The sequence below is a fragment of the Meriones unguiculatus genome, chromosome 21, assembly GCF_030254825.1.
Source record: "Meriones unguiculatus strain TT.TT164.6M chromosome 21, Bangor_MerUng_6.1, whole genome shotgun sequence".
Lineage (NCBI taxonomy): Eukaryota > Metazoa > Chordata > Mammalia > Rodentia > Muridae > Meriones > Meriones unguiculatus.
This window is the reverse complement of record NC_083368.1, coordinates 56,537,303-56,757,543: the sequence shown is the minus strand read 5'-3', so window position 1 is coordinate 56,757,543 and position 220,241 is coordinate 56,537,303. Positions and strand designations below refer to the sequence as shown.

At 47.3% G+C, this 220,241-nt stretch overlaps 7 protein-coding genes, 2 long non-coding RNA genes and 1 other non-coding gene across 35 annotated transcripts; 2 read left to right on the top strand and 8 right to left on the bottom strand.

The window, feature by feature from the left end:
* Positions 1–4,342: 4,342 nt before the first annotated feature.
* Ccdc136 (coiled-coil domain containing 136) lies at positions 4,343–36,758 on the bottom strand. 18 transcript variants are annotated; one of them, XM_060373909.1, is made up of 19 exons: positions 35,590–36,164; positions 34,802–34,909; positions 32,401–32,643; positions 32,243–32,317; positions 26,110–26,430; positions 21,958–22,069; positions 20,955–21,123; positions 19,621–19,761; positions 19,156–19,314; positions 18,532–18,702; positions 17,997–18,173; positions 15,991–16,185; positions 15,321–15,545; positions 13,460–13,969; positions 12,940–13,161; positions 11,742–12,023; positions 10,877–11,161; positions 9,160–9,265; positions 4,343–4,674 (listed from the first exon to the last, which is right to left on the bottom strand). In XM_060373909.1, exons 1-18 carry the CDS (start codon positions 35,645–35,647, stop codon positions 9,164–9,166), a joined length of 3,555 nt encoding a protein of 1,184 aa, XP_060229892.1. In that variant the 5' UTR covers positions 35,648–36,164; the 3' UTR covers positions 4,343–4,674; positions 9,160–9,163. The 18 variants fall into 18 exon arrangements, with proteins under 18 accessions (XP_060229892.1, XP_060229893.1, XP_021517559.1 ...); XM_060373910.1 differs by lacking the exons at positions 9,160–9,265; positions 35,590–36,164 and adding an exon at positions 36,624–36,758; XM_021661884.2 differs by lacking the exon at positions 9,160–9,265 and having other exon boundaries at positions 35,590–36,163.
* LOC132649705 (uncharacterized) lies at positions 35,022–46,356 on the top strand. Of its 2 annotated transcripts, XR_009588200.1 has the most exons (3): positions 35,022–35,159; positions 39,858–45,116; positions 45,682–46,356. It is a non-coding gene; the product is annotated as an uncharacterized LOC132649705 (long non-coding RNA). The 2 variants fall into 2 exon arrangements; XR_009588199.1 differs by lacking the exon at positions 35,022–35,159 and having other exon boundaries at positions 36,779–45,116.
* Trnap-agg (transfer RNA proline (anticodon AGG)) lies at positions 43,385–43,456 on the bottom strand. The gene has a single exon. It is a non-coding gene; the product is annotated as a tRNA-Pro (tRNA).
* Positions 46,357–49,079: 2,723 nt separating the features above from the next.
* Opn1sw (opsin 1, short wave sensitive) lies at positions 49,080–52,067 on the top strand. Its single transcript, XM_021661871.2, has 5 exons — positions 49,080–49,471; positions 49,653–49,821; positions 50,049–50,214; positions 50,668–50,907; positions 51,449–52,067. Exons 1-5 carry the CDS (start codon positions 49,126–49,128, stop codon positions 51,566–51,568), a joined length of 1,041 nt encoding a protein of 346 aa, XP_021517546.1. The 5' UTR covers positions 49,080–49,125; the 3' UTR covers positions 51,569–52,067.
* Positions 52,068–52,674: 607 nt separating this feature from the next.
* On the bottom strand, positions 52,675–77,953 carry Calu (calumenin). Of its 2 annotated transcripts, none has more exons than XM_021661878.2 (7): positions 77,821–77,953; positions 71,505–71,731; positions 66,038–66,231; positions 61,686–61,852; positions 60,773–60,833; positions 55,283–55,482; positions 52,675–54,885 (listed from the first exon to the last, which is right to left on the bottom strand). In XM_021661878.2, the coding sequence occupies exons 2-7, from the start codon at positions 71,723–71,725 to the stop codon at positions 54,781–54,783; spliced, it is 948 nt and encodes a 315-aa protein (XP_021517553.1). In that variant the 5' UTR covers positions 71,726–71,731; positions 77,821–77,953; the 3' UTR covers positions 52,675–54,780. The 2 variants fall into 2 exon arrangements, with proteins under 2 accessions (XP_021517553.1, XP_021517551.1); XM_021661876.2 differs by lacking the exon at positions 66,038–66,231 and adding an exon at positions 65,773–65,966.
* Positions 77,954–80,860: 2,907 nt separating this feature from the next.
* Positions 80,861–110,409, bottom strand: Garin1b (golgi associated RAB2 interactor 1B). Of its 4 annotated transcripts, none has more exons than XM_060373845.1 (11): positions 107,863–110,409; positions 106,682–107,075; positions 104,930–105,114; positions 99,819–100,071; positions 97,251–97,372; positions 93,719–93,762; positions 90,363–90,529; positions 89,965–90,041; positions 88,163–88,934; positions 83,293–83,378; positions 80,861–81,901 (listed from the first exon to the last, which is right to left on the bottom strand). In XM_060373845.1, the coding sequence occupies exons 2-8, from the start codon at positions 106,928–106,930 to the stop codon at positions 89,970–89,972; spliced, it is 1,092 nt and encodes a 363-aa protein (XP_060229828.1). In that variant the 5' UTR covers positions 106,931–107,075; positions 107,863–110,409; the 3' UTR covers positions 80,861–81,901; positions 83,293–83,378; positions 88,163–88,934; positions 89,965–89,969. The 4 variants fall into 4 exon arrangements, with proteins under 4 accessions (XP_060229828.1, XP_060229829.1, XP_060229827.1 ...); XM_060373846.1 differs by lacking the exon at positions 83,293–83,378 and having other exon boundaries at positions 80,862–81,901; positions 107,863–107,959; positions 108,826–110,409; XM_060373844.1 differs by lacking the exon at positions 83,293–83,378 and having other exon boundaries at positions 80,862–81,901.
* A 66-nt stretch (positions 110,410–110,475) lies between these two features.
* Positions 110,476–135,099, bottom strand: Garin1a (golgi associated RAB2 interactor 1A). The gene is made up of 7 exons (XM_021661886.2): positions 134,947–135,099; positions 131,768–131,949; positions 129,087–129,336; positions 127,692–127,810; positions 125,429–125,613; positions 123,921–124,030; positions 110,476–112,173 (listed from the first exon to the last, which is right to left on the bottom strand). The coding sequence occupies exons 1-5, from the start codon at positions 135,097–135,099 to the stop codon at positions 125,430–125,432; spliced, it is 888 nt and encodes a 295-aa protein (XP_021517561.1). The 3' UTR covers positions 110,476–112,173; positions 123,921–124,030; position 125,429.
* A 7,181-nt stretch (positions 135,100–142,280) lies between these two features.
* Positions 142,281–144,611, bottom strand: Hilpda (hypoxia inducible lipid droplet associated). Of its 3 annotated transcripts, XR_009588184.1 has the most exons (3): positions 144,478–144,611; positions 142,700–143,087; positions 142,281–142,612 (listed from the first exon to the last, which is right to left on the bottom strand). XR_009588184.1 is itself a non-coding variant. In XM_021661874.2 (2 exons), the coding sequence occupies exon 2, from the start codon at positions 143,047–143,049 to the stop codon at positions 142,855–142,857; it is 195 nt and encodes a 64-aa protein (XP_021517549.1). In that variant the 5' UTR covers positions 143,050–143,087; positions 144,478–144,611; the 3' UTR covers positions 142,281–142,854. The 3 variants fall into 3 exon arrangements, 2 of the variants coding, with proteins under 2 accessions (XP_021517549.1, XP_021517550.1); XM_021661874.2 differs by having other exon boundaries at positions 142,281–143,087; XM_021661875.2 differs by lacking the exon at positions 144,478–144,611 and adding an exon at positions 144,133–144,464 and having other exon boundaries at positions 142,281–143,087.
* Positions 144,612–163,221: 18,610 nt separating this feature from the next.
* LOC132649733 (basic salivary proline-rich protein 3-like) lies at positions 163,222–168,347 on the bottom strand. The gene is made up of 3 exons (XM_060373967.1): positions 167,681–168,347; positions 165,586–166,764; positions 163,222–164,599 (listed from the first exon to the last, which is right to left on the bottom strand). The coding sequence occupies exons 2-3, from the start codon at positions 165,722–165,724 to the stop codon at positions 163,851–163,853; spliced, it is 888 nt and encodes a 295-aa protein (XP_060229950.1). The 5' UTR covers positions 165,725–166,764; positions 167,681–168,347; the 3' UTR covers positions 163,222–163,850.
* A 165-nt stretch (positions 168,348–168,512) lies between these two features.
* LOC132649728 (uncharacterized) lies at positions 168,513–208,796 on the bottom strand. Of its 2 annotated transcripts, none has more exons than XR_009588232.1 (3): positions 208,552–208,796; positions 205,319–205,479; positions 168,513–168,747 (listed from the first exon to the last, which is right to left on the bottom strand). It is a non-coding gene; the product is annotated as an uncharacterized LOC132649728 (long non-coding RNA). The 2 variants fall into 2 exon arrangements; XR_009588231.1 differs by lacking the exon at positions 168,513–168,747 and adding an exon at positions 190,258–190,621.
* Positions 208,797–220,241: the final 11,445 nt, after the last annotated feature.

Genomic DNA, 220,241 nt, shown 5'->3' with positions numbered 1-220,241 from the left:
GTGTGCGCGTGCACTCGAAAACCTGACAGCCAACCTGAGTAGGCTTTGCAGTGTTGTCTTTGTTGAAGAAACCAAAATGTAGATCTGAAAAAGAACAGACCAGTCTCTGAGCTACTGGAGAGGGGGAGGGGAGGCCCGGTAGAGTGGCGGGATCCGCAGCCAGGCCAGGGACTCTGGGGTGGGAATGTGCAGAGGGAAGCTTGCTCGGGGAGAGAGACCTCCCAGGGACAGCTTCCCTTACAGTCTCTTCAACTCATGACCTCACTCTGGGAGATCAGTGTGCAGGCCCCACAGGAGGGAGGGAACGGTCAGCAGAGCAGGGCACGGAGTGCCAATAAATGGTTCCCGTCACCCTCCTCCCCAGAAACCTGAGCCTGTTGCTCTCCAGGATAAATCGGGGCCTGACTCAGGCCCCAGCAGCCTGCCACAGTCTGCCTCCCCGGGCGCAGGCTGGTGACTCAGCCCTCAATATAGCCCATGAGTGCAGGCCCGAGCCTCAGCCATGCGGCAGAACACACCGTGCGCAATGCTGTCCCAGGGCCTGCCAGGAGGCCCCCACCCCGACAGGAGGAGTATGTTCCTCCCTCCAGCCAGGCAGAGGTCCCGAGAGGGGCTTTACAGGTGCTTTCATCAGCTGAGGAAGCTTGAGAAGCGTTGGCCGGGGCCACGGGCTGTTTATAGCCCCCTGACTCTCTGTTGACCTATCTCAGGAGACCAAGTTGCCTGTCTTGCCTCTCCCTTGGGCCTGCCTATAAGCCACCATCAGCAGCCATTTAGGACTGCAGCTGAACGGACCGTGGTTGAATTGTTTTGGTTTTGGAAGCAGGGACATTCCAACAGTCACCTGTGTTCTGGGACCCCAGAGCAGGGGTTCTAACTGGCAGCAGAGTGTGGCCTGCTCCCAGTGTCAGGCAGGGTGGCAGAGGGGAGATAGGTGCTGAGTCCCAGTCTCTCCACTTCTAGCTCCGTAAACTTCAGTAGGTTACACAACTCTTTTGAGCCTCTCTTTTCTCATCTGTAAAATGGAGTCAATAGCATCCTGAAAGAATGTGAAATACGAGAAGCAAAGCAAAACAAAGATGATCACTAGCATGGTACCTGGCAGGTCTCATCTGCTGCTAAGACAACACATTCCTTCTGGGGAGCAGAGCCCTTCCTCACAGCCGAGCGCCCACAGTCCAGGTCTCCTCGCTGTTCCATCACCTCTTCCTTCCATCCTATTACTTAACCTGCCCAAACCAACAGCATTGCACTCTTTAAAAGACATCTATGTCCCCAGCAGCAGCTGGGCCTTGGCAGGAGCTGCAAGGCTACTCTGCATGGGTGCTGCAGGGGAGCCCAGCCTGCAGGGCAGAGGGTGGACAGCAAGCAGCCATGCAGAGGACAGGGTTTCCACTCCACCTGTACCCAGATGGGTGCCTGCCTGCCGGACTGTGGTTTTAAAGACACACTCCTCTAGACTTAGAAAGTCAGTGCTTCTCTCTTTTTAAGCTAAGTCCATGAATGTTTCACACCTAACAAAAAGAGACCTGTTTCGTGTGCTCTGGGACACAGGGTCAACAAGGCCCCAAAGTACAAGCCCAAACCAAATGAAGAAAGTGTTTTGTTTTGAATCTCTGTGTGTGTGTGTGTGTGTGCACGCGCGCTCGCGCGCACTGAAGTGGCTGAAGAGGCCAGAAGGAGTAGTTGGACCTCCTGGAGCTGGAGTTACAGGCAGCTGTGAGTGCCAGGAACTAAACTCGGGTCCTCTGAAGGAGCAAGAAGCACTCTTAACTGCTGAGCCGTCTCTAGGGCAAGGTTCCATGTTGGAGGTCAGTTTAATGCTAAATACACCATCCTTGTTTGTGCCTAAAACATTCTACCTGATTGGTTCAGTAAAGGCCTACACCTGGGCAGGGCAGAATGGGGTAGGCGTGGCTAAGGCTCCCCGGCTTTCAAGGACTGAATCACTGGCAGACAGATGGGAGAGAGGAAGGAGGATGCCACCGAGAGTTAGCGTGGAGAAAAAAACCACAGGGACTGGAGAAAGGACTCCAATAATGGCACGGAAAGGCCCAGATAAAGAATATAAGCCTGGGCTGGAGAGGTGGCTCAGAGCTTAAGAGCACTGGCTGCTCCTCCAAAGGTTCTGAGTTTAATTCCCAGCAACCACGTGGTGGCTCACAACCGTCTATAGTGAGATCTGGTGCCCCCTTCTGGTGTGCAGGTGTACATGCAGACAGAAGATTGTGTACATAATAAATAAATCTTTAAAAATACATATATAAGCAAGTACCATGGGCTTATGGATGAAAGGTAGTCCAGTTGGGGGGGGGATTAAGGTGGGGGGGAGGGATTAAGGCGGATGGCATTGGATGGGGGCTGGGAGATGGATAGCGAGGATATTGGGACAGTGTAGGTGAAATATCTGCCCCGCCCAAGGTAAATAAGGCAATGATAAATCCAACAGGTGTCTGTGTCTTGTTATTTGTGACAGCGGGTTAGATAATCTTAGGGCTAATAACAAACGTTAATATAGCTCTACGGCCATTTAAATCACAGTTCTACACTGAGGAGCGGGCCAGGCGCCCTAAAGGGAACAACTGTTTGTGGGAAAGGCAGGACGCATTCTGCCATTATTCCTGCTTCTGGTCAGGTCTCCTGAGTGGGTGGACCGGCTTCAGAACCTGCCTCTTCGAGTTCCAAATGGTATCGGCCCTCCACGCCGCCTGAGCAGCCATCTGCTGCTGCTGTAGGGTATGTACCCACAGAGTGAAGCCAAGCTGCAGAGAGGAGGAGTGGAGCTTCCGAGAGGACCCCAGCCAAGCTGCCTGGAAGAGGCTTGGAGCAACCCCTAGAAAGGACACTCTCCACCCTGTGGGGCGGCCTGCAGCTGCGCAGTGCTCTGGGTCCCCAGCTTAGCGAGCCGTCACCGTGCTGGTGGGCTTTGGTGATCAGCAGCTGTCTTTTCTGCTCCTGTAAGGGCCCCATTAAACTCGCTGGAGTATGTGCTAGGTCTCCTGAGGGGTCCACACCCGACCTGTGTGGTGAGTTCATGTGTGTTGCGTCTCCCCAGGAAGTTGGTCAAACAGCAGAGGCAGAGGAGAGAGACTCTCAAGGTTGGAAGGGCCATTTTGTAAACAAGGACTTAAGGGAACAGTTGGGGGTCTTGCATGCGAAAGATAATCTTGAGAACCAACCATAAAGGTCGCCCCGGAGGGGTGAAAGGAAAGGAAGCTGCATGAATTATCCTCCCACCTCCTTTAGGACACGCTTACTCTTCTATCCAACATTAGGTCCAGGAGGATGACCTTAGAAGACTGCATCACGCTGGCCTATCTGCTTTTGGTTCGCTCGTTTCAGCCCATGAGACGCTCTGAGATACAGGCTGATGGAGGAAGGGGAACTAAGCTCCCCACATCCTCACAGATCCGGTACGGCACTCCTGTCAGGGCTCCAGCTTTTTGAAGGACTCAATGTGCGTCAGGTGAGCGAAGGAACACACACCACGGTGCACACGTGGAGGTGAGAGGGATCCGTTCATTCCACTGTGGCTTCAGAGAACTGGCCTCAGCTCATCAGGCTGGCTCCGTATCCCAGTTAGCGCCACTGTCACCTTGACAGCCTAAAGCCATCCGCGCCAGGATTTCCCCAGGTTCCAGGGGGCCTCTGACCATGTCTGTGAGGTATCGTCTTGACCGCTGATTGATGTGAGAGGGCCCAGGCCACTCTGGTGGCACCATGCCTGGAAAGTTGGGTCTGGCTGCATAAGAAAGCTAGTTGAGTGAGTCAGGGAAGCCAGTCAGCAACCATGGGTTCTGATTTTCCCTCGTGCCCTGTCTCCCTGCGATTGTGACCTGAAGTGCCAAGTGCCCTCTTCCTCCTCCATCCTAGGGTGGAATCCACTTTGCTCGTTACAGTTTCCCCTTGGTTCTCCCATCTTCCATGAATAACCATCTCATGAGATTCTCTTCTGTCCAGGCATCAAGTGTCTTGTTGCCAGGTTCCTGACTGATTAAAATGTCTCCAAACATGAATCTCGAGTTGAAAGGCCAAGCCATGAAGGTCCCCCTGCAGATCTTCTCAGGGCACAGAAACAAGGAGGTCTCTTGTTTGCCCACTGCCACCTGCCCCATGCAGGTGGCCGTTCAGGCCACTTCTCTATGTTCCTAAGAGGTCCTCGAGAAAGGGTAAGTAGGCACAGCCCAGGCTCTGTGGCTCAGCTGGCAGCAGAGGGAGCCAGCCTTGTCTCCGAAGGATCAGAGAGGAGACAGACCTCAGTGGGCTGCTTGGTTGAAGGGGAGCTGCTCTGTCGAGCGAGCGCTACATGGAACGTTTATCAAAGACAAAGCCACACAACACCTCACGTAATTAGGCTGACATTTAATTACAAGGAACCCAGGTTCTTACACAAGGCAGGAGGTTGAGAGCCAGCAACTCCCATAAGCCTTGCCAGTCTGAGTGGCTGAGGCAAAGGAGAAGGGGACACATGGGCGGGGTGGGGACTCTGGCACAGTGTGTTCTGCCCACAGGTGAGGGTGGTAGCCTCCGGGGACCTGCCCTCTGGGCTGGCCCATGTCTGCCTTCACTTCATGTCATGTATTCTGTCTCCTGTGGTCGCATGTTGGGTAACACATACAGCGCCACTGCTGCAATAGCCAAGAATACCATAGGCTTCCACATCCCAAACATGTTCTGTAGGGACCAAAGAAAAACAGTGAGTTCCCGCCTTCTGAACCCTTCCTCATGCCAGAAACCACCTGCCTGCTGGAGGGCCTGCCGCAGGGACATTGCTATGACTTAGCCTCCCTCACCTCCTGGGTAATCATGGAGACTGCCTGCTCTTTTTCATTTTGGCACCACTAGGTTTGTGGCAGGATGCTGTCTGTATCACTTGGGCTATTCCTCAATCTGTACTTGATCTGTCCCCATGGGATGAGGACACTGGTGTTCCTGGATGTCCAGGCCAGGCTTCAGAGCCTCTCCGTGTAGGTGTGTGAGAAGAGGTGGGGTAATCTGGGCCTTTGGAGAAGGCACACACCTCTTTATGGAGAGTGAGAGCTCAGTTAAGATGGAGAGGGCAAGGTGCACGAGAGGAAGTGGCCAGCATGCACTGGAGGATGAACTAAGTAGGATGCTCACTGGTCGCCAGAGACTGTGTGTCAGAGGGTGTTATGTCAAAGAAACTCGGGGAACCTGCTGCTGCTCCTGAGAGCCGGTGGCAAGAGCTGACAAACATGCTCCTCTCCCCGCTGACCTCCCTCGGCCTCTAAACACTGTGACTGCTGGTGAGCCCTCTGACCGAGGCTCAGCTAACGACACCCTAAGAAAACATGCAGGAAACACCAAGACTTGGATACAAAAATAAGAGAAATAGTTCATGGTTTTACTACTCTTTTTACTGTATTGCTTGAAGTATAGAATTAGAATTTTTGAATCATAAGTTATGGCATAAGAGGAAAGAAAGATGGCTTGAGGAAAAAAATGGAGCCCATTAAAGCTTAATGGGAGGGAGGTCAGCGGGGAGAGGAGCATGTTTGTCAGCTCTTGCCACCGGCTCTCAGGAGCAGCAGCAGGTTCCCCGAGTTTTTTTGACATAACACCCTCTGACACACAGTCTCTGGCGACCAGTGAGCATCCTACTTAGTTCATATATTTGCTTAGAAAGTAACTGATTTAAAAGAAAAAAATTAAGCTAATCACAAGGAGCAAAGATAACCCCCCAATTTTATAGGAATAGTTGCTAAGAACAGAATAGGTAAAATTAAAAATTAATGTTAGACGTGGATCTACAGAATAATCCCCAACAGAAACTCAGGAGAGAACCAGGAGGACATGCAGATGCTGCTGCCTGGCCCACATGTCAGGCCCTCGCAAGACAATCCAGAGAATATTTACTCTAGCTGTGGTAGCACATATGTGATCCCAGCACTTAGCTCTATGGCCAGTGTGAAGCCAGTATGGGCTACCAGAGAGCCTACCCCTGTCCTCTCCCCAAAGCCCCCCAGATGCCAGCTCCAGCGGAGGGGAACTAGCAATGCTGATGGATTCTGGGAGAGGGGAGCCGCTACTGTTGCTGCTGGAGATAAAGCCACTGGGAAAGGCTCCACGTGCGGCTGTGCGCACCCACACTGCGCTGAGTTATTCAGGTCCCAAAGAGCCTCTGGGGCCCCGGGAGGTCGAAGGTGTCCAGACGTGTCAGCCAGTAGACTAAGGGAGTCATGGGTGGGCTTGGGCAAAGTCTGTCCAGACTGCCTTCAAGTTCCTGCAGACAACAGCTAGAGAGAAGTGCAGGAATTGGTGTCTTCTGTCGTGTGACATTTAAGTAGCCAAACTGCTGAACAAGGAGAACCCGGAAGACAAGCCCCCGGAGGCCACTCCTTCCTTGCAATCTGGCTCAACAGAAGGGTGAGGTGGCCTTATCACCCCTGACAATGGGAATGAAACTAGCAGGAGAAAAGAATATTGTGGTGCTGGGTGGCACGCCTGCAATCCCAGCACTCGGGAGGCAGAGGCAGGCCGATCTCTGTGAGTTTGAGGCCAGCCTGGTCTACAAAGAGTGTCCTGGACAGCCAAGGCTACACAGAGAAACCCTGTCTCAAAAAACAAACAAACAAAAAAGAGGAATATTGTGAAAACACAGGGTCAAGATAAACGATCAAACAAACAAAACCCCACAAAAATGCATAGGCTACAACAGTGAACTACAGTTAATTAGAGAAGAACGGACTTTGAACTCTATTCTGTGTGTTAGCACAGAATAGGGAAAGGATGCTTACTGTGCACAGTATACAAGAATTTTAGAAACAAGACATGAATAAATAAATGTTACTAGTTACCAAGAGAGCTACTGAGGTTGGTGGTCCCACAAGCAGAACAAAGTAACAGTCTAACCTACTGTATGGTATCTCCCCAGTTACCTGGGGCCAACCGAGGAAGGGGCTAAGAATGAGAAGAGGCAGTAAATAATGGCTGGGGAGAGAGTCCAGTGGGAGAACACTTGCCTGGCTAGCAGGTGGGAAGCCCTGGACTTGACTGCCGGAACCCCCGACACTCAGTGTTGTGACACATACATACGGTCCCAGTGACCCAGAGCTGGCAGCAGGAGGACCAGGAGTTTAAGGCCTCCTCCCCACAGCACTAGAGTTAAGTGTGGGCTACAGGCAGGGACACAGGGGACATGGTTTTACTTTCTCTCTGAGACAGGAGTCAGCCCAGGCTGGTGCTACCGTCCCATCGCCCTGCTGCCCTGACTGAAGGGACACATTACAGGCATATGTCATCCAGCTCTGCCCACGGTTGACAGTTTTTCACGTGTAAATGGCACATTAGCGCTTCCTCAGAGGACTGCTGCAGGGACTAAATTTGTCCATACATGTAGTGTGACTAGAGACGCACCTGGCGCACAGCCCACGCTATTTAAGAGTGAGTGTGTGTGTGTGTGTGTGTGTGTGTGTGTTTGTTTAGTACTCACATGGCTTTTAGAAATCAATCTATTTTTTAACTTTTTAAGATTTTACTGTACCCTTGTTTCTTTACAGGAGGGGGCTGTGCATGTAGAGGTCAGAGGACTTGTAGAAACAGGCTCTCCGTGTCTACCACGTGGGTGCAGGGAACAAACTGGATCAAGCACTCTTGCTGACAGGCTGCCTGGTGCTAACCTCTGTTAACTCGCCTGACCTCACCAAACACTGTGAGAAAGGCGGGCCGCAGTCACGCAGTCACGCTCTGTTCACCCTCGAAGGCGCTGAGGTCAAAACCACACGTTTTGTTCCCTGGGACAAAGCTAACAGGAAGAGATAAACTCTGGCAAGCTCTTATCACCTGTCAGTGCCTCGAGATCCGGGCAGGGTGCAGGGGACAGAAGGTCCCAAGAGAGCCCTGAACCACATCCCTGCATCTCACGGCACGGCAGAGCCTGGCAAAGGCTGTGGCTGCCTCCCTGTGTCATCCCACAGGGACTCAAGCAACTTCTGGAAGCTCAGGTAGATGCAGGCACAAGGAGAGGCCCCATCATGAAAGGAGCTAAAGACTGTCAGGGAAGTAATGGAAAGGCCCAGAAGAAAGAAAAGCTGAAGGTTGCGAGAAGATTAGAGAGAAAGAGGAAGCTGGGAGGAGGCAGGGTGCTCAGCAGCTAGAGTCCCTTGCTGCTAAGCTGGGTGACCTGAGTTCTATCCCTGGGAAAGACAAGGCGGAAGGAAAGAAGACAACAAAACAGAAAGCAGACTCCCGAGAGTTGTCCTCTCACCTTCATACACCAGCTCCCCAAGTAAATGCAAGATTAAAAAAAAAAAAAGGAAATGGCGAGCAGAGCCAACAACAAAAGGTATACTCTGAAATGTGAATTCAGCCACTAAACCTCACTGAAAGAGCAAGGAAGAGGGAGGGCAGAGAGGGTCTGCGGAGGAAATCAAGACAGAAGAACTTACAAGGCTTCCGGAGGCAGGAGGCGCCTCAGGTTCCTACCTTAGACCATCAGACAGCTTCATCCTGAAGCAGCAATTCTGTCAACAGACCGGATTACATGAACTAGGCCAACGGAGAAGGGCCCAGAACACATCACTCGACTCCCTGCGAACATTTGCGTCTCTAACGTTTGGGAATGTTTCATCACCGTGGCATCCTCTCCAGAAGCCTGGCTGGAGAAGCCAATTACAATGGAATCTGGTCCCCAAGGAGCAAACACAACTGTACATGACTCCCTGGGATTTTGTTGCCATTTGCCTGGTAACCAGAAGTTCCAAACTTCTGAGAACTGTTAAGGTGAGCACACACAGTACCGCAGGGATTCAGTTCTGCCTCCATCGAGGTGGAAGAAAAATTTAGGGAGCCCTCAACCAAACGCTCCTGAGAATGATAAGGGTCACAGCTCTTTGGACCTCTCCTCTCACCCTTGCACACACAGTAATTCCTTCTGGGCTGGAACACGGCAAAAGCTTGGCTCTGGGGTGACGCACAGACCAGGCTCAGGTCTGCCTTGCAGGCAAACGTCAGCTCAGCACACAGAGCTGGGCAGCTTGGTCAGCAGCAACAAAGACGTGCTTACCCAAGTTACCCGGCCAATAACAGAAACGCAAGCTCCCTAAGCACTCCTACTGCCCGTTCCCTGTACACCTCACTCAGACCTGAGTCTCTGACGGAGAAGCAAGGAGCCGAGGGAGGAGAGGGCGGGGCCAGTACCTGGTTAGGACGAAGTCTCGGCCCACCAGCACCACAGCAGAGCTGATATGACCACCAGGCCTACAAGAGGCAAGGAGAATATGGGGGGGTCGGGGGCAGGGGATGGCTGCACATGTCAAATGAGAAGCACAGGAGACCGGGAGACGCGTGGTTGGATGAAGACACACACAATCCAACAGATAATGAGGGTGAGAAAACAAAGGGAAGAGAGAAAAGAATCAAAGTTAAAACAACGCAGGCCGGAGCAGAAGCATCTCTTCTCTGCACCAGAGCCTTGAGAAGCCAGGAGTCCTCATGGGGCCTGCAAAGTCACAAAACTGAGTTAGGCAGCAGATAGGTCAAGTTAGGTATGCAGACCGGCTCTCTCTAGTCGCGTACAGCTCGTGTCCTGCCAAGCACAATGGCCCGCACCCGGACCCTCGAGTCAGACACCCTGGAGCAGGGAAGCTTCGGGAGTCCACGCGGGCTTCCCGGCGGCACTGAGCGGATGCTTCCCTGGACCGCTCCGGGAAGAGCCAGAGCTCAGCCAGGCCGCCTACCAGCCTCACTCCTACCAGGGTGAGTGCTGTGCGGGGCTCCAGTTCCCGTGGTCCCCTAGGAATCTGACACTCTGTGAGGCAAAACCGCTATAGTAAGCTAACAATGGAGAAGGTTAGTTCTTTGGCTACAACAACTTACAGAGAAAAACTGAATTTGTGTGCAGTAACACAATGTTGGAACAGTTGAGCTGTTTCAAGATTGAAGACCCACTGAGGCAAAGGGCACCCACATGTGTGGATGGCTGCGAAAGTCAAGCTTAGATTTAGAACAGTGGCCTCTGAAGGCACTATGAGCTGAGCCAGCATGACAGAATGAACCCAAAAGAAACAGTGGCCCGGGAAAGGGCTGTGGTCCCTCCTGTTGACACCCCAAGCAACAATCTTCCACCTCATCTTTACCAGGGAAGTGTACATGGGACCGAGAACCACAGTGCAGACTAGCTGCTGGAAAACTCCCGACATCGATAAAGTGAGTGGGATCAGCCACCGCATGATACTCTTTTCTGTACTGTCAACTGGGGACTCAGAGCAGCAATCAGCTGATACACACTAATGGAAATGCATCAATCAGTTGCCAAAAGATGAAAACACTTCTGGACGCAGCTAGCGTACCCGTCGTCCGCACACACCCTCAATCTCTCTGAGACCCAGGAACTACGGGCCAGAGCAGCAACTGCTGGTGGCAGACTGGCCAGTGTCCCTGCACCTTTGAACGTCACCCCTGTTCACTCCCACATCCGTGAGATGCAAAACAAGCCCGCAGCACTAACAGGAAGGGTCACCTCTCGCAGGCTATCATGGGAAAACAAGATGAAGTGACTTGCTGAGGCTGGCAGGCATGCACTGAGTAAGGGCTGATACCTTCAAAGTCCTTTGTGTCGGGGGAAGGATGAGGGACCACTGCTAATACGGGGAGGTGCCTACGTGCTGAGTGTAAGAAGACATATGACCTCCACCTTGGTTCTGAGAAAAGACAGTATGATGGCTCCATAGCAACTGGTCCAAGACTGACATTTTCCTCAGCAAGACTGCCCTCCCTAGCCCTTCCCCCTCCCCATGCCCACCAGACACTCACTGGCCTCTACTCTTGTAGAAGCGCACCTTGTAGGGCCACTCCTGAACAGGGCGCCCTAGCCCCAGGCGTCTTCCCACTTGATCCAGCCTTTGGCTGTGGTTACCTTTTTGCTCTCAGAAAGCGTTAGGGGGTTACTTTCCTCGGCAGTCTCATCTTCACATTCTTCCTTAGCCTCTGCTTCTTTGTACTCTTCATAGCCTCCCTCCTCAGCGTCTGGTGACTTAGTCTCTTTCCTAGAACATGCTGCCTCAGCAGCTAGTTTGTTCGATTCTTCCTTGGCTTGTTTCTCTTTTTCTTTCTTTTCTGCCTCTTCCATCTCTTTCTCCTTTTTCTCTAGCTGATCTAACTCCCTCTGGCTGGCCTTGTAGTACAGCATCACCTCCAGGCTCTGTGGGGCAGGGCAGGGCAGGGCAGGGCTGCTGTCACCTCAGGGCAGGGCTGTGCTGCCACCAGAGAGCTTGCACTGCCCAGCAGTCCACTGAAGAACTGTATTCTGAAACTACAAGCTACGCTTTCATGTGGAGGGCAGTCACATTTAGTTTGCTGAGCCAACACTTGACCATTAGGCCATTTCAGCAGACAACCATAAGTCAAGATTCTTGGGCTCTGCTCCACTGTCGCTTCCTACCTTCCCAGTAAGTCCTGCCATGGCCAACCCTCTGGAATAAATTCCTTTCTGTCCATCTAGTTGGTCTTTCTCTTGATCATGTAACCCAGAAACAAGAGGAGTCCTAGAGATGGGCATAGGCTAGTGAAAGGAATTGTCCACACCCCCTTCCCCCGTGACAGTTTGGACACCCAGGAAAGTGTCCAAACTCTTAGAAAGACAGAACTCATGGAGACATTAACGATACCAAAAGCAAACTTCCTCAGAGTACCTTACTGGTGGGACTTGCTGGTGAGAGCGGCATTTCCTCCCAGGGCCTCCTCACCCACCTGCCTCTCTGGCTACTAAGGCCACAGCTCACCTTCTCATTCTCAAAGCTGCTTTCCGAACTCTCTGAGCACGCCTTGTTGGCCTTCTTAGTGTTAGCTCCATTGGCATTCTTGTTCATGTTCTTATTGCCATTCTTGCCCCTGACTTCCGCGCTAAGGGAAGGCCTGTGTTCTCTGAGCTGGCGGAGCTCTTCCTGGCAGCACTGCAGCTGGCCCTCCAGCTGCTCCTGCACGGCCAGAAGCCGCCCCTGCTCGTCCATGCTAGCCTGGTACTGCAGCTGCAGCTCGCGCAGCTTCGTCTGCAGCTCTTTGATCTGTTGGCGGTGGACTCTGGTCACCCAAGGCGGTCCCCCCAGCCCGGGCCCTGCTGAAGTCGCTGCCTCCCCAATCTCCCCACTAGAGCTCACGAGGAAGCGGACTATAAGAAGTTCAAGCAGGCAGTGAAGCCCAACTGGTTCTCAGATAGCTTTCCCCTAAGTCAAGCAATCTGAAGATCTGCATCTAGCATGATAAAAAATTAACATTAAATCAATAAACATTATTATTTTGGTTTTGATCATGACCTGTGTGGGGGCAACTACAAAACTGCCAGCACTCTGAACCTCAGGCATTGGTTAGCATCCAGCTCTCTTTCGAGGGACTCTGACTTCACCCGGTCCATTTCCCTGACACCTAGGGAACGGCTGCTTATGCCTGGCAGTAGACGGGCACCGAGTTAGATCCCTGGCCCTAATCTCAGGGTGTCTTCCTGGGCTGATGGCAGCACATGCTCTGCTCAGTGGGTCCTAACCATCAGGCCATGCGGCCATCACTCCCTGGGTCTGTCCCATCTCTCCAGGCACAGAGGCAGTGACTCTCCATGGCAGGGAACCATGACTGCTCAGAGCCCTGTCCTCTAAGTGCATATAATCTAGCTGGGGGAGGAATAAAAAAACAATGCTCTCAAAATAATGAAAAAATATTGGCAAGTTAAAAAACAAACAAACAAACAAAATAACCCAGAACCATTCAAGTGCCCATGGGGCACAGAGTAGAAGAGGAAAAAGCAGCAGCAGAGGGGAGAAAGTAATGCCGAGAATGTAGACTGGGTGGCCAGGTCACAGCGCAATGAACACTGGAGCGGCCTTCACCTGAGCAATGTCTGCCAGGTGCAGCGGACTGCCTGGCCTCCCGGGTTCCCTGCTCCCCACTCCCTGCCTCAGTCCCTAACTCCGCCCTGGCTGCAGTTACCTCACACTTGTCGCTCTGGGGGGCCATAGGCTTCCCCAGGCTCTCCATGCACTCTCTTAGCTCCTTCTCACAGCACTCCAGCTCGCACTTCAGCTCTCTCTGCTTGGCCAGCAGCTTGTTCATCCGCTCCTGCAGGTGGCCGTGCTCCTCCTGGCTCACCTGGTACAGGGCCTTCACTGCCTGCAACTTGGTCAGCACCTTGGCCACTGTCTCCTCAAAGCGCTGCAGAGAGTTGGGGGAGCAATGACGGAACTCCCAGAAACCCGTGATGGCCATCCTACCTACCCTGAGCTGGGCCCTTTCCTGGAACTGCCTAGGGAGGCCGTGCTTCTTCCCAGAAAGAACAGCCTGACTGTTGAGAGTCCTGAGCCGCCTCTGTCAGGAGGGCGGGGAGGCAGGGGGGTCTTCCGGCCAGCTTTGACCCCACCCCTGTCTCCTAGTATGCCCTTCCCCTGGCGATGCTTCTCTCAGAGACAGCAGCCCATCCTCCCTGTCTGGCCAATCGTCTGGCAATGGTTACCTCCAAGTCTTGAGGCTCGGCTGGCTCCTCGTCAGCATTGCTGCTGACGTAACTCTTGTGGAGGGTTTCAGAACTGGCCGCACTGCCGTAGCTCGTCTTATAGGCAACACTCGTGTTGCTGGACCGGTAGCTCTGCTGATAGGGCTCGTTAAAAGTGCTGTTGCTCTCGTAGCTCCTGAGGAAGACTTCGTCGCTGGCCCGGGAGCTTACGTAACTCCTCTCGTAGCCTCCACTGTTGTCCTCCAGGGTGCTGTCATAGCTCCTGTTGAAGCTCTCGCTGCTCTGGGCCGTGCTGCCCGAGTTCTTCCTGTACGCCTCGAGACTCATTTTTATGGTGGGGGACTGAGCTTGGAGCAGCTGTATCTCCTCCATGCAGAGCTGCAGCTCAGCCTGCAGCCTCTTCCGCTCCTCCAGGAGCCGCCCGTGCTCCCGCTGCAGTAGCTCCTGCTGCCTCTGACTGGTGTCATAGAGCATCTGCAGAGCCTGCAGCTGGTCCATGAGCACCTTGAACTAGGGGGGAGGCGGGGGAGCAGGAGACATCACCGTTACTCTGAGACACTCCGGTCCTTTCAGCTGCCCCTCCCCCAGGGCAGACGAGCGTGCTCACCTGAGAGAAACGTGCACACACCTGAATCTCACAAGGCCCGTGTCTCTGGTTTAACCCACAGTGACGCCTACATCAGCTTTCTGCTCCTTTGGAAAAATGTCCCCGGAGCAGATACTGGGTGGTTTGGGGGTTTCTGCTTCTGCTGGTTGCTGTACCCTGGCGGAGCTTCCTCCTCGAAGCGGCGGAGGTGGGTCTGAAGACACCCTGGCTCCCTACCACGCACACTCACTAACCGGATCTTTAGGTTCATCCTCTCCCCCACCCCTCACGGTCAAGCCAGCCCAGCTGCTAACACGTGATGTGAAGTCTTGCCTTGGAAGATGCAGCAGGCTTTGAATCAAGGTCCCTGTGCCTTCTGCCTGACTCTGTATCTGGCCTTGAGGTGCGTTTTCCATACCTCAAAACAGTGTATGCCTGGTTTCGCAGTCTCTATGTTAACCAGGTTTCAGCCTGGAGATCTGACATCCCTGGATTGACCAGGAAGTCCAACAGCTTAGATTCCTGCTATTTCCTTATTCTCCTAGTTCATGGTAATCCTGGTAGTCCCAGCCTGAACTAGGATGGTCTATATGCTCTTGCTGACACTGGGGCCTTGGGTCTAACTTATTCTCCAGCTCTGAACAGAGTTGTATAGAAATTTCTGCCTATCTTACTTCATGGGCATGAGCGCATGGCAGTGCTGGCGAATCCAGAATTTTCTACTCGGTCTTTGTGACCTGGCTCTGACAGCACCACCAAGGTTCAATAAAATAGTGTGGTCAGGACCACAAACCTGTCTGCTGCAGCTGCTTTCCTCGGAGATGACTGGGGCCAGATTTGTTCATGGGGACTCAAAAGGTTATAAACTCTGAAAAGGGAGAAATAAACTTTCCAGCTCATACAGAAAAAGATGATGCACTCAGGGCCAGTCCAAAGGAATCAAACACTGGATTAACCACATGCCTGGAGAATGCCATGTTGACAGGACAGGACAGAGTCCCGAGGTCAGACAGACTTCTGGGTCACCTGCACTGTGTCAGCTCTTACAACTCAACCATTCTGTAATTCCAAACAGCACGCTGAAGCGTGGGCCTCTCTGAGGTCCTCGGGGCTCCCTGGGGCCCATGGGGGACCCCGATTAGTGCAGGGCAGGGCTTCAGCCTCTCCTCCTGCTTCCTATCTCACAGGCCTTCCTCACTCTCTCTCACAGACCCCCATTCCCGGTCACACAGCTGGATTCATGAGAACCACACCCCTTCCTTCTGCTGCGGTTACCTTAGACTCACAGCCAGAGGACTTAGGCCCTTTGGCATCATGAGGCTTTGCCAGCACTTCCTGGAAATTGTTCTCTTTGAAACCTCGGAGTTCTCTGTGCGCCTCTAACTGCTCCTTTAGCATGCTCTCCTGGTTCTGTATCAGCTTCCTCTGTTCTTCCTGCATGCTTTGGTAGAGCAGCTGCATTTCACAAAGGTCTTGCAACTTTGAGAGCAGCTCCTGACTCTGAGTAGGGCAGAGGAAGCAAAGTGCCGATTACTAGGAAAACGCCCCTCCTGTGCCCCAGGGGTCCGGCTCTTTCTTGCTTCACAGCCCTTCTGGGAAAGGGGCTCCTTCTATGGAGCTTTGCTAACTAAATGAAAGAGATTCTTATGTATGGATGTATTTTACAGTTCACAAAGTGATCTCAGGTGCCCTTCCTCCAGATGGTCCAAACATTTAAATATGTAACGTTGCACAGATTTCAGAATATAGTGTATTTTAAGGTTTAAAGCCCTCATGAAGAAAAAACCCAAATCAGCTCTGTGGGGAAAAGAGAGAAAGGAAGAGGTGGCTGGCCAAGAAGGGAAAATGCTCACTTCCTCCCTTTTACTTTCCCCATGGGCAGCTGTACCCGGAAGCTTGTCAGAGCAGCTAGCCCTGACCAATGGCCTCGCCCTGGATAAAGTACCTTCTGCAGGAGGCCACACTTGGGCTGCGGGAACGTGAGCCTGTGCAGCTCTTCCTGCAGCTGGCTCTGCTCCTCCTGCAGCCTCCTCTGGTCTTCCAGGAGCTCACACTGCTCCATCTGCAAGTGCCCCATCTCCTGCTGGCTGGCTTTGAACTTGTCCTGCAACTCTGTCAGCCTGGACAGCAGAGCATCACACTGTGGGGGAGGGTGTGGGCACGGTTATTGTGGAGGGCGTGTTCCGGGGCCTCCCGTGTCTTAGCAGGGTCTTTGGCTTCCCTGTTCAGTCGGCCTGACCTCCACGCTAAGGGGTGACCCCGTCGGCACTCTTGAGCAGTCTGTTGTGAACTCTCAATGCCCATGTTCTAAGTCTCATGTGCCAGTCCCCTCAGAAGGTGGTCTGGGAACCCATGATCTCTCTGCCCTTCCCTGCGGACAGCATCTCCACCTTTGCGGACAGCATCTCCATCTCCCCGCACTGCAGGGAGCTCCAGATCAAGCCGCTCTGTCAACTGTTTTAACTGTCAATTGTTTTAGGCTTAATTTTTTATCCCCACTCATACTGGAGGCTGAACCTCGGACCTAATGAATCCTAGGCCAGTGCTCTATCACTAGTCTTTGTTCTTTAATGATTTAAAAAAAATTGTTTTTTGTAATTTTACATGCTTTGGCATTTTGCCTGCGTATATGTCTGTGCGAGGGTGTCAGATCCACTGGAACTGGAGTTACAGACAGTTGTGAGCTGCCATGTGGGTGCTGGGAATTGAACCCAGGTCCCCTGGAAGAGAAGCCAAGTGCTCTTAACCACTGAGCCATCTCTCCAGCCCTACATTCCTAGTCTTAATAATACTGTGAAACCTTTAGAAAAATCTGAGTTACTGCTGAACTTAGATTAAAACTATATTATCCTATGACTCTCAAAACCAGGTCTTTAAAACCATGGAAGATTTCAAAGGCTTTTCCAGCACCGTGCCCTTCACTTCTCACAAGCTTTCCCACTGAAAGAGGTACTGAGCGAATCGAGGGTCCAGTGCGTCTCTCTACTGAGTGCCGAAAGCAGGCAAAGGGCAAGCCCTGGGCGCACCACAGCAACTGGACTGTGACCTCCCCAATCCTCCCAGGCATGAGCCTGACCCTAGGACACAGTCTGCTGTTGGGAGAGGCAGGAGCCAGAGCGGCCCAGGTGCATGGGGACCAGCCTCACCATCTCCAGGACTCTTCCACCTTTTCTCCCAGGGGCCACGCCCTTCCAGTTCCTATCAGGAATCGGGAGCTGACAGCGCTCAGCAAGGTGCCTGACAATGGCTGCCTGACATTTCACACATCACAGATGAAGTAATTAAACCCACAGTTATCGCTGCCACCATTTATTTGTTTTTTAAAAGTGAGACAAAAATATCGTTCTGTACCAAGCCCAGTATGGCGGTACATGGCTGTCACCTGAGCAATAGCAGTGGAAGCAGGAGGTCGTCCCAGGTTCAGGGGTAACCTAGGCCACACAATGGGCTGTCTCGGCGCCTCTCTCCACAGCCTCCCCCCACATTTGTTTAGTTTGAAGAAAGTAAAATTCAAGACTTGAGAATCTACTCCAAGTCTGACTACATCACAAAGGAACACTGGTTCTTCGAATACTCAATCCGTGCTCTGGGTGCAGACCCCACCCTAAGGAGCTCACTTGCAACCTGCTTCCGAAATCTGGCCCATTCTTTTCACATTAGTTGGGCACAGAGGGGCCTATGTGTGTGCTCCTCCCTGCAAATGACGAGACATCAGCACAGTTACAATCCAGGGTGGAAATGCGTGTATGCATGGGTCACGTGGAAAATGGGTGCTCTGACCCATTGAGAGCTACGGCTCTTACTCAGGTCAGGTTCAAGATCAAGTGTTTTAAGGACACTGGGCATGGTCTGCCTGCCTTCTGCCGTCTGTCGGGTGACCTCCTCCCTTGCCTGTGTGCGCCCTCTGTCCCCAGCTGGCACAGCAGCACTTAGCACTCTGCATTCAAGTACCTTGCTTCCCTCGTCTTCACAGGAGGACTGGCTGCACTTGAGGTCGCTCAGCTCCTGCTGGCAGAGCAGCAGGTCCTGCTCCAGCTGGTCATACATGTGCTTCTGCCGCTCCAGCTCCTCCTTGCTGCACTGATACAGCCCCTTCATCTCCTGGAGCTGGGCGTGCATCCCTGTGTTCTGTAGGGAGGCGGGGCCGTCATCCCACGTACCCCTCCTATGCCTACTGCCTCGCTCTGCACCTGTCTGCCCTGAGCTTCCCAACCCTGACTCCGTCCCAGCCAGGGAGAACTAGACAGGCTTGACACCCTGTGTCACGCTGTGAGACTTCCTCACGAAGGAAGGAGGCTACAGGACTCCTTTCTGCAGACCGACTTCCAGTTTAAAACGAGAGGAAGTGTGGAGACCTCGGAAACAGCAGCCTACACTGCTGGGTCCACCTCAGCACTTCCTGACCAGCTCCTGCCAGCCCCATGCTGAGCTCACCCTCATGAAGGCCCTGCCCGGCTGCTGGCCCCTGGCCTGGCCCTCCTTGTACCTTCTCGTTTTTCTCTCGCAAGCAGTCCACCATGCCTCGGAGGTGCTGCAGCTCTGACTCATGGCAGCGGAGCTTGTCCTGCAGGTGATGCTGCGCCTCCAGCAGCTTCTCCTTCTCACAAATGCTGCTCTGGTGTTGGGCCTGCAGCTTCTGGAGCCGGCACATTAACTCCTGCATGCAGGAGGCTCTGGGTAGTGGCGCTGGGTTTCGGGACCTCGCTCTCCTCCTGACTCAGCCACTGCCACCTGGGAATCTCCCTCCTCCTCTCGCCTGCCAGTCGCCCTCCCACCTATGCAGTACTTGAGAGCCAGCTTCCCACTGGCGTGTGTTTATAAGCACAGGTAAGCCAGGCTATGTAGCTGGCACTGGCCTTGAACCCCTGATTCTCCCTTCTTGGTTCTGTCATTACAGATATGTTCCACCACACTAGGCTTAAAAAAAAAAAAAATCTCCTTTTTGTTTTGCTCCAGTGGTAGGGTTAAACCTAGGAGCCCACGGGCCACAGAGGAGTCAGTCTACCAAAAGCCGCCTCCCGGCTCTGGAGCTACTGCTATTTACATTGCCCCAAACCTCAGCCTGCTGCTCTTGGCCCCTTCGTGGCCCCTTCGCCTTTGGCGCTGTTACCTTCTCGCTCTGGCTTTCTACGGCGCAGGCTCTGGCGACTTTGAGCTGCCGGAGCTCATTCTGAAGCTGCAGCTGCACCTTCAGAAGCTCACAGTGTTCGTCCTGGCTAGCATCATACTTTTGCTGCAGGGCACAGAGCCTGCTCTTCAGCTCCTCGTTCTGCGGTGGGGAGGCAGGTAGAGCGGTTACTCTCTGGCAGCAGCATGCCCTGTCCAGGCCTCTGGGACACTTTCTGGTACAGAGACCTTGAGAGGAAGCTGTCTGGATCTACGGCTGGATTTCTTCCACGATGAAGACAATAGCGACACCTTTCTACGTGCTACGTGGCAGCTATAAGCAGGGGCTTGGGTGCCGCAGTTGGGTTCCGGTCACAGGACAGGCGTCAGTGGAGGCCGGCCTCACTCCTGACACAGCCTTCCCAGAGGCGGGGACTCTGGGCCTGAGGCCCTTCCCTAGCAGGCTTACCTGGGCTACGCTGTGGGAGGTCTGGCAGCGAAGCACCTCGTTCTGGGCACACTTGAGCTCCCGCTGCAGCCGCTTGTGCTCCTCCTCGCTGACCCGGCGGTGGTGCTGCAGCTCCTCCAGCTCAGAGCACAGGCTTTTACACTGTGGGAAACAGAAGGGGCTGACTTCTGCTCCACGACACACACACACTAGGAGCAGGGAAATATGGCACTCCTTCACTAGATAGGGTCAGGTCTCACCTAACAACACAGACTCGCGCCCAGAAACTTGTCGCTCAGCTGCTGAATCACTGTGTGACCACTACAGAGTATACTTACACAAATTTACTTCAGTGTGCCATGTGTGTTTGTGAGTATGCTGCATTGCCCCTATGGTGCTAACATACACCCTGAGAATGAACCAAGCATGAAAGAAAATTATGCTATTAATAGAGATGATAAATATGAGGTATTTGAAGATGCTGTCACCATAATATGGCATTCTGGTTGGTTTTTTTTTTTTTTTTTTTGAGACAGGGTCTATCTGTGTAGCCTTAGCTGTCCTGGACTCGCTTTGTAGATCAGGCTGGACTCGAGCTCACAGAGATCTGCCTGCCTCTGCCTCCCGAGTGCTGGGTTAACAGCTACGTGCCAACCGAACCTGGCATCCCGTTTTTGTTTGTTTGTTTTATTTTGTTTCTAAAGATTTATTGATTTATACAGTATTCTGCCTGCATGGACACTTGCAGGCCAGAAGAGGGCACCAGATCTCACTATAGATGGCTGTGAGCCACCATGTGGGTGCTGGGAACTGAACTCAGGACCTCTGGAAGAGCAGGCAGTGCTCTTAACCTCTGAGCCGTCTCTCCAGCCCGTGCATCCTGCTTTATAATGCACTTTTTTTTTTGCTTTTGTTTTTATGGAGAAATAGTTCTTAAATAACAATAAAAGTACAGTGCAGTAGAAACACAAAATCTTAGCAGCCACTTTTCCCCAACTCGTTATGCTATATAGCTATAGGCGTTACACCTTCGCACAGCTGGCAGCGTCTCACTCGGAAGGCTTCTTTGCACGAGTCCCACCACACACATTCAGTGACATGCCGCTCCACAACACCAGCAGGGTCAGGACTTTTCAGCCTCCATACAACTGCGTGGGGCCACTGCCAAACAGCGGGCCTTTTTTTTTTTATGGAAACGCTATCACATGCTACATATCTAGCAGTCAGGGAAGACCTCAGGACAGCAGACCCTGCCACAGTGCACGGCTCCTTTGCTTGCCGCGTCCCTCCTCCAGGCCAGGAGGGCGCGAATGACATGGTGGCAGAAGCCTGCCCCTCCAGCCTCTGTGGCCTACCTTGTTCTGCATGTCCTGCATCTGTTCCTCAGCCCCCAGCAGTTGCTGGCGCAAAAGCTGCATGTGAGGGTCAGGCTCTGGGAAATCCAGTTCTGACGTCTGCGACTCTGCCGACACCACATTCCTCAGAATCTGGGATTCCAACCATCGCTCTGTTGCTCTCCGTGTCCTGTAAGCCAGAGCCCAGGCTACATTGGGGGCAGCTCTGCCCAGTGCTTCCAGGCTAGACCAAAGCCCCTAGAGAGCCTCTGCTGTGCGTCGCCTCTCAGACAGCGCGTCAGACAAGCACACAAACCTCACTGCGGGCATTCTAGCTTTGGGACATCTGAGGATGACTGACCTAGCTGGTTTCAAGGCTGGTTCAGGTGTCAAGACACCTCCAACCTGGTGTCTATGCCAACGGTTCTCAGCCTGCAGGTCACGACCCCTTTGGGGGTCACATTTCAGAGAGCCTGCAATATCATGCATTTACATACGGTTCACAACAGTAGCAGAACCGCGGTTGCGAGGCAGCAATGAAATCATCTTATGGTGGAGTTACCCCACTGTGAGGAATTGTGCTAATGGGCCGCAGCGTAGGGAGGTTGAGAACCACTGCCCTCTGCCAGCAGACTGAATCCAGGTGGGCTAGAGTTCTCACTGGTCCAATATAAAGCCGAGCTGGGGGCTGGAGAGATGGCTCAGTGGGTAAGAGCACTGTCTGCCCTTCCAGAGGTCCTGAGTTCAATTCCCAGCACCCACACGGTGACCACCTACAATATGATCTGATGCCTGCTTCTGGAATGCCGGTGTGCATGCAGATTCAGCAGCCTCATACGTAAAAATAAAGAAATAAATAATATACTTTTAAAAAGCGAGCTAGCTGGACTCCAAGAACGGAGGAGAACTGCACTGTAGAGCTCACGTAGCTGGCTGACACTGCTTGCTGGCGTTCTGCGCCTGCTCCCGGGAGGGCCGCACACCCCGGCGTGCCTCTGCCTCTGGAAGGGCTCTGCACGGTTACCTGTCGCTCTCCAGCTCGGCGAGCTGCCCTGTGAGGCTGCTGTTACTCTCCTGCAAGGCCTGGTACTCCTCATTCAGGAAGTGGTAGCGCTCCCGAAGCTGCTGCAGCTCTTCTGCAGGAGGAAGCAGAAGAGAGGAGAGCGGTGAGCGTGTCCTCAGTGGACGGAACCAGGCCGCCTCGGCTGGTCTGGGACTGTAAACTTCACATCTTCCTGCTCCCACCTCCTGAGTGCTGGGATTACAGGTCTGAGCCACCAAGCCTGTCTTTTTATGTGGTACTGGGGATCAGACAGAGCTTCATGCCACTAGCAAGCACTCTCCCCACTGAGGCAGGGCCGTATCTTCCACGACGCCTTCAGTACAAAACCCTGCGCGATGTGACCGGCTGCCCCTGCCCAGACCTGCCTTTCAGAGAAAACCTGCTCACACATTCTGAGTTTCCTTTACTTCCTTCATCTTCACGCTGAAGACAATGTCCTGGACACACAGAAATAGTCTTTGTGAGGTTTTTGTTTGTTTTGGTGGGAAGTAATGGTGCTTAAGATAAAATCTAGGGCCTCTCTATGCCTGCCAGCTAGCACACGACCAGGAAATCACTCATTTCCCCTCATCTGCTGAAAGAGAAGGCTATCCCAACCTAAAATCGTCTTCTCCTCAAGCATTAGATCAGAGAAGAGGTCTGGCTGAAATTCCCCAGTTGTTAAAAATACCCAAGTTTTACCTCTTTATGAATAAGAACCAGCAGGGCTGGAGAGATGGTCCAGCTTTTAGGGGAGTTGCTCTCACACCCTCGGGGCTGGCTCATGCCCGCGGCATCAAGGCCAGCTCCACTGTGCTGCCTAGGTGAGGTGCTGGGCGAGCTCTCCCAGGTGCTCTCCCAGGGAAGGGGCAGGCGGGGCTAGCTCTCCCACTCCCATGCCCTCAGAGCTAGCTCTCCTGACTGGCACAGGTAGTGAGGGGGAGAGAGGGGAGCCCCACACGCACATCCATGCCACCTCACAGCAGAAAAGTGGTGGGGACAGTTCTCCCGTGCTCTCGTCCTCAGGGCTGGCTCAACCCCCTCAACCAGGGCCAGCCCTGTGCTGCCCAGGGGAGGTGTGGGGCCCTGTGGGAGAGCGGGCCCTGCCCCTCACAGGCTGCAGCACTTGGCAGCGTGGGCCCCACGTCTTGACTGGGCAGCACAGTGGAGCTGGCTCTGGAGGCACGGGTCCAGGTGGGTCGGCCCAGGGCATATGCGAGCTGGAGAGCTGGCCCCGCCTCCTGCTGACGGCCGCATTGGGTAGCCTGGCCAGAGCAGTGCTGGAGAGCTTGCCCTGGTGGTGTGGAGAAGGGACAGCTGGCGGGCTGAGCAGCTCTGCTACCACCCAGGCCCAGATCCAGGGCTCTGAATTGGCCCACCCTAAAACGTATATCATATGAAAACAGTTGGGACATGTCCTAGTGTCCCAGCTGTAGGATCTCCATGACACAGAGCAACAACAGGATAACTGGGAGGAGTCCCGGTGCGGATCCAACATTGGTGTCACAAAAGCCACAGATCTTGACCCAGACCAATGACTCACTGCAATGAGCATCTGCAATTGAAGACGTGTGGACAGAGGGGTGCTCTGTGGGCCACTCTGTGACACACTCCAGCTTCCACAGTGAGATATTTTCTTGCTTTGTAGTTGGTGGGTCATGTGCTTTTTTTTTTTTTTTTTTTTAAAGATTTTATTTATTTTACATCTGAGTATTCTAGCTACATGGGCCCCTGCAGGCCAGAACAGGACATCAGTTCCCACTGTAGATGGTTGTGAGACACCATGTGGTTGCTGGGAATTGAACTCAGGACCTCTGGAGGAGCAGACAGTGCTCTTATCCACTGAGCCATCTCTCCAGCCCCCGGGTCATGTGCTTTTAATTTTGGGAAGGAGGGTGCAAAGGCAGTGGATATGAGGGGATGGGAATGAGTGGGACTGGGGTGCATGACGGGAAACTTGCAAAGAATCAATAGAAAGGTTTCCAGCGCCCACAACTCTGGCTCGGAAGCACCTGTAACTGTAGCTTTAGAGGATCCAGGGCCCTTTTCTAGACTCAGCAGTTACCCAAACATGTGGCAGACACAGACACAGACACATGCGCCTATAAATAAAAGCAAATAAATATTAAAAAAAAATAATGATATCCTGGGGCTGGGAAGATTGCTGCGCGGGTCAAGTGCTTGCCTGTGTAGACATGAGGACCTAAGTTCAGATTCCCAGGAGCTCCATAAGAAGTCAGAGACTGCGGCTTGGACCTACAGCCCCAGCTCTGAGGCGGAGAGCAGAGGATCGCGGGGCTCCCGAGTGAGCCAGAGTAACAAGGCGGGAAGCTTCGGGTTCAAATGACAGAGCCTGTCCCAAACAGGTAAGACAGGCGCTGACAGAGGTGGACAGCACGGCACCCAGGCTGCCTCTGTGTACACACAGACCAGCACTACCGGCACTGACACGGAAGATACCCTAGCTGGCCTCAGGAGAAGACATGCTACTTGCCAGAAGAGTCCACGTCCCTGAACATCACTAACGTAACGGTCTTAACATGGGTCCAGGCACCGTGGCACATGTACATCTGCGCATGTGGGAGGCAGAAGCAGACAGACCTCTGTGAGTGTAAGGCCAGCCTGGTCTACAGAACAGACTCTAGAACAGCCAGGGCTACGCAGAGACTTGTCTCAGGTAATTAAATAGCTAAATTTTAAAAAGACGTTCTGATACTACTGAAGATTACCAAAGGAAGGAAGGAAACCTTTAATGAGAACTAACTGTCCACGAAGCATTGGACTTGATGGTCTTGACCTTCGCTGAATCCTTGAAATAGCCCTGCATAAGATTGCCTGCTTAAATAAACCTCTAATTTATTTTAGAATAGTTTTAGATTAACTTACAAAACAAAAAAGAATCTTTTATTTATAAGCCAGTACAACATTCCCTGGGGGAATTCTCGCCCAGGGTCGTCAGCTGTGAAGCGTCTTATGCGACCATCACCTCCTTGTCATGACCAGCAACGACACATTACAATTAACTCCATGTAATAGCCAGGTTTCTCTGTTTCTCTCAGGCCCCTCTTCTGTTCCAGTGCCCCACCCTGCTGTAAGGCTGTATTAGCCAAGTGGGTTCCACGTTCCAGATATAGAAATGAGGCTTGGAGGGACTGGAGAGATAGTTCAGCAGCTAAGAGCACTGGCTGCTCTTCCAGAGGTCCTGAGTTCAATTCCCAGCACCCACATGGTGGCTCCCAACCTTCTGTACTGGGATCTGATGCCCTCTTCGGGTGTGTAGGTGTACATGCAGATAGAGTACTCATATATATGTAAAATAAATATTTTTTGGGAGTTAGATTATAACTTGACTAAGACAGGCCTGCTACCCCAGCGAGCCTCAGGTTGGGTCTACTCTAGCTGTGCCATTTCCCCTGGCCACCCTGCCGCCTGAGCACCGCTAGTCCACAAGCACTTCTGAAGAGCATAATGCAGCTGGGAAAACTTGCAGTTCTTTGATTTCCTTGTTGACTGTCTCCGCTTGACCTGGACAAATATAGGGGCCTCCATTGTACCCAGATCATAAATCCAGGCTAGAATAAAAGGCAAGCCCTCTGATGTCACGAATCCTAGCAACTAGCTGGGAGACGGTCCGAACACAGGGCTGGGAGCTTTTGAGTACCACGTGCATTACCAGAAATAACCTCTCTTCCTCGCCAGCTGTCCTGTGCTCTCATTTGTCCCCTCCCAAAGTTCCTACTCTGGGGAGGGCTAAATGTACCCAAGAATTGGCATTCTGGGTCTAAGCAGGTTCAGGCAAATAGCCCTGATGCCACAGGAGCAGGAAGGGTTTCCGAAGGTGGCAGGTCCTTCTGTGTCCACCCCAGACCTGGACAGTCTCCTCCAGAGGACCTTCCCATCGTCAAATCAACAAGTACCCAACAGCTCTCTGTTAAGAATCTCCAGGAAGCACCTTCCCGGTTCCAGCGCCGTGGACTGGTTATGTAACAGCTGAGTTTTTCTCTCAGTCTGGAAGCAAGCCCGAGGGTTTTCTCCTAGAGGTTTCTAACGCATGATCTGCACTGCTCTTCCACCCCTTCCTCTCTGTGGCGTCCTCTCCTTCGCTGACCCTGTGAAGACCCGAGGATCACATACCTTGTATCCCAGAGAAGTCCGAAACGCTCAATTCAGACGGCTCAGAAGTCTTCAGTTCCATTTCCGCCCGGAGCGAGGCGATTTCCAGTTCGTAATCCCCCCGGATGCGCTCCATGTCGTCCAGCTCATTCTGCAGGCGGCACAGGTCTTCCTGCAGGGACGCCACATCGCTCTCGTGCTCCGTGGCGGAGTCGGCCGCCGCCTGCCGCAGGCTCTGGATCTCCGCCTGGGCCAGGTGCAGCTCCTGCTCTATCTCCTTCAGCTCAGTTTCCTTCTCGCGCTCCAGCAGGGAGATCTCCTCCCGCAGATGTTGCAGCTCGCCTGTAAACCAAAGCCTGGCGGTCAGGGAGACGGGTGGGAGACCCGGGCCGCGACCCCGGCACATTCTAGAAGCGGAGCGTTCAACAGAGACTCACTACCGGAGAAGGTGGGCGTCCTACCGCACAGAACCAAAGGACGCCTGACTCGGAAACAGAGTAACTCTTCGGAGGAAAATGTGGTAGAAAGGCAGACTTTGAGGCCTCACACTTCACTAGCATGTGGGCTAGTGTGAAAAAAAAAAAAGTATGAAATGCTATGAAAACAAGCACAGTGACATATGCATGGAAATGCTATAAGGAGACCTATTTGTATGTGTATATATGTATGCATGCATTAAAAGTGCTAAAGAATCACTCGACAGTTTAAAACCAAACCCAACCCACTAGGCCCGGCAACTCACACCTGTCGTTCCAGACTTGAGAGCTGGAAACAGGAAGGTCAGGAATTCAAGGTCATTCTCAGCTGTGTTGTGGATCTGTGTCTAGCCTGAGCTAGATAGTCTATCTCAACAAAACAACACAAAATACCTACCTAATAGGTAGTATGTTAGCTACCTGTCATGTTTTTGTTATCTACGTATTATTTTTTTTTTCCACAGCTAAAAACATTGCAGAGGGTTTTCACTTATCTGTCCTGGGAGCTTAGGAAATACAGGGCCTCAGCGGTCCCCCTTACCCCAAATTCCCCATAAGCACAGGCTGCAAGACAGCACTTGTAAGTCAAGGTCAAATTTAAAAAGAAGTCTATCATAAGAAAATAAAACATGGAAAACCTACATGGTGACTGATAACTTTAACTGTCTGAATCAAAGGGCCTTAGCACAAGCCAATTGTTAGTTAGACCTCCAAAAACATTATGTCCACATAAACATTTTTACTAACGGGAAAGATATGAAAGTGTTTCCATAATGCATTATCTAGAAAGAAAAACAAGTCAGTTACTATACAACATAAACATTGAAAGATACAGCAGAAAGGTCTAAAAAGACCAATGCCCAAAGCCATAAAGAGCAGCTGCCTCAAGGCTGGGGAAAGCGCTTGCCGTGTAAGCATAAGGGCCAGACTTCTGATCCCCAGCACCCAGAGAAAAACCCACACACGGGCTGGAGAGGTGGCTCAGCCGTTAGGGGCACTGACTGCTTTTCCAGAGGTCCAGAGTTCGATTCCCAGCACCCACAGAGCGGCTAACAACCTTCTATAATGCTGGTGCCCTCTTCTGGCGTGCAAGTGTATGTGCAGACACACCCACACACATAGACAGACAGATGCAGGCACCAGGCGCGGTGGCGCGCGCCTGTGATCCCAGCCCTCGGGAGGCTGAGGCAGGTGGATCACTGTGCGTTTGAGGCCAGCCTGGTCTACAGAGTGAGTCCAGGATGGTCAAGGCTACACAGAGAAACCCTGTCCTAACCTCCCCACCTTAAAAAACAAAAACAAAACCTAGACATGGTGGTGTCAGTCAGTAACCCCAGCCCTTGGGACTGCGGAGTGGGGGTAGGAGGCATACACAGATCAGCTTGCCAGTTTAGCTGTATCAGCGAGATCTTGGTTCAGTGAGACCGAACCAAAAACAAGGGGAAGAATGACTAAGACACTTGACCTTGACCCCTCCCTCCCGTCTGCACACTCACATTCACAGAAATGTGAATTTACACATTCACAGAAAATACATTAAAAAAAAAAAAACAGCAATTGCCTCAGAGCAGTGGGACAACCTGTGACGGGCATTTTAACCTCATAGCTGCATTGCTCCGTTTCCACAATTTCTACGTTTTGCATGTGGATCACGCATAGATTTTAATTATCAAAGCAAATGTGTCACAACTCTGTGGAGTATCTGAGGTTTTGTTGTTTTTAAGACAGGGAGGGGTCTCATTCTGCGGCACAGGCTGGTCTCAAACTCACTCGGTGTCAGCCTCCCAAAGGACGGGATTATCTCCTGGAGTCACCACATCCAGTTTTGCGTCTCAGATTTCTGGATGCAGATACCCACTTGGAAAGGGTGAAAACCACTCAAAAGCGGACAGTTAAAGGCACTCCAGTGAGAACTCAGAAGCAGGACTAAGGGATTAAAGGAACTGGACTTCACGAGGTATGGGGCCCTGACGCCCTCTCCTCGGCTCTTTCTACCAAACATCCACATTTCCCCTTTTCCTAGCCTCTCCCCCACCTCCTCCAAATTCAAGGGCGCAGTTGTGCATGACTGTAGTAGCAGCCCTCTAGAGCCTGGGAGTTTGAGACCGGCCTGTGTCAAACTGTACGGGGAGGGGGAACGCAGAGAGAAAGGAAGGACCCATTCGGATTGGTGGCAGATACCAATGGTAAGTGGACAGGGCACCTCAGGAAGCGTCCGGCACTGCACTGTATCTCTAGGCGCGGCTTCCCGTTTCAAAGGACGGAAGCAAAACCAGCACGTCGCCCGATTTCAGAAACTTCATGGCCAAGAGAAGGAGACCGTCTACGCCACCCCACAACGCGAATACACTCCACAGTATGAGAGGCCGGCTGAGCGCTAGACTAGCTCAGTCCAGCTGGAGGGAGGCATGGGGGGGGGTGTCAACTGGTCACTGTGACGAGGCGGAGGCCCGGGGGCCTGGGCGGCGCGCATCCTCAAACCTCACTCGGGAGCTGCTGGGGCCCAGGCCCACCCTGGCACTGGATGGGGCGGCCCGGGCAGGGGTTGGAAAGGCAGGGAGGGACCAGGTTCCAAAGAGCTGGCGCCGGTTGGGGCCCCCGGGGTCCTCGGGGGCCCCCGGGGGCGGCGGAGGGCTCGGGAGCCGGCCGGCGGGGCGCAGAAGGCAGCCCCCACTTACTGGTTATGGCCTGCATCTCGGCGGCCCCCCACCAAGCAGTCTCCCAGGGGGGCCTCCCGCCTCCGGGCCGGTGCCGCCCCGGGGGGCCTGTCGCGGCCGGAACCGCCTCTGAACACCAGGTACCTCTGAGGCCGCGAGCGCCCCCGCTTGGCGGAAACGGGCAACGCGCGTGCGCACGGACAGGTCTCGCTCTGCTCCCCCCGGAGGCGGGGCCCGCAGCCCCTCACCCCGGGACCACAGAAAGGCAGCCGCGGCTCTGCTCTCCTGGTCTTCCAGGTTTTCAGCCTTCTCCGCACTGGGAGGCTCAACTGGACCTTTCCTTCACCGTACAAACAAGATCAAGGGGTTCTTACAAACCTTCTCCCTTGACCTCACTTCGCCTTCCCTTACTTCTCTTTATGAACATCACCGTGATCTGTCCTCAGTTCTCCACCCGACCTCCTGTTCTCTCTCCAATCCCAATCCAGTCTGCCATGTCTCCCGGTTCTCCATCTTGCCAACTCCTGCCGCCACCCCTCTTGCCTTGAAGCCTTTTTCGCTCTTGGCTTTCAGGACAGAATGAAGTTAGGTGTTCCTCCTATAGCATCTCTTTTCCCAGTCCTCCTACTATCTTGGGCCTCTGGTTAGGTCAGCGTCTCTGTGGACCCTTTCTCTCCCCTCTGTTATCTCTTGTTGTGACTGAATGTCCACACCCCACAGCCTATAATACTGTCTGCAGGCTATTAATTACCGAATCTCACTTCCAGGCCTTGTTTCTGCCCCAGTTCCGGATTCATACATCCAAATGCCTCCTTCACATACTCACTTGGACATCAAACTCATCCAGCAAAAAAACTTAAATGGCTTCCCTAGTCCCCCAAGCAAATTTCTTGCCAAGCTTTCCATGCTAATTGGATATCAGTATTTACCCAGTTTCTCCCGGCAAGGCCGTGAAGGCTCCACCTTCAAAATACGTTCTGAACCATCTCCATTTCTACTGCCCTAGTTAAAGAAAACAATCAGGCACGGTGGCAAAGGCCTGTAATCCCAGCACTCAGGAGGCAGAGGCAGGCAGATCTCTGAGTTCGAGGCCACCCTAGTCTACAAAGTAAGTCCAGGACAGCCAAGGCTACACAGGGAAACCCTGTGTTGAAAAACCAAAAGGGGGAAAAAAAAAAAGAAAGAAAAAGAAATCAGTTAAACGGACCACTAGCATGCTTCACCCCCTCCTCCTGGAATCTAAAGCACTCTTTTGAAAATGTCAAACAAAAGTTTAGGGATTTTGCTCCATGGGAAGAATTTAACAAAAACCTTGGATTCAAGCCCCATGACAAAGCAAAGGCAAAGCTAAGCTAAAAATATAAAACATATCAGTCCCCCCCAGCCTTGGAAAACACCTCTTACAGAGGCCACTTCACTTACAATGAAAACTAGCTCAGTCAGCTGACCTAAAAGGCCTGCTGTAGCCAGACCTTGGCCTTCTTGGAACCTTCTCTTTCCTTCACATGAACTTCAGAATGACCCTGGCTGTGCCCCCAACACAACAGTTGCTGCTCCTTCTGCTCTCAGATCCATGGCTGGATCTTTCCCATGACTCAAGCCAAGCACCATCTTCTTGAGGGCTTTCCCTACCTAAGACCTACTTTATTCCTGTCCACATATCACATGTTTATACTGAGTTCATGCATGTATTGCCTGTTTTGCCACATGAACTTAGATTGTTTATGCTTTCCTTTAGGATTTATTTATTTCTCTTCCTTTTTCTTTTTGTTTTGTTGTTTTGAAGACAGGGTTTCTCTGTGTAGCCTTGGCTGTCCTGGACTCACTTTGTAGACCAGGCTGGCCTCAAACTCTTAGAGATCTTCTTGCCTCTGCCTCCTGAGGGCTAGGATTACAGTTGTGTGCCTCCCTGCCTGGCTTTGGAGGGTCCCATGAAGCTCAGATAGCCTTGAACTCATCTTGTAGTCAAGGTTGGCATCAAAATCCTGATTTTCCTGCCTTTACTTCCCACATACTGAGATTACAAATGAGCCTGTACCACCCCGCCCGGCTTCGGAACAGACTCTTCAGGGATTCGGTCAGCTGGGTTCTTTGTTGGTCCTTTAAATATAAAGGTTCTCAACAAAGAGTGGACAGACAAATGAGTTAGCCCTGTTTTACAGACAAGAAGCTGAGACTCTGAGTAAGATTCTCTTAGATTCTCTGTCTAAGACAAGAAAATCTGTACATGGTAAAGCTAAACCCAGAAGTTTAGATGATGTGAAACCAACCCCCCCCCCCAAGCCCTCCCTGTGCTAGGTGTCTCTGCCATTTTTCTTCTCTCTGCCACCTTCCCTGCTTCTCCCTTTGCTTACATCTTATACTCTGCTCTTCTGCTCCTCCTCTTACATATTCGCTTGTTCTCTCCAGGAAGGCTTCCAGACGTTTTTTCCCCTCCATTTATGCTGTTCATTTGGCTTGATCTCAGCTCTCCCCACAGAGGCCCTGCTGTTTTCTGGGGCAGATCCTCCAGGCCTTCCGGAAGCCCTCAGAAGCGTCGGAAGCTCCCTCTTTATTTGGTATGAGTGCAATGGAATGTGGGACGCCTGCCTCACCGCCTGGCCTCGGGGGCCATGGACTCGGGTTCTCATGTTGCCTTCAAAGACACCCGGCATGTCCTCCAGTCCTGCCCCTAACCGTTGGAGGGACCAGAAAGAGAAACACAGCCTGGAACTCGGCCTTGATCACAGCCCTGGCCCTGGGCAGAGAACAAAGCAAACAGGGATGCATGCGGGGTGAAGGAGGAGGCCAGGAAGAGAAAAGGGAAAGAAGGAACCCCAGCAAGAAGATGAAAGATAGGAAGGCAGGAGACAGGAGGTCAGGCTCACCATGGAGAAATGTTAAGACAGGAAATTAAGGGAAGAAGAGAACAATGGGCAAGGAGAAAGGAGTGAGAAAAGACTAGAGAGGAGAGAGGTGACTGAGTTAGGCTTGTTTGAGCGGGGTGGCCACTGCCCCTCTGTCTAGACCCGAGGGCTGTACCTTGGAGCTGCTGAATCTGCTTGGTGAACACTTCGGCCTGCTGGGCGCTGGCCAGACGTTCATCCTCCAGGAGCCCTGCAGTGAGAGAGACACCCGCTTTGGAAACAGGGAGCCGCAGAGCCTCGGGGCAGGCACCCTGCCCCATCCCAGGTGCTCACCTTGAAGCTCCAGGGAGTCGTCTGCGTGCTGCCCAGCAAGCTCCCGGGTCTCTTCCAGCTCCGCCACCAGCTGCAGCACCTGAGCCCTCAGCTCCTCCAGCTCTGTCTCTGTGAGGCTCAGGCCCCGGTGCTTGCCCACAGACAGGGAGCCCAAACTGACTCCTTTCTCTACTTGATCTTCTTCGACCTCTTCCTCTTCCTCCTCCTCTTCCTCCTCATACAGAGCTGGAAGTAACACCTCCCCTAGGAGAGACAGCGCCCATTCCCATCAGCAGTCCTTCTGCATTTAGCACCCCAGGCCTGGATAGTAGTGCCATCTGGTGTCCCCTGGGGCACCCCAGCAGGACCTAACTCATGGGGAGGCTCCGGTGGGTCAGGTCTGGAAGCACCCTCTGACACTTCCAAGAATATTAACATCTATTGCCTTTACAGCAGCCTTTACAGCTACAAGAGGCTTGCACGACCACACCTGGCACTTCTAGTCTGATGGCTGGGGACAAGGAGTCAAGAAAGGGTCCAGACATTCAGACACCAGCTGAGTGTTTAGGCCAAATGAGGCAACACTGGGACCAAAAACAAAGAAACAAAAGAAACATCCAGGTTGCTTGCAAGATACTAGCCTTTTAATAATAATAAACACCGGCTTGGTCTGTAGCTGGAGAAGGAAATCATTAAAAGAAAATGACTTGGAGTTGTTTACTGGATAAATTGGGGGTCTTTTCAAATGTATGTTACCAAATACCTTTCTGGAATTTGAATTTTCACCTCTCATTTCCCTGTTGGGTGCCATGAGGCCCAACTTTTTCCTGCTGACTCGAGTTGGTTTTTGGGGTCAGTCTGTGGCTGAACTCATGTATAAAAGAAAGTCGACCATCTTAATAAAGTCTTTAAATTTACTTATTAAATGCACATGTGTTTTCTCCGTATGTGTGTCTGTCCACCACGTGTGCACAGTGCCCTTGGAGGTCAGAAGAGGGTATTCGATCCCCTGGAACTGGAGTTCCAGGCAGTTGTGAGCTGCCCTGTGGGTGCTGGGAACCAAACACGGGGCAACTGCTAAGCCACTCTCCAGTCCTGTTAACACATCTGCAGACTCAATCGGTCTGGTCCTCATTTTCGGGTTGGTGAGCACTCCTCCTTTTACTGCAGTGCAGTTCCTGAAAATAGCAAAATCTGGTCTTGGTAGAGATTGCTGGTCTTCCCTTTTCTAACCCCCAGCAGCACACGCTCAGCTGAGACCCCTATGTCATCCAGTCCCGGGGGGGAGGGCTGTGCTGAGCCTCAGGGGGGCCTGGGGACGATGAGGAACTCCCACAGTGTGTCGGCACCACCGGGTGTGGTGTTGGGAAACGGGCTTCACCTAGCTCCTAAGCCTCTCACTAAAGCCGCGAGGCTCTATTAGAGCTGACAGTGGTGGCACAAGGAAGACAGTTCCATGCCCACGTCCTGGTCCTGGCTTTTTTCTTTAAGTTAGTTTATTTGTTTATTTATTATTTATTACAATTTATTCACTTCCTATCCCAGCTGTAGCCCCCCTCCTCTCAGTCCCGCCCCCTCCCTCTTCTCCCCCTAGGTCCCTCCTCTAGCCCACTGAAAAGGGAGGTCTTCCTCCCCTTCTATCTGACCCCAGCCTATCCATCAGGGTTAGCATCATCTTCCTCTGTGGCCTGGTAAGGCTGTGCCTCCCAGGGAGAGTTACATCTGACAGAGGGCTAATATCCAGAATATATAAAGAAGTCAAGAAGTTAAACACCAAAAAAAAAAAAAAAAAAAAGAAGTTAAACACCAACAAACCAAGTAATCCAATTAAAAAATGGGGTACAGAGCTAAACAGAGAATTCTCAACGGAGGAATATCGAATGGCAGAGAAACACTCAACTTCCTTAGTCATCTGGGAAACGCAAATCAAACGACCCTGAGATTCCACCTCACACCCATCAGAATGGCTAAGATCAAAAACTCAAGGGATGACACATGCTGGAGAGGTTGTGGAGAAAAGGGAACCTTCCTCCGTCGCTGGTGGGGATGTAACCTTGTACAACCGCTTTGGAAATCAGTGCCCTGGCTTTTAGAGTGAGAGACAGCTTGGGATCTGGGTCAGCAGGCAGTGAGCACAAGCCCCCTGCCGAAAGGCTGCTTCCAGGCTCTGCTCAGCAGGACCTCTTTCTGTCTGGCAGCTCCCCCAGGACAGCTGGTTAGCTGGGTGATTGGAGCCCCAAAGGGTCGTGTCTGAACTTCCATCAGTGCCTGAGCCCCGGGGAGGCTTGGAGCTCAGCCACCAGGGAGGAGGGGCCTGAGAAGTGAGAGAAGGGCCAGGGTGGCTCAGAGCTCTGGGGTCAGAGACTGGAGGAGGAAGGGAGTTAGGGAGCAAGGTGATGGAAAGCCTTTGCAGAAAACTCACCCTCCATAGCTTGCATCCCGCGGCGTTCCAGGGACGCCCAGCGTTGGCCTTTCTTCCTCTCACAACCCTCAGACGCCTCACAGGAGCCTACAGTGGTTACTGTGGGTCCTGTGAGCAGGAGAAAGAAGACTCTGAAGGAGTCCGGAGAGCCTGGGGCTGAGGGGATGGAGAGGGACGTGCGCTCTTGCAGGGGGGCCGGGGGACTGATAGCCCCACCGGAGGAGCCTGACTCACTCTGCCCGGCTCTGACTCGACTCCTTCCGCTACCTCTCAGGCTCCGCCTATGGAGAGGACCCCAGCCCGGCGCTGCCCCACCTCGGCACCCCTGTTCCCCTCTCGCGCCCAGACAGAGAGGAGGGTGAGTGTTTAGCCTGGGGCACAAGAAGAGGGGTAGGATGGGAGCGAGCAGAGAAGGGTCTGGGAGGATGCGATGGAGCGAGGCAGGAGAAGGGAGGGGCGGCCGGACTAGGAGGGACGGGCTCCATCCCAGACCGGTCCTCTCTCTCGCCCCTCTCCTCCGCCCCCAGACCTCGCCTCGCCCACCCGCGCCCCGTGGCCAAGAGCTTTTGCGAACTGGAAGGGTGCAGGCTCTCGAGCCTCCCCCTTCCCCCTCGCGAGCTGGAAGCGCTGTGGGGCCGGAGAGACCAGGTTGGGAGCGCTTGGGGAGTGACCGCCAGGGAGGGGACGGAAGATGGAGAGCAGCGGTGGAGGCCGGGGTGGAGGGGGCCCCGAGGGTCCGCAGGAGGGACTGGCGCGGGAGAAGGAGCGAGGGGAGAGGCGGCTCTGACCTGGGCCGGGGCAGCTCCAGCCCGCGGCTCCCGCGCCGGCCCCGCCGCCTGCCTCCATGGCCGCCGCCGCCGCCGCCGCCCGAGCAGAAGCCGCAGCCGCGGGGCCGGGGACCCGGAGCCCGGTGCGCAGGGAGGGGGAGGCGGGCCGAGGGGGCGGGGCCTCCACCTGACGCCGGAGCCTGCCCGGAAACCCTCCCGCCCCCGCTCCGGCCCGGGTGGGGACCCGCGGAGGAGGCCACCCCTGCCCCCGGCTCGCCCGGCTGCAAGCCCCACCCGGGGTCAGTCGCGCGTGGGGACCTCTGTGCGCTGGGTTTCAGGGCCTGGTCCTGCGCGGTGGCTGAGGCCGAGGAAACCGGAATGAGTGTTTCCTGCAGATGCGCAGCCACGCGCGGCGCACCGCCTTGGTCTCCCACGCAGGGCCAGCGTCCCCATCCCCTCAGCTGACCGAGCCCGTCCCCTCCTCGTGGCCCCGCGCGCCCCAGGGCCACTGCAGGGCTGGCAGGTGGGGAAGTTGAGATGTGCCTACTGCAAGGACGAACAGCTCTGCTTTTCCCGATTTCCCACTGAGCCGGAGCCAAGGGTCCACCCAGGCTGTCCTGACCTCTCCTGCGTCCTTTGAGCCCCTCCCCCCGTGACCTGCAGTGTGGGCACCACGGACGTTCCCCCTATCGGAAGGAGATGTGGGAAACCACGGGGTTTATTTCACCTATTTATTCAAGGGATGATCTTGAGGCAGATGTGACATTTCATCAGGTCTCCGTTAGGCCAGAAGTGGACACACAGGAACCGGCTCCCGCGTCATAACTGTGGGCAGATGTCCACGCTTGGGACGCACAGCAGTCGTTCTCTGGTGTTCTCACGCCTGAGGCCTGGGCCTGGATGGCCCTGTTCAACCCCCTAGGCGGCCAAGTCTCAAACTCCCCCCAGGAACGAAGCACTTTTTGCTTGCTCATTCTCCCCTTCTCAGTAACTTCAGTCCCTCAGCCCCGGTGAGAGCCACTCCCCACACACCCCTTCCCTTCTGTATTAGATACCTCTGCTGAGCTCTTCGGACTCTCTGGAGAGCATCGGAGTACTTCCTGCTAAGGTTGGGGAGAATCCTACTCATCTTTGTAACTTCTGCTTCCGACAGAGTACCTGACCCATGGAATGAGCGAGGGAACATCAATTTTCCAACTGCACTAGTCATGCCCTCGTCATTTATCACGGATTTTAAACTCCTGCGCTTAAAGTCACGTTCCCTATTAACAATAATGTCCACCAGGCAGTAGTGGCCTGTGCCTTTAATCCCAGCACCTGGGAGGCAGAGGCAGGCGGATCTCTGTGAGTTCCAGGCCAGCCTGGTCTACAGAGTGAGTTCCAGGACAGCCAGGGCTACACAGAGAAACCCTGTCTTGAAAAACAAAAAGTCCAAAAGTCAGTAGTTAGTGCCATCTCCTCGCCCCCCAGCTGGTGATTGTTGGGATGAAGGAAGATCAATTCACCTTCTCCCCAGAGGATACGCTCCCACGCTGGAGGCCACACAGGAGAGCTGCTGGGCAAGCCTGTTGTGGGGACCCAGACTTGGGCAGCAAGGTGACAGTGGTAGAGATGGTGGGGGAGCTAAAGGAGAGTAACCCTAGAGACTCAGCAGCTCCGCCCTGCGCATTTCCTTCTTGTTCTGTCTCTCCCCACGGGCAGACTAGCCCTGGGTAAACGGAAAGAGAGAAGTGGTCAGTGTGACATCCTTCAGAGAGCCCGGGTCTCGTCTCGAGCCTTAGGACTGATCTCTTCCTGGTTCCATCGCTCACTGTTGATCTGGGGGAACACCCTATTCAGATCAGTATGGTGGGGGTGGGGGTTAGATGAAGGTGAAGCCACAGAAGGAGCTTAGCAGGTATGAGGAGGGGGTCAGGGGTCTGTCTCTGAAAGGCCAGGCCGGCTGTGCCAGCCCGGTGATCAGCTTAAAATGATGATCCGGATTCACCCTCATAATCCCAGGGTTTAGGACTCAGCCTCACCCCCAATCCCATCCCAGGAGATCATCCCTTCTGAGGGCTGATGCAGCCATTTATCCCCCTCATTTTTAAGTGCTCAGAGTAACCATCAAAGCATTTTAAAAATGAGTGTTTGCTACATGCAGAGAGTGAAGCCCAAAGACTAATGCATCCCAGGCTTTTCGTACCTTTTCATTGTCCTTGTGGTACAGGGGATTGAACTGAGGGCCTCGTGCATGGTAGGCAAGCGCTCTGCCACCTAGCTACATCCCTAGCCATCTTTAAATTTTATTTTGAAACAAATTAGGTATATACTATTTATATGTAAAATATTTCAATACAAAATATTATGTTATATATTTTTGGTTTTTTGAGACAGGGTTTCTCTGTGTAGCCTTGGCTGCCCTGGACTCTCTTTGTAGACCAGGCTGGCCTTGAACTCACAGAGATCCGCCTCATAGAGATCCGCCTGCCTCTGCCTCCCCAAGTGCTGGGATTATAGGCGTGTGCCACCACACCTGGCTCAAATTTTATATTTTTTATTAATTCTTTGAGAATTTCATACAAGGCATGTTGAGTCTTTTCACCTTTGCCAACTCTCCCATATCCACCCTCTACACCCTCTCCTGGCTAAGCACGACCCCCAGCTTTGAGTTGTCTTCCTGTATTTCTTTTATTTTTCAGTTGAGGCCAGTTTGTACTGTGCTTCTGCCCTGGGGAGCAGCGTCTGCCCTGTAGGGTGGCCCGCCGACCAGGGGGTATGATCACTCCGGAAAACAGCAGAAATTTTTAAATTGACTTATTTGATTGTGTGTGGGCATTTTTGCCTGAATTCGTGTCTGTGCACCACATGTGTGGAGTGGCCACTGAGGCTGGAAGAGGGCATTGGACCCCTGGAAGGAGAGTTGCAGATGGTGGTGAGCTGCCCTGTGGGTTCTGAGTTTGAATCCAGGTCCTCTGGAGAGCACACACTCCCTCCCTCTTGTACAATGCACGTGGCCACCCAGTTCCTTCACCTTGGACACACACACACCCTCCTCACACACTGCACCTCACGACCGTGGGCCTCAGCCAGGCTGCACGCACACCGCCACTCTTTGAACAATGCTTTAAGTTTCTTCACCTCTAACAACTGTCAGGTTGTTTATTCAAATGTATTCCCAAAGGGACTGCAGAGCTGCCTCAGCTGTTAAAGGCCAGGCTTATGATAGTAAGAGTTTTTAAAAAAGACAAGTATATTCCCAACACATCTGAGTAGAAAAAAGAGAAAGGCGGATCCAACCTGAAATGGTTTGGGGGTGTGTGCCACACTCAGGTAAAACTGTATCCTTGAGTAAACTTTTTACAGAGAATCCCTTATTTGTTAGCTTATGTATAACTGATTAAAATCAAGTGAATTATGGGAAGGGGTATGTGAAAAATAATAATGTGACCCAATCTGTTAATCAAAACAGAGAGCTGCTCTTAATTGTGCACTTCAGTGACCAAAGTCCTTCCTTGAACCCCATAAGAGGAAGCCTCAAGTCATAATTGGGGCCTTGGACAGTTTCTCCCTCCTGTGGACCACTGATCCCTTTTGGTGTTTTTCTTTCTGCTCTATACCGTTGGCTTTGCTTTTGGATAACGTTCCCTTGCTACTTTGCAAATCTGTGCCAGCCCTTATTTGAATTAGGAGCCTGGAACCTGGAAAAACCCAACCCTGACCACCAGGAACAATCCCATGGTTTGAAGCCTGTACTCTCTATGTACATATTCACAAAAGTATGTGATTTTTACGAAATTATTCATTATGTATACAGTGTCCTGCTTGCACACCAGAAGAGGGCACCAGATCTCATTTAGATGGTTGTGAGCCACCATGTGGTTGCTGGGAATTGAACTCAGGACCTCTGGAAGATCAAGCAGTGCTCTTAACCTCTGAGCCATCTCTCCAGCCCAAAATTATGTAATGTTAATGTGTGTGCTTTAGACATCTGTCTAAATAACGTTCCTTATCCCCCTTTGTGTGCAAGCCTTAAAGTTTTAGGTATCCATGGTTTTACATAGCTCTGTTTTCCTCTAGTGGGCATCTGGGCTGCTTGCGGTTTTCTGTAATAAAGTAAAAGCTGCAACTGGCCATTCTATAAATGCCTTCTTGGCATGCATGTGGCTGGGTCCCAAGAGCAGATAACTAGAAGGGAATTTCTGGGTCATGAAATAGGTGCCTCTAGATTTTACTAATTGTTGCCAAAATGCTTTGTGCCAATTGAAATGCCATTCTTTTGGGATTTATTTACCTTCTTTATTTCCCAGCCACCACTGATATGGACGCTGCTCCTGCTGGTCTCCTCGGACACCCTTCTTCAGCTCTCTTCTCCCCTGCCCCCTTTCTTGAGACAGGGTCTCACTGTGTAGCTCTGCGCCTGTGCAGCTCATTGGCTGGCCCAGAGCCTGCTGTGCAGACCAAGCTGGCCTCAAATTTACCAAGATCTGTCTGCCGCTGCCTCCCACGTGCCGGGATTAGAGAATGGGCCGCCACGCCCAGCCGTTTTTTTGTGATCTTCGAGTCTTCAGTCAGCACGCTTTTCTAGCAAACAGAAGTGGCCAGACCGTGCCAGCGCTTTCCAGTCTCCACATTTCAACATGGCATTTCGGCTTCACGTTGTTTCTAACACACACATTCATGTCACCATCATCATCTCATGTCGTCACCATCATCTCGTGTAGTCACCATCACGTGTAGTCACCATCACGTGTAGTCACCATCATCATCTCTTGTCGTCACCATCACGTGTAGTCACCATCATCATCTCTTGTCGTCACCATCAGCACGGTTCAGCGTTTTGTTTTGTTATCTTTGAGATGGGTCTTATGTGTCTCAGAATGGACCGGAGCCCTAAGAATGACCTTGAACGTCTCCATCTCCACGTGCTGGGGTTACAGGTGTGTGCCGCTACCCTTCCTTTATGGGAACAGAACCCGGACTTCCTGCAACTAGGTCCGTAATCTTTTTCCTCTCTGTCTCTACCAACTGAACTACATTGCCAGAGCTGACCAACGTACTTATAAATGTCTCTGTTCACTATTTCTGCTGGCATTACACTCTTTCCTTTTTATGAAATATATCTATCTGCAGCATGTCAGTGAAAGTCGTCGGTTGGTGACTATTCTTGGTCTTTCTTGAAATGCTGTATTTTATTTTCTACTCCTTAAGTGGACATGAGGTGGAGTCTTGGGTTTCATTGCTGTGGAGAGACGCCAGGACTGAGGCAGCCCGTCTAAGGCTAACATTTACTTGGGGCTGGCTTACAGTTCAGAGGTTTAGTCCATGGTCGTCACGGCGGGAGCATGGCAGCACACAGGCCGGCCTGGTGCTGGAGCAGGAGCTGAGAGTTCTGGATCAGCAAGCGCAGGAAGCCAGGAAGAGGCTCTCCTTCCACACTGGGCGGAGCGTGAGCAGGGAGACCTCCAAGCCCACCCCGCCAGCGACACCCTTCCTGTAACAAGGCCACACCCACTCCAGCTAGGCCACACCTCCTAAGAGTGGGCATAAATTTTTTCTTGGACTTTTTGTTTCGCTGTTTGTTTAGTTTTGAAACAAAGTCTCCCTTTGTAGGTCACACTGTCCCGGGGCGGGCTCTGTAGTCCAGGCTGGCCCTAAACTCTGGGGCTGGCTCTGCGGGTGGAGTACACTGAGCTGAGCTCTGCCTTTGGAGCGCCCCCACCCGCGTCCACTTAAAAAGCCAGGCATGGCAGCCTGCAGCCCTAACTCCAGCCCTGGGAGACGGGGACAGCAGAACCCCGGGTGCTACCCCGCCAGTCCAGCCAAAACTGCAAGCTCCGGGCTCAGTGAAAGATACTGAGCGTTGAGGAAAACACCTGACAAACACCACCTCCTTTACACACACACCGCCTCCTTTACACACACACCGCGACCTACCGCTGGAACAACCAGGTGCTTTCCCTTCTGGCTGGCTTTAAGATCCTTCTTTCAGAGCTGGAGAAATGCTCAGAGGTTAAGAGGACCTGAGTTCAGTTCCCAGCACAACACGGTGGATTCCAACCATCTATAGTGGGATCTCAAAGCAGGCAGAACACTGTCTACATAGTAAATAAATCTGAAAAAAAGAAGAAATAAGGTCTTTCTTTCTCTTCGTTTCTATAGTTTTACCACCCAAGTGAGTTCAGAATTTTTCAACCTGAGGACTTACCTTTGAGTCTGAAAAATTCTCAGGATCATTTTTTTTTTTTTAAATATTACATTTCTCTTACCTCTTACTTGCTCAACCATTTAGCAGGTCTCATTCTCCCTTAAGTCTTCTTCATTTATTTGTATTTATTATTATCATTTATGCAGTGTTCTGCCTGCATGAGCAGGCCAGAAGAGGACACCAGCTCTCACTATAGATGGTTGGGAGCCACCGTGTGGTTGCTGGGAGTTGAACTCAGGGCCTTTGGAAGCGCAGCCAGTGCTCTTAACCTCTGAGCCGTCTCTCCAGTCCCATCCCTTGAGTTTTTTAACTATCCTTTCATGTTTCCTACTTTACTTTCTTGTTTCTTTTTAACTATCCTTTCATGTTTCCTACTTTACTTTACTTTACTTGCTCACATTTCTGAATGATTTTTATTAACTCTATCTTCCAGTTCACAAATTCTCTCTAACCTGTTTGGCGCATTGTTCCATGCCCCCACCCCATTTTTTGACAGGCCTGAAGCGCCTCCTGTAGCTGCTGTGACCTTGAATGTCCCTTGTTTCCACTTCCTGATGCTGAGATTACAGACGTGCGCCCTCCGTGGCTCTACGTGTGCCAGGCAAGCACTCTAACTGAGCTTCAGTCCTGGCCCTCTTTCAGACGGGTAGAGGGACACACACAGAGGGTGAGGGTACTCTGCCTGGGCGGTCCCCAGTAAGCAGGCGGCGCACAGAGGTTACGGCGAAGGACGGGCTGCAGGTGCTGCGAGGTATTGGGTTGTCTGACAGCTTTTCTGTTATTTCTAATTTATTACTTGACATTTCTCTACACGTATCCAATATGTCTGGATCATATACTCCCCCACACATCCCCACAACATGCCCCCGCCTTCGTGTCTTTTACATTTTTTTATACCTCACCGTGTTGAATTAGTGTTGCCGGTGTATGCTCAGGTGTGAGCCTGCACTGGCAAATGGGCAGCCCACCAGGGGCTCCCAGCCAGACTCCCCTTCCCCAGGAGCCAGCCGCTCCTCAGCTAGGTGTGGGGCCGGGCGAGCAACCACCCAAACGCCTGTGTCAGTGCCTGGGGTAGTCCAGTCTGTAGGGAAAGAGGCAGCTGGCTGCATCCTAGCGTGACCAGTGTGTTCTGTACTTGTTTAGAAAAAGTAGGAGAGACTGGGAAATCCTACACAAATCACCGTATTTTGTTGACTTCTTCAGTAGGTTTCTCTCTACTCTTCACCCTCTCCATCCTCCTCTCTTTTTCCCTCTTTTATTTCTCTTTCTTTCTTTTTAGTGAAATCCACCCCCCCACACACACACCCTGGTTTACTGACACATTGCTATAGGATCTTTCTTGCTTCTGTGTAGTTAGGTGGCATTTGTAGGAATTTCAAGATTTAGGAACCAGGTTCTCATGTTGTTCTTTTGAGAGGTTCCAGCACCAGCAGGCTTCCCTCATCCACCCTGAAGGACGCCCAGAGACCACACCTGTCCAGCTGAACCATGCAGAAACAACAGGATATACAGAGTAAGGTATATGTAGGCTGAGAGACAGCTGGCCATCAGATCCTTTACCCAGACCTCTGGCAAGAACAGAAAGTGTATGTGGCAGCTAGCCAAGGGGAAAACAGAAAAGGACAAATAGGGCTCGTCCGGGATTTGAACCCGGGACCTCTCGCACCCTAAGCGAGAATCATACCCCTAGACCAACGAGCCACTGGTAGTTTCCCCTGGCCAGATGTGTCCTGCCTACCACATTATTAGCTGCAGTTGTGGTTCCTAGGAACCGCTTTTCTGCTGTTCCTCTCAGGCTGGCTCCCGGCCCAGGCAGGCAGCTCTCCAGCAGGCCTGGTTCCTGGGCTCTCTCCTGCCCTCCTCAGCCACTAGGCCACTCCTCCACACAGGGCTTCAATCCGAGGCTCCAGAGGCTGATGCCAGCATGGACTACACAGCAAGGTTCAGGCCACGTGGGCCTACACAGTGAGACCCTGTCTCAGGGAGAAGAGGAGGAGGAAATAGTTAATAAATACTAGAATACAAGAGCCAACTCTGAGTGACTATAACCCTAAGACGTAGAATCAGGTTATCCCAAATATTTTCCAGAGTGGTGACAGTTTCACGGTTATAGAATAAGAGTGCCATAATCAGAGTCCTTTTCAAGGCTGGACTGTCAGGTAGGGGGTCAGAACAAGCAGGGATCTCTGCTGTGGTTCCAGCTGCTGTATGACAACATTCTTAGTTTCTGGATGGGGGGGCTGGTGGTCAGCTAATACACCCCAAAATGTTCCTCGGGAGAGCCACAAAGACACCAGGTCCCACACAGAGGTGAGCAACAAATGGCTATTCCTGTGGACGGAGACAGCCCAAGATGGCTTCGCTCCAGATCTGCAGCACTTCACAATGACTAAATTCTTAGTCCAGTGCTCTCCCAGCTGAGCTGCTGTGGCATGCCGTTAGGGAGTTCTGTGCGGCTGACCAGACGCAGAACCTTTCACATAGGCGTAGGGTGTTTCTGGGAACACTGACGTGAAGACAGCCCATAGCGGTCTTTACAGATGGGCCCGAGGGTGGTGTGGACGGCCCGACAGGTGGGAAGGACCCCCGAAGAGTGTGAGGGGTGAGGTCGTGGCTCAGATGGCCAGGTAGGTAAGAGACTCAGTGGTGTCAGCCGGGCCTACACACCCAGCACACATGGAACCCTTGCTTGCCCCTGGCAGGGGCTTCTTCGAGCAGGGGAGTGCATGGGAGCAGGGACCTGCTTTACTGGTCCTTGAAACTACTCCCATGCCTCATGGCACCAATGGCTCTTGGCAGATCTGTATGCCTGGTAAGGACGGCTGAATTCTCACGCAATTGTGCCTGTAGTGGCCACACAGCAGAGGCCCATGGGGGAATGAATGAATGTCTCCGGCCTCTGCACACCCAAAAGAGATGACAAGGAAACAGGTTCGGGGGAGTCCTGAGAAGAACCCCAGCCTGTGAAGAACCAGTACGGGCCTCCCCTCCGGGATCTGACTAGCCAGCGCCCCTTTGCTCCGGGCCTGTAAGGTCTTATTGCCACTCAGGAGCATCCGTGCCATGCAGGTGGCGCTGCCGATTAGTCATGGCCGGGGGAAGGGCTCATCTGTCCTCAAACTAGAGAGGCTTTTCCTGTAGTTTCCAACCGCCTTCCGTGGCCTCGGCGCAGGTTTGCTAGACTGTGCTCCCTGCTGGGTGGGTCAGGGGCGGCCGTGCTCCTGTGCTTTGCGGTGAGAGAGGGCTCCGAACTGGGGGCAGGCTTGCTCTTCTCCGCGTGGCCTCTCTGGAGCACCGTTCTGGACACCGAATGCAGTCGGTCTCACCGCTGAGGTTTCGGCAGTCACCAGCAGCCTTCCAGGTTTTCCGACGCTTCCTGCAGGCTGGAGGGCGGGGGTGGGGGTGGGGGAGAGGAAGGTGTGGGGGAAGAAGGGAAGGAGTGGGAAGGGTGGGAGGTGGGGGTGGAGGATGGAGGACTGGGGTGGGGGGGGGTGGAGGATGGAGGACTGGGGTGGGGGGGTGGAGGATGGAGGGCGGGGATGGGGTGTGAGGGATGGAGGGGGGATGGGGTGTGGGGGATGGAGGGCGGGGATGGGGTGTGAGGGATGGAGCGGGGGAGAGGATGATGGGCGGGGGGTGGGGAGATGGGGTGTGGGGGATAGAGGGTGGGTATGGGGGATGGTGGGCGGGGGTGGGGAGATGGGGTGTGGGGGATGGAGGGCGGGGATGGGGGATGGGGTGTGAGGAATGGAGGGTGGGTATGGGGGATGGTGGGCGGGGGTGGGGAGATGGAGTGTGGGGGATGGTGAGCGGGGATGGGCGCAGGGGTGTGGCGGGGAGGATGGGGAGAGAGGGGGGACAGGCAGAGGGGCGCGGGAGCTCGGAGGTTGAGGGTAGAGACCCGTCAACGCCTGCCTTCGTTTTAGCGCCAGGATAAGCCGGCTACGACCTCAAGCCACGCTGTAGGATTCCAGGCCCATCGCTGTTCACGCGTTCCTACGCTAAAGAAGCCACAGCCAGAACTTTCTCGAGCCTCGTGGGTTTCCGGAGTTCCGCCTCACCGGGGCCTCTGGCTTCTGCGCTGAGTCCTCGGTGTGACAGAGATGCAGTTGTGTCTGCCGTTGAGGACTGTTTATCGGGTCCTGCCGGCGTCCTGGCTGTGAAGGCCCCAGAGAGGCTCTCTTCTCCGTCACAACCCCGAGAATGGTGGTTTCGCCCCGCTTTACCCTGCGCACTTGGCTGTGTAAATGAGCAGCTTCTAGGCCCCTGGACAGCGAGTTCACGGGGTGATGGGATTGCGCTGTCAGACTCTTTAACTCCTGGTTTTCTTTTGTCCCTGCTTTTGATTCATGGCTTCTTGCCGGTGCCCCACATTCCTCCAAGTCTCCTGCAATCTATTTCGGAGCAAGAGTCTGTGAACCGGGGCTGGAGACATGTCTCAGAGGTTAAGAGCACTGGCTGCTCTTCCAGAGGTCCCGAGTTCAATTCCCAGCAACCCATGGTGCTCATAACCATCTATAGTGAGATCTGGTGCCCTGTTATCGGGTACAGGCAGAATGCTGTATACATAATAAATTAATAAAAAAATCTTTTAAGAAATAGTCTTTGGGCCCTTAATGAGAAAAGAAGAAAAATCCCGAAATGGTTAAGAAAACATCCCCCTTTCCTGGGATGCAGAACATTTAGGATGTACACCTAAATCAGTTGTTAGCAAGTAGAGGGGAGGAGGTTCTATTTTTTTTAGGAAAGATGAGTCCCATGGAGGTCAGAGAAACTGAGAAAGCTTGGAGGGTCAGGGAAAGCATATAACAAGTACAAATGAAGGCAGCTTTTAAGGCAGGAAGCAGGGATTCAGCAGTTAAGAGCTTGCTGCTCTGGTAGTGGCTCAGAGTTCCATTCCTAGCACCCACTCCAGGTGGCTCACAACCAGCTCTCTGCGGCTCCATCTGCAGGGGGTCTGACGTACTCCTCCAGCCTCTGCTGGCGCCCAAATGCACATGTGCGCACTAATCTTTAAAGAAAGGAAAAGCATCCCCAAGAATGAGGGTGGGCTGGTGAGCCAAGGAAGAAGCCAAAGGCCAGGGCCTCCAATTCTACCACGGTCTTCCTCCTTTGTCTCAGGTCTTTTCCTCAGACTCTGTCCCCTATTGCATGGCCTCAGGGTCTCCGGAGGCGTCTCTGCCTGATGACAGTGAGAATGTGTGGTTTGCTGATACTCTTTTGGCTGAAGTCTCATTGGGTCATCTGTCCTAACTGGGTCTGGGTTCCTCCCAATTTGGGTCCGTTCTCTCCTCCCAACCCCTCTGACGTCGAACTGTCTGAGCAGGTATCTGGATATCAGAGAGGCCAAGGAGGTGCCTGCTATTGGCCTTGCTTTAGGAGTAAGAAGCCTAGGTGTCTTGAATCCATGACAGAGCCACGTACAGCCACTGAGACTGACTTGCAGAATGCTGGTTGAGTTGTGACATGCCGTGTGGGCTTTGGCTCTGTCCTCAGGCCCTGCCAAGTGGTTTCTGGACCCTCAGGTGGATCTTTCTAGTAATCTCTGTGGGATCCCTCCTGTGCATGAGCATCTGTGAGGGGTATCTGTGTGTGGGAATGTCAGTCTTCCCGGGTATCTGTGTGTGGGAATGTCAGTCTTCCCAAAATGGCTGGCTAGTCTCCCTCCATTGCTTTTGACTTAGGATTGCTACAAATATCCTGGTCAGGCTAGGTTATGGCTTTGTGTTTTGTTTTTTTTTTTAATGATTTGTTTATTTTTATTTTATGTGTTTTGCCCAAATGTGTGTCTGTGTGAGAGTGCCAGGTCCCCTGGAACAGGAGTTAAATACAGTTGTGAGCTGTCATGTGGGTGCTGGGAATTGAACCAGGGTCCTCTGGAAGAGCAAACAGTGCTCTACACTACTGAGCCATCTCTCCAGCCCCTGGGTTTTGTCTTTCGTTTAAAGAGTTGTTTTGACTGTATTTTTGTTATTTTAATTATGTTTCTGGCTGTGTGTGTTCTCCGGCTAAGGCTGAGAGCAGCACCAGTCTGCGCATGTAAATACCTAAAAGGCAGTCTGACAACATTTGGTGCATTCAGTGAAACGACGCAGTTTTGGCTAGAGCCCATGGCCTCCCATGGTTTTTAGAAAGCAATCTTGTAAACAGACGCTCAGTGCCACACCGGGTGAATTCCCTCCCATGGACCCGCCGTGCCGGGTGAATTCCCTCCCATGGACCGGGCCTTAAATCTGAGGGAGAAGTGCCTGGTTACTCCTGTAACCCTTGTGCCATTACTGTGCTGGTGGGCACATCCAGCACCTGGGTATTACAGCTTCTAGGCTTCACTGCTGGATAAAATTGACTCCCCACCCCTCCCCCTGCCAGAGCCTGTACAGCACCTGCTGGCACTATAAAAGCTAGCCTGCAGAGACGTTTTCAGGGAGGCCTCAGCTCCATTTCTCTTACGACACAAGCGTTCAGCAATAGTGTCTTCCATCTAGTCACGGCGGCAACAGAGAGCAATGGCGGCAGCTTCCATTATTTCAGGGACCCCGGGGCCTCCCTGGCCAGTGACTCGTATGAAGGTAACTCATATAATCATATAGTTCATTTAATAATCATACAGTCTGGTGGCAGAATCGTTCACTGTGCAGAATGTCTGTGTTCAAACTCCCTCTAAAAAGTCCTATTTTTAAGTTTAAAAAAAAATACATATGTGAGTGTTTTGTATGTACGGGCACTGTGTGCTTGCCCTGTGCCTGCGGGAGCCAGAAAAGATCTCCTTGGAACTGGAGTTCGTCAGTTGTAAGCCACCATGTGGGTGCTGGGAACCAAACCTGGGTCCCGTCAGAGCAGCCAGAGCTTGCTGAGGGAAGCATGTCTAAGCTTCTGCCTTAGAGCCTTACCGTCTGCCATCCCTCTGTTTTCTGTGAGGCTGGGTGAGGCCGGCAGGAAACTGACTCTTGGGGTCCATTACCTAACGGTGAACTATTTATTCAGAACAGTTTTTCTCTTCTGTTCTGGTAGATAAGAAGTCTAACCAAGAAGCAGCTTCAGGGAGCCTGAAGCTGAAGGAGGAGGTGCGGAAGGTATGGCAGCATCTCCAACAAATATAGGTCAGGCTCGCCCAGGCCACAGGAAGCATGCTGACCCCACAGCATGCAGCCATGCTCCCCAGGTTTCTGACCCCAATCTCTTACCCTCAGAAGAACGCCATCAGCTTTGGGATTACGGAAGGTTTAGGTGGCCTGAGAAATCTCTAATCCTGACTTTGTCCTTGGGCGGCTTAGGATCATGCAGAGTCCTAACCTGTTCTTTAAAGAAGGGCGCTGTGGGAGGAGCGACAGGAGAAGAACCTGTGAGAGGGACAGGGAGGGCATCCCAAGATGTCAGGAGAGGACGACTTTTACCTGTTCCAGAACATCTCCTCGGTGGGGCCCTGGGACGGACCTCAGTACCACATTGCTCCTGCCTGGGCCTTCCACCTCCAGGCAGCCTTCATGGGCCTAGTCTTCTTCGTGGGGACCCCGCTCAACGCCATAGTGCTGGTGGCCACGCTGCGTTACAAAAAGCTGCGGCAGCCCCTCAACTACATCCTGGTCAATATCTCCCTCGGGGGCTTCCTCTTCTGCACCTTCTCCGTCTTCACCGTCTTCATCGCCAGTTGTCACGGGTACTTCCTCTTTGGCCGCCATGTTTGTGCTGTGGAGGCCTTCTTGGGCTCCGTGGCAGGTACTGCAGGCGACCGGGGCTAGGGAGAGGGCCCTTGATGACGCTGAGTGGTTTGACCAAAATGGGATGTGTGAGCACCAAGCTCCACGGCAGCTCTCCGGACTTGCTCGGTTCTGTCCGTGTTGTGCCGCAAGCCGGGGGAGGCTGTCTACCCTGTGTGTCCTTCTCACGTTTGCCACAGGTCTAGTGACAGGATGGTCGCTGGCTTTCTTGGCTTTTGAGCGCTACATCGTCATCTGTAAGCCCTTCGGCAACATCCGATTCAACTCCCAGCACGCATTGATAGTCGTCCTAATGACTTGGATCATTGGTATCGGGGTGTCCATCCCACCCTTCTTTGGCTGGAGCAGGTGAGCGTGGGTGACGGTCTGGAGTGGGGAGAGATTGGGCGTGACCTTGTCCTCGGACCTGAGCTGGAGTGAGGAAAAGGCACCGGAGCCGGCAATGTTTACCTGCAGTTGGAATGTCTGCCGTCTCTCTCGGCATTCTCCTAACGGGGGAAGCTCCTCCAGGAACCCCAGCCCCCACTCTGCTAGCGCTCAGCGAGAACCCAGACTGAGCCCGTGGGCCTTTCCAGGTTCATCCCTGAGGGCCTGCAGTGCTCCTGCGGCCCGGACTGGTACACTGTGGGGACCAAGTACCGAAGCGAGTACTACACCTGGTTCCTCTTCCTCTTCTGCTTCATCGTACCCCTCTCTCTCATCTGCTTCTCCTACTTGCAGCTGCTGAGGACCCTCAGAGCTGTGAGTAGCTTCTGACAGGGTCAGGTAGGAGTAAGCGAGGAGGCTCCGGGGGATGGGGTGTGTCCACTCTAGGATATCTATGGTCAAATCAGCATATCAGGAGATAGGAGCGAGAGAGGGGAAGGGGCGCATGAAACAGAATGAAACACTGTGCGGTTACAACTCAGAGGTGGGGCACAGGGGTGAAGGGCTGGGCCATTCCCAGCACAAGAGGCCGTGGGGGAAGGAGTGAAAAGGCCAGGAGAGAAGCAAAGCTCAAGGACTGGGCCATTCCCAGCATAAGAGGCCGTGGGGGAAGGAGTGAAAAGGCCAGGAGAGAAGCAAAGCTCAAGGACTGGGCCATTCCCAGGAGAGAAGCAAAGCTCAGGCAGCAGAGCCAGCGAGTCTCCCAGAGGGTCCAGGCTCTGTCAGCCGAGGCCAGGAGAGGAACCTCATCCTCGTGCTCAACTCCAGGTGGCGGCTCAGCAGCAAGAGTCAGCTTCCACCCAGAAGGCTGAGCGGGAGGTCAGCCGCATGGTGGTGGTGATGGTGGGGTCCTTCTGTCTGTGCTATGTGCCCTACGCCGCCCTGGCCATGTACATGGTCAACAACCGGAACCACGGGCTGGACTTGCGGCTCGTCACCATCCCTGCCTTCTTCTCCAAGAGTTCGTGTGTCTACAATCCCATCATCTACTGCTTCATGAATAAGCAGGTAAAGCTGTCTACATTCCCACGAGGTCCGAGACTATTAGACCCTGGCTCTTCCTCTGCTGGCGACGTCTAACTCAGAACCCTGGTCTCCACACAGGGCTTCTAGAAGAGGCAAACCACAGAAACAGCCAAGCACGCCAGGCTGCTCTTAGTGGGCACACGAGGGGAGAGTGCAGCTCCTAGAGCACTAGAACAGGGAGGCCAGAGCTCCATTGTTCCAAGGCGGGCTGGAATGGGGACTGGGGACTGAACACGGGCCCTTCACAGGCCAGGCAGACTCTGTCACAGACTCTATACACCCCTACCCTTAGGTTCTGTCTTGCTGGAAAGCAGTAACATCAACATGAACTAAAGCCAGAAGACTTTTCTTTTTTTTTTTTTAAAGGAGGGTTAAACTATGTAGCCCTAGGTATCCTGAAACACTTACAGAAACTAGGCTGGCCTTGAACTGCTGGAGTTAAAAGGTGTACAGCACTATTCTTAATGCAAGGTGGGGTGTAAGGGGTTTCCAGAGTAAGGATGACACCAACTCTTCCTTCCAGTTCCGGGCTTGCATTCTGGAGATGGTGTGCAGGAAGCCCATGACAGATGACGCAGACACGGCTGGCTCCCAGAGAACCGAAGTTTCCGCCGTCTCTACTAGCAGAGTTGGCCCGCACTAAGGACCCTCAATCAGCCTCTTGCCAGCAAACAGAACTGCAGGTTTAAATTTCCGCATTCTCCAATAAGATCCTAACCACTAACAATGCAGGGAAGATGGGAAGGGGACCGATGGAATTCTGGGGCGTCGTAAGTTTCATCTTCCTGTCAGCAAGGCCACAAAGGCCATTTCAACAGTCCCAGCTTCTCCTAGGTGGCACCTTCTCCCCGGGAGGGCTGAAAGAGAAGGCTGTTTTCTCAGAACGTGAGCGACACTTTCCTGTCCTTTTTTCTTCCCTCGCTGGGGAGCCAAGATGACAGACCCTGTGTCAGAATATGGCTGACATGGGCAGTGGGAGGAAAGGGCACCAAATAGCCACAGTGAACTCCAACAAGTCTCTCAGTTGCTGCAGCCCCAGCTCCCTCAACCAGCAAGCACCATTCCGGGTGTTCTCCCCTCCGCCTGGCTGAACGGATGTATCCATTTAAAGCTATGCACTGATTAAAGTTAGCAGTTTAATCCCCGATGTCCTCAAAATGGATTTGCATGTTTCAGTACCATTTATAAATCAAACCCAAGTGGGAAAAACATAATTATTCCACTCTCCCTACACCTGCTGCTCCTGGGAAATGAGCAGAGCGCCTTTGGAATGAAAACTAAGATACATGTGTGTTCAGTTATAGCCGAGAAAGGCTGGGTCAGTATCAGGCACTGGAAAGCAGGCAAGTCGTAGCTGCGAGAAGAAACCAGAAACCTCAGGAGCAGAAAAGGACTGAGCGCGAGGAAGAAGGCAATGCTTCCTCTCAGGCTGGGAGACATGGTAGGCCTGCAAAAAACCCTTTTCTGCGACATTGTACAACACAGAGTTCTAAGCTACAATCCCATTCCTTCCTTCCTTTGTGGTTTCTAATGATTTATTTTTACTTCATGTGCACTGGTGTTCTGCCTGTATGCGTTTTTGTGAGGGTGTCAGAAATTGACCCCAGGTCTTCTGGAAGAGCAGTGCTCTTAACTGCTGAGCCATCTCTCCAGCCCCTTCTTGGTTTCTTGAGACAGGGTCTAACTACATAGCCTTGGCTGGCAGTGAACACAATCATATTTCTAAGAGAATCAACACACACACACCTCTGATGAATGTAAACAGTTTTATTCAGAAACAGATAGGTACCTGTTTGCATTACAGAATATGAAACTTGGTTTACACTCTATAAAAAAAGAACCAATACTCAAATTCAAGAGAGCTTAACATTCACAGAGCATACCCTATGGACGTGCAGCCATTGCTCACTGCCTCAGACTTGATTTAAACCAGAAACCCAAACCCCAACACTGTGTGGGGCTCGCGGAGATGAGAGCACACTTCGTGCCGCTGAGCGCCCTGTCCGGAATACGCCATCCTAGCACGCTCGGCCTGGGCTTGAGTCTGTGACTTTCTGCCAGTGCAGGCTCTGTGCACCTGACGAGCTGGCTGGAGGGCCTCTTGCCACACAGGGTGTGGTGCGGCCGTCCTCAGCCAGGGCTGGTGGCAGTAACACCTCTGGTCTCCTTAGCAACAGAGTGGAGGCTCTGGAAGGCAGAGGATGGTCACTACTCCGTCACTGCGGTTAAAACGGCTCTTTACCACACCAAGCTGCCCACCCAGCGGGACTGTGGAAGACCAGAGGGTAGGTCCAGGTTCAGATGTGACCATCAGCCAGCACCGCCTGAATGTAGTATTCAGAGATATAGGAAATAATACAGATTATACAGACATATATTTATCTTAGTAACCTGAGGGTTAAAGACTTGGAGTACAATAATTCTTAGGAGGCCCATCAGCAAGAGTCTAAAATGTGGGTAAATGGAGCTAGCAACATTTTTTTTTTTTAAATAAGGATGGCAACCTGATGACCCATGACCCTCCTACCCACCTTTTTATGTCAGAGAGAAAAGGGGATAGATGATAAAATGGGTTAAAGACAGGAAGGGTGAGCAGTGGTCCTCAAACCAAAGCGCCCCTCTGTAGGTCCTTCTGTCCTTGAGTCACAGCTCAAGCAGAGGCCTGGTGGAGAGTGGTCTGCATTCTGAGGTATGAGGATCCCTGGTCAATCAGCAGCAAGGAGGCTTTTAGAAACCAGCCCACAGGGTAAGAACACTGCAACCAAGCCTGTAACTAACACTGCGATGTATCTGCTGTCCACCAGAGAAAAGGAAGGGAGGGATCCCCCTGGATCAGGGTAAATGCTTCCATGTGAGGTGCCCAAATCATTGACCTTATGGTTTCATAATCGAATTTCCATTCAACGGTCAATTTTCCTGTTCAAGGCACTTTCAATGGCATGACTGGAAAAAGAGTCAATTTTAACAGCAGTAAAAACCAAGATTAATTCTTCGGAAGGCGTGGCGGGACTACAGTGACTTCGAAAGGCGCACAATAGGAGTAAAATGCATGTCCTGCACAGTTTTTTCCTTTCGTTTCCCAGCTGTTTCTAGATGGAAAAGCTCTGCGAAGAGCTGGAAATAGCCCTCAGAAGAGATCACACACGCATCTTGATTGACTTTAACACAGTGGCCCTAATTCTCCCACCGCAGCTGTGCTTGACAGAATTAGCAAACAGCCAGTCCTAAAGGGGGAAGGATGAAGTCAGGTTGCGTCAAGCCTCGTTACAGCACAGGGTCCACCCTTTGCCCGGGTGATGGCAGGCTCGGGGGCTGGGCCTGTGGCAACCGAACAGCTGCGTGTGAACCGAGACTTCCATCAGATCAGAAAAAGCATCATCTCTAAACATAAGTCATGGAGCTCATGATTTTCCTTTCTTTCCTCTTCTGAACATTTCTTATTGATCTCAGGCTTTTAAAAAATTAGTTAAGTGAGAATTATAAAAAAATATGTGGTAAGGGGTTGAGAAAGAGTAAAGGCTAATGTCTGCCTACAGGCGTGGGCGGAGGAGCTTCATCCTTCATTTACACTCCCAACTAGAGAACAATATAAAAATAAACACACCAGGTTATGCACTAGACAAAGTGTAACCTACACACACAGGTGTCCTACTCAGGTGTTCTTTAGATGCACGGGTCCCTCCGGTCCTCAGAGGGGACAGGAATGGGGACGGGATGATTTTCATTATCTCAATATGCCTTTTCACGTCTTAAAAAAGTTTGTAATAACAGTCTCAGTAGCGCAAACAATTTCATGTGAACCAGAGCTGTAAAAATAAATTATTTGGAAGAAACGGAGGCTCCTCTGTCTGCAGCTCAGAACTCATCGTGCCGTACTAAGGCCTCCCCGAAATCTGTGGCCTGGCTGCCCACAAACAAATCATACTTGTCGACAATCTCCTCCTTGGTGAGCTTGCCATCCTGGAAACAGAGCGGACAACAGTGACATACCTCCTTGCCATTCCAAATTCAAAAAGACTGCCCTAAACTAGCAACATCTTGAGACTGTCGTTAGTAACTAGCGGTTCCAGTTCCCTCCACACGTGAACACATCATCCACTGTCCCTCCTTCATACACACGCGCACACACTGGCATCTGTTCTCAGCAGTCAAGTCACTAGTGAGTAGGACTATAGTTTGGTGGTAAGGTGCTTGCCTAGCATCGAGGTCCTGGGTTTGAGCCCTGCACTAGGAAAGCTGGACAGAAAGGCTGTTCAAGGCTAGTGTGGGCTACAGGAGATTCTATTTCAAAGGAGAGTCAGAAGTCCCTAGAAAGACTCTGGGCATCGCCAGACTGCTCGAGCCTGGAGTGACGTACCTTGTTCTGGTCTGACTCATAGACCAGATGCCTGGCTTCTGCCTCTGCATGGTCATAGTCGGAAGGGAGGATCCAGTCCTTGGTCTCCTCCTTGTCCATCTTCCCATCGCGGTTCTTATCTCGAAACTCAACAAACTGCTCTCGCTCTGTCTTCACCCACTCTGGCTCATCAGCATTTCCATCATGGCTGTACATGTCACCTGTGTGCAGACGTATGACAACAGAAGAATCAGCCTGTTCCCACGGCTGCCTCGGCTGGCCTGCCTTGGCCCTTCTTGGCAGCCAGCAGCAGCCACACAGCTCTTAGGCTGGAGAGACATTAGGAAGCACGGTGTTTGTCTTGTGGATTAACTGCTGATCTTTCAACAACTGCATTTCCAGCTGCTGACTGAGCAGCAGGAAAGTGAAGAGTTTGTGTCTTTTCAAGCAAAAATAAGGAGGTGAAGGGGAAATGGGTGCTGCATGTATATTAAGCTCAGCACGTGGGAAGGCTGAGGTGGGAGTTCAAGGCTACCTTGGGCTACATGAGAACTTGTCTCAAAATAAAATATAAACAAGCTAATACCAACTGAGACCCCCTTGCTTACTGCACTGCATTTCACCCCAAGTGTTAATTATACTGGACCACCGTTTAAGGAGGTAAAGTTCTAAATTCTCAAGGAAACTTCCTGGCTAGCTAACACCTACATAAGTGCACTGTGCCAGTGGTCCTCGGTCACAACAAGCAAAGATGGGCACACTCAAGAGTACACTGAGAAAGGACAGTCACGAAAGAATCAAATTCCCAATTCTTAACTCCACATTTATATTTTTAAAAACTTAACTGTCTAAGAATGTGGCATGGCTCCTAAGGCCTCTGCCCAGCGTCCCCCTTTCCTCTTTCCTCACCTGTAATGAAATGTAATCAAGTGTACGAAGCTCTAGAGATGAGTTACAAACATTGGTGTTGGTCTTGAGAAAGCAGATGGCCAGGAAGTGGTAATAAATGCTTTCACATGGCAAGAGGTTTCTAATTTTTTATGTGTAAAAAAACAAAAACAACAAAAAAAACCCCACCAAAACCAAGACTTGGAATTTTAGCCATGAGATCATTAAAAACAATTCTGATGATGAATCATACCACAAATTTTGGCATGTAACTAAAAAGCTGGGAGAACAAAGCAGCACGGCTGTCACAAAGGCTTCAGTACTTTCTCTTCTTAAAAAAAAAAAAAGATTCTATTTGAAATTGTGTGTGTGTGTGTGTGTGTGTGTGAGAGAGAGAGAGAGAGAGAGAGAGAATGTATAGCTTACAGACTTCAGTATCCAGTTCTCTGGAGCTAAGTGGTGAGCTGTCCTAAGTGGGTTCTGGGAACCAAATTTGGGTCCTCTGCAAGAGCAGCTTTAACCACTGAGCCATCTACTCAGGGTAGTGACATACAACTGTCATTTACAAATAGAAAGATACTTGAAAAAATTTAAATTTGTTTTACATGAAAGTAACACGCATACAGTAGGTGCCATTTTGTTCCTGGTTTTGAGACAGGGTCTTAAACTAAAGGCCTCAAACTAAAGTTTCCTGCTTCAGTCTTCCAGGGCTGTGACCACCTGTCCAGTTATTCAGCTCTGTCTTTATATTTTGAGAGCAATTTCATCTGTGAGACACTTAAGACTAAGTTTTACTCTGGAAAACAAGCCTTCTGATATTTCAATCTAAACACATAATACACTTGAAAGTAATTATGTCAAGATAATTAAAACATTCAAGATAAAATGAATAAAGGAAAAACACAAGTTTGCAAAAAGTAAAAACAGATAAAATCCAAATAGTAGAGAGTGGCTTGTGTTTCTATTCAAGACAACACTGTTTCCTGTCCATTTTGTGACTGGCAAACGGGATGAACACCCCACAAAGTTAAACACCTGTGATCAAGGAGCGGCCACACTGTTTCCTGTCCATTTTGTGACTGGCAAACGGGATGAACACCCCACAAAGTTAAACACCTGTGATCAAGGAGCGGTCATACTGTTTCCTGTCCATTTTGTGACTGGCAAACGGGATGAACACCCCACAAAGTTAAACAACTGTGATCAAGGAGCGGTCACACTGTTTCCTGTCCATTTTGTGGCTGGTAAATGGGATGAACACCCCACAAAGTTAAACAACTGTGATCAAGGAGCGGTCACACTGCCAACCAATACTGCATTTAAGACATTATAGAGGGTTGGGCACAGCTGAGTGGCAGAGCCTGCCTACTATGCCAAAGCCCTGATTTCACCTTCAGCACCAGCACACTCAAACAAAAATAAATGTTTCCAGTTTAATAAAGGAAAAATGTGTAGTTTACATTTTGCCTCTATGTATACATACACAACTGAAATCACTGTTTTCCCTTTAACAGCTAATGAATGCAGAAATAACAATGAGCTGGATGTGGTGCCCACATCCTCCGTCCCAGCACTCAGGAGGCAGAGGGAAAAAGCCACTGACATTTACTGAATGTTCACTGTATTCTGGACATCAAGACCAGCATCCTATTTCCCACTGTTGTTTTCATTATGAAACCTTTCAAATATACACAAAAGCCGAATCACTCAGCTATCATCAAACTCAACAGCTGCCAGTTTTTGCCACATATGTTCATTTAGGACACAACCCACCCAGGGATTATTTTAGGGTTAATGCTAGGTCCCACCTACCTCTACTTCCTTTTGAATTTAGCTCTAAAAATGGAAGTTTTTTGTTTTGGTTGAGACAGGGCTTCTCTGTGTAGCCCTGGCTGTTCTGGAACTCACACTGTAGAGTAGGATGGCCTCAAATTCAGAGATCCTCCTGACCCTGTCTCCTAAGTGCTGGGATTAAAGGTGTGTGCCACCACTGCCCGGCAAAGGGCATTTTCTTACATAAGCATGATGCCATTACCAGTTTATAAACTCAGTCCTGTCACCATCCAATATCTATTCCAAGTTTAAACTTTTGAATTACTTTTTAAGAGCGGATGCATTTGAACCTCACCAAGTTCCCTGCCTCAGCCTCCTAAGTACTGGATAACAGGCAGGGGCCACCACACCCAGTTTATAATGTTAGGATGCCTCATCGTATCAGAGGACAACTTTGGAGCACACCTACAATCCTAGTACTCTGAAGGCAGAGCCAGGAGAATCAGTGTGAGGCCTTGATGCACAGCAAGGCCCTGTTTCCAAGAACAAAAACAGAAGCTAAACTATACCATATAAGCAGAGTTTAAAGATATATGAGTAAAAGATGAGGAAAGTATTTTACTTTATTTAAAAAGTATTCAATCCACCAGTAAGACTAAGGAATTAAGTTTTTGGTTCAGACTATCTTTAAAAAGCTTAGAAGTATAAATACATCATGCAGATTCTTAAGGAAGTGCTGACAGACAGAAAGAAAAAATGATTAGGATCTGGGCCAGATCAGACAGGGAGTAAGGGTTGGATAGAAGCTCCCTCACCTTTCTTTAGGGCTTTCCTAGCCAGCAGAAACTGGTACATGCCTACAAACTGGACGCTACTGTTGGAGACAGAATCTGAGGTCCATCAACCCCAGCACTCCAGCTGCAAAAGCCTGCACTAGTTACTGACTTGCAAAAGAAAATGACACAAGCTCTCTTGCTTTGCAGCTTCAAAATGGGTTTCCTCTGCTCCTGGATCTGCAGGACACAGGAGACCTCCGTCTCCTTATCTGGCCTCAGTGCTTGCAAGTGATGTTACTTAATGGAAGAAGCCTCAATTTCTCTGCTTCAGAAGTCTTTTAAATGGGGAATTCAGTTTTTACTGTAGTAACAAAAGGCCAAAACCAAGAATACTTAAAATTTAAATGTAGAAAACCTGGCAAACGTCAATTTGTATCAAGAAAACAAGACACCGTCATGATGAAACTCAACCATTTCACAAAAAAACTGTGACTGTTCATCCTTTCTGTAGCAGCGGTGATAAACGAATATCCAAGTGAAGGAGCAACATGGCCAGCTCAGCTTAGTGACAGCAACAGGCCTGAAGACGCCCCTTCAGGTGGAATGCTTTAATACCCGAGGTGATAACCAGAGACTGAAAAACAAAACAGAAGCCCACTAGAGAAGACACTACGAGCAAGTACAAACGTAGGGGACAACAGAACCGAGAAACCAGCCAGGCCAGGTGGCACACCCCTGTGATCCCAGCACTTAGGCAGGCGGATCTCTGAGTTCAAGGTCAGCCTTGAAAGTGAGTGCAGGACAGGCGAGGCTACACAGAGAGGGAAACAAACAAACAAGCCCTGTCTCGGAAAACCAACCCAACCCCCCCCCCCCCCCCAAAAAAAAATAAGAATGAGAACCCAGAAATAAATCTATGTATCTATGGCCACAAGATTTTCAATAAAGAAAGAATAACGTCTTCAAGAAATGGTTCTTGGAAATCTGGATATCCCTCTATATAAGACTGACAAAATCAAACCTAAACACAAAATTCTAACTGTAGGATCAGGAGAGACCTGTACAGGCAAGGATGCCTTGTCTAAGACTCCAAAACACAGACACCACATGAAGTCATGCACAACAAGGCTTCTGCACAGCAAGGCAAGAGACAACTCTGCAGAGAGGGAGAAAATAGCCACAAACTATTCATTTGAAAAGGTATTATTAGTAACAGGAACAGATACAGAACAACTGAAATGGTTACAAACTCAAGGCGGTAAGACCCTGTTCTCAATATAACAAAAGATGTGTAATGTGTATTAGGAAAAAAAATAAGTATGTTTCAAAACAGAATGCCATTTGTAACAGACATCGGTTAATTATAAAGCAATTAGCAAAATTATTCTCAGGATGATAAAAACAAGTCACAGAGGAGCAGGGAGCAGATGTGCTTAGGATACAGCATTACATACATACAAACTTCAAATAAAAACTCTTTCCAATCCTCTCAAGTTTCATTTGTAGCATCCCTCCTGCTCCCCCAGAGACAACTAAAAGTGAAAGTGGCCAAAATAAACTCCCTAACTGAAATGGGAGCCTTCGAGGGAGCTGAGACAGAAAACGTGTGCAGCACGGGCAGGCCACTGCTGCCTGGCCACCCATGCCCTGGTCCTTCCTGCTCCACGTACTCCAGACTTGGCCAAGGCCTCCTCTTTTTGTTTTTACAGCTTCCTGCCTAGTGCTGACATCCCAGGACCGCATTACCACGCCTGGCTTTTCCGTCAGTTTTTTTTTTGATATGCTTTCTTTTTTATGTGTGCATGCATGCATGTGTGTCTTTGTGAAGGTCTGTGCATGCATGAGTGCAGGTAGCTACGGAGGGCAAACGAGGGCATCAGGTTCTCTGGAGTGAGAGTTGTGGGCAGTTTTGAGACATAACCCAGTGTGGGTGCCAGAAACCAAACTGAGGTCCCTGCAGCTCAGGTTCCACTAGTCGTCCCGTCACTCTGGCTTAACAGCGTATTGAGAGTTAACCCGTGAGGTAAACTGTTTCTAGGCATGATTACAAGGACACTGCAAACAGGAGTCTTACCAATATATTCTTCTAGATCAATGAAGCCATCACCATTCTTGTCTATATCCTCCATTGTTTCCTGAGTAGGAGAGAGTAGAAGGAGTGTTAGTTTCTAACTGAACTGTCTAGAAGACAGTATATGTGTATGGAAGACAGCACACAGCTGTAATCGCAGATGCCTGGGAGGCCAGACAGGAGGATCAGAGGAGCCATGCTCATTCCCAAGTAGAAGGTCACGCCAGCCCACACTGCAAATCCAGGCCAGAGACATGGAGGGATAGCCCATCTCCAAGCCAGCCAGCCAGCCAGCCACAAAGGCACACAAAACAAAAGCAAGCCAGGTGCAGCGGGCACACCTGGAATCCCAGCACTCGGGGAGCCAGGCGGAGCTATGTTGAGTTCGAGGCCAGCCTTTTCTACAATGCGAGTCTAGGACAGCCAAGGCTACACAGAGAAACCCTGTCTCGAAAAACAAAACCAAACTAAAAACCCCAAACCCAAACAAAACAAAGGAAGAAAGAAAGAAAAGGAAACTCATATTCTTCTACTTAGAAAACTGTTAAACCTTAGCAATTTTCCTGCTTCTGTCTATCCTAACTATGAGTCCTTTGGTTAATTAGGGAGAGGCCTCTACTGTCAGTAAACTGCCTTCTGTGAGAACTTCCGAGGATCACGTCATTACTTGACTTCTGAACACCAATCATAGGATACTTGACAGAAAATGATCTTTGATTCTTAACTTCATGAAGCCCCAATGAAATGGAAAAGTACATTATCTGACGGACAGTGCTATGATAAGCGTAAAGCACTCAGCCATGATGCTGCTTAGCGTCTGCATCCAGGCGAGGGCACAGCAGGCCACCGACCAACACAGAGCAGAGTAAGCAGCAGGAGAGGCTGGCTGCTGTGGGGACGCCTCTGCCTTGCCCACCTGCACAACTATGTCTTTCATGTAGTCATACTCCTCCGGGTGCAGGAAGGCTGTAAACTCCTCCTTTGTGGCAATGAGGTCTCCATCCTGATCTGCCATCTTAAACCTCCGCTCATCTCTAACCATCATCTGTTTGTAATTAAATCCGTCATCAGGGTCAGGATCATCTAGAAAAACACAAATGTAAGGAAAGTCTTAAAAGGCTTTCAGAAAATACAAATGGATAAAGCAAACAATGAACACCCAGGCAACATTAAGCCAAGCACAAGGGAATGACTTTGGCTTTGGAAGCAGCGGTAGAAAGGCGCTTGGTTTAGGATTAAAGCTGCAGTGACCACACCTCATCAGGTGCAGGCTGGCGGTAGCGGCTGCCAGTCGGCTTGGACCAACCTGACTGCGGGCCGTTTAATCACTACTGGTGCTGTTAAGGCTAATAGAGGCTTGACTTTCCTAGTTCTATCTGGGGGGCAGTGGAGGCCTACATACTGTCTAGGTGCGAAGTTATCACCTCTAGCTACGCGGCCTTGGGCAAGCAACATTTTTCTTTTATTGTCTTATGTGCAGGGAGTGTTTTTCCTGCACTTGTATGTGTGCCTGGTTTTTGCAGAAGTCCGAAGAGCAGAGCAGATGTCTCGGGACTGGAGGTATAGATGGCCGTGAGGCACCATGTGGGTGCTGGGAATCAAACCCAGGTGCTCTTCAAGAACAAAGGCTCTTCAGTGCAGAGCCAACTCTCCAGGTCTTGGGCAAGAAACTTAACTGTACCTCAGTTTCCTCATGTGTAACATAAGATTGTGCCTGCCTTATAGGTGGTTATAAAAACTTTAAACAAGAAGCACACATACACACAGCTACTGGTGGTGGCGGCACAGGCCTTTAATCCCAGCACCTGGGAGGCAGAGACAGGCAGATCTCTGAGTTAGAGGCCAGCCTGGTCTACAGACCAAGTTCCAGAGTTACACAGAGAAGGAACTGAACCAAACTAAGGGCTTCAAGAGTATCTGGCATTAAATGACTAGACTTCCGGAAAGACTCCAGATATCAAAGGTCTTTTCTCCTATCTCATTTTGAGGACATTAACTCAAACCACAGGACCATCACCATTCTGCATGGTGGCACTAACCCACCGTCACCAAGACCTACTGAAGTTATAAGTAAAACAATGAAGAGTGACCTGGAGTCACAGAAGGTAGGTCAACAATTTATTAGGGACAGAGGCAGAGGGGAAGTTAAAACACAAGGAACTTCTAGAAAGCGATAGATACATTCTAGATGTCAATTATACTTTGATTAGGCTTTTATCAGAAAATAATAAACATTAAGATATGGAACTGGAGATGGCTCAGTGGTTAGAGCACTGGCTGCTCTCACAGAGGACCTGGTTCAGTTCCCAGCACCCACACAGCAGCTCTTAACTATCTGTTACTCCAGTGGCAGGGGATCTGACACCCTCTTCTGCCTCCCCACACCCCCCGGCATATACCCACACACAGAAACATAAATACATACTTAAAACACGCTAAATAGAAAGGCACGGTACCACTTCTCTAAAAACTCAACGGTCCCTTTTAACAATAATTCCGTATTATTGACTATTAGATGCCAATACTGCTTTCTACATTTTAAACACATTTAAACAAACAAACAAGCAGGAGAGGTGGCTCAGAGGTTAAGAGCACTGCTTGCTCTTTCAGAGGTCCTGGGTTCAATTCCCAGCAACCACATGGTGGCTCACAACCATCTGTAGAGAGATCTGGTGCCCTCTGCTGGCGTTCAGGTGTACATGCAGACACTGTATACATAATAAAATAAATAAATCTTAAACACACACACACACACACGGAATATGATTCATGCCTTTCTACCCAGAACTTTAGAGGCTAAGGGGAAAGGGCAGGCAAATCCCTCTGGGTTCAAGGCTAGTCTGGTCTATATAGCAATCTCCAGGCCACCCAAGGCTACATAGTGAGACCCTGTCTCAAAAACCCAAAATCAAAGAAACAACCCCCTCCCCAAACAAACAAAAACTGAAGCAACTGGACAAACCACAATAAAACCCAAATTAAAAAACAAAAACAAAACAAAACAAAACAAAAAAAAACCACTGCCCTATCCTGAAAACTAAGTATCTTGAAGTTTCTTTGTTGATTTGTCAAAAATTGAGTAAGCAGCATTAATATTCAATCCCATATGGCTGTGTGGCTCTGCACAGGTAAACTCAAAACTCTAAGAGGTTAGAGATGAAGAACGGAGGGAAATAACATCTTTCTTAAATACTAAGATGGAGTTTTAAACAAATAGCAAGTTTTGGTAAAATTATGCAACAGAAGTCAACTTCTGTGTTGAGACCACATTCCCACGAGCCCTTTCTGTCCTGTCTTTGCAGTGAACATGGCAGCCAGCATCAGGTGTCCTGACAGCAGCACACGCCTATGAAGAACAGACAGAGGGAGGCAGACTGCGTAAGCCCCAGTTTGCAGTCCTTGGTGGCCTTGCTCGCAGCCTCTGGTTCTGCTCTAAGCAGGGCCAGTCTTGGTAGCTCTTTACTTGTGAGAGAGGCCGTGCATACAGTACAATGTTCCTTTTGTGGAAAGTGGGATCGCTGAACAGCCTTTGAAAGCTGAGATGAGTCACACAAACTCACACTGAATCAAGAACACATTCCCACAAAAACCCTCAGCCCTTGTCTAAAGCCAACCTGTTGGCCCTGAGGGCTGGTCACCCACAGCCCTTCTGGGAAAGAAGCCTTATAAAGACATCCCTGAGCCAGCCAGGCTTTGCTGTGGGCTTGGTCTCAGGCAGGACAAATACCCACTCCATTGGATCATCAGCCCAGGGAGGCAAGAGCTCTCCACAGACTCTTATGCACAGAAATGTACATGGCTGAATCAGAATTCTGGACAGCAAGGGCGTTCCAAGCCCAAGCTGAGATTTATTAGCACACCATTTTGCTGAGATCACCGAGAGCCTAGTCAATCCTTTGCTTCATATTTAGAACTAATTCTGATTAAGTCAGAAGGGTGTTGGGTCTCAGCCAGAGAGCAAAGGACATGGAATGCTTCTCCATCTGCGCTGGGCTCTTAATACACATGTTCTTAATTGGGTGATATGTTTGGTTCTTGGCTAAATGTCAAGCCCTGAGAGACTGCCACTTCAGTCGTAGGAATGAGAACAGAAATAAGAAATACAGAAATGTCTCTTCACCAGAAACGCAGGCGGTCCTGTAATTAACATGGACAGCTGGCTATCTGGCGAGGAAACAGACCTTTACACACACCTTGTTGGTCAGTGGTGGGAAATGTTTCCTGTAACTCTAATTTGCCTAATTCCAGAATTAAAGGACAAGAAGTACCATTTATATATGTGTCTCAAGCTGGAAGGACACACAGGCAGGGCTCTCTACTATAAAAGCACCCCACTCATCTGCTCAGTAACACTGCCACCTGGAGCCCAGCAGCAGGCAGAAGCATCAGTCGAAGAAAACTATTAACCAGTTGCCCCAACAAAGAGGCTGCCAAGTCAGTACCAATGCAACCAAAGCAACACTTGTCTTGAAGCACATGCAAAGCAGTGTCATGCAAACTCATATGCCAGAGGAAACAAATGGGAGATTTCCATTCTATGTCAGTAAGATGACATAGCGAGAGCGTTCCTGTTGGAATTTGTTTCATTCATTCCCAAGTTTCCTCTTATTCTCACCAGTTACGAAAGAATCTAATTTGATTTGAATCTAATCTAATTTGAATTTCAGGCCCAAAATTTGAATAGGACCATGGTAAGAGACACCTCAAGGCAAGGCCTCTCCCTCTGCCCTGCTGAAACAACAGTCTCATCCATAAAATCTACTCTAAACACCATCATCTTTATATGAGAGACACAAAGAAAAAATGGCAAAATACATTTGCAGTGCTCAAGACAGATGTCAGACTTCAGAGGACCAAAGTTAAAATTTAAAATATAATGCATAAATTTTAAATTAATGAAACCAAGGGGAGCCGAGTCAATTAAACTACTGAATTCCAGCACGGTATTCCCCCTTTCCTGTCTGACCCACTTGTCTCGGCCAGCCTGACCCCTCGCCCCTTACCCAGGTAAGAGCCATAAGTCACGTTTCTGTACTCCTCCCAGGAGATTAGGCCGTCTTGATTCATATCAAACTCCTGCCATTGGTTTTCAACATTGTCATATATGTATTTCTTCTGGGCGTGCTTAATCCAGGATTTCAGCTCCCCCTCCGTCACAAACCCATCTTTATCCGCGTCTATTTTATCTACAATCATTCTACAAGACAAAACAGTTGTGTTTCAAGGGCCAGGTCCACAAGGCGTTTCCCCCAGAGAGCAGGGACCTACCTAAAACGTAGCCGTAGGTGGCATTTTTATACTCCTCCCAGGAAACGAGGCCATCCTCATTGAGGTCGTGCCCCTTCCACTGCCGCTCTACATCCTCGTGAATCCAGCGCTTTTGTGCAAACTTAATCCAGCCTTTGAGCTCATCCACAGTGACAAACCCATCCTTGTCGCCATCTATTTTACTTACAATCTTTCTGTGGGAAATGCAGAGAAATCCAGCAAGAGGTTAAAAAACCAAAGTCTCTGGACGTAGCCAGGAGTGTGCTGTGAACGGAGGTGTTGCCCAGGTGTTTTTTTTTAATACACGATTTAAAAAAAAAAAAAAAAAAAGTTTCCAGAACAGACAAGGGAACACTTTTCTCTTTGTTGGCCTGTTCCCGGCTTATAACAAGCCACCTGGAAAAGGTGAACTGCTCCGTAGCCAGGGCACGGGTCCCAAGGTCAACCCAGCCAATCTCTAGTTCTGAGCGTCTAATCTGAACGCTTAGTCCACCCGGGCTCGCTCTCGCTCTCTCTCTCTCTATCAAACGATGCAAAGCTTTATAGTTTCTGTTGCTTACACCTGTTGGTGAGTAACCACAAGCATTAACAATGATTTCCTTAGAATTCAAGGTATCGGGGCTGGAGAGATGGCTCAGGGGTTAAGAGCACTGGCTGCTTTTCCAGAGGTCCTGAGTTCAGTTCCCAGCACCCACATGGTGGCTCACAACCATTTGTAATGAGATCTGGTGCCCTCTTCTGGCGTGCGGGTGTACATGCAAACAGACCATTGCATACAAAATAAATAAATAAATCTTAAAAAAAAAAAAAAAGAATTCAAGATATCTAAATCAGACTTTAAAAAATTAGTTGCTTTTAGAAAAAGGCTATCCTTTTGTTAAAACATATAAACATTTTTTTTTTTAAAAAAGCTAAGCTCTCAGTAGGACTTGTCTCAAAAAACAAACCTCAGATTACATATATTTTATGACAAGGTGACCTTAGAAAAACAAATAGGTATCAGAGGTGCTGATCTTAAACGCCAGCAGCATATACGTGTTACATCCACTTGAACTTCTGTCTATTGCAGAAAACTCTGAAATGATAGAGGAGTGTGTAGTCCTGGTTAGAGATGTTAATAAGCTGAGGTTATTAGCCAGCAGACTATGAAGCAGAACAACAGAGCTAAATGAGGAACCCTGCCGTTATAAGCGCCTTTCTCCCAGCTACGCCCACTTTAACTAAGGACTTAACACTCAGTCGATGGCTGTGTGTGCCGGTCAGGGGTGGAGTGCGTACGAGGCGGCTGTGAGGACCTGGCTCTCTTCTCTGGCAGTACTAAATAAGTGCGCAGAAGATACAGACCCAAAGCACGCAGCTTCCTACTTAGAGAGGGCGCAGAGCTGTCACACAACAAGCAGCCCAGGTGAACGTGCGAACTCTGAAGGCAAACGCTAGCAGAAGTGAACATCAGCACACCAGGCTCCACGAAGAAACTATACGGGGTGGCCACAGATGCCCCTTCAGCGCTTCTCTCATGATGAGTGCATGAGAAGCGACTGGAAATCAGTTCTTTCCAGCAAGACTATAAACACGCTCATATCGATACGGCGTTAGCTCTAACTATCTCCTAGTTCTGGACACCAGCAAGCGCTTTCCCTCAGAGAGCGTATGGCCTTCTAACCTCAGCTCTACAGCACTGACAGAAAAGGGAACATACCAAGATGGCATTTCCTAAACAGTCCCTCTGCCTGCATGGACACAGGGTAAATTTTTTGTTTATTTGGTTTGTTGAGACAGGGTTTCTCTGTGTAGTCTTGGCTCTTCTGGAACTTACTCTGTAGACCAAGCTGGCCTCGAACTCAGAGATCTGCCTGCCTCTGCCTCCTGAGTGCTGAGACTAAAGGCATGTGAAACCACTGTCTGGCAGACACAGGGTTACCCTAAAAAAAACTATTGCGTTATCTCCACGGTACTTGCTACCAATAGTGCCACTACTAAGAAAAAAACGGGTGAAATACCAGAACCCCTCCTAAGCCCAGAAGGTATTTCTAAGCTATTCTAAATACCCTGAAGGCCTGCCCAGACAGCACAGCCGTAAGAGTGTTGAAGATGGCTTAACAAAGGTGGCTGGCTGAGCAGCGCTCTATCCATATAACAACCCAAACGGCTTAGCCAGGGGTCGGCAAACCCTTTCTGAAAAGGGTCAGGAAATACTTTTACTCCCTGAGTCACATGCAGCCCGTTTACGTGTACACGCAAACAACCTTCTGAAAGAAAATAAAGGCTGGAGAGGTGGCTCAGTGGTTAAGAACACTTTTTCTTACAGAGGAGCCAGGTTCAGTTCCCAAAACCCACATCACAGCTCACAGCTCCACAACCCCAGTTCCAGGATCTGATGCTTTCTTCCGACCTGTGCTGACACCAGGCACACCTGTGGTGCACAGACATAAATGCAGGTACAACACTCCTATACAGAAGCAGATCTAGAAACTTATAGGCGATGTAGCTCAATTGGTCCAGTGCTCACCTAGCAGGCATGGCGCTCCTGAGTCAGTCTCCAGCACCCTATAACCAATGCAGTAGACACAGCTGTGCTCCCAGCACTGAGGAGGTCGGGCAGGTGCATCAGAGGTTCAAGTAATCCTCACTACATAGTATGTCCAGGGCCAGCCTGAGATAGCCAAAACCCTGTCATATAACCCTCCCCCTTCAATAAAACAAAGCGGAGAAGAGCTGGGCCTGAAAATCCCAGCGCTGAGCTAAGCCTGATGGAACACGCCTTTAAACTTGGAGGCAGAGACAGGTGACTCTGTGAGTTCCAGACCAGGCAGGGCAATACAATGCAACCCTGTCTCAAAACACAAAACAAAAGGAATTCCAGTGCCGGGGATGTTCCTGCAGTCTCAGTACTAGGAGGCAAAAGTGGACAAATAACCCAAGTTGGAGCCAGCTGGTCCGTAAGTGAGATCCTCTTTCAAAAGGTCCAAGAGCTCAAGCCAAACCAACACAAAAAAGTTCGACTTGTCAACATTCTTTCCCCGCCCCCCCTCCCCCGAGTGAGTTTCTCTGTGTAGCCTTGGCTGTCCCCTGGTCTCACTTTGTAGACCAGGCTGGCCTCAAAGAGATCTGCCTGCCTCTGCCTCCCCGAGTGCTGGATTATGGGTCCGGCTTATCAACATTCTCAAGAGAAAAAAAAAGACACTAAAAATTAAGTACTAAGCTTGTCCTGAAAATGCTTATTAAAGATTTAAAAAATATGTTAATTTTGTAGCTATACCTATAAACAATGATTTTCTCCTTAGAAACTACTCTCTTCTAGAGTGACAGGGGAAAAAGGGTGACTCTGATTTGTAAATTTTGATGAACAGTTAGCTACCAAATCACTGCTGGAACTGCCATCACGCAAGTGTGTCTGGGAGGACTCCTGCCTGGCCTCCCCTAAGATTCTTGCCTCAGAGGTGGGCAGCGCAGAAAAAAGCATGTCTGCTGCATGTCCAACCTGGGGAACGCAAACTATTAGTTCGTTTATATTGTGTAAAAGACACGGCTCCACCAGGTCTTCCTAATAATATACAGCTTCCTCAATGCGCTCAACTCTTGATATTTACTGATGATAAAATTGAACACTTTTCTCTACTAAAAACTGCTAGCAAAGCTACTCCACCACCTGCAAAACCAGAGGAGGCTCACTAAAGTCCAAGCTACCTAAGTGACCCCAAGCCTAAATGTCGTCCATTATTGAAGAGTAATTCCGCAGAGACTTGTTCAGACCAGAATGGAGGCTGTATATACACAGTACTGATGCATGTAACCTAAAGGACAGAAAGCGCCCTCGTCTACTGCTTTTTAGCTAAAATGTTAGCACAGTTATAAGGTTAACACTGAAAGCAAGCATGGTTTCTTAAAGACGGAGAAGCAACCTAACAGAAACGGCTTCCTAATGTGTGTTTCTGAATCTATCTTCAAATGCTGAGGCGTAGTTCATTCTACATAGCAAAATCTTTTTATCATTCCTACCAGTGCTAAAAATAGAACAGTGTGCGCACTTCAGTTAGCAGCTAACACAAAGAGTAAACTGGTACTCAGGTTTCCATCAAAGTGAGCTCTGGAATAGCGTCCACAATCACAGCACAGCACATGATGGCAAAATGGTGCAGTGTGGTACAACTCGCTACACAAATCTCTTGAAAACAGTCTACGAAGATGCACCAGCGGTGCTCATCCTGGAGAACTGACCTGCATTTTCTGAAAGTGAGTGTTTTGGAAGAGCAAAAAAACCAAACCAAAACAAAACAAACAAAAAAAAGGGACAGAAACAGTCAGCTAGGATTCTACCAAGGGTAGATTTAAAAAAAATAGGAAAAAAAAAATTATGTGTTTCTCCTACCAGGTGTGATATGTGCACCACGTGTGTGCACAGGTGTAGGTCTGCACGTGCGCAGCCCCACGGGGGCCTGAGAGGCACAGAACCCTCGGGACCTCGAGTTACAGATGGCTGTGAGCTGCAATAGAAGCGCTGGGAGCCGCGCCCGGGTCCTCTGGAAGAGTAGTCCGTGCTCTTCCGCACTGAACCGCCTCTGCAGCCCCACTGGTGGAGTCCTCAAGTAGGAAGCTGCTTGGGGCCACAACACCCGACAAGAACAGCGTTGATGAAGCCAGGCCTATTCCGAAAATAGGCAGCATTTGGTACAGCAATCTCTGTCTTTACCTGGGGCCCAGGGTGAACTCTGAATGCACGGGAAAGAGCTCTCCTGTCAGCCTCCGGTCCTAGTTTTGCTGTAGATGACGTTACACCACAACATCAAAAGGTTGGACGCCCTAGTCAATAATGTGGTTGGTTTGGCTTTTATTAAGGGACATCCGGGAATAGTAAACTTTACAGAAACAGGTAATCCAGTTTCTAGTTTATTGGGTAAACGTTACTTAGCGTGGGCTTCACTGAATAAATTACAGAAAGTTTCTCAAAAAAAAGTAGAACTAAGAACTCCCATGTAATGTTCTGGAGTCAAGATGGTAAGGTGAAGCTAGATCTAGACCTTAGGAAAAGCACTTAATGATTTTAAAATCCTGTGCACACGAGTGTGTGTGTTGCCACGTGCACGTGAGTGCAGGCATCCTTGGAGGCCAGAAGGCACCAGCTTCCCTGGAGCTGGAGTTGCCGGTGGGTAACTCTTGACCTGAGTGCGAGGTGCTGAGTCTGGGCCCTCTGCAGAGCAGCATGTGCCTTTAACCGCGAGCCCTCTCTCCAGCCTTACTGCATACTTTTATGAAGATGCTTTTGCTCTGTAGAAGAGTGAGGTGCATATAGTTATTTAGTGGAGCAGTGTAGGAAAGCAGTGATTTCATTAGAGTTCAGTGGCAGCAATTCTGTTGTTAGTACTCAGAGGACAGAGCTCAGCGCAGGCTTATTAGTGACTCAACCAGGAAAGGAAAAGCAATAAGCTGACTTATAAGGGACCCTGACCCGGCCAAGAATGGCACATACCCGAGCCTCTCCTTGCTCTCTTCCGGGGTCAGCTGATCAAAAGTCTTTGCCTCTTCCGCACCCAAGAAGGCATCATGGTCATAGTCAAAATTTTGAGCATCATCATGGACTTTGTCGCTGAGCTGAGGCTCGTGGCGAACTCGGTCCTTCTTTTCTGTAGGCTTGCTCAGAGCAAAGGCTGTGCACAGGGACAGGCACATAAGAAACTGCCGCAGGTCCATGATAACCTAAAGGAACAGAAAGATTGTTACCAAAGAAAGCAGTATTGCTTGACAGCAAGACATCAAAACATGCCTCAATTACATCGTCATTTTGATATGTACATAAATCTAAGTATTTTATATTACCCAAGTATTACTTCTTAACTCATAAAATAAGTACAGCATGCTACCAGACCTCCAGTTACCATGGTGGGACATTTTCACCAGTTTCCTTTATGCTGGCTAATTAGGAATTTATAGTTCAAACAACTACTTTGTAAAGAGCTTCTCTTTAAAGAACACAAGAAAAGCTCAATCTTTTTGTCCAAGAAGTTAAAAAAAAAAAAAAAGGAAAAAAAAAGACTTAAATATTTTGCTTTTTGCACTTTTGTCAATGATCAGGTTTTCAAACATGCCTGAATATTAGCATTACCTAGAAGAGTTGGGTGCCCTCATTTAGAGTCTGAGTTGCACCAGGCATTTGTTACTTTCAAGGCTTCTCTGCTGACTGCACTGAGCACATACTCAGTGGCTTCCTTGCTCCATATCACCAGGCCTCATCCAATCACCAACCCATGTGGACGTCCGTTCACATACAGTCATCCAGCTGCACGGTTGTGTTTCCCGGACTTACTCGGGCACAAAGGCCAGCAAGTACAGATTCCTGAGTTTTGTGTAACCTGTGTGTGTGTTGCCACGTGCACAGACTCCCTCCCGACTCTCAGACCATGGTCACAGGTGAATCTAATGAGCACAAGGCTAGAACACTACTGAAAAATGTCACAAAACATTCCAGAGACACCATCAGCTCAAAATCTGTTTTATATGGGGTGTGGAGGCTCAAGCTTTCAGCTTAGCACTTGGAAGGCAGGTGGATCTCTGTGAGTTAAGGACAGCCTGGTCTACAAGGTGAGTCCAGGACAGCCAGGGCTGTTACACCAAGGAACCCTGTCTTGAAAACAAAACAAGACAGGCGTGGTGGCACACACCTGTGATCCCAGCACTCAGGGAGGCAGAGACAGGCGGATCTCTGTGAGTTCGAGGCCAGCCTGGTCTACAAAGCAAGTCCAGGACAGCCAAGGCTATGAGAAACCCTGTCTCGAAAAAAACCAAGAAACAAACAAAACTAAAAATACAAAAAACGTATACTGTTACTAGAGGCGAGGCTCTCAAGGAACAACACCGTGAAAACAATCAAAGGGACTAGTTTCCCTGGGCTCTCATATTTAATTACTCTTTCATTTTAGAGCATGAATGCTGAATGTCTAGGCCCTGAAACAACAGTGTTAAGTTTTTTAGCAATTTCACAATACTTTTTATCCCCCCATTATGCCTGATCCCTGGACCTCTGAACGTGCCTTTATTTGGAAATACAGTCCCTGCAGATATAATCAAGTAAAAATGAACTCATACTCCTTCAGTGCAGTTCCAAAAATGGGTGTCCTTATAAAATGAAGGAAATCTGGACATAGAGTTAGGACGTTGTACTGTGACAGGCAGAGACTGGAGTGATACACAGGTGAGCCGGGAACTGCCAAAGACTGCTGAGAGCTCCCAGGAGTGCGGAGAGAAAGGGAAGATGGCCGGACTAGCACCAGGCATGAGCGGTTAGGCTTCTCTGCAGCTAGAAGATGTAAATTTCAGTTTAAAACACCAGTCAGGAGCAGATGAGATGGCTCAGGGGTAAAGCGTGTACAGCTCAAGGCCTGATGGCTAGAATCTGATCCCAGAACCCACAAAGAGGCAGAGAAAGACCTGACCCCACACAAAGCTGCCCGGTAACCCCGGGCACCCACACCACACATATAAGCAGTCATTAGAACCAAACCAACCAGCACTTGGTTTGTTACAAAGTGTTACTACATCCACTAGAAATGAACACAAGGTTACAGCAGTCAGGGACGCTCACCTTCGAAAGCTAACCCATCTCCCAGCCCTAATCTGAAGATTAAACCCCAGCCAGGCATGATTTTCCTTTTCTGGAGTCGTCACTAGCGAAGCCAACCAGTCTAAGCACTCACATTTATATATAAACACTTGTCTAATCAGAAAATTCAGCAAAGCCTCTAACTTAGCAGCTGTTAATCCAACTGCACCCCAAAACTTCTATCTGGCTCTGCTTCAAAGCTTTGGGCTGTAGAACAAAGGAAGAAAGTTGGGGAGTAAGGAAAATATTCCAGTATGTTATACATGGCCCATGGATCCATTTCTCTCTAACCCTCAAATAGTGGCTTAATGGATTTAGACTATTACTTTGGATTTATAGAGCCCCCAGGATTACAAAAACTAAGAAAATGCTTAGCCAATGGTAAGTGCTGCTATTTTATAGAAATGCTTAATTCTGAGGGGTTCCAAATTGTTCTGGTTGACCAAAGACCAACTGCTGAATGCTAGCAAGGGGAAGAAACAGGTGTGGTGGTAAAATTCCAGTTCTCTTGCGTTTGGATACTCAGCAGAAAAGGCACTCCTCCACCATGAAGCAGAGGACTCAGTGCTTAATTGCCTATTAATAGCTTGATAGCATGATACATAACTGTATTAATTGGGTTGTGAAATCTAGAAATAAAAATGACCTTATCACAGAGGTAGGCAGATCTCGGAGTTCGAGGCCAGCCTGGTCTGCAAAGGGAATACAAAACAGACAAGGCTACACAGAGAAACCCTGTCTTGAAAACCAAAAAAAGACCTATCTACTTGGCATTCTGCACTTGCAGACTTCGGTACCAGATTCACTGACACTGTCACCAAAGTCAATTACCCTCGCCCTCTGGAAAGACCATGATAAATCACTTTGCAGTTGTCAGGTGCTAGTCAATTGACACCAGTTTGCCAGTACATTCTACGAGTGGGAGAAAGACAAGAGGCTGAGTCCATGAAGGGGAACATTTGGCTGCAGAGCTCTGACAACAACTGAAACCAAGCAGGTTTCGTCAGCGCTAAAGTCATCAGGCTCAAACTAAAATCTGGCCACACAATCAGCTTACCTGTGGGCCTGGAGAGCCGGTTCAGTGTTTTACGTGCACTGGCCGCTCCTCCAGGGCTCTGGGTTCAAGTCTCAGTACCCAATGGCAGCTAACAACTGTGTGTTAACATCAGTTCCAGGCACTCCCATGCCCTCCTCTGGCCTCTTTAGGAACTGCACACATAGTGTACTGACATATGCAGGCCAAATACCCATAAACATAAAAACCAATCTTAAACAACAAAAACTCCAACAAAACAAACAAACAAACGCCTTACCTGTCAGAAAAAGGTTCTAGAAATTCTGGGGGAAAAGGGTTCTTTGTGATAAAATTTTAATATATAACTCACTGTCCAACTTATTCTAGCAAAATATACAGAAAAAAAAAAAGCTTTGGTGTCTAGTACTGAATTCTGCTGTACATTTATGTTTAACATGCTTAAGAGAATGTGTAGTTATTTTAGCCCAATAACCTTCAGCGTCAGAAGCATAAATAATTTTAAGATCTTAGATGAGGGGGTTGGAGAGATGGCTCAGAGGTTAAGAGCACTGGCTGCTCTTCCAGAGGTCCTGAGTTCAATTCCCAGCACCCACATGGTGGCTCCCAACCATCTATAGTGAGATCTGCTGCCCTCTGCTGGTGCGCAGGTGAACATGCAGATAAAGCACCCCTACACATGAAAATAAATAAAAAGCAATCAAACAAGATCTTCAAGACCTGGCTCCTAGGGCTGATGATTGCGGTTGGAAGAACTGTTCCGAGTATCCTGAGTCACTTGTATTACTTCACTCATATCATTCCTCAAGAATGACCACAAGAGCTATGCCATCCTTCTTTGGTTTCCTCACCACATTTGTGTGGTGTGTGTGTGTGTGTGTGTGTGTGTGTGCATGTGCAGTCGCCTGGGCACACGAAGTTGGGGTCAGAGAACAACTCTGGAATTTGGTTCTCACCTTGCACCAGCTGTGTCACTCAGGCTGTGAAGCCTGGCAGCAAACGCCCTTGGAGGCTGAACCACCTCAACCCCACCCTTCTTCATGAGGGTAGGGTGCCATGGAGGGGAGGCTCTCACTGTGTCTCACACTGGCCCACAACTGCCCATGTTGCCCAAAGTGGCCTCTAGCTTGAGGCAGCCTTCCCACTGGGCTTTCCAAATGCTGAGCCACCACACCCACCAGATTCTGCAATTTTGAACCTACCTCTCTATAGCTCCTAATGTAAAGTTTTGTACTCTTTAGGAACGGATACATTTTACTGGCTGGAGTGGTATTTGGGGGCAATGTGGTTTTGCTGTGCTTTCCAACTCCCAATTTCCATTACTGGATCTGGCTAAATGCCAGGGTACAGGCAAATACCTGATTTCAGGGGCTGGCAAGACGGTTCAGCCAATAAAGGCACCTGACATCAAACCCAACAACTTAAAAGAGTTAGAGCCCAGATCCTACATGGTGGCAGGGGAGAACGGACTCTCAGAAGTCATCCTGACCTCTGCAAGCATGCTATGGCATGCACATGCTTGAATCCATAAATAAATGCAATTAAGAAAACTCAGCGTTAGTTCATCTGCTTGCCTCTAATATGTTACAGTATAACAGCATTTGTATTTAGGAGTTTATAGAAAAGTTGTATATGGGGTGCACTCCTTTAATCTCTCAGCATTTGGGAGCTAGGGATGGGCTGATCTCTGTGAGTTTGAGCCCAGCCTAGTCTATACAATGCGTTCCAGGTCAGCCAGGGCTACGTGGTGAGACCATCTCTCTCACACGCAAAACAACAACAACAAAAAAAACCCCACAAACAAACAAAGAAAGCTAACATAGAGAGAACCCAGATCTTAAAGCATTTCCCACGATTATTCCCGGCTATCCCCGAAACATCCCTGGCACGTCTATGTTAGAAAAAATTTGAGCTAATACTAACGTGTTAGTCTCCTGAAGCATCATCTGACGTACACCTAACACAGCACCGGATGGATGGCAGCAAACAGGCCTGGAATGACTACCACCCACTCATACTTACCATTTTCTGTGAGCTCATGACTCCTACTTTTGATTCCATAAAATATCCTGCTGGAGACCCCTCAAACACTGTCAAACTCACCTTAGGACCAAACAGACTCCCCTTTTACACAAGTAGTTAGAGGTTACCTCTGGTCCCTCATTTGGACTTCTAAGTGAAGTTCTTTAACGTTGACTATCGAATGAGGTCAAATACACATTTGTCCTAGGTCAGCTTTCAGGGATAGCAAAGAATAATTTATCAGCCATTCCAAGTTTCTCTACCTTCAAGCTCAATTAAATAAAACTTGAGCGTCATTATCCCAATTCATTAATGCTGACTTGATGGTTCACGACAGGAAGTGAATGCGATTCTCAAGAAATCCTGTTCCAGGGCTTTGTACACTTAGGAATTTGGATCAAAGAACCAAAAGTTTTAGCAGAAACTCACCGGATTTTCCCACTCAAGCAAAAGAAACTTCACAAAACGCAAACCGCTCTTAGTTACAGCTACAATAAGACATGAAAATTAAATTCACTTCTGAATACAGCATGTCAGAAATCAGAACTAGCGCTTGGGAATGACCAGGGGGGAAAAAGCGATTATTTAAAGATAATTAACTCCCTAATTAACACGTGAAAACTATTTTCCGTTAATGACAATATTCAGCCGAACAGAAAACGGCGGCGTTCCTTTCTAATGAACAGTAAGTTTTTGTAAAAAACGACACCGTGTTATCATGCGTTTTGCTCCCCACGCTTCTACACACCGCACCACAGCGAACACTCCCTGGCGCTCGCAACCCGCTCTCGGGATGTGGCCGTGGGGCGGGGAGGCAGCTCCCAGCAGGCTGCTGAGAGGGGCAGGGAGCGGGGACCCAGTTCTCTCCGACCCTCAGGAAACACACAGGAGGGACCCTCCAGTGCCAGGGACCCTGCGAGTGGCCGGTGCCGGGGAGGGCGCGGGGCCCGGAGCTAGTGTCTGCCGGGCCACAGCCCTTTCCGCGGGGCTGCGGGTCGGGGAGCTGCACGCCGGGGCGCGGGGACGCGCCTCGGGCCCCCGGGGCCGGGGCGAGGAAGACCCGCTACCCACGGGGAACGCGCCGACGGACGGGACGAGGGCGAGCGAGGACCCGCCGAGCGGCCCGGAGCTTACCTTCCCACGGGAGCTCCACGCCGCGAGACGCCGAGGCCGGGCTCACCCAGGGGCTCAGCTCGCGCTCGAAGCTCCGCCCCACCGGAAGTGGCTCCTCGCCCCGCCTCCGCCCCACCTCGTCACGGCCTTCACACCAATCACCGGCAAGACCGCGGCCGACGCGTTGCTTCCGCGGGCGGCCATTGGTCCCCGGGGCGCGCGGCCGGGATTGGCTGGAAAGCGCCACGTCCCCGGAGCGCGCCGAGCTGCGTGGCCCGGCTCCCGCCCAGCTCGGCGCGCCCAGCCCGTGCGGACGCCGAGCCCTGGTGCTTAGCTCTGGGGCGTGTGGGCGCGGCCCGCTGACCGTGGCCCACTGGCCGCCACGTCCGCGTTCGGGGCGCGCGACCTCCCCGGCTTCCGAGTGTCGTCCCGTTAGCCTTCTTCCTGCCCTCGAGCCCCGGGCCCGGAATAAGCCCGAGCAGGGTCGCCACCGCGGCCTCTGCCTCTCGAGGGTCCCGGCGTGGTTCCGTAGACCTCCGCCCTGCCAGCGTGTGCCTTTCAGCTTCCTTTCCCATCACCACGCGCGTTCGCACCCTGCCCAAGCCGGCAGGGTCCCGGCCCGTCCTGACCGCCCTACGGCTCACGTCCATGTGGTCTTTTGTTCGCCTCTGTCTGAAAGACGTGTGCTTTCTCCGTTTCCCAGCTCCCGAAAGCCATCGCCACCCTGGAGTGCCTTGATGCACGCGGTAGTCGTGAAGCTGCCGGTGCTCTAGGAGTCTTTCCTCGTCCCAGGGAGCAGATTTTACATATTTGCTTTCCCAGCATTTTCAGTACACAGCCGAGTAACGCCGCTCATCAAGTGCCAGAACGGGATCCGCCCGACTTAATGCTTCAGGAGCTCCTAGCTTACAGCCCCGGTCCGAGCAAATGCTCAGGACTACCAAGTGAACTGAAGAGAAGAAATCCATTGCATTGCGGGGCCCTGATTTAAAAGAAACATAGGAAATTAGCAATCTATTTTGGCGGGGACAGGGAGAGTTTGAGCCTAGACTTTGCGTAGGACGCTAGGTAGTCAAACTCTGCCAGAGATCCAACCTCAGCCCCATCACCTACTCCCAGGGCTACCAAAATTTCAGCGTGTGTGGGATTAAGAGCACACAAAGTTTAAGTCCAGCCGAAACAAAATTTAAGATCATTAAAGACTTAATAAAGCAAATTGGCTTACCTTAAGATGAGAAAAGGCTGGCAACCACTGTTTGGGACGTTCAAACTATAAACACAAAACACAACTGTCACCTCAGAGTTTATTCTGGAGCCCAATGTGAGTGGCCATGAGCCACTAGGAGCCTAGAATCTGGGACAGGAGCCTAGATTCCTTGTACCAATGTAGTAAGTTTGATGAAGATTTTTATAGTAACAGAACAATGAAAATTACTTTTCATTGGTGGAAATACCAGAGAATGGGTTACCACAAAGAGGGGAGACCTTTGATACAACCCTCAGATAACTATCTGATGACACACTTGGTTCTTGAGCTGTGAAAACTAGTGGTCTGCTAAGTCATACACTTCAAAGGAAATTAGTACTCTCTCCACAGTCCACATACCTTGCCTAATGGTCATGAAGCTATTAGGTCAGTTACAGAGGAGAAGGAAAAGGCTTTTAAGAAAATAGGTATTAACAAGGCTAAATATGGCCCAAAGTAATTTGGTTCTGGACTTTGCAACATTCTGAGTTCACATCACTGCAGGCCTGGTTGGTTAACAAGCCTTGAGGAAGGTTCAGTTTGAAAGTGCAGCTGCTTTCTGGGAGCTCTTGTCTACTGTTTCCCCCCGTTGGCCAAGTACCATATTTTGTGCATGGGGAGGGGACACAGTACTTACTATCATTAATGTTCCATGTTGCTAGGAAATGCTTCCCAGCATCTGATGTGGATCAGGCTGAGTAGTAGGCGGGAGAGCAATCTTCAGCAGAGGGGAACAGATGACTAGAGGCATTTAAAAAGCAACTTCTGGATCACATCATTACTGGCCATTAAGTTCCAGGTCTATTTTTTAAGTCCTCTATATTTGGCATAACTTGATGTTGTGGATATAAATATGTTTTTGTTTTAATCTCAGGTGTGGGATGTGGGACTGATTCAGGGGGTCCACAGCAGCAGACTATTTGCCTCATGTGGGCTCTGAAAGGAGCCCTTTGCCTGAGAGAATAAATGTCAGAGCCCAGAGAGTGTGGAGAGAAGAGAAAGAACAAGGCTGCTCCTGCTTCCCCCTTGCTGCTCCTGGTTGCTGTTGTGAGACAAGATGATGGAGATCTCCTGAAAGAAGGGTTGGACTGGCTCTAAAGAGCCCAATGACCCTGACCAGCAGGAAGCAGCTAAGAGAACTTGGCCCCCCTCTCCCACTAACCCTTTCTCTCTCCTACCTGGTGCTGGGGTGTTGGAGTGAAGTAGGGAGAAAAAGAAACGTAAATAAAAGTTTTTAAAAGTACACCTAAAATGTGACAGATATCAAGAGTATTACGAAAATTAATAATCAAGAACGTTGTCTGGCCCAGTAGCATAAAGGTCACAGGTAAAGGAAATAGGCATTTAAACAACTAGAAATTAAAAAATCCTAGATCGACTATATATTTACTCCTGTGTTCACAGTTATACCCTGTGAACTATCCTATCTATAATTGGACTTTTAAAACAAATCATTATTTTTTTAATTCTAGTGAGGTTTTTGTTTGTTTGGGTCTAGCCAGCTTGAGTCATCGCTATAACCTCAGGGGGAGTGGCTAACTCTAATTCTAGGAAAGACTGATCTTCAATAGTCAAGCTATCATAGCTCTTATCTGCTGACTCCCAGCCAGATCTGTTTTATTATATTGGTAGTAACTCCGATTTAGTTTGGGAAAGTAAATAGGAAGCCACATTGTAAAAGAAGTTACATAACAATATACTAGTCCTATAAAATTTCTTTTAATAAGATTGTGTTTCATGTACCAAATATTAATAACAGCGACAGAAGGAATTATATTTGTTAGAAATCATAATTTTAATTGGAGGATGTAACAATAATAAAATGCTTGCCTAGCATGTGTGAGGTCCCTTAGTTCAATCTTAAGCCCTAACTCCATTCCCCCCCCCCAAAAAAAAAAAGTCAGGATGTTAAAGTCCTTGTAGCCATAGCTAAATTTTTTACTTTTATGACAGAATGGAAATGAGACTCTGTAAGAAGTTACTGCAGTTTTGTCTATTTTATTAGCAAATATATTGCCATTATAAAAACCCAGCTTACTGGACGGTAGAATACCTTACTCATTTAATGAAGAAACCTCAGCACTTAAGGTATAAAACATCATGGATGTCGTATTAGAGGTTGACGTCTTTTGTATCAATGAATGGAGAGTTAACTAAGTCTCTGAGCATGTCTAGCTGGAGTAAACAGAGGCAAAGTTACTTTGGCCAGCATCCGAGCATATTATAGGGCCTTCTACAATGTTTAATTGATTGGACCAGTTAATTTTTTTAATCAAAAAGTTTATCTCTTCTGGCTTTAATAAGTCCTGTGCAAAGACAAGTGCCCTTATCCATGGAGCCAGCTCTCCAGCCACACACTTGAATCTTTTAAACATGAAAACTAGATCTGAGTAAGGTGGTGGTTCCAGGTAAACAATCATCACCAAAACCAAATAATCGAAAAAGACGAATGACTGTGGATTCACTAAAACCAAGATCAACACTACTTTATTACTTAGTTATATGCCAAGTGAAATACTCAATATCATAATTTCTGAAAATACCTAATTATAAAAGGATTTAAGAAACAAAGAGAGCAATGTTGCTTGAGATACAGGGCTGTCGGTGGACTTGATCATGAGTATTACCCAGCGTTTCTGAAGCCCACACAGATGTACTTTAGATGAAGTACATATGTTTCATCTGAGAAATGTGAACCAAAAATTCATTGTGTCTAGTCTTGTCGAGGTTAGAGGTGCCTGGATACATTTTCTCTCCTCCCTTCAGAATGAAGTCTTTGGCGGATGTCCTCTTTTCCTTCCAGTTGATGAATCATCTGGTGACTCATTTCCTTCTTCCCCGAGGAAGGCTCTGTAACTAATTTTGGAGTTTTGGTTATGATAGTCAAAGGTTCTGCATAGTAGTATATGCTTTTCTCTCATAGAGATGCTTCATTTACTTTTTACTTATTTTTTTTTATAGGATGTCAAGTACCTTAAACACTTTTCGTTAGTTCCTTGAGAGTTTTGTACCTACTTTGATAATGTTCAATCTTCACCCCAACTCTTCCCCAGCCCCTCCTTCCCTATCCAACATTTTCAGATCCCCTGCAAGACCAGTTTGTACTGCCTAAATTTCTTGGATATATGGCCTACTCTCCAGGGGTACACTATTAGAGAACACTGTCTCTTTCTCTCCCGGTAGCTAACAATTGCCAATAGGTTCACGGCTGGAGGCAGTTTGTATGTCCAAATCCCCTCTCCACGGTGGGATTTGGCCTGGATCGGGTCTTCACACCTTGTGTGGCTGTTATCGCCACCTCTCTGAGCTCATACGCAGCTGCCCTCGTGTGTCCAGAAGACACCGTTTGCCTTGAGTCCTCCCCCACCTGTGGCTTTTATTCTTCCCACCTTATCTTCTGAAATGTTTCCTAAGCTGTGGGAATGGGGGTGGTATACATGTGCTCTTTAGAGCGGAGGATTCTTTGGTCTTTTTCTCAGAGCCCTGGCCAGATGCGGGTCTCCTTCGTCAGCGTGTAAACAGAAGCTTTTCACTGAGCAGTGTGGGCCTTCCAAACCAAATACACACTTCTGCAAATCCAACGCTAACACCACAAGCCAGAAAAATACTTGAGACACTGTCTTGATCTTTAAGAGACTTCTGGCATAAATCATAAAATGTAAAGCCACGTGTATTTCTTAAGAACTCTACTAAGGCTGTTTAATGCTGCTGGTGTGTATATTTTTAAGGGATTACCACTTAGCACTTGATAATCGTTTTGGTTGCTAATCCCTGGGGAAGACTAATTCTACCTCTCTCAGCAATTGTTAATTGTTCTTCGTCTAGGCTAGGGCCCCAGGAGATTTCCCAAATTCATGTTTGTATGTCAACTGGTGTCACTGTTTAGGTCTTGTCTAGACAGCCGTTTGTTGAGACCAAATGCTTGTTTTATAGGAGAGATGATGTTTTCCAAAATGGGTAAATCTTAGGAGAAACTCAAAACCTTAGTTAATTTTTAACAATTTATTGGTGCTATTTTTTAATCTACTAGGCCAAATTTCATGAATTTAAATACTTGTCTGTTAATGACTCCCATGATCACTATGTAGTTCAGTAGGAATGCCCCAAGTTACTGTCTAGGCAGTGAGTTGGAGTAACTTCAAAAATGGTTGTTGGGCTTAAATGTTTATTATTAGCCCTAAGGTGGGGTATTGTGCAACCCCACCTGGTTCAGGAAGAGGAAGGAGGACGACACTATGATGGGTTACCTGGTGCAGACATGGGCCTGAAGGAAGGACTCCACTAATGGCATAGAAAGGCCCAGGCGAAGAGTACAAGCAAGGGCCCTGGGATTCTGTATGGAAGGTAGAACAGAGGAGGAGGATTAAGGTGGGTGGCATTGGATGGGGGCTGGGAGATGGATGGCGAGGATATTGGGACAGTGTAGGTGGAATATCTGCTCCACCCAAGGTAAATAAGGCAATTATAAATCTAACAGGTGTCTGTCTTATGATTTGTGATAGTGGGTTAGATAATAGCACTGTGATAATCTTAGGGCTGATAATAAACATTATAAAAAGCACAACAGCCATTTTTTTAAATTACTACAACAGCAGTGGCTATCTAACAAGCAAAGAGGCTTTGTCCAGTCGAAAAATAAAAAACATAAAAAGAAAATCACAGGTTTTGAATGTCTCATTTAGTAAAAGGATTAAACACAGTCCTTGATTTTCTTTTTCATTTTCTATGCAGCATTCTGCCTGCATGTGTGCCTGCACACCAGAACAGCACAGCAGATCTCTCTGTAGATGGTTGTGAGCCACCATGTGGTTGCTGGGAATTGAACTCACAATCTCTGGAAGAGCAAATAGTGCTCTTAACTACTGAGCCATACCTCCAGACCATCAGTCCTTGATTTTCAAAGCCATTTTTGGTAAATATTAGTATCAGTAGATCCATACTTAAGAAACCTTATCATTGCAAACAGAATCAAGCATTAGTTTATCTCAGGTCATTGAATTTTGACCTTAAAATTTTAATAAACTTTATGTTATACTTAATTTAGTTATAGTCATATTCACTTTAAGTTTTATTTTTCACAGTCTTTCTACAATATAATTCAGTCTTCTGAAATTACTCTCTCATTCATTTTCATTGTGGAGCAATCTTTGTCTTACCATAAAGTCCTTTCTAAACCAAAGCATTTTTCAACCTTTTGATCAAAAACATCTTACCTATAACCATTATATCTCCTTTTCTAATGTAATAGCTTTGTACTTATCCCATCTTATTGTTTAAAATAAAGTTTAGAGAACAATTTTGAATCCAATCATTTTCAATAAAAACCCAGGACTCCATCTAAAACATACGTGGTCTCTTAGCTAGCTTCAGCTATCAACTTGACACAGCCAGAGTCACTTAGGAACTCAGTTATTGCCTCCATCAGACTGGCCTTTGGAAGTGTCTGGAGGTTTTTTCAAATTGGCAGTATGATGCAGGAGGGCCCAGACTAGTGTGGGGAGTGCCACCAGGGGGCTGGGGGGCCTGAGCTGCTTAAGAAACAGCTGAGCAAGCTAGCGAGCCACTATCCCCCATAGTTTCTGCTTCAGTTCCTGCCTTGAGTTGCTGCCTTGGCTTCACTCAATGATAGACCCTAACCGATAGCCAAAGAAATGTGTTCTTCCTTAGGTGTTTATCATAATCAGCAGAGAATCTAGGATAGAAACTGGCCCAATTAAAGCAGGCTGCTCATTTATCTCAAAGCCTAGAACTTTGGTTTTGCATGCAAAAATACTAATCTTGGGTTATTAACTGTTTCTCACTGAGAGAACTATAAAACCAAGTTATTGTTGGTTAGTGATCCCCATTTCCCCTAACACTGGGGAGTTGAAAGTTTGTAACTATCACACAGAAAGCTGAAAGCTGCTGCAGGTTGCGTGGTACTTGATCTTCCCATGCGTCCTCCTTTCTAGAAACATCGTTTCTCCTGAACAATCCCAAGCCTCCATGTGTGCTATCGTGGGGATATGTGTTTTGGACGAGAGTTAATGCTCTGCCTTGGGAATTAAGATGCTCAGATTTTACCCTGAGACTATTTTTTTTTCTGTGTGTCTCAATTACAGATGGGGGTGTGCTCAAGACACGTGGTGCTCAAACCCTTACATGCGTCTTTCTGGACATGCCAGTTCCTTCCGATTCAGCAACAGGGGGTGCTAGCTGAACAAAGGGGGAAACCTCTGTCGGAGGTCTCAGGCGTCATCTGACAGTGCTCTCGGCTTCTGTGTTGTGAAAGCTGGGGTCTGCTAAATTAATATATTCCAAAGGAAACTAGTGCTGTTTCTACAGCCCACATTTTTTACCTCATGGTCACAAAGCAGCTAGGTCATGTACAGAGACCAACAGCAAACTACCACTAAATGAATGGCTTTTTCTTATTTGGTTTTTTTGAGACAGGGTTTTTCTGAGTATCCTTGGCTGTTCTGGACTCACTTTGTAGACCAGGCTGGCCTCAAACTCACAGTGATCTACCTGCTTCTGCCTCCTTGAGTGCTGGGATTAAATGTGTGCTAAAAATGGCCCCAAATAATTACTCTCTGAACTTGAAATTATGCTTGAAGTTCTAATGAGTTAATCCGTAGAAGGTTCAGTATCAAGGGGCAGCTTCCTTCTGGGAAGTCTGGGTGACAAAAGGGTATTGGCCATCACTGACAGAGCGTGTCACGGGGTGAGACTCGGGCTGCACCAAGGAAGTCTTAAACAATAGAAAGGAGTCGGGTGTGGGCAGAGCAGAAGGTAAATGTTGAGGCAAAGTTGTTCAAGAGTGGCAGACACTCAGGGAAAGCATGGCTGACAGGTTTGAGTGGGGGATGGAAAGCCTTGACCTGAGGGGTCTGACTGGCTGTGGGAGGCTGTCCAGGTGAAGGGCAGAATGGAATCTGAAGAGGTTCTCTCAGGCACACACGTTTTTCGCTTAAAGGCTGTCTACAAGCAGGCTACCTCAGGTAGTAGTTCAGAAGCTTAAAAACGCTGTCCTAAGGTGAGGCACGGTGTGAGGCTCTGGTGTACCCGTAGCTTGCAGGACACCAGCCCACCATCAGGAACTTCCTAGTGTTCCGATGATGATGTGCTCTTCTGGACATGATGCCAGAACCCGGAGCAGCTGTCACTCCTGAAAGACCCTCATGTTGGGCTCATGTTCCCCCGAGGCCCAGGTATAAAGTTAAAGTTGCTGGGTGGGGCTCCTCCATGGTTGTGGCCTATGCTGTTGGAACCCATCAAATAACTCAGGGTTCATCAAGGTGAACTTGAGTGGACCCAGTTTTTTGGTGTGCTGTTGCCCTATCTGAGGTGAATGGATCGACTTCAGGGAAAAAGTCATAAAACAGGTTAGCGCCCTGGCAGTATGTCAGTGAAAGCTGGACAGACATTGCTAGACTCCCTAGGAAGGAAAAGGAAATGGAACCCTTGTGTGTGAGAGCTCTTAAAAGTGTGAACAGGACTGAAGATACAGCTTAGACATCAGAACACATGTCCAGCATACACAGAACTCTGGGTTCAAGCCCTAGTACTACAAAAATCAGGTGTGATGGCACACACCTGTGTGTAGAGGCAGGAGGACGGGAAATTGAGGTCATTCTATGCTGTATATGCAATTTCATATATATAATTTACAAAAATATGGAGTGCTGGCAAGATGGTTCAGTGAGTAGAGATATTTGCTGCCAAGCCTGATGACCAGGGTTCAATCCCTGGGATTCCATACAGTGGAAGAAGAAAAACATGGTCTGCAAGTTGTCTTCTGTCCTCTACTTATGTTTTATGATATGTGCACACACGCACAACACACACACACACACACACACACACACAGCGGGGGTTGGGGGAGAACATTAAAATTTGAAATAGTCAAGTATAGCTGCACACACCTGTAATCCCAGCACTCAGGAGGCAGAGGCAGGTGGATCTCTGTGAGTTCAAGGCCAGCCTGGTCTACAAAGTGAGTCCAGGACAGCCAGGGCTACACAGAGAAACCCTGTCTTGAAAAACAAAGAAAAAAAATGTAAGCAAGTTTTAGAGTCAGTGATGAAAAAACTGAAGGTGGTACTCAGAAATTAAATGTTGGGCTGTGGCTGTGTTAGCTCAGTGGTAGAGCGCTTGCCTAGCACACACAGGCCCCAAGTTCACTATTCAGTAGAGCAAAATAAAATCTTCAGAGAATTATTCTGATGCATAAAGATGGGGGAAATGAGTGTGATGAGGTGAGTAAATGGATGGAGAGAATTCATAGGCTTAGGCTGTAGGACAGGCGTAGGAGTCCCTGCCCAGGAGGTGGCTGACGGAGCCGTAAGAGCAGAGCGCATTCTAAGAGAAGCAGATGAGAGTCAATGAAAGCTCCAGAATCAAAGCAGCCAGGAGAGGGAAAGGACTTTGCAACGACACACGTAAGACAGGGCACCGCCAGGGCTAGACAGATGGCTCCGAGGTTAAGAGCACTGGCTGCTCTTCCAGAGGTCCTGAGTTCAATTCCCAGCACCCACATGGTGGCTCACAGCCATCTGTAATGAGATCTGGTGCCCTCTTCTGGCGTGAAGGACACTGTATACATACTAAACAAATAAATCTTAAAAAAAAAAGAAAAAAAGAAATGACACCACCAACTATGCCCAAGGCCTACCAGGCCATTCTGTCTGAAAGCAGTGCTTAGGTTTTGCGTGTGCGTGTGGGCAGGTGATCCGAACTCTGGACGCTCCTGTCTGGGCGCCCTTACTCTGTGGATTGCCTGAACACTCCACAAATGAATCAAGTGTCTCCCGTGTGCCAGGCACTGCTCCGGCCACAGTGAACGCAGCAGTAAGCAAAAGGGTTAAACTCTGTCTCGGTGCTTCCATTCCAGTCTGCAGGAGCAGGTGAGACAGACAAAAGCAAAAAGGAGAAGAGAACGACAGGGCAGGCAGCGAGGAACGACGGTCTTGCGTTTGATACAGAATGGCTGGTTTAATGCGCACACACAAGGTATGTCAACCAGGTGTGTCCACACCTCAGGAGCTGTCAACCCAAAGGGATGTGTGCCCGTGTTCAGGAGACTGAGACAGTAACACGACTAGTAAGTTTGAGCAACAACAGGAAGAGTCAGCCTACCTGAACAGTCTTCCGGTCTCCTGAGAATTGTTCCTAAGAGGGGCTGCTGACATCACCCAGTTGGTGGAGTGCTTGCCCAGCGTGCGTGAGGCCCTGCGTTTGGTCCCCAGTTCCTCTGTCATCCCAGCATCCATGTGCTGGGATATGAGAGACCCTATCTCAAAACCCAAACAGAGGCGTGTTCCTCAGCTTCCAGCCCAGGGTGAGGCTGAGCAAGCCTGAGCTGGGCAGGAGGCAGAGGAAGGAGGAAGAGGCTGCCCCAGGACAGTCTGAGCAGAGAGGAAACCACATGCTCTCCTTGGCTTACGGCTTTACTGTTTAAATCGGATAAATAGACGCTCGGTGGGGTATCTCAGAGACCTGCTTCTCCTCTCACTCTCTTCAGCTTCTCTCCCAGGTCGCTCCTGTTTCCTTGTGATACTTTTCTTTCTGCCTCTTTCTCTGACTCCCTCCCACCAGCCTGTGCCCCTCCGGTTTGCTTTGCTTGTGTCACTGCTCATCTGGGCTTGCTTCTCTGAGTCGCTCTTCTCCAGGACCCAGGCTTTCGGAGAGCGCATCCCAGTCAGGCTGCTGTTCCGCAGGCGCAGGTGGAGAGAGAGGCAGACGGGTGAGGAGGCTCCAGTCAGTGCTGTGTTAACTCTGGCTTGCTCCTTGTGGCAGCTTCCTCCTCCCCTCTGTCCAGATAGAGCCCCCCGAAACTGACTGCTGAAGAGAAGTGCTGGTGCAGCTGCATAAACTATCCCCAACAGGAAAGGAGGCATCATATATTTCCCTGTGAGTGCCGGAGAAAAAAGCTGTCAGTGTCACATTGGTTAGCTGAGAAACTCTTCCGAGAATGCATAAGGACAGTAACGGCCCTTTTCTGTGGCGCTCTGTCTCCCCACCAGGGGCTTTTAGAAACTGCAGACAACTCGAAACCACATAGATGTCATTTCATGCACACACACACACACACACACACATACACACACACACAAAAGTTTAATTCCTAGGCACTGTATATTATCCACATGCTTAATAAATAAACCAAGCAATTTTGTTCTACCAAAAGTTACGTGACTGCGGCTTCTCTCTCAAATATTGACTCTCCACTTCACTTTTGGACTGTATTCGGTTGAGGCCAACTGAAACATTAGGAAGTGAAGCTGCAGAGGGGGCACTTGTTCTTATTTACATTCTAATTTTAATGTATTTATTGGGGGGGCTCTGTGCATGAGTGCCAGTGTCTGTGGAGGCCAGAGGTGTCAGATCTGGAGCTGGAGTTGGAGTTATGGGTAGCTGCGAAGCTCCTCCAGTGAGTGCTAAGAACCAAATTCAGGCCTCTGCAAGAGCACTATGCATTCCTATCTGCAGAACACTTACATTTAACGCTTTTCAGTTATTTATAAATGGTCTCCTGGAAGAGTTAGTATTCCACTGATAATACCTACCTTTTCTAATACGTGTATTTGTTGTGTGTTTGTGTGCTGTATGTAGATCATGAAAGTAGAAAAGAGATCACGGGACAGCAAGAGGACATCCTGAGGAGAGGAAACACAGGGCAATGGAAAGCAGGCGACAGGACAGGAGGACGGAAGACAGTTTGGAAAGAGAAGAGGGGCAGTGGGCTATAATGACATCTGCTTATGGAACACTGCAGGGCCTGGCTGCGAAGTGGCCGGGTCACAGTCATGAAGCTGTGTGTGAGGAGTGAGTATTGCTAACTGGAAACAAGGAAAATGCCAGAGTGAAACCATAGCTCTGTATGTTCACACTTCAAGTCTACCTTAACAGCGTTTCCGAGTTAGGAAACAGGGACTCACCTTCTTTAGGACTCTATGAGACAGTGCTTGGAAGGTGCTCCGCAGTGCTTGGTGAACGAGCTACCATAGATGGGAACCTTGGAGAATGGCAAGAGAAAGGCTGGCACCCCTCACCCTGCAGTCTGGGGCCTTCTCCCCTGGGTGCCCCTCCACCATCAGGGAGGAAGACACCCAAGAGCTCCAGGGAAGGAGAAGGGAGGGAAGATTCTACCCCTACGCCTCCCCACAGAGCAGGAAGGAAAGGCTCTAGTTCCGAGACCAGCAGCTTGACACTGTCCTTTGGGGCCCCTGCCTGTAGGCCTTTGGAATCCCCAGAGGACTCTAGGGCTGGTCCTGATTCAGAGCTCGAACTTGCCTGCCCCATGGAGGCCACCAGAAGGACCCCGTCAAAACCATACCTCCAGATAGGGACAGTGTGGCCTGCTGCAGGCAGCCAGGGTGCCGAGGAGCGAGAGTGGCTGCGGCCCAGAGGGGTTCTCTCTCTCCCACTCTCCGCTGGTCAGCGTGTGCCTCCAGCTGAGATCTCGGGTGCAGGGGACGCTGCTCTCACAGGGAGTCGCTCTCCCTAGTTAAGAAAAGGAATGTGTTCGCACTCTGGCTCACAGAACGCTCTGGAAGCTATCAGCCAATACTCGTCGGGAGAGAAAGCATTAGACTCCAGGCATGTCACTTACACACACTCTTGTTCCTTTTATCATTGGTGGCAAGTCTGTAAGGCAACTCTCCCACAATCCCCGTTTTACAGGTAAGGACTCTGAGGCCCACGGAGGCTGACTGACTCACGAATGGCCACATTACAGCCAGGCAGAGTCAATATGCAAAGCCGACCAGCCTGGCTCCAGAGCCCACGTTCTTAAGTACTACATCATGTTGAGCAAAACAGCCTCAGCGAACGGAGAGAAACATGGCAGTCGGCCAGGTTAACTGAGTGAGTCTCCCCACGGACACTCAGTCAACTAACCTGACAAAGGCCTTGAAGGCAGAGGAGCGAAGCCAGAGCCTATTCTAGACCCTTTGCCCCTGGCTCTCCGAAATGTAACCAAAACCTTGGAGTCAGTTTTGGGGTATTAGAGATGCCTGGTTTCCTAAGCCCAAGTGTAAGGGACATTTTGACAAAACCAAGGGTCAGCTTGTGTACCTGCGAATGGGGGCACACAGGTGTGGTCTTTGGGCCTCTGGCTGTCTAGACTGAGTCTCTACCCCTGTCGCTCTCCTCCCTGCCCCGTCCCCTCCACAGCATGGTGCTGAGCTCTTGTGCAGCCAAGGCTGACCTCGAGTGCCTCCCAGGGGCTAGGATTGCAGGCATGCCCCCCAGTGTCTCCTGAGTGCCCGAGTTCCTGTGTGTCCATCTGTTCCTGTGTGGCGTAGCGACAGGGACCGGAGGCATCTGATCTCCCCTGGTTCCCCTGGAGTTGGTAGCCGTGAGCTACCCAAAGTGGCTACTAGGAACCAAACAGATGCTGGGGAATATGCAGTCTTAAACACTGGCGATCTCTTCAGCCCCATGGGCTCTGGAGCTCAAACTCAGTTCCTCATTCTTGCAAGGCAAAGACTTTACTCCCCAGCTGTACCCTCCCCTCTTTTCTATCCTGAAGTTCCAATCGAGGGCTGATGGTGTGGTTCAATAGGCGAGAGAAAGAAAACGGGGTCCAGAGAGCATCCCAATGTGGCTCATTAAAATCAGCCTAAGAATGTCCCAATGTCAGATGTCCTGAAATGCTTTTTGGTGTAAAGGATCTTACTATGTAGCCCAGGTTATCCTGTAACTTGCTATATAGACCAAGCTGGTCTCAAACTTGAGGTGTTTCTCCCAACTCAGCTTTCCAAGTACTGCACCACCACACCTGGATGGATACCCTAAAATTTAAATCTTTTCTCTCCAGTCCCAGCAGTCATTAGAAACATTCTGGAATGTTCTGTTTTCCTTATCCCTAACCCCAAGAAATATTTTGAAGTGTGTGCATTTGTGAATGTGCTTGAATGTTACATAAACAGCAAAATTAGTTGTCATGTGAGAAGGCGGTCATAGATCTGGGGGAAGCGAGTTCTGCTCACCTGACAGGACTCATGGGCTGGCAGCGCTGAGCACAGCCTTCGCTCTGGCACATCCTTCCTGCCCACTAAATGTTAGTGTATCCTGCACTTCCATTTTTACAGAGTATATTAAAACATTCAGATTTAGGGCGTCTCTTGAAAAAAAAGAAACAATCAAGACTTTCTGACCATGCTATGCTATGTGCTAGCGTGACAGCAATGACCTGACAATGCTATGCTATGTGCTAGCGTGACAGCAATGACCTGACAATGCTATGCTATGTGCTAACATGACAGCTCTGACCTGACAGTGCTAGCCCATGCGCTGGCATGGCAGCATTTAATTAAAGCTGTCACTGAAACAGCTGTTGTGCCCCCGTCTGCTCCACTCCCTGTTGTCTTCTTAGTGTTGAACACAGGGGTTCGGTCGCCAGCATTGCTGCTTTTTAGGTTTCCTGATGTTCCACGGGCATGACTATTTTGCCTGCATGTATGACTGCACCACAAGCCTGCCTGGTGTGCATGGAGGCAGAAGAGGGTGTCGGATTCCCCAGACCTGGAGTTACATTTATTTGTAAGCTGCCTGGGAGCTGGGAATTGAACCTGGGTCCTCAGCAAGAGCATCTCTCCACCATCCAACAGTTGTTTTAACTACCATGGGTCAGCCACTCCTTTTGCCCATGTACCCTCAGACCTTTATCCATTTATCCCTCCTATGGACTTAGGCATTTGTAAAAAGCTCTGATTTGGATCCTGGATCCTAGATCCTAGTATCAAACAACTCCATCTACATTTCTAAATCCATCATAATGCAGCCGTCTCTCCTGAGCCAGTATGGAGAATTCATTTGTCAATGGTCTTAGGTCCAGATAGTTACTGAATTCCCATGGTGTACCCAGGGCTGTGCTTGCTGCTTTAGATGACTTAGAGTCATGGATGCAATTTAACATTCATTAAGAAATAAGCTTTAATCCTGTGAGAGAACCAGAGGCTGCATGAGAGGGAGGAAAGCGGAGTCCTGGGGGGAGTGTGTGGTACAAGGTTAGGACAGGCGGGTCTAGAGCTCCTCAGGGAAGGAAGTGGGTGGTGGGCGACTAACCAATGAGGAGGCACAGCTGAAATTTGGCTCCACATCTGTCGCTCTGAGGCAGCAAGCGTGTGAGCAGGTGAGACAGGAAAGATGGGGAAGCTGACAAAGGACTCACAGTTTTCCACAGGGCCTCGTCTGCTCTGTCTCTCCTGACCCTAGCATCTACGCCTTAGACACTAACCTCCTTGGACCAACAACCTAAAAAGCATATACCTCTGGCCCCCCAGCGTGAACTTTGAATGCTGTCTAGAAAGGAGTTTCTGTAAGTTATAATCAGGGGACTCTACCCGCCTTGAGAGAAGGCAGTGTACAAAGAGAGCCTCCAGTGAATGCTTTCGAAGAAGTCAGTGAGTCAGCAAACGGCTACTGCAGATATCAGGGCAAAAGGACTGGCTAGGGTCATTCTGTGGAACTGGAAAGGACTATAGAAACACCTCAAAGAAATGGATGGTTGGGCTTAGTGACAAATGGTTTTTGGTGGTCAAAACGCCTGGAGAGATGACGGCTACGCATGGAGATGCTATGGTACTCCTTAATGGTATCCAGAAGGTCGGAGGGGTGCCATGGGGAGCTGAGTGCCCACCCTCACAGCTGTTCCTGCCCGGCATGTGAGCCTCCACCCTTCCTTACCTGAGGTCTTCTTCTTGATCTTCACCATTTCGAAACTCCTGGAACTCCAGGCATTTCAGGGTCAAGGAAACAAAGATCAAAAGTTAAGGGAGAAGAACACTGAGCTCATTTTTTTGTTGTTTTTGCTGTTTGTGTTTGGAGACAAGGTCTCACATATCTGAGGCTGGCCTCAAGCTCGCTGTGTAGCCAGTGATCTGATCTCCTGACCCTCCTGTGTCTCCCCAAGCGCTGGAATCACAAGGCATGCTCCACCACCTTTCGGGGTTTGTGCCGTGCTGGAGCCCAACCCCAGTCTTTGTGGATGCTAGGGCAAGCATCCTACTAGCTCCTCTACATGCTCAGCCCTGAAGTCACAGCTTATCCCTAGCTAGACTTCTCCTGAGGCAGAAGATTTCCAGGCTGACATAGATCTGAAAACCACCAGCTGGTGGGTGAGGCACGTGATGCTTCCAGGAGAGAAAAAGGGAAGAGGAGTTGGGATGGAAGGAGGTAGGGAACAGAGAGCCCTTGGCACTGATTTGTCTGAGGAGGGGAGGTGTGACCCTATCTGGGATCTTGCCTCTCAGCAATGTTTGCTACTTCCTGTTCAGTTGCTACTAATGAGCAAACACTGCAACCAACTCGGAAAGTGCCTAAATGGAAAACATTATCACACGGGGCTTCCTTCTGGGAAACTGAGGAAGCTACGGGTCTATACAAAGCAGCTACTTCGATAACAGAAGTAATGACTTCCACTTTTTTCCTGAACCTCCCTGACCCATTTTGCACACTTCAGACCAGTTCAGCTGCTTGTCTGGTCTCTCTGAGTCTCTTTCTCCTACCCTTCCAATTAACTGTCGTGGCAATAGCCGGAGTGACCTTTTTCTGATGTAAATTGGATCACAGCATCCTCACGTAAAATGCACATAAGGCTCCCCCTCCCCTGCAATTCTAAAATCCTCACAAGGCTCCTCAGGCCCTTCCTGAGGAGTGGCTGGGCCTCTGCCAGCTTCTTACCCAGTGGCCTTCTTGATCCTTCCCTAAACCTACTAAAGCTCCTTCCTCTTCAACCTGCCTGACTCTCAGTACCCTCTTTTTGGCTAGTACCTATTTCTCTACTGGAGCTTCACTCCCTCTAACCTGGTAGGGTTAACTAGGTCCCCAGTAACCCTGTTCCCCTTTTTCCTTTGGGGATAGAGCACCTAATTCTGTGGGGTATTATTGTTTTGGGACAGGTTAGCCTAGGTTGGTTTCAAACTCAAAGGAATCCTCCTGCCCCAGCCTCCTGAGTGCTGGAGTTGGAGGCATGGACTATCATTTCTGACAGAGAACACTTAATTTTGTCTGGGCGTGTGTGTAAAGGAGAAGATGCTTCTTAGCCACCTTTGAAGCTGGGTTGGGCCATGGGACCAGGTTGCAGCCAGTAATTTAGCATGAGATCTATGCAAAAAGGTCTGTTTTGCAAACACACACACACACACACACACACACACACACACACACACACACGAGGCTTGAGTATCTGGAGAGGTTTAGGTGCTGTTGGATCCTCTCCAAGGTTTAGATCCTTGCAGGAGGAAGTATGTCACAAAGGACAGACTTTGAGATTAAAAGTTGTACGCGGCTAGACCTCTTTGTATTTGCATTTGAAAATGTGAGCTCTAAGCTCCTGCTCCTGCTGCCCTGCCTCCCACTGCTATCTATAGCTGCTATCTACATCTCCTAGCCATGATGGCCTCTTATGGTTCTGCAGCTCTAAGTCCAGATAAACCTCAGGTTGTCTTGGCCGTGGCGTTTTATCACAATAGAAAGGTAGTTAGCACAGTGTCCTTTAGTTAGTAAGTTAGCTGCAGACTGCGGTTATGCCTGTACTCTCAGGCAGGAAGATCCTCAATTCTGAGCCAGCCTTGCCAACATAGTGAGACCCTGTTTCGAAAACAGAACAATTCAAAGAAGCCAGGGCCTGTGGCTCATGCCCCATTCCAGCACACAGAGCTATCTCTCAGTCACTTAAGACTGCCGCACCACAAAACCAGTGTTTTCATAATTTAAAACAGTGAAAAACTGTTTCAGTGCTCTATCAGAATTGAGCGCTGGTTCAGAATGTGGCATTGTATGTAAACATTTAACTACAGTTTTCTGTATGCTATAAAGTGACCATCTTTGGTACAAACTGGTAAACCTTTCCCAAGACAATTAGTAACGCACGCTAATTGAGATCACGCTCATGTCTGCTCTTCAGTCTGACAGAAAGGATGTTGAATGATGCTTAGGAGTTCATTTAATCCCACAGCATCAGGTGAGGCTGAGGCTGGTGCTGTCCTTTAGGCTCTCCAGAACTGAAAGCGGGGGGGGGGGGGGGGCTGGTTTGTGAGGCTTCAAGCACTCTGGAGCCGCTCTGAGCACCCTTGGTTTTCAGCTTGCCATCCTCACTATTGCCTCTGCGATGCTCTGGCTGCTTCCTGTTAGGATGCACCCTGGTCCTCTTGGGTTAGATAAAGCTGAGTGGCAGAGCCCGTGCCTAGGAGGCTTGAGGCTCTCCATTCAATCCCTGGTAAGCTAGTGTGTGTGTGTGTGTGGGGGGTGTGTGTGTAGGGGGAGTGTCTTCTTATAGCCCAGAATGGTGGCACAGGTTTTCTCATAACTCCAGCACTTGGGAGGTGGAGGCAGGAGATCAGGAATTCAAGATCATTCTTGGTTACATATGGAGTCTGAAGCTAGCCTGGCTGCATGAGATCCCATCTTAAAACAAAGTCTCCTTTTTCTGACGCTTCATTTTTCTCTCCTGGTGATGTTTAATAATTAGATTTGTTTTTCTTTCTCTGTTTGTAGCTTAAGCTAGTCTGGAACTCATTCTGTAGTCTGGGCTAGCCTCAACTTTGAAACAATCTGCTTACCTCACACTCTCTGTCTCTTTCTCATTTTTGTTTGTTTTCAAGACAAGGTTTCTCTGTATAGCCTTGTCTATCCTGGACTCTCTTTCTAGGCCAGGCTAGCCTCAAACTCACAGAGCCCCGCCTTCCTCTGCCTCCCTGAGCTCTGGGACTGCTGATCTGCACTGCCACATGCAGCCTTGGACCCCTGCCCAGGGCATGACAGGTGAGTCACCACACCTGGCTTCCTGTACTCTTACCACCACGCATCAGTGCTACGGCAGGGGCTTCTTCAGGTGCGGGGAAGACAGGACTCAACCCTGGAGCACCCCGGAGACTATAGGAACAAGTGCAGGCACTCTATGACGCCCAGACAGAGGCCCAGTCAAAGGGAGATGACACTGCACCGCAGGCAGAGCAAGGTTATGTGGCTGCGCCTCTCTAGGACCAGCACGCAGCTTTCATCCTCCAGTGCCTGTTACTCGTTCTCATTGCTGAAGAAGTGTTTCCATTCCTCCCCAACCCTGCTTGCTGTGTTTGGGACTAAGGCAGTGGGCCCGGGCATGTGTGACTGGGTAGCACATCCCTAGCTGTGCAGCTCCTTTTCCAAGGGTCTCCGCGCGGCACCTTCTGGGCTGCACAGAAGGATGGCGTGGGCCAGCCTGCTTTAAATCATGTACCTGTACTGTCTCTGCTGATGCAAGTCGGCAAAGATCTGCGACAGGGCCTCACTCTCCCCCTGGGCCATCAGCTGCATCAGGCTCTCACTGGGCTGGGCGTCTTGGAGCTTCTGCTGCGATGACTGTACGGAGGAAGAGCAAACAGACAGAACAGGAGGCTATGCCTCGGGCTCTCCATCTTCCTAATACCAAGACTCTGAAGCTCTCCCGTCAGGCGGCTGTGCCAGCCTGGGGGGGGAGCACTTCTCTTTGTTGGAATTTGATAAAATGCCCCTCGGTACCATAGAGGTAAGACCCTCGTTGTATTCTTGCCAAGACAGACTTAGTATCATTAACTTGTCAATACGAATTTCAACAGCTGGTGCTACCTGTTTTTATACTTAAATGTACATGTTCAGAGAAGTTAATGTTTAAAAAGACTCCCCTAAGAAAAGTGCTGTATGCAGTTGCTTTGTGGATGTTAGTGCATTTGTGCACCTGTTTATGTGTGTGTGTGTATGTACATTCAGGCGCACACACAAGAACACGGACAGAGGTTACAGGTTAACAGTGTTTCCCCTATCATTTACCATTTGCGTGTGTATGTATGGATTTATGTATGTTGGTTTTTCGAGACAGGGTTTCTCTGTGTAGCCCTGGCTGTCCTGGCACTCTATCTGTAGACCAGGCTGGCCTTGATCTTACAGAGATCCTCCTGCCTCTGCCTCTTGGAGTTCTGGGATAACAGGCATGTGCCACCGCACCCAGCTTCTGCTTTTTATTTTAAGACAGGCCTTCTGCTGAATCTGGCTCTCACAGCCTCTGTAGAGCGGGCTGGTCAGAGAGCTCCAGGGGTCCTCCCCAAGATGGCCTGAGTCACCTGACCAGACCACCTGTCAGGAAATCTGATGCCCCTAAGGACACACTAAGGACGGGAGGGGGTAATTACCCCATTAATAGAACAGTATACTTGTTCTTCCTAGACACAGTTGTGCACAGGGCTTCACCGCTGAGCCACTCATGGCTCTGTATCCCACCTCAGAAAGCACACACCAAAAGCCTAGGCACAAGGCCCAACACTCTGAGCCTTCTCACGGCTTCACTGGAGACTCTATCCCCCAACCCTTTCTTAAGCTGTTTGCCAACATCCCCTAATTCCTTGGACCACAACTCAAAAGGCATGAATGAATGAGATCCTGTCTAGAACAAACAAAACACCCCTGTAGTTTCAAAGCCAGGTACTATAGTGCCTGTAGCCTAAGCACTCGGAGGCTAACAAAGCAGGGCCTGGAACTAGTGGCCAGCCTGGGCTCTACAGCGAGATCCTGCTTCACAACACAACTCTCACAATTGTGTTCACAAGAGCACCGCCGCTAACCAGTTTAACAAAAGGATGTCAATGAACACAGAGCTGGACGCCCCAGGACCCATGTCAAATCAGAGGCAGCTCACGTGTGAAATCCCAGAACTCCGTGGTGACATAGAAACCAGAGACGGGAGAATCCCCACAAAGTCAAGGGCCAGTTAGCTTGGGGTACACAGAGGACACAAGGGACACTGTCCCAAATGAGGCAGAGGATGAGGATCAACTGTCCTCTGACCTCTGCATGTGTGCCATGGCTCGCCACACACACACACACACACACACACACACACACACACACACACACGGGGTGGGGTCCCATGATCCCAGCACTAAGACCACCTGGGGCAGTTTTGCCTACAGGAGACCCCGTCTCACAACAACAAACAACAAATGAAACATCTAAGGTGACTTTATAGAGGTCAGTGGGGCGAGAATAGAGAATGAAAAAACCAAAACAACTCCCTCACGGGCTAGAAAGACAGCTCGGTGGGGAAAGGTGCTTATGAAAGAATCAGGACCCGAGTTCAGATCCCTAGCATCCATGTAAAGAGCCCTGCACAGCCATGCCCACCTCCAGCCCTAGCACTGGGGCGGGGGTGGGATGCAGAGGCAGGAGGATCGCTGGGCCTGGCTGGCCACCAGCCTAGCAAAAATTCCCCCAGCTCCACGTTCATTGAAATGCTCTGTCTCAGAGGAATAAGGCTAAGAGCAATAAATATGTGTGGCGTCTTCCTCCATCCTCTACAGGCCCCTCAGTGCATATGTCCACCTGATACACACACACCCCACACACATGCATGCACCCCAGGAAAATCTCTTGTGGCCTGGCATGATAGAACATGCCAGTTATCTTAGTACCTGGGAACTACAGGAAGGAGGTCCAGAATTTCAAGGCCAGCTTAGGCTACATATTGAGTTTGAGGCCAGCTTGGACTACATGAGACCTATCTCCAAACACCAAACAAACAAAAAGGTAGCAAGATAGAAAACCCTTCTGTCTTGTTCACGGTCACTGAATTGTGGTCATAGCTGATGATTGAGCAACTATGAACATTTACTGAAGCATTCACACTTAGAAAGGCATGTCCTGTGCTTCTGAGTGCTAGCATGTCTGGAATAGAGTGAAAGCTGAGGAAAGCTTCTGGGTGCTCAGCAGCAGCTGCTCAAGGTCAGCCATCTCCAGCTCTGGTCTTGGCTGAAGGCTGGCCGTGGGAATTCCTTACCTCAGACTTTCCGCATGAGCTGCAAAGGCTCTTGGGTACCAGGCAGTGAGTGACAAGGATGCTAGGGTCCTTGGTGGTGATGGACAGACCCTTCTGCAGAATCTGAACCAGGCGGATCCAGAAGTGGAAGACAGTCTCGGGATGGTCGGGGTGGAGCTTGAGGTGGTAGATTTTCTCGGTGACCGTCCTCAGCCGCAGGATGCGTTCGTGGTGGTCACAGATCTGGAGTTCCACAAACTTCAAAGGGAGAATGCTGAAGGCACAGAAAATGATGCCTGGACCACCCCATCACTTTTGATGTGGCTTCTCACAGGTGAGGGCTTTTAGGGGTAGGAAGGAGAGTTCTTGGCCAGCGGTGCTCAGACACTGGGGAAGGCAGATTTCCCTGGGGCATTTAATCAAGATTCAGACTCTCTTGAAGACAACCCCTAAGACCCTGATTGTATAGGTCTGGGCTTTCGACCTGCCTCTCTCACTTGGCCGTGATTCTCAGGCTGGGGGGGGGGGGGGCAGAGGGATGGTGGATCCCTGTGCCACAGATGTAGCTCAAGAGTAAGGTGGCCAGGGACACGCGCTTTGCCATGTCTCTTTGGGAAACACGAAGGGGCAGCCCACCTGCATAGCTCGCTCACTAACCTGGCTTAGACCTAAGGTGAGTCACCTGCGGTGGGCCGTGCTTGCTACAGGTGTAAAGAGCATCATCATGGCGAGCCCTGGCTCAGGTGGCTGGAGGGATGACATGGTTTCCTGGACCTCGGGTACCATCTAGAGACGCTTGAGATGGCCAGACTGTGTAAGGAGGCCTTTGGTGGCTTGAACATCAAATGTCCCCAGAGGATTATTTGTTTGATCACATGGTCCTCGGCTGATGCTGTCTGGGAAGGCTACAGAACCTTTAGAAGGGGGAGCTTTGCTAGAGGGAGCGCATTATTGGGGGAGTACAGCCAGAGCTCACCACTGGCTGTTTCCTGTCTGGTACAAAGCGAGCTGCCAGCTCCCTGCTCTTGCTACCCAGTCAGTCTCCCTTACCTGCAGGATGGACTCTGTGCCCCAGAACTGTAAGCCAGTATAAACCCTTTCTCCCCAAAGCTGTTTTTTTTTTTTTTTCTTTTTTGGCTGGGGCATTTTATCACAGCAACAGAAAGGAAACTGAAACAAGGCCCAGGAATCAAGAAGGGCATCAAGCTACTCTATGCTACAGCCCTAAGCACGACTCGGTGCACTTGCTTTATAGAGCCAGTGACTTGCGATACAAAAATGGAGTCTAGCTAATTGCACACTTCCCAGGACTGAGGAGAACACACCTCTCCTGAGCAGCTCTCCATCTACCAGGTCTCACAGCCTCATTACGCCTCAGCCCAAGGCTCAGAGGTTTCCTGCTCAATCGGCAGAGTGAGGCAAGGAGGCAGGTGTGTTTGGACACAGGCCCCTGGTCCTGCCCACAGAAAGCCTCCCTTCGCACCAGATAGCCTGTCCTTCCAGTGAAAGGCCTGTCTGGCCTCGCCTGGCCTGTGCCTGTTCTATGCACATGTCCTTGTCCGGTGTGTGCTGTGTGTGTGTGTCTTGCCTCACCTAACCTGTGTGTGTTCTATGCATGCGTACTTGTCCGATGTGTGCTTGTCTGTGTGTGTTTGTGTGTGGAAGCCGGGGGCCAATGACACTTTCTTCCTCTATTGCTGTTTTTGCTTTTGTTTTTGAGACAGGGTCTCACTATGTACCCCTGGCTGTCCTGGAACTCACTTTGTAGACCAAGCTGGCCTCAAACACAGAGACCCGCCTGCCTCTGCCTCCTGAGTGCTGGATTTAAAGGCGTATGCCAGCGCGTTTGAAATTTTATTTTAATTTAATATTTGCTGTTATGTGCATGGGGATTCTGTGTGTGTGTGTGTGTGTGTGTGTGTGTGTGTGTATGTATATATGTGTACTCAGTGCCCACAAACCCAGGAAAGAGCATGTGGAGGTGCAGACAGTTGCTAACTGCACCAAGAGGAGCCTGGGATTTTTAACCACTGAACCATCCCTCCAACCCCTGCCATAGTTTTTAAAGGGATGGTGTCCTAAGAAAGAAGGAAAACTTGTGCTTGCAGAGGATCTGGCAATTCATAGCCACATGTAACTCCAGTTCCAGGGATCTGACACCCTCTTCTGACCTACCGAGGCACCGGGCACACACATGATGCACAGATGTACATGTAGGCAAAACATTCACATGCATTAAAAAAAAAAAAAACATTAAAAAGAAAAGAGAATTTTTGACAAAGAGGCCAAAATCATTCAATGGAAAAAAGACAAATGGTGCTGGACCAACTGGATGTCTACATGCAGAGAAAAGCAAATAGATCCATATTTATCACCCTGCACAAAACTAAAGTCCAAGTGGATCAAAGACCTCAACATAAAACCAGATACACTAAACCTGTTAGAAGAAGTGGAGAAGAGCCTAGAACTCATTGGCACAGGAAGCAACTTCCTGAACAGAACACCAAAAACATAGGCTCTAAGAGCAACAATTAATAAATGGGACCTCATGAAACTGAAAGACTTCTATAAAGCAAAAGACACTGTCATCAGAACAAAATGACAGCCTACACACTGGGAAAGGATCTTCACCAACCCTCTATCTGACAGAGGGCTGATATCCAGCATATATAAAGAACTAAAGAAGTTAAAAAGCAATAAATCAAGTAATCCAATTAAAACATGGATTACAGAGCTAAACAGAGAATTCTCTGTAGAGGAATATAGAATGGCAGAGAAACACTTAACAAAATGCTCAATGTCCTTAGTCATCAGGGAGATGCAAATCAAAATGACCCTGAGATTTCACCTTACACCCATCAGAATGGCTAAGATAAAAAACTCAAGTGTCAATACATGTTGGAGAGGCTGAGGAGAAAGGGGAACCCTCCTCCACTGCTGGTGGGAATTGTACCAGTTGTAAACTTGTACACTATTTTGGAAATCAATCTGGCGCTTCCTCAATATCCAGCTATACCACTCCTAGGCACATATCCAAAAGACGCTCAAGTACACAACAAGGACATTTGCTCAACCATGTTTGTAGCAGCATTATTCGTAAGAGCCAGAACCTGGAAACAACCCAGATGTCCCTCAATGGAGGAATGTATATAGAAATTGTGGTACTTTTACACAGTGGAATACTACTCAGCAATCAAAAAGGAGGAAATCATGAAATTTGCAGGCAAATGGTGGGATCTAGAAAAGATCATCCTGAGTGAGGTATCCCAGAAGCAGAAAGACACACACAGTATATACTCACTTATAAGTGGATACTAGACCTATAAGATAGATAAACATACTAAAATCTGTACACCTAAAGAAGCTAAACAAGGAGGAGGATCCTGGGTAAGACGAACAATCTTCACTTAGAAAGACAAATGGGATAGAAGTAGGAGAAAACAGGAAACAGGTCAGGAGCCTACCACAGAGGGCCTCTGAAAGACTACCTAGCAGTGTATCAAAGCAGATGCTGAGACTCATAACCAAACCTTTGACAGAGTGCAGGGAATCATATGAAAGAAGAGGGAGTTAGTAAGACCTGGAGAGGACGGGAGCTCCACAAGGACCAAATATATCTGGGCACAGGGGTCTTTTATGAGACTGTTTCTCCAACCAAGAACCATGCATGGATATAACCTAGAACCCCTGTACAGATGTATCCCATGGCAGCTCAGTATCCAAGTGGGTACCCTAGTAAGGGGAACAAGGACTGTCTCTGACATGAACTCAGTGGCTGGCTCTTTGACCTCCCCCCACCCCATACACACCCTGAGGTAGGAGCAGCCTTACCAGGCCACAGAGGAGGACACTGCAGCCAGTCCTGATGAGACCTGATAAACCAGGATCAGATGGAAGGGGAGGAGGACCTCCTGTATTAGTGGACTTAGAGAGGGGCAGGGAAGAGATGAGGGAGGGAAGGTGGGATTGGGAGGGAGCGAGGGAGGGGGCTACAGCTGGGATACAAATAAACTGTAATTAATATAAAAAGTAAAAATTTATTAAAAAAATAAAAGAGAGAGCTCCCGAGGAAGGAAGTGGGCTAGCAAGTCAGGCAGACAATCACTTAAAATCTCCACCACAGTTTTTTGAGACATTTGTCACTGGATCTGGTTTTCTTCTCTCTGGACTGTCTGGGAAGTGGGTCCCTAGGACCCACCTCTTCCTCCTCTCCTGCCCTAACGCTGGGGTTACGGCAGGCAGCGGACTCTGCCTTCTGCGTGGATGCTGAGGCTCCAAGCTCAGAAGCTCACCAACATCATGCTGCTTCCCACTGAAACGTCTCCCTACCTGTCCGTGCATGGATGTGTTTGGAGAGATATGTGTGAACATGGACGCACCAGTGTGTGGAGGTCAGAGGTTAACCACCCCAAGTGTGCTTTCTTAAGTGTTCTCCACTTGGCTTGTCAGTCACTAAACCAGAGCTCATTATATTGGTCAGGCTAGGCTGAGCCGCCGCAGCCCCACGGGTCCACCATCCTTCTCCCAGTGCTCGCTTACACGTGTGACTATACCGTTCTCTTTTCTTTTTTTTTTTAAACATGGAATAAAGCTCGTGTTTGCATAGCAGGCATGTTGCTGACTGAGCTATCTCCAGTCCCCCACCTGTCCTAGGTTCCTGCAATCCACGGCAGTTAGGAGCTGGGCACAGAGTTTGAATTACATGCTAGTGTAATTACACACAACTAGTGCCCGTGTGTAATTCAAACACTCGGGAGGAAGAGCATGTGGGCCAAGGGCCCAAGGCCACACCTGACTGCACTGTGGTTTCATGGCTACCAGGAGCCATAAGAGAGTTTTTGTTTTAAAACAAAATAAGTCAGAGGTGAGTGGTTCACACCTTTAATTCCGAGTTCAAGCCCAGCCTGGTCTTCAGAGTGAGTTCCTGGACAGCCAACTATGCCTCAAAAAACCAAAAACCAACCAACCAACCAACCAAACAACCAAACAAACAAACAAACAAAACCAACCCTAACAAAACAAAAATCCCCGTTAATGTCACTGCCCCGACTCCTCAGTTTCTCCCCATCTTAAGCTCAGTCCCAGCCGCTCTCCCCTTGCTCTGCCCTTTACTCCTCCCCCGCACTGCTTACCTCTTCAGGATGATACTCGGGGCCGTGGGTGGTTTGTTCCACGTCTGGCTCTGCCCCTTATGCCATTTGACTCTGGCCATAAGGAGGATGTTCGGAAGGGGAAGGCAAGGTACGGAGGAGGTCACCCCAAGGGCCATTGTGTTGGAGGCCTTGTAGATTTCTTTCCAGTTTCTACTCCTTCTGACCTGCAAGGCAGCCCCCAGGCCCAGCCTGAGCATTTGGCTAAAGCAGCAAGAAGTGTTAGCCCAGCCTCTTCCCTCTGCACTGAGTTTCGGTTGTGCTCTGGCTGGCCTGGAGCTCACTGTGTACACCAGGACTAGAGAGCCGCCTGCCTCTGCCTCCCGGGTGCTGGGACTACAGGTGAGCGCCATCATTCGGTGATAGCTGCGTAACTTCTTAGTAGGAGGACGCTACGCTGTGTCGTGGGATGGTCAGCAGTGTCCACAGCAAATTCCCACCCAGAGTCTGACAACTGAAAATGTTTTTAGACATTGCCAAATGTCTCTTGGAAACGAGGGCTTCCCCAGTGCTTTTTGACAAGTGTTTTTTGTTTTGTTTGTTTGGGTGGTTGGTTGGTTGGTTTGGTTTGGTTTGGTTTTCCGAGACATGGTTTCTCTGCGTCCTGCACTCACTCTGGGGACCAGGCTGGCCTGGAACTCACAGAGATCTGCCTGCCTCTGCCTCCCGAGTGCTGGGATTACAGCGCATACCACCACGCCTGGCTTTTTTGACAAGTGTTTTAACCTGTATTGGTTTAAAAGCTCTCGCAGGATTTATGGTTTTTTGTTCTGTGTTTGGGTTTTTTTGTTTTGTTTTGTTTTAATGTTATTTAAGCAAAACAAAACAGTGTCTTACTCTATAGCCCAGCCCTATAGTCTCATTCTCAAGGATATCCTCCTGTCTCAGCCTCCTGGGTGGTGGCATTCCAGGCTCAAGCCACCAATGTGTGTTTCTCTAACAGGACTTAGAGGACCAACTATTAACACAGGAGCAAGAACGAGAAGCCAGGATTCCCTTTGCATCTACTCTGTGTCTATGGAGCCTCCCTTCACAACTTCCTGGCTTTGCTTTAAAAACATCCATCCTGGATGAGCGTACGCCTTTAGTCCCAGCACTCAGGGAGGCAGAGACAGGTGGATTCCAGGCCAGTCTGGTGTACAGAGAAAGTCCGGGAACATCCTAGGCCACACAGAGGAAACCCTGGCTCAAAAAACCAAAACTTACAAACAAAAAAGCACTCATCCTCATGGCCCTTCCATTTATTCTAGGCTCTGTCCGGCCCACAGGGAGCCCAGGAAGGTAAAAGTCGATAAATACACCAGTGCCCACTAGACCCTGCAGTTTGCTTGCTACGTTTAAGTAGATCTGCACAGGTTCCCTGCACAATGGCACCTCCCCACTGTGCAGAGACTGGCCTCTAAGCCCAGGTTCTCTGGTCCCTACGTCCTGTTCTCTGCCCAGCAATACATCTGCTCCTAGTCATCAAAGGCCATCTCCTCTCAGGTGACAGGCCCGACTGGAAATGACATGAACTGGAGAGTCCAATGCCCCACTCAGCAAAGAATGCCTGACCTCTCTCAACAGGCCTGCCTACGCTTACGGGAGAAACGCTAGTCAGCCTCATGTCTCAGGCCCCCTAGCTTTCCTGCCTCAGTTTACCTCCACTGCAGTTCTAGGGGCAACTCTTCAGCCACATCTTGGGAACAGGTTTAGAAGAACCCGGGGGTGCTGTTATGGGCCACCCAAGAGTACCTGGATAAAGTTGCTTTCAAACACCACGGAGTTAGGAAACAGGTTGAACTCTGGAGAATGAACCATCTGGCAGAGCAGTCCTTCTTCCACGCCCAGGCCCACTCCAGGGTTCGGCTCCCCATCCACAGGCAAGAGGCCCCTGAATTTTTCCCAGGCGATCAAGGAAGGGAAGGTTGGATAAGATCTTTTAACTTTTACTGTCTTCTTCGATTTCCTCCAAGACTTTCTAGGTGGATCTGATGTCATCATGTCTGCGCATGCTCAGGGGCCCTCCGCACAGTTGTCCTGGGATCTGTCTCTTCCCTTCTGGTCATGGGCAGCTGGCCAAGGCCTGGGGGGCAGCCAGTCAGCTCACAATGATGAATGGATGACATCATGAAAAACCATAGCAGGCCTGCAGGAAAGGGAAGTGAGGAGGGCCTCCCATTTCCTCCCGAGCCAATGCTGCCCATCCCAAGGCCTTCCGGAACAGTCACAGAGCTTGCAGGGAAGGCCTAGCATGGGCTGTTAGGAAGCCCCGTTACTGCCCGGAAGAAAAGCCCTTTGTGTCTGTCAATCCTCTCTATCTTGTCTGTCTCTCTCTCACATGCGTATGTGTGTGTGTGTGTGTGTGTGTGTGTGTGTTTTACTGGAGATTGAACCCAGGGCCCCACACACGCTGTTTTGTGTACCCCAGTCTACACAGCGCTTGAACTTACTGCCTCAGCCTCCTAAATTCCTGAGATCACAGGCCTGTACATGTGGTTCGAGCTCCCCTTTTTACGATTGACTGACTGATGATTGACTGATTGACTGGTGTTGGGGGGCAAGAGTGCCACAGCACATGTGAAAATCAGAGGACAGGCTATGGGATCAAGGCTCTCCTTCCGCCACACAGGCTCTGCGCCTCACGCTCAGGTCCTCAGGCTTGTGGTAGGCACATGGCTTTATCTGCTGAGACAGCTCACGGCCGGGCCATCTTTCGGGCCTCCCCACTTACTCTCTTAGTGCTAACAAGCAGCTCGAGGGGCTGCTGTCTCCTCAAAACTAATTTCCAGAACCGCACATGCTATGATCTCGCCCTGCCCCCAGGCCCTGGTTTAGCATGACATCAGCCTCTCGCACTCCGGCTGAACATGACACAAACCTCCCACACCCTGGCTTAGCATGATGTGAGCCCCCACCCCTGAGCCCTGGCTTACGTGCAAGAACCATTTCTGCTTCTAGGTGAGCCGCTGGCGCCTGTGCTCTGCCTGGCCGGTCGCGGCTGCAGGAGTTTTCTCCCTTAGGAGGTTAAAACTGAAGGAGCAGGAGAAGGAATTAGTTTCCTACCACAAGGCCAGCTGTGGGAGGGCACCAGCTGGGAGGGACAGCGCCTCATCTCAGTGATTCTGTATTTCCCCGAGAGACAGAGGAAGAAAAAAAAAATCAAAAATTTGGGCGCGGTGCGGGTCAAAGGACTAAGGAGGCTGAGCACCGTTCATAGTCAGCTTAAGGAGACAGAGCAGTCTAACTTGGACAGCGTTCTAGGATTTGACCATTGAGGTCAAATGCAGTAATTTTAGAAAAATGGTTTAGCAGCCAGAGCAACAAAGGACGGGCTGGATATTCCTGTGTCACCACAGAGGCAGAGGCTGGGCGCTGTGGAGTTCCCAGTCTGGTTCCCTCTCCCATGGCCACAAGGCTACACCTGCCCAACCACCGGTTACAACTCCCAGGGTAGCAGCGGAAAGCACAACTCCCATCAGGTAGGATTCTCTAAGGATGGCGTGACAGCCCACCCCTGTGGCCTGCGCGCCCCTGGAAACTGAAAGCGTGGTTCAAGGCTGTCTCGTCTTCCCAGGAAGCACTTAGCCACCCATAGCTGGCAGGTTTAGATAAGGGCCGGGCAGAGTTAACCACCGAGACGTCCCGAATCAACTGGAAAGTTGACTTCGCTCTTTTCCATCTCGTCCACCTGCATGGTGCTCCTCAGCCTTCAGTGCAAGGAGGCCTTAACTCCTGGTCTAGAAAGCTAATTGTGACCACGCTTTTGGCTCTAAACAAGATGCTGAACAATTGTATAAATGGTGTTTCGAGGTGTCCATCTTTTCCTCCTCTGTACCCACTAGCCTTCCAACTCTGGTGCTCTGAGTCATTTTAATAACTATGTAATAGATACTTACATAGCCCAATATTTCTCCACTTCTTTCTGTTCCTCACAATTTGTGAAAAGGAAGAAAAGAGAGACCAAAGAAATAACCTCGATATTAAAAAACAAAAAACTTTTCTTGCAGAAGTTGAGATGACCAAGCGGTGACGGGCCCAGCTTGAGAGGTGTGCCATGAGAGAGCCCCCCCCCCCCCGACACTGTTAACAGCATTCTGCTGTTCGCCCAGACAGGAGCCTGGCATAGCTGTAGCTGAGAGGTTTCACTCACCAGCTGATGGAAACTGATGCAGACATTAGGCGGAGCTCGGGGAAGATGGAGGAGGGGGCTGGAGAGGTCAAGGACAGCACAAGAAAACCTACAGCATCAACTTACCAGGCCCACAGGGGCCACAGAGACTGAACACCCTAACAGAGAGCCCGCTTGGGACAGACCTGGGCCTCGGCACGTATGTAACAATGGTGCAGCTTTGTGTCATGTGGGCCTAACAGTGTCTGTTACTCTCTCTGACTCTGTGGGGCTCCTTTCCCATAATGGGCTGCTTCGTCTGGCCACAGTGGGAGAAGATGCACCTAGTCATACTACAACGTGACCTCCCAAGGTGGGTTGATACCCGTGAGAGTCCTCCCTTTTCCTGAGCCTTTTCTGAGGAGAAAGGGAGGACAGAGGATGGTGGGGAGGGGAGGGAAGAGGGAAGGACTGGGAGGAGGGGAGGGAGGGGAAACTTTGGTCTGGTGTAAAATAAATAAATTAAAAAATTCTTTGCTGGGCAATGGTAGCACACGCCTTTAATCTTAACACTTGGGAGGCAGAGGCAGGTGGATCAGTGTGAGTCTGAAGCCAGCCTGGTCTACAGAGTGAGTTCCGGGAGAGCCAGGAGTACATAGAGAAACCTGTCTTGAAAAATAAAACAACAAAATTTCTTCTAGACATGTTAGTAGACTCCTCTGATGTCCATTTTTGTAGTTTGACATTATCTTGAGCATAGGCCATCTGGAATGAAGAGTACGTTTACTGGCTTCCCTTGCAGCTAGGTAAGGCCATGTGACTCGTCTAGGGAAAGACATAGTGTGAGACCCCCAATTAAAATTGAAGTCCCATTTGAGACCCCACTACAGCCTGACACAGGGTCTGGGCTTATGACAAGACAAGCATCAGTTTTTTGTTAGAAAAAAAAAAAAAAGGAGCAGGCCTATGTTCCCATTTCTCAGACTAGATCAGCATTTACTGGAAAGACCACAGAAAATGGGCAGCCAATCAGAGGCCACCTGACCCCCTGCTGGACCCTCTGCTGGACCCTCTGCTGGGCTGTCTGGCAGGAAAAATAAGGTTGCTTAACTGTCAGGTTAGAAACTAATGATTGCTGACGGGCTCAAAAGTTGACCGCATTTTAAATGCTCCAATCCTACCAAAGATGACCTAACCCACCCTGAAATCCCCCGAGTACCTAGAAAAGACACTGTGAACTCAGTTCAGGCTTCTTTGTGAGTGGACTCCAGTGCACACTCCTTGCTGTCTGCATTCTTTGGGGTGCTTTACCGAGCTCCGGACCCTAACAATAGCTCAAGTGAGATTCCTGAGAGGAGTCATTGCAGGGACATCCTCGTCTCCGGCCCCCCCTCTCCCTACCACTCCCCCCCACACTGGAATAAAACTTCCGTTCTAATACTGAGCTGTGGGTTTCTTTTTATGAGAAAAAATAAGCTAGGAATTTTTTTACATGTGCTTTTATTTTGTGTAAGTGGAGTGATGCTGGAGGCTGGAGGGAGCCTGCTCTCTCTCTCGCCGCCTGCTCTGTTTCGGCACCTATGGTTGAGGCTGCAGCAAGTACCTTTACCTGCTAAACCATCTCCACAGCCCAAACTGGATTTTTTAAAAATTAGATGGAGCCAAACCTAGATCTGGCCGATGCTAGTGATAAAAAATTCCTGTTCATTCTTCTGGAATAATTTTACAGCAAAGGAAAGCGCTAGTTACCAATCATTCTAGGTGATAAGGAAGATAAAGTTAAATTACAGGATATCTGAACTTAGCCTGACAGATGTGTGACTCCTGGGCAATGCAAGTGTTTGCTCTAACACTAGAAGATGCTGCACTGGGGTTTTGTTTTGGTTTGAAGTCAGGTCTCGGGGATCCAGACTGCTTGAACTTGCTGCATAGTTGAGGATGACCTTGAACTTCTGATTCTCTGGCCTTCAGCTCCTGTGTATTGGGATGAATAAGAGCATCCGAGGTAACTGGCCTCACGCTCTGTTGTTTCAGAAACCTTTCCAATCATGTGTTTGTGTCGTCAGCTCTATGTTTGTGACTGTGTATCTCCGTCTCATCTCACCTCAGGCTACATCACAATTTCCCCAAACAACCAAAAAACTATTATTTCACCTGGTTTATGGGAGCCAGCGCCCTGCCCGGGAGCTCACCTTCCCTTTTCTTTATCCAGTAGAGCCTCTTCCTTAGGGCGTGACTAGTGAAAGCCTGGGAGAGAAGTCCTGCAGGGCACCCCACTTTCTGGCTTTACCCGTTGCTTCCTCGTGGTGATATTTAGGTTAGTTCTCCAGCCACAAACTTGTTATTAAACAGAAATTATAGCCAAAGAGTTTTAAAACTCAAGACAGATATTTCTTTTAAAATTAAAACAGTCACAATTTCTTAGTAAAGACCTGCCTTCTCCCCTCAACTAATGCCAAGGAAAACACCCAAGTGACTGTAAATCAGTACAGAAATTATTTCAGAAAACAGGAGAAAATATTTGACAAGAACCTTTGGTACTTTGGTAGAAATTAAATATAATATGAACAAAGAAGAATGGAACCAGAATAAGACGGGAAGAGAAAAGGAAGAAAACATGAAAGAAAAACTTTAAATTCTTGATGTCACACAGGAGCTACATCTCACGTAATAGAAGAGTGAGTCAGTGATAAGGATGACAAACTTGGGAACACCCCACAGAGGCCATGAGGAGCTGAGGGGACACAGGGAGCAGAGCGACATCAGCCAGTATGACAGACCTGAGAACACCCCACAGAGGCCACACAGGGAGCGAGGGACAGCCAGTGTGACAGCTACGGACCTGCATGGCGGAAAACACTTTCTGAAACAAAACAAAAACCCACTTGATATGGAGACACCAGCACTTACCATATTCCCAGGAGACCAGATAAAACTAGAGAGGCAAGAAACACCTAAATTACTGGACTAGAAAGAGAAGCATCCTACGAAAATATCAGAGGGACGAGGCGGGCGGGGCTGCACTGAGCGTGGAGACAGGAGGGCCTCGGACTTCACAGGCTTTAGATGTCACAGTGGAACAGAGGAGAGAAGAATGCGGCTCCAGAATTCTCTAGCCAGCCTGAGGTTCATTCAACTGTAACCGTAGCGAAAAAAAACAAATCTTAGAACATTCAACACATTCAAGCAAACGAACAAATGAGATAATTGAATTAACCATCTTCTTAACAGTGTAGTTTTAAAATGTGGATACGAGCCAGGCAGTGGTACACACGCCTTTGATCCCAGCACTCAGCAGGCAGAGGCAGGCCTCTCTCTCTCTCAAAGTTCAAGGCCAGCCTGACTACAGTAAAACCCTGTCTTGAAAAAAACAAAATATAACAAAGAAACAAAATGTGGACATAAAAGATAAAATTAGAAATAAAGAGATAAATAGTTACCAAAGAGGAATAGAATATTATTTTGGAGATAGCCAAAGCAGCCCCTGTATCTAGTGAGTAAACAAACCACAATTTTAAATTTTCTCTTACAAAGGTAGGTAGCTCAAAGCTGGTACATTGTCTATGTCATGTGGCTTTCACCTCTCTGCCCCAGAGTGGCTGCACTGGCTCCTATTATCTCACCAGTCAGAATGCAAGCGAGAAGAGGGAAAGAAAAGGAAGCACACACATTCCTTTTACGGGGATGACCTAGAAATGGCATAATCACTTTTGTCACATTCTATTGGCCAGAATTCAGACACATGGCCATACCCACCTACAGGGAAGGTTGGGAATGGAGCTAGGAGCCCACCAAGGACTGGGGATGTGATTATCTAAGGATGAAGGACAGTTTCGAGCAATTAGCCCCTGTGAAGAAAGCGCGTCACAGAATGACACCTGACACACACACTAAGAGCATAACAGTGTTTACTTTTGTTTACTTGTCACAGGGTCTCATTATGTAGCCCAGGCTGGCCTTGAACCTGAGATCTGCTTGCCACAACCTCACCAATGTTAGGGTTATAGGTGCACAACAATTTATTTATGTGTATGTGTGTGCCTGTGTGAACTGGAGTAAATTTATGTACGCAGATGCCCAGGAAGGCCAGAGAGCAGCGGACCCCCTGGAGCTCGAGGTACAGGCAGTTTCGAGCTGCCTGACTGACATGGGTGCTGTCATCTGCAACAGCTCCTAACCTTTGAGACATCTCCTCAGCCCCTGCTTTATTTGATTTAGTGTTTGCTTTTTTGGCTTTGTTTTCTCCATTTGGTTTCAAAAGTACACAAGGCCCCAAAACTCGGAGCAAGTTTTTGTTTTTAAACAAAATTTGTTCTTACAAAGTTTAAGATCGGCAGCATTGGATATGAAAATTTTAGATACAGAATATGAAGCTGAAACTATGGATACTCTACAACTGTGAGGTGTCAAGATGTTTTTTTGTTTTGTTTTTTAGCACAACTGTACCACTAAAACCCACAATTAGGGACAATAATACATCAACCAGTGAATTGGGGTTTCCTTTTTTTAAATTTTTTTTTTTATGTGCATTGGTGTTTTGCCTGCATATATGTCTCTGCAGGGTGTCAGGTCCCCTGGAACTGGAGTTACAGACTGTTGTGAGCTGCCATGTGGGTGCTGGGAATTGAACCCTGGTCCTCATGGCTTGCTTAGCCTGTTTTGTTCTAGAATCCAGGACCATCAGCCCAGGGACAGCACCACCCACAATGGGCTGCGCCCTCCCTCATCAATCACTGATTTGATGCCCTACAGGCTCAGCTAGAGCCCAATCCTACGGAAGCATTTTCTCAGCTGAGCCTCCCCCTTCCCTGAAGACTCTGGCTTGTGTTGAGCTACCATGAAACTAGCCAGCACAGTCACTATTGTTAAATTAATAAGATGTTTGGGCCTGGCAGGAGCCACTGAGGGACCTACATGCCACGATGTTGTGAAATGTGTGGGAGGAGTTTGCAGTTTATAGGACGAGTTAGCGATTCCATAGTCTCCTCTTACTGGGTTCCTATTTCCTGGGCCTTCTCTGGGAAGACGAGCAGAGAGAGGGGCCGTAAAGAGGCCAGGCTTCTTCTGCCTTTCTCCCTGGTAAGGGCAACAGCAGGGCTGCATGTGCTAGAGCCAGGGGCTGGCTCAGACACTGGCAGAAACCGAGTCGCAGGCGTGAAGGGTGGAGGCGATCAGGACCCCCGCCCCACCAGCCGTGACTCAGCCTGTGCCGCTGGAGACTGATCCCCACGGCCCACCTTTCTCTCGGCTGCTTAGCCCAGCAGTGGCCACTGTCCCTGCTGTCTGCTGGGCTTGGAGAATCACCAGTGCCCAGGGCTCAGTCCTCACTGGGATCTGTGCTCACCCGACTTACTAACCTTGTCATTTGTGGCATATATATATATATATATATATATGTATATATACATATACATAGATATATGCGTATGTACATTTGCGTAATAGTGGAAGCATCTTGCCATTTGGGACTCTTGACGGTAGATGTGGACACACTGAAAAATGCCAAGTCCAGGGCTGGTGAAATGACTCAGCAGGTAAAGGCATTTGCCACGCAAGCTTGACAACCTGCGTTTGATCTCCCCAACTCACAAAGTGGGAGGAGACAGCTGGTTCCCGCAAGTCGTCCTGCTGCATTATCATGCGCTCACTCACACACACACACACACACACACACACACACACACACACGCCTAGAATGATGGTGCACACCTTGATCCCAGAGCTTGGGAGGCAGAAGGGGGAGGCAGAGGCAGGCAGATCTCTGAGTTCAATGCTAGCCTAGTCTACATAGCAAGTTCCAGGTCACCCAGAGCGACATAGTAAGACCCTGTCACAAAGCAGAGAACAACGAAAACCAAACGTACACAATGAATATGTGTTTTCAAAGAACGACAAGCACCTGCAGCTACACTGTCCACGCGTGGGTGTGTAGGAATCCCATGACGCCACCCACTACTCCCGTATTGCCCGCGTCCTTGATTGGCAGCCAGGGGAGGGACGGAAATTCCTTTTATTCTTTGTCAGGGCAATGTGCTTGAAGACTTTAAGGAGCAAGAAAACTGTGACACAAACCACCTGTCGCCCTGTATCTCAGCAGAAGACGGGGTGCCGTCAGCTCTTCTGGCGATTGTTAGCACCCCAGCGCTGTGTTTTGAGTGTAGTTCAAAATTTAATTTTAGTGACATTTAATAAAAACCAGTATCTGTGTCTGCAGCAAGACAAAGAAGTAGATTTATTTATTCTAAGTTAGGTGAGACTCACAGACGGCGTGTGCTTGTTTCCGTTCAAGCCATCACCCCCATAAGTTGGTGGTCTTAGTCTTAATAATCCTGAATGCTCATTTTGTTTATATTTTACTACGAGTGTGTGTGTGTGTGTGTGTGCACGCGCACACACGTGCGCGAGGGTCAGAGCACAGCTGTCAGTTCTGCACTCTCCAGCCACCATGTGAGTCTCAGGGATTAATTAGGCTCACGCTGTCAGGTAAGTAGCTTTACCCACTGAGCCCTCTCAGCCTTTAAACACTCCCGTTAAATGATGAGGCCTTACCACTCAATGTGCCGTTTCTGTCTTTGTAGCCCCGGGCTTTGAATTTCCCAGCCTGGCCCCTGTGGTCTGTTTCTGCAAGTCAGTGGCCTAAGGGTCTCCTGCGAACCTTGGGTGGTGGAGCCTGGCTCAGAACAGCCCCTCAGCCTGCACTAGGCCTGACCTGCCGCCCACAACCCTCTCTACTGCTTCCTCACCACCAGGGGAGTCTTTACAATCCTCTGCTTTTTCCCTACAGATGTCCAAAAGCAACTGTGAAACTTTAATTTCTGTGGCCAAGTTAAAGGGGGTTTATCTTGATGTTATTCCTTGAGGGCATTTGCTCTTCTCTGGATTCTACCTCAGAACCCAGCGAGGCACCCTTACTTTGCTCTGGAAACTGTTTCTGCCAATGCCCTGTCCTGGAGGCTATTGACTCTAGATGACGATGTTTTGTTACTTCTCTTTTTCACCTGCCATGTTTATTGGCCTTTAAATGCTTTACTCATCTCTCCTGTGGTGTTATTTTCATTCAAGGAATAGATACTAGAAAATCATTTTCCAGGAGAAGCCAGGACTGAAGCCTTCCCTGTCTTTGGGAAGACAGCGTTTAAAACGGCCAGAACTGGTGACAGCAGAAATGCATTTGCCTGACCTCCTGCAGCTGGGTTTCTGGTGGGAACCAGGCACCAGGGGACAGACAAGTGAGTAAGTCACAGATGGCCGGCGAACGGCCATCTGCTGCACAGCCTCCCTTGCCTGGGAATGGAATGGCTTCTGGGCTGTAGGCACGGGAAGGAACAGGCCAACCCAAGCCAGGGGAGAGAGAGGGGTCACTGACCCAGGGGGCTGGAGCAGTCAAAACCTCCTAGAGCAGGAGGAAAGGACAACTCCTTTCCATTCCCCTGGGGCTCTCCTTCCTGGCCTGACTGTCCGGCAAACTACATGGAAACTCACAGATCTGCCAGGAGACAGGAAGGTCCATCCATCCAGGGGAGACAGTTTTAATCCTCACCTTCCTTCCCTTCCCCACATGCTTGCCACTCACCTGCAGATGCTGGTGCCTTGGTTTAAATGTTTATTTGTTGTTCGCAGTATTTTACAAATAGTTGCAAATTTGGCACACTCATGAATTATGGTTCACTTCTCTACATCTTTTTCGCCTTAGAGTCTCTCGTTTGCTTGTTCTTAATCCTGATTTTTGACATGCCTGTAGGTTCAAAGCACCTCGCAAGCACGCAGCCCATCAGTGAAGAACCATCTGCAGAGGTCTGAGCTACCTACTCCCGCCCCAGCATCCTGCATGTTCCTTCACTCAGTCCCAGCACAGTCACGGCGCTGCCATTTTGGAAAGCTCTTCCATTATGGTTGAACAGTGCCGAGTATCAAAATTACAGTCACTTGGTTTTTAGAACCAAAGTAACTTGTTTTTTTTCTGGATTCTTGCTCTCCTCACCCAGCACGACCGCCCCAGAGACAGCCGGACTGAAGGCACATGGGCTCCCCATCGGTCACGTGACACAGAGTCTGCATTCTGCCCCTGAACCTTATAGGAAAGGACTTCCGCGCTGTGCCTCACGGGCCGGAACTCTTCCTCAGACCCCCACGCTGGCTGGCTGTGTATGTGTCAACACCTCTCCTAAGACACCTTACTCAGTGTCCTGGACTCCAAACCTGAAACCTTTCGGAGCCCAGCCCTCTGCTCAGTCTGTTTCTCCCCCTCCTCCACCACTTCCTCCCAGACCCCTCCTTCCTTCTCTGTGACCCTTGGGGAAGGGGTATCACGCCAGTGCACACGCTTAGATAAGCTCTCTGCCACTGCGCTAGCTCAGTCCTCCTCCACCTACTCTTCCTGCTCTTTTAAAATTTACCGGTGGATTGCCTGTGTGGTGCTTGCTCTTGAACACAGGACCTCGTGCATGACAGACAAGTGCTTTGCCATTGAGCTACCGCTCTAGGCCGTTTTCTTCAGTTTTAGTTGATTATCTCAAATCTGTTGTCACAACAACAGAAAGCAAATAGCACAGGTTATAGGAAATTTTTCCATTCCTTGCACATGTGGAGTTGAGAAGCAAGGGCGGCAATGATGGCCCCGAGGGGGGAAATCGCCCTGGAAAGCAAAGCTGGCTGTGATGGTGCACATCTGTACCAGCGAGCTGCGTCTGGGAGGCTGAAGCAGGAAGGTCGTTAGGGACACTGTTTCAAAACAACAAAAGTCAGAGGCTGGAGGCAGATGTCGCTAGTTTGGGCGCCGCTTGCCCTGAGCAGTGGTTCTCAGCCTGAGGGTGGAGAGGGTCACCGAAGACCCTCAGTAGACACAGACATTCATACTAGCAAGGAAAATAACTGTACGGTGGGTGTCATCAGAGCAGGAGGGACCGTATAAGCGGAGGCGGCCTTAGGAAGGCTGGGAAGCGCCAGCTGAGAGGAATGTCATACTTCGGCTGAATGAGGCGGAGACCTCAGCCAACGGAAGGGGACACACAAGCAAAAACATCCGGGATTTGAGGCTGAAAGGCCTCCCTGCTAGAAAACTCTAATAAGGAACTGGTCTCCTGGCAACATTTGTAGAGATCCATTTGCTGTGTTTTATGGGTGTGAATGTTTTACCTGCATGTATGCATGTGCGCCGCATACAAGTCGGATCCCCAAGAAGGTCGGAGCCCCTGGAACTGGGTTAGACATGGTTGTTGGCCACTGTGTGGATGCTGAACCCTGATTCTTGACCAGAAGCCTGGGCCATCTCTCCAGGCCCCCTTACAGCTTTTAAATTACGCCCATAGAAACAAACACAGGCTGAATATTATCTGAAATTGGTGAGAACAAAGTCTTACATGTTTGGGAACATTCTGGGCTGGGGTTACAGCGCAGTCAGTCGAGTACTTCCTTGGTGTGCTCGGAGCCCTGGTTCTCATCTCTAGCCCAGCACAATGTGCTGGCTCATGCCTGTAACCCCAACACTTGGAAGGCTGAGGCAGGAGGATTGCTGTGAATTCAAGGCTGCATAGTGAGTTCCAGGCCAGCCTGGTTTACGGAGAGAGCCTATCTAAAAACAACAACAGTGCATTGTTTTAAAATACAGGTGTTACGTAAGAGAGTGTTTCACTACTATAAATGGCAAATAATGTGTCTCCGGCTTCGGACGTTGTAGACAGGATTCCAAGGGTGCCAAAGAGTAACAAGGCATGAATGACGGCTTCATGGAGACATCCCACAATCCCTTGGTTCCTCTGACGGTTAACTTTCATGGCAAAACACCCAGCAGAAACAGTTGGTGAGAAGGAAGAATTATTTGGGCTGTTCTAGAATCTAATTCCGCCACGGGGAAGGGAGTTCGGGGAGGCAGGAAGGCAGGGAGGCAAGGTGTGAACCGGGGGCCTGGAATAATCTTCAAAGACCTGTCCTTTATAGCTGACTATGCCAACGAGGCCCCACATCCAGAAGTTTCCCTGTCCTCAGCAGCCCCTCCAGGCTGAGGATATGGTTGGGTCAGCAAGTTGTTCTGTCCCTGAAATCTCAGGGCTTCGGAGGCAGAGGCAGGAGGAGCATGCCTGACACTCACCCACCTGTCGGTCTAGTTAACTGGTCAGCCCCAAATGTAGTGGCGAGACCTTGTCTCAAAATAAACAAAAACAAACAAAAAAATAAGATGGAGCGCAGGCAAGACGGATCAGACGGTAAAGGCTGCTGTTGCAGAAGCTTGAGGACCCGGGTTCAAGCCCTGGCTATCAGGAGGGAAGGAGAGAACTGACTCTTGAAAGGTGTCCTCATTCTTGCACAGAATAACACTAAATAAACCTTAAACACAGAGCGGGAAAGCTACAGAAGAGGACACTGGATCAGAACTCTGGCCTTCACACAGATGCTTGCACCCTTCATGCATGAGATGGTTCAGAATTAGACAAGGGGGTAGAATGGGTCAAAGACAGTTTAGTCCATCAGCTCAGCAAATCGAGAGTACCAGCCTCCAGCTATCCATTGTCCTGCCCCAGGCTACAAAAAGGGTGAAACAAGGGCCATACCTCACAGGCTGCACGCTGACTGAAAGCCCAGGGTTAAGGACTTGACGTTTGCTTGCTGCTTGCTTGTTTGTTTTACCCCAAACAGTAACCAAACTTGTTCCCTTCCGGGAAGAGAAGAAAACCATAAGATAATTATCCTAGAGCACTGACTTCCTTAATTTTCTATCTGATTAGCCGCTAGAACAGTTATGGTTGGAGACCTTGAAATCTGGCCTACTTAGCAAAGCCTAGGAAAGTCTCAAAGCCCATGGTGGTGGATCTTGTTACAGTCCAGAACTTAGGAGGCTTAGGAGTGCGTTTCATTAGCTCCTGTTTAAAACCAACCCAGGCTCCGGGGTGAGACCTTGCCTCAAAAATAGGGGTGTGGTGTGATGGGGCTGGCAAAGGCGGTGGCACACACCTTTAATCCCAGCACTTGGGAGACACAGGCAGGTAGATCTCTATTGACAGAGCCTGAAGTCAGCCTGGTCTACTCAGGGTGTTCTAGGCCAAACAGAGTTACCTAAAGAGACTGACTAAAAAATAATAATAATAATAATAAATACAATAAATAATATAAACATAAAATAAAATAATTTACAGAAGTATACATTAAGTAAATAAAAATCCCACTTGTTTTCCACCAGAGAACAGAGTCAAACTACATCAGAATTCCATTCCTCTATTTGTTCCTTTGCAACAACTTCAGTTTCCCTTGGGAAAACCATTCAGCCTACTGCAGCATTTGACCAGATGGCCAAACAGCTACCTTTCCCTGACTCCCCAGTGGTGCCTTGGTGTCACATTCTGACTCCCTGGGCCCCCAGTGTTGCCCTGGTGTCACACTGTGAAAGACCCTTTGATTGTCCCTTTGGTTTTGTGATGGCTAAAGAAACTCCATTTTATGCTGGGCATCCTAGCACAGCCATATCTAAGAGGAACAGCAAAAGTCAAGAAGCCAGCACAGCTGCTTGACAAAGATCCAGCCAAGCTGAGCCTAGTGACACAAATGCTATGGCTCAGTCTCCCACTTTTTGACCTTGATCTCCATATGTCCCATGCTTGGGAGGCTTTTATTATTTGTACAACTTAGGACTGTTGGACTGATGGAATTACTTACGAATCATTTATGCCTTCTTCCATGAGTTCTACTTCTAAGCTTCCCCAGGAAAGCCCTGAGCACACTACCCCTCCTCGTTTTAGGGAGATATTCTTATCTAGCCCTGCTTGAAGGTCTTCCTTATGCCCTGGAGGTTGTGATTCAAATAAAGATGCCAGAGACCTCTTTGCGAGGCTCCGGCTTCAGGATAGGCTCGGAACATCTGCCCCTGCCCTTACTCAGGAACAAGATAACCAGAACAAAGTAAAACAAAAAGGTAAACAATATTGGGAGTGCTGGAGAGGTTGGCAGAAGAGCAAATTAAAAGCCTCTTCCTTCTACAGAGAATGGTGTGCATAAATGATAAAAGAATGAAGAAGTGAGACCTTCCATTCCTAGAAAAGTCAGCCCATACAGGTCTCTGCCACCCAGGAGCAAAAGACTACCAGGGTCAGACACATGCATTTTACAAATTTATAAAATATAAACATTGCATTATGCCAAAAACTGAATAACTGCAGCACCTTAGGCTGAATATTTTTCCTGACCTTATGACAATTAGTACTCTGACTATTAAAAGTTATTAATGGGACATAACAATCTTCCCAGGCTGGCTTGGAGCTGTCTGTCTAGTGCCCCTGAAACCCCAAGAACTACCAGCTGAAAACAGGCTGCCATCCTTTGGCAAAATATGCCTTTGAAGCTACAAGATGGTTGAAAGTTGGGTTGCGGGGTTGATGAGGGAAAACGATTGTAAAAGTTAATTCTGTTCTGTCATGGTTTATCAATGATGACTAAACTTACGACCAAGAGGAAGTTGAAACGTGTCCAGGGTCAAAAATGATATGATCTGTGTATTGGAACAACATGCATCTGTCCCTGCCTGCTGAGTTCTGTATAAATAAAAAAGCACTCTGACTGCCGTCAGTCAGGCTGTAAAAGTCCTTTCTCTCACTGTGCCCGACTCCTTATCTCCTCTCCTGGACGCCCAGGCTGGGCCTGCCAGCAGCGTCCATCTTTGTACCCACTGGCCATTTATATCACACTCCAGTCCCTGAAAGATAAGTTTCCAGTTACCCTGACTCAGCGACCCCCACCCAGAAATGCACAGCTGTGCCCATGTACTTGTTGGGATCTGACTATCTGCATTTTTTTTCTTCTGTAACTTGCTTATGCAGACACCCAAAGATTGAGTTTCCTTAACCACTTATTTGGCAGAACAAACTAGTTTTTGCTTGCTTGTGTAGATACTGAAGCTCTTCTTGTGGGTTTCCCTTTTAAAAATCCTTCCCTCAATCTCCTTCTCATGGCAATCTTAAATTTGGTCCAGAGAGCATTAGTCCTGCTAGCAGCTAATCAATAAATCTTTTAATTATAATTGGATTGCATCTATGGTCATTTCCCAGGGGTTAAAAACTCCTTAACAGTTGTGCAAGCCAACCCACATCCTTCCAGCAAATTCCTTTTGGTTTCAGTGAGAGCTAGCTTCTCTTTCTTTCTTATCTCCCCCAACCCCCCGGGTTTTGGAGACAGGGTTTCTCTGTGTAACAGCCCTGTATCCCAGACTTGCTTTGCAGACCAGGCTGGCCTTGAACTCACAGAGATCCACTTGCTTGTGCTTCCTGAGTGGTGGGATCACAGGCCTGACCCACTGTACCCAGCTGCTAGCCTCTCTTTCAAGTATTGATTCCAAAATGGCATTTGTTCTTACAGCTCGTTGTTCCGCTCAGGAGATAGACATGGAAGAAATAGCTACAATATGGTTAGGAATGGTATAATCCAGTGCAAGTGTGGACCACACTCGTCACAGAGAAGGGCACCAGGACGGACCAGTCTCTCGGGAGGCCCAGGGAAGGCAAGGAGGTATGTATCCGGTGGAGGGAACGTGTCTGAAATGCCTTAGCAATACTTAAGACCATGCAAACTTAGGAACACAACAAGGCCCTTGGCACGATGGATGGGTAAGATTCCGGGGAGACTGCAGCAAACAGCCTGTGGCTGTCACTGGGTCTAGTCATTTCACATCAGAGTTTGGTTTTATGAAGAAGGCGCTCTGGCAGCTATGTCTATAATGCTTCAAAAATGACGTCAGGAGTGTGGAAGGAGACTGGACTGGGGAAAGATCACAGGCGCATCCAAAGGGTGGGGTGTGGCCAAGGACCCGGCATGCACCTGTGAGTCCAGAACCTGCAGAGCAGAAGCAGGTTGAAGCAGATCTGTCACATAGCAAGTTTCAAGAGAACTAGGGCTATAGAGAAGGACCCTGTCAAAAACAAACATACAAATGTAAGCTTTGGAATCAGACAGACTGTGGTAAAACTCCAGCTACTTGCTCCCTCTGTGTCCTCTGATAATCGCCTTCATCATTCACAGAACGTGCTGATGAGAATCTGCTTCCGGCGTGAGTGAACTTTGTAAAACCCTAACAGAGAATTTACATAGAGTGAGTGCCCAGTGGTGTCAGCTGTTAACTTCATGCTGCTTTGAGCCTTTCACCAATGGTATTAGCACAACAGCTCAAGTGAGAACTGACAGGAACTTAGACCCGGGCAGTAGGGAGCTGGGAAGCCGTGGAAGTGGGGATGGAAGCTGAGCGTGTAACAGAGTGGAGATAGGCCTTCTTTAAGCGTGTGTAAACACAGGGTGCCATGATTTGTCTCCACAAGGCGACTTTGAGAGTTAGATATTATATAGTCACAGTGACACGGAACGGGCACACTTTGGGGAGCAGGGTCCCACTTCGTCCAGTCTCTCTCGGGGCCGGAGCAGGTGCGCAGCCTACTTGATAGCAAATCCATCTGCCCCTAGCTTACTTCTGTTGCTTTGATAAGCACGTGACCGAAAGCAACGTGGGGAGAACACAGTTGATTTCAGCCCACACTTTATGGCCAAGTCTATCACCAAGCAGAGCCAAATCAGGAGCTGAAGCAGAGGCCACAGAGAAGTGCTATGCACCAGCTTGCTCAGCTTTCTTACACGGACCTGCCCAAGGGTGGCCCTACCCACAGCGGGCCACCCATCAATCATTAAACAATAAAACGCCCCATAGAAAAATTTGTAAAGTGCACCACAAGCCAATGTGATGGAGGCGTTTTTCTCATTTGTGGTTCCCATGTCCCATGTGACTCTAGCTTGTCACGGTAACAAGAAACCAACCAGCACAATGTCCAAAGAAAAGCTGTTTTCCTTGTACTTCTCATGGAGGCGAAAAGAAGGCCACAAACAGTGAATGCTGTCTCAGCATCCTGTACAACTCACCTTGCCAGGATTTAGTCCTCAGATCAGCCACTCCTGCCCGGGAAGGGGACAGCCACGTTCTTCCTCCTGCCATCACACAAGAAGCAGGCCATCCAGCTTTTACCTGGGGACTGAGTGGCACAAATGTCATGTAAACATTAACAGCCTTCCCTTTGCCTTTAAAATACAGTTCAGTAAAGCTCTCTCCAAGGACAGGAAACTTGTTTTCTCTTGCTCCGCCTGACGAGCTCAATAGCACAAGCCGATCAGACAGAGGAGCACTAACTACTTGCTGGGTATTACGGGGATACGTTCTGAGTGAATCTTCCTAATTGTCTGGAAAGCAGGAGCAGCTTTGGTTTCCCCTACATAACTGGGGAATATTTGCCCAGAGGCGTGCAAAGATACAAGATTTTCCAGTTTGCTTTTACTAGGCGCTGGTGGGCAGCAGCCAAGCAGTCAGAACTTCTTTGATGGGAGTCACCACCACCCTTCCCAGAAGCCTCCTCTCCATTAGTAACTGGCCAAGTGTGTGCTATTGGCCTTTTACCCTGACACAGGGAGTTGAAAGTTGAACCCTCCATTTCTTGAGATGGGCGAGGTTATCTCCGAGCTGGTCACCATCATTCTCAGGATGTCTGTAAGGATGCCCTGCCTCTGTGACCTACCATCTCCTTGACAAAGGTAGTTAGGTCTGGCCCAGAGGCCCTTTCCTTTGCGCTGGATAGCCCTGGCTTGGCTTAGATGTTTCAGGCTTTCCATCCGGCAGTTGGTAGCTTCTTTTAGAGGTGAGAGAGAAGGCCACGATTTTTAATTAATTTAAATTTCCATGACTGTTTAATTCAAGCAAGCTAGCTATATGTAGACGAGGGGCTGGCCTCCTCTCTGGGTTTCAGAGAGCAGCCCCTCCCTGGCTTTTGGAGTCCTTTTATGGGGAAGGGTTGGGGTTGAGAGAATACAGCTGTGGAGACGACTGGCTGTTAGCGCCTGGACAGAAGAGTGGGGGAGGGGGCTCGGGGCTGCCTGTGGGGTGGAGAAGTGAAGAATCATCCTTTGCAAGGGGAGCCATCGCAGGTGCTCAGGAGTTTAGCAAGCCGAAGGGCTGGGGCTATAAGGTTACAGGGTCAGCACAGGTTGCGAACCGAGGTTGGCAGGATGCCAGAGGTTTAGGAAGCAGAAAGTATCCCTGTAAGGCATGGACTCTTAATAGCAATGTGTAACAATGTGGCTCCTTAACAAGAGTGTGGCTCCGCTTCCGGCTTCCGCTCCACACCTTCCTTCCTGTTTACTGTTCTGAGGAGTGAGCAGGGCTTTCTGGCCAGTCTTTCCCGGCTGCCCAGACCCTACCCCCAAACACAACCTGTAGCAGAGAGGACTGGATTGGAGGTTTATTGGTGGAAGTGGAGGAGCATCTTGGCGTAAGCACCATCTCATCCCTCTTGCGGTTAGCCGGCCCACAGCGGGAAGCAGCATTAGAGGAGGCAGAACAAGCGTAGAGAAGACAGGCCTGACACCCGTTCACGCCTTACGTTAGGGTCCCAGAAAGTTCTCTCCTAGGGAGCTGGCCACGGGAGCCTGCAGGTAGTTCTCATTTGAGTCCTCTTGTTCCCAGAGGCTGTGTCTCAGACTGGCTCTCATGGGCATATTAATTGAAGAGACCATCAGCAGGGGAGCCCTGCAGCTGCTGCAGTTGTCCCTTTCTGTATTCAAGGGTCTGCGGGAGTCCAGAGACGTGCAGGTCATAGAGAGCAACAGAAAAGACATCGTTAAAAGCCATGTGAGTGTCAAACAATGGCTCAGCTGTCAAGAGTGCTTGCTACTCTTCCAGAGGGTCCGAGTTCGGTGCCCAGTACCTACATGGCATTAAACTGTCAATGACTCCAGTTCTAGGAGGTCTAGAACTGCAGGTACTGCGGGCAAAATGCCCATGCACATTAAATGCCCATACACATTAAAAAAAAGTCCTGCTTCAATGAACTATTTTTTTTTAAAGGCTGCAGTGGTTAAGAGCACATATTTCTCTGCTGGAGGACCTGAGTTCCAGGCCAGCTAGCGTTACAAGTGAGACTTTGTCTCAGAAGAAAACAACCCAGGCAGAGCCTGGCGGCCTAAGCCTTTACTCCCAGCGCTGAAGAGGCAGACAGAGCTCTGGGAGTTCAAAGCTAACTTGGTCTACAACAGTGAGTTCCAAGCCAACCAAGAGTTAAATAGTGAGACGCTGTTTCAAAAGCAAAAGCAAAACCAACCAACCAAAAAAAAAAAAATTAAAAAATCCAAAATAAACAGGAGACATGTTATTGGTGCTCCTGTAATCTGGTACTTGGAGGCAGTAGAGGTCAGTAGTTCAAGGGCATCTCCTGTCTCAAACAACAACAACATTCCAAATAAATAACCGGAAACTCCAAAGAGGAAAGTCAACTTTAGCCATGAGAAAATGGAGAGAAAAGGTGATGAAAAGAATAATTAAAATTTTTATTATTTTACGTGTGTGTGTGTTTTATGTATGTCTGTTCACCACTTGCATGCCTGGTGCCTGAGGAGGCCAGAAGAGCCTGTCAGAGCCTCTGAAACTAGAGTTACAGACAGTTGTGTGGCTGCCCTGTGGGTCTGGGAATTGAGCCTGAGCCCTCTGGAAGTGCTCTTAACCAAAGAACCAAACTCCAGATCTGAGGAAAGGAAGTTTTTGGGAAGCTGAGGCAGGAGCATTACAGCGAGTTCAAGTCTATTCAGAGCTACAGAGTGAAACCCTGAGCCAAACAAAACAGACAAACGAGCAAACAAAACAAAGCGAAGGGGGTGAGACTGGGGTGTAGTCAGTGGACAGAGCAGTGTTGCCCAGCACCCAGGAAAGCCCGGGTTCCACTCTAGCACGTGGGAGGTGGAGGCAAGTGATTCAGGAGGTCTCCCGGGGTGACAAGAAACTTGTGGGGGAGGGGAGGGGGGAAGGGAGAGGCAAAGGGAGAGGAAGGGAGGGAAAGAGAAAAGAGGAGAGGAAAGAAAGGAAAGGCTAGGAGGAGAAGAAGGAAGAAAAGGAGGACAGAGGAGGGAAAGGAGAGAAGGAGAGGAGAGGAAAGGACAGGAGAGGAGGGGAGGGGAGGGGAGGGGAGGGGAGGGGAGGAGAGGCGGCCCAGGTCAATGGTATCCAGAAGGTATGAGCAGGCATCAGGCATTTTAACTTCAAAAGTGAGGCTTTTTTTTTTGCAATCTGAAAGGAACTTTTCTATTCTAAAAGGTGCTGTGTGCTATAGGAACTGTCCAGAGAGGCAGCTTTTAGAATGGAACAACAACAAAAAAACACCTCCCACTGGAAAAAAAATCACAAAGAGATTTAAAAAAACAAATTATGGGTTGATGATGGCCTACAGCGTACACTTGCCTTGCTGGGGGTTTGGTCTCTGGCTGCTTGTTAGTTGAAACTTGGAACTAGGAGGGGTCTTTGGTCACTGTCTATTCACACAGGAGGTAGGGGAGGCAGTGCAGAGGCTGGCCCGAGCGGCGGCCTTTGTGAGCTGGCATTAGCCAGTCAGTAGCTATCATTTCTTGGAATAATTAACTCATCTTCCACTCCTTTTACTGCCTATCTGCCATATGGAAACAGTGGAGTTTATCTATGGAATGAATGTCCAGTTGCCCGGATGCCACAGAACCTGTTTTCCAACATAAACTTGCAACCCAAGTTTAAGGGACAAAGGCAGGTGGCTGGCTATCTAGAATGAAAAGAACTAGATTGAGTCTTAGGGTCTGAGCTTAGGCTAGGGCGAGGGATATGGGAGCTGACGTCACAGGGCTCACCTGTCTCCTACAGGCTGGTGTCTTTTTGAGAGTCCTAAGAGGCCGCTGCTGGTACACTCAGCTGCCAGCAGCATTGCGGTCTCGCTGGTCTGGGAGGATGACGGGGGGCTGCTTGCAGGCTGTGCAGGGAGATGCAAGTCAGAGGCCTGCTGCCAACAGAGCACCCTGCCCTCCCGGCGGCACGGCTTCAGCCCAAGGAGATGCAAGTCAGAGCCCTGCTGCCAACAAGATGTCAGCAACAGCCCAAGGGCTTGCTCTATAAGCATTAAGTCACAGAATTGTTGGGCCAGTAATTGGGGGAGCAGTACCCCTTGGATGTGGTGCTATCCAGGGGGTATGGACCCTAGAGACACTGATCTCCAAAACCGGTGATTACCAAAACTCAGACCTTAATGAAGGCAGAAAAAGAGTTCAGTTTTAGATCTCAAATTTGGAGCAATCTCTGTCACGCTTTCTGCCTGTGCTTCTGCCCTAGGAAGGCCCAGGAACAGCTCCTAGCCGCAGGGGTTCAGTGTAGTGTGTGTGCTTGTGGTCCCAGCACGTGAGAGGCTAAGGTGAGGAGGAGAGCTGAAAGGGTGAGCTGCGCCGTGGCTGCACAGTGAATTCCAGCCCAGCCTGAGCTACGCAGGGAGACCTGAGTCACAAGAGCGCACGCGCACAGCAAAAGAAGGATGAGGAAATATAAAGGGGCGGTGGCTCAGCGATAGGATAACACTCCAGCACCCGGCCTGCTGGAGGCCCCTCTCCACCCACAGCGAGGGGGGAAGCCGTGGGTACTGAGACAGAGAGGTCTTGAGTTTGAGGCCAGCCTGGGCTATGCAACAAGACCCCATCTTTACAAAAATGCAAAGAGAATGAAAGTCTACAAATGTCCATGTGGCTGTGCTGAAGTTTGCTGAAAACCAGAGATGTCACCTCATTAAGGGGCCTTCAGATGTGTTCCGTCGTGGTGAGAAAGTGATGCGTGGGTGAGGGAAGTGCCCACGAGAGAATATGTGTATATATGTATACATGTATGTACACATACATATTAGTATCAACAACACTGTGTTCAGTGTACATGCTTGTCTCTAAGCTCCGTGGGGATCGGTTCCAGGATTCCCCCTCCAATATAAAAGTCCGCTGCACTCAAGTCTCTTATTTGCAATGGCACAGCCTTCACACATGCCTCACGAATCACAATGCTACTGAAATAGCTGCTCTGCCATCCTGAAAAACCCTGGGAGAGCAGGGTTTTTCCCTGACTATCCCTGGTCCAAGGATTCGTGGATCCGGGACCCGCACATATGACAGGCCAAGCATCATTTGCATGTGGGAACATGTCCATGTGAGGATGACTGCACACGTGGAGACAGTTTGTTTATTCTCTGCAGACCTGCGGGCGCCCTCACTTACTGTTGTTTCGGTGGAGGAGTTGGGGATCTTGGGTACCAGGCAGTGAGTGAACTGGATCCTCGGGTCTTTGGTGGTGATGGACAGGCCTTGCTGCAGGATCTTCACCAGGCGGATCCAGAACTGGAACACGGCCTCCGGGTGCTTCTCGTGGAGCCTCAGGTAGTAGAGCTTCTCAGTCACCGTCCTGACCCGGAGGACGCGCTGGCTCCAGTTAAAGATTTGGAGCTCCACGTACTTCAGGGGCAGGATCCTGGGCAGAAGCGGAAATGCGTGTGTCGGCACTTCCCGCTGTGCCTGGAGGCTGCTGGCGGGACAGCTCCTGTGCTGGGGTGGGGGAGCCGCTGGCCCTCTTTATCTGCAGGGGCCTACTTCTTCAGGAAAGACTCACGGGGAGCATGCCTAATGCCAACGCTTGGGGGCTGAGAGCAGGAGTTCAAGTTGAGCCTGGGTTGTGTGACGTCACAAAAAGAGAAATAAAAAGAACCTGCCGGCGTCAGTTACTGCCACTGATGCTAAGTGCTCATAAAGCTTCTGGATGGGGCAAAGGTCAGCATTGTTAACCACTCATTGCAGACTTTACCAGAGGCCTGGAGACATTCTGAGGGTGGGTCGAGAGGTGACTAGGAGATAAACGCACTTGTGCAAGCTTGAGGGCCTGGGTTTGAAGCCTCAAAACCGTGGGGGTTATTGGTTTGCTCTGTTTTTTGTTTTGTAAGAGCCAGGAATTGTCATACAGGCCTGCAACCCCAGGGATGGATGCCAAACAGGCAGATCCTGATTGCTCATTGCCCAGCTGACAGAGCGGCCAGTGTGTTTCAGCTTCAGCAAGGGACCATCTCAAGGGAACGAGAACAGGACAGAACAGTGACATCCAATGCATCTTCTGGCCTTGCTTCCTGACACAACACACACACAGCTTTCACATACCCAACATCACACGCACGTGCGCGCACACGCCCCCCCCCCCCACCACACACAGCACACGCGGCACACACAGACACACACAGCACAGTCACCGTGAGCATGGCACAGTGGTGACCCTCACACTTGAGAGGCTAAGGCAGGAGGATTAAGCTTGTAAAGCCACCCTCCTCTACCGGAGACCCCGTCTCAAGAAAACAAAACCCAAATCAAATGCTCAGGGGTGCTCCAACTTCCTACGTGAGAATTAGAACAAAGATTTTTGGACTCGTTTCTAAGCCTCTCTCCACATCTTTGATCCCTTGGATGAGAACGGCGGTGTCTCCTACATGTCGAGGCTTTGTTCTTCTTGTGTTTTTCCATGATCCTTTGTCTCCACCTCCCAAGATCTTCGATTACGGGTTTGTACTACCATGCTGAAGCCAGGCTCTGTGTGCTGGGAGCACACTCAGCCAACAGAGCCACCTCACTAACCCTTTATCCTTTCCTTTCCTTACATTTAAAAAAAGAACGTGTGTGTGTGTGTGTGCCGCGTGTGCTGTGTGTGGTATGGTGGGGGGGGGGTGTGCACACGCGTGCGTGTGATGTTAGGTGTGTGTGTGAGAATGCCACATGCATATAGGTATCTTTGGAAGCTAAAAGTGTGTGGTCAGAGTTACAGGCGGTGAGCTGCCAGACGTGGGTGCTGGAAGCGGAGCTCACACTTCAGGAGGGGCAGCAGCGCTCACACCCACCAACGTGTCTCCAACACACACCACCATTCTTTGGGTTTTGGTTGGTTGTTTTTGAGACAGGATCACCATGCTGGGATTGGCAGTGTTTTCTCTCTTCTTTCTCTTTCTTTCTTTCTTTCTCTCTTTCTTTTCTTTCTTTCTTTCTTTCTTTCTTTCTTTCTTTCTTTCTCTCTCTTTCTTTTCTTTCTTTCTTTCTTTCTCTTCCTTTCTTCCTTCCTTCCTTCTTTCTTTCTTTTTTTATTTTTTGAGACGGGGTTTCTCTGTGTAGCCTTGGTTGTCCTGGAACTCACTCTGTAGACCAGGCTGGCCTCAAACTCACAGAGATCCACCTGCCTCTGCCTCCCTAGTGCTGGGATTACAGGCGTGTGCCACTATGCCCAGCCAGCAATATCTTTTCTTTTTTTTTTCCAACCTCAGTATCTCATAGTCCTATTTGACTTTGATACCTCCATCTTTGGGCTGGCAGATGGCTCCAAGGTTTAGGTGCTTGTTGTTACCTCTGGCAGCTTGAGTTCAAGCCACAGAACCCACACAGCAGAAGGAGAGACACAACTCCCATAGGTTAGAGGTGGGGAGAAAAAAAAAAAGGCAAACATTTCAGTAGCTCTTGTCTTAAAAACAAACAAACAAACAAACAAACTTCCATCTTCTCTTTGGAATTTCCCCACATCTACCCTGACAAAATACCAGGAAGCCAAGGTTGGGCTCTCTGTTAGTTCTAGAATAGCCTCGTCTTGAAAAGACAGGGTTACATGGGGAGACCCTGTCTCCAAAAAAACCTAAAAAATAAAATTAAAGGGAAGCCAAGATCCTCAAGCACTGAGCTGGAGACAGGAACAGCGCCTCAGCCTTTGCTGGAAGCATAGTGCTTGTCACAGACACTAAGTAAACCTGCCTTAGGAGACGGTGGACTGAGGGGCGCTCCTGAGGAGAGCACCGCCCTTCCTGTCTGTCCGAAGCCCCCTGATAGAACGTACATACCTGCCATCGGTCCCCGCTCCAGCCCCTCCCTCCAGCCTTCTTTACCTGCTGAGAGTGATGACAGGGGTGCCAGGCGTGCCACAGGTGGAAAGCGGACCGTGAGGCCAGGTGACATTGGCCATCAGGAGGACATTGGGGAGTGGCAAGCAGGGCACGGAAGAGGTTACTCCAAGGATCACAGTGGCAGACTTTTCGTAGGCGTCCATCCAGTGTCCCTGCTTAGTGACCTGGAAATCAGCCCCGGGGACAAGGGTCAGAACCAGACAGCAGCAAGCAGAGGAGGATGCAGACACCAGACAGGCCCCTCAGTCCTGGTGAGCGACAGCACGTCCGGCTGCTGGCCGCTGTCGCTGCTCTCCCCAGACACCCAGACGTAAAGTCTGTGGACAGCAACAAGCTGTGCGGTGCAGCTCTGTGCCCAGAAACACGTGTGTAACTTGGAAACCATACACTAGTCATCTGGGAGTTGAGGCAGGAGAACCAGGAGCTCAGAGTCCTTCTTGGTTTCATATGGAGTTAGAGGGCAGCCGAGGCTTAAAGCAACAAATAACCACACAGCCAGAAAGACGTTTAGAAAGCAAAAAGGCTGAGTGGCCTGGAAAATTTACACTTCCCTCCCTGGGTCAGAGAAACCAGCACAGCTGTTTTTTCTTTCTTTTTCTTTTCTTCTTTTCTTTTCCTTTCTTTTTTTCCCTTTCCTTCCTTCCTTCCTACCTTCCTTCCTTCCTTCCTTCCTTCCTTCCTTCCTTCCTTCCTTCCTTCCTCCCTCCCTCCCTTCCTTTCCTTCTTTTAATTTTTTGGGACAGGGTTTCTCCGTGTAGCCTTGGCTGTCCTGGACTCACTTTGTAGTCCAGTCTGGACTTGAACTCACAGCAATCCACTGCCTCTGCCTCCCCTAGTGCTAGGATTACAGGCGCACACCACCACGCCCGGCTCCCAGCACAGCTTTCCAATGGCCTGGAAGGGTAGGAAGAAAGTTCCACGGGAGGAAGAGTATGGAAATAGCCAGGAAGCTCCATGGAGGGGGCCGGACGTCTTCCCTCAGATGAGGGGGGAGCCAGTTGCAGGGGCTCCGCTGCTTCTCAAAGCACTGGAGGCTGAGGCAGGACAGGGGCAGCGGATACCCAGTGCCGAGGCACGACTCAGCTCCAGGCAGAAGAGCACCAAAGCTGTGGCCATCAGGGAACATAAATTAACACATGCAGAGATGCCTGTTCCCAAGACCAGCGGTGCTCTCCCCGCATTCTAGACTCTGCACAGCCCCGCACTGTGCATCCCATGGGGGAACTGTGGGCAGGGGAAAGCCCAGGGAGGACTGGAATTAATTCCTACCGGCCTGGCCAGGAAGTCTGCAGTCCCCACAAAACAGAGGACTGTAACCGAGGGTAAGTGCTCAAAAAATGCGGGGAACTGGTCACACTCTGGGATGGCCGTGGTGGTGGTGGGGGATAGTGACGTAGAAAACGGGAGAGAGGAAGAGGGGGAACCAGCTGAAGAGTGAATCATTTCAAGTGAAGGTGGTTGTCTCTCAGGTCTCCGGTCACGCAGAGCCCACGATCCCAACAGAGACTCTCAATAGCCTCAACGTTAGATCACGCAGAAGAAAGGCAGCAGAAATCACTGCCAAGAATCACAGAGGGATGACCAGAATCCGAACAGCCGGGCTCGCACCTCACTGCTCCCGCACCCAGGCTGGCCGGTCCATACCCCGGGGACATGGGTGCCTCCCCAGGAGCACTGGGAACACTGAAATGGTGTTCCTGCACTGGTACCACGGTGGGAAGTAGCTGTGAGAGCACAGGTTGAATTCCTAGACCCACCTGCAAAGGTTCCTGCCATCTCCTCTACAACTCCCTGGCACTTCTCCACTTCACTTTGGTGGACCCTGACATCAGCTCCTCCCTTCAGTCCAGTCTCTCCACCTTAACCTTTTTTTAAAAAAGATTTATTTATTTCTTTTATGTATATAAGTGCTTTATCTGCATGTTCACCTGCGGCCAGCAGAGGGCAGCAGATCTCACTATAGAAGGTTATGAGTCACCATGTGGGTGCTGGGAATTGAACTCAGGTCCTCTGGAAGAGCAGCCAGTGCTCTTAACCGCTGAGCCATCTCTCCAGCTCCTCTGCCTGCTCTTAAGCTTTACCAAAACTCAGCAGTGCCCACAAAGAGCAGCAAGGACCCCTGCTGTCCAGCACACCTTTTTCAACTCCCCAAGTCCAGAGAGGATGCCGGGGTGTGTGTGTGTGTGTGTGTGTGTGTGTGTGTAGTCATGCATTGCTGGTCCAAATGGTCTCAGTGCTTGCTTAGAGGACAGAGCTTGCTTAGAGAATAGAGCTTGCTTAGACAATTACCATGGGCTGGAGAGATGGTGCAGAGGTTACTGTTCTTCCAGAGGTCCTGAGTTCAATTCCCAGCAACCACATGGTGGCTCACAACCATCTACAGTGCGATCTGGTGCCCTCTTCTGGCCTGCAAACAGTTACCATTGATAACAGTTTTTGAGGTTCCTTTTCGGGCTAAGGAGACAGCTCAGCCATGAAGAGTGTTTATTGATCTTCAAAGGACCCGAAGCTGTTTCCAGCATGCACCCATGTCAGTCACTGTAACTCCAGCTCCAGGGGATCTGCTGCCCTCTTCTGGCCTCCCAGGGCTCTACACTCATGTGCACAGACACAATTAAAAATAGATAAATCATTTTTAAAAAAACTTTTTTTTTTTGTTTTGGTTTTTTGAGACAGGGTTTCTCTTTGTAGTCTTGGCTGTCCTGGATTCCTGGATTCACTTTGTAGGCTGGCCTGGAATTCCCAGAGATCCACCTGCCTCTGCTTCCCCATTAAGCTCTGAGATCACATGTGTGTGCCATCACAACCGGCTTAAACAAACAAACAAACAAAGAAAAAACCTTTATAAAAGATGCTTTGTTTGGGTGCAATGGCACACACCTTTAACCCCAGCACTCGGGAGGCAGGGGCAGAGCAATCTCTATGAGTTTGAGGCCAGCCTGGTCTATAGAGCTCTAGACCAGCCAAGCTACATTTTTTAAAAAGCTTCTTTCTTGTCCTGGAACACTACCTAACTATTTGCCTGTAGTGTGAAGGAATTCCCTGCAGACTTTGGGGGCTAGAGCCTCAGGTTTGCTCTGGCTTTTGTGCCTCCCACACCCTCAGGTCCATCTCCTAACTAGATGAGAACAGGCCTTGGGAGGGGGAGGCGAAGGAGGTACCTGGATAAAGGTGCTCTCAAACACCACTGAGTCCTTGAACAAGTTGAATTCTGGAGAATGAATTAGTTGACAAAGAAGACCATCTTCCACCCCAAGTTCCACTCCGGGGCCTGGGTCCCTGACCGCAGGAGGGAGGCCCCTAATTTTACTCATTGGTTCTTAAGAAGAATGGGCTGGGGAACATCTCTGGGGCTCCACACAGACCCAGCCCAACTCCAGGGTGTTGGTGGGACCACAGCTCCCCCACCTCCCAGCTCCCGCTTCCTGCTAGCTTGTGGCCGAGCATGTCCTCCAGGCTGGGAGGGCCTGTCGGCTCACAATGGCAGGAGTGACCTCAAGGAAGAGGATGGTTAGCAGCAGGCGAGGGAGACGGGGACAGGAAGGAGAGGACTGCACAGCAGCAGTAAAAGCCCTACATCCCTCAAGCAGGGGGAGAGTGACCTTCCCAACGGCTTGCCAAGACTGGGGGCCAGGCCTCCAGTGAAGGACTCTGGGAAAGTTGCAGGCTTTGATCCTCTGGCATCACTGGAACCCTCACACAAAAGCTCTCTGTAAGTTTAGATTGTTTAGCTGATGTCAGGCGTTGGGGACCCCAGGGTGACGCTGCCAAGCGTGGGTTAGGGGTTCAACTGCTCCACATGAGAGAAAGGAGTCTGTCAGTCCCCTGACCTCCACATGCCCGCTGCTTCATTCGGATGCCCACACACACGGACAGGTGTGCACAGAGGAAAAATGACCACATGTAACCAGAAAAAATAAAGTTGGGCTCTGATCTGCCCGGAAGAATGGAAGGGCGGCCTACAGGCAATTTATTTTCTCTACCCTATTAAAAAAATAATAATAGTAATGTCACAACAACAGCCAGGTTAACAAAACAAAGAGGCTGCTTATTTGTAACTCCTGAACAAGCAGGGAACAGGCACTTGGAGGTTACCCTAAAGCCAGCTCAAAATGAGCCACAAGCTGGCGGGAAACGGACCCCAGGGTCTCAGGCCCAGCGAGGAAGATTACTTCAACCAGGAGTTTGACGCCGGCCTGGATCTTATTTAGAAAAGCTGAACAAAAATGTACGGACTATTCCATGAATCTGTGAGGGGTCATGCTGATCTCTTTCTTTGCAATTCTCCAGCTGAAATGAACCCTAGAAAATCTTCTGGGGAACGGAATTTCGAAGTGTTTATAAACAAACACCTTTCCAGGCAGTCCTGGTGGGATCTGATAGGCTTGGGTCAGACAATAGGGGAGGACTTCCTTGATCAGTAGACTAGGGGACGGATGGGGAGGAAGGGTGGGACCGAGAGGAGATGAGGGAGGGGGCCACAACTGGGATACAAAATGAGCAAATTGTAAATAATAATAATAATAAACACCTTTATTTTTAAACTTTTCTTTTCATCATACTATAGAGATAGAATCTCACTATGTAGGCCAGGCTGGCCTCAGACTCACAGAGAGCCTCCCAAGTGCTTGGCTTAAAGGCATATGCCACCACACCTGGCCAGGAAACACATTTTAAGATAACACATCATCAAAGAAACTGTAAATTATTTAGACTAGGTTGTTAGGAATTCAGTAAAAATAGAAAATGTGTCAAAAATACGAATCTTAGCAGTTGATTATGGAGCGGTGGTTCACCCCTGTAATCTCGGCGCCTAGAAAGCTGAGGCAGGAGGATTGCCATGAGTTTGCAGCCAGGCTGGGTTACCTATTTGAGGGCAGCCTGTACTGCACAGGGTGAGGCTGTGTCTCAAAACAAAAGCAGGCAGGCAGCACTCACCGCACTTGACCTCATTCAGCCAAGACAACATGCTCTGAGAGGCGGTGCTTCCATGAAATGAGGGAAGGAGGCTACTGTGTTAACGACCCATGAAAGGTCACGGACCCTCACTTCAGCCCTGTTCTCTTTTCTTGCTCTCTGGCCTGGCACCCTTATCCCCTCCCCTTGCCTCTCCTGTGATAAACTACCTCCTTTTTTTTTTTTGCACAATTGCAAAGAAAGAAAAGAAAGAGAACCACTACTATTCATGAATAGACACACAATTCCTTATTAACCACAAAAAAATACTGTATTTATAGATTCAGTGTTAAGATGCATACAACACAGGCGAGCGTGCACACACACCACGTAAACCTCCGTAAGGCGAAAGTGACCGTCCTATTTATAGTACATGGTATGTCTTCATCTCTAAGTTGAGATTTGATCATGCAATAAATATTTATTGAGCACCTACTATGTGCTAGGCAGTGTTCTGGAGGACTAGGATACAAAAGCTTTTTTTTTTTTTTTTTTAGCTGAGGATTATATTCAGGACCTTGCGCGTTCTGCCACACAGCCAGACTCTTACTATTTATTTACTTCAGTTTAAGAAGGTTCTTACTGTGTATCCCCAGCTGTCCCGGAGTTTGCTATGCAGAGCAGGCTGGCTTCAAACTCAGAAATCCTCCTGCCCCTTCTGAGCTCTGGGATTAAAAGTGTGCACTACCACTCCTGGCCCCAAAAGCTTTTTTCTATTGATTCAGACAATAGAAAAAAAGTAAATACAAATAAGTATATAGTGTGCTAGAAGGTTCTAGAGAAATAAAATAACTAGTCAGAGAGAACTAGAAATGTTGGTGAGGTTGGGACGGGCTTACTGCGGCATCAAACAGGGTGTTTGCTAGCTCTGTGGAGGCTGTAAAAGCAGGCTGTTTGCTGTTGGAGCACATAGGCACCATGGCATGCTTGTGGATGTCAGGAGACAGTTCTCTCCTTCCTCCTTGCAGGTCTTGGGGATCGAGCACAGGTCTGTCAGGGTCTGCAGCGGGGGGCTGTACCCTGAGTCAGCCCTAGTGGAGATTTCTGACATCAGTGACCTTCATTGCACTGACGTCAATGAACCAACCTCAGACATCTTTCTTTTCTTGCCATGCCTGTCTTTCTCTCTCCTTTTCTTCTCTTCCTCCTTTCTCTGTGTGTGATTGTATCTGCATGTGTGTTCTTATGTGGAGAGGTAGCCATGCCCTCTACATGTGGAGGTCAGAGGACAGCCCTCGGGGGCTGGTCCTTAACCTTTTCATCTTGAGACCAGGTCTCCTTGCACTGTGGACCCGGCTTAGGTAAGCCAGCAAGCTTTTGTAGGTTCTCCAGCTGCGCGGAAGCACCTGCTCCTGCTACAAGCCTTTATATCTGTTCTGGGATTAGCATTCCGGTTGCCACACTTAGAAGGTAAAGGACCTCTACCCACTGAGCCACTCCCCAGCCCCAAAGTTTACTTGAACTGTCTAACCACAGGCTAACCTCTTGCTATCTTAAATATTGAAGTTTTACAGAATTCTAAAATCTGATCAGATTAATTTGAACATATTTTTTCTTCCCTCCTCCTTTCCCTCCTACCTTCCCCTCCTTTTCTACTGAAAATGGTACATTAGTCTCATCTTCCTCAGCATCCACTAGAGGGCAATAGAGCTCAGACTTTCAGTTAACAGATTTAAAACTGGGCAGCTGGAGGGTTTTAAAAGCGCTGTGCCTTGGCTCATCTCTACGCTGAGACGTTCCTTCCTAACTCAGCAAGTTGAGATTTAGATCTCCAATCTCTGCCTTAGCTGGTCCCAGTGCACGCTTTAACCCACTACTCAGGAGGCAGAGGCAAGGGAATCACACCCAAGGCCTGCATGAGCTACACAGCAGGGGCTGAGCTGAGCGCGCCAGGAGGCATGTGCAGGCCCACACCCCACACAAGAGCACATTCGCCTGCGCACGCGCGCGTGCGCACACACACCCGCCTCTCACACATACGAAACTACAGGGAAAATCAGAAGAAGCTTTCATTTACATCCAACTCCAAATAACTTCTGTGTCTGTCCTGTAAATACTTCAGTCTCAGGTGTTCCCGGGCGGGGGTCAGTGAGGGCGGGGTGGGGACTTCTGTAGGTGCTGTGTGCAGCGTGCCGGCCCGGCTGGGCTGCGACACTGCAGTAGCAACCTTGCCCCTACCCACAGCCTCTACAGCTCCACTCGGTACAGGCTGATCTCATCAGGGATCAGTTGAGGCATCTTCACTCCAGGGCCTACACGGGTGGAGAAGTTCCATACAGATCAACGGCAGTTACCGGATCAGAGGGGCATGCGGGGGTGGGGGTGGGGCGGGATACAAGTTGGGAATCAGTCTTTACGCGTTCCAATCTAAAACAGGCCTTTATTTTACCTCTAAGACCTGATTGCGCAAAATTCGTCGCATGGCCTCATCCAACCACAAGGGGTCAGCAGTGAGCTTCTAGCCAGGAGTGGTAGCGGTTGCCTGTAACCCCAGCGCAAGGTTTCTGTGAGGTCATTGTGGGCTAGACAGTGAGACTGTCTCAAAATCAACAAACACAGAAAAGAGAAAATAAAAACAAACAAACACACACATGCAGGAGTATCTGGAGAGTACCAGTGACGACCGCTAGTGGTCTCCCTGGTAGACACTGAACGCACACCTCTCCCGCACACTTCAAAGGAAAAAAGTAAAATAAAATTCCATTTACCTACATCAAGTTCAAACTTAACAAGCTCTGGGTGGGGCGCAAGTTTCTCTACCAGTGTGGCTGAGCTCTAAACACAGGTAAGCCCACACGTCTAACACATAGCGAAAGACCAGGTTGATAGCCGTCAGGAAGGTGAGGAGAAGCGGGGGACTGTGGGGTACCAACCAGCAGGAGTTGGGCCGACACCTTCCCCTGGAAGGAGAGGCTTTGTTAAGGCTCCTGCTTCCTCTTGGGATCCAGGCAATTGTAGCCACTGACATTTTTCGTGGTCTTGCTACAATGTAACCTAGTATGCCCCTGACTGATACAAACATTGGAATTACCTGTAACCCCACCACGTAGGAGACTGAGGCAGGAGGCTAGCCAAGAGTTGAAAGGAAGTGGAGACTGTGTGCTGAGACCCTGTCTCTAAAGGAGGACATTTATGAAGCCAACCCGCGCTGTTTGGCATTAGCTGCATGGAGGCAGGTGTGCGCTTGTTTCCGGTTCTAGTTTTCACCTGTTCGTTTATTTATTTGTGGGGGGCTCATTTGTGGGGGTCAGAAAAGGACTTAGAGGAGTTGGCTCTCACCTTCCGTCATGTGCGTCCCTGAGATCAAACGCAGGTCCTCAGGCTTGGCAGCCATGTCCTAACCCACTGAGCTATCTTGAGAGCCCCCCAATTACATTAATTTTCTTTCTTTTCTTTTTTTTTATTTTATTTTTCGAGACAGGGTTTCTCTGTGTAGCCTTGGCTGTCCTGGAACTCTGCTCTGTAGACGAGGCTGGCCTTGAACTCGGAGACCCACCTGCCTCTGCCCGGCCCTCCCCCCAGTGCTGGGATTAAAGGGGTGCACTGCCACTGCCCAGCACGTTTCTTCATTTGCATTTATTGGGGGACGGGGTGCCAGCCTGCCACAGTGCGAGCAGCCTTCGGAGGACAAACTGTGGGACTCAGTTCTCCTTCCACCACGTGGGTTTCAGAGATCACACTTGGCCTTGACCTGCCAAGCCCTCGCTGGCCCTCCTCATACACTGTGCTGCAGGACGAGGCAGCCTGCCTTTCACCTCAGCAAGGCTTTACCACGTGCCCCGAAGCAAGGTGGGACAACGTAGCTCCAACCCCAACAGCTGAGTCCTAAGTTTGAGGCTAGCCTGGGCTACATAGCAAGACCCAATAAACAAACTGTTTCTTAGCCCTTTGGCCAAGAAAAGTGTACCATGTACCTGGAAGGGGTGGGCTGCCATTATACTGATACACAGCAGACAATGCCAGCCCCTAAGACAGGCTTCTCAGTCACCTGCATAAGAGCACCGAGGAGGCAGGGCTGGTGAACAGGACACTCTGCTCTGTTCCGCTCATAAAATGGCGTACACACAGAGATGACCATAACCCGAGCAAAGGGGACAGGGCTGCCGGGGCAGGGAGGAGTGGTGGGTTGGGGAAGGAACCCTCCTTGCCTGTCATAATGGCACACAGCTTTAAGCCCAGCACTTGAGACCCACAGGGCTCTGTGAATTTGAGGCTGGTCCCCGTGTCAGCTCCACAGAGCTCCAGGCCAGCAGCGCTGGTGACCCTGACGAGACGCTCTCCTGCTGAGCAAAGTCGAAGCTGCTCCGGCCTGGGAGAGGGGAAACACCTGGAGTGTAATTTGAGGCTAGGGAGGAAGGATCCAAACTCAAGGCCAGAGTGGGCTGCTTATCAGAAAGGCTTGTTTTCTCACACTCAAGCGCTGGGCACCAGCAGTTTCCTTTTCTAGAGAGGCAGCCACGAGACCAAGTGGTTCTGGGGACTAATGCCACAGCCGCCTTGGAGCAGGTCTCTAATATAAAATGGCATGCTATCTGCAAAGGCCCCAAGCATACCCTAACATGCGCTTATCTCTAGATTACTTATATAGTTTAGGGAGAAAGGACAAGCGTCTTATCATGGACAAAAAGATAGTTCCTGGTGAACATAACTTAAACAGCATCGTCAGGGCGGATTTAGTTTCACTGGCACAGTGCTTACCTGGTATGTGGAAGGCTCTAAATTCAACCCTGGGCTCTAACAATCAAAAGTCCAACCTATAGTTGGCTGAACCCTCGGGTGTCTTGCTCGATACAGGGCAAACCTGAAAGGCCCCATCCCCAAGTAAAGTTTATGTTTAAACAAAACTTTTTGTTTGACCTCAGTCTTGCTATGAAGGCTGGCTGTCCTCAGAACTTCAGGCAATCCTCCTGCCTCCGCTAAAGCGCTGAGGGTCATAGGCACATACTGCCACATTCAGTTCCTAAACGAAGCTTTGAGCGCTTTCTTGCTCCTAAACCTGACAACGTTTCGTTTAGATGGAAGCCTGTAATCTCAGCACTTGGAAGGCAAGAGGCAGGTGGAGCAGGAGGCCAAGGCCAGCCTTAGCTACATAAGACTATGGAAAAAGTAAAAATGGCCGGTTGTGGGGGTGCACACTTTTAGAAAAGATTTCTTTACTATGTACAGTGTTCTGCCTGCCTGTACACCTGCTCACCAGAAGAGGCACCAGATCTCGTTATAGATGGTTATGAGCCACCGTGTGGTTGCAGGGAATTGAACTCAGGACCTTTGGAAGATCAGAGAGTGCTCTTGGCCTCTGAGCCATCTCTCCAGCCTGAGGGAGGGAGGAGGGAATTTGCACACTTTCATGCCAACACTGGGGAGGCAGAGGCAGGCGTCTCGTGAGCCCAGCCTGTGGAGGCCAGGGCTACAGTGACTTCCGGGACAGCCAGAATCACAGAGTGCGACCCTGCCCCATAAATACAGTTTTACCCACAGATTTAGGATTTAAACTTTTCCTTACTAATTTCAAGAGCAAACATGTCAACATGACACATACTGAAAATATATATATTTACATTTATTTGACACATACTGAAAATATATAATTTACATTTATTGCATTAGAAAAATTAATTTAGGCCACACAGTGGCCGAAACACCCAACCCAGAGCCCCGTCATCCCACAGCCCCCTGTACACATTACATACGAGCACGCGTGCACTCTGGAGGAAGACCCAAACGTATACACCTGAGACCCAGACTCTGCATATTCCAACGTCTCCTCAGAGCCCACCCTAACCCCTTAACTGCTGTCTGAGCAGCTCTCACGGAAGAGACTCCTTAGCCAACAACCCAGAAGATATTTATGTCCAAAAGAGTCCTTCGGGGCTGGAAAAACAAACAAAGAAACAATGGATTTCCCAGCAGCCGCAGCTGGTCCACCTCCATCTCAGAGCCACAGCCACCCACTCACACCTTTGCCTTAACGAGGCTCTTTTCCAGGGTCCGGAGCATCCTCAACAGGCCCCAGGCCTAGCAACAGTTCTCGGGAGACTCTGCCTCTTGGAAAACGGACTCGTGGTTGGACACGCTGGTGTGGGTGGCAGAGAACCGCTGAATCAGGAGGAGGTTTACTGCACCCCTCTGGATGAGTGGTCTGGAAGACTCTCGGGGGGCTCCGTGCTGGCCAGCTGGCCCCTCAAGATCCAGGGGCTCCCAGACAAAGGGCTCTCCAGCATGCCGCCCAGGGACTCCATCAGCCTGACGAAGATGGACAGCAGCGTCAGCACCACGCCCAGCAGGTACAGGCTCAGCACAGGCTTCATGGCTGCAGGGAAGCAGAGCTGCCTTCTGCCGGTAGAGCCTGTGAAGAGGGAGAACAGCCTCTGATTCGGTCTCTGCGGCGTGCACGCATCCTTCAACCCGTTTTCCCGGGGGCAGGGGACGCCCTGCAGCCAGGAGACAGCACAACTGCTGCTTGCGCACAGCATCACCAAGTGCGATCGCAAACTCCGTGGCTGGAGAGCAAAGCGCACATGCTATCTGCTATCGGAATAATTTCAAGAGCACCATCTAGAGCTGTCTGTCTTCACCTTTCTCACTCTCCAGGACCCTGCTATGTAGCCCAGGCTCATACCCGAAGCAAGCCTTGTCCACGCCTAAATGCTGGGATTACAGGCACATTCCACACATGCAGCTACCTTTATTTCTCTTTAAGACTATTCCTCCTGTAACCGCAGCACTCGGGAGGCAGAGGCAGGCGGATCTCTGTGAGTTTGAGGCCAGCCTAGTCTACAAAGTGAGTCCAGGACAGCCAGGGCTACACAGAGAAACCCTGTCTCAAACAAACAACAAACAAAGGCATTCCTACCAAGCTGGATGCACAAACTCAGTAACAGTGTCGGCATGTATCTTTCACATGGGGCAGGTGGAAACAAGAAAATCGAGCTGGAGAGATGGCTCCGCAGTTAGACAACTGTCCCCCACGTGGTCTGTAAATCTAGTCCCAGGGACTCTAACATCCTCTTTTGGCCTCCACAGGCAACACCTGTGATGCACAACAAACATGCATACAAAACATGGAGGCTCCTGGAACCAGCTCTGTAGACCAGGCTGGCTTGGAACTCAGAGATCCACCTGCCTCTGCCTCCCGAGTGCCGGGATTAAGTGTGTGGGGCACCCACGCCCGGCGATTAGAAACTTCTTTAAAGTCAATGTACGTATAAACGATAAGGGTGTTAAAAACCTGTAATCCCAGCTACGACGGAGGCTGAGGCAGAAAGAATGCATGTTTAAGGTTAGCCTGAGCCACAGGGAGAACACAAAGCAAACCTGGGGAACTTAGCGAAACCTTGTCCCAAATCAAAAGTAAACAGTCTGCTAACGCAGCCCAGTGGAAAAGGCCTTACCTAGTGCATACAAGACTCTAAACTCAATCCCAGGACCTCAAGACAAAACGCAGCCACAAACCAACTGAAAGTCAAATCAGGTTGACTTGTCCAAACATCCTCGAACGTTTTCAAGTGGCTCAGGCACTCTGGAAGGCCCCGGGGCCACCGCGTCGTCCCACAGACAAGAACCCGGCCTTCAAGGAACAGTTAGCACCCAGCACTGTAATGCGGTGATAGGGAGGGGACGCACAGCCGACGGGGGCTCCGGGGGCACGCTCCCACCCCGAGCGTGGGCAGCCCGAGCGGTGGGGCGAGGGGCCCAGGCCTCGGCCTCCGGCCTGGGGGGTGGGGTCCCGGAGTTACCTCGGCAGGAAGAGTCGGACGGCTCCCCGCCGTGGCAGCAGGTCGTGTAGGCCTGAGGAGGACGGTCAGCGGAGTGGCGACGTGGACGCTGCACGCGGGCACTGCTCGGGACACACAGGCGGGCGGCGAAGAGAAACCGCCCGCCCCGAGGCCCCGCCCCGCCGAGGCTCCGCCCCCGCCCGAGAGCCCGCCCTCCCAATGCCCCGCCCCCCGGCCGCGCACGCGCACTGCGCGCGCTCTCCGGGGCTCGTCCGCTCGCCCGGCGTCCCGGGCTGTGCGCGGCGCGGGGGGCTCGCGGCCCGCGGTTGGCTCGCTGCGGTCGGGCGGGTCAGGCCCGAGGGTCAGCCCCGCCGGCCTTCCAGAAAGCCGGGAGCCCGCTGGCGCCTTTGCCCCGCCCTCCCCGCCGCCGGAAGCCGCGCTCGCAGGGACAGCGCTCTTGGGGCGGGGAGTGCGCTCTTTCGCGTCATGTAGCCCCGCCTGGCCTCGAACCCTCCCGAGGGAGGGTGAATATTCCTCCAGGTGTCGGTCTTGGGCAGGTCGCCCTGTCTTCGGGGGCCCCGGTCCCCAGCGAGGGCTGCAGCTCTGGGATGGTTTCCGTTTTCTTTCCTTTGAAATGAGCTGTTTGCTTGTAAAGGAGCCCTTAGCTTGCACCAGGGAGGGGAGAGGTCGCGGTCCCGGCTTCACGGCTGGAAACTGACCCCCGCCCAGTCACCCTTCGCCCTCCCCGCCCCTCCCTCCGCCCCCCCGCCCCTCCCTCCGCCCCCCCGCCCCTCCCCCCCGGTACAGGCAGACGTGCGGTCCCGAAAGGACCATCTCAGGAAAGATGCCCGGGGAAGCCGAGGGTGGCAGAGGGCCTAGAATCACGGGCAGGTCTAAGGGCGACCGCTCCTGTGCTGCCTTCCCGGGGTGAAGGGTGCACTCAGTCCGAGGCGGGGATGACTTAGAGGGGGTGCCATGAGCTCTAGGGCCGGCGAGTCGGTGGCGCGGCAAGAGCCGGCTCTGTGTGGGGGCGACCCCACCGCCTGAGCTGAACAGAGCTGGAGGAACGTGACTGCCGTGACCTTTCCCCCACTTCCCAGGATGACTGGTCTGTGACAGGGAGGGCGGGATGCCCGGAAGGACAGAGACGTGCTGTCGGGCAGACGGGGCCCTGGAAATCAGCTTGCTTGAGCAACCCCATCAGCGCGGTTCGTCATTGCACACAGTGTCCGTTCCCCTTTACCCGGAATTCTCCCGGGAACTCCCCCGCAGGTGCGCTGGGCCCTGCGGGTGTGGAGCGAAGGATGGAAGTAGCCCGGGACTGTCCCCAGCTGCACAGGACTGAGGAGACTGGCTATATAAATCAGGGGCATCCGCCAGGACTCGCCATAGGCCAGGAAAAGAAGGGCCAGTCGGCACCTCCTAACCGTCCGCACAGGACAGAAGTTGAGGAGGGCTGGAATGTGGAGCACTTCTCTGACCCGCCACCACACCCATAATCCCTGCGTTTGGGAGGTGGGTGAGGACCTAGACAAGTTCAAGGTCATCTTCCAGGGCCTAGTCAGTCAGGGCCAGCCTGGGCTCCGAGCAACAGTCTTAAAATAACGCGGCTTTAATCCCAGCACGTGGGAGGCAGAGGCAGGCAGATCTCTTGAGTTCCAGGCCAGCCTGGTCAGAGTCCCTTACAGGACAGTAGTGCTACACACAGGAACCCCGCCTTGAAAAACCGACAACTAAACAGAACCCGCGGGTATAGGCCGCAATGTGACGGAGGCCTGAAAACATGCTAACCCAAACAAGCCAGACTGAAGAGCTGGCTCCGCAGTTCAGAGCACTGGCCGCGCCTCAGAGAACCGAGTGCCCCCAGCACTCACGTGGCGGCTCAGTAGCAGTCACCAGCACTGCACGCTCGTGGTGCACAAACAGGTGAAGGTTCACACACGAGAAATAATAAAACACGTGAATATGTATGATTCCATTCAGGGGACAAGTCAAAAAAATCTAAAGCCACTGTTTGTGGTGGCGCACGCCTGTGATCCCAGCACTCCGAGAGGCAGAGGCCGGTGGATCTCTGTGAATTTGAGGCCAGCCTGGTCTGCAAAGTGAGTGCAGGACAGCCAGGGCTACACAGAGAAACCCTGTCTCAAAAAACAAAAATGTGAAGCGATAATAACATAGGTTAACAATGACCACGTGAAAAGGTGGGTGGTTTCTCCCCCTTTGGTTTCGGACACACCTGTATAAAATAGTCCAGCGTGGAGCCCACCTGCCTCTGTCCCCCAGCGTTGGGGTCAAAAGGGTGCTCAGTGCTCCCAGAAGGGGCCCCTCTGGTGGGTAACGCAGTATTCTGAGATTAGTAGTGACAGCCGCACACGCCTGTGAGCGCACTCACCGCCACTGAACTATGGGCTTCATTTAAGAGTTGAAACTCGGACTGGGGAGTCGGGCTTTGTTGGCAGCATGTTTGAAGTCCTGAGTTCGATCCCCAGCATTTCGCTAACTGGGCATGATGGTGCACACCTGTGAGTTCAACACTTGGGGCGTACAGGATCAGATTTTCAGGGTCATTTTATGATGGATAACAAGTTCGGAGCAACCTGGGACCTTATTTAGCTCGCTCCCCATCCCCCTGCCCCTGCACACGCTGGAAGCTGTGAAATGTTGCAGGTATTATGTCAGAATGAGCCAGAGTCTTGCTGTGTAGCCCAGGCTGGCCTTCAACTAAATCTACTTTAGTCTCCCAAATGCTGTGACTAAGGCACAGGCCGCCCAAACCTAACATTGTTTTGAAAAGATACTAAGTTACTGACATCTTCAGATAACAGCGACACCATAGGCCTTTACAAAGGAAATTTATTTAAGACAGAAATATCTTTAACATATTTAAGACAGAAATGTCTTTAAAGGAAGGGAGCTGCCAAAAGAGTGGTGAAATGTTTAGAAAACACAGGGAAGTATGGCCACTCACAACTGTTTTTAATAGTTGTGATTAGTGTGAGGAAGTAAAGATAAGCTGGACCCTGGTAAACGTTTCAGACGGGAACAGGAAACTGGCTGCGGTGTTGACTGTCTACAAGCTGGAGAGGAGGGACAGCGATGTCAGCTTCAACTGTAGAAGGATTTCAAAGCCTGCCTCTGCTCCCGGGCCTTTTGTCCCAGAGTTTAGAATCACCGTGGAAACAGCTCCTGGGCAAGTCTGTATGGGAGTTCCTAGACTCAGTTAATTATGGTGGGGTCCTGGACTGAAGGGAAAGAGAGCTCAACACCAGTGCTGATTGCAGTGTTAGCAGCTGGCCAGCCTAGCTCCTGCTGCCTTCCCATCCTGGGAGCCTCAAATTCTACACCAAGTTGCCTTTGTCAGGGTTCCCTATTACAGTAATAGGAGAGGAACTACCACAGCCATTTCACAATGGACTTTGTCAGAATTCTTTATTACAGTAATAGGAAAGTGACTACCATGCTCTATTTCACAGGGCCGTGGGGTGGGCGTGTCTTAGGGAACAGAGATACAGTTGAGCCAGTCTTTTAATTTGGAAGCAAAGTAGATACTCACTTTAGACTTTTTATGTGTTCAAATTAAAATACTAGCCAGGCTCATGAGGCAGAGGCAGCCTGGTCAGCCAAGACTACACAGATATCTTGTCTAATAAAAAGGAGGAGGAGAAAGAGGAAAAAATAAAATACTTAGGATAGATCTTCTTCTTGTTCCCTATCCTGAAATTTTCAGTTTTCAACCATTAAGGGGAAGAGAGCAAAGTCTGAGCTGTCCACACTCCTGGCTCTAGCAGCCCGAGAGGCCGAGGCGGGCTGTCACTTGAGCTGGGTGTGAAGCTAGGTGTGGTATGGCAGGTCACATCCCAATCCTCGGGATGAGGTGGCCTGGAGTGTCAGGGGCCAACTCCAGCCAGAACTGGAATGGGTGGGGGTTGGGGAGAGGAAGGAAATAAGAAAATTCGACACCAAACAATCAATGCCCCCATCAGTTTCTGCCCTGGAAAGGGGGAGATATGACCCAGAACATCCCGTTCTCTATTCCCTGGATCCTCAGTGTCAGGCAAGTTCAATAAATGCTGGGTGAGTAAGTGGATGGGTGATGGAGTCACTGGCTTCTGGAACCTACCTCGACGTCACCTTCACAGTAGACTTCCCCAACATCCTTCTGTTTCAGTACCAGAAGCCTCCCCGCTCTCCTCCCCAGCTTCACCGTCTTCATCGTGCTCAGCACTACCAAACTCATGCCCTCTATTTGTTGACTGTTTTCTCCCACAAGATTGTAGCTCCATGAGGATTTGGATTGCTATAAATATTGCTACATATCTAAACCCAGAGCTCTGCCTGGCATACAGTAGGTGCTTATATACTTGCTGAATGAATCATTTTGTATAAATGAGATAGTTTCATAAAATTTTGGAAATAAGAGATCAACTGCTGAATGTGTCTATCAGTGTTTTGTTCTGGTGTTTTTGTTATGGTTTTGTTGTTTATGTTTTTTTTAACTCAGAGTCTCTACAGCACCAAATTCACCATGTAGTGTAGCCTGGCTTTGAACCCCGTCAAATCTATCCGGGCCTCCTGGGTGCTGGGCTTACAGGTGTGACGCAGTACACCCAGCTCCGTCGGTATTTGTTACACATTCTAAGTGGTCCTCTGAGTCACACAGCAGAAATTTATCTTCCAAGTTCTCCCCTGCCGGTATCTGTTACAGTTATAATCAGAAAAAATTTAAATGTATTAATATTCTGTAAGTTTGCTGCCTGAGCTCTTTGTTTTGGTTTTTCCCTCTTTGATGGCCTGGGTATTGGACCAACGCCTGGGGCATGCTGGGTAAGCACCCTGCCACTGAGCTCTGCCCTCGAACCTGCCCGATTTCTCGACACAGTTTCTTTATCCCGGCTCATGTGTTGTTGTTCTTTCAGCACAGGGAACAGTGAGATGCCTGTGGGAGGGAGAGGAAAGGCGTGGCAAGGTGTGGAGAAGCGGGGAAGGGTGTCCAGAGGAAGCTCTCAAAGACGGGCAGAGGGCACCCAGGGCTAACAGTGACTTCGCCAGCCTATACCGGCCAGTGACCTCAATCCGGAATCTGCTCTTTCGCAAGTCAGCCCTCCAGGCCTCAGTTTCTTCACCAGGGCATCTTAGTGTGGAGCTGGGGACACCCCCGGCACAGCAGGCCCCTGCCTGCAGGCCTGTCGGGAACACTGGTGACAGCACAGTGTGGGAGAGAATCTGGAGCTACACCGGGATCTGGTGAAATGGCTGAGCCGGTGAAGCGTCACCATGCCTGACACCCGCGTTTAGCCCTTGGGACGCGTGGTTGTGGAGAGAACTCACGTCCTCATGCTGCCTTCTCACCCCCAGGCTCACCGTGTGCCACCACGCCTGGCAAACAGGAGGCGTCTTGTCAGTTTTCCTCAATGTGTTTACTTAATTTCTGTGCGTGAATGTTTTACCTGCATGTATGTCTGTGCACCAGGTGTGTACCTGGTGACCTCAGAGGCAAGAAGGCGGCATCAGATGCCCTGGCACTAGAATTGCAGATAATGGGCACTGGAAATCAAATTTGCCCTCTGGAAGAGCAGCCAGTATTAACTGCTAAACCACCTTCCCAGCCCAGAACTTTTGTTATGTTTTTCTGAGACAGGGCTTCTCTGTGTAGCCTTGGCTCTCCAAAGAGCTGCCTGCCTCTGCCTCCTGAGTGCTGGGATTAAAGGCGTATGCCATCACTGCCTGGCCCAGCCCAAACTTTTTTATCTTTTCAAAGACAATCTCTCATATAGCTCAGGGTAGCCACAAATTCAACATGCATCTGAGGCTGGCTTTTGATCTCCTGATCTTCCTGCCTCCATTTTCTAAGTGCTGGCTTACAGGTGTGCACCACCATGCCTGGGTGACCTCAAAAACTGCATAACAATAAACTCAAAGTTTACTAATCACCAATTCACAAAATCTTAGATGACTGAAATTCAGAGTTGGTCATGGAAGGGCTCACTGCGCCCAGCGTCTAGGAATTAGAGGCATAACTGCTGTGACTTCAAGTTCAAGCCAGTAGACCCTGTGGAAAAACATTCCCAAAGACGGAAAGCAACTCAACACAATAACAACCTGCCAATCTCCTCCTCCTCTCCTCTTTCTCCCAAGACAGAGGTTGGGAGGAAGTCAACCCAGGCTGACTTCAAGGTCTCCATGTAGCTGAGGCTGGCCTTGAACTCAAGATTCTCCTGCTTTTACCCCCGCCCCAAACGCCAGGATCACAGGCATTAGCCACTGTGCCCAGCCTTTTTGTCTGCCTGTTTTGGAAGGAGGGTCTTCCTCTGCAGCCCAGGCTGTCCTGGAGCTCTGTAGCCCAGGCTGGCTCCCTGAGTGCTGCAAGAGCCGCCAGGCACCAGGCGCGGACTGCTCTAGCCAGCTGCGCTGTCTGGAAAGTGAGACTGAGTAGCTTTGGAAAACAATAGCTTCCGGTGTTCTGCTTCGAATGGTGCTGTCCCCCTCGGTGACCATGGGGAGTTGGTTTCATGCCGTTGCAGCCACCAGAAACGACAGGCTCCGAAAGTCCCTTCCATAAAATGCCGTGGGTTTTGCATGTGACTTTTGCACATCCTTCTGAGTACCTTACTTTACATCAGGAGACCTGCGCTCTGCAAGATCGCACCTCTGTCCTGTAATGCATCGAGAATGCTGTGCAGTATCGAAGCTACAGTGTATTGCTTTTAGGGATAACGTTGGGGTGGGGAGAAAACCCGGACATGCTCAGTATGGAACTTTGGAAGTATTTTCAAGCCAAGGCTGCTCTAATCAAGGCTACAGGACATTTATACTATAAAAAGACAAATGTTGTTTCAACGTGTTTGAAAGCAACAGATTAATGGAAAGTGTTATGAAGGTGAGTCCTCGTCTCGGTGGAGGCCCACAGTCCCTCTGTGGGGGTACCGGGCCACACCCGCCCAGCAGCTCCGGACTGCATGCGTAGATCGGCCACACTCTTCTTGCTCTGAATCACCAAAGCTTTCCTCTCGTCACCTTGCCTTGGCATCCACAGCCAGCTCTGGCACGGGGGAGCCCAGGCAGCCGCCAGTGGGCCAGCGCTGGGGAGAGCTGCACACAGATGGCACGTAGCTGCGGGACCACGGAGGTAAGGGCCTCCGTGTTGTCAGGAGTAGGGAGGAGAACGCTGTGGGAAGAGTACTGGGGTGCAGTGGGGATTTCCTGTTTGCTGTGCTGGTTTCATAATTCCCGCACTAAGCCCTCTGCACACACACATGCCCCGCACTGACACACGCTTGAACCTGACTGCATGCTCTCCTTTGCTAGCTGCTTGGCAACTCTCTCCAGACATTTCTTCCGCCAGCTGGCTGGCCCTGACTCTGCTCCAGTTGGCCAGCGGAGCATGGAGGGTTGTCCTCAGGCCTCTTGAGCCAGCCAAGAAGGACAGAAGCTGCTTCTGGGAGCAGCACCGAGAGAAAGCCGGGGCCAGAGATACGGCTAAGCAGGCAAGGGCTCGCCCCGCACGCTGGGTGAGTTCAGTCCCCAGAGCTCACATAAAGGTGTAAGGGGAGCCAGCGCCAAAGCTGACCTCTGACCTCCGTGCGCACACGGACGCATGCCCCGTCCACATCATACCGATATTAAAGGACAGGTGGGTTCTGGAGACCTGGCTCGGTGGTTAAAGAGCACGGGTGCTCTTCTGGAGGACCGAGGTTCGATTCTCAGCACCCACACAGCAGCTCACAAGCGTCTCATGCCCTCTTCTGGCCTCTGTGGTTTCCAGGCACACACAATGCACAGACACACACTGAAAATAAAAATAAATGTCTTTTTTTTTTTTTTTTTTTTTTTTAAGAACAGGTTAAGGGTTTAGCTCAGCGGTGGAGCACGAGTTCGAGGCCCTGGCTTGGATCCTCGGCGATGGGCGCTAACACTCTGACTCTTTTCCCCCTTTGTTCTTGGCTTAGCAGAGGACTCTCTGTAGACATTTCCTAGCTGACAGCCTCAAGGAAAGCGTTGCAGTCCTTCCTAAGTGCTGTTTCCATTCCCTTTACCCCTGGACCCTGAGAGGCAACGCTGTTTGCTCTTTCTGGCTCTCAGTTCTCCCTGTCCTGGATGCTTTTGCATAATGGTCTCGCTTGTTTATGTCTCTTAGCTGATGAGCATGTTTTGTCTAAAGAGCCTTTTTACTACTCTTAAAAGTTATTACAGAGGGGAGATAGAAAGACCTGGAGGGGACAGGAACTCCACAATGAGAGCAACAAAACCCAAACCCAAAAAATCTGGGCCCAGGGGTCTTTCCTTAGACTGATACTCCAACCAAGGACCATGCATAGAGATAACCTAGACCCCTTGCTCAGATGTAGCCCACGGCCCCTCAGTCTCCAAGTGTGATCCCTAGTAAGGGGAACGGTTTTACAGTTCTCTGACATGAACTCATTGGCTGGCTCTTTGATTACCTCCCTCTAAGGCGGAGGTGGGGTGCAGCCTTACCAGGCCACAGGGGAAGATGAAACCTGATGAGACCTGATAGGCTAGGGTCAGATGGAAGGGAAAGAGGTCCTCCCCTATCAGTGGACTTGGGGAGGGGCATAAGGGGAGAAGGAGGGAGGGTGAGATTAGGAGGGGACGAGAGAGGGGGCTACATCTGGGATAAAAATAAATAACTTGTAATAAATAAAAAAACAAAAACAAAGTTATTACAGAGCAAACCAAGTCTCTTCAAAGTCTGGAGACCCAGCTTGAACACCTGGCTGAGCAGGATAATGGCTAACATTTCTTTTGGCTAATTAAGTTATGTCCATATATGGCTTTAGGCAGAGGAGTTTTCTTCTTCCAGATTCTGGAATAAACTCCCACTGTCCCCTGAACCTCCTCTGCACGGTGGACGTCAAAGAGAAAACTCAAAGCTCGGTGACCCCTCCCTCCCAGGAGATCCCTGTCTCCGTGTTTGGACAGGTGTATGTACACTGTAAACTTTTACCCGCAGTGGCTCCGAGCTGTTGACATTTCATTGTCCTTGTGACTCCTTGTGCCCCATAACGTCTGGGCTAGAGACAATGGCTCACAGCTCATGGCACAGGGCTCTGAAGCAATAGCATGTTACTCGTGGTGGGTTTTGCACCTGAGAGCAATCGTAGCCTGTCGCTGCAGGAGATTTAGGTTCTGGACTGGGGTGTAGCTCAGTAACACAATCCTTATGTCACGTGTTCAAAGCCCAGGGTCTCCTGAGCACCACTACTTCTCAGCTGGACAAGAAGGCAAGTCTCCTCTTCACTCATCCTCACAGCCCACGCACCTTCCTATAAAAGGGGTTGCCGCGGACCAGCCCAGTTGGGCTCCCAGCGTCCGTGGGGAACAAGGCTCTGAACAGGAAGACGCGGTTTCGGTGATGAATTGACAGACAGAGACACCTTGATGGTTTTGGCTTTGCTGCAACTTTACTGAAGTCAAGCTGATAATTTTATAGTGATTTCACAAAAAGGCACCTTAAAGTTGGCATACTTCTCAGAACATTTAGACTTTTACCAAGGATACAAAGTTTACATTTTAACATAGGGGAGTGCCCACAAAATCTTGGCCTAAAAACTTTTGATCAAAGCAGACAAAGGGAAAGAAACCTCAAATGCAGTTTCATTATTGCTAACCAGTGAAGAGGAAAGTCAGGAGCTAAGTCAGATGCCTGCCAAAGTCTAAACACACCTTTGTCAACCTTCCTCCCATATGTCCTGCTAAAGATTCATGATCTTCCCTAGGAACAAGACAATAAGGGGGCCAAGCTGAAGCCAGCTGTACTTCTCATGCTATTTTTTCCTAAGAAGGAGCCTATTATTTTTTCACTATTCTTATAATGCTCTTAATACTAAATCTAATTCATTACTTCTTTTAAAACTACTTTTCTTCCGCCCTATTCTTGTTAAAGCTTTTGATAATCCATCAAGAATATATTTCCTTGAATAGTTAATTGTGCTGTTTCAGGAATCATAAAGAAAGATCAAAAAACTCATTAATCCAGCCCCACAACCGCAACCGAAAAAGCGTAGAAATCTCTGAACACATCTCTTTGCCAGGCAAGGGGGAGGGGTGTCTGCCAGGGACCTCCACAGAGCATCATCCCGAAGGACACATGTCTCTTAGTCTGAGTAGCGCTATCTTTTGACATGCTACCCCAGGCGCTGGAGTGGGTGTGGCAAGGGCTGCACTGTGAAAAGTCACAAGTGCCCCCTGAGGATGAAATGACTTAATCTACGGAGCCCAGTGGAGGAAAAGATGGAAATCCAAGGTCTTTCCGAGACCTACAAACAAATAAAGGACCAGTGTCCAAGTGCAGACAGTCCCACGGCGGCCAGTCCCGGGTCCCCACATCACCCGACTGAGCAAGGACAGTGTTTTCAGGTGCCAGACAGGACAGAACAACTCCCAGATCCCAAGGCTTGTACTCAGCCGGCTGGAAGGAAGCGCTCACCTACACTGCGGGGTGGGTGGGGGTGGGGGCAGACGGCAGGCTCTGCTGAGAGCTTCGCTGGTCCTCCCCTCTCCCTGTCTGTCTGTCTGTAGTTGGATGCTGTCCTCCAGGAGGACTTACTGTCCGCCCCATTCCCCGTGAAGGCAGCTGCTGCTTCCAAAGCAGGGAGCTCCCTGCTTGAGATTCCCGGTTTCTGTCAGTCTTCCCCAGCTCAGCGCAGAGCTGTCTCCCGTCACGCTCTCCTCCCCATCCAAAGCAGGCGGCACCCGGCTCTCTCAGGACAGGTGGAGACCAAAGCTGTGCTCTGAACGAAAGCACAGACAGTGAGCTGTTTTGGAGAAATTTGGGAAATGAGATCATAAGATGGGGGCATTAGTTTTAGCTTTGCTTCCCCTAATCTTTCTTTCTTTCTTTCTTTCTTTCTTTCTTTCTTTCTTTCTTTCTTTCTTTCCTTCCTTCCTTCCTTCCTTCCTTCCTTCTCTTTCTCTCTCTCTCTCTCTCTCTCTCTCTCTTTTCTTTCTTTCTTTCTTTCTTTTTTTTTTTTTTTAACATAGGCTGTGTCTTCGAGCCTCTGACCTCTTGATTCTACTCCCCAAGTTTTAGGATTACAGACATTTGCCACAATGCCCACTTGGTTCCCTAACCTAACCTATTTTTTTTTTATCTATCTATCTATCTATCTATCTATCTATCTATCTATCTATCTAGGTTTTTCTAAACAGGGTTTCTCTGTGTAACAGCCCTGGCTTTGTAGACAGGGCTGGTCTCGGAACTCACAGCGATCCACCTGCCTGAGTGCTGGGAGTAATTTTATTTGCATTAGGGGGGGAGGGGTTAGACTGAGTCTCATAGAGCCCTGACTGCCCTCAGAGTCGCTCTGTATCCCAGAGTAAGCTAGAGCTTCTGATCCTCCTGCCTCCAGCCCTTAGGTGCTGAGCAAGCAGGTCTGTGCTCCCCACGCCTGGCTTAATGAAGCGCTCAGTGGGGCCATCCCCCTCCTTTCTTACTTTCCTTTCTTTCCCAGTCCTTTCCCTTTTCCACTGGGTTGTCCTTGTCATGACCCTGCCTTGTGAACCAGTTTCCTAAAGCGAACGTCTTAGCCTGGCATGGGCATGGTGACCCATACCTGTGATCCGAGCATTACAGAGGTTGAGGTAGGAGTCCAAGTTCAAGGCCAGCCTAGACTTGTCACATACAAGCAAGCAATTCAAAGGGTCATGCATGGCTGCCTGGCCCAGCACAATTGTCCGTGTGTCTTTTTCCTGTAGAACATGGAATGCAGGCCACAATCACCTGGTGCCTGAAATGGAGGTGACAGCCGTGATGGCAGAAAGTTTTCAGGCTAGATCCCTACAGCTGGGGAGATTTGACTGGGCTACTTGCCCGGCTGGGCTCTGCCTCCTTCCACGGTCCCAGTTTCTACAGTTCTAGAGGCTCATAGCGTCACCGCCCGTAGGGGAGAAAGCCGTGAACCTTATCACCGCCCGTAGGGGAGAAAGCCGTGAACCTTATCACTTGATATTGCAAGCTGCTTCAACTCTATAGTGCCTCCGTTGAGACCTACTTTTGTTCTCAGCATAACTGCGGCTCCTCTGTAACACCTGCTGTCGCCTTTAGCACATCAGAAGCCACTTCACCTCCCTGTCCCCATCTTGAGTATGAGGTAAGAATAAGTTCAAGTTCCCCGGGCTCTAAAGTGCCTGAGAATGAGATACAATTCAACAGCTCCGTGCTTGCTGCTTAGAATAAAGCAACAGATGACACAGGCAGGTTCTGCTTGAATTAAAGAGAAATGTCCTGCTATGGTCCTTACTCCCAGAAAGCTGGAAAGCCCCCGAGAGCACTCCTACCCGAAACCCCAACCAATCAGCTTAAAGTGCTTTGTCTAGTCACCTGATATAGCACAATACACTTGGAACAGAATCGGTTATGTTTAGCTGGTCAAAATGATGTGAACTAGAGCTCTGGGTGGTTGTGAGCCCCCAAGTGGGTGCTAGAAACCAGGCCTGGGTCCTCTCCAAGACCAACCAGTGTCCTTAAGAGCTGAGCAGCGTCTCTAGCCCCAGACGAGAACTGAAGGTAAGGGTGCTTGTGAGCCAGCTGTGGGGGCTGGGCCCCAACCCCAGTCTTCTGCAAGAGCAAACTACTCCTACCCGATGAAGCACCTGGCTAAGCCAGGCACCTGCTCAGCCCCTAAAGGCAAGGCTCCACACGTATTACAGAAAAAAACAACACGAGAATTAAAGGCACTCTCGACCTTCAGACCCAGAGCAATTCGAAAAAGTTGTAGACAAGGATATTGAGAAGTTGTACATGGCTGGCGAGATGCTCAGTCACCTTGGGAAACTGTTGGCTGGTTCCTCAGAAAGTTAAATGCACCCAGAACTATTCACTGTGTTCTCAAGGGCATGGATTGCCTGAGTCACACCTCAGTGCTAACCTCCCGTCACCGCTCCCAGCCTGCAGGGCATCTCCACACTTCCTTCTTTCAGGTCTTCGGTGCAAAGAAGGCACTGCCTAGGGAGGGAAAAGGGACATTTACACACACGTGCTCAGAGGGACACAATTGTCCTTTAAAGCTTCTTGTAGGAAAGTTGGTTGAGACCTGGTCGCCGTTTTTTTTTTTTTGGGGGGGGGGGATTGGTTTTAAAAAAATCATTTTACTTTAGAGAGGGGCAGGGAGGAGATGAGGGAGGGAGGATGGGATTGGGAGGGAATGAGGGAGGGACGGGGCTACAGATGGGATACCAAATAAATAAACTGTAATTAATATAAAAAATCGTTTTACTTATATATTTGTTGCAGATCTATTTTTCTTATTTTACGTGCATGAGTGTTTGTTTGCATCTTTGTATGTGTGCCACATGCCTCTCTGGTGCCCATCGAGATCAGAAGAGCATGTCAGATTCCTTGGATGTGCAGTTGTGACGCTTATGACCTGGCACCCCCACACACCTGTAGGAATTGGTTCTCCTCCACCAGGCTGATCGGCTGACCCTCCTTAGCCCGGCAGCTAGTGCTTTAACCTGCGTCTTTGTTTCTGAGACAAGGACTCACTGCACAACCCCTGGGCTTCACTGTTATGTTCAGATGATATTATGTTATGTAAATGTATACATTTCAATTATCTTTTCCTAAATAGATGGACATTTATGTCCTCTGTTTTTACCCTTCAGCGCTTATGAATGATGCTGACATGATTATATACAGGTTTTCATGTTTTCAATTCTCTTGGGCATATAACTTGTGTAGATACAAAAAGGCTTAGTGTAAAAGAGCCAAATACAGAAAACAAAACACCCCACTGTTTAGCAGTTAGACTTGAACTGTTTTGAGCCTGACCAGTGATTTCCACTGCTGTACACAAACAGCTCGAGCCCAGCTTCTAATAGGGCCCGTGTCTCATCTCGAACGGCAGTCTCGGTCGGTGTTACAGAACGCACTGCCTCCTAATAGTGAGCTACTTCTTTGCTACTACATTTTTTAAAGATTATTTTTTGTGTGTCAGTGTTTTGCCTGCCACCAAGTGGACACCTGCTACCCTTGGAATTCAGAAGAGGGCAGAAAATCTCCTGAAACAGGAATTGTGGATGCGTGTGAGCCGTCTATGGTGCTGGAGACTGAGCCTGCGTCTTCTGGAAGAACTGCTCTTTAACTCTGAACCATCCCTTCAGCCTCCTGAACTCTGTCCAAACACAAAACAAACACCCTGCAGTAACAAAGCAAACTTATGTATCAATTCTGTACTGAGGCAGACATTCACTCCCATGAATGTCATTGGGAGGGCTTGTCATTCCTTCTCCAGCAGGAAGTAGCCTGGGCTACGTGGCAACTTTATGTCTACTAGTTTTGAAAACTTGCTAAATTATTTCACTAAGTAGCTGTATAGCTGCAGCTATTATTTATTTTATACTTTATTATTTCATGTGTGTGAGTGTTTTGCCTGCATTTATGCTTGTGTACCAAGTGAGTGCCTGGTGTCCAAGGAAGCCAGAGGAAGGAATCAGATCCCTTGGGACCGGAGTTACAGACAGCTATGAGCCATCATGTGGGTGCTCGGAATTGAGTCCTCTGGCAAGACAGCCAGTGCTTTTAACTGCTGAGCCATTTCTGCAGCCCTATTAAATTAAATTAATTCATTTCTTCTTAAGGGACAGGGTCTCCCTCCTAGCTGTCCTGGAGGAGTTTGTTACAGAGATCAGGCTGGCCCCAAACTCACAGACATTCTCTTCCTCTGTCTCTTGGGAGTGCTGAGATTAAAGGCATGCACTGCTGTCCTGGCCCTTTAGCTTTATTTTGTATGTATGGTGGGGAGGTGGGAGTGGGTGAGGGATGTTGGGCCCATGAGTGCTGTGCCTGCAGAGGCCAGAAGAGGCCATCACATTAACTAGTGTTGGAACCACAGGTGACTGTGAGCCTCTCAAAATGTGTGCTGGGGACTGAACTCAGCTCCTCTGGAGGACAGTGTGTGCCCCTAAGTGCTGATCCGCCTCTCTAGCCCTACCCCCCAACCCCCAGATAAAGTCTTGCTTTGTAGACTGCTCCTAAACTTGCTGTGTCTGCTCTTGAACTCGAGAGGATGGTCCAGTCTCCATTTCCAGACAAGCACAGAACAGCGACCTCTGGCTCGGCCTCGGCTGGTGCTCCTCGCCAATCTTCTAAAAATGCTCTTGCTAGTTCCTTTCCCTGCACTCACTGTTGCCACACACCCTCTCCAGACAATGCGCCTAGTCACCTCAGAGCCCCCCCCAACAATCAGCCTTCACACACACCTCTCAGTGAGCAATGGAGCAGTTTTCTCCTCCCCGTCTCTTCTACATGAAGAACAGAAAAGTTCACCAAGCCTGAGCTGGTTTTGGACGCATGTGCCCTGAGGCCCAACTGTGTCCTCAAATGAACTTTCAGGGAGCATCCGTTACCACCTCATGCCTCTGCATACTTTGGTGTGATGAAAATGAGATGCACTATAGGAAGAGACATATCACCAAATCTGTCAGTCAGAGAACGGCCCCAACTGCACCCTCAGCAACAAGCTCCCCGTTCTCTTAACCCAGTAAAAGGAATCCAGAAGCAACAATGGGGGCCCTATTGTATCTTTGCTCACTGTCAGTCTGTTCTTCTATGATCTGCAATATTAGTTCACTTTTTGAAAAGTCACTTGCAATTTTGTGAGTGTGTGAGCTCTTACTTCAGTCCTTTGAACAAGAGTCCAAGAAAGCCCAGCCTAGACTCCGGCCACAGTAACATGGATTACAGTCTTGCACCATCATGACCCTCTTAAAAAATATTTATCTGGGACTAGAGAGATAGCTCAGTAGTTAAGAGCACTGTCTTCTTTTCCAAAGAACTGAGGTTCAATTCCCAGCAACCACACACACACACACACACACACACACACACACGACAGCTCACAACTGACTGTAATACTAATTCTAAGGGATCTGACATCTTCACTAACACACTTAAAATAAAATAAAATATTTAAAATATTTATTTACTGTATTTCTGTGTGTGTGTGTTTCGTTTGTACATGCCACACACCTTCCTGAGGCCTGACATGTCAGACCAGGATACTGGATCCTCTGGAGTAAGAGCAGGAAATGCTCTGAACCACTGAGCCATCTTTCCAGCCTGCAAAACCTTCCTACTGTAAGACTTCCTTCTGCTCACTGCCATGTGCCTTTTCAAGTGATTTCAGTCACCAGGTCGCCAGCTATGACGTATTCTATCCATTTTCCTTATTTATCTATGCTGCAAAGCAAAAAGCCCAAACCATTTAGCTTGAAATCATTGTCATTACAATGTGCCTGTCACTGGCACTTCCAGCCACAACCGACAAATTCAGCTCACTGCGCCTCTTGGAGGTGGTCTCTTTGTTCAGTGTCTTTAGGTTTTGAATAATCACCTTGTATCTCAGCTCACTGTGTATCTAATCATGCTTGTAATTCTCAATTCTCAGCTGACCTTTATATCGGTATGTGTGTGTATACACACACACACACACACACACACATATATCATCTGGAATATATATAGACACAGACATATAGACATACAGATATAGACATATAGATATACAGATATATAGACATACAGATATATAGACAGACATACAGATATAGACATACAGATATAAAGGTCAGCCTGAGATACAAGGTGAGAACTTGTCTAAAATATATTTTTAGACCCTGGTTCATATAGACTGTGTCATCCTTAGGGGATGTTTGAAGCCAGGTGTGGTGGTCAATGCCTTCAATGCCAGCGCTCGAGAGACTGAGGCAGGCGGATATTTCTGAGTTCCATGTCAGATGGGCTACAGAGTGAGGTTCTGTCTCAGTAAAATAAAAGAGGTGTTTGCAGACAGGAAGTTGGTGTAACTCTTCCAGGCGGTCAGGCGGAGAGGTACCAGAGACCCTCAGGTCTGCCGCCTTCCACTGAATTCCCCTGCGTGGTGAAGTCTTGCGGAACGTGGTGCCTGACGCGCTGAGCAAACGTTGGTGCCTGGTGAGTCAGTCTGTCACAAGCTCCATAAGTCTCTGTGGTAGGCCTCCCTTTGTGTGGTGCTACCAGTTCCCAGCCGGGTGTGGGGACTAGAGTCACTAAACGCTGACGCCTCCCAGCCTGTGGCCCCGGAACCCAGGCGGCTGAGGTAGGAGGATCCAGGAACGTGAAGGCCTTCACGTTCACACTGGGCGTCAGAGTGAGCGCGTTTTCCAGCCAGAGGCAGGTGGTCGGCAAAGGGGCCTGCCAAGCTGAGTTTGGTCCCCAGGACTCAGAACACCTCGGGCCTGTGCTGTGGTGCATGTGTGCCCCGACACAATGACTGAAAGAGAAATGTCATAGTCACACCGACCAGAAAGGGTCCTGATGGAATGGCCCAGTGAACGGCGGCTTTAATCATGTCTGACAACTTGACTTCCATTGCTAAGGCCCAGCAAGAGAGGACTGACTCCCAGAAGTTGTTGTCTGGCCTACACACACACACACACACACACACATACACAGAGACACACAGACACACAGACACAGATACACACACACACAGAGACACACACACACACACACAGAGACACACACAGAGATACACAGAGACACAGAGACACACACACACAGAGATACACAGAGACACAGACACACACACACACACACACACACACTTAGTTTCTGGCACCCTCATGGTGGCTCCCGACCATCTGTTAACCCCATTTCCAGGGGGAATCCAACACCTTCTTCTGGCCTCTGTAGGCATCAGACACACAGGCAAGCATGCAAGCAAGATGCTCACACACATAAAGTAAAAAGTAAATTCAAAAGAGAGCATTTGCCTCTGTCTTTTCAACTCATAGTGGTAATCTAAGAACTTGGCACAGTATTAGTCACCACACATTTTACAAACGAGCAAGCTGAGCTCTGGGAAAAGGAAGCCATCTCTTGTTAAACAGGTTTTTAAAATGCCCAGATTATGTTTGCGGTCTTTGACGGCCTTGCCGTCTGAACTCCTGTTTCTGCATCTAGAAACTGGACTGCTCCCGGAGTCCGCTAACGCCTTCCCCGCCCAACAACGAGCGGCCCCTTCTCTCACCTTAAACAGCCTGACTGTAAGTGCCTGGGTCCTGGGAAGCTACGAAGCCCGAGCAGGGTCTCTTGGATCAGGTGCCTCAGAGCTGCTCAGAGCCCCACTGTGCGTGAGCAGGAGGGTCCGCTACCGTCACCTGCTGAGTAGGGCCCCCCCCACTCCCAAAGGTTGCCTCAGGGAAACTGCTGGCCACTGCCTGCCTCCTCTCTACTGGGAGGCCAGGAGGGGCTGGCCAGACGGCAAGCAGAGTCTGGCTTCGGGGCAGATGGAGAGGGGTGGCTTGATGAAGGGGCCGTCAGCAGGTGATTTGGAGGTACTTGGTCTAAAGCCATCCTCCTCTCAGACCACGGCCTAGACTGTACTCTCGTCTACTTAAACCCCCGGAGTACTGTCTGCAGTGGTCTCAGCGAGACAGCCACGGGCAGCCTGTCCCTGATGCTGCCAGAGCCCCCAAGGCTAGTGACAGACTGAAAACCCCCAGGGCAAATGGATTTCCAGGCAGCAGCTCCGCACAAGCGTCTGTTTGCAGGGTAGAGCCGGGTGAGTGAGCAGGAAGTGGGTCAAAGGTCTCCTGGGTTTAACCTCCTCCTGAACCCATGAGCTCAGCCTGGGCTGGGCAGTGACCAGTCTCTCCCAGAGCTGCTGTGGCGGGCAGAGGGCCTACCTGGTCACCAGTGAGTCAAGGCCTGCGTGTCCAGCTCCCCGGCTTCCCAGGAGTGCCCCAGCGGGAGGCTGGGGCTGGCAACCTCTGTCTTCACAAACTGCTTTAATTTTCATGTATTTCCCCCAGTCCATTTCTTCTATTGTGTGTGGGTGTGAGCTGCCGCGGCCCACAGGCCGGCCTTCCCCGGGTGGTTTCTCTCCTCAGGCGTGGCTCTGGCATCCCAGAGGTGGCCAGCATCGCCTGCCAAGCACCTAAACTCTCTCAGCTGGTTCACCGACTGAGGCTTGTTTGTTTTTTATCAATACAGGGTCTCAGGGTTACATAGCCCTGGCTGACAAAAAGCCACTGTGCCTGGCTTGTTTGTTTGCCTTTTTTTTTTTTTTTTAATTTGTTTATTTAATGTTTATGAGCGCTCTGCATGTACACTCGCCTGCGTGCCAGAAGACAGCATCAGACCCCAGTATAGACTGGTTGGGAGCCACCATGTGGACGCTGGGAATTGGACTCAGGACCTCTGGAAGAGCAGCCAGCGCTCTTAACCTCTGAGCCATCTCTCCAGCCCGTTTGCAGTCTTTTGCGTAGCTCTGGCTGTCTAGCCCTCCCGGCGTGGGCCGGCTAGCCTCAGACCTGCGGCGGCCCTCTTGCTTCTGCCCCCCGAGTGCTGGGATTGCAGAGGCCACCACACAATCTACCAGCTTTGTTTTAAGGGTTCATGGCGGCGTCTCCTTCCATAGGACTGGAGTCCATTGGGAAGGGACTCCAGTGAAAAGGCCCATTGCCTTGGGGTGGGGAGTGTGGCCGTGGGGTGGGGAGCATGGCCGTGGGGGAAGCGTGGCTGAGGGGGGGTGTTGCTGACTGAGCATCGCGCCCACACGGAAAGCAGAGCCTGGGGGTGAGAAGGCCGCGATGCAGAGGTCATGGGTGGGGGGTGAGGAAGGAAAGAGAGGCAGGGGCGGCCGGGAGGGCCCCGGGTTCTGATGCGGGTCCCCCGCGTGGACGCTGGACAGCACGCTCGCAGCGGCGCCTCCGCTGCCCACGCTACCTCCGGCCCCTCCAGGCTGGGTGACAGCACGCTTACACGGGCGAGTGACGAGGCGCCCTGCTTCCGAGCGTGGCCCCTCGCCGCCCGGCGCTCGCAGACGTCTCCAGGCACCGAGCGGGCACACCTGTGCCCGGGCCTTACCTCTGCCCCGCAGCCCCGGGCGCCCGCGAGCTGGTGGGAGCCCCACCCGGGCCTGACACTTTCTCATTAGGCCCCTGGAATCTGAAGCATGTCGTGGCGGGGCCATCTGACAGCTCAGACACGAACCGGCACCGCCGTCTCCGGAGGACGCCGGCTGCGGTCGGTCCCCAGGCTGTGAGGTGTGCCTGGGCGTGTCATCCGTGTAAGGGCGCGCAGAGGGGCTGGACCCACGTGGGAGCTGGTCAGGCCTCGTGGTGCATAGCTGCGATGCCAGCCCTGAGAAGTTGAGGCAGGGGGATTGGTATTAGTTCAAGGACAGCTTCCAAAAAACCCTAAAAACATGGGGCAGTTTTTAAAATTATTTCTTTGTATTTCTTCGTGCACTGTTTCGCATGTCCGTGTGAGTGTATCAGACAGTTGTGAGCTGCCACGTAGGTGCTGGGAATCGAACCCGGGTCCTTCGGAAGAGCAGCCAGTGTTCCTAACCACTGAGCCACCTCTCCAGCCAAACATAGGGCAGTTTTGAAAGAAAATAACCAAACCAGTAAAATAACTGAATAAGCAAAAGTAAATAACAGTGTTTCACTAGATCTGGACTTGGAAGAAGAGCACCGTACCCATGAGCAGCACTGTGCAAACGTGAGGGAGCTCCAAGCCGGTGTCTGTGCACAGCTGGGCCTGGATGGTCCCTGTTCTCTTCCACCTCAGAGCTCGGCCTGACGCCTGTTTTTGAATATTTTTTAAAAAATTTAATTGTGTGTATGTGTGTTGTGTGTCTGTGTGTTCTGTGCATGTTGTATGTTTTTTGTGTGTTGTATGTGTATTGTGTATATGTGTTGTATGTTGTGTATGTGTTGTGTGTATGTGTGTGCATGTGTGCCTCTGCAGACCAGGAGAGCCAGGGGAAGAAGGGTGTCCTCCCTGTCACCCCCCTCTATTCCTTCGAGGCAGGGTCTCTCTAAAGCTGCAGCTCAGGTTTCCAGGCTGGCTGTGAGCAGGAGCCCTCAGAGTGTGCTGTGTGCATGCCTGCAGAGGCTCAGGACAGCCCCTCAGAGTGTGCTGTGTGCAGCCACGCAGAGGCTCAGGACAGCCCTCTCCTGTGCCCTCTGTGCTGGGATCTGAACTCACATCCTCAGGTGTGCACAGAGGTGCCCTTACCCACCGAACCATCTCTCTAGCCTCCTCCTACTTTTCGGTTTTTTTGACACAGGTGCTCAGGTAGCCCAGGCTAGCCTTGAAGTCTGCATGTAGTCAAAGATCACCTTGAGTTTCTTCCCCTCTGGCCTCTGCTCCCCGAGGGCTGGGATCAGGTGTCTTCACCACTCTCAGTTTATGAGGCTCATGCTGGGCAAGCACTCTTCCGTTTCCAAATCCCAGCTTCTCCTCTAGCAATGCTCTCATTCTGCTTTAAGGTCTTCTGTTGTTCTTTTAGAATTACACTTTACGTGTGTGTGTGTGTGTGCGTGCGTGTGCACATGCTGCAGAGGCCAGAGAGCACAAGGTCATTCTCTCTTACACGTGGGACCCGGGGCTAGAACACGGGTTGCCAGCCTTGCCCTTGGGTGGGTGAGTCACTCCACCGGCCTAAAGAGGGGGCCTGCCTGCCTCCGCCTCGTCAGCTCTGGGACTGCGGGCAGGAGCGGCTAGCCCTCCCCTCCTCTGTTTCGGAGTAAGTGTCATGTCTTCAGGAAGTCTCTGCCGACCCCAGGCAGGGTTCGCTGTTTCTCCACGCGTTGGCACGGATTCCGGGGACTGTGTAACTGTCTGTTTCGCCCCTGCCCTCCGTGAAGGCGAGCACCGGATGTGGGATGCACATTTTGGGGACACTGCTGCTGCTTCCACATCCTCCTGCGGGCAGGACATCTGATTGCCTTCAGCTAGCGCTGTAGCCCAGGGGCACACGTTTATCCAGCATTCAGAAAGTCACAGGTTCAATCACCAGGCATGGGGGTGGGGAAAAGCCTTAAAGCCCAAAGAGGACCTTGCAAATGGCTCAGGGGGTAAAGGCACTTGTGAAAGCAGGATGACCCGAGTTCAAATCCCCAGATCCCACGTAAAGGCCTGCAACGCCAACCTTTGAACAAGTAGGAAAGGCGAGGCATGGGCTTCCAGCACGGCCCTGAGTCGTGTGCCCGCAGGGGATCCAGGGCTGGCTCTGCCGTGGAGAAGGGACAGACAGTTCAGGACAGTCACACCCGAGTGGCTTTCTCCGTTCATCGTGTGCCGACTTGGCCAGCCACAGTGCTGCAGGCTCATGCAGGGGCACACAGAGGGGTGCTGCAGGCTCATGCAGGGGCACAGAGGGGTGCTGCAGGCTCATGCAGGGGTACACAGAGGGGTGCTGCAGCCGGGGGCCAGTGAGGCGTGGCCCGCGTGTCTGTGCACCCCCACGCCCCTCGTGCGTCAGTACATACATGTCGGTGTGTCCTTAGGCATCTGCTCTGGAAATAGGACGGGAAGGGGGTGAGCAAACAGTTACCTAGAACCTGCTGTATACCTAATACCCCTACACACACCCACATGTTGAGACACAGTTTCTCTGTGTACCCTGGCTCTCCTGGAACTGGATCTGTAGCCCAGGCTGGCTTTGAACTCCTGAGTGCTGGGATTTAAGCCTGGCCGCCCTGTGGTTTTTATCTGGTCTAATCTTTCCAACAAATCTCAAGTGTTGCTATCACCTACTCTCACTTTACGGATGAGAAGCCTGGGGCCCAAGGACGTCATGCAACGTGCCAGAGAAACTGCGGCCCTTCGTGGTCCCGGCTTAATTCGGCTGAACTGAATTTTACCGAGGCAGGGTCTGGCTGAGACTTGAACTCTCAGCCTTTTTGCCTCGGCTGGCCTGTGTGACCAGTGTTTAAGTGGCATCTGCTGTGGTTTCAGGCAGGGCCGAAGCCCAGGCGTGGCCCGGCAGGCCTGGACAATGAAGAAGAGCACAGGCTGGCCCTATTCCGGAGAACGGTGTTCTTTCCTCCCGAGTCACACCGGCCAAATCAGGTCTGTCCTCTGCCCCTCGATTCTACGGCACAGGCATTAGGAGGGTGTCTGCGACTTGTTAAAAAAAAGCAAGACAATCGTAACCTTGCCGTGGTTAGGGTTAGGGACAGACAAGTAAGAATGTGTCCTTAGAGCTTGGCTTGGTTTTTGCTTCATCATTTCTGTTTGATACAGGCCCTCACTACGTAGCGCTGGCTGGCCCAGAACTCACAGAGATCCGCCTGTCTCTGCCTCCCGGAGTGCTGGGATTACAGGCGTGCGCCACCGCACCCCACTTCCACACTGATTTTCTGGCTGGAAAAAAAAAAAAAAAAAGGAAAGGAAAACAGGCGTCACGGTGCGGAGTACAGCGCCACCTACTGTAGAAATGGTGAATGACGGCACAACAGTTGGCACCGACGCTAGCAGGAATCGGAGACTTCGCGGTTGGTGGCTTGCGGAGTTTTGGTCAAGTTCGTTCGTTCTGAGGTGGGGTCTGGCGTGTCGCGGGCTGGCACAGGTGTCGGAGCCACACAGGCTTAGGAAGAAAGAAAAACCCCTGGTTGTGTGGCCAGAGTTGTGCCCTCTCCCACGTACTCGCTGGCGCACTTTGAAACGATTTTATTGAAGTTGCTTCTATGTCTTCCCGCCTTCTCCGCCCCGCTCCGGGGTAGGAGAGAGGTTAGCGCTGTTCCTCGCGCTACTTCCTGCTGGTTACGGTCGTGCGGGCCTCGAGGCAGTCCGGTCTTGTTTTGGGGGATCCCTGACTTGCTGACTGCATCACCAGCTTCCGGGCGCAGCGGGGAGCAGCGGGGGGCTCCGGGCGCGCAGCGGGGGGCTCCGGGGGCGCAGCGGGGAGCTCCGGGGGAGCAGCGGGGAGCTCCGGGGGAGCAGCGGGGGCTCCGGGGGCGCAGCGGGGAGCTCCGGGGGAGCAGCGGGGAGCAGCGGGGGGCTCCGGGCGCGCAGCGGGGGGCTCCGGGGGCGCAGCGGGGAGCTCCGGGGGAGCAGCGGGGAGCTCCGGGGGCGCAGCGGGGAGCTCCGGGGGAGCAGCGGGGGCTCCGGGGGAGCAGCGGGGGCGCAGCGGGGGGCTCCGAGGGCGCAGCGGGGAGCTCCGGGGGAGCAGCGGGGAGCTCCGGGGGCGCAGCGCGGGGGGGGCGCAGCGCGGGGGGGGGGCGCAGCGCGGGGGGGGGGCGCAGCGCGGGGGGGGGGCGCAGCGGGGAGCTCCGGGGGCGCAGCGGGGGGAGCTCCGGGGGCACAGCCGGGGCGCAGCGGGGGAGCTGCGGGGAGCAGCGGGGGGAGCGCGGCCTCCTTTCCCGAGCTCCATCTACACCCTCCGGCCTCTGTCCCTCTCCACAGTCCTCAGATTTAAACCGTCTGCAGCCGGCAAGCGCCCCTCCAGAGCCGCAGGAGGCAGTGTGCTGCTGTGGGCACCCGAGTCAGCCCCACACCTGGAACAAAACAAAAAACCCTTTACATAGAAGAAAGCGTCTACATAAAGCCAGGATTTCTATATATGGGCATTTCGTGTTTTTTTTCTGTATGCGGGTATTCTGTATGTTTATTTTCTGTATTTGAGGAGTTTTTGTCTATTTTCTCTAGAATAGTGTTTTGTCTATTTTCTGTATATGTGTGTTGTCTATTTTTTCAATATGAGTGTTTGGTCTTTTTTTTTTTTTTGTATATGTGAGTGTTTGGTCTATTTTCTGAATTTGGGCAGTTTTTTGTCTATTTTCTGTAGAATAGTGATTTTCTATTTTCTGTATATGAGTGTTTTGTCTATTTGCTGTAAATTAGAGATTTGTACATTTTCTGTATATGAGTGTTTTCTCAATTTTCCATATATGAATGTTTTTGTCTATTTTCTGTATATGGCCGTTTTGTCTATTTTATGTATCTGAGGATTTTTTTTGTCTATTTTCTCTTGAAAAGTGACTTTTTCTATTTTCTGTAGATGAGTGTTTTGTACATTGAATGTATATGAGTGTTTTGTCTATGTTCTCTATTTGAGGACTTTTTTGTCTATTTTCTCTAGAATAGTGTTTTGCCTATTTTCTGTGTATCAGTGTTTTGTCTATTTTTTGTATATGTGCGTGTTTGGTCTAATTTGTGTATTTGAGGAGGTTTTTGTCTATTTTCTCTAGAAGAGTGTTTTATTTTTTTTCTATTTTGTGTAGATGAGTGTTTTGTCTATATTCTGTATATGAATGTTTTGTCTATTTTCTGTGTATGTGTGTTTTGTAAATTTTCTATATATGAAAAATTTTTGTACTTTTTGTACAAAATTTTATTCATTTTGTACTTTTTCTGTATATAGGTGTTTTGTCTATTTTCTGTATATGAGTATTTTGTCGATTTTCTGTTTGAGTGTTTTGTCTATTTTCTCTATTTGAGGAGATTTTTGTCTATTTTCTCTAGAATAGTTTTTTTTTAAATTTTCTGTATATTAGTGTTTTGTCTATTTTCTCTATTTGAGGAGATTTTTGTCTATTTTCACTAGAATAGTTTTTTTTCCATTTTCTGTATATTAGTGTTTTGTCTATTTTCTCTTTATGTGTGTTTGTCTATTTTCTGTAAATTAGAGATTTGCCTATTTTCTGTATATGTGTGTTTTGTTTCTTTATGAGAGTGTTTCGTCTATTTTCTGTATGTGAGTGTTTTTTCTATTTTTTGTATATGTTTGTTTTGTCTATTTTCTCTATATGAGTGTTTTGCATATGAGCGTTTTTCTTATTCTGTATATGGTTGTTTTGTATTTTTTCTGCATTTGGTTGTTTTGTATATTTGTACATGAGTGTTTTGTCTATTTTCGGTATATTAGTGATGCATATAGTTTGTGTATATGAGTGTTTTGTATAATTTTTGTATATGAGGAGTCTGTTGTATTTTTTCATTATATGAGTGATTTGTCTTTTTCTGTATATGAGTGTGTCTTATAATGTTCTCTGGAATGTATAGAACTTACCCATTGTTCATTCAAATGCTGATTTCTCTCCCTCACTCTCTGCTTTCAACCAGACATTGCATTGTGATACTGATTCTAAGCATCTCAAATCTCAACTCTGTGTAAACATGCCAAAATAAAACCGCAAGCCACAATGTTCAGCAACGTAGAGGAAGGAGTAGGAGGTAAAGGGGAGGAAACTACAGAATATAGACAAAATACTCATATACAGAAAATAGACAAAGAGGAAGTGGTGGGAGGCAGAGGAGGAGAAATGGCAGGAGCAGAAGCTGGGAGAGCAGAGGCTGGAGCAGAGGTCTTGGAACAAAGTGGAGAAATGAACCAGACTTAAAGATATCATGAAAAGCAAGTATAATGGGTAAGATCTACCAGAGAACTCCTTCAGCTGATAAAAACCTTCAGCAAAGTGGCTGGATACTAAATCAACTCAAAAAAATCAGAAGCCCTCCTGTATACCAAAGACAAAAGGGCCAAGAAAGAAAACAGGGAAACAACACCCTTCACAATAGCCACTAATAACATAAAGTACCTTGGTGTGACTCTAACCAAGTAAGTGAAAGACCTTTTTGAGAAAAACTTCAAGTCTCTGAAGAAAGAAATTGAGGAAGATATCAGAAGATGGAAAGATCTCCCGTGCTCATGGATTGGTAGGATTAACATTGTAAAAACGGCCATCCTGCTAAAAGTAATCTACAGATTCAATGCAATTCGCATCAAAATACCAACTCAATTCTTTACAGACCTTGAAAAAAAGATTCTCAGCTTCATATGGAGAAACAAAAAGCCCAGAATCTCCAAAATGATCCTGTACAACAACAGGTCATCTGGAGGTATCTCCATCCCTGATCTCAAGCTGTACTACAGGGCAACAGTAATAAAAACTGCATGGTATTGGCATAGAAACAGAAAGGAGGATCAATGAAACCAAATAGAAGACCCAGATATAAACCCACACACCACACCTATGAATACTTGAGTTTTGACAAAGAAGCCAAAACCACACGATGGAAAAAAGACAGCATCTTCAACAAATGGTGCTGGTCCAACTGGATGTCTACATGCAGAAAAATGAAAATAGATCCATATTTATCACCCTGCATAAAACTAAAGTTCAAGTGGATCAAAGACCTCAGCATAAAACCAGACACACTAAATATGTTAGAAGAAAAAGTGGGGAAGAGCCGTGAACTCATTGGCCCAGGAGACAACTTCCTGAACAGAACACCAACAGCAAAGGCTCTAAGAGAAACAATCAATAAATGGGACCTCATGAAACTGAAAGGCTTCTATAAAGCAAAAGACACTGTCGTCAGAACAAAATGACAACCTACAGACTGAGAAAGGATCTTCACCAACCCTCTATCTGACAGAGGGCTGATATCCAGAATATATAAAGAACTCAAGAAGTTAAAAAGCAACAAAGCAAGTAATCCAATGGGTAAGATCTGAATGGTAGGAACAATGCGGGCCTGGAGGTTTAGGGTGGAGTGACTATTGCCCAGCATTGTGTTCTAGGTCAACAAAATAAATGCTGGCCTCTGGGTGGTGATTTGGTGAGACAGCAGATTAGGATTAACCGCGGCGTTATGGAAAGATACATCCCTAGCAAGTATTTACGTATAATACAACACGAGTGTTTTCTTATTTCCTGAAAATGAGTGCTTGGTCTATTTTTTGGTCTATGAGTGTTTTCTCTCTTTTTTGTATGAGGGTGCTTGGTCTATTTTCTGTATATGTGTGTTTTTTGAATTTTCTGTACATGAGGAGTAATTTGTCTATTTTCTATATATGAGTGTTTTGTATATTTTCTGTTCATTTCTTTGTTCTATATTTTCTGTATATGAGTGTTTTGTCTATTTTCTCTTTATGTGTGTTTCGTATATTTTCTGTATATGAGTGTATTTTATTATTCTGTATATGGGTGTTTTGTATTTTTTTCTGCATTTGTTTGTTTTGTACATTTTTTGTACATGAGTGTTTTGTCTATTTTCTCTATATATGAGTGTTTTGTCTATTTCTGTATATGAATGTTTTTTTATTATTTTGAAATGGGTGTGTTTTATTTCTACATATGGTTGATTTGTATATTTTTTGTACATGAGTGTTTTGTCTATTTTATATGAGTGTGTTCTCTATTTTCTCTATATGACTGTCTCTTTTCTCTATATCTAAGTGCTTTCTCTATTTTTGTATAATTGTTTTTTATTTTTTCTGTATATGGGTGTTTTGTAATTTTTCTGCATTTGGCTGTTTTGTATATTTTTTTGTACATGACTGTTTTGTCTATTTTCTCTATATCTGAGTGTTTTGTGTATTTCTGTATATGAGTTTTTTTAATTCTATATTGATTATTTTCCATTTTCTCTGCATATGATCGTATTATACAATTTTTGTACCTGAGTGTTTTGTCTATTTTCTCTATATCTGAGTGTTTTGTCTATTTCTGTATAGGAATGTTTTTATTATTCTGTATATGGATGTTTTTTATTTTTCCTGCATATGGTTGTTTTCTATTTTTTGAACATGATTGTTTTGTCTATTTTCTCTTTGCATGTGTTTTGTGTATTTTCTCTATATGAGTGTTTCCTTCTATTTTCTGTATTTGAGGATTTTTTTTGGTCTATTTTCTCAAAAAGTGCTTTTTCTATTGTTTTGTGTATGTGTGCTTTTTTCCGTTTTTCTCTATATGAGTATTTTGTATATTTTCTTTACATTAGTGTTTTGTATATTTTCTGTATAAGTGTGTTTTGTCCAATTTCTGTATAAGTGTGTTTTGTCCAATTTCTGTATATGTGTGCTTTGTCTATTTCCTCTATTTGAGGTCTTTTTTGTCTGCTTTCTGTAGAATAGTGTTTTTTTCTCTTTTGTAAATATGAGTGTTTTGTCTATTTTCTGGGAATTAGAGATTTGCCTATTTTCTGTATATGTGTGTTGTGTTTCTTCTATTTTCTGTACATGAGTGTTTTTTCTATTTTTTGTATATGTTTGTTTTTTATTATTCTGTATATGAGTGTTTTGTCTATTTTCTGAATAGGAGTGTTTTAGATATTTTCTCTATAGATTGATTTGCATAGTTTCTGTATATTTCTTTGTTGTATATTTTCTGCACATGAGTGTTTTGTCTATTTTGTCTTTATATGTGTTTTGTGTATTTTCTGTATATTAGTGTTTTTTCTATTTTCTGTATTTGATGTTTTTTTTGTCTATTTTCTCTATAAAGAAAATAGTGTTTTTTCCATTTTTTTATTATGTGTGTTTTTTCCATTTTCTCTATATCTGTGTTTTCTCTATATTAGTTTTTTCTGTTTGTTGTAATTGTGGTTGTATGGTCTATTTTCTGTCTTTGAGAAATTTCTTTTGTCTATTTTCTCTAGAAAAGTGTTTTCTCACTTTTCTGTATATTAGTGTTTTGTCTATTTTCTTTTGGTATGTGTTATTTTGTGCATTTTCTGTATGTTAGTGTGTTTTTTCTACATTGTTTTGATTTTTTTCCGTCAATTTTCTCTAAAATAGTGTTTTTTCCATTTTTTTAATTTGTGGGGTTTTTTTTTTTTTGCATTTTCTCTATATGAGTATTTTGTCTTTTTTCTGTATATGTGTGTTTTCTCTATTTTCTCTATATCTGTGTTTTCTCTATTTTCTGTATATTAGTTTTTGTCTGTTTGTAGTAACTGTGGTTGTATGGTTTATTTTCTGTCTTTGAGCCGTTTCTTTTTGTCTATTTTCTCTATAAAAGAGTTTTCTCACTTTTCTGTATATTAGTGTTTTGTCTACTTTCTCTTTATATGTGTTTTGTGTATTTTCTGTATGTTAGTGTTTTTTTCCATTTTTTGTAGTTGAGGATATTTTTTGTCTATTATCTTTAAAATAGTGCTTTTTCTATTGTTTTGTGTATGTGTGGTTTTGTCGATTTTCTCTATATGAGCATTTTGTCTATTTTCTGTACATCAGTGTTTTGAATATTTTCTGTATAAGTGTGTTTTGTCCAATTTCTGTATATGTGTGCTTTGTCTATTTCCTCTATTTGAGGTCTTTTTTGTCTGCTTTCTCTAGAATAGTGGTTTTTTTCTATTTTGTAAATATGAGTGTTTTGTCTATTTTCTGTGAATTAGAGATTTGCCTATTTTCTGTATATGTGTGCTGTATTTCTTTACGTGAGTGTTTCTTCTATTTTCTGTACATGAGTGTTTTGCATATTTTCTGTATATTTCTTTGTTGTATATTTTCTGCACATGAGTGTTTTGTCTACTTTGTCTTTATATGTGTTTTGTGTATTTTCTGTAAATGAGTGTTTTTTCTATTTTCTGTTATTGATGTTTTTTTGTCTATTTTCTCTAAAAAAATATTGGATGTTTTTCCATTTTTTTCTATGTGTGTTTTCTCTATTTTCTCTATATTAGTTTTTTCCGTTGGTTGTAATTGTGGTTGTATGGTCAATTTTCTGTCTTTGAGTAATTCCTTTTGTCTATTTTCTCTAGAAAAGTGTTTTCTCACTTTTCTGTATATTAGTGTTTTGTCTACTTTCTCTTTATATGTGTTTTGTGTATTTTCTGTATATGAGTGTTTTCTTCTATTGTTTGTATTTAAGGATATTTTTTGTCTATTTTCTTTAAAATAGTGCTTTTTCTATTTTTTTGTGTATGTGTGCTTTTTTCCATTTTTCTCTATATTAGTATTTTGTCTATTTTCTGTGCATTGTTGTTTTGAATATTTTCTGTATAAGTGTGTTTTGTCCAATTTCTGTATATGTGTGCTTTGTCTATTTCCTCTATTTGAGGTCTTTTTTGCTGCTTTCTGTAGAATAGTGTTTTTTTTCTATTTTATAAATATGAGTGTATTGTCTATTTTCTGGGAATTAGAGATTTGCCTATTTTCTGTATATGTGTGTTATGTTTCTTTACGTGTTTCTTCTATTTTCTGTACATGAGTGTTTTTTCTATTTTTTGTATATGTTTGTTTTTTATTATTCTGTAATATGAGTGTTTTGTCTATTTTCTGCACATGAGTGTTTTGTCTATTTTCTCTTTGTATGTGTTTTGTGTATTTTCTGCATATTAGTGTTTTTTCTATTTTCTGTAGTTGATGTTTTTTTTGTCTATTTTCTCTAAAAAGAAAATAGTGTTTTTTCCATTTTTTTATATGTGTGTTTTTTCCATTTTCTCTATATCTATGTTTTCTCTATATTAGTTTTTTCTGTTTGTTGTAATTGTGGTTGTATGGTCTATTTTCTGTCTTTGAGTAATTCCTTTTGTCTATTTTCTCTAGAAAAGTGTTTTCTCACTTTTCTGTATATTAGTGTTTTGTCTATTTTCTTTTGGTATGTGTTATTTTGTGCATTTTCTGTATGTTAGTGTGTTTTTTTCTACTTTATGTTTCCTTTTTTTGTCAATTTTCTCTAAAATAGTGTTTTTTCCATTTTTTTAATTTGTGGGGTTTTTTTTGCATTTTCTCTATATGAGTATTTTGTCTTTTTTCTGTATATGTGTGCTTTCTCTATTTTCTCTATATCTGTGATTTCTCTTTTTTCTGTATATTAGTTTTTGTCTGTTTGTGGTAATTGTGGTTGTATGGTTTATTTTCTGTCTTTGAGCCGTTTCTTTTTGTCTATTTTCTCTATAAAAGAGTTTTCTCACTTTTCTGTATATTAGTGTTTTGTCTACTTTCTCTTTATATGTGTTTTGTTTATTTTCTGTATGTTAGTGTTTTTTTCTATTTTTTGTATATGAGGATATTTTTTGTCTATTTTCTCTAAAATAGTGCTTTTTCTATTGTTTTGTGTATGTGTGGTTTTGTCAATTTTCTCTATATGAGCATTTTGTCTATTTTCTGTACATCAGTGTTTTGAATATTTTCTGTATAAGTGTGTTTTGTCCAATTTCTGTATATGTGTGCTTTGTCTATTTCCTCTATTTGAGGTCTTTTTTGTCTGCTTTCTCTAGAATAGTGGTTTTTTCTCTTTTGTAAATATGAGTGTTTTGTCTAATTTCTGTGAATTAGAGATTTGCCTATTTTCTGTATATGTGTGCTGTGTTTCTTTACGTGAGTGATTCTTCTATTTTCTGTACATGAGTGTTTTGCATATTTTCTGTATATTTCTTTGTTGTATATTTTCTGCCCATGAGTGTTTTGTCTATTTTGTCTTTATATGTGTTTTGTGTATTTTCTGTATATTAGTGTTTTTTCTATTTTCTGTATTTGATGGTTTTTTGTCTATTTGCTCTAAAAAAATAGTGGATGTTTTTCCATTTTTTTTATGTGTTTTTTCCATTTTCTCTATGTCTGTGTTTTCTCTATATTAGTTTTTTCTGTTTGTTGTAATTGTGGTTGTATGGTCTATTTTCTGTCTTTGAGTAATTTCTTTTGTCTATTTTCTCTAGAAAAGGGTTTCTCACTTTTCTGTATATTAGAGTTTTGTCTATTTTCTTTTTGTATTTGTTATTTTTTGTATTATCTGTATGTTAGTGTTTTTTTCTACTTTCTTTTTTAATGTTTTTTTTGTCAATTTTCCCTAAAACAGTGTTTTTTCCATTTTTTTAATTTGTGGGTTTTTTTTTCTTTGCATTTTCTCTATATGAGTAATTTGTCTTTTTTCTGTATATGTGTGTTTTCTCTATTTTCTCTACAACTGTGTTTTCTCTATTTTCTGTATATTAGTTTTTGTCTGTTTGTGGTCATTGTGGTTGTATGGTGTATTTTCTGTCCTTGAGCCGTTTCTTTTTGTCTATTTTCTTTATAAAAGAGTTTTCTCACTTTTCTGTATATTAGTGTTTTGTCTACTTTCTCTTTATATATGTTTTCTGTATTTTCTGTATATGAGTGTTTTCTTCTATTGTTTGTATTTGAGGATATTTTTGTCTATTTTCTCTAAAATAGTGCTTTTTCTATTTTTTTGTGTATGTGTGCTTTTTTTCCATTTTTCTCTATATTAGTATTTTGTCTATTTTCTGTGCATTAGTGTTTTGTATATTTTCTCTATAAGTGTGTTTTGTCCAATTTCTGTATATGTGTGCTTTTTCTATTTCCTCTATTTGAGGTCTTTTTTGCTGCTTTCTGTAGAATAGTGTTTTTTTCTCTTTTGTAAATATGAGTGTTTTGTCTATTTTCTGTGAATTAGAGATTTGCCTATTTTCTGTATATGTGTGTTGTGTTTCTTTACGTGTTTCTTCTATTTTCTGTACATGAGTGTTTTTTCTATTTTTTGTATATGTTTGCTTTTTATTATTCTGTATATGAGTGTTTTGTCTATTTTCTGAAGAGGAGTGTTTTAGATTTTTTCTCTATAGATTGATTTGCATAGTTTCTGTGTATTTCTTGTTGTATATTTTCTGCTCATGAGTGTTTAGTCTATTTTCTCTTTGTATGTGTTTTCTGCATTTTCTGTATATTAGTGTTTTTTCTATTTTCTGTATTTGATGGTTTTTTGTCTATTTTCTCTAAAAAGAAAATAGTGTTTTTTCCATTTTTTTATATGTGTTTTTTTTCCATTTTCTCTATGTCTGTGTTTTCTCTATTTTCTCTATAGTAGTTTTTGTATGTTTGTTGTAATTGTGGTTGTATGGTCTATTTTCTGTCTTTGAGTGGTTTCTTTTGTCTATTTTCTCTAGAAAAGTGTTTTCTCACTTTTCTGTATATTAGTGTTTTTTCTATTTTTTCCTCATGTGTTTTGTGTATTTTCTTTCTTCAAGTGTTTTATCTATTTTCTGGATAGGAGTAGTTATTTTCCATTTTCTCTATAATAGTTCTTTGTATTTTCTGTGTATGAGATTATTTTTTATGTTCTCTACATGTGTTTTATATTAATTCTGTAAATTAGAAATTTTTGTATATTCTGTACATGAGTGTTTCCTATATTTTTCTCATGTGAGTGTTCTTGTATATTTTCTGTATACGAGTGTTATTTTCTGTATATGAGTGTTTAGTATATTTTCTGTATATGAGTGTTTTAGATATTTTCTCTATATGATTGTTCTGCATATTTTCTGTATATTTCTTTGTTGTATATTTTCTGTACATGAGTGTTTTGTCTATTTTCCGTATTTCAGGAGTTCTTTGTCTATTCTCTCTAGAATAGTGTTTTTTCTGTTTTGTAAATATGAGTGTTTTGTCTACTTTCTCTTTATGTGTGTTTTGTCTATTTTCTGTAAATTAGAGATTTGCATATTTTCTGTATATGTGTGATTAGTCTATTTCTGTATATGAATTTTTTCTTATTCTGTATATGGGTGTTTTGTATTTTTTCTGCATTTGGTTTTTTGTATATTTATTTGTACATGAGTGTTTTGTCTATTTTCGGTATATTAGTGATGCATATAGTTTGTGTATAGGAGTGTTTTGTATAATTTTTGTATATGAGGAGTCTGTTGTATTTTTTCTTTATATGAGTGATTTGTCTTTTTCTGTATATGAGTGTGTTTTATAATGTTCTCTGGAATGTATAGAACTTACCGATTGTTCATTCAAATGCTGATTTCTCTCCCTCACTCTCTGCTTTCAACCAGACATTGCATTGTGATACTGATTCTAAGCATCTCCCGTCTCAACTTTGTGTAAACATGCCAAAATAAAACCGCAAGCCACAATGTTCATCAACGTAGAGGAAGGAGTAGGAGGGAACGGGGAGGAGACAGAGAAGAGGAAGTAGTGGGAGGCAGAGGAGGAGGAGAAAAGGCAGGAGCAGAAGCTGGGAGAGCAGAGGCTGGAGGAGAGGTCTTGGAACAAAGTGGAGAAATGAACCAGACTGAAGATATCACACAAAGCAAGTACAAAGGGTAAGATCTGAATGGTAGGAACAATGCGGGCCTGGAGGTTTAGGGTGGAGTGACTATTGCCCAGCATTGTGTTCTAGGTCAACAAAATAAATGCTGGCCTCTGGGTGGTGATTTGGTGAGACAGCAGATTAGGATTAACCGCGGCGTTATGGAAAGATACATCCCTAGCAAGTATTTACGTATAATACAACACGAGTGTTTTCTTATTTCCTGAAAATGAGTGCTTGGTCTATTTTTTGGTCTTTGAGTGTTTTCTCTCTTTTTTGTATGAGGGTGCTTGGTCTATTTTCTGTATATGTGTGTTTTTTGAATTTTCTGTACATGAGGAGTAATTTGTCTATTTTCTATATATGAGTGTTTTGTATATTTTGTTCATTTCTTTGTTCTATATTTTCTGTATATGAGTGTTTTGTCTATTTTCTCTTTATGTGTGTTTCGTATATTTTCTGTATATGAGTGTATTTTATTATTCTGTATATGGGTGTTTTGTATTTTTTTCTGCATTTGTTTGTTTTGTACATTTTTTGTACATGAGTGTTTTGTCTATTTTCTCTCTATAGAAGTGTTTTGTCTATTTCTGTATATGAATGTTATTTATTATTTTGAAATGGGTGTGTTTTATTTCTACATATGGTTGATTTGTATATTTTTTGTACATGAGTGTTTTGTCTATTTTATATGAGTGTGTTCTCTATTTTCTCTATATGACTGTCTCTTTTCTCTATATCTAAGTGCTTTCTCTATTTTTGTATAATTGTTTTTTATTTTTTCTGTATATGGGTGTTTTGTAATTTTTCTGCATTTGGCTGTTTTGTATATTTTTTTGTACATGACTGTTTTGTCTAATTTCTCTATATCTGAGTGTTTTGTGAATTTCTGTATATGAGTTTCTTTTATTCTATATTGGTTATTTTCCATTTTCTCTGCATATGATCGTATTATACAATTTTTGTACCTGAGTGTTTTGTCTATTTCTGTATAGGAATGTTTTTATTATTCTGTATATGGATGTTTTTTATTTTTCCTGCATATGGTTGTTTTCTATTTTTGAACATGATTGTTTTGTCTATTTTCTCTTTGCATGTGTTTTGTGTATTTTCTCTATATGAGTGTTTCCTTCTATTTTCTGTATTTGAGGATTTTTTTTGGTCTATTTTCTCAAAAAGGGCTTTTTCTATTGTTTTGTGTATGTGTGTTTTTTTTCCGTTTTTCTCTATATGAGTATTTTGTATATTTTCTTTACATTAGTGTTTTGTATATTTTCTGTATAAGTGTGTTTTGTCCAATTTCTGTATATGTGTGCTTTGTCTATTTCCCCTATTTGAGGTCTTTTTTGTCTGCTTTCTCTAGAATACTGTTTTTTTCTCTTTTGTAAATATGAGTGTTTTGTCTATTTTCTGTGAATTAGAGATTTGCCTATTTTCTGTATATGTGTGCTGTGTTTCTTTACGTGAGTGATTCTTCTATTTTCTGTACATGAGTGTTTTGCATATTTTCTGTATATTTCTTTGTTGTATATTTTCTGCACATGAGTGTTTTGTCTATTTTGTCTTTATATGTGTTTTGTGTATTTTCTGTATATTAGTGTTTTTTTCTATTTTCTGTATTTGATGGTTTTTTGTCTATTTGCTCTAAAAAAATAGTGGATGTTTTTCCATTTTTTTTGTGTTTTTTCCATTTTCTCTATGTCTGTGTTTTCTCTATTTTCTCTATATTAGTTTTTTCTGTTTGTTGTAATTGTGGTTGTATGGTCTATTTTCTGTCTTTGAGTAATTTCTTTTGCCTATTTTCTCTAGAAAAGGGTTTCTCACTTTTCTGTATATTAGTGTTTTGTCTATTTTCTTTTTGTATGTGTTATTTTTTGTATTTCTGTATGTTAGTGTTTTTTTCTACTTTCTGTTTCAATGTTTTTTTGTCAATTTTCCCTAAAATAGTGTTTTTTCCATTTTTTTAATTTGTGGGGTTTTTTTTTTGCATTTTCTCTATATGAGTAATTTGTCTTTTTTCTGTATATGTGTGTTTTCTCTATTTTCTCTACAACTGTGTTTTCTCTATTTTCTGTATATTAGTTTTTGTCTGTTTGTGGTAATTGTGGTTGTATGGTGTATTTTCTGTCTTTGAGCCATTTCTTTTTGTCTATTTTCTCTATAAAAGAGTTTTCTCACTTTTCTGTATATTAGTGATTGTCTATATCTCTTTATATGTGTTTTCTGTATTTTCTGTATATGAGTGTTTTCTTCTATTGTTTGTATTTGAGGATATTTTTGTCTATTTTCTTTAAAATAGTGCTTTTTCTATTTTTTTGTGTATGTGTGCTTTTTTCCATTTTTCTCTATATTAGTATTTTGTCTATTTTATGTACATTAGTGTTTTGTATATTTTCTCTATAAGTGTGTTTTGTCCAATTTCTGTATATGTGTGCTTTGTCTATTTCCTCTATTTAAGGTCTTTTTTGTCTGCTTTCTCTCGAGTAGTGTTTTTTTGTCTTTTGTAAATATGAGTGTTTTGTCTATTTTCTGGGAATTAGAGATTTGCCTATTTTCTGTATATGTGTGTTGTGTTTCTTTACGTGTTTCTTCTATTTTCTGTACATGAGTGTTTTGCATATTTTCTGTATATTTCTTTGTTGTATATTTTCTGCACATGAGTGTTTTGTCTATTTTCTCTTTATGTGTGTTTCGTATATTTTCTGTATATGAGTGTATTTTATTATTCTGTATATGGGTGTTTTGTATTTTTTTCTGCATTTGTTTGTTTTGTACATTTTTTGTACATGAGTGTTTTGTCTATTTTCTCTCTATATAAGTGTTTTGTCTATTTCTGTATATGAATGTTTTTTATTATTCTGAAATGGGTGTGTTTTATATTTCTACATATGGTTGATTTGTATATTTTTTGTACATGAGTGTTTTGTCTATTTTATATGAGTGTGTTCTCTATTTTCTCTATATGACTGTCTCTTTTCTCTATATCTAAGTGCTTTCTCTATTTTTGTATAATTTTTTTTATTTTTTCTGTATATGGGTGTTTTGTAATTTTTCTGCATTTGGCTGTTTTGTATATTTTTTTGTACATGACTGTTTTGTCTATTTTCTCTATATCTGAGTGTTTTGTGTATTTCTGTATATGAGTTTTTTTTATTCTATATTGGTTATTTTCCATTTTCTCTGCATATGATCGTATTATACAATTTTTGTACCTGAGTGTTTTGTCTATTTTCTCTATATCTGAGTGTTTTGTCTATTTCTGTATAGGAATGTTTTTATTATTCTGTATATGGATGTTTTTTATTTTTCCTGCATATGGTTGTTTTCTATTTTTGAACATGATTGTTTTGTCTATTTTCTCTTTGCATGTGTTTTGTGTATTTTCTCTATATGAGTGTTTCCTTCTATTTTCTGTATTTGAGGATTTTTTTTGGTCTATTTTCTCAAAAAGTGCTTTTACTATTGTTTTGTGTATGTGTGTTTTTTTCCGTTTTTCTCTATATGAGTATTTTGTATATTTTCTTTACATTAGTGTTTTGTATATTTTCTGTATAAGTGTGTTTTGTCCAATTTCTGTATATGTGTGCTTTGTCTATTTCCCCAATTTGAGGTCTTTTTTGTCTGCTTTCTCTAGAATAGTGGTTTTTTCTCTTTTGTAAATATGAGTGTTTTGTCTATTTTCTGTGAATTAGAGATTTGCCTATTTTCTGTATATGTGTGCTGTGTTTCTTTACGTGAGTGTTTCTTCTATTTTCTGTACATGAGTGTTTTGCATATTTTCTGTATATATCTTTGTTGTATATTTTCTGCACATGAGTGTTTTTTCCATTTTGTCTTTATATGTGTATTGTGTATTTTCTGTATATTAGTGTTTTTTTCTATTTTCTGTATTTGATGGTTTTTTTGTGTCTATTTTCTCTAAAAAGTAAATACTGTTTTTTCCATGTTTTTTATATGTGTGTATTTTCCATTTTCTCTATGTCTGTGTTTTCTCTATTTTCTCTATATTAGTTTTTTCTGTTTGTTGTAATTGTGGTTGTATGGTCTATTTTCTGTCTTTGAGTAATTTCTTTTTTTTTCTCTGTAAAAGTGTTTTCTCACTTTTCTGTATATTAGTGTTTTGCCTATTTTCTTTTTGTATGTGTTATTTTTTGTATTATCTGTATGTTAGTGTTTTTTTCTACTTTCTGTTTTGATTTTTTTGTCAATTTTCTCTAAAATAGTGTTTTTTCCATTTTTTTTATATTTGTGGTTTTTTTTTTTCCATTTTCTCTATATCAGTATTTTGTCTTTTTTCTGTATAGGTGTGTTTTTTCCATTATCTCTATATCTGTGTTTTCTCTATTTTCTCTATCTTAGGTTTTTCTTTTTGTGGTAATTGTGGTTGTATGAACTATTTTCTGTCTGAGTAATTTCTTTTGTCTATTTTCTCTAGAAAAGTGTTTTCTCACTTTTCTGTATATTAGTGTTTTGTGTATTTTCTTTTTGTATGTGTTATTTTGTGTATTTTCTGGATGTTAGTGTTTTCTACTTTCTGTTTCGATGTTTTTCTTGTCAATTTTCTCTAAATAGTGTTTTTCCAATTTTTTTATATTTGTTTTTTTTTCCATTTTCTCTATGTGAGTATTTTTTTTTCTTTTTTCTGTATATGTGTGTTTTCTGTATTTTCTCTATATCTGTGTTTTCTCTATTTTCTCTATAGTAGTTTTTGTATGTTTGTTGTAATTGTGGTTGTATGGTCTATTTTCTGTCTTTGAGTGGTTTCTTTTGTCTATTTTCTCTAGAAAAGTGTTTTCTCACTTTTCTGTATATTAGTGTTTTTTCTATTTTTTCCTCATATGTTTTGTGTATTTTCTTTGTTCAAGTGTTTTATCTATTTTCTGGATAGGAGTAGTTATTTTCCATTTTCTCTATAATAGCTTTTTGTATTTTCTGTGTATGAGGTTATTTTTTATGTTCTCTACATGTGTTTTATATTAATTCTGTAAATTAGAAATTTTTGTATATTCTGTACATGAGTGTTTCCTATATTTTTCTTATGTGAGTGTTCTTGTATATTTTCTGTATACGAGTGTTATTTTCTGTATATGAGTGTTTAGTATATTTTCTGTATATGAGTGTTTTAGATATTTTCTCTATATGATTGTTCTGCATATTTCTGTATATTTCTTTGTTGTATATTTTCTGTACATGAGTGTTTTGTCTATTTTCCGTATTTCAGGAGTTCTTTGTCTATTCTCTCTAGAATAGTGTTTTTTCTATTTTGTAAATATGAGTGTTTTGTCTACTTTCTCTTTATGTGTGTTTTGTCTATTTTCTGTAAATTAGAGATTTGCATATTTTCTGTATATGTGTGATTAGTCTATTTCTGTATATGAATTTTTTCTTATTCTGTATATGGGTGTTTTGTATTTTTTCTGCATTTGGTTTTTTGTATATTTATTTGTACATGAGTGTTTTGTCTATTTTCGGTATATTACTGATGCATATAGTTTGTGTATATGAGTGTTTTGTATAATTTTTCTATATGAGGAGTCTGTTGTATTTTTTCATTATATGAGTGATTTGTCTTTTTCTGTATATGAGTGTGTCTTATAATGTTCTCTGGAATGTATAGAACTTACCCATTGTGCATTCAAATGCTGATTTCTCTCCCTCACTCTCTGCTTTCAACCAGACATTGCATTGTGATACTGATTCTAAGCATCTCCTGTCTCAACTCTGTGTAAACATCCAAAATAAAACCGCAAGCCACAACGTTCAGCAACGTAGAGGAAGGAGTAGGAGGTAAAGGGGAGGAAACTACAGAATATAGACAAAATACTCATATACAGAAAATAGACAAAGAGGAAGTGGTGGGAGGCAGAGGAGGAGGAGAAATGGCAGGAGCAGAAGCTGGGAGAGCAGAGGCTGGAGCAGAGGTCTTGGAACAAAGTGGAGAAATGAACCAGACTTAAAGATATCATGAAAAGCAAGTATAATGGGTAAGATCTACCAGAGAACTCCTTCAGCTGATAAAAACCTTCAGCAAAGTGGCTGGATACTAAATCAACTCAAAAAAATCAGAAGCCCTCCTGTATACCAAAGACAAAAGGGCCAAGAAAGAAAACAGGGAAACAACACCCTTCACAATAGCCACTAATAACATAAAGTACCTTGGTGTGACTCTAACCAAGTAAGTGAAAGACCTTTTTGAGAAAAACTTCAAGTCTCTGAAGAAAGAAATTGAGGAAGATATCAGAAGATGGAAAGATCTCCCGTGCTCATGGATTGGTAGGATTAACATTGTAAAAACGGCCATCCTGCTAAAAGTAATCTACAGATTCAATGCAATTCGCATCAAAATACCAACTCAATTCTTTACAGACCTTGAAAAAAAGATTCTCAGCTTCATATGGAGAAACAAAAAGCCCAGAATCTCCAAAATGATCCTGTACAACAACAGGTCATCTGGAGGTATCTCCATCCCTGATCTCAAGCTGTACTACAGGGCAACAGTAATAAAAACTGCATGGTATTGGCATAGAAACAGAAAGGAGGATCAATGAAACCAAATAGAAGACCCAGATATAAACCCACACACCACACCTATGAATACTTGAGTTTTGACAAAGAAGCCAAAACCACACGATGGAAAAAAGACAGCATCTTCAACAAATGGTGCTGGTCCAACTGGATGTCTACATGCAGAAAAATGAAAATAGATCCATATTTATCACCCTGCATAAAACTAAAGTTCAAGTGGATCAAAGACCTCAGCATAAAACCAGACACACTAAATATGTTAGAAGAAAAAGTGGGGAAGAGCCGTGAACTCATTGGCCCAGGAGACAACTTCCTGAACAGAACACCAACAGCAAAGGCTCTAAGAGAAACAATCAATAAATGGGACCTCATGAAACTGAAAGGCTTCTATAAAGCAAAAGACACTGTCGTCAGAACAAAATGACAACCTACAGACTGAGAAAGGATCTTCACCAACCCTCTATCTGACAGAGGGCTGATATCCAGAATATATAAAGAACTCAAGAAGTTAAAAAGCAACAAAGCAAGTAATCCAATGGGTAAGATCTGAATGGTAGGAACAATGCGGGCCTGGAGGTTTAGGGTGGAGTGACTATTGCCCAGCATTGTGTTCTAGGTCAACAAAATAAATGCTGGCCTCTGGGTGGTGATTTGGTGAGACAGCAGATTAGGATTAACCGCGGCGTTATGGAAAGATACATCCCTAGCAAGTATTTACGTATAATACAACACGAGTGTTTTCTTATTTCCTGAAAATGAGTGCTTGGTCTATTTTTTGGTCTTTGAGTGTTTTCTCTCTTTTTTGTATGAGGGTGCTTGGTCTATTTTCTGTATATGAGTGTTTTTTGAATTTTCTGTACATGAGGAGTAATTTGTCTATTTTCTATATATGAGTGTTTTGTATATTTTGTTCATTTCTTTGTTCTATATTTTCTGTATATGAGTGTTTTGTCTATTTTCTCTTTATGTGTGTTTCGTATATTTTCTGTATATGAGTGTATTTTATTATTCTGTATATGGGTGTTTTGTATTTTTTTCTGCATTTGTTTGTTTTGTACATTTTTTGTACATGAGTGTTTTGTCTATTTTCTCTATATATGAGTGTTTTGTCTATTTCTGTATATGAATGTTTTTTATTATTCTGAAATGGGTGTGTTTTATATTTCTACATATGGTTGATTTGTATATTTTTTGTCTATTTTATGAGTGTGTTCTCTATTTTCTCTATATGACTGTCTCTTTTCTCCAAATCTAAGTGCTTTCTCTATTTTTGTATAATTGTTTTTTTTCTGTATATGGGTGTTTTGTAATTTTTCTGCATTTGGTTGTTTTGTATATTTTTTGTACATGACTGTTTTGTCTATTTTCTCTATATCTGAGTGTTTTGCGTATTTCTGTATATGAGTTTTTTTATTCTATATTGGTTATTTTCCATTTTCTCTGCATATGATCGTATTATACAATTTTTGTACGTGAGTGTTTTGTCTATTTTCTCTATATCTGAGTGTTTTGTCTATTTCTGTATAGGAATGTTTTTATTATTCTGTATATGGATGTTTTTTATTTTTCCTGCATATGGTTGTTTTCTATTTTTTGAACATGATTGTTTTGTCTATTTTCTCTTTGTATGTGTTTTGTGTATTTTCTGTATATGAGTGTTTCCTTCTATTTTCTGTATTTGAGGATTTTTTTTGGTCTATTTTCTCAAAAATAGTGCTTTTTGTATTGTTTTGTGTATGTTTGTTTTTTTCATTTTTCTCTATATATTTTGTGTATTTTCTGTACATTAGGGTTTTGTATATTTTCTGTATAAGTGTGTTTTGTCCAATTTCTGTATATGTGTGCTTTGTCTATTTCTTCTATTTGAGGCCTTATTTGTCTTTCTCTAGAATAGTGTTTTTTTTCTATTTTGTAAATATGAGTGTTTTGTCTATTTTCTCTTTAGGTGTTTTTTGTGTATTTTCTGTAAATTAGAGATTTGCCTATTTTCTGTATATGTGTGTTGTGTTTCTTTACATGAGTTTTTGGTCTATTTTCTGTATATGATTGTTTTGTTTTTTTTTTGTATATGTGAATGTTTTATTTTCAGTATTTGTGGAGTTTTTTGTCTATTTTCTCTAAAATAGTGATTCTTTGATTTCTGTATATGAGTGTTTTGTCTATTATTTTTGAGGAGTATTTTGTCTATTTTCTGTTTAGGAGTGTTTTGTCTATTTCTGTAAATTAGAGATTTTTATATTTCCTGTATATGTGTGTTTTGTCCAATTTGTGTATATGAGTATTTTGTTTATTTTCTGTATAGGAGTGTTCTTTCTACTTTCTCTATTTGAGGAGTTTTTTCCTCTATTTTCTCTTTCGGTGTGTTTTATTTTCTGCAAATTAGAGATTTGCACATTTTCTGTATATGTGTATTTTATTTCTTTACATGAGTGTTTCATCTATTTTCTCTACATGAGTGTTTTTTCTATTTCTTGTATATGTTTGTTTTGTGTATTTTTCTCTATATGAGTGTTTGGTGTAATTTTTTTGTATGTGAGGGTTTTTCCTTTTTTGTTTATGTGAGTGGTCTATTTGAGGAGGTTTTTGTTTATTTTCTCTAGAATAGTGATTTTCTTTTGTCTGTATATGAGTGTTTTGTCTATTTCTGTATTTGAACTTTTTTTATTATTGTGTATATGGTGGTTTTGTATATTTTTTGTACAAGAGTGTTTTGTCTATTTTCTATATGTGTCTCCTCTATTTTATCTATATGACTGTCTTATCTCTTCTCTCTATATCGGAGTGTTTTGTCTATATCTGTATTTGATTGCTTTTTTAATATTCTGTATATGGGTGTTTTATCATTTTTCTGCCTTTGGTTGTTTGGTATATTTTTGGTACATGAGTGTTTTGTCTTTTCTCTATATCTGAGTGTTTTATGTATTTCTGTATATCAGGTGTTGTATGCTGTTATTAATATTTACTATTGGTTTATCTTCTAGTAAATTTTGCTGTTAACCTTAAACAGCTGTATAACCAAATCACCACACACAGACTGGGTTTTGAGTTAACCTAGAACACATAATGCTTGTCAATATTTACTACCTCCTAAACCTCCAAGCCCTCAGTTTCCTAACATTTAGATTTCCCACATTATACTTGCTTTTTGTGAAATCTTAAGTCTGGTTCATGCTCCATGTCCTCCAAGAACTCTCCTCCAGCTCTGCTCTCCTAGCTCTCCTCTCACCCCTCCTCCTCCTTCTCCTCCCACCTTCTGGCTCCTCCCCACTCAACACTGTGTCTAATTGCGTTGTTTTGTCCTGTTTACACAAGAGTTGAGACAGGAAGCTTAGAATGAGTGTCACAACGCAATATCTGGATTGAAACCAGAGTTGGGGGTGGGGTGGGGGAGAAATCAGTATTTGAATGAACAAGGGTAAGGTGTATACATTAAAAAACACACATTATACCAACATTTCCCCCTTTAAGTCCAATAAAAGGCTCCTTTTCTTTCAATACAATAATAATTATGAAATTATATGTGCAATGTCCAGTCCGTGTGTATTTAGTACATGGAGAGGGTATCTTAGGAGAAAGTGTCTGATTATCCTATCTATCTTGACAAGTTTAAAGTTCTATACCTAAATTAACTTTTATCCTTATTGGTATTACCTATATGAAAAGATTTCTCAACTTCTAAACAACTTAAGCTAAATGTGGTACTGTAACTATTTCGTCTTCAACCCCATCAGAGACTTGAGAAGGAAAAAAATTAGTTATGAGAGTAAATAGGAAGTGCATGTTAGCAGCTTCCAAAAAATAAAAATTGACAGAGACAGTTTGCTGCTGAACAGTTAGTCACCCATAACTCTCTATAACGTTGGAGATCATCTTCAGCCTTCTGGCTCAGAATATTTTGACAGACATATACGTGAAGCAGGAACTATTTAGGACTTGCTTACCCTGTCTTGGCAGAGTTTGGCAGTCGACTTGTCCTGCGTTTAAGCTTGCCCATTTTAGGCAGAATTTGTCTGTTGTGAAGCGAGGGTATTTTCTTTACCCGGGTGGCTTGTTTGCCACATTTGAAGCCATCTCCATATGGAGGTTCTTCAATGTTCATTATCTTCTTTCAGGTAGGCGGGTGCTGCCAGGAAATGACTTGTCTCATTGTCAAGGAATCTTTTAAATAATAAGAACATTTTAAATGCCATATTCTGTAGGTCTCTGAAGGTTTTGAAGACTACCTATCTTTATGTAATCGATTTGTATACAAAATCATATCTGTCTGTTAAACCTATGATGTATACTCCTGTGATAAATTAGACCAGTGTCTGACATGACTATGAGTTGAATAACTAATAATTAACTTCCATACCTAATATCCTAACCACCTTTTAATAATAGTTTAAAAGTATTGGAAGTAACCTTGACTTTCTATCAATATAGTAAAGCTTATACCAATGTATTAAAAATACTTATTTTTCATCAATATGCAAAATCCTATACCAGAGTTAAAAATTAACCTTATTTGGGAATAACAAATAAAACCTTAAGTTGAGTAGATTCAATAATCTAACCTTTTTCTATTTCTATAAAATATCCCTGTATATTCCTTGTTTTACTTTGAATAAGACCATTAATAATAAACATCTCCCAATGACAATAAAATTTCTTAGCCATAGCAAACAACCAAAAACATACCCAACCCCCTTTAAAGGAAATTGGACGCTGTTCTCATGAGTTTCTTCTAGCTGATATTGTGGACATGTAGAAATCCTGTAGGGGCCCAAATAAAAATGGTTAATTAAGCAAGCAATAACATTTGTGGTCCAATAACATTTGAATGTTGAGAAATTTCAGGCTTCATAAAAGGCCTTTTTGGAACAGTCTAAAATGCTGGACCAGTTAAAATTAGTAGCTTTCTTCAAAGTTCTTTTGGGAGCAGGCTTTGATGAGAAACAGCAGTTGAAGAAGTTGAGGCAGGTACAAGCAGAATGCTGGAACATGCAAGATGCTGGAACAGAAGTGTCAGTGTCTCAGCATGCTGAAGAATGATTCTGTCAGGTTTGATCCAGCAACTCTGGTGTCCAGTTCTTTTGTTCTGCAAACATATAACTTTTCATAAGCATTATAGAGTTCTAAAATTATAAATGTATAAGATGTGCAGGATGAAACTAAACTGTAAGCCAATTTAATCTATGCAAATTAAAAGGTTAGCCTAATACATGTTGAGGATATTATAGCCAAGGATTTATTGGCCAAGTATTGTTGAAGTTTTGGCTGGAGACATTTTTATGTCCCAGTCAGTTTTAGAGTTGTTCCCATGTAAAGGGATTAGCAATATAAGTTACCATTATTATTGAACATACAATCATTATCATCAAAACAAGGTTGGATAGATTAAAATATCTTTTTGGGCTCTTGCGTGCCTGTTGTATTAGGCTAAGCTGCTACCTATTTCCCTAGAGAAGCCTCCCAATAGAGAGTCAAGCTGGTTGCCTTGAGCAATAGAAAAATGCATGTTTTAAGTAAATTTTATATAAATTCCCTTTAAATTTAGAATATAAGCATACCATAGGTATCTTGTACCTGTTTGAGGTTTAGCCCTAGATTTGTATATATGTTGTAGCTATTTGTCCTATCCCCTTGTTTATATAGAATGGGTAGTTATGCCTTTATAGCCAAACTTTATTTAAACTCCCTCTTACCTCTAGCATTTAAGCATACCCTAGGCATCTTGTACCTTGACTTTACATTAGTAGTGGCTATTTTTTGGCTTTTTTTTTTTTATATGGGATGGACAGTTTTGTTTTTTAAACATATGAATATAATTTTTGAGTTTTTAGGACTAAACTAGGTTGGCATGTATTTTGCCATCTTTAAGCCTCTTGTGTCTTTTTACATAGGAACAACCAACAGTATGCCCCGGTAAAAATGTCTCACGTTTAAAAGGATAAGGCAGTTTCCAGAGCAGTGTAACATTGTCTCTCTTTACAGAAACCTAAAAATGATGTAAATCTAACCTTTAGAGCAGTAGGGACATAATATCTATCATTAAGAAAAAAGAATTTACATGGTAACCTTAAGGAAAATTTTGTCATTTAGAATCTTAGACTATCCCTGTATGTGGCTAAACAGCAGGAGTTGCCATCCTGGCTTTTATTATGTAAATAAGCTTGATCCAGAACTCAGAGATCTGCCTGTTTCTTTTTACTTTGTGTTGGGAAGAAAGGCATGTGCCTTCAGCAACTTGTTCAGATATATATAGTTTCAAATCAGTATATTTGTAACTCAAAGCCTTTAAATGAAAATCAAACAAAGAGACAAGAAAATTTTAAGTTTGGAATCAGTTGTGCCAATTTACGCTGTAACAAACAAAGCCCAGTTGGTTATTTTAGTTGATGTTTCAGTAAATTGGCTGAGCCTTACCAGCAAGAGCTGCCAAATACCTTGCAGCCAGAGAGCTTTGAATTTTAAACGTTATTAACCTAATTATTTGGATGAGTACTATTGTCTGTAACTTAGTACCCCAATCCTTGGATTTTTCCCCATTTCCTCCTTCAACTTTCTTGGAGAAGAACCAACACCATTAAACATATTGCAACCAGATCCATGAATATGACAGCCAAAATGAAGCCAAAAGAGGTTAAAACACCCTCTGCCATGGCAATTTTTTATTTTACATGCAGTTTAGGCCAAACTCTGTCTAGAGGTTTGTCTGCCTCCAGTTGCTTTCTTTCCTGCCATGACTGTGGTGCTGAGCGAGTTGAGCCAGCCATGGTATAAAGGAGCCATGCTTGTTTACCTCTCAGTTAAGCTACAGCAGCAGCCAGTTTTGTTATGGAAATCTCAGGTCTGCCCACAGGAGGCTGCTGTCTTTTGCTCCTGGGCTGGTTTAAGAGCCTCTCTTAGAGAGACAGTAACTGACTGGGAATTTTTAGATTTTAAGTTTGGTTTACATCACTGGGAGCTTATTCCCCCCACCAAATTATGATAAAGTATGATTTAAAGGGTGTGGATACTTAGATTAGTTGGGCGCCATTTGTTGTAAGTGACCATTAATATTTACTATTTTTTTTATCTTCTAGTAGATTTTGCTGTTAATCTTAAACAGCTATATAACCAAATCACCACACAGAGACTGGGTTTTTAGTTAACCTAGAACACAATGCTGGGCAATATTTACTCCCTCCTAAACTTCCAAGCCCTCAGTTTCCTAACATTTAGATTTCCTACATTATACTTGCTTTTTGTGAAATCTTAGGTCTGGTTCATGCTCCACATCCTCCAAGATCTCTCCTCAAGCTCTGTTCTCCTCGCTCTCTTCTGGCCCCTTCTCCTCCCACTCATCTCCTGCCTTCTGGCTCCTCCCTGCTCAACATTGTGTCCAGTTGCTTTATTTTGTTCCTGTTTACATAAGAGTTGAGACAGGAAGCTTAGAATTAGTATCACAATGCAATATCCGGACTGAAACCAGAGAGTTGGGGGTGGGGTGGGGGAGAAATCAGTATTTGAATGAACAAGGGTAAGGTGTATACATTAAAAAAAAAACACATTATACCAACAATCAGGTTTTTTATTATTCTATTTTGTTTGTTTTCCGTTTTCTCTTCATATGATTGTATTATATATTTTTTGTACATGAGTGTTTTGTCTATTTTCTCTGTATCTGGGTGTTTTGTCTATTTCTGTAAAGGAGTGTTTTTAATTATTCTTTATATGGGTGTTTTGTGTTTTTCTGCATTTGGTTGTTTTGTATATTTTTTTTACATGAGTGTTTCATCTATTTTCTTTATTTTATTTTATTTTTTTCTTATCAATTACATTTTATTAACTCTGTATCCCAGCCATGTCCAGATCCCTCATTCCCTCCCAGTCCCTCCCTCCCTCCCTCATCTCCACCGTGCCCCTTTCCAAGTCCACTGATGGGGGGACCTCCTCCCCATTCATCTGATCCTGTTTTATCAGGTATCTTCAGGACTGGCTGCAAAGCCCTTCATCTATTTTCTATACGAGTGTATTCTCTATTTTCTCTTTATGAGTGTTTTTTCTATTTTCTCTATATCTGAGTGTTTTGTCTATTTCTGCATATGAGTTTTTTTATTATTCTGCATATGGGTGTTTTGTATTTTTTCTGCATTTGGTTGTTTTGTATATTTTCTATACATGAGTGTTTTGTCTATTTTCTCTATATCTTATTGTTTTGTCTATTTCTGTATATGAATTTTTTTGTTATTCTGTATATGGGTCTTTCCATTTTTCTGCATTTGGTTGTTTTATTTTTGTAAATGACTGTTTTGTCTATTTTCTATGGGTGTGTTCTTTATTTTCTCTATATGAGTGTCTTGTCTCTGAGTGTTTTGTCTCTTTCTGTATATAAAGGTTTTTTATTATTCTGTATATAGGTGTTTTTTATATTTCTACATGTGGTTGTTTTGTATATTTTTTGTACAAGAGTGTTTTGTTTATTTTCTATATGTGTGTGTTCTCTATCTATATGAGTGTCTTGTCAATTTTCTCTATATCTGAGGTTTTTCTCTATTTCTGTATATAAGTTTTTTTCTTATTCTGTATCTGGGCATTTGTATTTTTTCTGCATTTGGTTTTTTGTATATTTATTTGTACATGAGTGTTTTGTCTATTTTCAGTATATTAGTGATGCATATAGTTTGTGTATATGAGTGTTTTGTATAATTTTTGTATATGAGGAGTCTTGTATTTTTTCATTATATGAGTGATTTGTCTTTTTCTGTATATGAGTGTGTTTTATAATGTTCTCTGGAATGTATAGAACTTACCGATTGTTCATTCAAATGCTGATTTCTCTCCCTCACTCTCTGCTTTCAACCAGACATTGCATTGTGATACTGATTCTAAGCATCTCCCGTCTCAACTTTGTGTAAACATGCCAAAATAAAACCGCAAGCCACAATGTTCATCAACGTAGAGGAAGGAGTAGGAGGGAACGGGGAGGAGACAGAGAAGAGGAAGTAGTGGGAGGCAGAGGAGGAGGAGAAAAGGCAGGAGCAGAAGCTGGGAGAGCAGAGGCTGGAGGAGAGGTCTTGGAACAAAGTGGAGAAATGAACCAGACTGAAGATATCACACAAAGCAAGTACAAAGGGTAAGATCTGAATGGTAGGAACAATGCGGGCCTGGAGGTTTAGGGTGGAGTGACTATTGCCCAGCATTGTGTTCTAGGTCAACAAAATAAATGCTGGCCTCTGGGTGGTGATTTGGTGAGACAGCAGATTAGGATTAACCGCGGCGTTATGGAAAGATACATCCCTAGCAAGTATTTACGTATAATACAACACGAGTGTTTTATTTTCTGTATATGAGTGTTTTTTTGTATTTTCTGTATATGAGGAGTGTTTTATTTTCTGTATACGTTTTGTTTGTTTTCTGCATATGAGTGTTTTTCTGTTTTCTCTATGAGTGGTTTGTCTATTTTCTGTTTATTTCTGTGTTGTCTATTTTCTCTATATGAGGGTGTTTTGTATGTTTCGTAAATATGAGGAATGTGTTGTATTTTTGTGTATGTGTGTTTTTATATATTTTTTACATGAGTGTTTAGTCTATTTACTATATCTGAGTTTTGTGTATTTTCTGTATATGAACCTACTGTATATTTTCTGTATATGAGTGTTTTGTATATTTGTATATTGTATATATGAATGGTTGGTATTGTTTCTGCATATGGGTGTTTTGTCTATGTTCTGTATGTGACTTTGTTGTATATTTTCTGTATATGAGGAGTATTTTGTACATAATTTGTAGGTGAGTATGTATAATATTTTGTCTGAGTGTTTTGTGTATTTTCTCTATGATTGTTTTATATATTTTTTGTATATGAGTGTTGTGCCTATTTTCTGTATATGACTGTTTTGTCTATTTTCTATACATGTGTGTTTTGTGTATTTTCTGTATATGAGGAGTGTACTGTATGTTTTCTGTGTATGAGTGTTTTGTATATTTTCTGTATTTGAGTATGTTCTATAAATTCTGAGTGTTTTGTCTATTTTCTGTATATGAGTGTTTTTGTCTATTTTCTGTTTATGAATGTTTTGTTAATATTCTGAATATGAGTGTATTGTATATTTACTCTATATGGGATTTTTCATATATTTTCTGTATATGAGGAGTGTTCTGTATGTGTTTTGAATATGAGTGTTTTCTATATTTTCTGTATGTGAGTGTTTAATCTCTTTACTATATGTGAGTGTTTTCTGTATTTTCTGGATATGAGTGTTTTATTTTCTGTATGTGTCATTTTGTATTTTTTCTGTATATGTATGTTTTGTCTGTTTTCTGTAGATGAGGAATGTGTTGCATATTTTCTCTGTATGAGTGTTTAGTCTATTTTCTGTATGTGAACATGTATATTTGCTTTATATGGGTTATTTTTATATCTTGCATATATAAGTTAATTGTATTTTTTGTATAGGAGTGTTATGTATATTTTCTTTTTATGTGGATGGGTTTATATTTTTCTGTATTTAGGAGCGTGTTGTATGTTTTCTGTATATGTATTTTGTCTATTTTCTGTAAATGAAAGTTTTTTATATTTTCTGTATATTACTGTTGTGTATGCTTTTTGTAAATAAGAAATGTTTTCTGTATATGAGTGTTTGTTATATTTTCTGTATATGTGTATATTTTATATTTTCTCTATGAGTGTTTTTTATATTTTTTGTATATTTCTACATTGTTTTTTCTGTATATGTGGGTTTTGTATATTTTCTGTATATGAGAAGTGTATTATACTTTTTCTGTAGATGAATGTGTTTTATATTTTCTATACATGAGTGTTTTGTCTATTTTTGTAAATGTGTGTTTTGTATATTTTTTGGATATAAAGAATGTTTTGTATATTTTCTGTATATGAGGTATGTTCTGTATGTGTTTGGTATATGAGTGTTTTTTATATTTTCTGTATATTAATGTTTATTTTCTGTATATGAAGAGTTTTTTATATTTTCAGTATAGGAGTATTTTGTATATTTTATGTATATTAGTGTTTTGTCTATCTTTTGTTTTTGAATGTTTTGTCAGTTTTCTGCGTATGAGTATTTTGTATATTTTCTGTAAATGAGGGGCATTTTGTATGTTTTCTATATATGAGGAGTGTGTTGTATGCTTTTTGTATATGAGCTTTTTTATATTTTCTGTTTATGGGTGTTTTGTCTATTTGCTACGTGTGAATGTTTTGTATATTTTCTGTATATGAGTGTTTTGTATATTTCTATATATTAGTGGTTTGTGTTTTTTCTATATATGGGGTTTTGTCTATTTTCTGTATGTGACTAAGTTATGTATTTCCTGTATATGAGGGTTTAGTATATTTTCTGTATATGAGGAGTGTGTTTTATATTTTCTGTATATGAGGGTTTTGTATATTTTCTGTAGATGAGGAGTGTTTTGTATATTTTCTATATATGACGACTGTGCTGAATGTTTTCTGTATATGAGTGTTCTTATATTTTCTGTATGAGTGTTTTGCATATTTTTCTTATCTTAGTGCTTTGTATATTTTCTGCATATGAGTGTTTTCTATATTTTCGATTTATGAGTGTTTTGTACTTTTTTGTATATGGGTATTTTGTATGTTTTCTCTATATACAAGTATGTTGTCTATTTTGTGTATATGAGGAATGTTTTGTATATTTTATGTATAATACTGCTTGTATATTTTCTGTATATGAAGAATATATTGTATATTTTCTGTATATGAGAAGTGTGTTGTATATTTACTGTATATGAGTGTTCTGTATTTTTTTGTGTGTGTTGTAAATTTTCTGTCTATGAGGGATGTTTTTTATATTTTCTATAGATGAAGAGTTTAATATTTTTTGTATATGAATATTTTTTATATTTTCTTTATATGAGTGGTTTGTAATTTTTTATATGGGGGTTTTGTCTATTTTCTGTATGTGACTATGTTCTATATTTTCTCTATATGAGGTTTTGTATGTTTTCTGTATATTAGAAGTGTTTTGTACATGCTCTCTATATCAGGAGTTTGTTGTATATTTTCTATATATGAGTATTTTGTATATTTTCTGTGTATAAGGAGTGTGTTGTATAATTTCTCTATATGAGTGTTTTGTATATTTCCTGTACATGAGTGTATTGTATATTTTCGGTATATGAGTGTTTTTTATTTTTTCTATATATGGATGATTTGTATATTTTCTGTATATGACTTTTTTGTGTATTATCTGTATATGAGTGTTTAGTCTATTTTCTGTATATGAGGGATTTGTATATTTTTTAAATGAGGGTGTTTTGTAATTTTTCTATATATGAGGAGTATGTTATATATTTTCTGTACATGAGTTTTTTTGTTTTCTGTATATGAGTGTTTTGTCTATTTTCTGTATATGAGTGTTTGTCTTTTTTCTGTAAATGAATGTTTTGTATATTTTGTGTATATGAGAAATGTTTTGGATATTTTCTGTATATGAGGTATGTTCTGTATGTTTTCTACATATGAGTGTTTTTATTTTCTGTATGAGTGTGTTGTACATTTTCTGTATAAAGGTGATTTGTATATTTTCTGTACATGAGTTAATTTTACATTTGCTCTATGACAGTTTTGCTTATTTTTTAAATGTGGATGTTTTATATATTTTCTATATATGAAAAGTGTGTTGTATGTTTTCTGTATATAAGTATGTTGTATATTTTTTGTATATGAGGAATGTTTTGTATATTTTCTGTATATGAGGTATGTGCTATGTGTTTTCAATATGAGAAATGTCTTGTATATTTTCAGTATATGAATATTTTATGTATTCTGTATATAAGTGTGTTGTATATTTTCTGTATATGAGTGTTATATATTAACTGTATATGAGTGTTCTGTATATTTTTTATATGAGCAGGGTGTTGGTATAATTTTTTTTAATGTATACACCTTACCCTTGTTCATTCAAATACTGATTTCTCCCCCACCCCACCCCCAACTCTGGCTTCAATCCAGATATTCCATTGATGCTCATTCTAAGCTTCCTGTCTCAACTCTTGTGTAAACAAGACAAAATAAAGCAATTAGACACAGTGTTGAGCAGGGAGGAGCCAGAGGACAGGAAAGAGAGGAGGAGCCAGAAGGTGGGAGAAGAAGGAGAAGGAGGGGCGAGAGGAGGAGGGGCTAGAGTAGAGCTAGGAGAGCAGAGCTGGAGGAGAGATCTTGGAGGATGTGGAGCATGAACCAGACCTAAGATTTCACAAAAAGCAAGTATAATGTAGGAAATCTAAATGTTAGGAAACTGAGGGCTTGGAAGTTTAGGAGGGATAGGACAAATAGCTACAACATATATACAAATCTAGGGCTAAACCTCAAAACAGGTACAAGATACCTATGGTATGCTTATATTCTAAATTTAAAGGGAATTTATATAAAATTTACTTAAAACATGCATTTTTCTATTGCTCAAGGCAACCAGCTTGACTCTCTATTGGGAGGCTTCTCTAGGGAAATAGGTAGCAGCTTAGCCTAATACAACAGGCACGCAAGAGCCCAAAAAGATATTTTAATCTATCCAACCTTGTTTTGATGATAATGATTGTATGTTCAATAATAATGGTAACTTATATTGCTAATCCCTTTACATGGGAACAACTCTAAAACTGACTGGGACATAAAAATGTCTCCAGCCAAAACTTCAACAATACTTGGCCAATAAATCCTTGGCTATAATATCCTCAACATGTATTATGCTAACCTTTTAATTTGCATAGATTAAATTGGCTTACAGTTTAGTTTCATCCTGCACATCCCATACACTTATAATTTTAGAACTCTTTAATGCTTGTGAGAAATTATATGTTTGCAGAACAAAAGAACTGGACACCAGAGTTGCTGGATCAAACCTGACAGAATCATTCTTCAGCATGCTGAGACACTGACACTTCTGTTCCAGCATCTTGTATGTTCCAGCATTCTGCTTGTTCCTGCCTCAACTGCTTCAACTCCTGTTTTCTCAAAGCCTGCTCCCAAAAGAACTTTGAAGAAAGCTACTAATTTTAACTGGTCCAGCATTTTAGACTGTTCCAAAAAGGCCTTTTATGAAGCCTGAAATTTCTCAACATTCAAATGTTATTGGACCACAAATGTTATTGCTTGCTTAATTAACCATTTTTATTTGGGTCCCCTACAGGATTTCTACATGTCCACAATATCAGCTAGAAGAAACTCATGAGAACAGCGTCCAATTTCCTTTAAAGGGGATTGGGTATGTTTTTGGTTGTTTGCTATGGCTAAGAAATTTTATTGTCATTGGGAGATGTTTATTATTAATGGTCTTATTCAAAGTAAAACAAGGAATATACAGGGATATTTTATAGAAATAGAAAAAGGTTAGATTATTGAATCTACTCAACTTAAGATTTTATTTGTTATTCCCAAATAAGGTTAATTTTAACTCTGGTATAGGATTTTGCATATTGATGAAAAATAAGTATTTTTAATACATTGGTATAAGCTTTACTATATTGATAGAAAGTCAAGGTTACTTCCAATACTTTTAAACTGGCTTACAGTTTAGTTTCATCCTGCACATCCCATACACTTATAATTTTAGAACTCTATAATGCTTGTGAGAAATTATATGTTTGCAGAACAAAAGAACTGGACACCATTAAAAGGTATTAGGATTAAAAGTAGCACCATTAAAAGGTGTTACTATTAAAAGGTGGTTAGGATATTAGGTATGGAAGTTAATTATTAGTTATTCAACTCATAGTCATGTCAGACACTGGTCTAATTTATCACAGGAGTATACATCATAGGTTTAACAGACAGATATGATTTTGTATACAAATCGATTACATAAAGATAGGTAGTCTTCAAAACCTTCAGAGACCTACAGAATATGGCATTTAAAATGTTCTTATTATTTAAAAGATTCCTTGACAATGAGACAAGTCATTTCCTGGCAGCACCCGCCTACCTGAAAGAAGATAATGAACATTGAAGAACCTCCATATGGAGATGGCTTCAAATGTGGCAAACAAGCCACCCGGGTAAAGAAAATACCCTCGCTTCACAACAGACAAATTCTGCCTAAAATGGGCAAGCTTAAACGCAGGACAAGTCGACTGCCAAACTCTGCCAAGACAGGGTAAGCAAGTCCTAAATAGTTCCTGCTTCACGTATATGTCTGTCAAAATATTCTGAGCCAGAAGGCTGAAGATGATCTCCAACGTTATAGAGAGTTATGGGTGACTAACTGTTCAGCAGCAAACTGTCTCTGTCAATTTTTATTTTTTGGAAGCTGCTAACATGCACTTCCTATTTACTCTCATAACTAATTTTTTTCCTTCTCAAGTCTCTGATGGGGTTGAAGACGAAATAGTTACAGTACCACATTTAGCTTAAGTTGTTTAGAAGTTGAGAAATCTTTTCATATAGGTAATACCAATAAGGATAAAAGTTAATTTAGGTATAGAACTTTAAACTTGTCAAGATAGATAGGATAATCAGACACTTTCTCCTAAGATACCCTCTCCATGTACTAAATACACACGGACTGGACATTGCACATATAATTTCATAATTATTATTGTATTGAAAGAAAAGGAGCCTTTTATTGGACTTAAAGGGGGAAATGTTGGTATAATGTGTTTTTTTTAATGTATACACCTTACCCTTGTTCATTCAAATACTGATTTCTCCCCCACCCCACCCCCAACTCTGGTTTCAATCCAGATATTGCATTGTGACACTCATTCTAAGCTTCCTGTCTCAACTCTTGTGTAAACAGGACAAAACAACGCAATTAGACACAGTGTTGAGCGGGGAGGAGCCAGAAGGTGGGAGGAGAAGGAGGGGTGAGAGGAGAGCTAGGAGAGCAGAGCTGGAGGAGAGATCTTGGAGGACATGGAGCATGAACCAGACTTAAGATTTCACAAAAAGCAAGTATATTGTGGGAAATCTAAATGTTAGGAAACTATGAGGGCTTGGAGGTTTAGGATGGAGTAGCTATTGCCCAGCATTGTGTTCTAGGTTAACTAAATTAACCCAGTCGCTGTGTGGTGATTTGGTTATACAGCTGTTTAAGATTAGCAGCAAGCATTACTGAAAGATAAGCCAATAGTAAATATTAATAACCACCTCCAACAGCAAGGTTTTTTTGTAATTTCTATATATTAGTGTTTTGTGTATTTTTGTATTTGAGTGTTTTGGATATTTCCTGTATATAAATAGTGTCTGTTTTCTGTATATGACTGTGTTGTATATTTTCTCTATATGAGTATTTTTGGTATTTTCTGTATAATAAAATCCTCATAAGGCAAATCCAAGAACACATAAAAATATACCATCAACCATGACCAAGCAGGCTTCATCCCAGGCCTGCAAGGGTGGTTCAATATACGGAAATCCATCAATGTGATCCACCATATAAACAAACTGAAGGAGAAAAACCACATGATCATCTCCTTAGATGCCGAAAAAGTATTTGACAAAATCCAACATCCATTCATGTTTAAAGTTTTGGAGAGATCAAGGATACAAGGCACATATCTAAACATAGTAAAAACGATATACAGCAGGCCTATAGCCAACATCAAACTCAATGGACAGAAACTTAAATCAATCCCACTGAAATCAGGGATGAGACAAGGCTGCCCTTGTCTCCATATCTCTTCAACATGGTACTTGAAGTCCTTGCTAGAGCAATAAGACAACTAAAGGAGATCAAGGGGATACAATTTAGAAAGGAAGAAGTCAAAGTATCACTATTTGCAGATGATAGTATACATAGTGATCCCAAAAATTCAACCAGGGAACTCCTACAGCTGATAAACACCTTCAGCAAAGTGGCTGGATACAAAATTAACTCAAAAAAATCAGAAGCCCTCCTATATACCAAAGACAAAAGGGCCAAAAAAGAAATCAGGGAAACAACACCCTTCACAATAGCCACTAATAACATAAAGTACCTTGGGGTAACTCTAACCAAGCAAGTGAAAGACCTATTTGAAAAAAACTTCAAGTCTCTGAAGAAAGAAATTGAAGATATCAGAAGATGGAAAGATCTCCTGTGCTCATGTATCAGTAGGATTAACAGTGAAAAGGACTATCCTACCAAAATCAATGTACAGATTCAATGCAATTCCCATCAAAATACCAACACAATTCTTCATAGATCTTGAGAGAAAAATTCTCAACTTCATATGGAGAAACAAAAACCCCAGAATTTCCAAAACGATCCTGTACAACAACAGTTCATCTGGAGGTATCTCCATCCCCAATCTCAAGCTGTACTACAGAGCAATAATAAAAACTGCATGGTATTGGCATAGAAACAGAAAGGAGGATCAATGGAATCGAATAGACGACCCAGAAATAAACCCACACACCTATGAATACTTGATTTTTGACAAAGAAGCCAAAACCATTCAATGGAAAGAAGACAGTATCTTCAACAAATGGTGCTGGTCTAACGGGATGTCTACATCCAGAAAAATGAAAATAGATCCATACTTATCACCCTGCACAAAACCAAAGTCCAAGTAGATCAAAGGCCTCAACATAAAACCAGATACACTAAATCGATTAGAAGAAAAAGTGGGGAAGAGCCTAGAACTCATTGGCCCAGGAGACAACATCCTGAACAGAACACCAACAGCACAGGCTCTAAGAGCAACAATCAATAAATGGGACCTCATGAAACTGAAAAGCTTCTGTAAAGCAAAAGACACTGTCGTCAGAACAAAATGACAGCCTACAGACTGGGAAAGGATCTTCACCAACCCTCTATCTGACAGAGGGCTGATATCTAGCATATATAAAGAACTAAAGAAGTTAAAAAGCAATAAATCAAGTAATCCAATTAAAACATGGGGTATGGAGCTAAACAGAGAATTTTCTGTAGAGGAGTACAGAATGGCAGAGAAACACTTAAAGAAATGCTCAACATCCTTAGCCATCAGGGAAATGCAAATCAAAATGACCCTGAGATTTCACCTTACACCCATCAGAATGGCTAAGATAAAAAACTCAAGTGACAACACATGCTGGAGAGGATGTGAAGAAGGCGGTACCCTCCTCGACTGTTGGTGGGAATGTAAACTTGTACAACCACTTTGGAAATCAATTTGGTGCTTTCTCAGACAATTAGGAACAGCGCTTCCTCAAGATCCAGCTATACCACTCCTAGGCACATATCCAAAAGAGGCTCAAGTACACAACAAGGACATTTGCTCAACCATGTTTGTAGCAGCTTTATTCATAATAGGAAGAACCTGGAAACAACCCAGATGTTCCTCAGTGGAGGAATGGATACAGAAATTGTGGTACTTTTACACAATGGAATACTACTCAGCAATTAAAAACGAGGAAATCATGAAATTTGCAGGCAAATGGTGAGAACTAGAAAAGATCATCCTGATGAAAAGATCATCCCAGGAGCAGAAAGACACACACAGTATATACTCACTTATAAGTGGGTACTAGACCTATAAGATAGGGTAAACATAATAAAATCTGTACACCTAAAGAAGATAAACAAGAGAACCCAGGGTAAGATATTCAATCCTCACCAGAAAGACAAATGGGATGGACATTGGATATAGGAGTAACAGGACAGGAGCCTACCACAGAGGGCCTCTGAAAGACTCTACCTAGCAGTAGAGTCAAAGCAGATGCTGAGACTCATAACCAAACCTTCAGCTGAGTGCAGGGAATCATATGAAAGGGGAGTTAGTAAGACCTGGAGAGGACAGGAGCTCCACAAGGGCCAAATATATCTGGGCACAAGGGTCTTTTATGAGACTGTTTCTCCAACCAAGGACAATGTATGGAGATAACCTAGAACCCCTGCTCTGATGTAGCCCATGGCAGCTCAATATTCAAGTGTGTTCTCTAGTAAGGGGAACAGGGACTGTCTCTGACATGAACTCAATGGTGGGCTCTTTGACACCCCCCTTTCCCAAGGGAGGAGCAGCCTTGCTAGGCCACAGAAGAGGACATTGCAGCCAGTCCTGAAGATACCTGATAAGCTAGGGTCAGATGGAAGGGGAGGAGGACCTACCCTATCAGTGGACTTGGAAAGGGACAGGGAGAAGATGATGAGGGAGGGAGGGAGAGAAGGATTGGAAGGGATTGAGGGAGGGGGATCCGTCTGGGATACAAAGTAAATAACCTGTGATTAATATTTAAAAAAGTAAAATTATAAAAGTGCTTTCTCTATTTTCTGTATATGCATGTTTTGTGTATTTCCTCTATATGACTGTTTTGCCTATTTTCTCTTCATGAGTGTTTTGTCTATTTTGTGTATGAGTGCTGTGTCTATTTTCTGTACATGAGTGTGTTGCATATTAGTGTGTTGTCTGCGTTTGTGTTTCTGATACGCACAGACGCCAGAGAAGGGGTCAGTTACCCTGAGGCAGCTGGTACTTGTGGGTCACTGCTCCTGGAAATCAAGCCTTGATTCTCCGGAAGAGCATTCAGTGCTCGTGATCACTGAGCTTTTCTCCATTCCCTATTTTGTTTGGCTGTTTGAGACAGAGACATTTGTTGAACGACTCCCTGGCTGTCCTGGAACTCACTTTGTAGACCAGGCTGGCCTTGAACTCACAGAGATCCACCTGCATCTGGATGGATGCAGGTGGATACATCTCCTGAGTGCTGGGATCTGAGGCACCAGCAGGCCTGGCAATAATGTCTTATTTTTCCTCAGCGTGCCCTTCTCCTCCATGGCTAGCTGTTGACAGGTCTAATATTGCAAAGGTAATCAGAGAGCAGGGGGTTTACCCCGTAACAGGCTCGCCACTCCGGCAGCCGTGGGCTTACTTGGCAAGGTCTGCTGACGACAGTCCCCTCAGCTGCCTCCGTGGACCTCTGGCATCATGAAGGCGCCCGGGGAAGAGGCCTGCCCCTGGCTTTCTTGATGTCCTGTGAGCGCAGCACACATCTTCAGCCACTGGGTCTCACCAACTCATTCTGGTGGCAAACTAAGCGAAATGGGAGCCTCATAGTGCTGCGAGGGTCTGGAGACTCCCCCGTCAGCAGCTCACGGAGAGGTAGCCCAGCTGCGCGCTGGGGTTTTCGTTTAATGACGCACGGCTCCTGGGAGCAGTTTAATCCCAGGGAACCGTGTTCAAACCCTTTCTAAAGCCTTTTTATTTTTTAGTTAGGGCACCAAGAGTCAAGTTTCCTCACAGCTCTTTAATGATCTTTAGTTTTGGCTCGCCAGCCTTCCTACCTCACCTTCTGGCTCCCTCCCTATGTAAGCCTTTCTGCCCCGCCCACTTTTGTCTAATCACCTGTGTTCTAGCACCCTACTTCCTTCCATCCTCAAAGCCTGGGTTTTTCCCTCTCATGGATGCCTTGAAGCCATTTTTTGTGTTTTTTTAGACAGGGTTTCTGTGTAGCCATGCTGTCCTGGACTTGCTTTGTAGACCAGGCTGGCCTTGAACTGACAGCGATCTGCCTGCCTCTGCCTCCCTGAGTGCTGGGATTACAGGCGTGTGCTACTGTGCCCAGCTATTTTTTTAATTTGTTTTTTGGTTATGTTTTTAATGTACGAGTGCCCTGTCTGCTTGTACACCTGCCTGCCAGAAAAGGGCATCAGATCCATTTATGGATGGTTGTGAGCCACCCTCTGGTTTCTGGGAATTGAATTTAGGGCCCCTGGAAGAGCCGCTGAGCCATCTCACCAGCCCCCAAACTGTTGTTTAAACTGTACCAATGTCAGGCGTACAGTTGACAGGACCACACAGACCGTATGGTTGAGCCATTCAGAATGAAATCCAGGAAACATGAGGCCCACTGTCCTGTGGTGGGCTTACACCTCAGAGAAGCCCACTCACCAGCTGTGCATTGGAGATGGCTAAGGCTCACCAGCACCTCAATCCACCTACCAAGAGCCTGTTTACATAAGGAATTTCTGCAGTACTGAGAAGTTCCAGAGGGGGGCAGCCTAGTCTCAGGCTGAGCCACGGCTCCGAAATTTTCTGCCCTCCCTTTCCCTAATCGCCTCCTCTTCCTTCCTCCTGGGTTTCTTTCCTCCTCCTCTTTCTCTTCCTTCTCCCCTCCTCTCCCTCCTTCTTTTCCTTCCTCTTCCTCCTCCTCTTCCTCTCTCCTTTTCCTTCCCTCTTTGAGACAGATTCTCCCATGTGGCTCAGGCTGGCCTTGAACGCTTTGTAATATTAGTTCTGTTTTTAAAACAAGCACAGCATTGGTGGCCCTGGATTTCAATCCCAGCATTGAGCAGGCAGATTAGGGAGAATCTCAGTTCCAGGCCAGCGGGTCTACAGATGGAGTTCCAGGACAGCCAGGCTACAGAGAAACCCCGTCTCAAAAATAATTGTTTTTCTTTATTTTATGTGTGTTTGCCTCCATTTCATGGGTGCCTGGTACCCTCTGAGGAGAGAAGGCAGCACTGGATCCCCTGGAACTGGAGTTACAGACAGCTATGAGCCATGATGGGGTTGCTGAGAGCCAAATGCAAGCAGCAGGTGCCCTTAAAAAAAACGTGTTTATTCATGTGTGTGTGTGTGTGCATGGGCCACAGTGCATAGGTGGAGTTCCCCTTGCGGTCAGCTCTCTCCTTTCCCCACGTGGGTTCTGGGGCTTCGGTCACAGGCACAGGGCAAGAGCCTTTCTTTGCCTGAGGAGCCATCTTAGCTGCCCAAGAGCGCTCTGACTACCGAGCCCGCCTCTTTCCAGTTTCTTCTATCAAGTTGTAACAACCCAAGTTAAAAGCAGATCCCAAATGGTTACGTTATGCAAGCTGTGAGGATTTTAAACTTGTGACAAGGGCCAGAATGGGGATTCTACTAACTTCGAGAAAATCCTCACTGAAGCCTCAGAAAGCTGCGGTGTCGGTTCTCCTCCCTCCTGGGGGCTGCTTCCCAGCAGCCCACGAAGTCAGGAGGGACACAAGAAGAGAGCGGCCGGAGAGCCTTACAGGGGGAGAACCTTGCAGGGTCACACCAGGAACAGCTGATGCCTGGTTCAACTTTAATTCCGGGGAACAGAGGCTCCCCAACACCCCTTGAGGAGTGGGCAGGAGACTCCAAGAACAGGTGTACCGAGAGGTTCAAAGACTGAGAGTTAATTCCAGGGACTGGGGCAAAACCACCAGCTCACAGTCCTTTCAGAGCAGAGGTCCAGCAGCTCCACCCAGATAAACCTTGGGGTGTGACTGGGGTCCTAAGAAAGCCCACGCAACGTGCTGACCTCCCCTCCCCCTCACTACAGCCTAACCTGCACGGAAGAGGGCAGTACCGGGGGTCAGGTATCCCCCAGGTAGCCAGGCCTGACCATTTGCAGTCTTGGCACCTAAAAACAAACCAATCATTTTAAGGTCAGCTCCCCTAGAGACCCTCTCACCCAATCCTGTAATGCCAAGACTTGCATTTCCCTGCTTGCGTTTTGTCCCCTTAAAAACCTTGTTCCCCCGGAGTTGGGGGTCGCTTGCCACTCTGTCTTTGTAAAGGGCAGCCACCCAGCTCGAGTTTGTAATAAAACACCCTTGTGTGTTTTGCATCGGACTCAAAGCCTGTTGGTCGTTTGGGGATTCGAGATCTGGGTATTTCAGCTGCCCCCACTCAGACCCCCCCCACCCCCCACCGTTCACTCTCCCACCAGAATATGAGAGCCTGGGGTTCCCTGCCTTGATTCCCCCAGGGCCCTGCATCAGCCCGGGCCCTCCTGGGTGCCTGGAGGGCACAGCACTACTTTCCTTTAGAAGTTCTGCAGCTCAGCCCAGAGGCCCCAGGGGAGGCTGCAGCAACAAATACCAGAAAGGGCTATCAGGCTGCGGCGGCCCTCTCCTTCCTGTATTCATGTCTGTAATCTCAGCATTTAGGAAGCTGAGGCAGGAGGCTTGCCGTGACGTGCAGGCCAGCATAGGCTACACAGTAAGTGGTAGGCTAGCTAGACCCTGTCAAAAATAAATTACATCAAAAATAAAAGAGGCTGACAACCCCGGATATTACAGAGGGAAAACAGGCTTTGAGTCTGCAATATGGAAATTCTGTCACATTTGCTTTCCACCAAAGAAATCAAGAACATCTTACCGAGACGCTGGGCAGATTCAGGAAGTGGTTTGGAGAGACTCCGCACCCCTAACCGGCAGCAGAGGAGGCCTCTGAGGGCCCCAGCATCCGGCTCAGCTGAGGGCTGACACGGGAAGGAGGCCCCCAGCACGGGGCGTCCCGGCCTGGAGGACAGGGCTTGTGCGCGGAGGACCGCTTCTGTAGCAACCGGATGCGAAGGTTGTCTGTACAAGGATATTGGCTGTTGCTGCCCCGCCTGCCTGCGGCCCCAGCAGCCTGGTGGGTTGTGGGTTATTCTGAAGTTTGGCTCTCATGGTGATAGAATATAGTAAAAGCTCCGCGGGGTAGCAGACAGAGGAAGCATGTCTTTGAACATGCGTTAAAAGCAGCAAGAATCATGCAGACAGGAGCAGGGCTTTCTTAAAGCAGGGAGAGGTGTTGAGGCAGTCCACAGAGTCGGAAATACCTGGACTATCTCAGGCCATGTAGAGCAAGGAGGCCAGAGCAGGAAGGCAGGGAGGTGGCCAGGCATTTACCAGAGCCAATGCAGACAGGCTGTCCTGTGTACGCAGCTATCTGACACAACAGATGTGGTGAAGGCATATTAATTTCATAGATGAAGAAAGGATTTAAAAACAAAACAAGGTCTCACTTCATATCCCAGGATGCAAGGAATTCTCTTGACTCAAGTCTCCGAACTGGTGGGGTTACAGGTCCAGAGAAAGGTTTCTCTTGTTTGCTTTTTGAGACAAGGTCTCTCTGTGTGGCCCTGGCTGCCCTGGTACTCACTATAAAAACCAGACTGCCCTCAACTCACAGAGCTCCACCTGCCTCTGCCACCTGAGTGCTGGGATTAATGGCGTGTTCCACCAAGACTGGCTAAGATCTCTTTCTCTCCGTCTATGTGTACACCATTTTTTTTTTGAGACAGGGTTTCTCTGTGTAGCCTTGGCTGTCCTGTGCACACTGTAGACCAGGCTGGCCTCAAACTCACAGATCCATCTGCCTCTGCCTCCCCGAGTGCTGGGATTACGGTGCCACCGCATGCAGCTCAACCACATTTTCTGATGCCCCTGCTCATTCTTGAGTAGACTCAGCGTATAGATGAGCCCGGGTTATTTACTCCTCATCACCAGGACCTTCGGGCAGCTTCCAGTTTGAGGCCCTTCTGAACAGGGCCACTGTATTCACATATTCAGATTTCTGTATGACTGAAGTTACTTCTCTGGATTAGATCAGAGAGGGATTGGTGAGGGCTGCGGTGAATGTATGTTTAACCTTATAGAGAAGTGCTAAGTCTCTTCCCAGAGTCTCACAGGAAGTGTGCTCTGCTCTGCCTCTCCTGCCATTTTACATTCTCAGGTGGTTCATTTGATCTTTGCCCTTCAGATAAATGCTATGATGGGGGGGGGTTAAGGTCAGCTGAGCACAGTGGTTCACACTTGTACCCCAAAACTTGGAAACAGAGGCAGAAAGATGGTCGTGAGTTTGAGGCCAGCCTGGGCTACAAGGTGAGGCTGTCTCAAAGCAATAAAACCCAGCTCCCAACTCTCAATAGCACAGGTTTGTTCTTCACTTATCACAGCCCGTCACACATGAAGAGTTCTGAAGGTCTCAGTTCCACTTGCGTCTCACTTGTCCATGGCCACACCCTGTTCCAAGGGACCAAAAGCCAACAAGCGCAGCCTCCTCATAGGCCACAGGACAGAAGGGAGGGGAAACATGAACAGTTTTGGTTGGTTGTCTGTTTTCTTTTAGACAGGGTCTTGCCCTTTAGCTCTAACTGCCTGGATCTTCACTACTGTAGCCCAGGCTGGCCCTGCTTTCTGAAGGCTGTTTTCAACAGGTACTTAGCACCACTACATGCTTGATGAAGACTCTCAATGTCCTGATGTACATGGTTGATTATTTAAGGAGGTGGGCAATGCAAAGGGAAACGGAACGCAAAGAAAGGATAATATTTGTGGTGGTTTGAATTCCTCCAGGCCCAGGAGGCTCATATGTTTGAATGTTTAGTCACCAGGGCCTGGCACTATTTGAGAAGGAGTAGGAAGAGTAGGCAGTGTGGTCTTACTGTAGGAAATGGGGTGCTGGGATTGGGCTCTGAGGTTTCAAAAAGCCCACACCAAAGCCAGGCATGATGGTGCACACCTGTAATCCCAGCACTCAGGAAGGCAGAAGCAGGTAGATCTTTGAGTTCAAGGCCAGCCTGGTCTACAAATTGAGTCCAGGACAGCCAGGGCTACACAGAGAAACCCTGTCTTGAGAAACAACCAAACAAATGAGCCCACCCCAGACCCAGCATTCCTTTCTCTCTCTGCCGGTGGATCCAAATGTAAAGCTCTCAGCTCCCTCTCTAGCACCACGTCTGCCTGCAGGCCACCACGCTTCCCGCCATGACATTCGATAATGAACTAAACCTCCGAAACTGCCGTCCAGCCCCAGCTAAATCCTCTCCTTCATGAGAGTTACCTTGGTCTTGCGACTCTTCATAATAGTAAGAACAGTGACTAAGGCAGCATTATTCCAAAGATGAGCGTTAGTCCAGATTTTGAATTCCCTCTGCGCAGTTGCCATTGAAAGCCTTGGGTGTTGCAGAAGCCCAGCAACTACCCTGCAGCTGGCCTTCCTCCTAGGTTCAGAAAGAGCCTGTGTGCTTCTTAAATACAGTTTCCGTTCATTCAGCAGGACAAGAAGCTATAGGGTGGATCTCGTGGGACGGAGCAGAGCACGGTAAAAGGTACTTCCGGGCACAGTAAAGGTACTTCCGGTCTTTCTGCAGTTCTTGAGCCAGCGCTTAGAGCGCCTCCTGGTCAGTAGCCGGGCAGTGAGCCCAATGTCCTCAGCTTTGTAGACAGAAGGCCGACCAAAGCAAGCCCTCCGTTCTCCACATCAGCTGTGTGACCATGACAGACATTCGGAGGCATTTCTTCCGGGTCACGGAGGTGACGGAGACCTTTGTTAACACGCCGCAAGGAGACAGCTGGCATGAGCGGCTCAGCAGGTAAAATGCTTGCGGGGCAAAGCCTGGTGACCTGATTTTGAACTCCATAACGCACATGCCGTGGAAGGAGAGTAACAGCTCCAAAAAGTTGTCCTCCGACGTCCACACGTGCAACGTGACACACCCACACTAATAAAAATGATAATTTCATCATTTATAAATAGATTCTAGAGAATAAAATGGCGCCTGGCCCTAGGTGGGGCTGGATTCCTGAGGAGCTACCCGAAGGTAATGTATTTCTACTCGAAGCAGCTTAATTGCCTCTAACCGCTGCTGGATAAACTGTAGGAAGAGCTTGTTAAGAATGCATGGCCCAGGGGTAAGTAGGAAAGGAGAAGTAAGGGTCCGAGTAGAGGAACAAAATAGGACAGGAGGCCATGAAAGCCCCTCCAGAGGGGTTGATGTTCTCAGCATCATCTCTCCAAGTCTTCTTGGAGGATTTTGATTTTATCTCTGACAATGCCCAATTTGTTGGCAAAGAAGCAGATTTTTTTCCTGCAAAAGCAAGCAGATGCCGCCTTCTTCGGCAGTTAGTGGGTCCAAACCCCCTCTGTTTTGAAGAACTACCTCTGCCGGGGAGTCTAAGTGATCTTGGAGGTCTTTTATGGAAAGGCCATTCCTCCCCCACAAAGGAACACCATTCTGGTGGGGGGAAGGGAGAAGCGCTTTCTCCAGGGTGGAGTTGGAGTGACAGAGGGAGAGGTGGACACCCCAACATCAGTGCTGCCATTATCAGGACGAGGTAGTGCCCGAAAGCAGTCCCCGGTGGAAAGGCCGGGAAAAGGGGACGGGAGTGATTTAAAATATTTAAAACATTTAACATTGAATATTCAAATAAAGCCGGTGGATGGTAATTAAGTCTTGAACACCCCCTGCCATCTGTATAGCCAACAGTTCCAACAGGCCTTCTGTCCTCCCATGCCAAAGCAGGGAGACTGAGCTAGGCCCCTCCTCAGGCCTCGGCAGGATCTCCAAATCCCCCTTCACCGGTAGGAATTTGAGGGGAAGATTTCATGGTGGAAGGTGTTAGCGTGGCCGGGATGGACTTGAGTGGGGCCCCACTGGACTGTGGAACTGTGGGGTGCCCATGGACCCTAGCTGCTGGCTCAGGAGGACTCCCCACCGCTGCTCAGAAGGCCTGCCTCCCGTCTGCTCTCCCGACACTCCCCTTCCTCAGCCGGCTCAGTTTCCAGCATTTCAGAATCTTCCTTCCTACGAAAGAACTTGCCCAAATAGCTGGTGTGTGTGCGCTCTCCTTCTCCACGTGTTCATCCTTCCCGACCTCACAACAGAACTGACTGATATAAAACACGATTGTGTCTTCCCCTTAATATCCCCAGGCATCCCACCAACGGCTGGAATTGCCCGTTTTCACAGATGGGGAAACTTGAGGCCCCAAGGTAGTGTTCCACCAGTGGTTACAGTTCAGTGGTTGTTCGTTGCCTTTCCCTGCCTGGCCCAGGCGGTGGGAGAAAAGAAGCTAAAAGGACTTGGAGGCAGTGGGGAAACAGGACAGTCTCAGGCTAGGAGACCAGGGCTGTTTGGTTCTCAGCTCCAGAGTGGGAAGGGAAGAGGGTGGCCATAGTCAGAAGAGTCTAGAAGGGACTAAAAGAGGCAATGATTCCGGTGCCAGCTGGAAGGGAGCGTCACAGGAAGGTGTGAGGAAACTCTCCTCCCCACCGCTCACAAACTGACTGTGCCAAGAGGACTGGTACAAGGCTTCCAGGTGAGCCAAATTAGAGGCCCCTCAGCTAGCTTCCTCCAGGCGGCTCTAACCTGCTCCCAATAAGGGGCTGAGAGAGCAGCCTGTTGGAGGCCTGTGGAATACTGGTCAGCTGTGCCCGAAAGCATTTCCTAAGTTATAGGCACCTGGGGGTCAGCTTGGTTGCACTCCGCCTGGACCCTGCATTCCTCCTTGTAGAAAGGTCCGTGCAGTCTCCTATAGCACACGCCTGATGCGCCAGCCCCTCAAGGATGGTCTCAGCCCAAGGCGAATTGAGCTCATCCTCTGCTACTGCCTTACGCAGTTCCTGGAGGTCGAGAGCCCCACAGGGGGCCCAGCTGGGGGGCCCAGCCGCCCCAGGAGCAGCTGTGACGGGGAAAAGTTCCACAGGTCTCTCCAAATACGGAGGGGGCGTAGAGGAGCCAGCGAAGGGGTTAGTAAGTGAGCCCTGTTTCAGTGGCACAGCTGGAGGGGTAGGGGCTGCCCAGGGGGCATTCTCAAATGGGTCTAAAGAAGGATATATGTTCTATCTCCGGGGAGGGGGCTCATCATCTGGCTTAATGCTGGGTTTGGCCCCAGCACCTTCCTTCTTTTTGGGGGCCAGCTCCTGCTCCAGTCCACTTTCCTGTCTCCTACCCTTATTCCTTATGTTCTTTGGGTGGTCTCGGAGGAAAGCAGCCTTTAAGGGCTGTGACCAGGAGAATGACTCCCAAAGGGAGGGATATCCCCATTCCGGACTTGTGCTCTGTTGACCAGGCTTTCTACTCGGTCCCAGGTGTCCCAGTCAAACAGGGCACCCTGGTCCGGCAGCCATGGAACAACCTTTCTAACGTACTTCAATGCTTGAAGGGCTTGAGTATCAAGCAGATTGGAACTCCTACATTTAAGCAAAATTCATAGGGATCCCAGACCTGGGCTGGATTTCTGAGATGGGGAGGACTGCCCCGTATTTAATGGGGGTACGCTCACCCGCAGACCACTTGGCCAGTCAGCATTCTTCCTGTAGCAGGATCCTCACTCGGGCCACCAGTCTGCCGGGTCCATAGCCGGCAGGTGGAGCTGAGAGGAGGGTGGCCAGTCCAGCTGGACACCCTCCGTGGCTGAGCGGGGTGGTGTCGACGGCCCGGACCTCCCCAGATGCCCAGGGAATAAAACACTACCGAGCCGGGAGATCTGTCGAAGCAGGAACTCGGTTTGTTCCATTAAGCAGCCCCTTTTATAGGCATGAGCCAAGGGGCAGGGTTAAGGAAGTGAGGTAAGATGATGTGGAGGGTGAGGTTAGGTGGTGCGAGGAGAGGTGGGCCAGCAACAAACCTCTACATCACAGTTACCAGGCAGGGGTGAATTTAAGGCGGATATGCTGAATCACTTTTGTCCGAAAGTGGCGCCTCTTACATGCGAAGCTAAAGACAGGTCTCCAAACTCGAGCCAGGCTCAGGTAGATGCAGCAGGCCTTATCAGGCCCAACACATGGATTTTTTAGCTTTCAGAAGAAACACTCTGGCATGGTGGTCCACAATGGCAGCACTTGGGACAGAAACGAGATTTAAATCTAACTTTAACTTACATTTTAGAAGGCTTGAGGCCATCCAACAACCGTGCCACTTTCCAATACTCAGCTGCCTGCCATTGCTTCCTCACTCTCCCAGACTCAGTGCCGAGTCCTTCCTACCCCACCCTGGCCAGCCCTGCTCCTCCAGGGGCCCCTCCTGTAGACCGTTTCCACTGAGGAGAAGGAATTGTACTGTGTCCACTCTCCAGAACCTCCATTCTGTTGGCCCCTCACTAAGCAAAGCGGTGGCGGCTCCTGCGGGCACTGTGGGTATCCGTGTGAGTATTCCACAGAGAAACGGGCCCAGCAGGATCACGGCTGCCCGGCGGATCTCCGATGGTTACCATAAAAAGACACTAGCGAAGGCACTGAAGAGGAAATGTGCCTGCGATGGTACTGTCATCCAGCGTCCGGAGCAAGAAGTGATTCAGCCACAGGATGAACCATATAGAACATGCCAGCTCCCGAGGGGTGGAAGCGGAAGGGGGGGGACACTGCTCAGCAGTTAAGAGCCCTGGCTGCTCTTCTGAAGGATTTGGGTTCAAATCCCGGCACCCACATGGCAGTTCACAACTGTCTATAATTCCAGTTCCACCTGCACACAGACATACATGAAGGCAGAACACTAATGTAATTTTTTAAAAGAAGTCCTTTAAAAAATTATTAAAAGAAAACCAAACAAAATGCCAGTTCCTGACAGATACTGGATTGGCTAAGGAGAATCACTGAAGGTTCTTGGGGTTTTCAATGCTTGTGTTGGAGGTTCCTGCTGGCTGAGGTTGCAGTTCTTGCCTGGGATAGCTGTTCTGAGCTCGGGGTTAAAGGCAATACCCTTCCCCTCAGCAGGGTCCCCTGCTCTCTGCCTGATTTCATCTGGAGAGTGTCTCACAGACACCCCTAGCCTAGCTATATGGCCTCTGACATAGCTCCCTGCTAGCTCTCCAGGGCCTCTATGTTAACTAGGTACTGTGTTTCTATTCCTATGCTAGGAGAGTGCTGTATAATGCAATTCAAGCATCCTTGAAGAGCCTAGTTCCAACCAATTAAGTACTGAAATACCCAGATCTCCAGTCCCCAAAAGACCAACAGGCTTTGAGTCCGATGCAAAACACACAAGGGTCTTTTATTACAAACTCGAGCTGGGTGGCCGCCCTTTACAAGAACAAAGGGGCAAGTGACCCCCAACTCCTGGGGAACAAGGTTTTTAAGGGGACAAAACGCAAGCAGGGAAGTGCAAGTCTCTAGGGGAGCTGACCTTTCAAATGATTGGTTTGTTTTTACTGCCCTGTTCGGCAGGTTAAGCTGTAGAAGAGGGAGGGGGAGTTGACACATTCCATGGACTTTCTTAGGGGCTATGTGACCCTAGGCACACCCTAAGGTTTATCTGGGAGGGGGACTGCTGCTGGACCTCTGCTCTGAAAGGACTGTGATCTGCTGATTTTGCCCCAGTCCCAGGAATTAACTCTAAGTTTTTGAACCTCTCATTCCCCCCTTTTCAAGAGGAAAATTTCTCAAATCTTCAAGATATGCCCGAGTCATTTAGCTTGGTGTTGGGAGGGGGGGCTTTTATATCATTTTTAGTTGCCAAGTGGGATCAGGGGCTGAGGATCTTCTATAGCTGCTTCAATGCTGACCATGGGGCCGTCGACAATGGGGCAGTCGTGTGTTGTCTGAAGCTCCCGGTATCAGTCTGGGATGAGTCCTGTTGAGTCCATCAGCTTACACGGGTGTCGCAGGTGGCTCCACGGAGAATAACCCTGTCAGATTAGACACAGACTAGGAACACAGTTATTATCTTGAAGGGAGGGGGAATTTATGAGTTGGTGTTGTTGTCAGTTGTGGCCAGGTGTTGGTAATGTGAGCGGAGCACCATTAGCTGGAGAGTCCCCAGTCTCTGCCTGATGCAGGTCATTAGCTGATTGAGCAAACATGACCCAACAGTAAGCAGTAATATTATGACTGTGAGAGGGCCTAAGAGAGTGGATAGCAAAGTTGTCCATTTGCTGAACGAAGGTTCAAACCGTCCTGACTTGGCCTCTCTCTCCTTACGCCTCTGTTCTAACCTTCCCTGACTTTTGCCAGTGACTCTCTCATCACACCTGACTTACTGACACAGAAGTAACATTCTTCCTTGAGCGCAGCACATAGCCCTCCTTGCTGCAGAAACACCAAGTCAAGTCCTTTCCTATTCTGGAGGACAACCCCTCCCAGGGATTCAACGCTCTGTTCCAGGTCTGCAATTGAATCCTCCCATCTTTGGATGTCTAAGTCTATGGATTGCCTCAGCTGTCCATAATGCTTATCCTGGAGGGTCAAGGAAGTAACACCTGTTCCTGCTCCTGCTTCTCCCAGCAATACCGCTAGGGTGATAGCTGTAGCCGTTATGGGTTCCCTCTTATTTCATACGTGATTCTGGTACGGTCGATCAAGGGCTGTAAGGAACTCTGCATTGTTATGGTAAATTAGTTGGGGAACCAGCTGCACCAGAACACAGTAAGACTCTGAGAGCAGCTTACCGTAGGTGCAGGGGGTCAAGCCGGAGGAACAAGCCCACCAAGCATTATTGGGAGGTACCAAATATTGATCCTTCCCAGCCCTAGAGTTAAGGTCTGGTTGCAGAGGTTTTGATGGGTGTCTGGGACTGTCCCCACGCAAGTCCCTCTTCCTGAACTACCTGGAGAGTAAGTCTGGCCTGAGGGGGTGGTTGCCACCTGCAACTGGTCATATCCGTGGCAAGGGTGTAGTTACTAGTGACTGCCACAGCCTCATAAAACGGGGGCTGTGAGTTATAACATAGCCAACAGGATTCAGTGACGTCTGGGCGAGTCCTGTTTAGGGCTACACAGGTGTTAAGCATTAATTCCCAGAGAGGGTCAGACTGGGGTTCCTGGGGAGGCCTCATAATTTGGTTAATTCTGGTGGCAGGAGCAACTGGAGATTTGGGGGTCCTTGTTTTCTGGGGAGCCTTGTTAGTAATCGGACTGAAGGCTGTTAGGGCCAACAGCTCTTGGAGCAATACCAGAAAGGAGTAACCTGAGGTGTATTATCCCCCCCATGCCTTCCCAGCTTCCATTGTCGCAGCCCAAAGTTTTTCCCTGCAGCCATTTGGGGTAGTTCTTTCCCTCCTTGGGGAAGGAAAGCAGTAGCTGATTACAGGATTGGGTTATAGGGCGTCGGGGCAAATCCCTATTCATTGCATGTGGGCAGTTACCATATTCGGGGTCCCTAGTGAACTGGATGAGTCCAGATGAAATCGGTTTCCAACTGGTAGAATATTCCTCGCAACCCCATTTGCACAATATAAGTCGGCTGAGGTGCCACCATTTTCCCGCCGCCGTGGAGAGTCAGCGGGGGAGGGACTCACATAAAAGTGAACCTGGGCGAAGTACCTTGCGCGGGATCCTGTAGGCATGGCGAGTGCCAGGTTGAAACTCAGTTCAGGACACCATGGCTTGGGAGGAGCTGCCCGGGAGGCTGTGGCTATACCATATTCGTCCCACAGGACCCAGGTATTGTTTACAGGGGCATGTGGGTTCCAGGCAACAGCACACACTGTTAGCAGACCTAGGACGATGGCGAGGCTTTGGCTAGCCTGACACGTGGGGGGTGGTCTGGGTTGCAGTGAGCTTTCCATTCTTGGGCAGCAGGAGTCAGGGAGTCTTCTGGGGTTGAGAACGGGTTGGCCAGCCTAGTGTGTGAATAGTGAATCCAAGCTGCAATTCCATCCACTTTGATGGCAGTCGGGGTCGTGAGCAGGACGATGTGTGGTCCCTTCCACATGGGCTCCAGTGTGCTTTGTCGGAACCGCTTCATGTAGACCCAGTCTCCAGGCCGGAACTTGTAGGGTTCTAGGACCAGGCCTGCCTCACAGAGAGCATGCAGTTTAGGCCAAACATGTTTATGAGCCCATTGGGTAGCTCTGACACAGAAGATCAAGTCTTCCTCACCTATCTCAGCGACGGCATCAGGCTTAAGATTAGGTACAATGGGGGCTGGTATTCCATACATAATCTCAAAAGGAATCAGTCCCGATTGATAGGGAGAATTCCTAACTCTATACAGGGCAAAGGGGAGAAGCATCACCCCGTCACCGCCAGTCTCCAAGGTCAATTTAGTTAAGGTCACTTTTAATGTTCTGTTCTCTCTACCTGACCTGAACTTTGGGGTCTGTAAGCACAATGTAACTTCCAATCTGCCCCAAGACATTTTGCTACACTCTGACTTACCTTCGACACAAAAGCCGGCCCATTATCTGACCCTTTCAGATGCGGGAAGCCATACCTGGGTAGAATGTCTTCCAATAATTTTTTTGCTCGTCCTTGGTGGGGAAGGCCTCAGTCCATCCCGAAAAGGTGTCCACAAACACTAGTAGATATTTGTACCCACATCTTCTGGGCTTGATCTCACTAAAATCAACCTCCCAATAGGCTCCAGGTCTCTTACCTCTAAGGCGTGATCCCGGGTGTTGTTTGGCGTTGGTCAGCTGGCAGGCTCTACAATTAGCAACAATGTCATCAATGGTTTTCCACATGTCTTTAAAAGTTACTTTGGATTGTCTCACAGCACCCGCCATTCTCTTGGATCCCATGTGAGTGACTGTGGATTTTTCTGAGAATGGCTCTAGCTAAGGAGTTGGGTAAGATTAACTTGCCGTCAGCTGAGTGCCACCAACCATTTAAATATTGACCCATGGGTTGGTTTTGTGCCCATTTTATTTCATCAGTGTATTGGGGTTCCTCCGGCAAACTTGGGTTAGGCAGCTCTGGCAACATCATTGCTAGGATGGTAGCTTCTGCTTCTTGCAGCACAATGTCCTTGGCCGCCTTATCAGCCCGATTGTTGCCCCTGGCTATTTTGGTGGTTCCTTTTTGGTGTCCAGGGCAATGAATAATAGCCAGCTTTTTGGGAAGCCATAGGGCTTCAAGGAGTTGTAATATTTCTTCTTTGTTTTTAATAGCTTTCCCTTCAGCCGTCAAGAGCCCTCTTTCTTGGTATATGGCTCCATGCACATGGGCAGTGGCAAATGCATACCTACTGTCCGGGTAAATATCGACAGCTAGTCCTTTGCCCAGAGGAAGGGCTTGGGTTGAAGCGATTAATTCAGCCTTTTGAGCAGAAGTCCCAGGGGGAGGGATTGAGCCCAAATTACCTCAGTCTCTGTGGTCACTGCCGTGCCTGCTCTCCTTTGACCCTTATGGATGAAGCTGCTCCCATCTGTGAACCAAGTGTGCTCAGCATTTGCTAACGGGGCATCCTTCAGGTCAGGTTGGGGGCTGTGTACCTGAGTCAAGATCTCTCCACAGTGATGCAGTGGCTGCTCCAGTTCTGGGTCCAGCAAGAGGGTCGCTGGATTCAAGGAGGCAGGGGGCTGGGAAACAACTTGGCCAGGATTAATCAATAGGGTCTGATAGTGAGTCATGAGGGCATTGCTC

Bases quoted from the DNA above. Each gene is read 5' to 3' on its own strand.
- Calu (XM_021661878.2), bottom strand. From the start codon at position 71,725: ATGGACCTGCGGCAGTTTCTTATGTGCCTGTCCCTGTGCACAGCCTTT. The intron at 55,483-60,772 runs GTAAGACTCCTG...GTCTGCACACAG, and splicing joins TGATCTAGAAGAATATATTG to GTGACATGTACAGCCATGAT. The intron at 54,886-55,282 runs GTACGTCACTCC...CTCTGTTTCCAG, and splicing joins ATGAGTCAGACCAGAACAAG to GATGGCAAGCTCACCAAGGA.
- Hilpda (XM_021661874.2), bottom strand. From the start codon at position 143,049: ATGAAGCCTGTGCTGAGCCTGTACCTGCTGGGCGTGGTGCTGACGCTG.
- Garin1b (XM_060373845.1), bottom strand. From the start codon at position 106,930: ATGATGACATCAGATCCACCTAGAAAGTCTTGGAGGAAATCGAAGAAG. The intron at 100,072-104,929 runs GTAAGCAGTGCG...CTGTGCCTTCAG, and splicing joins CCGAGTATCATCCTGAAGAG to CATTCTCCCTTTGAAGTTTG. The intron at 90,042-90,362 runs GTATGGTTTTGA...CCATTCTCCAAG, and splicing joins CACACTGTCCCTATCTGGAG to GTTCCCATCTATGGTAGCTC.
- Ccdc136 (XM_021661884.2), bottom strand. From the start codon at position 35,647: ATGGAGGCAGGCGGCGGGGCCGGCGCGGGAGCCGCGGGCTGGAGCTGC. The intron at 13,970-15,320 runs GTAACCGCAGCA...CCTCCCCCCTAG, and splicing joins CCTCTGGCTGTGAGTCTAAG to TTCAAGGTGCTCATGGACCA. The intron at 11,162-11,741 runs GTGAGCTGTGGC...CCTGCCCCACAG, and splicing joins GCAGCTTTGAGAATGAGAAG to AGCCTGGAGGTGATGCTGTA.
- Opn1sw (XM_021661871.2), top strand. From the start codon at position 49,126: ATGTCAGGAGAGGACGACTTTTACCTGTTCCAGAACATCTCCTCGGTG. The intron at 49,822-50,048 runs GTGAGCGTGGGT...GGGCCTTTCCAG, and splicing joins CCCTTCTTTGGCTGGAGCAG to GTTCATCCCTGAGGGCCTGC. The intron at 50,908-51,448 runs GTAAAGCTGTCT...TCTTCCTTCCAG, and splicing joins ACTGCTTCATGAATAAGCAG to TTCCGGGCTTGCATTCTGGA.
- Garin1a (XM_021661886.2), bottom strand. From the start codon at position 135,099: ATGAGTAAAATTAGGGGCCTCCCTCCTGCGGTCAGGGACCCAGGCCCC. The intron at 131,950-134,946 runs GTACCTCCTTCG...GCTGATTTCCAG, and splicing joins TTGAGAGCACCTTTATCCAG to GTCACTAAGCAGGGACACTG. The intron at 125,614-127,691 runs GTGAGCCCTGTG...GGACTCCCGCAG, and splicing joins CACCAGCCTGTAGGAGACAG to ACCCTTGAATACAGAAAGGG.
- LOC132649733 (XM_060373967.1), bottom strand. From the start codon at position 165,724: ATGAGAGCATTGCTAGAGGAGAAGCTGGGATTTGGAAACGGAAGAGTG. The intron at 164,600-165,585 runs GTGATCTTTGAC...TCAACTTCTCAG, and splicing joins CAGAGGGGAAGAAACTCAAG to GGCTGGCATCGCAGCTATGC.